Here is a 288,358-nt window from a genome sequence, read left to right as displayed (position 1 = left end):
GCAAAACCAATACAATATTGTAAGTAATTAGCCTCCAATTAAAATAAATTTAAATTAAAAAAAAATAATGCATTGTTTAGATTATTTAAAAAAAGAATAATGGTGTAGAGTCTCTCGGGGGAACAAGGCAGACTGGGACCTGGAACCCTTTGCCAAAGGGCTGCAATGCTTGCACCTGGACACACTTCTCTTTAAGCAACAAAATACAAAGAAATTGTATGAGACTAAAATAAATGCATGTATGTACAGTTGGGGCAAATTCTGGACAAAGGATACAAAGAGACCAAAAATCCCAAATGCCACTTTTAAAGAGCCTGGAGCAAAAGCAGGGTACTGGGCATGCACCCTGCACACACCACAACCTAAGGGGTGGGCAAACCACCTAAGCCACCCCTTGAGCCCCACCCCTCGACATACCTCTACCCTCAACCCACATTGGGAACAAGCTCCACCCCTCCTCTGGGACTAAACAAGTAAGGGAACCTACTGTTTGTTCTTGCTTCCCTCTGCTTGCAGCAGAGGCCCCCAGTAAAACCTTGCCTGAAAAAACCAACTTGTTCACAAATTCTTTGACGCCACTTCCATTGAGAGGTGGAGTCTGTACCTTTCCATGGAATGTGGAAGGGCATGTGATGGACAGACCTGTAGGGCACAGTGGAAGTAATGCTATAATTCAGGCTAGAGTGTCAAAGGCTACACAATTCATGACTTTTTAAAGTGGCCATTGGTGCTCTGGTCTGCCATGTAAAAAGTGGGAAGTCACTATGCTGTGAGAGAGCATAGTCCAACTGAAGAAGTCCTTATGGGGATGCAAGTCTCAGCGCATGTCCCAGCAAGCAGCCAACATCAGCTCCCAGGACCGCTACTTCCAGCTTCTGAGTCATCTTAAGCTGAGGCCCCAAATTTAGAGATAAACCATCCCCATGGTATTCTTTCCAAATTCTTGATCCATAAAATCCGTAAGGATGATGAAGTATTTTAAGCTGCTAAGTTGGTTTGATAAACAGATGGATAACTTGAACTTCGTGGTAAAGGAATAGGCTTTTAAAGGGAAGACATTTTGTCTCTGTGAGGGAGGGAATGGAGAACACTGGATGCTCTTGCTATTGTCTAATATAAGGGGATAAAACTGTGAATGAGTCTTAGGGCAGGAGGAGTGAAGGGCAGGGACAGCTAGTGTACTGACTGAAAGGGGGAAAAAGATGCTCTTACCACTGATAAAATATTAAGAAAGGAAAGAAGAATCATAGATCAAGTCGTAACATTTTCTTAAACGAGCCCCAGGCATGACCTAATTAGACCCATTTTACAGATGAATTCTCAGTCCCAGAGCAGCTGAGTGACTGTCTAGTCGCACATGTGACTCTGGTCACTATCAGAGCTGAGCAGCTGCCATAAAACCCAAGCCCCTCCTCCTTGCTCCCACCTCCTCTGGGTGATCAGTAAGGACTTCCATAGGACAGTGATGGAGAATGCCAAGATGACCCCAGAGCAGAGCAGTGTGGATAATGATTGCTGATAAAGTAGATAAAATAATAGCCCAGGGAAGAGGGGAGGATGCAGGAAGTTCTGTCAAACCACTCACCCCAGCCTCTAAGATAAAACCATCAGGGTGTTAGGGAGTAGAGCCTTTAAAGGGAGAAGTGAAGGGACTATGAATATCTGAGAACTGGTAGGATTGGGCCCTCTGAGAGTTTACTTGATGAAAAGACATTCAGAAGCTCATTTGGGGAGGGAGACGCCAAGAGAGAGGGATCTAGGGGCTACTGCTTAGTTTGAACCACCAACTTGCTTTCTAGCTTATCCAGTTTCTTTCACAGAGAACGATCAACAGGTAAAAATCCAAGCTGCGGCATGCTGCCTGGGAATAAAGACCATGTATGGAGTGTCACAGACATGTATAGAGTTTCTTTATATCCCAAGAAACAAAGGAGAGAAGGTAGAAGCTGTAGGGGTCCCTAATACACAGCCTTCTGATTTCTGGGCTTCTAATTCCTGAAAGCAAAAATGATGAGGATATTAACAGAAACTGGGGGACTTCCCCTAGTGGTCCAGTGGTTGAGAGTTCAATCCCTGGTCTGAGAAATAAAAATCCCAGGTGCTTATGGTTGGGGTAGGGGATCGCTGCTAAGGCCCCGTGCTGCAACTACTGAGCCCACGTACTCTGGAGCCCGGGCACCACAACTAGAGAGAAGCCTGCGCATTGCAAGGAAGACGCGGCACAGTCAAAACTTACCGGGAAATGCCCAGTGAGCAAGGCAGAGGGAAAGAACCCAATGAAACATGGATTTGTAAATGCTCCCGTAAGAGCCCTCGGAGTTCCTCCCAGTCCCAGAATGCAGCTAATCTCAATTACCTCTTCCTCCCGCACCACCAGCGGCTGGAGGAATTCCAGCTTATCTTGTTCTCACAGCTTAAAGACCAAGCTAACATTTCTTCAAACACAGATCTCTAATTTAAACATTTTTTTGAAAACTACTACTGTGAAGCATCATTTCAGCTGCATTTTGGTTCCCAACTTTTTTGTATTCTTTGATTAAAAGGATGAAAACACTGATTATTTGAATGAATTCAACTGTGCTGGCCCCAAAGCAGAGATGCCTACCACTCAAAACCCCACACCATACCAGGCGTGCTCTCCAAAGACATATCCAGACTTCAGACTCGGAGATTCTGACCCAGTAAGAAAGATGGGACCCAGAAATCTCTCCATATTCAAGTTTTTCAGATGACTCTAGTGAAGAGAAAGGTTTGGAAACCACTCTGGTACTAAATATTTACATGCATTTTGAATTTAAAGAATTTGTATAAGCCAGCTAACTTCCCCCATGCAGTTGTACTTCTAAAAATATTAATAAATTTTTTCAATATATCTCAAAAGTGTGAGGGGAGGAGGGGGAAGGTAAGGAGATTGAATGAGGTACCTTGTAAATTCTGACAAGCAGTAATAACTTCTGAAAATACCTCCCAAACGGTATTTTCAGAAGTTACTACTTAAGTTGTTTTTCGCTTCTCCTCAAAATGTGCACATATAAATTCTTGTCTTACCAGCTGGCCATCACATGAACGTCTAAGATCCACTGCTCCTTTAAGCCACCATTCACAGGTGTGTGTCACACCTCTAATCTTTAGTCCCTTCTCTTTTCTTACAGTCAGAGCCACTGTTCCAGCAAACACATCGAGCTTCATCCTTGCTCCCCAAGCCAGTGACTCCACCTACTGGAGGCCGGCTTTTAAAGGCTACTTAGGTAATGCAGCTGATCAGCCGGATTGGGAACTGCTATTTTCAACAGCCTACCTCACTTTTCTAAAGTGTTGTGTCCTTCCAGGTGAATGACATTAAAGGAAATAAATCTTGCTCCTTTGGAAGACTGAAAAAAAAATGAGACAAAATGTCTTATAATCTGAGACACATTTCTTCATGCTGATATCGGTGAAGCCCTGGAAATATCTAAACCCTGAATAAGTGCATCAGTTAATATCTATTCCCCATGCATAAAAGAAGTGATAACACCTTCTAACTGGCTAGTTGGCTAGGAAAGAGGATTTGAGTTGTGAGGTGCCCTGCCATGAGTTAGGAATCATGGGAACTTAATTCCAATTGATTAAAAGCACTTTGCTTAGATTTCATTGGCTAGTTCTAATCTGATTGGATTGGAACTGGAAATTTTGTAAAGGTGGCAGTGTCTGAATTCAAAGTATTGCTTAAAAACAAAACAAGCAAATGCTATCGTGGATCAATGTGAATTCTGCTGAGCTAGCAGTAACTTCTGAAAACACCTTTTGGGAGGAGAAATTTTTGACATTTTTTAGAGCAAAGTGAAACTTCTGATTGGAAAGACACCACTAAAGGGATTTTTGTGTTCTTGGATGCTTAACGTGTCTAAACAAACATTTCTCTTCCAGTTAGTGAGATGCAGAAGGAAAGACTGATTGTAGCAACAAATATACAATTTGATTCCCTCAACTGAAACAGCCATTGAATTCAGGAAGAGAAGAAAAGTGTAAGGATTTTTTTAAAGTTTCATGCTAGATAGAAGATATTTGGAACTTGTGCTAGTCATGGGAAAGGTCTGATAGAATTTAGAGTAAATTATAAAGACACATGCTAATCAAACTCTAGAACTAACACATGAATCAGATTAAAGTATAACTAATAGTAGGTCTTGATTAGCCACAGATTTAAAAGCACAACTGCCTTTATTAGGTAGTAAAGGTAATTTTTCAGTCTTCATTTTATTAAATTCTATATATATATCTCTCCTGGAGAAGGAAATGGCAATCCACTCAAGTACACTTGCCTGGAAAATCCCATGGACAGAGGAACCTGGTGGCAACAGTTTGTGGAGTTGCAGAAGGACATGACCTAGTGACTAAACAACGACAAATATGTACCTCTCACCTGGTCCCAAACTCTGAAGAGAAAGAAAGGGGTGTTATACAACTCTTAAAACTCCAGCACAGTATGTCAGCTTTTCCTTCAATTCTAGGGGCTACCCCAATTTTCTAATAATTTACTTTTAGCTTAAGTTAGTTTCTGCTGCTTGCAAAACAAATGGAAAATCACTCCATAAATATTTATCTGAAACTTAGATTTATAATAAAATCAACATTAAATTTAGGAGTATATGTTACGGAATAGTATTTGTTGTCATTCAGTTGCTAAGTTGTGTCTGACTCTTTGTGACCCCATGAACTCCAGGCTTCCCTGTCCTTCACTATCTCCCGGAGTTTGTTTAAACTCATGTCCATTGAGTTGGTGATGCCATCCCTGTCACATACTGCCACTCTCTTCTCCTCTAAGGAAAGAATGCCTTTATCATGAGTCCTATTGCTCCTACCTGTAACTTTCAATACCCTATAGCCCAAGCTTTATGTAAATCATACTGCCGACAGCAGGACTCATTTTTCATTATCATAAATCCTATTATTATTAACTTGGGATGCCAGGTTTATCTTAAATTATAGCTAATTCTATTCACTATTGTTTCATGGTTTATTTCAAATTGATTGCAAGATAAATCTAATGATTATTAAACTAGAAGGGAACATAATAAAGATTTCTGAGAGCTTAATTTTATCTCAAGTCTGTATGTGTTATCTTTAAAATATACTTTTCTATTTCCTCCAAGAAATAGTATCAAATTATTCCTTGCTCTAATAAATTATTATGTAAAGCTATATTTTAAGAACCAAGTAATTTTCATGTCATTCTAAAGTGCTTGCTAAAAAAATTATATTAGATAAGATTTAGCACTGTTGGAAATGAAGTAATCTTTCAAAATGGAATTAGTATATTTATACCTAAAATGAGCAAAAGCTAAGTGTGTCACAGGTATCACCTTAATCCATTCTTTTTGTACTATTTGTGAAATATTTTCAAGGATTATATTTTCTTGAAATGAAATAGATGTAGGCCCTATGACTTATAGTGATTAAGTCATATGATGCTGTATGGTGCAAAACTGGAATCAGAAATAAGATGGTGAAACATTGTAAGGACGTGGATATGAGATCACAGAAGAATTTTGGGAAAAATTTTCAGCCTTGTTACATACAAACTCTGTCAAGTTCAAATTTTCACAAGCAGAGAATGCTAAATTTCTGACTACTCATGTAGATTTTGGAAGCACCAGGCAGACCCCATGATTCTAGTCCCCCCAAATCATTCTCACCCTTCTGCTGCTTTCTAGAATCCCACCAGACATCCTGTGTCAGTGATTAACATATATGTCACTCAGTTCTAGGATTCATAGTGATTTAGGAACTTGGCTTGATGGAAAGGACCTCTGTTTTAATCCCAGCTTAGTCACATGCTAGGCTGCAGAAACTCTGGCTACAGTAATACATGCAACAGTCCCGATTACTTTATAAGAGTTCTTTGAAAAAGGGTGATCCTCCCAGCATTCTGTTCCATAGAGAAAGCTCAGACTCTCATAGGCCTCTCTGAAACCAACCCTTTCAGATCACAACTTGGCCACTCCCAGGAGGGCTGGGATCCTCTCAAAGCCCTGCATCATGTCATTCCTAAGCCAGCATTAGATTTGTCCACTGATTCCAACTCCCTGCTGCTTTAGGGCAACTTCATTTCAAAGGACCCTTAAGGTTCCTCTCAACAGGACTTCCTAACTTTGACCCTTTCAGGGTATAGAGTTTATGTTATTAGTTCCTTCTACCCCAGGAGACCCTGATCTCCTTATGTCAATTGTTCCACCTTATTTCTTGGGCCTTTGCTTTCTGGTTCAGACTGCTTCCCAGCTTTTGAGGAGCAAGAAGAGACTACATTGGACTTCCCTGGTGGCTCAGACAGTAAAGAATTTGCCTGCAGTATGGGAGACCTGGGTCCGATCCCTGGGTTGGAAAGATCCGCTGGGGAAGGGAATGGCTATTCACTCGAGCATTCTTGCCTGGAGAATCCCATGGACACAGGAGCCTGGTGGGCTACAGTCCACGGGGTCGCAAAGAGTTGGACACGACTGAGCGACTGAGCACATAACAGACTGCAGTATCTGGCCAAGCAAAAGAACTGCTGTGCTATGATCTGGTGAAAGAGTTTACCAGGTAGTAAGGGGTCTGGTTTCCATTTTTATCATTTTCTTCCCACTTTGGCAAGGTGGCCGTCAGAGTGGAGCAGCAGATCAGGACAGTGCAGGACAGTGCAGGGCAAGAGGTGGCAGGCACAGGAAGGCGGCACTTGGTGAACTGTGCCAACCTGGCGGGGGGTGCATCTTGTCTCGGAAAAGCAGTGCCTGGCAGTGACCTGAGAGCCATAGATGGACTAGAAGAGGAAAGAAACCCCAGGGGTGGCAGGAGGATGGTGGATTAGTAGGAGCAGGAGTGAGATATTCTAGCTCAGGAAGGAGACTGAGCCAGATACTACAGCTTAGTTGCACTGATTCATTGTCCTCCATTTAATTTTTTTTTTTTTAACACAAACTAAGATGATTGGCTCATAAGACCAGAGTATTTTAAAATTTAGAGTAAGAATCACAGACTCCTATAGCAGGAAACTTAGTGTTTGTTTATTCTCTACTAACTCCTTGAATTAAATATTTCTCTACACCATCCCTGGCATATGCTTCCATGCCCCCTCCATGGATGTCAGTTCCTCAAATAACAGCACATTTTCACTGTTAGTTCAAATTGTCAGGCCGGAGCCTCTCTGTAAGACTCCAAATGGATGGACTCAATGCCTCCACATCACCAATAATCACAGCTCTGCCCCTAGACTGAAACAGACAAACAGTATTACATTCTAGGAACAGGCGTGATTATACCTGCAGATTTTCAGTTTGTCCCCCAAGAAGGGGTGAAACACAGAAATACTTTGTTATTAGACACAGTGTTTATATCTTCAGGAATGATTTTCAAGTACTGAATGATTCTGAAGGGAGAGTATGCCAGGGGAAATAATGTATTTTTCCTGTGAAATCAGAGTTAAGATAGGGTGTCACACACAGAAGTACCTACTCATTATTTTATTCAATCAACACGTTTTAAGCATCTAATAGTGTGCAAGACTTTATGCATAGAGACAAAGAAGTCTAGTACGTATGTGCTAGTCTACAACACAGAAGAAATTTCTAGGGCCCCGGGGCCTCTAAGATGTGTCCAAATTGCTTCAAGAGGTGAAAAGAACTGCTTAGTTTCTTGTAGCATAAGGGCTTTGAAGCACAGATCAGCAGAGGTGTGCTCAGAAAGAGCTGGGACCCTCAGGAGTGGACCGCGGACGTGGACCATGTACCCTGAACCCACAGTTTCAAAGGCTCGGTCCATTTGACCTTACTTGTGTTCTCTTGAGCAGAACATGGAAAGGTTTCATCTTAAAGAGAGCAGACAACTAACAAGAAAAGGAAATGAAGAATGTCAATTAACCACTGTTTCCATGTTTCAAGGAACTTTTTTCGTGTAAAGCCATGCAACATGAAACAAAAAGTCCTGAATGCTACTGATTTCAAAGAGATGCAGAACTGACTGGCTGTGATTCTCTAATTCAAACACTCAGGAGCCACCAGCTGCAGGCAGTGAAGCCCAGCTGAACCAGGAGCAGAAATCGCCATAGAGTAGCTAGCGGGGTCCACAGCTCCCGGGAGCAGAGGGAGACTCTTGCACACTGGAGGAAGTCACAGCAATGCCACCTCTTTCCTTAATTTTGTCCTTTACAAGTCTCAACCATGGATTTCTCTTTTCTCGCACATCCACTAACAGGAGAGAGCCAAATGCTGCACTTATATTGAACACATTAGAAACAATCGTTGAACATAGAAGGACATTAAAAGAAACGAAATATCAATAACCTCAGACATGCAAAGAGCCGACTCATTGGAAAAGACCCTGATGCTGGGAAACACTGAAGGCAGGAGAAGGGGATGACAAAGGATGAGATGGTTGGATGGTATCACCAAAACAATGGACATGAGTTTGTGCAAACTCCAGGAAACAGTGAAGGGCAGTGAAGCCTGGCATGCTTCAGTCCATGGGGTTGTAAAGAGTCAGACGTGACTGAATGACTGAACAACAGAGGAAACAAGCCATCTGAGGTCACCATGAAGGGGAAGGAAGTTTAGGGTCTCATTTCAATCTGTTCTTTTAATTGTCATAATTTTGTCATGAGCACGAAGTAAGAGATAAATGGGGCACAGACTACTCTGCATGTTGTGACGGGGTGAAAATGCTCAGGCAGGGTGAAGGGATCCTGGCGGAAGCAGAGTCATCACCCAGCCTTGTTCCACCATGAGCAGCAGCCTTAAGTGCAGCAGAGTGCTCAGCCTGGCCACGGGAATGTTTAGAGCTGAGAGGGGTTTCAATCAGCCGCATCTCCATCAGTCCAAGAATGAGACCCACCTTCCTGTGTGGGTAAGTGCTCAGCCGAGGACACCCAATACACAAGGGACCTAACTTTTAGAAAATTCAAAATAAATGTGAGATCAGACGGAACCTATGAAACAACAAAATACAGGCCTTTAGACACGTCACCAAAGTGCTAACACTACAAATGCAGTGTTGCTGCTGCTGTTGTTCAGTCACTAAGTCGTGTCCGACTCTTTGCGACCCCGTGAACTGCAGCACGCCAGGCTTCCCCGTCCTTCACTATCTCCCAGGGTTTGCTCAGACTCATGTCCATTGAGTCAGGGGTGCCATCCAACCATCTCAACTTCTATTGACCCCTTCTCCTCTTGTCCTCAATCTTTTCTAGCATCAGGGTCTTTTCCAATGAGTCTACTCTTCACATCAGGTGGCCAAAGTACTGGAGCTTCAGCTATCACCTTTTAAAAGGATGCCCTTGTTGTGGGATTTCATTTAAAAGAAATCTACTTTAGTGCATTTTAAATAGGTAAAATTATAAAAATTTTAGAAGTATGCCTTTTCACATAGCTTACAGCATACTGAATTATACTAGTAGCAGAAAAAAGCATCATCTTCATGAGATTAATCTTATAATCTTCATAAGAAATCAGTGCCATTACCAATCATTTTTATTCTAAAGTTACTATGTAATTATTTCATAATTATGATATTCAAATATGAGATGTAAGACAATTTAAATTTAGGGAGAAAAATGCCAATCAGTTGCTTAAAAAATATGATGGCTTGTCCATCATCATATATTTCCAAGCTTAAAAGCAATGGAAAAAAATTTTTTCTTTTCAAACGGTTTTCTCCTTTGTTCCTAAATATTTAGCACTTCAACCATTTAGTTGTTGAAATGCAAAGATTTCAAGTGTATTGCAGACCTGGAAATTGCTGAGATCTGTAAAACTATCACTTATGAAGGAAAAAAGAATTTGCACAAACCCTACACCAATTAAAGCTATGGATATATACTTCGCATGGAATGTTTGAGCCCCAGGTTAACAATCTCTGCTTTAGACTGGAGGTGACATGGACTCTAAGAAATGATAAAATATGTGGAAGCTGAAGGGTGCATCAACCCCCAGACAGCATCTGTTTCTCGTGCCCCCAGGCAGCCAGAGTGCCAAGCGGAGAATGCCTTTGGCAGTCAATCTATAGGGTCCAAGCTTTGCATAGGAATGACCTAGAACAGCGTCTTCACACAGGCCTGTGGAAGGCTGAGGGTCCAGGAGATGGGCCCGCTGGTCTGTCAGTGGGCATCGAAGCTCAAATTGAGCAGTGGGGCCTCAAGTCTCCTGCTTCCCCTCTAATCCAAGCAGCCTCATATGTTTACTTAATGGGCTTTTGAATATGACTGTATTTGAAGGAAAGTTTTTGCGGCTAAAAAACATGGATAAGAGGATTAAAAAGCGCCGAAGGGTTATCTCTGGTGGGTTTTTGTTTTTTTTTTAAGACCATTAGTGGTTATTTTCCTATTTTTGCTTTCTGCATCTTCCAAATTTTCAACAATGAAAAAGTATCACTTGTGTAATTAACACACACACAAATTTATATTAAAATAAAAGAATAAACTGTGCCTACTTCTCCCCCCGCCCCCTGCAAGAAAAAGTGCTGAAAACAGGCTTTCTGTAGGGATTGTAGCATTTTGAATGTGAGTTGCAGTTTTCAAACATAAAGCACAGCTGTTTTGTCTCTAACCCTGAAGCTGTGAAAAAGCGGAATGATTTTGAAAGCGGGAACAGGAAGACTATTGAGAAAAGTGGCTGCTATTTCTAGGCTGAAGTCTCCCTGGCAACACTGTTCTCAGAAGCTATGCCTCCCTACGTGGACTTATCAGGATTCATGAGTGATGAATCCAAAGGATTCATAAGACCCTAAGCAAGCAGAGCCCAGAAGAGACTCGAGACAAAGCAGAGAGTCACGGCAGGCCAGAGAGATGCGACAGACAGACAGTGTCCTGCAGCAGGAGCTGCCCGTGGTCAGGGCAGTCCTGTGATCCACAGAGATCTGCAAGACCAGAGAGGTCGCTAAGTTTGCAGTCAGGAAGGTACGGATGAGGTTCCTGAGATGTGAGAGGGCTGATGACCTCAAGAAATGTGGTTGAAGAAAAAGAACAGCTTCAAGGAGTAGTTGCAAAGAGCAGAATGTGAACTTAGTCAGCAACTGACCTGTACAGGGAAACTGCAGCATTTTGGAAAAAAAAAAGACACGCAAAAGGAATCATTTAGAGGTGAGAAACTCTAAGACCACCACCATCAAAGAAACACTAAGCCCAGTGATATTACAGAACAAAGTATAAGAAGTAACAAGAATAACTACAGCTTTCCTGACTAGATTACAGAAATACCTCATTCAGTTGGATATAGCAATTCATAATTGTACGCATGCAATAAAAGATACATTAGAGATTTAAAAAACAAAAACAAGAAACCTAATGGAAACTAGACAGAGCCAGTGCAGAGAGAACCTGAGTCAGCTTCTCAATCAGCCTATATCTAAAGCAATGGTTCTCCAGTATGGTACCCAGCCCAGCAGCACCTGCTGTACCCAGGAGCTTGTTGCAAATGCAAATTCCCAGGCACCACCTCAGATCTACTAAATCACAAGTTCCAGGAGTGAAGGCCAAGAATCTGTGCTTTAGAAAGTCTACCATGCTCTGATGCACACTAAATTTTGAGAACTATCGATCCAGAGGCACTGAAATCACCGGGAAAAGCTATCGGACACAGTAAGACAAAGCAAGGAGTACCAAAAGAGGATTATGCCAAATGCAGGCACATCCACCCTTCAGCTCCCCTTCATGGCCAGAACGCCTCCTCCTGGAGGAGGGCATGGCAACCCATTCCAGTATTCTTGCCTGGAGAATCCCCATGGACAGAGGAAACTGGCAGGCATGGTGTTGCAAAGAGTCGGACACAACTGAGCAACTAAGTACACGTGGCCAGAACCCCCATCAATCTCCCCACCCTAGCTCAAGTCACCACTGTCTGCTGCCTGGACTACTATAATAGCTTGGTGACCACCTGTCTTGGTTTGATCAGAGAAGTCCTAGCTTGAACCTATGGTCCTGCTACAATGATAAGAAGTCTCCCTTTCACTTTCAAAATTCTCCAGATTCTAAATTATACGGCTTCTCCAGTAATTCTCCAGGGTCTGCTCACCATTTGCCCTGCATCTACTCTTGCCCATCTCTAATATGGTCTCTTCCCAGAAGCTAAAAATATAAATTGTTCCTGTTATCCCTGTTTTAAAAAATCCTTCAATGACTCTTCATTGCTCTGAAATAAAATGTGAACGTCTCTCAATGACCCATAGCACCAATCCTTCCATCTTTGCCTCATTCCATATCCCTACTTGCTTTCTCTGTTCCAGGTACATTAGCCTTCTGTTGTTACCTTCACAAACCAAGTTCATCAACCCTCAAGGTCTCTGCACATGCTGGTTCTTCTTCCTGGACTGCTCTCAGGCTCCATCCCTCTGTCAATGTTAGGTGCTCTCCTGTTTTCATTTAATAACATCCCAAATGAGTTCTCAAATGTTCTCTGAAGGTTTCATTTTAATGACTGCATAGTTTCTCATAATATGGATGTGGAATAATTTACTTAACCATCCCCTAATATTGTTCAGATTTTATTTTTTTCTGTTACTAGTGAAGCTGTTATATAAATTAGTCATTGTTCTTGGTTGCAACCAATTCAAAAGTCCCTCAGGCAAAAAAGAAATTTATTGGCATGGTACTGGGATTTCTCCATTAATAGAATAAGGGTTAAACAATGAAACTACAGAAAAGGCAGGATTAGTGGAATAACTGGGACCAAAGACCTAATTGTTATCAGGATACCCTTGATAGATAGAATGTACACGTATACACAAACAGATATATGTTGCATTGCAGGCAGATTCTTTACCATCTGAGCCACCAGTGTGGTATATGTACATATACATGTATATTAAAACTCCCATTCATCTCTTCTTCCCTCTCTGTGCAGTAGTACCTTTTCCAACTAGCTCCCCTTGATGGGCAACATGACTGACAATGCTCTCAAATTATGGCTCTCAGTACCAAAAAGAGAGGTGGATTCATAATCTCATTTGCAAATTCTCCAAGGAAGGATTCTAATTGGCTCAGCTTGGGTCTAGTCCCCTCTCTTGAGTCGATCAGCTATAAGAGCTTTTGCACAAACCCCATGGCTGCTGAGGAGGATAATGCCAGCAAAAGGGGGCTGTTCTTTTCAGAACAGGGGCAGAGAGATGCTGAGCAAACACAATTATAGGTATCTACTGCAAGTGAAGACATTTGCTTGAAAGGATATGGGGGGGTGTCTTTTAATTACACACAGTATATCTATATTACTTTCAGTTCAGTTCAGTTCAGTCACTCAATCATGTCCAGCTCTTTGCAACCCCATGGACTACAGCACGCCAGGCCTACCTGTCCATCACCAACTCCCGGAGTTTACTCAAACTCATGTCCATTGAGTCAGTGATGCCATCCAACCATCTCATCCTCTGTCATCCCTTTCTCCTCCTGCCTTCAATCTTTCCCAGCATCAGGGTCTTTTCAAATGAGTCAGCTCTTTGCATCAGGTGGCCGAAGTATTGAAGTTTCAGCTACAACATCAGTCCTTCCAATGAATATTTAGGACTGATTTCCTTTAGGATGGACTGATTGTATTTCTAACACCGCAGTTCAAAAGCATCAATTCTTCAGTGCTCAGCTTTCTTTATAGTCCAACTCTCACATCCATACATGACTACCGGAAAAACTATAGCCTTGACTAGATGGACCTTTGTTGGCAAAGTAATGTCTCTGTCTTTTAAAATTACTTTATGTGGACATAAAAGGAAATGGTTTTTACAGTCAAATATTTTTCTCATACTTATGCAATCTTTCTTGTTTTTTTCTTATCTCATTATAAAAATAACATTTGCTCACTGTACTACTACCACCATTAATAATGGTTAAAACACGTGTGAGACGGTGTGCCAGAAACTGTTCTATACACATTATATATTTCAATGCATCGAATTCTGGCCCATCTGCCTGAGTCCTGACCTTACGAAGTAGGTACACTTATTATCATCATTTCTTTGGAAAAGGAACCCAAGGCACAGAGAGGCTGACATATGCTAGCAGAGCCAGGCTTCAAACCCAGGGAAGCCAGCTCTAGACCTACAACAGCAACACTTAGAGGAAGCAGGAAAAATGCCACTTGTGATCATCTTCATTCCCCAAGGCTGCATTTTGGTCTATCTTCCTCTCATCTTTTTTTCTTTTTTTAATTGCATTTTAGTTGAAATTATATCCTAAGATGGATGGTAAATGTTTGGCAGGGTAGCACATCATTCTCTACCCTGACCCTCATCCCACCCCAAACAACAACACCTCATGTCCACTTTTGTTCACACCATTCTTTCCCACTGAGCCCAGATGTGGCCTCAAAATCTGTCTGGAAACAAAAGTCACTCACAGTGGATTCTAGTTGACACACAACCTAAACCTATATGCAATTTCTGTACTATTTATCCTCGTGACTGCTGCATTTCCCCAGATGGTTAAAAACCTTTTTAAAACACTGCTTTTAAAGCAGAATAACTTCTCCATTTACTAAAGATAACCATTTAAGTTGTTTACAGTATTCTACTATTATAAATAGTACAGAGCTAGTTTTAAACAGTACACAATGCTGTAACGAATAACCAAATTTTATCTTTTTTTTCCCCTTATTATAGATTCCAGTAGGGAGCATATATGTCAGTCCATTTATATCACAACTTCCCCAATATTCAGTTTTCTTGTTTTATTTCTCAGACAGCTGCATTTGGGGAGGGTGCAGGAAGAGGAGATATGGGGAGAGGAGATGCCTTTTCCCTACTCACGATGTCATGGGTAGAATATCCCTGGTTCCTTTCCTTTCTGCTGGGTGAGGGGAGCAGTGATTTACCCGTCCAGCAAGTTGGGCCTAAAAACCAGTCATGTTTGGCACTGCCCCATCCTTTCTGACCCAAGGCTGGCTTTGGCATCTGTTCTGCTCAGCCCCTCCACGCTGAGTATTTACAGGGCAGTCATCCACATCGGGGAGAAATTTGTGGGTACAGCTTAGTTCTAGGGTTCAGTTAGGAAAGCCAGTAGTCCACAGAAATAAGGTATATTCTCCAATATGAGCTTTATTAACAACATAAAGTTATATTTTTGCCCATCTCTCCAACTTCTGATTATTTCTAAATCAGCTCAGAACTTAGGGAGATAAGGTGTGTGATATTTACCTCAAACCCTCAATAATTTAGGGCTTCCCAGGTGGCTCAATGGTAAAGAATCTGCCTGCCAATGCAGGAGACACAGAAGATTCAGGTTTCCCTATGTCGGAAAGATCCCCTGGAGGAGGAAATGGCAACCCACTCCAGGATTCTTGCCTGGGAAATCTCACAAACAGAGGAGCTTAGCAGGCTATAGTCCATGGGGTTGCAAAGAGCTGGACATGCCTGAGGATAAGAACAACAAGAACACTCAATAATTTAGAAGTTACAGGAATTTTCATGATATCTTTTGAACTCTAACATATTTTAAACTATCTTTGCATTTTTATATACAGTTGTGCTGTATATAAACTTACTCATTTACAACCATTTAGCTTAAAAATTTTGGCAGTTTTGATACATTTCATCTGGCATTTTGTTTTACAAATCAATGGTCTGGGGCAGTCTGAGTACTATTTCCCTATAGATAATTTCCCCCTGTATGAATATTTTTAAATCATGTTAAAAAATCATTGCTTGTTTTTAAAAAATTTTCATGTTATACCTGAAAATAATTATTTTTTTCATCAATTTTGCCTGGAGTGTGGTAAACTAGTTACATTTACATGTCACACCATGTAATTTTTGTAATTTTTTTAAGCCTAGGAAAATTTATCTTGATCAAATTTGTGCTCCAATCATCTTGTCTTTTGTGTTTATTTTTGTTTTGTGACCAGAAGCATCTGCTACTGCTGAAATAGATCTCTACTCCTGTCCTCTATGTCAATCATCTTCTCATTTTCATCTCTTTGTCTTCCCTGCATTTTTGAGAGTCTTCTCAAGTTTGTTTTCCATGTCTCTGATGTAATTTTTACCCTGTTGACTCTGCTTTTTACAGCTTCTATTTTTATGCTTTGCACATATGTGAACATTAAAAGTTTCCTGTATAAATAATAAATGCATGATTGCTATGAGAGTTTTAGTTTTTGTTTGTTCTCTTTTCTCCTTTTGTGTCCCTTTTCATTTATGCCATTTTTTTTCCCATGTCAGCTATATCCTCTTCCTAGTTTTTTTGTTCCCATTTCATAGTGTCATGCCTTTCTGTAGTCTAGGAGCACACCAAATGGTTTTCTCCTGGTTCTTCATGTAAACTATTTTTCAGAAGTTTGTCCTTTCTCTGAGTCTTGTGAATGATTTCTTCCTCTACTTGACAATATTTTTCCCCATGAGCCCCCATTTGCCTTTCTCTACTCATCTCCAAGTGAAAGCAGGTGAAGTTGCTCAGTGGTGTCTGACTGCGCATTTGGGGGTGGTTTTAAAATGTAGACTTCTAGACTCAAAGGCTTCCTTCTGCCCCCAGTTCTTCTACTCACCAGCTGTTTGACCTTTGGGAAGTTAGTTTGTGTCTCCAAGCTTGGCTTTCTCATCTGTAAAGTGAGGATGATATACTATGTACTTTATCCATATGTTGCCTGAAATAATTGTGTTAAGCTTGCCAGGCTCCTCCATCCATGGGATCTGACAGGCAAGAATACAGGAGTGGGTTGCCCTTTCCTTCTCCAGAGCATCTTCCTGACCCAGGGATCGAACCCTGGTCTCCTGCACTGCAGGCAGACTCTTTAATGTCTGAGCCACCAGGGAAGCCCAACACTTTTCCCCATGAGCCCCATATTTCCCTTCCTCTTCTTATTGCCAAGTGAAGTGAGCTCCATTCATATCTTGCATTGGCTAATACATACACAGAACACATTTTCCTCTTTTAGCCCCACTTAACATGAGATGGTTTGAATCACCTTCTTAGATCTGGTGTCCTTGCATGAGGAGTCGATGCACACAATTTTCAGCTAGTTCTCAATTTCTAGCAGGCTTTCATCTAATAGGGATAAGCTGGGATGAAACAGACTCTTTCCTTGCCCCATTGCGTGACTCGCAGATGCTCTAAACAGATGGAGTTCATAAAGCACAACGTTCCCCATGCCCTGACAATGCTTCCCGGCTGCTCCCACCGCAGCACTTCACTTGTGGGAATCAAACCTCCCAGGATGAAATTCAGTCCTCTCTTACTTCCTGCCCAGTTGTTTCCTGAAAGTGTTTTATTCTGCTGAATAGAGAAAAAGGAGGTACAGATGGGAAACCGGGACAACACTGGCTGCTTCAAGGGAAAGCGCCAACTCAGGAAAGACTGACATTGTGTTTTTCATTTGGTTCAGATCTTCTGATTTCTGAATGACAGACAAAAAGGTGAGTCAACCCATCTTTGTTCTGGTTAGCACAGCACAGAATAAATCACCAATCATTTTTTCCAAATCAGCTTCTTGGACTTTATAGTTGTTATAAAAAGTTTTCAGATTCTGGCCCTGGGTTAACTAGTGGCCAACCAGCATTTGGGGGTGGTTTTCAAATGTAGACTTGTAGACTCTGAAAGGCTTCCTTCTGCCCCCAGTTCTTCTACTCACCAGCTCCTTGACCTTTGGAAAGTTAATTTGTGTCTCCAAGCCTGGCTTTCTCATCTGTAAAATGAGGATGATATAGTACATACTTTATCCATATGTTGTCTGAAATAATTGGGTTAAGCATTTATCATCAAGCAAATGAAGATACTCCTAGTAAAGTTATATTTTTAGTGCTATTTTACTTTTTAATTTTTCAAGGTGTTTTTATTGTGGTAAAAGTCACATAATATAAAACATACTATCTGAACCGTATTTAACTGTAGAGTTCAGCAGTGCTAAGTACGTTCACATTGTTCTGCAACTTCACCATCTCCCGAATTTTTTTAAATTTATTTTAATTGGGGGCTAATTACTTTACAATATTGTGGTGGTTTTTGCCATACATTCACACGAATCAGCCATGGGTGTACACGTGTTCCCCATCCTGAACGCCCCTCCAACCTCCCTCCCTATCCCATCCCTCTGGGTCATCCCAGTGCACCAGCCCTGAGCACCCTGCCTCATGCATTGAACCTGGACTTGCAATCTATTTCACATATGATAATTTACATGTTTCAATGCTATTCTCCCAAATCATCCCACCCTCGTCCTCTCCCACAGAGTCTAAAAGACTGTTCTATACATCTGTGTCTCTTTTGCTGTCTCACATACAGGATTATCGTTACCATCTTTCTAACTTCCATATATATGCATTAGTATACTGTATTGGTGTTTTTCTTTCTGGCTTACTTCACTCTGTATAATAGGCTCCAGTTTCATCCATCTCATTAAAACTGATTAAAATGTATTCTTTTTAATGGCTGAGTAATTCTCCATTGTGTATATGTACCACAGCTTTCTTATCCATTCATCTGCTGATGGACATCTAGGTTGCTTCCATGTCCTGGCTATTATAAACAGTGCTGTGATGAACATTGGGGTACACGTGTCTCTTTCAATTCTGGTTTCCTCGGTGCCCAGCAGTGGGATTGCTGGGTCATATGGCAGTCCTATTTCCAGTTTTTTAAGGAATCTCCACACTGTTCTCCATAGTGGCTGTACAAGTTTGCATTCCCACCAACAGTGTAAGAGGGTTTCTTTGCTCCACATCCTCTCTAGCATTTATTGTTTGTAGACTTTTTGACAGCAGCCATTCTGACCGGTGTGTCACTGTGGTTTTGATTTGCATTTCTCTGATAATGAGTGATGTTGAGCATCTTTTCATGTGTTTGTTAGCCATCTGTATGTCTTCTTTGGAGAAATGTCTGTTTAGTTCTTTGGCCCATTTTTTGACTGGCATCTCCTGAATGTTTTACCTTCCTAAACTGAAACTCTTTCCTCATCAAACATTAACTCCCCATCCCCCGCTTCACTGATCCCACTCCCCTGGTATTCACCAATGTATTTTCTGACTCTAGGAATTTGACCATTCTGCCTTACAAATAGCTGTGAAAAGAATAGAAGCAAAAAGCAAAGGAGAAAAGGAAAGATATTCCCATTTGAATGCAGTTTTCCAAGGAATAGCAAGGAGAGATAAGAAAGCCTTCCTCAGCGATCAATGCAAAGAAATAGAGGAAAACAACAGAATGCGAAAGACTAGAGATCTCTTCAAGAAAATTAGAGATACCAAGGGAACGTTTCATGCCAAGATGGGCTCCATAAAGAACAGAAATGGTATGGACCTAACAGATGCAGAAGATATTAAGAATAGGTGGCAAGGATACACAGAACTGTACAAAAAAGATCTTCACGACCCAGATAATCATGATGCTGTGATCACTCACATAGAGCCAGACATCCTGGAATGTGAAGTCAAGTTGGCCTTAGAAAGCATCACTACAAACAAAGCTAGTGGAGGTGATGGAATTCCAGTTGAGCTGTTTCAAATCCTGAAAGATGACACTGTGAAAGTGCTGCACTCAATATGCCAGCAAATTTGGAAAACTCAGCAGTGGCCACAGGACTGGAAAAGGTCAGTTTTCATTCCAATCCCAAAGAAAGGCAATGCCAAAGAATGCTCAAACTACCACACAATTGCACTCATCTCACATGCTAGTAAAGGAATGCTTAAAATTTCCAAGCCAGGCTTCAGCAATATGTGAACCATGAACTTCCAGATGTTCAAGATAGTTTTAGAAAAGGCAGAGGAACCAGACATCAAATTGCCAACATCTGCTGGGTCATCAAAAAAGCAAGAGAGTTCCAGAAAAACATCTATTTCTGCTTTATTAACTATGCCAAAGCCTTTGATTGTGTGGATCACAATAAACTGTGGAAAATTCTGAAAGAGATGGGAATACCAGACCACCTGACCTGCCTCTTGAGAAACCTGTATGCAGGTCAGGAAGCAACAGTTAGAACTGGACATGGAACAACAGACTGGTTCCAAATAGGAAAAGGAGTACATCAAGGCTGTATGTTGTCACCCTGCTTATTTAACTTATATGCAGAGTACATCATGAGAAACGCTGGACTGGAAGAAGCACAAGCTGGAATCAAGATTGCTGGGAGAAATATCAATAACCTCAGATATGCAGATGACAACACTCTTATGGCAGAAAGTGAAGAGGAACTAAAAAGCCTCTTGATGAAAGTGAAAGAGGAGAGTGAAAAAGTTGGCTTAAAGCTCAACATTCAGAAAATGAAGAGCATGGCATCTGGTCCCATCACTTCATGGCAAATAGATGGGGCAACAGTGGAAAACAGTGTCAGACTTTATTTTTTGGGCTCCAAAATCACTGCAGATGGTGAATGCAGCCATGAAATTAAAAGATGCTTAGTCCTTGGAAGGAAAGTTATGACCAATCTAGATAGCATATTTAAAAGCAGAGATATTACTTTGCCAACAAAGGTCCGTCTAGTCAAGGCTATGGTTTTTCCAGCGGTCATGTATGGATGTGAGAGTTAGACTGTGAAGAAAGCTGAGCACTGAAGAATTGATGCTTTTGAAGTGTGGTGTTGGAGGAGACTCTTGAGAGTCTCCAGTCCATTCTAAAGGAGATCCAACCAGTCCATTCTAAAGGAGATCAGTCCTGGGTGTTCATTGGAAGGACTGATGCTGAGGCTGAAACTCCAATGCTTTGGCCACCTTATGCGAAGAGTTGACTCATTGCAAAAGACCCTGATGCTGGGAGGGATTGGGGGCAGGAGAAGAAGGGGAAGACAGAGGATGAGATGGCTGGATGGCATCACCGACTCGATGCACATGAGTCTGGGTGAACTCTAGGAGCCAGTGATGGACAGGGAGGCCTGGTGTGCTGTGATTCATGGGGTCACAAAGAGTCGGACATGACTGAGCAACTGAACTGAACTGAAGTGTTAATACCTCATATAAGTGGAATCAAACAGCATTAGCCTGTCCCTAATGCATACTGGAATGCAATTATAAGATTAACTTAGTATACGTCCTGCAACAGATTCCATCTTCCCTTATCCCCGCCCCACCCCGTGCTATACAATAGGTTTCAATTAAGCTTTCTTTTTTCACCCCATGGGTATTATCAAATAATTTTTGTTTTTATTATATAATTAGTGAGTATTCATTTTATAAAACTTGGAAACTATTATCAAGCAAAAAGAAAAAAATCACCTAGACTCCTACTATCCAGAAGAGCCACTTGGACATTTTATATGCTTTTTCCATTTTTTTCTTATGAGTGTGTGGTGGGCAGAGGTGTCAAAGAAAAGCAAGGTAATACTGTTTTCTAACCTATTTTTTCATTGTTTTTCACAAACATTCTTCAGGATACTAACTATTCTTTGACATTACTTTCTGATGGCTATGTAAAATGCCACTGTACAGGTATGTCAAAATTTATCTTATTTAATCTATCATTGGACATTTAAAATTCTGAAAATTATTACTAGCAGCACAGAGATGGACATTTTAATAAATAAAAATTTCTTCTTTACCTATGTTCATTTTCTTAAATAAATTCCTAGAAGTGTTAAATCAAATGTATTTCTTACATACTGCCAAATTGCCTTCTGTAAAAGGGAAAGTGAAAATGTTAGTTGCTTAGTCGTGTCCAACTCTTTGTGGCTCCTCTGCCCATGGGACTCCCTAGGCAAGAATTCTGAAGTGGGTAGCCATTCCCTTTTCCATGGGAACTTCTCGACCCAGGGATCAAACTCAGGTTTCTTACATTGCAGGCAGATTCTCCCAGTAAAGATGCCACCAGGGAAGCCCCTCTGTAAAGTTCACAGCATTTGGCAATTTGCACCATCTTCAAGAGCACAAAAATAACTATTTTTTAATGCAGTTATTTGTGAGAAAGAATACTTTAGGAAGTTTACTGGTAATTTAATTTTTTTCCTTTTTTTCCTATGAGTTACCTATTTGTGTCTTCTTAGTTTTTTAATAAAGCACTTTTTTTCATTAAGAGAACTTTATTTAATAAGCATTTTAATCCTTGATCAATAATAGATATTTCTTTATTATATGTTTGGTATAATTCACTGATGTTATATTGGCCTGTAGTTTTCTCTCTGGGAATGTTTATAATTATGAATTCAGTTTCTTCAATAGACGTAAGTTTTTAGATGTTCTCACTCTTTTTAAATAAGTTTTATTAAATTATGTTTTTCTAGCAGTTTGTGCACTTCAACTAAAATTCCAAATTATTTGTCAGAAAAAGACTTATAATATCTTTTGCCTTTTTAATTTATATGTATTGATGTTCTTTTTCATTCCTTCTGTTAGTCCTACTTGTGATATCTCTTTTTCCCTTGATTAGCCTTGCCAGGAGACTATCCATTTTCTGCAACACTTTGCTTTTGCATGTATGTTGGTATTGGTAGTATATCAATTTATAACAATTTTATATTGGTATGTAAATCTATCTTTTCTTTCTTAGTGATTACTTTTCCCTCTCAAAATCAGACGAATATTTATGCTATTTTTTAAACTTCTTTTGTGGTTGTTAAAGTTTTAAAAATAATATATGCACATATTTAAAGAAAATGTATGAAACAATGCAGAAAGGTGTAATATGAAAGTTCAGTTCTCTCTCTCTTCACTCCCATTTTCAGTTTCACTTCCCAGAGTCCCTATAGTAAGTTCCATGTGCATTTCCAGAATATTTTTCTGCATGGACCAGCACGTGTATGTATGCACTACATATAATACATATTATTTTAACACAGTTTGGAACAGACAATTCCAAAAACTATATGTGTTCACACTGTTATTGTTAGACGCTTGCAAGAATAACAATTATGTCCTTCTAAATCAGTGATTTTCAAACTTTAACATGTATCAGAATCACTTGCCAAGTTTATTAAAACATAGATTGGTGAGTGCTACTCGCAGTTTCTGACTCAGTAAGTTCTGAGGAAGGGCCCAAGAATTTGCCTTTTAACAAGTTCCATAGTGTTGCTGATTCTGATGGTCTGAGACCAGTATTTAGGAACCAATGCTCTCACTGATTATGTCAAAGTCACAGAGTAAATCCCTCCATTCAAGCATATTTAATGAAGAGCAGAGCCCGATGAATGGGAGCAGTCACTGTCATGGCAGGACCTGCTCAGGAATTCCCTCTTCTGGGGTTGCCAGCTAACCCCTTTTCCACATAGACCATGCTTTCAAATCAACATCCTGTTGATTAATTGAGGGCTAATGCATTACCAGAGAGACCCTGAATTTAAGCCATTATTGTATATGACCACATGTGTGGTTCACAAGACACATGTCCCCATGGTTACAGGGGGGACGGTCTAGAGGCTGCTCCAGCATCACCAGAGATAACGTGTTTGAGATATGGATTTCCACTCCAGTTCTAAAGAATCTGGAGCTCCTGGACACAGGACCAGGGACCTGCACTTTAAAAAGCACCCACGGCAATTTTTATGTGCTCTTGTATTTTCTAACTCTGGTCTGGGGAATGGAGCAGAACTCAAGACCACTAGGGGAAAAAGTTGTTAAGAAAGCCTCTGGAAGCAGGGCATGGCATGACAAAAAAGAAATAAATCAAACGGAATCATGCACTGCCTCCCAGAACCTAATAACATTTACTAGTCACCTATGTACCCAGCACTCTTTAAGGCACTTCACCTACATCCCTTCTTTTTATCCTCACAACATTACAGTAAGAATGAGGCTGCAGAGTTGAGGAAGATGATCAAGAAAGTGGTGGCGCTGAGATCTGAACCCAGAGGCTGTGTCCTTTTTCTACTCTGTGTGATAGCCTTCGGCTTCCCTGGTGGCTCAGTGGTAAAGAAACTGCCCGCCAATGTAAGAAACAGGGGTTTGATCCCTGGGTCAGGAAGATCCCCTGGAGAAGGAAATGGCTCCCCACTCCAGTATTCTTGCCTGGAGAATTCCATGGACAGAGAAGCCTGGTGGGTTACCATCCACAGAGTTGCAAAAAGTCAGACATGACTTAGCAACTAAACAACAACAACAATCATATCCTTCACCATTTCACCTGAGTGAAGCAGGAGGTAGGTGAGTGTGCTCCTACAAAGGTGCTATTTTTGAGTGGGGAGGTGAGGATAAGTGGCAGAATGATTGGTGTTCTTTGCATGGATATGCCAAGTGGTAAAAAGGATGGGAATGGCTGAGTCACTGGTGAATCTGGGGATACAGAGAGACAACTTGAATGATCAGAGTTCGAGGACAGTTTTCAGTCTGAATTGCTCAATTTAGCCCCTGGCAATGCCTCATTTCTCAGATGACACTTCAGTCAACCATCCTGTGAGTTACCATCACAAAAAAACATAAACAAAACAAAACAAAAAAACCCAAATGAGTGTGATTCTAGAAACCCACCAGGCACCAAGAACAGGAAAGCACTGGGAATCTGGGGAGGTCCCAAACTAAAATTGCCAAGATCTCTTCCCTTCTGATTTTTAAATCTGTGTGTGGTTCTTGAAAAATTTAATCCACATGTTTTGGGATCATTTATAGTTAACCCATCAGAATATAGTTTTATAAGAGCCACTTGATGTCTAAGATGCTTGATGTGCCTTCTCCTTCTTTCTTTTTTTAAAATATAAACCTCTTAAAGCATTCTTCCCCACCCCTAGCCCAAATTTCTAACACTAGAAGTTAAATTTTATCAGTAAAAACTAAGTCTAGAACCTGAAAACAAGCAACCTCAGGCCTAACCTTGCCTATGAAAAGTGACAAATATGTTCTCTCATTTCCCAGAAAAGTCCCCTAGCAGCTGTGGGAAGAAAGCCCACCATCTTGCAGATTCAACCGCTCCACAGACAGCCCTCTGCCTGGCAGAAACACAAGATGTATTCCAGACCCTTGCTTTTAATTTAAAGGGAGCTAGGCCCACTTTTCTCAGGGTAGCATTCTGGAAGCCCAATTTAGTGATTCATTCCAGTGAAATCCACAGGATACCAAACCATGATGAACAGACTCTAAACGGTTTTCATCTCACTCCCATGGCAGTATTTCTCTGAGAAGAGCATACTAGCCTCTGCCAAGTGCTAATCACCCAGAACCTCTTCAGGGACACCTGCAATAGAAAACAGTGAGCTTTATCCACAGCACAGTTCCAAACAGGGAAAGAGTAATAATATCCAGATCCATTGTCATTATTTATTTCATATTCTCTATTTCCCTTTTGCTTTGCCAAATTGGTTGCAACTACAATACAGTTTTTCCAACTTGGGGCTACCATTAAATTACCAGCTTCTAGACTTTGTTTTTGACAGTCCTTCAAAAGTAAACTTCAGCTCAGGGTGGACTGCTCCCTGGCATGAGATTTCTCTTTTTCTTTTCTTCTTTTTGTTCTTTCTTGGCCATGCCACACAGTCTGCAGGATATTAGTTCTCTGATCAGTGATCAAACCTTTGCCCCCAACCATGGAAATGCAGAATCTCATCCACTGGACCACCAGGAAAGTCTCAAGATTTCATCTTAAGTTGAGAGGAATAAACTGATTAAAATAATATGGTAATTCCTTAAAAATTAAACTAGAAATTACCATGTGATCTAGCCATTCTATTTCTGGATATACATAAAAAAATTATAAACAGAATCTTGAAAAGATATTTGTACATCAATGTTTATAGCTGCATTATTCACAAAAGCCCCATGGTGGAAGCAGCCCCAAGTGTCCACTGACAGATGAATAAACAGAATATGGTATACATACACCTTAAAGGAGGGGAACTCTGACATATGCTGTAACATAGATGAACTTGAAGACATTATGCTAGGTGAAATAAACCATCCACAAAAAGGACAATTACTGTCTAATTTCACTCACATAAGGTAGCTAGAGTAGACAAATTCATACAAACAGAAAGTAGAATGAGGTTTCCAGAGGCTAGAGGTGAAGGAGAATGGGTAAGTATTCTTGAATGAGTACAGAGTTTCAGTTTTGCAAGATGGAAAGAGATGGATGGTGCTGATGATTGCAGAACAATGTGAATGGACTTAGTGCCACTGAATTATACCCTTTTAAATGGTTAGGATGGCAAATTTTATTTTATGGTTGTGTCTATTTTACCATGATTAAAAAAAAAAAAAGGAATCGGGTGAGCCCAAGTATGTGAAGAGTGGTAGACATGAGTCTATTTTGCAACTAATTAGCATCCATCTTGGGAAGTTTAATCTTGCTCTGTCCTTGCCCTTGGAAATCACTTTTCATTGGATAAGAACACTAATGGATTCCACGATCTTTCATTTTATCTTAATTGCTATTATCACTACTTCTTGGCCTTAATGTTAATATAGAACTGCTAAGGTCTTATTGAGATACTGAGAAATAATCAGTTGACTAGATCATTCCTCCTGCCCTCACTCAAAGCCTGAGGGATAATAAAGCCTTCTGGAATAGGGCGACAAGGTGAAGCTAAATATTAAACTTTATCCCTCAAAACCTAAGAAAAATGGTCCCAAAATAAGTAAAAATCAAGTGATAAATATAGGGGCACAAACTCATAATCTTTAAAAGTGCTGACTAGAAAATATATCCCATGCTCTTGGGACTGAAAGAATTAAAATTGTTAAAATGGCAATACTACTCAAAGCAATCTACAGATGTAACACTATCCCTATCAAACAACCCATGACATTTTCCACAGAACTTGAACAAATAATCCAAAAAATGTATATGGAATCATGAAAGACCCAGAATTGCCAAAGTAATCCTGAGGAAAAAGCAGGAGGTGAAACTATCTCAGACTTCAGACAATACCTCAAAGCTACAGTAATAAAAACAGTAGGGTACTGGCACAAAAACAAATATATGGATCAATGGAACAGAATAGAGCCTGAAAGTAAACCAACACACCTGCAATAAATTAATCTTCAACAAAGGAGTCAAGACTATAAAATGGGAAAAAGACAATCTCTTCATCATTGGTACTGGAGAAGTTGGACTGCTGTAGGTAAATCAATGGAGTTGGAATACACCTTCACATCATGCAGAAAAATAAGCTCAAAACTGCTTAAAGACTTAAATATAAGAAGACACCATAAAACTTCTAGAAGAAAGAGATAATAGGTTAAACATTCTCTGACATAAAACATACCAATGTTTTCTTAGGTCAGTCTTCCAAGGCAATAGAAATAAAAACAAAAATAAGAGGGACCTAATCAAATGTACAAGTTTTTGCACAGCAAAGGAAACCATAAACAAAATGAAAAGACAACCTATGGAATGGGAGAAAATATTTGCAAGCAAAGTGACCAAAAGGGCTTAACTTCCAAAATATACAAACATTTCATACAACTCAATAACAACAATAACAAAAAATAAACAACCCAATTGAAAAATGGGCAGGAGACCTTAGCAGACATTTCTCCAAAGAGGACATACAGGTGGCCAATGGGCACATGAAAAGATGCTCAACGTTGCTATTTATTAGAAAAACGCACATCAAAACTACAGTGAGGTACCATCTCATGCCAATCAGAATGACCACCATTAAAAAGTCCACAAATAACAAATGCTGGAGAGTGTGTGGGAAAAAAGGAACCCTCTTACACTGTTGGTGGGAATGTAAACTGGTGCAGCTGCTATAGAGAACAATATGGAGGTTCCTCAAAAAACTAAGAACAGAGCTGCCACACGATCCAGCAATTCCACTTCTGGGCATATATCCAGACAAAACTATAATTCAAAAACATATATGCCCCTCTATGTTCGCAGCAGCACTATTCACAGTAGCCAAGACGTGGAAATAACCTAAATGTCCATTGACATATGAACAGATAAAGAGGATGTGGTACATAATACAATGGAACACTATTCAGCCATTAAAAAGTACAAAATAATGCCATTTGCCGTAACATGGATATAACTAGAGACTTTCATACTAAGCGAAGTAAATCAGAAAGAAAAATACAATATGACTTCACTTATATGTGGGATCTAAAATACGGCACAAGTGAACTTATCTACAAAACAGAAACAGACTCAACAACATAGAAACAGACTGTGGTCGCCAAGGGGGAGTGGGGATTGGAGAGGGAAGGATTGGGAGCTGGGGATTAGCAGATGCAAACTATTGCATAGAGGATGGATAGACAACAAGGTCCTACTGAACAGCACAGGGAGCTATATTCAGTATCCTGGAATCAGCCACAATGGAAAAGAATATGTGTAGAACTGAGTCACTTTGCTGTACAGCAAAAAGAAACACAACACTGTAAATCAAGTGCACTTCTACAAAAAGATAAATTTAAAAAACTAGTGACCAGAAAAAGAGAGAAACATTCAAAAGCTGACTTAAAACTCCTACCTTATTCCTTCAACACAACCCTCTAAAACAGTAATGGAGAAAAAGGAGTGGGAAAAAAAACCAGAATTAATGAGTTTGGCATATGCTATACTTCTATCTTATGTGTGGTATCCTTTAAAATAGAGTTATAGCAAAGAATGATAATCAATTCCTTGAGTCCCTCTGACTTGGCCTTTGACCTTCGATCAACTCAATAGCATTTTGAACGAGGCAAGACTTGTAGAAATGGAGAGTGACATCGAGTAGATTGAAATCATCATGACATTCCAGATCAAAGAAAATATCAAAGAAAAGCCACTGTTCACAGTATCAGTAACAGAGAGTGGGGTGAGGGAGGCAAATTTAACAAGGATTTAAAAAAAGATAGAGGTAGAAGGTGAAGGGAAGCTAGGGGAGAAAATGTGTGAGACTATGTGGCAGGGGGTCTAGAGACTGATCTGTTGAAGAGGAGGGAGAGACTCAAAGAAAATGTGGGAGAAAGTTTCTATCACAGATGAAATTCTGAGGGGCAGGCATACGAATTGTTACACTCACCTTGTGACGACATGTGTGAAATGTCCAGGTACAAACCAGACGGACTTGAAAGTGAATCAGGAGAGAACTTTTAGCGGAAATATGAGAATTTCGATGTTTGCCAGGGAAGCGGTTCAGAGGATGGGTAAAGAGGCTCCTGGAGCCATGCTCTCCATACAAGCAGAACACCACCTAAGGTCTCCCACAGTGAGTTCCATCTTGAACACCAGAGAGATAAACCACAACTTCCACTTGATGCTGAGCTACTGTCTGACCGAACAGGAAGCTTGTCCTAATGTCTACAGATTTCAAACTGTGGAAGGCGGAAGTCTTGCCAGCACACAGTGAGTCAGCCTCCATTAACCAAAAGAGTGAGTTAGGGTAACCACTTCGGACAATATGTTATTTTGGAAGTGAGGATTTCTTTTACAACATTTGAGCCTGGGAACATGGTGTGCTTTACATGAAGCAGAAAATAAATAAAAGATTTCAAGGAATTCCTCTCCCACATGACCAATTAAAAAACCCAAGCTGACAAACCCAAGTACTAAGTAGACTCAATGAGCATGCATTTATGCCAATTTTAAAAATACAATACACATGAAACTATTTTAGAATTTTTCCCCCTAAAAAGGGAAGTCACTGAAATAGAGACAACTGGCCACAGTTATTTGGTTTTTCTCAAATGTGGGCTTTCAAATGATATCAAAAAGGCTCCAGAAAGGACTGGTCTCTTTTTTGGTAGGAGGATTAGAGATAGTCAGTTCAGTGTGATGTCAGGAAGCAAAGCCAGTCCTATTCAAAGTAACTTATGATAGCTTAGAGTTAGTGAGTGAACTATTTAAAAGTACCTTGGTGGCCATAGTGGTAAAGAACCTGCCTGCCAATGCAGGAGCCATATGAGGCATGAGCTTGATTCCTGGGTCAGGAAGATCCTCTGGAGGAGGGCACAGCAAATCACTCCAGTATTCTTGCTTGAAGAATCCCATGGACAGAGAAGCCTGGGGGGCTACAGTCTATAGTGTCACAAAGAGTCAGACATGACCGAAGCAACTTAGCACACATGGGAGACTGTCACACTGCTTTTTGTTTGCTATTACAATGTTCATTTGTGACTGATATTACTTGTGCTCTAGTATCTATTTTTTTTCTCTTTCCATAAGGAAACCCATGATTTTCAACTAAGCCCATGGCTGGTTGGAATAAAGACATTCCCATCCTCCGTTGCAGTTAGGTGTGGTCATGTGGCTAGTTCTGCCTAATGCAAAGAGGAAGTGGTGTGCACAACTTTTGAGTGCATCCTTAAACAAAGGGGTCATGCTCTTCTTTCCTCCTCTTCCTCCTTTCTGTTGGTGATAATTCAGATGTAGTGATTACAGTTTAGCCATGAGTTAGGGCCATAGGACCACTGAGAATGGAAGGCCTGCACAGTGGAGCAACAAAACAGAAGCACCCAGGTCTCTGACACTGTGCAGTGCTCAGAGTGTCCTGGTTGACAACCTCTACATTTCACAATACATGCAAATCTAACCATCATGCTATATACCTTAAACTTATACAGTGATCTATATTAATCATTTCTCAATAAGATGAGAAAAACAAAGGTAACCAAAGACAGTATGAAAAGAAAATGAGCATGCCTATGTTCCAGTAAAATTTTATTTACTTGATACATTCTTTATGATATTAGATATGTATGTATGTATTTATAGGTGGTAGATGGGCCTGATTTGTTCAGCTTACAAGCTTTAGTTTGCCAATATCTGGTCTAGAAGAACTCAATTCTCCAGACTCTAAATCCTATCCTCTGTTCTCTGGGCTAAGTTACAGATAAAAACAAACAAACAAACAAACAAAAACAATCAAATATGAACCCTGTAAGTCTCCACACTAATTGGCTAGTGCTCAAATACAAGGATTTGAAAGGAAGAAATGCACCATCCATGAACCAGAGTGTCCACTCTACCCATCTCTATCTGAATCTAAAAATGACAGGGGCGTGGTGTCTTTAGATAACTTTGTTCTGTGGCATAGGTACCATTAAAAAAGCTCATCCTGACCATTAAAATAGCTCATCCTTGCTGTAAATACACATGACCTCTAAATCAAGTTAAAAAGGGTGTGGGGGCGGGAGGAAAGATGTTTCTTAGAAACTCTTTTCAACAGGAGACATCACACATGATCCTGGACAGAACTGTTTTTAAGTCAGTCTTTTGTGGAAAAAAGTGTAGTCGCTCAGGGTATCTGACTCTTTGCCATCCTATGGACTGTAGCCTGCCAGGCTCCTCCATCCATGGTATTTCCCAGTCAAGAATACTGGAGTGGGTTGCCATTTCCTCCTCCAGGGAATCTTCCAGAGTCAGGTATCAAACCTGGGGCTCCACATTGCGGGCAGACTCTTTATCATCTAAGCCACCAGGGAATCCCATGGATTAAAAAAAAAAAAAAAATTCCCAGAATTGTTTTAAAGTCAGTTTTTTTGTTTTATGCAGTTCAGAAGAAATTTGGTGTTTCCAATTAATCTTGGTTAGTAGATGAATTGATCAAAATAAGAAAAAGTCAGTAAAAGATAATAATACCTAATATTTCATGAGCCTTAATTTCCTGGCAGGCATTCTGACACAACATGTAATGTCATATTGAATCCTGGCAAATCCCAGTCTCCCAGAATGTATGGAACAGCTATTTGAGGGCTCTGTAAGGTAAGTGGGGACTTCCCTGGTGGCTCAGACAGTAAAGAATCTGCCTGCAATGCGGCAGACCCCAGTTTGATCCCTGTATAGGGAAGATCCCCTGGAGGAGGGCCTGGCAACCCATTATCCTTGCCTGGAGAATCCCCATGGACAGAGGAGCCTGGCAGGCTACAGTCCATCGGATCTTAAAGAGTCAGACATGACTGAGAGACTAAGCACAGCACGGCACAAGGTAAGTGGTAGCAGATGGGTGGAGGAAGAAATCAGATTAAAAGAACCACCAAGCTGACAATGTTTACTATTGTTTTCCTCTCTGGTATCCCCAGGGCCTGGATTCAAGGCAGTGTGGAATGTGGAAGTGGACACTGGTATGAACAGAGTTCCAGGAGGGGACCTCTAGATCTGGCTCTGCAGCTGAAAGTGAGCTCCTAAAGCTCAGAGGGGATGCAGAGGTCCCCCTCCCTCTGCTTCCTTTCTCTCCATTTTCCTGCATCCACAATCCTGTGGCAGCATGACAGAGGCTGCAATTCAAAGGGAGCCAGACTTTGAGAGAAGGGAGCCTTCTGTTCAGTGGGTGGAGCTGTGATCCCAAGAGAGTGGGCTGAACCCAGCTGCCTGTTTTTTTCTCTCTCCAGTCTTCCACCACTTGACCCAGTGGACAGCAGAGCCGGGCAACTAAAGCCACAACATTGTGGCTAGAGGACCAAAGAATGGAGCTTGGGGGCCCAGAAATTACTGGAAAATTGCAGAGAGGAATGAGCTCAGAAAGTGAATTCAGGCTTTTGTGAACTACTGGGTTCGCCTTCTTATGCTCACATGGGTCTGATTTCTAACGGGCATACCAAAGGCCTGGAGAACTGAACTAGTACTAGAGCACTGCCTGGTTTGCAGGCAGATCACTAGTTGGCGCGCAGGCCAGGGAGAGGATAGGCCTGACTCTAAACGAACAGCAAGAGTTTTCAATAGGGTAGCACCGTTCTGTATGCTGATTGTGGTGGTGGTCAGGAAGATTCCCCGAGAGGAAGGCATGGCAATCCATGCCAGCATTCTTGCCTGGAGAATTCCATGGACAGAGGAGCCTGGCGGGGTACAGTTTATAGGGTTGCAAAGTGTCAGACATGACTGAAGCAACTTAGCATGCACACATGTAACACAAATTTATGCAGGTGCTAAAATTTGTAACACTGTGCACAAAAAACACATTTTGTATGATAATTTTAGAAACAGAATTGACAACAACAGATCACAGTGAGATAGTGTATCTCATGTTTCTTAGACATATCAGAATTGACTCCAGCTGAGACAGAAAATTGTTTAATTTTAAGACTATTGATTGGCTCTCAGAATTGACAAGAAGGGTAAAGGACTAGGACTGGAAAGGTGATACTATAGCAGCTTCTGGTAGCAATGGGTGTTCACTTCTGCTACAGACACTCATGTCTACTTGCCTCTTTGGCTCCACGGATATTTTCAGGATGGGCAAGGGGACAATTGTAAACAGGAGTGGTGCTCAGATGTCAGATGGCAAAAATAATGAGTGCTCCTTGGAGGGAAAGCTATGACAAACCTAGACAGTATATTAAAAAGCAGAGACATCACTTTGCCAACAAAGGTTAGTATAGTCAAAGCTATGGTTTCTCCAGTAGTCATGTACAGATGTGAGAGTTGGACCATAAAGAAGGCTGAGTGCCAAAGAATTGATGCTTTTGAGTTGTGGCGCTGAAGACTCTCCAGAGTCCCTTGGATTGCAAGGAGATCCAACCAGTCAATCCTAAAGGACATCAACCCTGAATGTTCATTGGAAGAACTGATGCTGAAGCTGAAGCTCCAGTACTTTGGTCACCTGATGCAAAGAGCTGACTCATTGGAACACACTCTGATGCTGGGGAAGATTGAGGGGAGGAGAAGGAGGCGACAGAGGATGAAATGGTTGGATGATATCATTGACTCAATGGACAGAAGTCTGAGCAAACTCCAGGAGATAGTGGAAGGACAGCAGCCTGGTGTGCTACAGTCCATGGGGTCTCAAAGAGTTGGACACGACTTCACGACTGAACAACAATAACAACTATTATTGGCTCCTGCTAGATAAATGAGGTGTGCAGAGCTTCTGTAACTTCCTTGAGTTTACATGGTTTTACCAGGACTCAAAATTTGTGCTCCTAACCACCACACAGCAGTGGCTGACAATGTCTCCAACCACAGGAGAGCTTTGTGGAAACCATGTTGCTTGTCTAAAACAAAGAAGAGAAGTTATTTGAAGCAGAAACTCCAACTTCCTCCTGGCTCTGCAATTCAGAGGAATGCTAACCCAGCTGTTTGTTTTCCTTTTTAACAGTTTGTTTTGTCTTTGAAATATAAACACTGAATTTTTTAGTATGTGCACTGCCTCTGATATATTCTCTAGAGCAGTAGCATCCAAACTTTTTGTTCACAAACCCATCAGTGAACACTTTTGAGCATTGCTCCTAATATATGTAAGTTTACTTATAAGCTATATATATTACAATATTTATATATCATCTGCATTCTAAATGGCATATTTAAAAAGGATAAAATAACAATATTTCAAAATAACATTTTTTAAAACAATATAAAATCACTTTTATTTCATTAAGAAATAAATTTGAACATTACTGAATATGCTTCAAATATCTGATCCTAAATTCAGCTTTTTTACTTGATTTTTACAGAAGCTATAACTAAAAAAAAAATTCACAAAGATATATAAATCCAAATGAAAGAAGTGCATTATTGGCTATGTTTACTAAACTATGGTTCATATTATTTAAATTTTATCTGCCAATTTACAAAGGGTTTTGGGGGAGAAGGGAGAAATCTGGTTAGCAAATTTCCATTTCTGCTGCTGTTGGGCAAACAATTGGAAAATGTATTTTTGTATTTTTAACAAATGACTTCAAGACTCACTGAAATGTTTTTTTAGCTAGAAAGCCAGGAGTTCTAGTTTTTAACAGTTGTGCAAATGAGAGATTTTACAAGAGTCAACCTGATATTATGTGCGACAACAAAGTTTTGAGATGATGGAAATGTTTTTCAGACATTCCTCTGAAAAATTCTCCATAGCACAAATTTCTTAAAAGTTTTTCCTTGATTACTGTTAAATATCGCCTTTTGCTTTGTAGAAATAGAATAAGAATGTTAATTTTTTAATCTGCTAACAAGCAAATAATAAATAACTAATATGGCATCCAAGGAAACATTAGCAAACTTGGTACACATCATCTTTCATAAAACAGATTTCATACTTCATATTTCCTTTCAATGGAATTCTGCTTCCAGGTTTGGTAGACTAGGTTGTTTCAGAACTACTTCTCCATTTATAACAACTAGAAAAATTAAACCAAAAAAATTAAAATGTGTTTGCTACATTGTTGGTGTGAATGTAAGTTTGTATAACCATTGTGGAAAACAGTATGAAGGTTCCTCATGAAACTAAAAACATAATTACCATATGATCCAGCAATCCCACTCCTGGGCAAAGAGACAAAACCCAGACAAAACTATAATCTGAAAAGATACATGCACCCCTATGATCATAGCAGCACTATCCACAATAGCAAAGACAGGGAAAAAACCTAAAAGTCCATTAACAGATGAACGGATAAAGAAGATAAGGTAAATATATACACAACGGAATGCTTAGCCATAACAAGAATGAGAAAATGCCATCTGCAGCAACATGGATGCAACTAGAGATGATCATACTAAGTGAAATAAGTCAGAGTGAGGGGCACAAATACCATATGATGTCACTGATATGTGGAATCTAAAATACAACACGAATGAACCTGTCTATGAAACAGAAGCAGACTCACGGACTTGGAAAAGAGAACTGTGGTTGCCAAGGGGGAAGGGGATGGGGGAGGGAGGGAGGGGGAGTTTGGGGCTAGTAGATGTAAGCTATTATATATGGAACGGATAAATGACAAGATTCTATAGTATAGCACAGAGAGCTATATGCAATATCCTGTCATAAACTGTAATAAGAAAGAATATTAAAAAGGAATGTATATATGTATAACTGAATCACTTTGCTGCATAGCAGAAATTAACACATTGTAAGTCAATTATACTTCAATAAAAGATAAATTTTAAAAATCTAAAAAAAAAATAAGAAAATTCTGCCATATGCAGCAACATGGATGGCACTGGGATAGTGCTAAGTGAAACTAGCCAGTCATCTAGGGAAAAATATTGCATTATTACACTTACATGAAGTGTACTCTAGTCAAACAGTAAAGATTGTTAGACTGGACAAAAAATGAATACAATTAAACTATATCATCTTTAGGAGCTAAACTTTTAGAGACAAGTTAAAAAGACTGAAACTTAAAAGATAAAAAAATATGCAAGTAACACTCACAAGTAAGTTGGAATGACTATCAGTTCAGTTCAGTTGCTCAGTCGTGTCTGACTCTTTGTGACCCCATGAATCGCAGCACGCCAGGCCTCCTTGTCAATCACCAACTCCCAGAGTTCACTCAGACTCAGGTCCATCAAGTCAGTGATGCCATCCAGCCATCTCATCCTCTGTCTTCCTCTTCTCCTCCTGCCCCCAATCCCTCCCAGCATCAGAGTCTTTTCCAATGAGTCAACTCTTCGCATGAGGTGGCCAAAGTACTGGAGTTTCACCTTTAGCATCAGTCCTTCCAAAGAAATCCCAGGGCTGATCTCCTTCAGAATGGACTGGTTGGATCTCCTTGCAGTCCAAGGCACTCTCAAGAGTCTTCTCCAACACCACACTTCAAAAGCGTCAATTCTTTGGCGCTCAGCCTTCTTCACAGTCCAACTCTCACATCCATACGTGACTACTGGAAAAACCATAACCTTGACTAGACAGACCTTAGTCAGCAAAGTAATGTCTCTGCTTTTGAATATGCTATCTAGGTTGGTCATAACTATAGTAAAATCAAATAAAAATACTTAAAGAAAAAATGATGCCAGAAATAATGACGGACATTTTATAAAAATGGTCAATTTTTATGAAAAAAATTTTCACATTACATAATGAAATTAATAATAAACAAATGTGGGAAAGAGAAAGCTTCACCTTCTGGTGGAATGGCAACAATTTAGAAAGGGATGCTAAAACCAGTCGGGGAAAGTTTGATGACTTTGATGAGTGAATAAATAAATGAGTATACCACCACCACGAAGAGGACAATATTGGGGAAGCTAAACTGCTTCAGCTTCCACTAACCAAAAATAGGATAATGGGAACATCAATAAAGAAAATGATGTGTAAAGGATTAAAGCATGTCAAATATGTTAAATCCAAGAGTCTCTGGATTAAAAAATACTCAAACAAAAACAAAAACAAAACCCTTATGCTTCAAAGAAAAAAAAATTCTGCTTCGGAAGGATTCTAGAGAAGGATCCACCTTATTATTTTGAAAATTGGTAAGTGAAGGGAAAAAAACATTATCTTGCCTGTCTTGTATGATCTGGGCCTCAGGGTAAGCAAATAGTTGTTAAGAGAACTTTCCTTTTATTGAGAATCTCACTTCATAAATGAAGAAAGAACAAAGGAGTTAGAAAAGCATTATTTTGAAGCTCCTGATGAATTAATGGTACCAGACAGAACACTAACAGCTGATAATATCACAAAAACAAAGAAAAGCAACAACATATTTTGCATCTCCTAGTAGAAGCATAACCTACCACCCATTAATTCATCTCACCAAAAATAGCAAAACAAAACCCTGCATCAGACCAAGACTTTTGACTCAATTTCCAATTTACAGAAAATACCAAGAGATGTTATATACACAGAGATGTGAGCAGTAAAATCCAGATTGTGGGAAACTACAAATCACCCCATTTCTTTAACAATAAATTGCAAGGCAGAAAAAGGAAAAGAAATCAAGACTTGAGACATACCAACTAATCACAATGTATGGACTTTATTTGGGACCTGATTCAAATAAGCAAACTGTTAAAAATTATGAGACATACAAGAAGATACAAATGTCAGTTTGGATATTGGTTGATATTAAGGAATTACTATTAACTGTTTTTAACTGTGATAATGGTATTGCTTATATTTTTATAGGAGTCCTTATCTTTCAGAGATACATGCTGAAATGTTTACAGATGTTTACAATCCTTTTAGAATTTTCTTTAGAAAACTTGATGTGGGGGAGAAAGTTAAAGTATATATATGTAAGATTAGCTCTGAGCTGATAATGGTTGAAGATGGGTGTTTTGTATATTGAATGTTTATTATTCATAGTCCATCTTCTTTGAATAGGCTTGACATTTTTAATAATAACACATCTTTTTATCTCAAAATTAGTGTGCTGTCTCAAATACAAGGCTTTAACATACAGTGTTCATGGAGCACCAACCAGGCTAAGAGAACAAATGGGGACAAAAGCCCAGCCCTGTTCTCTCTTACCAAGCCATTTGCCTTGGAGGGCAGGGGTATCAGCAGGAAGAAGAAAGATGTTTTTTTTAAATATTTCACTTAGAAGCCATTTTGTTATTCATGATGAGAAATCATCCTTTAAAAATTTGCATAAAGATGACTAACAGAGGGCTCTTGACGGAGATCACATTCAAGAACTAGAATCACTGAGGGTAACCTCTTCTCCAATTCGGAGACCTGGAATGGAGCTGTAAGTGCACTGCACATACCACAAGCAACAGCAGGGGAAACCAGATGAGAGAGAACAGCACCAACCCCGTTTTCCCAAGGAGCAGTGGCTGCAGCAGGAGGAACAGGGGACCTAATCTGCACAAACTTATGGCCACTAGGAGGTGCAGAAGACTCACTGCAGTCTCAGTGATAAGGCATTCCTAGTTCCAGCAAGTGCTCTGGCCGAGGCTCAAAGTATCCACCTTGCGATTATCCTTAAGCCTGTGTCCCTAAGGTGGGAGTAATCTCAGGAAACAGAGGCCTACAAAATACAAGCACACACACCACCCTGCCCCAAAGCATTCATAAATTCTTCCAGCCCCAGGATGCTGGCTAATATCCCAGGGGTGGCTCTTCACTGATTCCGGCCAGCTGCATGAACTAAACATGAGGAACCCCTTTCAAAATAGTGAGTGGCTTTGCTTCAGGTCACTATGATTTCAGTGGCTAAAAACTGTGTTTAAATGGCAGGTGGTCAGCTGCTCGGAAGGCACCCTTATCCTTCTTGCACCCCGGCTTCCACTCAGGCAGGACCCTCGGCCTCCCACACGTTCCCACGCCACGCATGCACAGGCAGAAGAAATGCCCGTTCTCAGACGAGCCGCATGGGGAGCCTGACTCCTGGGTTTCCTCCCTGGTGATTTCCCGACTTGGCTTTTGCAGGAAGCAGAGCTGATGTTCTCCCAGAGGAGGCCAAATGTCATAAGAGAGGAAAAGGCTGCTGGCAACAAAGGGGCCCCCAATGAGAAAGCAGGGGAAAGGTTGGGCCTAAGCTCCTGCACAGATCATTTTACAGGAATGGAGAGGGGGAAATGAAGGTTTTTCTAAAGCTGATTCATGTACTCCACACCCTTCTTGTCCCCATGCCTCTGCATTCCTTCCTGGATGCTGTCTCCCACCCCTGTATATCCCCTCATGGCTAGTTCTGCAAATCAGTGATAGGTTAGCATGGTGCTCATTCCTGTGGTGTCACCTAGCAACATGACATTCATAAATAGCCACAATCAGCTCTTCCCCCCAAACAGCTAACATTTCTTTTAAAGACATCAGGAAAAATGCTTAGCTCCTTCAGAGCTGGTGTGAAATAATCCCTTGTCTCAGCCCTCCTGTTCCCAGTCTTTCTCTTCCCATTCTCAGCTTGACCTCCCAGCATGTTTACTGTTTATACTTTTTTTTTTTTTCCCAAATGCACATTTCCTTCTACAGGGTCATATAACAGCTGGTCATGTAAAAGTCTCCCAGTAGTTTTGTGGACATTATTCAGCTCAAAAACAACTCAAAAGCCAAAAACATTCCTAGTTAATCCTTATCCCTTGCACTTTAGAATAATTTGAGTTAAAAGCTATAGAACAGTAAGGTTGAAAAAGAATGACTTTTAGGTAAGTTAAGATCACACAAATCAGATATGTTTTACACTATTATTAAAAGTTTAGATATATAAGAACAAAAAGGGTCCTTTTAAATAGACTGAAATCTAACAAACATTATTAACTAAAAAATCCAGCATGCCTATTTTAGTCATCTATTGTATTTCAAATACTGCTCTGGGCGATGAGATAAATTGAATAAGATTATGTCATTGAAGTGTTCAAAAGGTAGTGAGAAATGGTAGGAAATTCTCATTCCAAAGGGACTAAACAGCATTCAGGATAAGCCCCAGACTTCTAACTGTTACAATTGTAGTTGTTAAAGACGAGAGTCACAGATGAAGAACCTTCATACAAAAATCATGTGGCCTCAGCAAAATGCTGGCATTTTACAGTTGAACAGGGGATGCATGCTGGTGCCACATAATGTACTGTACTGTGAGGTTTAGGAGGGAGCGGAGTCTTATTTAGGCTGTGTTAAGTTTGAGAAGTCTAGGAGATATCCATTTCCATTAGTTAGGCAAAAATCAGACACACATTCAAACTGGAGCCCTGAGGAGAGCTGAGTAAAGGCACTGTTAGAAGAGCAGGGTCAAGGAGATCAAGCGGTGGGGAAGCTCCCTGGATAAGCCACAGCACAGAGCAGTGACCGCGACCAGCTCCGGGCCTAATGGGACAAGGGGAAGAAGACTGGGGTTATCAGAAGCCAGAAAGGGTAATGGCAGCTGGTGAGCAGGCAAAGCGGAAGACAAGGGAACACTCCTTTTTGACTCGTTGCTTGAACTCCTCCCCTCAGACTTTCCTATCTGATGCCAGTGCCTCCTGTTGGGAAAGACAGCTTGGTGATGCTTCGCACTTCACCTAATGGTCGGCCTTGCAGGGCACAGGACAGATGGGCAAGTAGCCAGCGCCACATCCAAATGGAGATGTTGAGAATGTGTGTATGTGTGTGGTTTTTTTTTGGTTATGCAAGTCTGGGAGTTAGCAGAAAGGTCAAAGTCAGAGATATAAATTTGGGAGCTCTTCAGTTAACGGATCATAATTAGAGCCGTATTTCCAGATGAGATCACTCAGAGAAGATAAAGGGGCTGAGGCTCAAGCCCAGGGATACATTTAGCAGGTTACCAGAGGAGAAGCTAGCAAAGGGAACTGAAAAGGAGAACCAAGAAAACCAGGGAAAACTAGGGAAAACCAGAAAGCAGTATTCCTAGAGCTAAAGGAAGAAAGTATCAAGAAGGAAGGAGAGGTTTGTCTAATGTCCTGAATGAAACTGAGAGGTTGCGAAGGTGTGTCTTTCATATAGAGATATAAAGATAAAAAATACCAGACACAAATATAATCATTCTGTTGAAGAAGCAGGACTTTAAAGGTACAGCAAAAACCAACTCTAATCTCTTTCTCATAGTTGCCTTAATAATTCTTTCGAGTGGGCTGATTTTGCTTAACCCCCATGGATACAATTTAAGCCATGGCCATGATTTTTCTGGTCATTTCCAGATTATGTGATTCAGGCACTGGCTTCCTGAATTTCCTTTCTGTTGTTTTTCAAAACTGGAAGGGCCCATATTGCTCAGGGACCAATGGGTAGATACCCTCTGTCCACAGAGGCCCTTCATAGACAAACACACAGAGAATGACTCCTGGACACCAGGGGCTGCAGGTATGTCTTACTTCATCCTCAGCACTTTTCATTTCCGCTTCAGTGTTCACTCTGCACTCAAGTTACCTGCAATGCCAAGCATAAAATGACCTCAGTGCCCCTTGTGGTGGTTGTTAACAAGGAAAACTGATCTAATAATGTGGAGTATTCTGGTTCTGGTATACTTGGGACTCGGGGGAGGACTAGGAGAAGGCAATGCTTAATATTATTTATTTATTAAAAAACATATTTATTGAGCTCTTATTTTGCTAGGTGCTAGAAATTCAAATGATGAACAAAAATGATAGTTCCTGATCTCATAGAAGTACAGTTTATTATTTATCAAATAATCACGCAAATAAATGTAAAGTGCACACAGGAAGCCATGAGTGAGTGCAATCAGTCAGGGAATCTGGGGAAAGCTTTCCTGAGGAAATGAGCTCCTTGAAAGATGAATAGGAGTTCATCAGAGGAGGAGACTTGGTGGGAGATATATCAGGTGTAGGGCTGCCTGAGCAAAGGCCTTGTGGCAGGAGGGAGCTTGCACTGAAAAAAGCCTGAATGGCTGGAGCCTAGAGGACAAAGGGGCTGGAGGGCGCACAGGGCAGTATTAAGAGGCTGTGCTTCTGTCCCAGGGCCAGTGGGGAGCACAGAGGGGATGCGAGCAGGGAAGGCACTCCATCTGGCTTGAAGAGTAGGGAAGGGGCTGAGGGAGATGGGCCAGGGCAAAGATGGGTGTGGGCAGAACAGACGAATGGCAAAATCCAGGCAAGAGCCAATGGCAGCTTGGACTAAGGAGGTCTCGCTGAGCAGCAGCCCTGGGAGTGGGAATGCAGGAGAGGGTGGGTCCAGAAGAGGACTGGGTTTCTAACTTGCAGACTGATCAGATGGTGATGACAACCAACCACTGATTCATGAAGCAAAGAAAGGGCAGAAGACCATAAATGATGTGAGGATCATTCTGTTCTTTATACCATCTTTCAATAGAACCTGCTTCCAGGTATTTCTCTTTGTAAGCTATCATTAGTATGAATTAATCACTAATTCTGTTAAGGAAATAGCAAGCTACTGAACACAGCGTTTCACTCTTCAATGTAGGCAGCACGTCACACAAAATGCATAGACAGTTCCAAAGCATGTTCACATCCAGTATTTTATTTTATCCTCACCAAAATCTCATCAGTTTCCCTACTCATCCTTATTTAAAGATCAGCACTTTCACAATCTTGATCCAATTGTGGTGTGTGTTTCTGGGCACATCATCAAAACCCTGCAGCTGCTAAATCCATTATGAAATCTTAGAATCTCAGAGGTTTAAGGGAACATTAGCTCTCAGTGACTTCCAAACCACTCATTTCGCTGAGGCCCAGAGAGCCAGCTAGAGGCAGAGCCAGAGTTACAGTCAAGTAACACAAGCACATAACAAGGAATACTCCCAACACTGACAGTTACGCTGTTCCTTTCTTACTGGTTGTTACAAATGGAAAATTCAAGACTCACCTAAATGTGTCCTGATCACGTTCACGGGATAATCCATTTCTGTTGACCAGCAGTTCTCATCAATCAAGCAAAAGGTGCCATGCTCCACACCATGTGCTGTGGGCTCTAAAGGGCAGAGGAGGCCCCATCCCTTTATCTTGGCCCCTCCCTGGTAGGGACTGAGCAACGCTAGACTCTCCCAACTGTCTTCTCTCAGAAAGCTGCCCCAGCTCTAGCAGAGGTCCCCAAAGGGGGTGTCACTGAATCAGAAATGTCTGCTCCAGCAGAGACCCAGGGAGTTCTCTGAAAGGAGCGCTAGGATATTGTCAATTGGGTGGTTGCCTGGAACTCACTGGTTGGGGGATTTGAGGACAAGGAAACTACTAAAGGGAAAGGACACGATGAGTGGTATGGTAGTACTAAAATAAACAAACTAGCAAACAAAGCAAGCCTCATACATACAAAACCAACCCCCAAACTTATCCATGACTCCTTCACCCTTTAAGCTTGCTCTTGACTATTATTTGAATTTGATTTGTTCTGAGGGAAAATGCTGGAGGCAAGAAAGGAGAGATTTCCAAACAGAATGTTTTCCCTTAAATCCAGCCCCTCACCCTCAGGACTCCCTCTGTCTGTGGTCACAGTTTAACGTAAGTTCCTTATGTACTCTCAGTGCTAGGCTTTGTGCAAGGGTCGGGGACTTATGCATACATGGAAAAGATACTCTTCCTGTCCTTAGGAGGATGGAAGTCTAGCAGGGGACAAAGACTCAGAAATAGATATCACCATACAAAGATAAGTGTTCACTGGCATATGAACAGCTGCTGGAGAATGTGCTAGGAAAGATTGTTAGGGAATTTTGGGGGAACCACCACAAAGGAGATGGCATGAAGTTTTGGGGAGCACGTATAATTTGAAAGGCAGCCAAGGCATTCCAGGAAGAGAAAATAGGGTGTGCAAAGCACATAGAAACATGGAACCACTAGGGAGAGACTGTCAAGTGATGCCAGGAGATGAGGGACCAGAGCAATCTATTGAAATGTATTTTGTATATGCTCGGGGTCTTGGCCAGAGAAGGCAATGGCAACCCACTCCAGTACTCTTGCCTGGAAAATCCCATGGACAGGGGAGCCTGGTGGGCTGCTGTCTATGGGGTCTCACAGAGTGGGACATGACTGAAGCAATTAGCAGCAGCAGCAACAGCAGGGTCTTGGCACATAGTAGAAGTTCATTTTGCTAAGAAAGTTCAAACTCTCAATGGTTTGCAACAAGGAAGGTTATTGTCATTCATGTTACATATCAGCAATGGACCAGCTGGGATTCAGCAGCTCTGTGTCCCTGAGGTTCTACCCTAGGTTGTAGGTGGTCTGTGTGCAAATCCCATGTCTCCCTATTTTAAGACTCAGGAAGACCACCAGCCCCTCTAGGAGATGCTTTATTCTCATGGCAGAGGGCACATCTCTAAAAGCTGCTTCTTAGAAGCCACATCCACTCACATCTCCATTGACCCAAGCAAGCCAGGTGGCCAAGCCAAACAATGGAAGGCATAACAAGGATGATGATGTAAAGTTCTCTTTAGGGGAGGGAATGGATGATTGGAAATGATAACACAATGATCAAGAGGGAGCAAAGAAGAGGCTGGTTTTAGTAATAAAAAGTAAAGGCAGTGTTTAAGTTACCTACTGCTGTGTAACAAATCATTCCAAAATGTACTGGTTTAGCAACAACAATCATTTTATTACTGCTCATGGTTTATGTGGGTCTAGAATTCAAGAAGGGCTCAGCATGTGATAACTGAAGGCTTCAAAGTTGAGAATTCCTGTCAACAGAGTAAAAGCAGCATCAACTTTTATGATGTAGCTTGGGGAATAACACAGCATCACTCCACGGTAGAGATCAACAAACTTTCTCTATGAAGGCCCAGATAGTAAATATTTTAGGCTTTGTGTACCATATGGTGTCTGCCACAACTAGACTTAACCACTCAACTTGGCCACTGTAGCATAAAAGCAGCTACAGTCAATCAAATGAGCATTGCTATGTTCCAAGAACACTTAATTTATGGATAATGAAATTTGAATCTCACATAATTTTCACATGCTATGAAATATTATTCAATCATTTAAAAATTAAAAAGCATTTTTAGCTGGAAGGCTGTGTAAGAATGGGCATCAGGACAGACTTGGATCACAGGTTATGGCTTGCCAACTCTTACTCTATGAGAAAGATAGTCAAACAGGTGTGTCCACTGGCAACTGGGAAACACAAGTTTTATTCTCATGAGAAATGTCTGAGGCAGAGTTATAGAGTTGGTTGTCACTGCACAAGGGTGGAAGCCCCACCAAACCAAGGAGATTTCCCCAGATATGTGTGCTGAGTTGCAAGTCAAGCTGTCCCAGGGTGGAATCTTTGGGACGACAGCATTCAAGGGGTGATTTGAGGAGCCAATGAAGAAAGGTCAGAGGACCAGAGCCCAGACTCCCTCTTACTTTTTTCTCCACTCTAAATTTCAGTCTTCTTGTCCTTACCTCCTTGCCCTGTCTCCCATCACACCCTCCACCCTCAGGCACTATTCTCAAAGTTAGGGGTAGAGAACAAGGTATATAACACTTGAGATTGGAGATGTTTTTCATGTTCCTTTCTGTCCATTCATTCATGCAAAAAATAAAGTAATTTTATTTGTGAAATCATATCCTATTTAACTATTAGGTGGCATTATTGCATTTTTAAAATTTTCTTAAAGAAAGCTGGCATAAAATATTTTTATGAACCATAATAATTTACCAAGTAGAGAAACAGAACAACATATTCAACCATATGGGTTATTAGTTGAAAATATTATTATTTGCATCTTACTGACTGAGAAGGAAAGTAAATTTCTCTAGAAGAGGCAGGAAATTGAAGCCTTTTGAAAAGATACTAAAAGTTGTCTAACTACATTTTCTCCACTTCTTTCAAATATCTGTCCAGAATTTCTTCAGAGAAGGGACCCTAACACTGGGTAAATATTGAAGTAATGAAGCATTGAATGTATCTTTTAGTTACTGTGGGAGGTGGGGAATGATAGATTTGGCACATGAAGGGTCTGTGCAGAATGCACAGTAAGATTTATGAGCAAGGTTTTAGAAGTGAGTTCAGATAATTATGTGAATTGAGATCAAGTTAAAAGTGACAAAAAACTCTCTTTACACTGTTGGTGGGAATGTAAATTGATATAGCCACTATGGAGAACAGTATGGAGATTCCTTATAAAACTAAAAATAGAATGATCATATGAAAACTATAATTAAAAAAGACACATGTACCCCAATGTTCATTGCAGCACTATTTACAATAGCCAGGACATGGAAGCAACCTAAACGTCCATCAGCAGAGGAATAGATACATGGTACATACACACAATGGAATACTACTCAGCTACAAAAAGGGGCAAAACTGTGCCATATGCAGAGATGTGGATGGGTCTGATCTAGAGACTGTCATGCAGAGTTGAGTAAGTCAGAAAGAGAGAAATGAATATCATATATTAACACATATATGTGGAATCTAGAAAAATGGTATAGGGGAACTTATCTGTAAAGCAGAAAGAGAGACACAGACATAGAGAACAAACGAATGTATGGCTGCCAAAGGGGAAACAGGTGGGATGGCCTGGGAGACTGGGGTTGACATACATACACTACTAAGTAGAAAACAGAAAACTAACGAGAAGCGACAGAACAGCACAGGGAACTCTGCTGAGTGCTCTGTGGGGACCTAAATGCAAAGGAGACTCAAAAAAGAGGGGATGTATGTATACCCAGAGCTGATTCACTTTGCTGTATAGCAGAAATGAACACAATATTGTTAAAGCAACTATACCCCAATTTTTAAAAGAATCCAGAAAAGCAAAAGTAGCCAAGTGTCATGATATAGTGTAGAAACAGCATGGCAAAAGCAGCCCAATCACATGACAAGCTCTGTGAGGACGGATTTCTAACCACGGTGAGGCGGGAATGTGAGGCTTGTAGAGGGGAGCCTCAGGGGCCCTCCCCTTTCTGTGATTCATTTACTGATTCCACATGACCAAACACTCATTTATTTAGCAAATACAAATCAAAATGAAGAGTACTCTATAGAGCTAAAGGGTAAAGAACATTTGAATTAACATCAGATCTGCCCAGTGGAAATTATACTTCATCATCGAAGATTCCATATGCACTTGAAAGGATTGCTCTGGACTACAAACATTAAGTTTTCTAGTGACTCCCTTCCTTAGACTAAGATTAGTGAAGCTAGAAGACCTGCCTAAGGAAACTATAGTTTCAAAGCCCTTTGCTTATGGTGCTGACAGCCAATGATCAGAAGGCTGGCAACTTTAAGAAAACAACTTAAAGACTGCTTTTGTTTTGCAGGTTACGTGCTGGGGCCCAGCCTGGAGAACTACAGTTTCCAGCCTAATAATGTAAGGCTGTGGCTTCCCTAAGTGGCTCAGTTGGTAAAGAAACCGCCTTCAATGCATTAGACACAGGAAATGTGAGGTTTGATCCCCTGGAGGAGGGCATGGCAATCCACTCCAGTATTCTTGCCTGGAGAATCCCAAGGACAAAGGAGCCTGATGGGCTATAGCCCTTCCAGTCTGAGAGTCGATAAAGTGAAGAGACTGAGAAAACACACATACCATATAAGGCTATCGCCCTGAAGGATAGGAGAAATCTTTGCATAACTCTGTTTTGCTATTTCAGAGGTTACTTTAGAATTTGCAGTATAAATAGTTACCAGTCTGTCTTCAAGTGATAACATTTCCCATATAATCTAAGAACCTTATAAATTCATTTCTTTCCTCTTGGCTTTTGGGTTATTGTCATACTTTTTATTTCTACATCTCTTATATACCACATGCTGTATTATTTTTATTATTGGTTAAACCATCAATATTCTCATAAAAAGAATTAAATATGAGTAAAGAATTTATTTGATCATGTAGTTACTACTGGAGCTCATCATTCCTTGTTTATATTCAGATTTCCATCTGGTATCATTTTCATCCTGGCTGAAAGACTTTTTTACATTTATTAGAGTGTAGGTCTGGTAGTAATGAATTCTTTCAGCTTCCATATATTTGGACAAGTCTTTATTTCAGCTTTGTTTTTGAAATATATATTCATTGGAAATAAAATGCTAATCATGCTATTTGTTTTTTATTTATTTGACCCAATTTTGCCAAAAGCTTATCAATTAAGCCAACTTTTGGCTTAGTTGAGCTTCTATATTGCATGTTTTCTAGTTTATTAAATTTCAATTCTGTAAAAAATTTAACAAACAGAAACCTCAGTTATAGAGAGTCAGGAGACCAGAATGGGGAGCTCTCACACTCTACAGTGTTGGCAGAGACCAACAGGAATGATCCCTCTTCTCTCCTGGCAGACTCAGCCCAGTGAAAAGCCATGGATTCTAGCCCTCCCAACATCCTTTTCCTCTCTATAAAACTGTTCTCCTTCCCTTGCCAGGTAGGACATGCATGTGGCCCACCATGGTTTCAGACCCTGAAATGCAATTCTCAGGTGATTCCAAATAAACTCATTTTTCCTGGAGAAATACCTGTCAGTCTACTTATCTCAGGTCAACTCTTATTTTCTTCCTTTATAAATGTTCTCCATCCTTATTATACTATTATTTTTCTAACTTTACATATTGGCTTTTTAGTAGTTCATAAGACTTTCTTTTCTAATATTAGAATTTAAAGCTATAAATTTCTCTCCAAATCCTACTTTAGCTGCATCTTTCATGCTTCGATATTTGTTATTTTTATTTTTGTCCTGGTCTAAAGAATCTCAAATTTTTATTTTAAGCCACTTTGAACCACATGCTATTTAGAAACGTGATTCTAATGTTCTATATATATGTTTTTTTTTTTTTCTAATTATATTCTTGTTTCCTAACTTCATTGAAATCAGGGATCTATCTGTCTTTGACCAAAATTGTTTTCTGGCCCAATGTATAGTCAACTTTTAGAAATGTTCTAAACATGTTTGAAAACAAATTATGTCCTGCAACTCTGGGGTATAACACGTGTTCATTAGATGAAGCTTATTTACTATCAGCCCCACAATGTCAAGGCAAAATAATTTCTACACAAATGTTACATCTCTAATTGCTCCTTAAAACTGTATTCATATATTTATGTCCCCAATCAACTTCCCCACTTGGAGGTCTAACAGTCACTGCAAATGTGATACAGCTTCCCCAGCCCTGCAAGACTTGCCCTTTTCCCAGGCTAGTCTACTTTAACACCTCTCCAGATTTAAGCTCCCAAATTACTCTCTTTTACTGATTCCCTTCTCCTACCCACTGTTTAACCCACTAGGAAGTCCTTTTGGTCTCCTGAAAAACATATGTAAAGTTTGTCCACTTCTTTTCATCCTCACTACCACCACCCTGATCCAAACAAGAATAACTCACAAAGACTGATAGTCTCCAGTTGGCTTTCCTCCTTTCTGTTTTGCCTTCCTTCTCCCCAATCAGTTCCCCGTGTAGTTCTCAGTGTAATCTTTTAGAATTGTAAATTATAAAATACCACCTCCCACTTAAAACCCTTCAATTATTTCCTCTCATATTTAGAATAAAGTAAAATCTCCTTACCTTGGTTTCGCAAACCTTATGTGATCTGGCTTCTGATGTTCTCCCCATGCTCACTGTGTTCCTGTTCTGTTCCTCTAGCTCTTCCTGTAACCCCAATAAAGCTTGTTCCCAGCTCAGGGCCTGCATTAGACAGGATGGGGATAGATTATGCCCCGTAAGACACAATCCCCAAGTCACACAAAGTATCCAGAAGGGCTAGGTAATTTTTGCCCATGAATTAACTCGCCCATGAAAGGACTCAGTAATTCAGGCTGCCTCAGTCTTTAAGTTCTATCATCTCAATATGTGGCTTTATCCATGATTGCTATGGTAGAGGGAGAGGGTGCTAGAGGGTCTTCTATCAGTCTGAAAATTATTTATATCACTTCCTCTCACAGTCCATTTTCCAGAACTTGTCCATAACCCCACCCACCTGCATGATGGTGGGGAAGAGTGTCCTCCTGTGTGCCAAGAAGAAACAAGTCAGATATGAATACCGAAAGTCTCTACCAGAAGACTGTTCCCTCTTCCTGGAATGTACTTTTCTCTAATTTTTACATGACTGGTTGCCTACTGACACTTGGATTTCATCTCAAAAGCTGTCTTGAAATGTCATTGACCACCCAGGTATGTAACTTGCAACTCTGATTTAGTTGTTTATTGAATATCCTCTCCTTGAACTAGAATAAAAGCTCCCTGAAAGCAGTTAACTTGTCTGGCTTGCTCATCCTGGGGTCTCCTTAATATTGGTTAATTTAATAAAATAACCGCTCAACAATGTAAATCTGATCATGGCATCCCCCTTGCCATTCATGGATTTTTATAATCATTAGGATAAAACTTAAACTTTCTGACATGACATATGAGCCTTCATAAGATAAAGTCTGATTATATTTCATTCATCCCCAGAGATTGCCACTGAGGATATGGCAGTAAACTTAAAAATCTTCAGCTTTATATCCTGCATGACTCTTTCCTGTACTCAGTGTTAGACAAAGTCACATAAATAACCTAAGACAGCCAACAAAGTTGTGCTTCTTCAGACAGATACTCTTTAAAGTTTAGGACTTATTTAGTGATGATGGGAACAGATTAATGGTCTACTAACACAAATTATACAAATAGTGATTCACTTTCTAATTGCTTTCACTGGCCAAAATTGAATCAATGCTCTAAAATGATTCAGGAAAATGATTACAACTTAGATCATGTTAAAATATGTTGCTGAAAGAAAACAAGATAAATAAAGCCCCCAAAGCACCTTAACATAAAGGCTTAACATGAAGGTTTATTTCTTACTCAAGTTAAGTCTGAAGTTCAGGTAGTCTTCTTCCACTGTGTTACACCAGCTTTCCATGGACTTCCAAGAACTCCTCAGCAGAGCAAGAGACAAAGGAGGCACACTGGTTCTTAAATGCCTTTCCCAAATATGAAACACACCACGACCCCTCAAATCATCTGGCTAGAATTAGTCTTATGGCCTTAACCTACCCCAGGGGAAGCTTGAAGATGAAGAGAAGCACATATTTCAGGTCATCAGTTATTCCTTTTATCCTTTCTAACCACACCAAGAATACAATCAATCCATTTCCAAGTGAGGCAACCTTAAGTACCATACTAGTGATCCATCCAGCTTAATGTCCTGGATCTCCAAATGATCTGCGTATTTCTCTTCTTTCAGACATGTCTCTTCTCCACAGATCTAACAATCAGTTGGTCTGCCCCTCTCCAACACATGCAATACACAATGCTGAAGCAAAAATGGGCTAATTACGATAAAAAGCTCTCAGCTGGAGAGAGAGGAATAGTAGATATAAAATAGTAAAAAACTTTATTAATCATTTTTTTAAAAAAGGCCACATAGCAGCCAGATCATGAAACGTCCCTGTTCAAAAACTTTTGGATTTTCATCACTCTCAGAATAAAATCTGAACTCCTTCCCATGCTGTCCAAGGTCCAAGATCAGGTGCCTGGTACTCTGTGACTACCTCTTTTCGTGAGTTTCCTCATTCTGCCCCCTCTAGTCCAACTAGCCTGCTGTTCTTTCAATAAGCCAGACTCCCTTCTCTTCAGACCCTTTGCATTTGCTTTTCTTTCAACCTAGAGAATTCTTTTCCTACTTAAAATTTACACAGGCTCTGACTACTCTACATGAAACGGCACCTCCCCAACATCCTTGAAACAACTGGCCTGGTCTGGAGATGAAGCATTCAAAAGAAAAAGAATCTGTACCACGAAGGCTATTTTTGAGGTTGCTTTAGAGTAAAAATGAGTTGTAAAAAGTAAAGAAAACTTTTAGAATATGGGCTCACCTGATTATGTACTGGTTTACTTATAATATTATTAACAGTAAGATTCCAAAGGTTTCCAGTAACAGATTTTTCTTTCACCAAGGCTCTCAGAAAACAACCATCACAAGAAACAAGCATGTATTACTGAAAAAAGGGAATGGGTGTTAAGGAAAGGGGAATATACACTTTGAAGTTTATCATTTGTTTGCACTTGATCATATTGCTCTTAGTTCCCCAGTTGGCTCCAGGTGCTGAAGTATTCTTTCAAGTCATCATCATTTGATTCCTCAATCCTACACAAACTACTCTAAATTTGGGGATATCTCAATCAGAAGACCTCAACTTATCACCATTTCGCTGCAGTCTACTTTCACCTTCTAATCATACTTACACTATAGTCAATCTTTCGTTAAAAACAAAGACGTTCGAGTGATTCAATGACTAAGCCACAGCATCAGTAGTGTGAAGTGACTTCTACTAGGACAGCGGCAGGAAGGATAGACACATGAGCAAATCTGAAGGACCCTTAGGACATGGAGCTGCAGAAAACTGAGACGATGGTCAAACAGAAAGGAAAATGAGAGACTAAAGACAATGACCAGGTTGCTGGCTTAGATACCTGGACGTACAGTGGTATCACCATCCAGTAAGGCAGAAGAGAGAAAAATGGTGTAAGGAATGAGGTAAGTAAGTTTTGGGCTTACTGAATTTAAGGTGCTTGCAAGAGATACCCAGTAGGAAGTTCGATGTGTACGTTTAGTGCCGGCTGTGTTACTGCACAAGTTGATGACCTTGTACTAACATTGTAACCTCTTTGAACCTGTTCCTACATTTGTAAAATAAGAGTATTGCAACAATTTCTAGGGGTCTTCCAGTCCTAAAATGGCAGTGAACTCAGTTTTTTCAGTAATCTTAAATAATTTGATTTGAACCCCTATTTCTTTCTAAGAACTGTGGGGTTTCAGGCTATCTGTATATTTTATTTTGATAACAAGAATTTTAGTAAGAACTGTTCACCAGCTGGGAGCTTTTACATTCATACAACCTTGTTTTCTCTTAAAGAGAGTGCAACACCATGGGTTCCTCTGATGAAAGACAAACATTTAAGCTTGCTGGTCATTCTGGGTAAGAATTTCAAAAAGAATTATAATACACTATTGAAATTTCTTCTCCATGAAATCTTTCCTTCATCGATTTGGAGAAGTTGAAGACATTATTCCTAGTATAGGAAATGGAATTCTTCCTATCTTACTTTCATTCCAAAGTGTATACAGCTGCTTGGTTATTGTATTATTTCCACGTTAGAATTAAGTTTGAGGGAAGACAGGACATAACCTCATCATCACATGTAAGAAGCAGCCCTGATACTAAATGCAACTCTTGTTTAAAGACAGGTTTTGTCTTTTAAGGCAAATAATCACATTGTTCAGCTTAAATACAATTTTTTTTAACAGAACAATGATTGTTCTATTAAGTACATCTGTGACTCTAACAAAACAAGAAACTGCACTGTGGCTAAAAGCAAGGAATTTGGAATAAGACAGTTCAAACCTGGTACCTCTAATTTGATCTTGTGTACATTTTTTAACCTCTTGACGCTTAAATCTCTTTAGTAAAATAATACTTATATTACAGGGTTATTTGAGAACTAAAAGTGATCAGTTAAAAACATTATGTAGCAAAAATTAAGACTGCTAGACAAAAGAAAACACCATTTCAACTACGATTTTGTTAGACTTTTATTATGAATATATTTTGTCATTATTTTAAGGATCCCTCTAAAACTGCAAATCTTAAGAGTAGTTAAATTTTGAGTTGACTCCTGCTTTCATATTATTAATGTTGATTTTTCTTTAAGGACCACTGTGTGCCTGACACTATATTGACAGTCAAGCAGAAACCCTAGTTTCAATTCCTCTTGTGTAAAAACTATTCTACTTACTTGTGGGTATTAACTTGATGTGAAGAATATAAAGTAAATCTGAAAACCTGTAAATAAACACATGAGACTGTATTTCATGATTCATGATAGAGGTATAAAGTTAATGCTTGATCTTTCAAATAAATATAAATGTAATAAAGCAATTTAAAAGTTATTCTGGTGTTTAAATACATTATGATTTTTTGAACACTGTCCTAATAATTTTTCATTTATTCTTGCTTATAGTACTAAGTTAAGTGAAATGCTGCTATTATGATATATATATGTGTGTGTGTGTGTGTAAAAGAGTAATAGTTGTGGGTTAAAAATTTCCCACATATCATTTAATGAGGTTAATCCAGATTTAGTTGTAATATGTTCCAAAATCAAATAATGTATCAGGTAACAAACTACAAAATAAATCTGGAGACAATCAAGAGTGAATAAGTAAGTCATTAAAATGAACTACACATGAACTTTCAGTTAAAACACACCTTAAAATTATGATCAAAAACTTCCATTTCTATTAATGCTTTCTCCTTTAAGAATTATTAACTCATAGTTTGCTAACCTCTAGAAGAGTAAGAAAAAGTCCTTTTATATTTCATGATAGGTTTAATCAGGTAATTAAAACAAATTCTTATGATATCATCTGATATGTCCAATTACATGGGTATGATGTAACAAAAACAGTTACAAACTTATATATGCATATTTACATTATATATCCCAAACTGGCAAGCTAGTCAACTATATCTAAGGAGATACATTATGGCATGAGTTAAACAATTTTTCATTGCTTATTAGAAAGAATGCAGTCAAGCTTTCAATGGAAATAATATACAAGTGAGGCACTTTTGAGGTCAAAAATAGAAAGCAAATGACACTACATACTGGCAATGTTCACAAAAATCTATTGTGTATTTTAATACAAAGGCTTTTCAACTAGATTATTCTTGAAAAATCTCAAAACTAGCAACTTATGCAATTTAAGGAGCTTTCAGGAACAATGGCTAACATCAGTGTATCAAAGCATATGAAAGTTTTATAACCACCTGGCTGCTAGGCAAACAGTACCTTAATACCTTAAAGCCCTTTAAAAAAAATTTTTTTTTTGGCTTATATAAATTATCTCAGGCTGTGATTTTAGATGTTTTGACTCATTGAAAAACACCTTATGGTGCTATTATTGCAGAGTATAGACCAATCTCTTTTTTTTTGGTGCAACAATGATGCAAGTTTCTAGTGCTTCCCCATATACTTAGATATGTGATCCTGGAAATCAAGAATGAGAATATTTAGTTAAGAATTTATGTTTTCCAGGTAACAAGCTTTCAAATTTTTATGTAGTAAAATGTTATATTTCATGTCTCTTTGGGCTAAAATAAAAAACCCAATCTTAAAACACATATTCCAAAGTGTATCACAAAACCTAAAGTAAATTTCCATAAAACAAACATCCTTAAGCTTCTCTGAATCTGGAGGGAAGTACATGTTTCCTGCATTTTGGAGACATATAAATAATAAGAATCATCTCTGTGGTGTTCACTTAAGAGGGGCTGGGGAGAGAAAAAGAAAAAGCAAGACTTACCCAAGATATCAGATGGCACTATACACATGAATTGAAAGTGCATTTGTATTACTTCAAAAGTTCATTTTAGGCACTGCTGAATAACCAATAAAAATAGGTAGTTTTAAGTTTTCCCCTTTAAATTCTAACCCTTGCCCAGTATTATCCCAGAGACACACACACTCTCTGAAGTTGTCATGATGAAATACAGTGACGTTTATTTTTTCTAAAAAGTTCTCCCTGACTGGTAATGGGAGGAAAAGAATACCATTTTAGCAATGGCTTTTACAAGTTAAAAGAATTGGTTCTATAAATGCTTCGGCACATCCATTAAGTTTGATTGCCAGTTCCAAATATTGATAAATATTTAAAACAGGATACGTAAGAAAAAAAGTGCTTAAAATCTTTCAGGACCAATAAGACACATTAGGGAAAAGACTGGTTTTACAGCTCTTTTGAGATATTTCTTATTCCTGCTTTCTCCATTTGGAGGTGGCTGCCCCTTAAATAGCCCTTTACTGGCAGTAATGATGAACCCTGTCAGATCCCAACTGCCACCCTCAAGTATGGTCTATAAATTATCCAGTAGGTGGTGCTGAAGTTACATACCTCGTATTTCTTCAGAAATCAAGTGATTCCCCTGTCAAGTCAGAGGAAAATCATTTAAGAATTATTAATTCTGAACAAGCCATCAGATCAAAATCTTGTTTTCACTTTTGGTATTTACTATTACTTAAACAGTTCTGCTTAGCCATTTGCTTATACTATCAGATTAAAACTGAAAAGAAAGATTTTAGAGGACAAGCCAATTGGCAGTGTCAAATCTGTACGCAGACTGAGAAAATGCTCCCAAACATATCTATACACATGTTTAAGAATGAGAAATTTAACCTATTCATTTATTTTCACATAATAATTCTAATTTACTCACGAGAAAATTTCCACATAAGGGATTCAGGTAACATTATGAGTTAGCCTTCTAGACTGATTTGGAGCCTTGGTGTGTTAAACTATAAAGATTCAAGGTAAAATAAAAACCATTTCATCACCGTAGTTTTTAATGAAGAAACTTGTTTAAAAATTGTAAAGGAAAAATTGGGGATGGGATGGAAAGATCTTAGCAGCAAAGTGGTTAAACAAATTGAAAATATTAATGCACAAACATTAAAATATTAAAGCATATATGTTGCATATAAAATACAGTACAGAACCAGGAGTTGCACTATACTGATTAGTGCTCAACAGAAGAAATGATTAAATTTGTTCTTCCCAGAAGTATATACACAGTTCATTTCCACAGCATTTTCCTATATAGCCAGCAAGTTATTTTCTTCAGTTATTCACACCTGCTCAAACCTGAATTATAAACTCAGCACTTACAAATATGAAAATTCAGTCACAAGGAAAACCAGTATTTCCATTTTATCAATAAAAAGTAATTTTGAAAGTTAACAGTCTATTCTAGGAAACCAAGTTTAGCTGAAAACTTCAGGGATGAAGATCATCTGGCGTAGCAGCATCCAAATATAGAAACAGTAAAAATAAGACTTAAAACCGCTGCTACGGTGTCATGTTTTGGACTTAGTTCAACCGATTGATTTTTAGTACAAAACTAGAAATAACCTCTTCTTCATAACATCTATAGTTATCAATATATTTTTCTTCTTTTCAATGTGAAATAATACTTCAAGATGATCTATATACACAATGTTGTCAGTTCAAGCTGTCATATAAATATAAATGCTTTCTTAAAAAAAAGTATTTTACAGACAGACAGTGTTATGTACATTGTTCAGTTTGATCTGGGGCGAAAGAAAGCTAACACAAGCTTTTAAGTGTGATATGTAAAAAGAATGATTATGTAAATGACATTTTAAAATCTGCATAGAAAATGAGCTTCAAACAGTAGTGTGATTTTAATTTTGATCATTTCTGAAACTTCAAGCCATTAAAAAAAAGGCACACTTCTCAACTTTATCCCTTTAAGGGAATGTTCTTTAGGAACCCCCTTGCTTGGTTAGAGTTTCAATGTAACACTTAAAAAAAAAGACAATTTGACCCCAAAGTACTTTACAGCTTGCTGGAACATTTATGCAACTACTCTGCAAATAAAACATCCAGTAGGACAATGCTCTGCAAGAGAAAATAAATTTAAACATATAAGATATTTCATTCAGGATGTTGGATTAAATATTTTTCTGGGGTAGTTTAGCACACTAGCATAATTTTGCTTCTGGTCAGTTTAAATAAAATGAGAAAAGTTATCATTGTTATGTGACAATAAGCACTGAGGATTAAGCTAAAATATTATTAACACAGCTGAACATATTCTGGATTAGCAGAAGGATAAGTGGAAGTCTCAGGAGGAAACTGTTTGACTCTATCCAGTTGCACTTTTCACCTTGTAAAACATTTGTAAATGCAATATAGTTTTTTGAAAGGAGGAAATTCTGAAAGAAAACAACTTGCTGGTTGAATACCACAAACAAAACAAAACAACCCAAAACCTCACTTTTTCTATAATGTTTACTCAGTCTCTTTTTATATAAAAATAAGTGTTATGTTCCCATCATAACATTAGACAATTACATCTGTGCTTAAAAAAAAAAAGTTGGTCACTCAAGGCTATTAGAATATTTTATAAGAATTTTAGATTACCAGAATGTACAGATATAACTCAATATAAACTGTAGCCAAAGGGAAATGACGATGAAAATATAAAATCATTCACATGGAATAAAAACGTTATTAACTAGATGAGTAAAATATTCAAAATATAATGGAATGTGACAGTAGATATATGTACATCTACTTCAGAACTAGGAAGGGGAAGAAAAGCTTTATATGTAATAATTCGTACCTTTTATTTAGTTAAATATAAACATTTGTTATTTATACATAAAACTGCTTTCAAAAAACAACTAATAAATGATTTAGTTGCACTTGTTTTACTTCTTACAATTCCCAAGTGTTAACTTTTCTTAGATTGAAATCCAACTGTCCCCTAGTGCACTTTTAGTTTATATCTTAATGAATTCAAACCTTTAAAGGTCCCATCACCTAATGCATAAATATACAAAAATGCCAAAAAAATTTAATCCCTTTTAGTTGGATCATATTTTATGTTCACTTTATATTGCCAATAACCAGAAATGGTTTCCTTTTGCAAATATTCTTGACAACCTATAACAAAACATGCCATGCACTCCAGGGAAAAAGGCATGGCGAGCATTTGTGAAACGCCAAGAACCGATGAGTTCTGCTTCCTCCACGTGTGGCCCCAAGGATACCAGGCAAGACTGCAGAATGCTTGCCAAAAGCTTCCACAAATCCAAGTTAGCTAATTCCTGGACACAAAGATTTTAAGCTCATTTCATCACTGGATGCTTTCATCCAGCAGCTTTATGTTTCCCACCACAGCACCCACATGCCTCACCACAACGATGGCACATTCTCAAAGGGACGTAGCAGCACATACATGGTACAATGAAAGACAAAGCTACTAGGGCTAACCATCGTAAGCAGAACTTGTCATCGCTAGTGTCACATGAACAGGGGTCAGAGAAATCTCCCTCTGAGTCTGACATACAATGATACAACATGCTCTCTGCACAGAGCATGCAACTAACTTGATATATGCATCTCTTAATAGGGTCTGGAGCATCTTGACATTTTCCCCTGCCATTTTCTTCATGATTAAACCTTTCCTGGCAGTATACGCAGCGAGAACGTTCACCATCTTCTTTTCTTCGTTTTGACTTCTTAAATTTTAATGAGGAAGGCTGTGTCTTAAATACCACAGAATCTTTGAGTGAACTTAACTTAGTTTCATCCCCACAAGAGTACAGATAGTCTGATTTTTTACTGTCTGGTTTAGAAAACTGAACACTGGAGTCAGTATCATCTCTCTCCAGGTCATTTTTCCACATGTCGGGATGTCTATAGTCTGCATAGCGGCGTATTAAGATATCGCGAGGGTTTATTCTGACAATCTCATCCTCATCTTGAAAGCTGACATGTCGAATTGATTTCAAAGGGACCTAAAAATGAAAGAGATGAAAATTTCAATAATAACAATCAAGATTACTTTTATTGCCTACTTGCCCAGATATTTGGTCAATTAGTTTGCAAGTTTAAGTGAAGATGTTTCTTGGATGAGATTAACATTTTCAATGAGTGGACTATATAAGCATAACAGATTATCCTCCATGACATAGATGACCCTCATCCAATCAGTTCAAGGCTTTAATAATACAAAGACGGACCAAGAAAGAGCAGGAAAGAACTCTGCCAGCACACTGCCTTTGAATACAGACTACAGCTCTTGCTCGGGTTTCAAGCATGACAGCCTACTCTGAAGATTTGAATATGTACCTATACCATCATATAAGTAGGTTCTCCCAGATAGAGAGGGCTTCCCAGGTGGCTCAGTGGGAAAGAACCCACCTGCCAAGCAAGAGAAGTAGGTTTGAGCCATGGGTTGGGAAGATCCCCTGGAGAAGCAAATGGCAACCCACTCCAGTATTCTTGCCTGGGAAATCCCATGGACAAAAGGGCCTGGTGGGCTACAGTCCATGGGATTGCAAAGGAGTCGGACATAACTTAGAGGCTAAACAACAACATCACATAAGCCATTCCTTAAAGTAAATGTCTTTCTCTTTATATATATATATATATATATATACACATATTGTTGGTTCTGTTTCTCTGGAGTACCCTGACTCATACAGATTTCAGTAGCAAGGAGTGGGATGCTGTGCTAACAAAAGTGTGGCAATGCCTTTGGAACTGGATAATGGGTAGAGGCTGAATGAGTTTTGAGGTGTGTGTTATAAAAAGCCTAGGTAATCGTGAAGAGAGGCCTGGTAGAAACACAAACGTTAAAGGCGTTTCTGGTGAGGGTCCTGGATGGAAACGAGGAATAAATACACTGTTGGACGCTGGTGGAGAGATGACCCTTGTTATAAAGTGGCAAAGAATGCAGGGGGAATTGTATTCTAGTGTTTCATGGAAGGCAGAATTTGTGAGAGATGGACTTGGATATTTAGCAGAAATTTCTAAGAAAAGTGCTAAGGATATAGCCTGGTTCCTCCTTACCGTTTATAGTAAAATATGAGAAGAAAGTGATAAACTGAAGTGTAATTTTAAAAACAAAATAGAACCAGAACTTGAAGCCCTGGAAAATTCTCAGGAATGACACTATCACCAAGGGAGTAGGGCCACTTTCCTCAAGGGCCCAGAGGAATTTTGCCTCAGGATGAATCAAACTGAGTCTCACTCACACTTACAGGATGGTATTTAGATGAGATCTTGGTGGTGCTACTGGTAAAGAACCCACCTGCCAATGCAGGAGACAGAAGAAGTGGGTTCAATCCCTGGGTTGGAAGAATCGCTGGAATAGGGCATGGCAACCCACTCCAGTATTTTTGCCTGGAGAATACCATGGACAGAGGAGACTGGTAGGTTATAGTCCATAGGGTCACAAACAGTCGAACCAGACTGAAGTGACTTAGTACGCACACACTGGACCTAGAGATGGTACTAGAATGGGTTAAGTGTGGGAGGGGGGTTCAGGATGGGAAACACATGTACACCCGTGGCGGATTTATGTCAATGTATAGCAAAACCAATACAGTATTGTAAAATAAGTAGCCTCCAATTAAAACAAATAAATTTATATTTAAAAAAATAGAATGGGTTAAGCCTTTCAGAGTGTTATGATGAGGTGAATATATTTTGCATGTGAGAAGAGGGACCAGAGAGGGTAGAACATTATGAGCTGAATTGTGTTTCCTCCAATTTCATATGTTGAGGCCTCAATCCCAGTATCTCAGAATGTGACTGCATTTGGAAATAGAGCCTTTAAAAAAGTGATTAAACTAAGGTCCTTGGGGTAGGCCTTAACCCAATTTGACTGGTGTCCTTATAAGAAGAGGAAATTTGGACACACAGAGAGTGAGACACCAGAAATGTGTGTGTAAAGAGAAAAAAAGGAACACAATCAGAAGGTGACCACTGACAAGCCAAGGAGAAAGGCCATGAAAGAACCCAAATGTATCAACACCTTGATCTTGGACTTCCAGTTTGCAGAACTGTGTGCAAATACGTTTTTGTTGTTCAAGGCACTCTGTGGTATTTTGTTATGACAGCCCTAGCAAACTAACGCAAAGTACACATATTCATAGTCTGGCTATACAAGCCTCTGAAAATGACCGAAAAGCACACCATACTCTCTCACCTTTCCGGTAGGCTGTTTCAGGCTAGGGGGGAAAGTACATCTTTTAGGCATAAATCAAAATGACCCTTCCCTTCACCCATACAAGTGACTAGTGTGACAAGACACAGTGACTAGTTTGTAAGTAAGTCCATGATCTAGGTTGGGCTTCCAAACTTTCATTCTCCAGACATTTGGAATTGTGGCTAAAAAAATCCCATGTGTGGACTAACGATGGAGTGATGGATGCAGAAAGTTACAACAATTCCTACCGGTGGTAAACACACTGTGACAATCTCCCAGACTCAAACCAGAAATCTGGAGGAAATTTAAGTAATGAGGTTTAGAAGTATATATAAAAAATAAGCAAGTTTATAACACTAAAAAATAACTCTAGTACAATTCAACTACATGGAGAATTAGAAAGACTGGAAATTTCACTCATATGTTAATTAGTTATATGCCAAAGCAGAGGATAAAACTAAGATTTCTTACCTTATTTTGGGACTTCAGGCCTCCACTTTCCTTGGGCATTTGCCGCTGTCCATATTCTAGACTTCTGTCCTGAATGTCTAGGCCTGGATGACTGAACATTATCTAAAATACAAACAATTCCTAGTTAAGTGACAAAAGAACACATTTCTTATTTTATTTTTAGTGAAACTATATATGTGTATTTCAAAACTCCATAATCTATTAGTAGTAAGGTTTTTCAAAATGGTTTTAATATAAAGTATTATTTGAGTCATCCTGTTTATTATTTAAACTCAGATCTTTCTCAATACATTTAAAATGAAATTTTAAAAGCAGCACACACTTCACTTCTGGTTTCAGTTTCAGCATGTAAGGAGCTGGAAGTTGCCATTCTGCTGCAATTACAAATAAAAAAAAGTGGAATAACAATAAAAATATCAACAACTCTTCTTAGATCCATGAAAGAGGAAGACAGGACAAACCCCACCCTTAAGACTGCAGAGACTCATGAGTAGAGATCACCATGGAAACTAGTGTCAGGGTAGGGAAAAAAAAAAAAAAATCTCAACTGTAATTGACAAACTGCTGGAGGCTCAGGATAGACAACGGGGAGTTAAACACTCCTAGGGGAAGGGGAAGGCACTAATTGTGACGTCCGTCCGCAAGCTTCTGTCAGTTTACCTCTAACAGCTCAACCAAGTTTACACAGTAAATATCAGAAAAATCCCTGCATGCTTCCAGCATGGAGAGGGGAGAAAGAACCATTATGAAATGTGCTGGAACACTCTTTGTAACAAGACTTGTCCTCAGGAAACACTAATGAATCAGAGCCTGACCTACTATGGTATTATCAGAGTCAGGAAGGGATATATACCCAACCCTCGTCATCTCAAACCACCTGATTCACCTAAAGGGGGAGAAAAAAAATATATATATATAATTGAAATGCACAATCCAGAGGGAAAAACCTTAGACTTAAAGACTGATACCTAATCATAACCATAGAATGCTTTCTTTTCTCACACACTTTACCACTGTATCACTAAAGGCTTATTTACAGCAGTTCCTTTACCCAGCACATTATGTCTAGCAATCAAAAAAATATTAAAAAACACACCAAAATGCAAAAATATATTCTGAAATGTCACAACAAGCATCAGAACCAGATATGACAGGGATATTATAAACAGCAGACTAGGAATTTTAAACAACTATGATCAATATGCTAAGCACTCTAAAATATAAAGCAAGATAGAATACAAAAACAAATGAGCAATGCAAACAGAGAGCCAGAAATCCTAATAAAGAATACCACCGCCGGCCCTGCCCCAATGCTAGAGATCAAAAGCACTAAGAGAATGAAGAATACCTTTGATGAGCCTAGTAGACTGGACATGGCTGAGTAAAAAACTTCTGAGTATGTGAATATAACAATTTCCAAAATTGAAAGGAAAGAGAACAAAAAGTGGGGAAAAAAAGAACAGAATATTTAAAAATGGTATAAGAATTTAAAAATGTGTAATTTTGTACATATACACAAGACAGAATGATCAGAAGAAGAATGAAAATAACAAAAGAAATACATGAAATAATAATGACTAAGAATTTACCCAAATTAATGTCAGATGTCAAGTCATAGATCCATGAAACTCAGAGAATATCAAGCAAGAAAATGAAAAAGAAAAGAAAAGCATCTAAGCATGTAATTTTCAAACTATAAAAAAAAAACAAAGATAAAAAAAATTCTGAAAGATGCCAGAGGAAAAATAATTTACTTTTAAAGAATAATTACATTGGACTTCTTTGCAGAAACCATGTAAACAAGAAGAGTGAAGTGAAATAGTTAAAGTGGTAAGAGAAAAAGTCCTCCAACCTAGAATTCTGTACCCTGTAAAATTATCCTTCAAAAGTGAAGGAGACTGGTGGTAATGTATTGGTGCAACCACTGTGGAAAAGAGTATGAAGGTTTCTCAAATAATTAAAAATAGAGCTACCATATGATCCAACAATTCCACTTCTGAGTAAATATCTGAAAGAAACAAAAACACTAACTCAAAAAGATATATGCATCCCAATATTCATGTGAAAGTTAAAGTCGCTCAGTTGTGTCCAACTCTTTGCAATCCGATGGATTATACAGTCCATGGAATTCTGAGGCCAGAATAATGGAGTGGGTAGCCTTTCCCTCGGAGAAGGCAATGGCACCCCACTCCAGTACTCTTGCCTGGAAAATCCATGGATGGAGGAGCCTGGTAGGCTGCATTCCATGGGGTTGCTGAGAGTTGGATACGACTGGGTGACTTCACTTTCCCTTTTCACTTTCATGCATTGGAGAAGGAAATGGCAACCTACTCCAGTGTTCTTGCCTGGAGAATCCCAGGGATGGGGAAGCCTGGTGGGCTGCCATCTATGGAGTTGCACAGAGTCGGACACAGCTGAAGCGACTTAGCAGCAGCAGCAGTACCTTTCCCTTCTCCAGGGGATCTTCCCAACCCAGGGATTGAACCCAGGTCTCCTGCATTGGAGGTAGATTCTTTACAAGCTGAGCCACAAGGGAATGGTCATAGCAGCATTATTTACAATTGCCAAGATATGAAAACAAGTGTCCATCAACAGACAAATGGATAAGATGTGGTGTGTTCGTACACGCGCGCATGTGCACGCACACACACCCACCGACACATACCCACACACACACAGGAATACTACTCAGTCATGAAAAAAAGAATGAAAATTTGACCTGTGCACCAATATAGATAAACTTGGAGGGTTATTTCACTAAGTAAAATAAGTCAGGCAGAGAAAAACAAATACTGTATGACATCACTTATATGTGGAATCTAAAAAATTTAACACAATATTGTATACAACAGAAAATAAACAGATTCACAGATACGGAAAACAAATGAGTGGCTATCAGTGGGGACAGGGAAGGAGCCAGCAACATGTGGTAAGGGGATTAAGAGGTATAAGCTATTATGTGAAAACAAACCTTAAATTAAAAAAAGATCAGTTTTTAAAAAGTGAGAGAGAAAGACTTTCTTAGGCAACAAAAATGGAGGAAATTTCTTGCTGGCAGACCTGCCTTATAAGAAATGTCAACAGAGGTTCTTTAGAGAGAAGGAAAATAATATAGGTCAGAAACCTGGATCTACATGACAATGGAAGAACATTTTAGGAGAAACAAGGGAAAATAATATAAACTTTTAATTTTCTTATTCTTAATTGAGCTAAGAGAGAGGTTTGCTCAAAAATCAGCATATATTTACATACCTATATATATACAGGTATATGCATATAAAGTGAAATGGATGACAGCAAAGATAGAAGAAATGGAAGGAGGAATTAGGATTATTGCTAACATAGAGTTCACCCACTACCTGTAAAGCAGTTTAGTGTTGTTAAAGGAAAAGTAAACGAATGAAGTATAATATACCATGCTACCACTAGCCAGAAGAAAATACAAATACAGACAGAGGGCGCTTCAAAGCAAGGAAAATTACCAGTGATAAAGAAGGGCATTATATAACGCAGGGGTTAAATCCCCCATGAAGACATAATCTTTAATGTGTGTGTGCTTAAAAACACAGCATCAAGTTACATGAGGCAACAACTGGTAAAACTGCAAGGAAATGGATGTACCAATTACCATAGCTGGAAACTTCAATACCCCTCTTTCAGAAATGGACAGACTCTGCAAGCAGAAAATCAGTAAGCACAGGGGTGAACGAAACGATACTTTCAAACAAGTGGATACAATGACATCTAAAGAAAACTTCATCTAACAAGAGCAGAATACATATTTTCTTAAGCTTACATGGAACATTAACCAAGACAGACCAGTCTGGGACATAAAATGGAGCTTAACAAACTTAAAAGAGTAGAAATCATACAAATCTGTGTTGTATCTGTGATCTGTGTTCTCAGATCAGAGGAATTAAACTAGAACTCAATAAGAGGATACCTGGAAAATCCCCAAACAAGTAGCAGCTAAACAACACTGTTCTAAACACATGGGTCAAAGAAGAAATCTCAAGAGAAATCAAAGGTATTTTGAACTAAAAAGAAATGAAACACAATGTATCAAATGCTGTGGGATACAGTGATAGCAGTGCACAGAGGGAAATTTATAGCATTGAATATATTTTTAGCAAAGAAGATCTAAAATTAATAATCAAAGTTTCTACCTTAATTGTTCAAACTACCACACAATTACATTCATCTCACACACTAGCAAAATAATGCTTAAAATTCTCTAAGCCAGGCTTCAACGGCACATGAACCATGAACTTCCAGATGTTCAAGCTGGATTTAGGAAAGGCAGAGGAACCAGGGATCAAACTGCGAACATTTGTTAGATCATTGAAAAAGCAAGAGAGTTCCAGAAAAACATCTACTTCTGCTTTATTGACTATGCTGAAGCCTTTGACTGTGTGGAACACAACAAACTGTGTGGAACACAACAAACTGTGTAAAATTCTTCAAGAGATGGGAATACCAGACCACCTGACCCGCCTCCTGAGAAATCTGTTTGCAGGTCAGGAAGCAACAGTTAGAACTGGACATGGAACAACAGACTGGTTCCAAATAGGAAAAGGAGTACGTCAAGGCTGTATATTGTCACCCTGCTTATTTAACTTATGTGCAGAGTACATCATGAGAAATGCTGGGCTGGATGAAGCACAAACTGGAATCAAGATTGCCAGGAGAAATATCAATAGCCTCAGATATGCAGATGAGGAAGTGAAGAAAGCGAAGTAAAGAGCTTCTTAATGGAAAGTGAGAGAGTGAAAACGTTGACTTAAAACTCAACATCCAGAAAACTAAGATCAAGGCATTCAGTCCCATCACTTCATGGCAAATGAATGGGGAAACAATGGAAATAGTGACAGACTTTATTTTTCTGGGCTCCAAAATCACTGCAGATGGTGACTGCAGCCATGAAATTAAAAGACGCTTGCTCCATGGAAGAAAAGCTATGACCAACCTAGACAGCATATTAAAAAGCAGAGACATTACTTTGTCAACAAAGGTCCATCTAGTCAAAGCTATAGTTTTTCCAGTAGTCATGTATGGATTGACAATTGGACTATAAATATAGCTGAGAACTAGAGAACTGATGCTTTTGAACTGTGGTGGTGGTGAAGACCCTTGAGAGTCCCTTGGACTATAAGGAAATCCAACCAGTCCATCCTAAAGGAAATCAGTCCTGAATATTCATTGGAAGGACTGATGCTGAAGCTGAAACGTCAATACTTTGGCCACCTGATGTGAAGAACTGACTCATTGGAAAAGACCCTGATGCTGGGAAAGACTGAAGGCAAGAGGAGAAGGGGATGACAGAGGATGAGATGGTTGGATGGCATCACCGACTCGATGGACATTAGTTTGCATACGTTCCAAGAACGTATGGAGATGGAGAGGGAAGCCTGGCGTGCTACAGTCCACGGGGTCACAAAGAGTCGGACATGACTGAGTGACTGGACTGAACTGAACTGAACCTTGGGAAACGAGAAAAAGAAGATTCAATCAAAGTAAGGTAAAGAAAAGAAACAGTAAGAATTAGTGTAGGAATCAATGAAATGAAAGCAGGAAATTAATGGAGAGTATCATGAAACCAAAAACTACATCTTTTAACAAGATCCACAAAAGTGATAAGCTTCTAGTCAGGCTTCTAGTCAGACTCATTGGAAAAGACCCTGATGCTGGAAAAGATTATCTTCTCACCTGATTGGCTTGGCTTCGCAGGTAGACACTTCTGGCATTTAGACCTTCAAAGGGAGAAGGTCTTGAGCTTCTGTAAGGCTCACTGGTAACCACGGTATCTTGATGGAAAAGATGATCTTTCACTAGAGAACTGGAAGTATCTTCTTCAGCTGCCTAATGGGAACAATCCCCAACTCATTAGTTGCCAGAATACAAAAACAGCAACAAAACAAAATACCTTCACTAACAAGAATTCAGGAAGTTGGTCAATATGTAGCAACATCACTGTGTATGGCAGTTTCCCAAAAATAAAATACACATTATGAAGCCATGTCAAAATGAAAGAATATGAATTAAAAAAAAACAAAACTCAAGTTTATGAGCAAAATAGACCGTCTTATAGAAAACAATATAGGATGAATCAGAAGGCTAACCATACCATGCGAGAGATGTATCTGGTTATAGTAAAGCTGTTAATTATAACTAAAAGTAATATGTACACAAAAAGTGAAGAAATTATGAGGAAGAAAATGCAAATCAGTAGAATTGTTACTTTGAAAATTTTCTTTGAAAACTGTTTTTTACACAGTACCAAAGACTGTACTGTATGATATGATGGGTCAAAGAAGGAAGATAGTAGTCTATGATCTTGTTCAATAAGGGAATGAATTATTAGCCTGAATTTATGGATTACTTAGAAGGATTCAAATCATACACAAGACTCAGGGAAGGAGATATGTCAATCAATCACAGTCATGAATGAAATGCTTTGAAATTTCATAAACAATATTTCTGTGAAATAAATACTGAATAAGTGAAACTTAGCACATCAGAAAACAGAAAGTCCTGAGAAAGTTTTGTTTCTTTTCTTTTAAGAAATGAGATAACTACTTGCTATTATTTTTCCCATTAGTATATAGTTATCTGGGAAGAAACAGTGACAACCAAGTAAAATGACAGTAATACTTTTACTGCCTCATTCTAAAATATTCATAGTAATCATAACAGGGCTAATATTTTTAAAAGGAGAAACCTTTACAATCTATTTTAGAAAAATAAAAACATTAAAATTTGGCTTACTTTAAAATTAAACAATAAAACTCATTAAATGGCAAGATATTATAAATTTATAAATGCACATAATGGCCCTTGCTCTGAAACAAAGTAGTTTTATAACATTTTATTTCTCTGGAACTCGATTTTTTCAATTATTAAATAATTATAATACCTACACAGTTTTATTACATGGACTATTGTAAGGATTTAGTGAGATAATATATACAAAAATGCTCTGAAAACTAAAAGCTGCTATTTTATCAGGAAGTAGTCAATTAAACTTTAAAAATGTATCTGAGAATCTACTGTCTACTGAAAACTAACTGTGCCAAACCCAGTTAATTGCTATTTTTATATAATTTTCCTAATAGTTGTCCCCTGTGTTATGACAATGCTCAGTTATTGCAAAGGAGTTGGCTAGATAATGGTATCCAGCAAACATTCTTTCAAAATTCATGATAAAAGTTGAGAATAAAAAAAATTCAGGAAATATATTTCTTCCAGAGTTTTCAAAATAAATGACCCAAGTAATTGTCAAAAATCATAAACAACTTGAATAGACGAAAACAATAAGAACAACAGAAAGGTTTAGAGAAAGGGCCTAGGTTGAAACCCTATCTTATCCACCTAGGGTATAAAGTTTTAGCAACTGACTTTTCTAAATCACAATTCCTTTTTATTATAAAGTGGGTACAATATTTGTACAATAAAAATCTCAGGGTCAGCTGAGATAACTCAAAGACTAAAAACTATAAATAAGCACAAATTGCAGTGTTAGTCATAGTATCAGGAATGGTCATGAAGTAATTATGCTTTTTATGGTGACAACTATTTGGATCAGGTTGTCTTTACTGCATTCTAATCTAACGGAAGTCATTTAACAACTATAAAATAAAACTTACTTAATAATATGTATCTGAACAAATATAAAATGGTTTCATGACCCAGTGTTTTACTGTATGACTAAGGTTAATTATACTTATATTCTGTACATTAAACAGTAAATACATTTCCTTTTGATTAAGTACATTTTTAAAGGGAAATATAAAAAGCATTATTTCATTATTAAACAAATAAACATGTGGATGATAGTTGGGTAATAAATGGTTTAGTTCAACTATTAAATGCTTACCAAACTACTTGGAATTAACCTATAGAATTATTTCATACTACACAGTAAATTTACAGCTATACACCTTAAAGTGTCTCAGTTAATAAAATAACTAAAACATCTTTCAGGAGTCTGGTGAAACAAATTAACCTTCACTGTTTGAATATGTACAGTCTACAATCTACAATAAGGGATATACTATCTGTGAATTGTGAGAAACATTTGTAGAGAATCTTTAACGGAAAAAGGGCATTTTTCTACTACCTAACTGTATCTCTTTCAGCAAGCTTAAATTTAGATGTATGTTAAGCTGACGAAGTTAAAAAAAAAAACAGTGGTGACAGGAGAATGGTCATTCTCATTCACTGCTAATTCTATACACAGGAGTAAAATCTGGGCCAACCATTTCTGAATAGCACTTTTAATAAAATATATCAAAAGCTTTAAAAACATGTATACATTTTGACCATTTACTCGATCTAGTAAAGAAAAAAAATGTACTAAATGGAAAGAGCTTTAGGCATAAAATATTTTCCTCAGAAAATTTTTTAATAGTAAAAAATGAAGAAACAACTTTAATGTCCCAAATTAAGGGGATGGTTATCTAAATTATGGTATGTCCACTTAACGTAATGAGTGGTCATTTGAAATTAGGCTTATGAATAATATCTAAATTGTGGAGAATTACTTAGTGCTAAAAAGTCCATATATAAAATTATATTTACACTATTTTAAGCATGAAAAGATAAAAGATTTAAAGGATATAAAATGAATGCTAATTCTATTCCTGAGTATGATTATGAATGCTTTTCCAATTTTCAAGAGCTTGTTCACTTTTTGTAAGGTGGGTTTCTTTTAAAATCCATACACTTTCTCCCTTTATTTTCATGTAAAATCATAGTCTTGGATTCAGGCAGAACATCTCTTTTGGTGAATAAAATAAAATAATTTTCAAAAACAAGCTAAAATTCTGAGTGTTTTTCAAATCCATTTTCTCCTCTCCATACCCACTTAGCTACTCTCTTAATGCAAGCTTTCATTATCTTTTTTGCCTGTCTTATTTTAGCAGGTTTCTAAATGATTGCCTCGTGAAAAGTTTAGGCATGAAAATTTGTTGGTTTTCCTACTCAGAATCTTTATAAGGTATCCACTTATCAAAGTTCTGTTGGGGAGCCCTATACACACTGGAAAATAGAGGGCAGAGAATCATTACTGTCTGAGGAATGTTTTCATAAGATAAACAATTTATGCAATCCATAGAAATGAGCTCTCTCACCCTAGAAGCACTGAGATACAAGATAAAGTCTAGTTTATTTCATAGGAAAAAGAAACATAATAAATACATGAAAAGATGGTAGACTTCAATTAAAGATTTAAAACTATGATGCCAATTTTTTATACAGACTAGAAAGGATGGAAAATATACATAATAATACTCGATACTGGGAAGGGTATGGAGAAATAATATTTTGTACTGTTGGTGAGAGTGCAGTTCTTCTGTGAGAAACTTTTATACAGATACATACATAAACAAATAATCATCTTAGCACTCTTTTTTAACAAAAAAAGATAAGAAAAAAGAAAATATCCTATGGCTGTATGACCATGGGACTGGTTAAAAATTTATGATATATATATGAAAAATTCAAAAAGCCATTAAAAAGATCTGTATGCAGTACTCACAAGACCTACTAAATGAAAAAAAGCTAGGTATACAATTGTTAATATGACATGATCCTATTTGTCAAGGATGGATAAATAGATATTTTAAAATTTTATCAGTATAAGGAATGGTATACACCAAACCATTAACATTTCCCTTAGGAAATATTTTATATAAAGGACTACAGATATAATAACATAAAGGTAATAAAGTAAATATGTGCATAGTTATCACCCAAACTTCAAAAAGAGAAATAACCAAGACAACAAATAACATCAATACGACAACAGCATCCCCTATCTATACCACTTGGATAGGAAAATACTATCTTGAAGGAGTTGTTTATTGTCCAATTTCTTACGCTTCTGTACAGTTTTACCACACAAATACTATTTCTAAACAATATTTAGTTATAGATGTTTCTGGATTTTGACTGATACCATGCCACTTGGGACATTATGGGACCTGCTTTTCTTGCTCAACTTTTTTTTGCATAAAATTTATTCATGTTGACATATGTAGCAATAGCTCACTCATTTTCACTTGTAGGGTTGACAGCTAACATATATTAAGCATTTTCTATGTATCAGACATTGTCCCAAGTACTTTACATGATCTAATTCATTTAATCCTCACAACAACCCTTCAAGGTAGTTGGCATTATTTTGTCTCTACTCCACAAGAAGAAACTAAAGCTTAAAGAGAGTATGTAACTTGCCTAAGACAAAACACTTAATTTTTTACTATTTCAAACAACAGTGCTAAGAACATTCTTCTACAGGCCTCATGATAGACATTTAAAACAATTTTTCTCATACCTATACCACAGGTAGAGATGCTGGAATTATAAAACACATGTATGCTCTGATTTTTAAAATAAAAATTATTTTCCAAGGTGGTTTTAACAATTTACATATCCACAAACAACGTTCTACATTCTAAGACTAGGTATTATCACAGCTTTCTTATTTATGGATATTCTATTTAATTTCTATAATAGTGAGCTGCTGCTGCTGCTGCTGCTAAGTCGCTTCAGTTGTGTCTGACTCCGTGCGACCCCATAGACGGCAGCCCACCAGGCTCCCCCATCCCTGGGATTCTCCAGGCAAGAACACTGGAGTGGGTTGCCATTTCCTTCTTCAAGGCAGGAAAGTGCAAAGTGAAAGTGAAGTTGCTCAGCTGTGTCCAACTCTTTGCGACCCCATGGACTGCAGCCTACCAGGCTCCTCCGTCCATAGGATTTTCCAGGCAAGAGTACTGGAGTGGGGTGCCATCTAGGCCTCACTAAAACTTAAGTGTTTTCTTTAGATGAACAAGAAATTTTGAGAATGAACAAAAGCACTAACAAATTCATGTACAGGTTTGTCACTTTACCATGGTTCCTATTCCACGGTTTTATAATCACTTTTTGTTTAAGATTATTTACTACCCTGTTCCTCTCCAGGACCATCTGACATTTCATAATTCTGATTCTTTGTACATGTCATTTCCTCTGCCCACAAAGACGATCTTCTATTTTCTACTAGAAAAACTTTTCAGAGTTTGGGATTAACATATAGACACTACTATATATAAAAGAGATAAACAACAATCACTGCTACATAGCACAGGGAACTCTAGTCAGTATTCTATAATCACCTATGTCTGTTAATGTGAAGTCAAGTGGGCCTTAGGTAGCATCACTACGAACAAAGCCAGTGGAGGTGATGGAATTCCAGTTGAGCGATTTCAAATCCTGGAAGATGATGCTGTGAAAGTGCTGCACTCAATATGCCAGCAAATTTGGAATACTCAGCAGTGGCCACAGGACTGGAAAAGGTCACTTTTCATTCCAATCCCAAAGAAAGGCAATGGCAAAGAATGATCAAACTACCGCACCATTGCACTCATTTCACACGCTAGAAAAGTAATGCTCAAAATTCTCCAAGCCAGGCTTCAGCAATATGTGAACTGTGAACTCCCTGATGTTCAAGCTGATTTTAGAAAAGGCAAAGGAAGCAGAGATCAAATTGCCAACATCCACTAGAACATGGAAAAAGCAAGAGAGTTCCAGAAAAACATCTATTTCTGCTTTATTGACTATGCCAAAGCCTTTGACTGTATGAATCACAATAAACTGTGGAAAATTCTGAGAGAGATGGCAATACCAGACCACCTGACCTGCCTCTTGAGAAATCTGTATACACGCCAGGAAGCAACAGTTAGAACTGGACATGGAAAAACAGACTGGTTCCAAATAGGAAAAGGAGTACATCAGGGCTGTATATTGTCACCCTGCTTATTTAACTTATATGCAGAGTACATCATGAGAAATGCTGGACTGGAAGAAACACAAGCTGGAATCAAGACTGCTAGGAGAAATATCAATAACCTCAGATATGCAGATGATACCACCCTTATGGCAGAAAGTGAAGAGGAACTAAAAAGCCTCTTGATGAAAGTAAAAGAGGAGAGTGAAAAAGTTGGCTTAAAGCTCAACATTCAGAAAACAAAGATCATGGCATCCCGTCCCATCACTTCATGGGAAATAGATGGGGAAACAGTGGAAACAGTATCAGACTTTACTTTTGGGGCTCCAAAATTACTGCAGATGGTGACTGCAGCCATGAAATTAAAAGACGCTTACTCCTTGGAAGGAAAGTTATGACCGACCTAGATAGTATATTCAAAAGCAGAGACATTACTTTGCCGACTAAGGTCCTCTAGTCAAGGCTGTGGTTTTTCCAGTAGTCATGTATGGATGCGAGAGTTGGACAGTGAAAAAAGCTGAGTGCCTAAGAATTGGTGCGTTTGAACTGTGGTGTTGGAGAAGACTCTTGAGAGTCCCCTGGACAGCAAGGAGATCCAACCAGTCCATTCTGAAGGAGATCAGCCCTGGGATTTCTTTGGGAGGAATGATGCTAAAGCTGAAACTCCAGTACTTTGGCCACCACCTCATGCGAAGAGTTGACTCATTGGAAAAGACTGATGCTGGGAGGGATTGGGGGCAAGAGGAGAAGGGGATGACAGAGGATGAGATGGCTGGATGGCATCACGGACTCGACGGATGCGAGTCTGAGTGAACTCCGGGAGTTGGTGATGGACAGGGAGGCCTGGCGTGCTGCGATTCATGGGGTCGCAAAGAATCAGACATGACTGAGCGACTGAACTGAACTGATGTCTGTTAATCCATGATTTAATTCATTTAATTCTCACAACAACCCTTGAAGGTACTTGGCATTGTTTTATCTCTACTCCATAAGAAGAAACTAAAGCTTAAAGATATTATGTAACTTGCCTAAGATAAAGCACTTTTTGCCAAACTCATAAGAAAAAGTTGTCATTTTATTAAAAAATTTGTACTATTTGTTATTAAAATTAATAAAAGCCAAAACACTTTTAAAAATTTGGGTAAGAGTAAAAAGGTAAAAAGTATTCTGGCTAACAAACTTTTGAATTTTGTAATTGGATTATAACTCTTTAGAAGTGGCAATTAACCACAGGAATAGGGATAGAACCTCAAATTAGGTGTTGGAAAATCTTCCACAAGAGCACAAAATTTAATATATGAAAGCCACAAAGAATGTACATACATTTGCACAATCTTCATCTTTTAAAAAGTTGTCTACAGCAGTTACATAGATCCAATGCTTTTAGTACACTGGCTCCTCTGTATTATCTAAAAAGTAAACTATGCTAATATTTAATGTACAATGGGGACCTGCTTCACTCTCAGAGGCTTGTATATTTCAGCTGTAGCTCTCAATTAGAACATTAAGTCTAGAAGACAGTTGTAGAGAAAATAAATAAAGATTTTTCTTTTCTCCTCCTTTTGTCCCATCTCCCTAAATTAATTCTGAGGCAGAGAAAATAGCACTGTTCTGCAAATTTTTAAAAATGTATTGTTCCCAATAAATAATCTAGTGTGAAGAAAGGTGGTTAAATGATTATTACAGTCTATCAACTGCTCTAAACTTTAATTCTTATATATCACAAATCACAGGTCTAAGTGTGTGACTGGGTCATATCTAACAAGAGAAATTTTAAATAATTATACTACTAGTTTATTTTAGCATGATGGATAAAAATAGAAATGTTCTTTGATAAGAAATCTTATATTTTGGGCTTCCCAGGTGGCGCTAGTTGGCCATCTGCCAATGTAGGGGACATAAGAGACATGGGTTTGATCACTGGATCCAGAGATTACCTGGAGAAGGGCATGCCAACCCACTCCAGTACTCTTGACTAGTGAAATCTCCTGGACAGAGAAGCCTGGTTGGTTATAGTCCATTGGGTCACAAAGACTAGGACACAACTTAGCAACTGAGCACATGCAAACTTAGAAAGCAGAGAAAGGGGGAGTATATTACTAACAATTCTACAAGCCAAACAAAATTACTATTTATACTTTGATGTGGCAGCAACGCATTTTAGATTTGACCACAAATGTCTTCTGTTCCCTAGATTTCTTTTAATTATTTTTCATTAGCTTAGGAATAAACTAATCTTGAATTTTTAATTTTACAAGTTTATGAGCTTTGTCTTAAAACATTAATAGCATATATAGTATTTTGTTTAGGCAATCTGAACACAGTAATCAGTGATGAAATAATATGGAAGGAATATGAGAAAAGTACCAAGATACAATGTCCAGCAAAACAAGAAAAACAAGTTCTTCAACCTAGATTAATCAACTGAAATACTAAGCTATCTTTTCTTTTTATTTTTTAAAAATTTCTCTGTTTTTTAATGGAAGGATACTTGCTTTACAGAACTTTGTTGTTTCCTGTCAAACATCAACATGAATCAGCCATAGGTGTAGGCAAAAAGTTAGGTTTGGCTGAAAAGTGGTATTAGGTGTTCAGGGATTGTTTATTGTCTATAAATCTGTTTCTTAGTTAACAGGCAGGCTGTAGGTGCATAGTTCCTACTAACTATAAAAATTTTTAGACAATCCTTTAATTGGTGAATATATTTCTAGGATTTTATCCTAAGGTCACATTCAGAAATACTAACAAAAATTAACGTATATGACCATGGAAACTAAGTAAAGGTTCAAAGAAACATGAATGGTTAAATAAACTGTAGTAGAGTTACATAATATAATGGCTAAATACAAGGTCTCTGAAATCAGACTGTGTGGGTTCAAATTCTATGACTTTTTACTAATTAAATTTCAATCACCACAATCTCTACTGTTACCAATACAAACAAAAATCTGATCAAAGACACAATCAAAATGGAGAAGAGATAGATTCTAATGGTGATTTTCAGTTACTTCAGTTCAGTCACTCAGTTGTGTCTGACTCTTGCAACCTCAGGGACTGCAGAATACCAGGCTTCCCTGTCCATAACCAACTCCTAGAGCTTGCTCAAACTCATGTCCATCAAGTCAATGATGTCACCCTACCATCTCATTCTCTGTTGTCCCCTTTTCCTCCTGCCTTCAAAGTTTCCCAGCATCAGCATATTTTCCAATCAGTCAGCTCTTCACATCAGGTGGCTTCAGCTACAGCATCAGTCCTCCCAATAAACATTCAGGACTGATTTCCTTTAGGATTGACTGGTTTGATATCCTTGCAGTCCAAGGGACTCTCAAGAGTCTTCTTCAACACCACAGTTCAAAAGCATCAATTCTTTGGAGCTCAGTTTTCTTTATGGTCCAACTCTCATGTCCGTACTTGAACTGGAAAAGAAATAGCTTTGACTAGATGGGCCTTTGTCGGTAAAGTAATGTTTCTGCTTTTTAATATGCTGTCTAGGTTTCTCATAGCTTTTCTTCCGAGGAGCAAGCGTCTTTTAATTTCATGGCTGCAGTCACCATCCAGGGTGATTTTGGAGCGCAAGAAAATAAAGTCTGTCACTGTTTCCGTTGTTTCACCATCTATTTGCCAGGCAGTGATGGGACTGGATGTCATGATCTTAGTTTTCTCAATGTTGAGTTTTAAGCCAGCGTTTTCACTCTTCTCTTGCACGTTCATTAAGAGGCTCTTTAGTTCCTCTTCACATTCTGCCATAAGGGTGGTCTCATCTGCATAACTAATAGTATTGATATTTCTTCCGGAAATATTGATTCCAGCTTGTGCTTCATCCAGCCCAGCATTCTGCATGATGTACTCTGTGGCTCAGCTGATAAAGAATCCGCCTGCAATGCAGGGGACCTGGGTTCAATCCCTGGGTAGGGAAGACCCCCTGAAGGCTACCCACTCCAGTATTCTGGCCTGGAGAATTCCATGGACTGTATAGTCCATGGGGTCGCAAAGATTTGGACACAAGTGAGTGACTTTCACTTCACTTCACTCTGCATATAAGTTAAATAAGTAGGATGACAATATACAGCCTTGACATACTCCTTTCCCAATTTGGAACCAGTCGTTGTTTCATGTCCAGTTTTAACTGTTGCTTCTTATCCTGCATACAGATTTCTCAGAAGGCAGATAAGGTGGTCTGGTATTCCCATCTCTTTCAGAATTTTCCCACAGTTTGGTGTCCACACAGTCAAAGGCTTTGGTGTAGTCAATGAAGCAGATGCTTTTTCTAGAATTCTCTTGCTTTTCCTATGATCCAATGGATGTTGGCACTTTGATCTCTGGTTCCTCTGCCTTTTCTAAGTCCAGCTTGAACATCTGGAAGTTCATGGTCACATACTGTTGAAGCCTTGCTGGGAGAATGTTGAGCATCACTTTACTAGCGTGTGAGATGAGTGCAATTGTGCAGGAGTAGTTTGAGCATTCTTTGGCATTCCCTTTCTTTGGGATTAGAATGAAAACTGACCTTTTCCAGTCCTGTGGCCACTGCTAAGCTTTCCAAACTTACTGGCATACTGAGTGCAGCACCTTCACAGCATCATCTTTGAGGATTTGAAATAGCTCAACTGGAATTCCATCACCTCCACTAGCTTTGTTCATAATGATGTTTCCTAAGGCCCACCTGACTTCACATTCTAGGATGTCTGGCTCTAGGTGAGTGATCACACTATCATGGTTATCTGGGTGATGAAAATCTTTTTTGTACAGTTCTTCTATGTATTCTTGCCATCTCTTCTTAATATCTTCTGCTTCTGTCAGGTCCATACCATTCCTGTCCTTTATTGTGCCCACCTTTACGTGAAATGTTCCCTTGGTATCTCTAATTTTCTTGAAGAGATCTCTAGTCTTTCCCATTCTACTGTCTTCCTCTATTTCCTTGCATTGATCGCTAAGAAAGGCTTTCTTATCTCTCCTTGCTATTCTTTGGAACTCTGCATTCAAACGGGTATATCTTTCCTTTTCTCCTTTGCCTTCAGCTTCTCTTCTTTTTTCACCTATTTCTAAGATCTCCTCAGACAACTATTTTGCCTTTTTGCATTTTGTTTTCTTGGGGATGGTCTTGATCACTGCCTCCTATATAATGTCACGAACCTCCATCCATAGTTCTTCAGGCACTCTTGTCTATCAGATCCAATCCCTTGAATCTATTTGTCACTTCCACTGTATAAGTGTAACAGATTTGATTTATGTCATACCTGAGTGGTCTAGTGGTTTTCCCTGCTTGGTATTTGAATACAACAGAAAAATTGAGGCAGAAGTACCCAAAATCTTTAAAACCGCAATTACCTCTGGGGTAGGGATAAATGATTCCTGATTTCTTCTTTATATAAAGTTTTCTAACTGTCCAAATATTCTACATGAAGTTTAAGAGTCAAGAAAAAAATCAGTGACAAATATTATGCAAAAAGATTATATACAGTTTTTCTCCCCTGTTAGTAATTAAATAAAACTAATACTAAAATATACAAAGGTTACAGGAACTGAACTATAATAAGATAGTACTTAAAGTAAGATGGTGAGGGGGTCACAGTAATATAAAATCCATTTTGCCAGTCTTAATAATTAACTTAGTTTTCAGATATACAAAGGGCTTCCCTTGTAACTCAGTTGGTAAAGAATCTGCCTGCAGTGCAGGAAACCTGGGTTCAATCCCTGGGTTGGGAAGATCCCCTGGAGAACGAAATGGCAACTTGCTCTAGGATCCTTGCCTGGAAAATCTCATGGACAAGAGGAGCCTGGTGGGCTACAGTCCATGGGGTCACAAAGTGCTGGGCATGACTGAGAGACTAACATTTACTTTCAGATATAGAGCCATGTTAAAGTGCTACCCACCACCTTTGAAAGTGAATGCATGAACAATTCATATGCTCCTAAACTAAAGCAAATGACTTTAAAAAATAAAGGTACATCACAATCCTTTTAATCATCTGGCTGAAAAATGACACTACTTAATTCTAAAAAAGGATAAGTTAGTCAAGTATTTCTCAGTGGTTAAGAGATAATATGATATTGGCTCACTTCAGATCAATTAGGTGTCCTTCTTCGGCCCCAAAGCATGGAATCTTGATATCTTGTTCTTATAATCACAACCAATCATGAGGAAAGTTTTATGGGCTGTTACCAACCTAGCATGTCTGAACAGTAAGAGCTGTTACAACTAATAACTCTGGTTGGAAAAAAATAACCTTAAAGCAAATGTAAGCTAGCATTAAAACAAACAAACAAAAAAAATCCCACTTTAATTGGTTTATTAAAATAGTGAAAGAAACCAAATGAAAAGAAAGAACACTCATACCTTACTACTGCTTGGGGTTTTTTGTTTTTTTAAAAACACCTTAGTTTTGAAGATTTTTCTTCAATATACTTTTCCTAAGTACCAGCCACGTAAGTGGTCCACACTATACTAAACATTAGGGATACAAGATGAGCAAGATATGATTTTAAATCCAAATAATGATGTTATGACACCCTTCAAAGACATATATGAAAAAGAAAGGTAAATACCTTTCCAGTGATTTATGATACTGATGAAGATAACTGCTGAAAGCTCAAAGTTGTCTACTGTAAATAATCAAATGCTTAATGTAGTTATTAGAACAAAAGTTATTCAAATCTTTACAGAGCAAATGAATAAACATTCAAAATGGAGAGGATGCCCACTGATATTTCAAGTCTTAAAAACATTTAAGATGTAACTATAACAGTTATTTTCTTGGCATTAAAAAGATAGTGGGTTATTCTTTTAAGGCCATTTTAGTTACCTTTGCAAATAATTACTAATAAAGTAAACCTAACACATCTCACATGCTAGTAAAGTAATGCTCAAAATTCTCCAAGCCAGGCTTCAGCAATACGTGAACCGTGAACTTCCAGATGTTCAAGCTGGTTTTAGAAAAGGTAGAGGAACCAGAGATCAAATTGCCAACATTCACTGGATCATCAAAAAACCAAGAGAGTTCCAGAAAAACATCTATTTCTGCTTTATTGACTATGCCAAAGCCTCTGACTGTGTGGATCACAATAAACTGTGGAAAATTCTGAAAGAGATGGGAATACCAGACTACCTGACTTGCCTCTTGAGAAACCTATATGCAGGTCAGGAAGCAACACGTAGAACTGGACATGGAGCAACAGACTGGTTCCAAATAGGAATAGGAGTATGTCAAGGCTGTATATTGTCACCCTGCTTATTTAACTTCTATGCAGAGTACATAATGAGAAATGCTGGACTGGAAGAAGCATAAGCTGGAATCAAGATTGCTGGGGGAAATATCAATAACCTCAGATATGCAAATGACACCACCCCTATGGCAGAAAGTGAAGAGGAACTAAAAAGCCTCTTGATGAAAGTGAAAGTGGAGAGTGAAAAAGTTGGCTTAAAGCTCAACATTCAGAAAACGAAGATCATGACATCTGGTCCCATCACTTCATGGAAAATAGATGGGGAAACAGTGGAAACAGTGTCAGACTTCATCTTTTTAGGCTCCAAAATTACTGCAGATGGTGATTGCAGCCATGAAATTAAAAGATGCTTACTCCTTGGAAGAAAAGTTATGATCAACCTAGACAGCATAATGAAAAGCAGAGACATTACTTTGCCAACAAAGGTTTGTCTAGTCAAGGCTATGGTTTTTCCTGTGGTCATGTATGGATGTGAGAGTTGGACTGTGAAGAAAGCTGAGCGCCCAAGAATTGATGCTTTTGAACTGTGGTGCTGGAAAAGACTCTTGAGAGTCCCTGGGACAGCAAGGAGATCCAACCAGTCCATCCTAAAGGAGATCAGTCTTGGGTGTTCTTTGGAAGGAATGATGCTAAGCTGAAACGCCAGTACTTTGGCTACCTCATGCGAAGAGTTGACTCCCTGGAAAAAGACTCTGATGCTGGGAGGGATTAGGGGCAGGAGGAAAAGGGGATGACAGAGGATGAGATGGCTGGATGGCATCACCGACTCAATGGACGTGAGTTTTGAGTGAACTCCAGAGATGGTGACGGACAGGGAGGCCTGGCGTGCTGCGATCCATGGGGTCGCAAAGAGTCGGACACGACTGAGCGACTGAACTGAACTGAACTGAAAGTTAATATATCACATATACATTATCAGGCTCAGAATTTTTTTAAACTAATAAGAACTGATTTTTTTCCTACCCAAACATACTTTTAGCCATAAACGCACTATCAAACCAAGATGTAGTACAATCTTCTTTTGAAAGATGGAATTTACCCTAAGGTATATGTATGTCTAAAGAAGTTCAGAATGGGAGTAAGATAAAGTGAATATGACTATAAATGTTAGCTTTCATTCTAATCATTTTCCTTTTCTGCTTGGTATTGGTTAGCTATGGCTGCATAATAAATTACCATAAAGAACATTTACTATCTGATAGCTTCTTTAAGTGAGAAATTCAGGATCAACTTAGCTGTTCACTAACAGGAATAAGTACATTTTCTCTCTCTCATTCTGAGGACCTGTGAACTAAAGAGAGAAATGATCTGCCCCACATACAACCAAAATACAATGGTAGGACAGGTAGAAGATAACTGCTATAAAACCTTCTCGTTCAGAGTAAGAGAAAATGGGAGAGTCACTGATCCAAAGTAATTCCATAATCAAGGTGGGAATATGTTAGAAGTTCCTTGAATATGGGAATAATTCTTCAAAGCTGTTGGCTCTGCTCTTTGAGATTTTGGTTCCATGTCTGAGTTATCTTTCCATTTTATGAAAGGTAGTCAAATTTTACACGAACAACATTTTTAAACCTGCTTTCTGCCAGTAGAATTTTAGGGATCTAAGGGGCCACACCTTAGGTTGGTGATATTTTTGCTGATGAACTCTTTTGAAAACTTTGTAGGTCTCTTGTGAATCTTACTGAGCTTCACTCTGTTAGACAAAAACCATAGTCATAAATCTGACTTAAACTCTTCTCTACTTCAAATTTCTGCTAAGAACACCCTTAATCTGCTGTAAGCCCTCTTACTTTGATTAAAAGGTTCTCTGAGGCTCACCTTACATCTTTCTGATTATATAGAAAAGATGTTAACAAAGGATTTTATAGTCAAAACATTGGCTTCATCTTTAGACAAACTTATCTGAGTGCTCTAGATTTCTCTCTGCCTGGAAGCCATGTCCTAATTTTAGCATAGTTCAATATATTGAGAGGATAAGAATTTTCAAAACCAGCAAGTCCTGCTTCTTTTTTTGTTTGCTTAGGAGTCCTTCCTGAGCCCATTTCTGCCAACTTCTGTTTTATCAATAAGCATAAGCAGAACATTATCTATTTCACATATCAGTATAGGTGACAGTATTGCTCCACTTTCTGCTACTATCTAACAGTGATTTCCTTTCTTAGTTTCCAATATGGTTTTCTTCATTTTCACTTCAGTCGTCATCGGCAGTCTCTTCAAAGGCTTAACATTAAGCTTCTATCTACTGTCCCCAAGTTCAAATTATATGCCACATTTTAAAGTGCTTGTTATGGCAACATCCCATTATGGGTAGCAAAATTTGTATCAGGAACAAATTATCCCAAAACCTAAAGGCGTAAAATGACATTTATTATTTTAGTTTCTCTAGGTTATGAAATTCAGCAACATTTTAACAAGGTGGTTCTGACTCACATTCCCTACAGAATTTACGGTTAAGACATTAGATATGACTGCAGTCATCTTAAGTCTCATTTGGGGGTGAATGACCTGCATTCAAGACAGCGCATGAACATGTTTATTCTCACAAAGTTTCAGGTCCTCACCACAAAAACATCTCCAGAGTTGCTTGAGTGTCCCCATGACACGACAGTTGGCATCCTCCAGTATGGTGAATGAGAGAGCCAGAAAGAAGCTGCAATATCTCCTATGGCCTACCTTTGGAAGTCATACTCTTGTCATTCCGAACATATGCTTTTCGTTAAGTAACAACCCACTAAGTACAGCGCCTTCTCAAAGGGACAAGATTCAGATTCCACCAAAAGGAATATAATTTAAGAATCTATTTAAAAAATATCACAGTAAGTAAAAACCAAGAATTAAAATTTGACATAAAAATTGCTCTTTGAAAATTACATTTAAGTGGAAGCCTATTTTAGAGTCTCTAGTGACAATGCACATTTTCTACTTTATGATGAAAATAAAAACCAAGCAAGTGCTCAAGTGTCTAATGAAGATAAAATATACATAACTGTTTTAGGGGTGCTTGTGTAACCTGCTGGACTGGGGCAACAGAGAGACTTTACTATGAAGCAGATATTCCAAGAAGCCAGCAACAGAGTAACTACTCTTCTTGCTTTGGTTATACAGTAATTCTCTTTACTAGGCTCCTCCTTTCTATTTCTGGGCTTCTCTGGTGGCTCAGAAGGTAAAGTGTCTCCCTACAATGTGGGAGACCTGGGTTCGATCCCTGGGTCAGGAAGATCCCCTGGATCCCTTTCTACTTCTAAATTTTTACTTTTTTTTTTTTTGCCTCTGTGATAAATTTATTATTCCTCATTCATATCTTGCCCATTTTACTACTCCATACCAAAGACTTGACATATATGGCATTAGAAGGAAATAAGATTAAGAAAATAAGACAATGGTTTTTACAAAACCATTGACTGTGATATTTACAAAGTTTGCAAACAAATCCTGCAGAAGTTATTCCTCTATACAATGTTATATGTAGAAATGAAGCTAAACCAAAGCAGAATGTTAAAAAACTCTTAATAGATAATTTTAACTAAATTCACTCTCTTCATAGGGAGCAATTCAGAAAACACTTCCCCATTTCCAGCCCTGTATTTTCTTTGATTGCTGTGGTTGTTGTTCAGTTGCTAACTTGTGTCCTACTCTTTGTGACCCCATGAACTACAGCACACCAGGCTTCTCTATCCACCACTGTCTCCAGCTCTGCGTAACTCATGTCCATTGAGTCAGTGATGCCATCCAACCATATCATCCTCTGTCATCCCCTTCTCCTTTTGCCCTCAATTTTTCCCAGCATCAGGGTGTTCTCCAATGAGTCCTTCATATCAGATGGCCAAAGTTTTGGAGCTTCAGCTTCAGTCCTTCCAACGAATATTCAGACTGATTTCCTTTAGGACTGACTGATTTCCTTTAGGATTGACTGATTTGATCTCTGTTCAGTCCAAGGGACTCTCAAGAATCTTCTCTAGCACCATAGTTCGAAAGCATCAGTTCTTCAGCACTCAGCCTTCTTTACGTTTCAAGTCTAACATCCATACATGACTACTGGAAAAACCTCAGCTTTGACTATACAGACCTTTGTCAGCAAAGTGATGTCTCTGCTTTTTCACATGCTAAGTTGGTCATAGCTTTTCTTCCAAGGAGCAGCTGTCTTTTAATTTCATGGCTGCAGTCACTGTTCACATTGATTTTGGATAGTAAGAAAATGAAATCTGACACTGATTTTCATGTTTTCCCCATCTATTTGCCATGAAGTGATAGGACCAGATGCTATGATCTTAGTTTTTTGAATGTTGAGTTTTAAGCTAGCTTTTTCAGTCTCCTCTTTCACCTCCATCAAGAGGCCCTTTAGTTCCTCTTCACTTTCCTGTCATTAATTGGTATCATCATTTGAGTTAAATACTCAAACTGCATATTTGAGGTTGTAGATATTTCTACTGAAATCTAGATTCCAGCTTGTGATTCATCCAGCCTGGCATTTGGCATGATGTACTCCTTTCCCCTTATCGCAGAAAGTGAAGAGAACTAAAAAGCCTCTTGATGAAAGTGAAAGTGGAGAGTGAAAAAGTTGCCTTAAAGCTCAACATTCAGAAAACGAAGATCATGACATCTGGTTCCATCACTTCATGGAAAATAGATGGGGAGACAGTGGAAACAGTGTCAGACTTTATTTTTTGGGGCTCCAAAATCACTGCAGATGGTGACTGCAGCCATGAAATTAAAAGATGCTTACCCCTTGGAAGAAAAGTTATGACCAACCTAGACAGCATACTGAAAAGGGACATTACTTTGCCAACAAAGGTCCGGCTAGTCAAGGCTATGGTTTTTCCTGTGGTCATGTATGGATGTGAGAGTTGGGACTGTGAAGAAAGCTGAGCACCGAAGAACTGATGCTTCTAAACTGTGGTGTTGGAGAAGACTCTTGGGAGTCCCTTGGACTGCAAGGAGATCCAACCAGTCCATTCTGAAGGAGATCAGCCCTGGGATTTCTTTGGAAGGAATGATGCTGAAGCTGAAACTCCAGTACTTTGGCCACCTCATGCGAAGAGCTGACTCATTGGAAAAGACTGATGCTGGGAGGGATTGGGGGCAGGAGGAGAAGGGGACGACAGAGGATGAGATGGCTGGATGGCATCACTGACTCGATGGACGCGAGTCTGAGTGAACTCCGGGAGTTGGTGATGGACAGGGAGGCCTGGCGTGCTGAAGTTCATGAGGTCGCAAACAGTCAGACACGACTGTGTGACTGAACCGACTGAACTGACTGACTGACTCCTTTTCCCATTTTGAACCAGTCTTTTGTTTCATGGCTGGTTCTAACTTGTCCTGCATACAGGTTGTGATTCATCCAGTCCAGCATTATTTTCCTTGATACCAGAACAAAACAGAACTTTGGAAAACAACTAAAAAATATATTTTGTATTTTATTACTTACTTACACCTAATTAACTGAAATTCAGTTTATAAAATAATAACTAGCTGTCAATAAAATAGATTCATATATTAAAACACAAATAAGAACTCTTAAATGTATAATAAATATAATATGTTAGGATACATCCACTGAAAGCAAATTACAGACACATAAAGATTGAAAATCGTAAACCTGAAACACTAAGGGCACATAAAAATATTCTCTATTTAAGCGAAGTTTCAGAAAAAATCAATAGTACAATGATATCATAGTAACACATGTATACCCATTGACTTGTACAGAAAAACACTTAAAGGCTATATTTTAAAATATATATGATGGTTAAGATGGCAGCATATTTATGTTTTATGTTTTGAACTTTGCTATACTTCTCACATTTTCAAAATGAAAACCATTTTTATTTTCTGATAGTAAATGTACATAAAACAGTCTGCCACATCTTCAGGTGATTTCTATTTTCATAATAATATGAAAAATTATTTATATAAGGTATACATATAAATTTGTTTTTTTTCTCTACTATTCTAAAAGTACTAGTACTTTAGGATATTAAAAGTACTAAAAAGAAAACCATACAGCTCAGAATCCCACAATCCAAAAGCAACCAACAAAATTATTTATCATTTTAGTTGAGTAATGATGGATCATAACACCACATAATTATGTTTTTTACTACTCAATACATTGCAAGTAAATTACAAATAATAAAATTTTTTATAGGTTTTATGACAGATACCTTAATTAATTCAACCATTTACATTCTATTTATATATATTATTTTTTATTATCAATATTTCACACAGGCTCAACAATCTGTTTATAAAATTTTTGTGTGTATCTCTATCGCTTTAAATTCATTCACTTGATCAACAGGCATGAATGTTTCTATTTTTATGGCTTTTAAATATGTATTACCAACTGCCTTCTAAAACCAATCTACCAATCTACATTTTCTCTAGCAGAGGGTCAATCTGTCAACCTCATGGAAAGACCCAGTGAGGGGAAAATTAACTTTTAAAATCTTTGATAATTTGGTAACTAAAGAATGTTAATTTGTACTACCTGAGATTAAGGGTGTTCAAGCTTATCAACATTTCGCACTTATTTTTCTATGAATTTTTAATACAAGTACCTTACGTATGGAATGGGATATCTGTGATGGTTAACTTTACTTGTCAGCTTGGCTAAGCCATGGTGTCAAGTGGTTTGGGCAAACCTCAGTCTAAATATTGTGAGGGTCTAATGAACAGCTAAATATAGCAGACTCAGTAAAGGAGATAATCCACATAAAGTGGGAGGGACCCACTATGAAAAGACTTACAGGCTGAGGTCCCACAGAGAGGAAGGGAGACTGCCTTGAGGCTGCCTTCAGACTCAAGACCAAAACATCAACTCTTGCCAGAATTTCCAAGATGCCTGCCTATCTGCCTACCCTGCGGATTTTAGACTTGCCAGCTCCCACAATCCGATGAGCCAATTCCTTATAAACTGAACAAAATCACAGCAAAAGAAACACAGATGTAAAGAACAGACTTTTGGACTCTGTGAGAGAAGGTGAGGGTGGGATGATTTGAGAGAATAGCAATGAAACATGTATTTTACCATATGTGAAACACATTGCCAGTCCAGGTTCGATGCAAGGCAATCAATGAGACAGGGCGCTCAGGGCCAGTGCACTGGGACAACCCTGAGTGATGGGATGAGGAGAGAGGTAGGAGGGGGCGTTCAGGATGGGGGACACATGTACACCCATGGCTGATTCATGTGAATGTATGGCAAAAACCACTACAATACTGTCAAGTAATTGGCCTCCAATTAAAATAAAATAATTAATTAATAAGAAAAAATTTAGAATCACATCATAAATTTCTATACAAAAACATTTGTGATTTTGAATGGGTTTGCATACAAATCAATTTTGGGGGAAATTGTAATTTAAACAATACTGAATCTTCTAATTGTGAAAATTTCAGTCTTTATAATTAGGCTTTTCTAACAAGTTTTTTTCTTTCATGTCTTTTATTAGATCTATTCCTAAGAACTTTATACTTTTTGATGCTATTATAAATAAAATCTTTCAAGTTTTTTTCATAAAAAAAAAAACTGAACAAAATCAACCTCTCTCTAAATATAAAATGTATATATGTATACATATACACACACAAATTTCCTGACAAATATGGCATCTAAAAATTTCTTAAGAATTTATATGAATTGTTTATTTATTAAGGCTAGTGATTTCCACCATATCCTTCAGGTTTTGAAATTCCTTTTAAGTCAAACTACTTACTTGTAAATTGTCTTCTGTTCCTTCAGCTTCATTTTTAAATGATGGGCATCCTAAGAAAACACGTAAAATTTGATTAAGCACAGAATTTTTGTCTTAGATTTTAAGAGTTGCCGACTAATTGATAGTATCACTAACATACTATAGAAGATTGATCAGAGATCATTCTGGACTGCCCAGCAACTAGTCAGACGTTGGCCACTCATACTTGCCCCTTTGTTAAGAAGAACAGAGAATAAAGTGATTGTTTTCCTCTTCTACAGGTAAATTTCCAGTTACTTATTAAAAAAATGTATTCTGTGAAAGTTCACTATCTCTACTAAGTCCTCCCCTTGATTTCTCTGAAATACTGAAACTGCTAGGAAGAGTATATGCATTACGTTTCACTTTTCTTTAGGAGATACCCACATGATTTATTCAATTTTTCTAAACACTCTGACCTACGAAACAGTATTCAGTACCTCAAACTAGGATTTTAGTCGCTTTAGTAAGAACGAAAACAAATGAGCCTGAATCCACTATTGATAATCAATGGCTATTTCTTGTTATTGACTTTTGAGTACCAATGATTCTATAGAACTTTTCACTGCATTCAAGAGTGCCTTTAGTTTCAACAAATTAATAAGAATTTATTTTAGCAAAGCATCCTGAGTTTATTTGTACTAAGGATAAAATGACTGCCATCGTTTCATGGAATTTTTTTCTGAATCAGAAATCAAAAATTGTTTGCCAAATTCTCGTCTTTTAAAGTAGCTAAAACATTATTTAACTACAGCTTCACTCACTAACAATACGTATTTGTGCTAAGTTTTTCGATGTTCTTGCTTCTGGCTTGTCTTATAATTAGTTCATGTTTTGTAATTTTTTTACTAAAGTCCCATCTTCAAAATATACAAGGCACAATGCTGTCAACACGTTTTTATTCAATTGCTTTGTATAAGAAGGTTATTTCTACTAACAGATATTTTCTTTCTTAATTAAAAAAAACAAATTAAATCTTACTTATGACTTTTTTTGGGGAAAGAAATTACTTTTAATGTGATTTCCTTTTGTTTAATTAAGCAAAACGCAGTTTTACATGTAAATATTCTTCCTCCCTTTTAAACTTGCAAGTTTTACAGTTTATGATCTAACAGACTGGTAAGATATACAAAGGGATAGGTTGCTGTCTCTGCCAATCTTTATTAACGAAATCAGGTGAAGACTTACGAAAGGTTTTGTCATAGAATAACTAGAGTCAACATATATTTAATTATTATACATTTTCTGCTTATAGTTACCAAAACAAGGATATGAATAACACACACATGCAGGATTTTGAAAGTTCTGACTTTTCCTCTCTTTTTGAGCCCTTGAAGTCACTTCTACTACATGTAACTAATAAATTTAGGAAACAGTCAAAACAACCTACCTTGAGAAATATCCTCTATAGCTCTCCGAATGCCTCTATCAAAAGCCCTAGCATCAGCAGGACTTTGAAAGGTAAGGCCAAATTTCTTGTCATCAATCTTCCAGTGGTGAAATGTTGGAGTGACCTTATTGTAAATAAGGTCTTTTTTAAGCATACATTCCAAAACCACCTGTCAAAAGTTAAATGCCAAAAATTACTATACATATATCAAACGAATCTAACATAACTCTTAGATACAAAGTTGAGAAAAGGGCTGTTATATTTTAATAAAAGCATCCCTCCATTAATGTGAGGTCTTGTTACTTAATCTACTCACAAAGGCACTTGATTCAGAAATTAATATGGGATTAAGATTCTGGAAAGATGGCAGAGTTCTTAAGAAGCCCCGGGTATCTGTCTCCCTACCTAGACAAAACTGGCTGACAATATTTATCGGATGTAACTATGTTGGAACTTTAGAGTCTGCTGAAAGCTTGTAATTTTCAGGAAAAGACAAGGACAGTAAATTGCAGTTAATTTTGGTCAATTTCAGCTATTAGCATAGTAGCAGCACCAACCCTCATACCCACTTCTAGTCATAGGGCAGATAGCTGTGCACACATTCCTGGCACAGCCTGCATACAAATTACAAAAGCCAAGGTGAGTAGAAAGGACTTTATCCTTCAAGAAATAGAGAATTTAACACAGTAATCAACTAGACCAGACAGACATACGAAACACTCTATTCAGTATCAGAACACACGTTTTTCTGAAATGCACAAGGGACTTCTCAGGATACACAATATGTTAGGCCACAAATTAATCTCACTATATTAAAGAATATGCATATCATACAAAGCATTTCTGACCAAATTAAGATAAAGTAAAAGATCAATAACAAAAGGAAATTGGAAAATTCAAAATATTCTGGGAATTAAACAACCAACTTATCAAAGAAGAAACCATAAGGGAAGTTATAAGACACTTAAAGAGGATGAAAACAATGATACAACATACCAAAACTTACAGGAAACAAAGCAGTACTAAGGGGAAAATGTATAGGCATAAACACTTGCATTAAAAAAAAAAAGAAGAAAAATCTTAAATCAACAATATAACTTTAAAATTTACGGAACAAACTAAACCCAAACCTAGCAAAAAGAATGAAGGAAATAATGAAGATGAGAGGAGAGACAAAGTAGAGACCAGAAAAATAATAGAGAAAAATCAATGAAACCAAAAGTTGGCTCTTCAAAATGATTTTAATAATGGACAAATCTTGAGCTAGAAGGACTATGAAGAAAAAGAGAAATCAGAATCAAAATGGAGACATTATTACACCAATTCTACAGAAATAAAAAGAGTTATGAAAGAGTACTGTGAACAACTGTACACCAACAAATCAAATAACCTAGATTTAATGGACAAATTACTAGAAAAATAAGACAGACCAATTAAGAAACAAAAAGAGAATCTTAATAAATACATAACTAGTAAGCAGACTGAATCAGTAATCAAACATCTCATGACAAAGAAAAACCCTGGGCCTAATGGCTTCACTGGTGAATAATATCAAACATTTAAAGAACTAATACCAGCATCTCAAAAGACTGGAGTAAAATCTTCCTAATTCATTCTATGAGGACAGCATTATCCTGATAACAAAGACACTACAAGACAACGATGTACCAACATCTTTTATGAATATGAAGGATGCAAAAACCCTTGATGCAAAAATCCTCAACATTTGCAAACCAAACTCAGCAGTACCTAAGAAGGACAATACACACTATGAACAAACTGGATTTATTCTTGAAATGCAAGGACAGTTAAACACACAGAAACTGATCAAAGTAATATCCTACATGAACAGAATGCAAGGAAAAAATCCACATGATCTCAACTGAAAAAGCAGAAATAGCACTTAACAAAATTTAGAAGAGCAAACTGTCAACATCCGTTGAGTCACAGAAAAAGCAAGAGAATTCCAGAAAAACATCTACATCTGCCTTACTGATTACACCAAAGCCTCTGACTATGTAGATCACAACAAACTATGGAAAATTCTTCAAGAGATGGGAATACTAGACCACCTTACCTGCCCTCCTGAGAAATCTGTAGGCAGATCAAGAAGCAACAGTTAGAAATGGACATGGAACAACAGACTGGTTCCAAATTGGGAAAGGAGTATGTCAAGGCTGTATATAGTCACCCTGCTTATTTAACTTATATGCAAAGTACATGATGTGAAATGCTGGGCTGGATGAAGCACAAGCTGGAATCAAGAGTTCTGGGAGGAGTATCAATAACCTCAGATACACAGATGACAGCACCCTTATGGCAGAAAGTGAAGAAGAACTAAAGGACTTCATGATGAAAGTGAACGAGAGTGAAATCTTGGCTTAAAACTCAACATTTGAAAAACTAACATCGTGGCATCCAGTCCCATCACTTCATGGCAAATAGATGGGAAAACAATGGAAACAGTGACAGACTTTATTTTGGGGGGTTCCAAAATCAAGGCAGATGGTGACTGCAGCCATGAAATTAAAAGACGCCTGCCCCTTGGAAGAAAAGCTATTACCAACCTAGTTCAGTTCAGTTCAGTTGCTCAGTCGTGTCAGACTCTGCGACCCCATGAGAGCATGTTAAAAAGCAGAGACATTACTTTGCCGACAAAGGTCCACGTAGTCAAAGCTATGGATTTTCTAGTAGTCAAGTATGGATGTGAGAGTCCGACTATAAAGAAAGCTGAGCACCGAAGAACGGATGCTTTTGAACTGTGGTGCTGGAGAAGACTCTTGAAAGTCCCTTGGACTGCAAGGAGATCAAACCAGTCAATCCTAAAGGAAATCAGTCCTGACTGTTCATTGGAAGGACTGATGCTAAAGCTGAAGTTCCAATACTTTGGCCACCTGATGTAAAGAACTGACTCATTGGAAAAGACCTTGATGCTGGGAAATATTGAAGGCAGGAGGAGAAGGAGACGACAGAGGATGAGATGGTTGGATGGCATCACCAACTTGATGGACCTGAGTTTGAGCAAGCTCTGGCAGTTGGTGATGGACAGGAAGTCTGGCGTGCTGCAGTTCATGGGGTCACAAAGAGTCAAACACAACTGAGTGACTGAAGTGAACATTTTTCAGGACAAAAATAACCAACAAAAAGGAAACTACATCAAAATATCTGACAATAGTGACGAGACTGTTCAATGGAAGAAAGTAAAAGTCTTTTCAACAAATGGTCCTAGGAAACTGGATATCCACATGCAGAAGAATGAAGTTTCTTCCTTATCTAACATCACATGCAAAAATTAACTCATAATGGATCAAGGACCTAAAGAAGACCTAAAACAACAGAACTCTTACAAGAAAACATAGGACAAAAACTCAAGGACATTGGATTTGGCAGCATTTTCTTGGATATGACACCAAAAGCACAGGTAATAAAAGAAAAAACACTGGTATAGTACTAATCACTTCTTCCCAACTCCGTATGCAGTGATGTGATGTTATATTGATTCTATTATATCTATTGATGTTAAGCGATAAACCACTGCTTCTCTCTACCAACTCCCCCACCAAAAGCTTATTGTTAAACTTTTACCAGCATATCACTGAAAAAATCATCTCTGATAGTAAGTTTTGTTAATTTTGCAATAAATGACAAAATAATGCCCTGCTTGCTTACAGGCAAAGTGTGTTAGCACTTGCATTTTACAAACTGTCACAAAAACCATTTTGCAATAATAATAAAATTCATAATTAAATTAAGTTCTGGAATTCAAGAAGTTAAAATTGGTATTATGGATTACTGCAACATATTTACTTAATTTATTACTTCATAAGTTAATTTATATTAATTCATAAAATAACATTAATTCATAAGCAGTGGAAAAGAGATATATATTTTGGAAAACTCAATTCCAATTGTCAAAAAAGAGAAGGACATAAAAACTTGAGTGTGGTGCAACAGTCTTATTACATGAAAACTGTCACTAAATTAATTTTTAATAGATAAAAACGCTGTTAACTCTTTTCCAAAACTTCCCGAAGTTCTTTTCCAATTACTATCTGCTAGAAAAATTTCAACATGATCTATACTTATCTATACCACTTGTTTACAAACAGCATCTATTTTTCACAGGGTCCCAAAACACACAGAAAAAGAAGTTTTTAAATGAGTTTTAAAATACACTGAGGAAACAGCAAGGATAATGAACTAGTTCTTTGACTCATACAAGTACTTATGCAAAAATGTGTTCCACCTGAAAGTCATATAAATATTGAGGTTACACACCATACCAACGTGGTACAAAAACAAAATGCCAAGTAATTCTGAAGTAGATGTCAATTTATGTCATTAATTTTTACCTACAAAGTAAGATTAGGATATAAAATATATCATACTGTTCATAGTATATATTTAGCATACCATAAAAATAACTATTATTTAGGACAAGCAAACTCTAGGAGATAGTGAAGGACAGAGAAGCTTGGAGGGCTGCAGCCCATGGGGTGGCAGAGTTGGACAGGATTCAGTGAATGGAAAACAGGGAAAGGCTACTACAGTGTAGCTATTCTGAATTTAGGAATATGTGGCAGGAAAGAAAAATGCAGGTAATCTATTGACACAACAATTGACTCATGATTTTTGGAAGTAATTTTAAAAATATGCTTCCTAGAACATTCTGCATCACTCAACATTTACATAATTATCAAAGCCTCCATATCCTAAGTCTAAAAATTTCTTGTCATGCAAGATATTAAAAAACTGTTTTGCTTCTGACTTTAAGTAGCATTTTAAAAATAAATGCACTCATTTTTAAAAAAGATCAATGAGATTAAAAAGGTATAAAAGAGAAAGTAGTTAAAAGAATGTCTCAAAAGGCTATTGATGGTGGCTTTTACCCACCATCAACACTAAATATCCATTCTTGAAAAATAAAAATAATTTTAAGAGCTGAAAGGATTCTTAAAAATTAGTGAATTCTTCCCATCTTCTACTTCCACTTCTCAATTACATCAGAACAATGTGTTCTGACTTTAGTTCATTGCAATTTTCACTATATTAATTCTGTATTGTATCACCATAATATTATTAACAGTAATAGGCATACGGGAAGCAGAGTTCAATGTTTACCACATTTGTATTTGGAACTGTAGAAACTGTAGAATATGGCAACTACATTTTCGGCAAGGGATGACAATCAACCAATCCAAAGCTGCCAGGTGAATTATTTATGCTGCAGGAAAAATAAACTAACCAGATAAATTATTGGTCAATAGAGAGTTATATCTATTAATTGTTACCATTGTTTAGTAGCTCTTCTACAACCCCATGGGCTGCAGCCCACCAGGCTCCTCTCTCCATGAGATTTCCCAGGCAAGACTATGGGAGTGGGTTGCCATTTCTCCAAAGGGCTCTTCCTGACCTAGGGATTGAACTTGTGTCTCCTGCATTGGCACCACCAGGGAAGCCCCGCATCTATTAGTTACTAATCCAGTAAAGCAACAGGTGTTCTACTGGCCTGAAGTGGTTACAGCTCTCCCAGAATACATTACCTATACTTACTCTTAGAACTTTTTTTCTACGTGAAGATTTAGCATAAAATGAAATGAATAATTTTAAGAAGAGTACCCTAAAAGCAACTACCAGAAGCCATTAAAAGTATAATCATTAATAAACAAGTTGTTAAAATCGTTAATACAACTTTGCTACTTCTTAGTTGAATGTGCTTCTTTCTGGGGTTAAGGCATTCTAGAAGTGTGAATTTCATCAGACCTCCACAGTAACCATGAAGGACATTTATAAATTCAGTCCAGTTCAATCACTCAGTCGTGTCCAACTCTTTACAGTCCCATGGGCTGCAGCGTGCCAGGCTTCCCTGTCCATCACCAGCTCCCAGAGCTTGATTTATAAATTAGAATGTATAAATCAGATAAATCTGAAAGAAAATCATTGGCCCTGCCCTTCTAAAGACAGATTATATATTAAATAATAAGCAGAAAAGATACTGAGCATAAATAACTGCAAAGTGAATATTAAATGTAAGAGTGACTCAACAAGAATAACTACAAAAGAATATATGCAAAGTAACTTGTTATCAATAACCCCTAATGGATCCACTAAGAATGTGGCTAGTTAATAAAGAAGAAATTAAAGAGTTTTAAAATCAACACTATAACTTTTGAACTCTTGACCATCTACATATTTATTGGGATTCGGAAAAAATCATTATTTACTATAAACTATAAAAAAGCATAATGAAAAAAATTTAACTAGAAAAAACAACAAATTCAAAAGTACTTAAATGTTTTTATGCTGATCACCTCAAAAAAAAAAGAGAGAGAGAGAGAAAATTTCAGACTCTTACATATGAACAGACCCGATCAGATTTGAGTAGAACTTAATCACTGCAAATAGACTGACTGAACCAGCTTTAGGAAAGGGACTTTAAGGAAGGAAGAAAAACAGGGGTATTTGGTATAACAGCTTTGCACTTTTAATATAGATCCGAATAGATCTAAGTTGGCTAAGATATACAAGTCTTTTCTAGCTAAATACTTTTGGAACATGACTATTTTAATAAGATCTTAAGGTCTTTTGAGCTAGTGATAACAAAAAGAACAAATACTCTTTTTCTTCTAGAAAGGTTAAATAGGTATTATAAAAAAACAACCAGATGCATAGGTGAACTCTGAATTTAAGGAAAGCAAACCTACTGTAAGCATAAATATATCAAAATCTATTACAGATAATGGCAGAGAAGGAAGAGAAGTGGTTTTCTTACAGTAGCAGGCTAAGAGCTAAAAGAGAAAGGAAAAGAAGAAAGATGGTTAATGAGAATGGATATTCTTCACATGAGCAAAATATTTCTAAAATAAAATGATTAAAATATGAATTACAGAAGAAACAGAACAATCCACATATACTTCACAAGAAGAAAAAACGTATTAAAGCATAAGAGGTATTAAAGCATAAGCTCATAGGTCTGAAGTTTACAGTAACTGGGTCCCCTCCAGTGTTCACCATTCATTACCCATCTGACTTAAGAATTAAATGAGGTAATATACACAAAGTATTCAAATAGCGTCTGACACACAGCAGATCTTCAATACATATTAGCAGCAAGGGTGATGTTAGTCACAAGGTGATGCAACCAGGCCATAATAGAAAAGTTGCTATAAAGGCTGAGAGGTCAGTATTTACTTTTTTGAGTACAGGATGGGGAGGAGTTTGAATAATAAATAAAGGTTCTCAGGACTGCAAAGAGCTTGTTAACAGACTGATTCTACAGACAGTGAAAACATTACAATCTCCAACATTCTTCCTTCCTCTGAAAGAAATTCTAGGATATATTACAGAGGAAAAAAAAAGGGGGGTGGGTGGGTTTGAGAGTCACTAAATAACTAAAACTTCTGAAGATATATTTCAAGTTATTTTGGGAAATATAGAGCAAATTACTGGACTATTTGCCAGAAGCATTTAAAATAGACCAAGCCAAAAATGGATATAAGCACATTTCTGTCTCACTAATAACAAGTAATAATTTGGGAAAGCAGAGTAAAAATAAATATGTACTTTCAAACTACTATGTAACTTTATTACATATGCTACCTTACAAGCAGATAATTACATGTTTACAGAAAGCATTATCTTTCTGTAAAAGATGTAGTATAGTTGGTAACTAGACAAAGAAATTATTTTGGTAACTTTAAGAAGTATCTTTGAATCAAAGAAAAAACATTTTATTTTTAAAATAAAAACTGCATTTTCAAGTTAAATTACTTGATAAACAAAATCAATACCTGGTAACTCAAATAGCTGCCACCTATTATGACCTTTAGTTTTCTGGATGATATAAAAAACTTTGTATCTTCATGATATAAAACCCTTTATAAAGGACACCAAGGCATTCTATGAAATATGAAACTATATTGTTATCAAATAACACATTTTTACTAATTATCTACTAATAGAAATTTGTGTTTAAAGTTGGGTTCTGAGATAAATGGAACTTTAGAAAAAAATCTAAAAAGTAACAGAAGGCAAAATGGTAGTGTTTCTTCCCAAATAACAGTTCAGCTACCACAAAAAGAAGGGCAGGAGCCAGTATTTTAAAATATGTCAATTTCATGAAAACTCTGTTAGCCTTTTCCCTGCTTCATTTTGTACTCCAAGGCTAAATTTGCCTGTTACTCCAGGTATCTCTTGACTTTCTACTTTTGCATTCTAGTCCCATATGATGAAAGGACATCTTTTTTGAGTGTTAGTTCCAGAAGGTCTTGTAGGTCTTCACAGAATCATTCAACTTCAGCTTCTTCAGCATAATTGGTTGGGGCAGAAACTTGGATTAATGTGATACTGAATGGTTTCCTTGGAAACAAACAGATCATTCTGTCATTTTTGAGATTATACCCAAGTACATTATGAAATGTGAAGTCCAGTGGGCCTTAGGAAGCATCACTACGAACAAAGCTAGTGGAGGTGATGGAATTCCAGGTGAGCCATTTCAAATCCTAAAAGATGATGCTGTGAAAGTGCTGCACTCAATATGCCAGCGAGTTTAGAAAACACAGCAGTGGCCACAGGAGTGGAAAAGGTAAGCTTTCCTTTCAATTCCAAAGAAAGGGAATGCCAAAGAATGTTGAAACAACCACACAATTGCATTCATCTCATACAACAGCAAAATCACGCTCAAAATTCTCCAAGCAAGGCTTCAACAGTACGTGAACTTCCAGCTGTTCAAACTGGATTTAGAAAAGGCAGAGGAACCAGAGATCAACAGCCAACATCCGTTGGCTCATCAAAAAGCAAGAGAGTTCCAGAAAAACATCACAGAGTTCTGCTTTATTGACTACGCCAAAGCCTTTGATTATGTGGATCACAACAACCCGTGGAAAAATTCGTAAAGAGATGGAAATACCAGACCACCTTACTTGCCTCCTGAGAAATCTGTATGCGGGTCAAGAAGCAACAGTTAGAACTGGACATGGAACAATGGACTGGTTCCAAATTGGGAAAGGAGTATATCAAGGCAGTATATTGTCACTCTGCTTATTCAACTTACATGCAGAGTACATCATGTGAAATGCCTGGCTGGACGAAGCACGAGCTGGAATCCAGACTGCTGGGAGAAATATCAATAGCCTCAGATACTCAGATGATACCACCCTTATGGCAGAAAGTGAAGAGGAACTAAAGAGCCTCTTGAGGAAAGTGAAAGGGGAGAGTGAGAAAGCTGGCTTAAAATTCAACATTCAAAAAACTAAGATCATAGCATTCAGTCCTATCACTTCATGGCAAATAGATGGGGAAACAATGGAAACAGTGACGGAATTTATCTTGGGGGGCTTCAAAATCATCCTGGATGGTGACTGCAGCCATGAAATTAAGACACTTGCTCTTTGGAAAAAAGTTATGACCAACCTAGACAGCATATTAAAAAGTAGAGACATTACCTTGCCAACAAAGGTCCACTTAGTCAAAGCTATAGTTTTTCCAGTAGTCATGTATAAATGTGAGAGTCTGACTCTAAAGAAAGCCGAGCACTGAAGAATTGATGCTTTTGAACTGTGGTGTTGGAGAAGACTCGAGAGTCCCTTGGACTTCAAGGAGATCCAACCAGTCCATCATAAAGGAGATCAGTCCGGAATATTCATTGGAAGGACTGAAGCTGAAGTTGAAACTCCAATACTTTGGCCACCTGATGTGAAGAACTGACTCACTGGAAAAGAGCCTGTTGCTGGGAAAGACTGAAAGCAGGAGAAGGGGAAGACAGGACGAGATGGTTGGATGGGATCACCGACTCGATGGCCATGAGACTGAACAATCTCCAGGAGTCGGTGATGGGACAGCGAAGCTTGGCGTGCTGCAGTCCATGGGGTTGCAAAGAGTTGGACATGACTAAGCGACTGAACTGAAACGATGTCATGAAAAAAACCTGAAGAACTGCTCCAGATTGGAGGAGAATAAAGATACATGACAGCTAAATGCTACCTGTACTGAGAGAACAAAAATGCTTTAAGAACATTATCAGAAGAGTTGGCAAAACTGAAATATGGACTATAGATTAAAGACCTATATTTATGTTAAATTTCCTAAATATGATCATTACACTGTAACTATGTAATTAAAATGGAAGGCAGAAGAAAGATTTAGAAAGTAATAAAGAATTCAGTATAAGGTTTTAAGATCTCAAATTTGAAAACCTAAGTGAAACAGCAATTTCCAAGAAAAATGATAACTTATCAAAACTGACTGAAAAAAAAAAACAGAAAACCATTAGAAACCCGTAACTATTAAAGAAACTGGATTGGTAGAAAATATAACTGAAATGGGGTGTTATGAGGGAAGAGGAAATGAGATACAAAAGACAGAAGTGAACTGTCACAATTAGATTACTACTCTGACTCCTAGTGGCAAATTCTTGGGCACAGTCAATGTGACCCAGCTTCTTTACTTGACTCTTTCCCAAGTCCCCACTGAATTGAAAGAATAAAACTAAATAAGATTAAACAATTGTCTTCACCCTCCATTGTGTGTATGTGAAGTTGCTCAGTCGTGTCCGACTCTTTGCGACCCCGTGGACTGTAGCCCGCCAGGCTCCTCTCTCCATGGGATTCTCCGAGGAAGAATACTGGAGTGGATTGCCATTTCCTTCTCCAGGGGATTTTCCCAACCCAGGGATCGAACCTGGGTCTCCTGCATTGCAGGCAGACACTTTATCCTCTGGGCCCCCAGGGAAGCCCTCCATTGGGTCTGCATAATTTGGAGAGTGGTTCATACAATTCTGATGAAATCAATCTCAGTGACTTAAGAACTTAACAGCCATGAACTTTTGTTAACTGACTTACACAACAATATGCACGTAACACAAAAACCATTTCGAAACACAAGAATATCCAAATACATAATGACAGCTATGGATTTTTAACCTTTAAGTTGAAACACACACACACACACACACACAGGATATATACGATTTGATTAATTTAATAAATGAGATTAAATTTTATAAAGTCAAACTTTTACATTAAAAAAAAGTTGAAGTCTTTCAAAAAGCTATGGATATTGGAATGAGGAAAGGTATCAAATCAGTAACTAAATCTACCTCAAGAAACTTGAAAAAGAAGAGCAAAATAAATCCAAAGCAAGCTGAAGGAAGAAAATACCAAAGAAAAAAAATCAACAGAAATAGAAACTGAAAATAGATGGGAGGAAAAAAAAAAAAAGCTGATCTAAAAAAAAGAAAGAAAGGAAAAAGAAAAACTAATAAATCTCTAATAAGATTGACAAGCTAAAAATAAAGATACAGATCACCAATTTTAGGAATGAAACATGGGTTGCTGCTAAGATCCTGTAGCCTTTCAAAGAGCACTTGAGAAGATGGTTATTTTGAGACATTAGTCTGCCATCTTCTCTGCCAGCTAGCTTTCCGACTTAGTTGTATTCCTTGCCCCAAAAAAGAAAAAAAAGAGTACTTGAGATACTAAAAACACCGTTACACTCAAATTAGACAGCTTGGAAGCAGACCAATTCTTTGAAAATCACATTATTATCAAAACTCAACCAAGATAAAAAAGATGAACCTAAATAGTCCTATCAGCCTTAAAGAAACTGAATATGTAATTTAAAAGCTTGCAAAGAGACTTTTCTTGGGAATTCCCTGGCTGCCCAGTTATTAGGATTTCATACATTCACTGCCAAGGGCCTAGGTTCAATTCCTGGTTGGGGAACTAAGATCCGAAAAGTTGCAGAGAGTGGCCGAGAGAGAGAGAGAGAGAGAGAGAGAGAGAGAGAGAGAGAGAGAGAGAGAGAGATCTCTATACACTGAGATGGTTTCAGTGGAGAATTCTACCAAATATTTTCAGAGGAACTAACATCAATTTTACACAAACTCTTTCAGAAAACAGAAGAGGAAGGAATACTACACCATTCATTTTATGAGGCCACCAGTACCTCGATAGCAGCACCACACAAAGATAGTAATACCAAAAGAAAGAATATTACAGACCAGTACCTCTTAAGAACTTAAATATAAAACTCCTCCAAAAAGTAGCAGCAAATCAAACCCAGTAACATATAAAAAGATTATACACCATGATCTAGTAGGATTTATTCCAGAAATACAAGGCTGAGTCAACACTGAAAAAGAAAAAAGTGTAATCAATGGTATCAACAAGTTGAAGATGTGAACATAATCAACTGACACGGAAAACTCATCTGACTAATTCCAAAATCCATCCATGATAAAAATTATCAGCAATTCAATAAAAATCATCCATAACAAACTCTATAGCTAATATCATACTCAAGAGTGAACTGTTTCTGCTAAGATCTAAAAGAGGCAAGAATGTCCACTATGACCATTCTTATTCAACACAGAATTTAAAGTTCTAGCCACTGTAATCAGGAAAGAAAAAGAAATAAAAGGCATACAGATGGAAAAGGAAGAATTAAAGCTCCTCATACTTATAGATGACAACAATGGCCTATGTTAGAAAACCCCAAGGAATCTACCAAAACACCTCACAGTTCAGCAAGACCGATGAAGTGAATTTCTGTTCACACAAAATGAGCATGCACTAACCAAAACTATAAACACAACAGTATATAAAATTGCTCCATGGAAAAGCAAACACTCAGGTATACACTTAACAAAATGTATCTTTAGGATCTATACATTGAAAATTACAAAGTGCTAATGAAATTGAAAGACCTGAACTGGAGACAAATCACACTCATAGATTGGAAGATTCAACACAATAAAGATGTCAGTTCTCCCAAAACTGACCACAGGTTTAATACAATTCCTATCAAAATCCAGTAAACAATTTTGTAGACAACGACAATTTCATTCTATGCCCACTATTAGGGCTCACAATACAGCTACAGTAAAACAGTGTGTGATTCCTATGGAGGGACAGAGTAATGGAAAAAAATGGAGAACCTACAAAAAAACTCTCAGCTGATTTTTAATAAGAGCTGTTGTTCAGTTGCTCATTCATGTCTGACTCTTTGTGACCCCAAAGACTGCAGCACACCAGGCTTCCCTGTCCTTCACCATCTCCTACCGTTTACTCAAACTCATGTTCATTGAGTCGGTGATGCCATCCAATCATCTGATCCTCTGTCATCCCATTCCCCTCCTGCCTTCAATCTTTCCCAGCATCAGGGTCTTTTCTAATGAGTCAGTTTTTTGCATCAGGTGGCCAAAGTATTGGAGCTTCAGCTTTAGCATCAGTCCTTCCTATGAATGTTCAAGGTCAATTTCTATTAGGATTGACTGGTTTGATGTCCTTGCAGTCCAAGGACTCTCAAGAGTCTGCTCCAACACCACAGATCAATTCTTCAGTGCTCAGCTTTCTTTACAGTCCAACTCTCACATCCATACATGACTACTGGAAAAACCATAGCTTCTACTAGATCAATCTTTGTTGGCAAAATAATGTCACTGCTTTTTAATATGCTGTCTAGGTTGGTCATAACTTTTCTTCCAAGGAGCAAGTATCTTTTAATTTCATGGCTGCAAGTCATCATCTGCAGTGATTTCGGAGCTCAAAAAAATAAAGTCTTTCACTGTTTTCCCATCTGTTTGCCATGAAGTAATGGGACCAGATGCCATGATCATCATTTTTTTATTCTGGAGTTTTAAGCCAGTTTTTTCACTCTCCTTTTTCACCTTCATCAAAAGGCTCTTTAGTTCCTCTTCACCTTCTGCCATAAGAGTGGTGTCATCTGCATATATGAGGTTATTGATATTTCTCCCAGCAACCTAATTCCAGCTTGTGCTTCATCCAGCTCAGTGTTTCACGTGATGTACTCTGCATACAAGGTAAAAAAGCATGATGACAGTATACAGACTTGACATACTCCTTTCCCAATTTGGAACCAGTCTGCTGTTTCAAGTCCAGTTCTAACTGTTTCTTCTTGAACTGCATACAGATATCTCAGGAGGCAAGTAAGGTGATTTGCTATTTCTATCTCTTTAAGAATTTTTTATAGTCTGTTGTGATCCACAGAGTCAAAGGCTTTAGTGTAGTCAATAAAACAGAAGTAGATGTTTTTCTGGAATTCTCTTGCTTTTATGATGATCCAATGGCTATTGGCTATTTGATCTCTGGTTGCTCTAACTTTGCCAAATTCAGAACATCTGGAAGTTCATGATTCACATACTGTTGAAGCCTCGCTTTGAGAATTTTGAGCATTATTTTGTTAGCATGTGAGATGAGTGCAATTGTGCGGTAGTTTGAGCATTCTTTGGCATTGCCTTTCTTTGAGACTGGAATGAAAACTGACCTTTTCCAGTCCTGTGTCCACTGCTGAATATTCCAAATCTGCTGGCATATTCACTGCAGCACCTCCACAGCATGATCTTTTAGGATTCGAGACAGCTCAACTGGAATTTCATCACCTCCACTAGCTTTGTTCTTAGTGATGCTTCCTAAGACCCACTTGACTTCGCATTCCAGGATGTCTGGCTCTAGGTGAGTGATCACACCATCATGGTTATCTGGGTCATGAAGATCTTTTTCGTATAGTTCTTCTGTGTGTTCTTGCCATCTCTTCTTAATATCTTCTGCTTCTGTTAGGTTCATACCATTTCTATCCTTTATTGTTCCCACCTTGGATGAAACGTTCCCTTGGTATCTCTAATTCTCTTGAAGAGATCTCTAGTCTTTCTCATCCTATTATTTCTTCACACTGATCACTTAGGAAGGCTTTCTCATCTCTCCTTGCTATTCTTTGGAACTCTGCAACTCTGCATTCAGATGGATGTATCTTCACTTTTCTCCTTTGCCTTTCACTTCTCTTCTTTTCATAGCTATTTGTAAGGCCTCCTCAGACAATCATTTTGCCATGATGCATTTCTTTTTCTTGGGGATGGTTTTGATCACCACCTCCTGTATAGTGTTACGAACCTCTGTGCATAGTTCTTTAGGAACTCTGTCTATCAGATTTAATGTTTTGAATCTATTTGTCACTTCCACTGTATAATCATAAAGGATTTGATTTAGGTCATACCTGAATGATCTAGCGGTTTTCCCTGCTGCTACTAAGTTGCTTCAGTCGTGTCCGACTCTGTGCGACCCCATAGACGGAAGCCCACCAGGCTCCACCGTCCCTGGGATTCTCCAGGCAAGAACACTGGAGTGGGTTGCCATTTCCTTCTCCAATGCATGAAAGTGAAAAGTGAAAATGAAGTCGCTCAGTCATGTCCAACTTCTAGCGACCCCATGGACTGCAGCCTACCAGGCTCCTCCATCCATGGGATTTTCCAGGCAAGAGTACTGGAGTGGGGTGCCATTGCCTTCTCCAGAGGTTTTCCCTACTTTCTTCAATTTAAGTCTGACTTTTGCAATAAGGAATTCATGATCTGAACCACAGTCAACTCCCAGTCTTGCTTTTGCTGACTGTATAGAGCTTCTCCATCTACAGCTACAAAGAATATAATCAATCTGATTTTGGTATTGACCATCTGGTAATGTCCACGTATAGAGTCTTCTCTTGAGTTGCTGGAAATGGGTATTTGCTCTAACCAGTGCATTCTCTTGGCAAAACTCTGTAAGCCTTTGCCCTGCTTCATTTTGTCCTCCAAGGACAAACTTGACACTCATTCCAGATATCTCTTGAGTTCCTAATTTTGCATTCCAGTCCCGTATGATAAAAAGGACATCTTTTTTTTTTTTTTTTGGTGTTAGCTCTAGAAGGTCTCATAGTTCTTCATAGTAAAAGAGCACAAAAGTAATTTAATAGATGAACAAGCAGTGGTCCTGGAAAAAAGTTGGGCATTCATAGGCAAAAGAAATGAAAACTGACTTAACCATCATATATAAAAAATTACTTAAAATGGACTATAGCCTTAAATATGAAATGTAAAATTTTAAAACTTAAAATAGTATAAATCTTCAGGGACCCAGGGTAAGGAAATGCATTCTCTAATGTGACTCCAAAAACACAGTTCATGAAAGGAAAAACAGATACACTGAACTTCATCAATTTAAACTTCGCTCTACAAAATATTCCATGAAGGTTAAAAAAACAATCTATAGACTGGGAGAAAATATTTGCAAATCATATATCCTGATAAAGGATTTTATCTGGAAAATAAAAAGAGAAACTTTGAAACACAGCAGCAAAAAAACAAACAATCCAATGAGAAAACAGGAAAAGGACACAAAGAGATATTTCACCAAAGAAAATACAAATAAGTACACAGAAAGATATTCAATCCTAACCATTATGGAAATGCAAATTAAAACTACAATGAGCGACCACTATGCACCTATCAACACAACTGAAAAACACTGACTATACAAAATGACTGTTGGACATGACTGAGTGCACATTCATTTACACATGTTCAGTTCAGTCGCTCAGTCGTGTCTGACTCTTTGCGACCCCATAAATCGCAGCACGCCAGGCCTCCCTGTCCATCACCAACTCCTGGAGTTCACTCAGACTCACATCCATCGAGTCAGTGATGCCATCCAGCCATCTCATCCTCTGTCGTCCCCTTCTCCTCCTGCCCCCAATTCCTCTCAGCGTCAGAGTCTTTTCCAATGAGTCAACTCTTTGCATGAGGTGGCCAAAGTACTGGAGTTTCAGCTTTAGTATCATTCCATCCAAAGAAATCCCACAGCTGATCTTTAGAATGGACTGGTTGGATCTCCTTGCAGTCCAAAGGACTCTCAAAGAGTCTTCTCCAACACCACAGTTCAAAAGCATCAATTCTTTGGTGCTCAGCTTTCTGCACAGTCCAACTCTCACATCCATACATGACTACTGGAAAAGCCACAGCCTTGACTAGATGGACCTTTGTTGGCAAAGTAACGTCTCTGCTTTTCAGTATGCTATCTAGATTGGTCATGACTTTCCTTCCAAGGAGTAAGCGTCTTTTAATTTCATGGCTGCAGTCACCATCTGCAGTGATTTTGGAGCCCAAAAAAATAAAGTCTGACACTGTTTCCACTGTTTCCCCATCTATTTCCCATGAAGTGATGGGACCAGATGCCATGATCTTCGTTTTCTGAATGTTAGCCATTATAATAGCTTAATGGCAATGAGAATGTAATGGAAAGAATGTGAAATATATTACAATCAGGTATAAAAGGAAAAGATGAAGCCAAGATAATCGTGAACCTCACTGACTAGATCAACCAATATAAATCAATAACTAAAGAGTGAAATGATGTTAATTCAAAACAAATAATAGAGGAAGTAAATGAAAAAATGGCGTCACTGATTCAATTGACATGAGTTTGAGCAAACTCCAGGAGACAATTAAGGACAGGGATGCCTGGTATGCTGCAGTCCATGGGACTGCAAAGAATCAAACATGACTGAGCGACTGAACAACAACAATATGCAGGTTATTTTCAAATACCTTTTAATACTGATTTCTAACATAATTCCACAGTGATAAAGAGAATAGACTCTGTATGATCTTTTGACCATGAAATTTTTGCACCTTGTTTTACATCCCTGGATATGTTCCAATGTCTTCTGCTTTATAGTCTATGGGAACTTGAATAGAATTTGCATCCTATTAAATGAATATTTTAGAAATCTTAATTATGTTGAATTGGTTCCGTGTTTTTTAGGTCTACTATATCCTTCTACTTTTCTGTTCACTCTACTAACTTTTGAAAGTTTGATATCGAAACTTCAACTGAAAATCTTATTTATCTACTTAAAAAAAGAATTGTAGTATATAGTAGAATTGTATCCATTAATAACTCTGTTCTGTATTTTCCAAGTCTCTGGTAAATGTGTTATCATACTTTCATAATTTAAAAAATAGAATATTAAAAAAATGAAAAAAATTAAGAGGAAGTATAGTGTCATCTGTAAAGAAAGTGCTGAAGTGCTAAGCTGATGTTTTCTAAAAAGAGGAAATAAAAGCAACCAGGAAGGTGATATGAGAATATTCTAAAATTTAAATTTTCAGGAAACCATACAGAGTGTGTACTAATTTTTTGCTCCCAAAGAAAGAGAATAGAAATACAGCAGGCACATTTCTTCCTCTTCAAAGAATATCGATAATACTCGGGAATGAACTATTATCAAACTGCAATGAGGTCACAAAATTCATCACTGTACAAAAAATTAGCCGTACAATTTATTATCTTTTTCAATGGACTGACCCTAAAATGAATAGGTTATTCTAAACTAAATGAATATCATTATTAGCATTTCTTTCTATTACAACCCTTCAAAGCAAAACTGGTCTGCCCAAGGAGCTCCTTCCAACTCAAATTTCCTATTTGTCCATCTGTGATTCACCTGTGACAATAAAACAGAAATTGTTCCTGACATTATTATTTCCTCAAGACTAGCAAGATGGAGGGAGAAGGAAATGGCAACCCACCAGTATTCTTGCCTAGAGAATCTGTGGACAGAAGAGCCCGGTGGGCTGCTGTCCATAGTGTCACACAGAGCCGGACACGACTGAAGCAACTTAGCGTGGATGCATGCATTGGAGAAGGAAATGGCAACCCACTCCAGTATTCTTGCCTGGAGAATCCCAGGGACAGAGGAGCCTGGTGGGCTGCCATCTATGGGGTCGCACAGAGTTGGATACGACCAAGGCGACTTAGCAGCAGCAAGATGGATGTCCACATTCTCCATTCCAGATAAAACTTGCAATATGCTATCTTTCATAGTTATTTAGTTAATGGAAAAAAGGGGATAACATTTTCCCTAAGTTCAATGTCTGCTTTTAGTGAACTATGAGTAATTCAGTAAGGCAATATCACAGAAATGTTGCCTTTGGGAAACAAGCAGATAGATTCAAAGAAGTAAGGGTCAGATTATACAAGTTTATCATGGTGAAATTAAGGAGATGAAATTGTCTCTGGAAAACTGAGGGGAACTACTAAAGGAATTATCAGACACAAGCTTTAGAAAGTTCAGTATTGTAAGCAATATAAAAGTTAGAAAGCAGTAAAACTGTGCTTTGAAAAAATAATAGAAGCCTTTTCTGAACTGAGGTTTCTGTCTTCATTCATTTACATATCCCCAGTGCCTAGAACAGTGGTATCTAGCAAATAGATGCTCAATAAATATTTATTACATGAAAGACTCATCTTTAAATACTGAACTTTCCCTTTTAGTGATGTGGATTCAGTGATATTCCTTTAGTGTAAGGTAAGATTAAAACTCAGCAACATACTGTCCACTGAAATATGTATAAATGGGTGGTTTAAATGATTTACAAGGAAAATTCAGATTGGATTTAAAAAGAAATAAAAGATACTAAAGTCAGAAGAAATCTAGTGAAATGGGACACATGGATAATACAGTAAGCATGAAATTGTACAGAAAGGAGTGGGAAATAAAACAGAAATGACATGAAACCACAAAATTCCTCGTATGGAAAAATTCTGGTAACAAGCAGATCCAGAAGAGTAACCTGATGAAATGAAGACCAGAAGTAAAGTAAAGTAGCCAAGAAATGATGTTGAGGGTCCAATGTGGAAAAGCTGGCATTGAGAGGGTCAATTTCTAAGATCCATAGATGAAAATAAAAGCTAAAGGATGGTGTTGTGAATGGTACAGTGATTATCAATAAAAAATTTAAGTGTGTGGGTTATATAGAACTTTCTGTCAGGAGAAAAAGGAACAAAATGCTGATACTACCTCTATGCCCAGCCCACTCATTTCCCTAACTCTCTAGTATTATGGTGAATAGGAGAACTGGTCTCTTTTGAGAGAGAGCTGCTGAGTCCTAAGGGGAGAGCTAATTAATGGAATTGGTTTTTAGAGGGGGAAGAGTACTGTGAAGGACTGAAGTTTCACAATGGAAAAATTCACAGTTGGCCCAGTGGAAAAAGCTAAGTAGTAAACTGTTATTCTGTACTTTTATAAAGTTCAATCCAAGGTACAAAGATGTTTCCATGTTCTTTTGGGGCTTTCCATGGTGGTAAGGAGAATGAGTCTCATTTTTAATAAAGCTACTGCTATGTTATAATCACTTTACTCTTTTTTCTAAAACACAAATACTCTAATTTTGCTTTAGGCTGTAATAACTGTAAGAAACTCCATTTTTAAAAAGTTCAAAAGTTTTGGACTTCCCTGGTAGTCCAGTGGTTAAGAATCTGCCTGCCAACGCAGGGAACATTGGTTTGATCCCTGGTTGAGAAAGATTCCATATGCACAACTATTGAGCCTGAGTTCTACAGCTTGTGAGCCGCAAACCCTTGAGCCCACACTCTGCAACAAGAGAGGCCATCACATGATAAGCCTGCATATGATAATTAAAGAGGAGCCCCTGCTCCTTGCAACTGGAGAAAGCCCATGCACAGCAACAAAGACCCAGTGCAACAGGAACAAAAATATTTTAAAATGTACCATTTTAAACAATATAACTATTATCTCACGTGTGTGTGTTGTGTGTTAAATCACTTCAGTTGTGTCCAACTTTTTGCGACCCTATGGACTGCAGCCTGCCCACAGGACTCCTCTGTCCATGGGCATCTCCAGTCAAGAATACTGGAGTGAGTTGCCATTCCCTTCACCAGGGGATCTTCCCGACCCAGGCGTCTCTTACATCTCCTGCATTAGCAGGCAGGTTCTTTACCACTAGTGCCACATTTCATAGGCATTTTAATTTTTATAAACCACTTTTTATACACAACCTAATTATTAATCAAAAAAATTACTTAATCTCCTCGGCAACTTTCTAAACTTGATGTTTTCTATTTTTTCTTTCTTCAACTTATTATAAATTCTAAGTTTATAATAATAGCTATCTTCTAATTTACTTTAACATTGCACCGTGAATTCTTCCATTTTCCACAGAACATCTTAAGTAATCCAGGGGTTGTAGAGTCTGATTGTATCTTTCTACATAGCCTACTTCACTTTCATCATCTCTTGGCACAGTGTGCTTTAAAAAGCACAATAACATTAATTAGTGAATTTATAGTATTTTACTGTCCTACTACAAAAGGTTAAGAATGGCTAATTTAGATCCCCAAAGTTACTTAAAATTTTGTTTAGCAGGAAATATTTTAGCAAAATTTTGATATCATTACTGAAAGTTTATGATAAACTTTATAAGTATAGTTTACTTATAAAGACTTTAAAATGTGCTATAATTTAATGTTTTAGATTTTCTAATCACATACAATTCAACTAAAAATGGTCAAATAATTTAACCTATATATATTGTAAGTTGATAAAATGCCAGTCTATAAAATAAAAATGTCACACTAATAGAGAAGAGCAACTACGTAAAAATGAATACAAAAGAGTTTCTATCATGGGGAATCTAAAGCTCCATAGTAAAGATCTATACAAATTAACAGTTAAGTTTTAGTTGGCATTTAAGGGAGAAATCAAAGCTATAAAGATTTAGAAGGAAACACAGGATAAAACTCATACATATCAAGAAAAGGGTTCTGAGAATCTATGCTTGTCAGAGACCATTCTATATATCTATCTCCAAGTGTCTGGGAGAAAGATAGTACTTTCATTACCTTGGGCTACACCATCAAAGCCTAGTGTTTTTTAAAATTTCTCTGAATTACCAACAAAGTATGAAAGCCAATTACATAAAGCAGTGCTTTCTAACTTTTTCCTCAGGCGTACTCAGAAAAACAACAATTATAAGGCAATCAGGAAAGAGGAGGAACCTCAGTGGTTAAGAGGTAACCAGCCTGGGCAGCTCCTGCCACTTGTATCTATTCATGGCATACAGCTTGGGAAGCTCTAATGTAGATCATCAAAATGTCAACTTGGAAATAAACTCACAAAAACAAGCAAGTTATAGGCAAGCATCATAGGAAATAATTTCAGTTCACTCTGAATAAATGAATGAATGAGTACCAAGCCAATTATACAAAATGTCACCTTTCTGGAAAAATCCGCATCAGCTTTCTCTTGATTTGTGCTCCTTTTCTTATTAAAACAAAACAAACAAACAAAAAAGAGTGAAATATAACCCTCTGGGAAGCATAACAGGACATTTTTAGAACAAGTACTATAAACCTAAGACTAGAAAAACTTTCTACCAAATACTTCTTTCACTCTTCAGAAAAGTTCTTTCATCTTCACCACTGTTAACGTATTTTGACTATTATAAGCCCTCTTTAAAATATCTAGTGTTTATTAGCTATGCCAGTGGCTATAGGCACTTCATTAATAATTATCTATTCTCTCTTACAGGGCATAAGTTTTTTCCTGAGGTATGAGGGGCAGGTATCTTACTTTATTTCTAGAATTCATCCAAGGTAGAGGATTCTAAGATGTTACCAACAGATAAAATGAACAGAGAACAGAGTTTTTTAGCAGTATCTTTTAAATGATTATTACACAGGAACAGTATTAAAATGCAGTTTATCATCAAGAAGGATTTTAAAGAAAACTATCATTAACTTGGGAAGACTTTGCAAACTTACTAGAACCCAGAAAAATGGATTAAAATAAAACCAATTGGCAAAAATATCCATAGAAATGGACATTAATGACCTCAAAATGTAGTGAAAACGAATACATACTTCAATTCTATAACTGCTTCAGAAGTATCTTAGAAGTGTATTATGCAGCAGAGGGGGCCAATTAATCTCCTTATATCAATGTCACTGTCCCATTTGTCTTGAGACTTCACAAAACTGCTATCTTCAGTTTATAGCCATGTATTATTGCTCTGCCTTTGATCATACGATTTGAGCATACAATTCAAATGCTTTATTATAGCTATTTCCTACAGAAATAAGGCAATCCTACACAGAGATACATTTATCATTCCTATTTCACAAATAGTAAGGTTTCTCAAGGAGAAACGGCTAACTGAAACAACAGCTAGGATTCCTAGGTCAGTGTTTCCATCAAAAGGACCTATTTTCTTGTTAGTTTATTATTTTACACCTTAGGATTACATTTAAGGCACTTTTTTATGTCTCATCACAGAAAGTAAGTTTGGATTAAGTCCAAATCCCAGGCTTATTCTAAGCTTTATGTCAAAAATCACACTCTGAGCAACCACCTGAAACATCAATCTGAGCTTATTCTCTGACTAGCTTTCACTCCTAGCGATGCAGATTTGGTTCCTTATTTAATTATCTTCAAGTAAACTGTCCACATTCATTAATATGGCCAATACAGTAGTCCCTTGGTATCCATAGGGGACTGGTTCCAGTATCTGCCTTGTCTGTTTGGCCCCTGCTGACACCGAAATCTGCAGATGTTGAAGTTCTTTCACATAATGGCATTGAATTTGCATATAACCATATGCATCCCATCTCCCATATATTTTAAATGATTCACCAAATTATTGGTAATACCAAATACAAAGTAAATGCTATGTAAATAGTTGGCAGCACAAGACAAATTCAGGTTCCACTTTTTGGAATCTTTTTCCAAACATTTTCCGTCTGTGGTTGTTTGAATCCACAGATGTGAAACCTATGGATATGTAGGGCTGACTGGGTTGTTTCATTTTGATTTTTTTCTTTCTCTATTTCATATCTAGGTCATCATTCCATGTTCTTATGCTTTCTCAGCAAGATGTTTTTCTCCAATTCTTTCTCCACCTTTGATATCTTTCTTCTCTTTTTCCATCTTTACTATTAAAAAATGCCTTTGTAAAAAAAAAAGAAAGAAAGAAATGCCTTTGTGTGCTGCATACTAAGTCACTTTAGTCGTGTCTGACTTCACTATCCTATGAACTGTAGCCCATCAGGTTCCTCTCTCCATGGGGTTCTCCAGACAAGAATACTGGAGTGGGCTGCCATGCCCTCGTCCAGAGGATCTTTCTGACCCAGGATCGAACCCACATCTCTTACGTCTCCTGCACTGGCAGGTGGGCTCTTTAACCACTTAGACTGTGACTGTTTTACTCAGTTTCTAAAATCTACAACTTCTCCAACAACACTTCCCAGTCATCAATAGCTCGGACAAAAAGCATTACATGCAAGTACAGGCCGCCATGGGCTCTTTCTTAGAAGTCTACAGGCTATATTCTAAATAAGCATCAGTATATGCTGGCCACTGTGTTATCCAAGGTCAGAACCACATTTAATATGAGATTACACTTTGAGAGATGACATGTTAAAACTTTTTTATATATACTTCTGACTTCAACTGGGGTTTCTTATAAGCCTAAAACCACATTCTGATTAACTGAGATACACCGTCAGAAGGGAATCCTAAATTCATAAAAAATTTAGACTTAAAAGTCTTTCAAGATGATTTAGGGAAGTCATTAAATCAGATTTAACTGAGACAGAAACTGGAGCACAGACAAGTTAGCTAACCTTTTAAATTACTGAAATAATTCAGGAGCAAAAAATATGCAGAAACCAAGAATCAAAATTAAAAGTAGATTTATTCAAAATATTTATATATGAGAATTATTCAAAACTTAAAACACATTTTCCACAGAAATAATATTATAGATGCTGAATGAGCCCACAAAGCAGTCTACAAATATATATTAATAGTTAAAGGGAATTCTAGCTATTTTCAAGAGCCTTGGAAATTTTGAGCACTTTACTCTCATTTTCTAAGTTCTGGTTGATGCAGGAATGACATTAACATTTCTTAGCTTTTCAGATATGATTGTTTTTTCGGCTCATAAATGAAATAAAGGAGAAACAGTTTTCTATACTAATTAAGAGAGCAGATGCCTAACATTACCAAAGGTTGGATTCAAAATTTAAAACATATGAATTTAAGGAAACACTTATCTGTGTGGAAGATAGTAGAGCTATAATCTAGGATGGCCACCTACTAGTCACATGATGAGCCTAGGTTGATAGGGGATGAAGGGAGCAAGAATCTGAGAACACAAGAGTCTAGAGTAGGGGCCAGATATCTACAGCTACTCAACTCTATCACTGCAGTGTGAAAGCAGCCACAGACAAAACGTTAACAAATGAGCTTGGCGGCTGCTGCTGCTAAGTCGTTTCAGTCGTGTCCGACTCTATGTGACCCCATGAGACGGCAGCCCACTAGGCTGCCCCCGTCCCTGGGATTCTCCAGGCAAGAACACTGGAGTGGGTTGCCATTTCCTTCTCCAATGCATGAAAGTGAAAAGTGAAAGGAAGTCGCTCAGTCTATGTTTCAATAAAATTTTTTATGGACACTGAAATTTGAATTTCATGTTCATAAAATCATTACTGATTTTTTTCAGTCATTTAAACATGCAAAATGCATTCTTAATTCATGGTCTGTACAAAAATACATGACAGGCCTTCATTTGGCCTGTGGACTATAGTGCCAATCTCCAATTTAAGTAACAGTGGGGAGAAGGCAAGGAAGTGCACCTGGTTTAAAACTAGGGGGAACTATTCATGAATGTTCTTACATTAAACCTAATCAGAAAAGCAGCTCCCCTTTAACATGTGTACATTAATAACAGTCCCAGGTGCAAAGAAAACAGGCATATTGTGCTGTCTTTAACTTTAAAAGTTATAGAAACAATCATCAATCCAGGACAAAAACAATTTCCATAAATAACAGTATACTAATCATAATTTTACATAGAGAAATCATTCTGTACAACTTAAAATTATAGCAAAAGATGCATTATTCATTACCATTTTGTCCCTGAGTCGCTCTCCACGGATAAAAAAGTCAGCACAGCCATTCTCTTCCTGGTGAGGGACTTTGAAGACAGTGACGCAGCTTAGTCCACTCCCTCCAAGTGGTAACCATCCACCACTTGAGTCATCCCGGGTCATCACCACAGCTCGCACTCGTGCATAACTATTACTAAAATAGATGCAAAGATTAGAAATTAGCTTTTCCATAAACAAAAAACCAGCCAATATGTTAGTCTTCTTAGTAGAAGACTTAACGTGTGGTACCTAAGTGTTTACTACTTCCATGACAGTCCAGAGAAAGTAATCTAATTGAAAAAGGTCAAAACCCAGAGTAACTAACTTAGAGGTTAACTTTTATTTTGAAGACCAATCTCACAATAAAAGACTACTCTTATTCTACCACTTGAGTAGTTCAAGCAAATCTGATTGCCATGGAACAAGTTATGAAGGATCTAAAGACAAACTACAGAGGCTACCATCAAATTTGTCTATGTATGTCCATCTCCCAGCATATAACCAGACAAAATGCTGTTGTATTCTAGCACATTTAATTGTGACATCTCTATGCTTCTAACATTTCTGAAATATATTATTAATAAAATGCTGAAACAAACATGCTTAGCTCAGATACATTTTCAATTTTTTCCTAACAATTAGAAATCTAAACCACACAAACATATATAAAGAAATGTTTTGTTCTATTAATCCATCAGGCAAATTGGTCTTTTCATGCTTTCTTTTTGGAAAACTATTCTTGAGGTACACCACATTCCAGTTCCATTCAGAATTATTTCCCAATATTCCACAACTATTTTTTACATAAAATCTAAGAAATGTTTCATATAGTAATGTTCTAGATAACTGACATCTAAGCATTTTAGTTCTAAAACTTCTAATACAATAATCATTATATTCTTTCTAAAAGTCAAATATCTTGCCAATTTCTTAGAAAATTACACTGAAAATTAAACATGTCTTGGTTATTACAACTATCAACTGAGGTTCAACGTAATAATTCTGTGCTACTTAATATCTCTGAATGTTCTTTGCCAGTTGTCACTTCTGTTGTTAGAGTTCCTGTCTGAGACCCACTCCTTACTTTTTTTTTACTTTATATATTGACATTTATTTGACTGAGGTGTATACTCTACATATAATCACATACATTAAGTATAAAATTTCACAAATTCTGACAAACATACACATCTACACAACCAACATCAAGAGATAGAACATTTTCATGACTCCAGAAAATTCCCTGAGGCCTCCTGCCCATCAAATAGGTAACCAAGGTAACCACTGTTATACATGGTTTCCAGTATATACATTAGTTTTGCCTGCTCTGGGCCTTCTTATGTATGGAATCAAACAGAATCACCACTTGTATCCTCCCTTTCTATCTGACTTCTTTCACTTATTCTGTTGTCATCTTAGGGCTTCATTCTCTGTTAACATTAAGTAGTCAGTCCTCTCACTGAATAAGTAAATATGCATCACAATTCATGTATTCTTTCTTACGCTGATAGGCATTTGAAATGTTCCGAGGTGTTGGCTATTATGAATAAGGCTTTTATAAACATTCTTATATGTTTTTTGTAGACATGTTTTCATTCTCTTGAATAATTACCTAGGGATAGAATTGATGAGTCATAGGGGAGTATATGTAACTATATAAGAAACTGTTTTCCAAGGTGACTGGACTGTTACATTCCTATCAACAATATAGTTTCAGTTACTCCACATCTGTGCCAACGTTTGGTATTTTCAACTTTTTAAACTGTACTCACTGTAGTAAGTATAAAGTGGTAACCCACTATGATTTTAATATATATTTTCCATGATGAATGCATGACATTGTACATTTTTTTCATATGCTGGCTAGCCATTTGTATGCCTTCTTTTCAAGTCACTTATTTTGTATTATGTTGTCTTTTATTACAGATTTTTAGAAGTTCTTCATATTTCATAATACAAGTAGTTTTCTGTCAGAGAGTTGTATTCTTTTAAAGTTGCACAGTGTTGATTGAGTAAGAAGTCTAAAGTCAAACTTAAGCTGGATCCTAGCTCAGCATCTTACCTATATGTCCTTGAGAGAATTACAACAGCCACCTTTAATAAACTAAAACAAAGCCTAACACCTAATAAACACCATGTATTATTGTGCTTAGTCGCTCAGTAGTGTGAGACTCTGTGTAATCGTTTTAAGTTTATTATTAGTACTACAACAAAGATTTTAAAATTGAAGTATTTGTCATACTGGTAATTCAAAGCCAGGTAGGAGGTGGGGAAAAAAAATTGCAAATTCAAACATAACTCTATTAATTACCAGGGTCAAAATAATTCTTTGCAAAGAAATTCTAAAAGTCTTTAAATTTACATATGACCATTCTAAGCTTTTCATGATTCAGTTATTTACAGGCTCTGATTCCTCTCTGGGCTCAACTGTTAACAATCTTCCATTCAGAGAACTGGCCAGAGGAGGTATGGGTACATAAAGACTGGACTGAGATCGGTAACTAATTCTAATGCTCCTCATGGGCTGAGCTGGAACAAGTACCATCCCAAGAAGCTTGGCGGGATAGAAGTAATAATAAATGAAGGTTATTTGGTTAACCAAGAATTTAATCTAAGGATATCCCAGAAACATAGCACATTATCTTAGACATATTTGGTTCAAATTAAATATTTGTGAATTGAACTCATGCTTTAATTTAAAGCTCAGCACATTTGAGGTTCAGTGAAGTTACAAATTCATAAGGTGGAACTCGGATCAAAACCAAAATTCAAGTTCCCAATAATCATTTAAGTGTTTATTTCACTACAGGATCCTGACTCTTTCTTCTCACCTGATTATGTAGTAAACTGGAAACTGAGAATTTTATACTAGATTCTGCAAGACTGGAGAAACCTAAGGAGTAAAATAACCCAGTTGAGAAGATCAGAGTATATTTTAACTTCAGAGTGCAGAAGCAGTTATCCTCTTCAGAGCACAGACTTATTTTATCATCTGTGATTATTACTAATTCTCATTTACAATCTGTATAATGCTTCTTAGCGTACTTTATATTTTAAAAATATAAAACTAAGATTATCAGAAAATACATAAAAACACTACCAGTTATTTTAGGATGGTAAAATTAAGTATTTTCCTTTCATTTCTTAGTTTCTCCAAAAATTATCGTATATTTAGGTTCAGTCACTCAGTCATGTCTGACTCTTTGCAACCCCAAGAACCGCAGCATGCCAGGCCTCCCTGTCCATCACCAACTCCCAGAGTCCACCCAAACCCATGTGCATTGAAGTCAGTGATGCCATCCAACCATCTCATCCTCTGTCGTCCCCTTCTCCTCCTGCCCTCAATCTTTTCCAGCATCAGGGTCTTTTCAAATGAGTCAGCTCTTTGCATCACATGGCTGAAGTACTGGAGTTTCAGCTTCATCATCAGTCCTTCCAATGAACACCCAGGACTGATCTCATTTAGGATGGACTGGTTGGATCTCCTTTAGAATGGACTGGAGACTCTCAAGAGTCTTCTCCAACACCACAGTTCAAAAGCATCAATTCTTCAGGACTCAGCTTTCTTTATAGTCCAACTCTCACATCCATACATGACCACTGGAAAAACCGTAGCCTTGACTAGATGGACCTTTGTTGGCAAAGTAATGTCTCTGCTTTGGAATATGCTGTCTAGGTTGGTCATAACTTTCCTTCCAAGGAGTAACTTTCTTTTAATTTCATGGCTGCAGTCACCATCTGCAGTGATTTTGGAGCCCAAAAAATAAAGTGTGACACTGTTTCCACTGTTTCCCCATCTTATTGCCATGAAGTGATGGGACCAGATGCCATGGTCTTCGTTTTCTGAACGTTGAACTTTAAGCCAACTTTTTCACTCTCTTCTTTCAGTTTCATCAAGAGGCTCTTTAGCTCTTCTTCATTTTCTGCCATAAGGGTGTTGTCATCCGCATATCTGAGGTTATTGATATTTCTGCTGGCAATCTTGATTCCAGCTTGTGCTTCTTCCAGTCCAGCATTTCTCATGATGTACTCTGAATATAAGTTAAATAAGCAGGGTGACAATATACAGCCTTCACGTACTCCTTTTCCTATTTGGAACCAGTCTGTTGTTCCATGTCCAGTTCTAACTGTTGCTTCCTGACCTGCATAAGTTTTCTCAAGAGGCAGGTCAGGTGGTCTGGTATTCCCATCTCTTTCAGAATTTTCCACAGTTTCTTGTGATCCACACAGTCAAAGGCTTTGGCATAGTCAATAAAGCAGAAATAGATGTTTTTCTGGAACTCTCTTGCTTTTTCCATGATCCAGTGGATGTTGGCAATTTGATCTCTGCTTCCTCTGCCTTTTCTAAAACCAGCTTGAACATCTGGAAGTTCACAGTTCACATATTGCCAAAGCCTGGCTTGGAGAATTTTGAGCATTACTTTACTAGTGTGTGAGATAAGCACAAATGGGCGCTAGTTTGAGCATTCTTTGGCACTGGAATGAAAACTGACATTTTCCAGTCCTGTGGCCACTGCTGAGTTTTCCAAATTTGCTGGCATATTGAGTGCAGCACTTTGACAGTATCATCTTTCAGGATTTGAAATAGCTCAATTGGAATTCCATCACCTCCACTAGCTTTGTTCGTAGTGATGCTTTCTAAGGCCCACTTGACTTCACATTCCAAGATGTCTGGCTCTAGGTGAGTGATCACACCATTGTGGATATCTGGGTCATGAAGATCTTTTTTGTACAGTTCTTCTGTGTATTCTTGCCACCTCTTCTTAGTATCTTCTGCTTCTGTCAGGTCCATACCATTTCTGTCCTTTATGGAGCCCATCTTTGCATGAAATGTTCCCTTGGTATCTCTAATTTTCTTGAAGAGATCTCTAGTCTTTCCCGTTCTATTGTTTTCCTCTATTTCTTTGCATTGATCGCTAAGGAAGGCTTTCTTATCTCTCCTTGCTATTCTCTGGAACTCTGCATTCAAATGGGTAAAACTTTCTTCTTCTCCTTTGCTTTTCATTTCTCTTCTTTTCACAGCTATTTGGAAGGCCTCCTCATACAGCCATTTTGCTTTTTTGCATTTCTTTTTCTTGGGGATAGTCTTGATCCCTGTTTCCTATACAATGTCACGAACCTCTGTCCAGAGTTCATCAGGCACTCTATCAGATCTAGTCCCTTAAATCTTTAATTAATATTGATAAAAGTAATTTAAATAAATTAAAAACTCACATTTTAACTGTATCTTGGCTTTACTCAAAATACTGTAAAAATTTTAGAATGCTACTTATAAGTGTAAGGATAAGTTTTAAACAAAAGAATTCCTGACATAATTCCCCTCACTATTTCCAATTTGTTTTTGTTTTATCAAAGTGCCACCTAAAAGAGATGTGTTGCCCTTTCTAGGAAAGTTAGATAAAATAAACTTTCATTACTGAAAGAATAAGGTTGCCTGATTCATAGTTCACCTTAATACAACAAAGAGGTTTTAAAGCTGGCTAATAACTTACATAAACTTTTTTTTGAATCTCATGTTTTCAACCATACCAAATAAATAACTGTTTCCCTTAGTAATCCAAGTTGATCATTCAAACTTTAAAGTACTCCAGAAGCTTATGTAAATAAATTTGTATTTCCTATACAAACATCAGCTTATAAGTTAACAGCTCAGCTTTCAAGTTTAAGACCTAAGACTAGAATACTTAACACAAAAATTTTCAAGCTGTTTAGTAAATGTTGGGGCGGCGGGCGGGGGCGGGGAGTTGATAGACCTTACCAGGCGCCACAGTTAAATCTTTTCACCTGTGCTTTTAATCGCATAACCTCCTCGCTTTCAAATGTCATCTTCTTTTCCCACATAAAATCACTAACTCTTTTGTTTCAAATATGCAACCACTCCCAAAGACATTAGTGGCAGCTTTCACAAACTTAATCATACTCTGCACTGTAGCATATAAAAATCTGTTTGTAGTCCTCTCCTTAGATAAATGTGACTTAAGAGCAAGGAACGAAATCAGTCTCCTATTTAAAATAACAATAAATGCTTTTGTTTTTTTTGGTCACGAAAACAATAGATGCCCACTCTAGTAAATGTGGAAAATAAAGAAAAATAGTATTTCCCATCATGAAATTAAAATTCTAGCATTTGTTGGGTTTTTACTCTCTCTGGTATCATATTTGCAATCTGTTAATCTCTTGAGACAACAGCTGCTACTTGACAATATACTCTTATTGTCGAAATCTCAGAATTTCATTCTGGATCTTCTTTAAAACAGTTGAAAAGCATTTCTTCCCACTGATTTATCTAAAAAGTTGAAGAGGATGTGGAGAAAAGGAACCCCGTATACTGCTCGTAGGGATGTAAACTGGTGCAGCCACTATAGAAACTAGTATGGAGGTTCCTCAAAAAACTAAAAATAGAACTACCATATAATCCATTCCTGGGTATATACCTGGAAAAATGAATACACTAATTTGAAAAAATACATGTACCTCAATGACCACAGCAGCAGTATTTACAATAGCCAAGGCCCAGAAGCAACCCAACTGTGCCCATCAACAATACAACCAGATTAAGAAGAGACAGTGTGTGTATATAATATATGTAGCATATATACACTTCTCAGGTGGCACTTTATCACTAAGAATCAGCCTGCCAATGCAGGAGACACAAGAATGACGGATTTGATCCCGAGGTCAGAAAGACCCCCTGGAGTAGGAAATGCAACTCACTGCAGTATTCTTGCCTAGAAAATGTCATAGACAGAGAAACCTGATGGCAGTCCATGGGAATAGGACATGATGGACCAACTGAGTGTTCATGCACACACACACGCACACATATTATATATAAAAAAGACTATAACTCAGTCATAAAATAGTAAAATAATGTCATCTGCAGCAGACTCACAGATACAGAAAACAAACTTGTGGTTATCAAAGGGGAGAGGGAAGAACAAATTAGGGTATAGGATTAACAGATACAAACTACTATACGTAAAACAAATAAGCAACAAGGATATACTGAATAGTGCAGGGACTTATACACACTACCATGTAATAATCTATATGAAATATAATCTACAAAAACACTGAATCACTACACTGTATATCTGAAACTAACATAGTATTATTACTGAACTACATGTCAATTAGGAACTTCCCTAGTGGTCCAGTAATTAAGATGCCACACTGCACCAAAGGGGGCATTGGTTTGATCCCTGGTTGGGGAACTAAGATCCCACATGCCACATGGCTTAGAAAAAATACAAAAATAAACAAACGAAAAAACCCCAAAACAAAAACAAAGCAAACAAAATATGTCAATTTAAAAAAAGCTTGCTGTTTCAAAACCAAATAAATAAAAAGTCAAATATGACAACAACTATTTAATATTACTTTCCAAAATGGCTAAAAACTAAAGTTCTATTTATTTGTCCTTCTGGTACTGGACTACATAATAACCACTTTTCAACTCAAGTTTTCATTCTAATGAAATGAAGATGCTCATGTAATAAATTGATTGGTTTCCCTTATCTCATGCAAAATCTAAACTGTATCTCAACCATTAATTTCTGATCTTATTTGAATAACTACATCAAATATATCCTTCACTCACAGTAGGGGAATTGGACAATTAATGCAGAAGTCTAAGTGAGAGGTAATGTTGAACTGAACTAAGATGATGACAACAGACAAAAGAGGAATGGACTGATTTTTGTTAAAGAAGAAAAGCCAAAAAGATCTGTTGATGTGGTTATAACTACAAAGCAAGTATTCTAAACTATCTCTAATTAGATAATTATCTATAATTCTTAATAGTCACCAGCTTCATTATCTAGAATTTATTATTTCAATAAAGCAAAAGATGATCAAACAAAGATAAACTTTGCTTCAGTTGTATTGATCCATGTAGTTTCTTTTGAAATAGCAGTATCATATTATATATGATCCAGAATAATTCTTAAGTTATACTTTATCACGTTTTGTGAATAAATACATATTATGACTGAATTTTCAAATGCAAATTGGTAATTTTTAAAATCAAATAAAGAGTACAGTTATAGAAGAATTTTTAAGTCTAAAACAGCCTCCCTGGTGGCTCCCACCTGGGAACCCACCTGCCAAGAACCCACCAGCCAATGCAAGAGACACAGGTTCTATCCATGGTTCAGGAATATCTCCTGGAGAATGAAAGGGCAACCCACTCCAGTATTCTTGCCTGGAAAATCCCATGGACAGAGGACCCTGGCAGGCAACTGTCCGTGGGGTGGCAAAAAAGTTAGACACAACTTGGTGACTAAAAAACAATAGTCTAATACACAAGATGACCTTCTTCAGTTTCTTTTCTTCCTCGTAGAATCCTCTAGCTTTCTGATTACCAAGCTATTTATATGATATACTCACTCAACTACCCCCTCTTGCTCTCTTCATTCGCTCTGTATTATCGCAATTGTCAACTCGGTTGTCCTTTTCTGTTGATTTGCATCAATGCTTCATATTATATATACTAATCATTTGCCAGTTATGTGAATTACATATATCTTCTTCCAAACTATGGCTTCTTTTATTTTTTAATGTCCTTGGAAGAATGAAACTTTTATCTTACCATGGTAAAACATTTCTTTCTTTAATGATTTGTGCTGGCTACTTTTTGCAAGATCTCATACATATCTATTTTAAAGCTTTTTACATCCAATTAAGAGGTAAAACTTTGTTTTCTTTTTAAAGTCATTTTAGCAAACAGAATATTCTATTTTCTGTGACAGTAAGAAAGTCCCTAAAATTACCCATCTCTGGCAGAGCAAGTATTCCTGTTATTTACTTAATTAGAGCACACATTCTTTTCCACTATCCAGAAGTTAAATCCAAATTGGTTTTTGTTTCTCAACTATATATGACCTTGTTTCCACTAGGAACAGCTACCAGGTCTTCATAGCTGCTGTACAGGGTTGGTGAATTGCAATCTATTTTCATTAGTTTTTTTTTGTATATAGAGGCCATCCTGGTTTAGTGTGGATTTGTTCCAGATAATTTCTCCATCCCAAATTTCTGTAAGCTTAACCCAACTTCCTACCTTTCCATGCTTTAAAACTTGTAAATGCACATTTTAAAAAAATTTCACTGACATATTTAACATTACTTTAAACAGTTTTCAATTATACCTTCACCAAAAAAACTGACCACTTATTACAACAATGTTGTCAATACACATCATTTACACCCTGATCTAAGAAGCTTCCTACCAAAGGAGGAGGAGAGTGTTCAATAAAGATTTACACAGCTTCAAAATGCAGGAAAAAAATATAGCAAAGAGAGACTATGGGCAGAGAAAATACCTAGGAAGTTATTATAATGAACTTTATACAATAAAGTATCTTAATAAATATAAATAGTTATATGGACATATCAGTTTCTATCACACTGTCACAACGCATACCCACCTGTAAGGGAAGCTAAGAAAGGTAGTATTCCAGTCCACTACAGATCCATCTAAAGTATTCCAGTCCACTATGGACCTATCATCCTAAAAGATGATGCTGTGAAAGTGCTGCATGCAATATGTCAGCAAATTTGGAAAACTCAGCAGTGGCCACAGGACTGGAAAAGGTCACTTTTCATTCCAATCCCAAAGAAAGGGAATGCCAAAGAATGTTCAAACTACCGCACAACTGCACTCATCTCACATGCTAGCAAAGTAATGCTCAAAATTCTCCAAGCTAGGCTTCAACAGTATGTGAACTGTGAGATTACAGATGTTCAAGCTGGATTTAGAAAAGGCAGAGGAACCAGAGATCAAATTGCCAACATGCACTGGATCATCGAAAAAGCAAGAGAACACCAAAAAAAAAAAAAAAAAATCTACTTCTGCTTCACTAACTACGCCAAAGCCTTTGACTGTGTGGATCACAACAAATTGTGGAAAATTCTTAAAGAGATGGGAACATCAGATCACCTTACCTGCCTCCTGAGAAATCTGTATGCAAGTCAAGAAGCAATAATTAGAACCGGACATGAAACAACAGACTGGTTCCAAACTGGGAAAGGAGTATGCCAAGGCTGTAGGCTGCCACTCTGCTTATTTAACTTATATGCAGAGTACATCATGAGAAATGCCTGGCTAGATGAAGCACAAGCTGGAATTCAGATTGCTGGGAGAAATATCAATAACCTCAGATACTCAGATGATACCACCCATATAGCAGAAAGCAAAGAGGAACTAAAGAGCCTTTGATGAAGGTGAAAGAGCAGAGTGGAAAAGCTGGCTTAAAACAACATTCAAAACCCCACAAAGATCATGGCATCCATTCAGTACCATCACTTCACAGCAAATACATGGGGAAACAATGGAAAATGACAGACTTTACCTTTGGGGGGCTTCAAAAATCACTGCAGATGGTGACTGCAGTCATGAAATTAAAAGATGCTTGCTCCTTGGAAGAAAAGTTATGACCAACCTAGACAGCATATTAAAAGGTAGAGACATTACTTTGCCGACAAAGGTCTTTCTAGTCAAAGCTATGGTTTTTCCAATAGTCATGTATGGATGTGAGAGTTGGACTATAAAGAAAGCTGAGCGCCAAAGAATTAATGCTTTTGATGGTGTTGGAGAAGACTCTTGAGAGTCCCTTGGACTGCAAGGAGATCATACCAGTCCATCCTAAAGGAAATGAGTCCTGAATGTTCATTAGAAGGACTGATGCTGAAGCTAAAACTCTGCTACTTTGGCCACCTGATATGAAGAACTGAGTCATTGGGAAAGACCCTGATGCAAGGAAAGACTGAAGGCAGAAGGGGACGAGGGAGGATGAGATGGTTGCATGGCATCGCCAATGGACATGAGTTTGAGCAGGCACCAGGAGTTGGTGAAAGACAGGGAAGCCTGGTGTGCTGCAGTCCATGGGGTCACAAAGAGTCAGACACGACTGAGTGACTGGACTGAACTGAACTGAATGGACCCATCTAAAAACTGGGGACAATATTACTAAATATATAAAGGCATACCTAGCAATCTCTGGCAGAAAATAAAATAAACAAAAATAAATAAAGACTTAAAACCTTAGAATCAAACTGCTCTCAACATAAGAGTCCGGAGGTGGTTGGATGGGACAGGAGAGGGAAAGAAAGGAAAGAGGAAAGGGAAAGAAAGGTACTGTGGGCTGCCGTCTATAGGAATGCACAGAGTCAGACATGACTGAAGTGACTTAGCAGCAGCAGCAGAAATGTTTTAAGCTTCAGAACAATCAGCAATGACATTATAAATGACCAACAGGCAATTAGAAATGTATATAAATTTAGTAACAAGGTCTGAGAAAAAGCCAGAGCTCTATAAGTCTTTTTGTTCTGTATAGTAACGGTTCTTGAATTAGGAGACCAGAGTAATTAATGATGCTACTGAAATTGTGATTAAAGCTACATAATTCCCATGAAGAAAATACATAAATGGCTAAAAGCTCACATTTGAACACAATTTTGGTGATTCACAGTTCCTTCCAAGAGATTCGCAAACCTGAGATTAAGAATACTTAATCTCTAGGACAAAGCTGCTCTGCAACTGGTTTTTAAGATCCTGTAATTTACAGATTTATCAAGATGATATTTCCTTTCAAATATGTTATCTGAATGCTGGTTATGTAGGGTTATATCTCATTCTCTTAAGTAAACCACAAAATCATACTTCCAAGGGAACAAAATATGTTAAGCAATATTCAGAAAACGAAAATGAAACCAACATAAAAGCGATTAAAGTAGAAAAAAGAGGCAGAAGAGAAGGTCAGAATCACAGATTTGAAAATGGTACACTGCTTGGCTTTGAAGATGGAAGAGGGGTCATGAGACAAGAATACAAGCCTCGAAAAGCTGGAAATGGCAAGGAAATGAATTCTGCCCTAGATTTTTCTGAAGCTTAATTCTTGCCTAGATTTTCCAAAATGAATGCAGCCCTGTCAATAACTTGATTTTAGCCCAGTGAGAGCCAGTTGGATTTCTGACCTTCAGACTACAATATAATAAACTTGTGTTATTTTAAGTCACTAAGTTTGTGTTGATTTGTTACAGAACCAACAAGAAACAATAAGGAGGTGAGGGAAAAATCTTCTTGAGGATAAAGCAATCCATACCCAGGAGGCAAAGATAACTCTTTTCCATCTCTAACTATAACTGTACCAAAACAAAACGGCCAAGAAACTCCACAAAGAACAACAACAAAGAGAAGATACTTAGCATTCCTTAAGTAAGATTTGTTCACGACAGTAAGAGTTTAGAGGGATATTTGCAGTGACAAATATCAATAGCCTATGTTCTCCACTGTATATTTTAAGTAAACATTATCATCCAAATATTAAATATTATGACATAGACTGGGTACAAGAGAAAAAGGAAGCATTTTATAGAAGTATTTTATCATATAGCACTTCACAGTGTAGTCAGTAACTTGTTTTCTTAGCTAAATATAAAGCAGATGATATTCAGAAGATAACCACATTAGTACTCATTCATCTATTCACTTATCCAGTGAGCATTTATTTATATGTTTCACACATAAACACAATTTAAAGTTATGCTTATTTCCTTACAGAAACTCCTAAGTTAGTGGACAAGGATATGTTAGCAAAGATGGGGAGTACATGGTAAGAAATAACTAATTTTCATATCCAATGTGGATTTTGAATAGCAGTATCATCAGATAGAAAAAGGCAAAGTACACACGATGGAGGGCATGAAGAGAATGACACGAGTAATGTCATATTCAAGGACCAATATTAAGTTCAAAAGAGGATGGCACGCAAAAGCAAAAGAAAGGTAAGAAATAAAATAAATGCAATCCCAAAGAAAGGCAATACCAAAAAATGCTCAAACTACCAAACAATTGCACTCATCTCACACGCTAGTAAAGGAATGCTCAAAATTCTCCAAGCCAGGCTTCAGCAATACGTGAACCATGAACTTCCAGAAGTTCAAGATGGTTTTAGAAAAGGCAGAGGAACCAGGGATGTTTAATTGCCAACAACCGCTGGATCATCAAAAAGGCAAGAGAATTCCAGAAAAACATCTATATCTGCTTTGACTATGCCAAAGCCTTTGACTGTGTGGATCACAAGAAACTGTGGAGAATTCTGAAAGAGATGGGAATACCAGACCACCTGACCTGCCCCTTGAGAAATCTGTATGCAGGTCAGGAAGCAACAGTTAGAACTGGACATGGAACAACAGACTGGTTCCAAATAGGAAAAGGAGTACATCAAGGCTGTATACTGTCACCCTACTTATTTAATTTAAATGCAGAATACATCATGAGTAACGCTGGGCTGGAGGACGCACAAGCTGTACTAAAGATTGCTGGGAGAAATATCAATAACCTCAGATATGCAGATGACACCACCCTTATGGCAGAAAGTGAAGAGGAACTAAAAAGCCTCTTGATGAAAGTGAGAGGAGAGTGAAAAAGTTGGCTTAAAGTTCAACATTCAGAAAATGAAGACCATGGCATTTGGTCCCATCACTTCATGGCAACAAGACAGGGAAACAGTGGAAACAGTGGCGGACTTTACTTTTCTGGGATCCAAAAGTCACTGTAGATGGGCATTGCAGCCATGAAATTAAAAGACACTCACTCCTTGGAAGGAAAGTTATGACCAACCTAGACAGCATATTCCAAAGCAGAGACATTACTTTGCCAACAAAGGTCCATCTAGTCAAGGCTATGGTTTTTCCAGTGGTCATGTATGGATGTGAGAGTTGGACTATAAAGAAAGCTGAGCACTGAAGAATTGATGCTTTTGAACTGTGGTGTTGGAGAAGACTCTTGAGAGTCCCTTGGACTGCAAGGAGATCCAACCAGTCCATCCTAAATGAGATCAGTCCTGGGTGTTCATTGGAAGGACTGATGCTAAAGCTGAAACTCCAATACTTTGGCCACCTCATGCGAAGAGCTAACTCACTGGAAAAGACCCTGATGCTGGGAAAGATTAAGGGCAAGAGGAGAAGGGGATGACAGAGGATGAGATGGTTGGATGGCATCACCGACTCAATGGACATGGGTTTGGGTGGACTCTGGGAGTTGGTGATGGACAGGGAGGCCTAGCGTGCTGCAGTTTATGGGGTCACAAATAGTTGGACACGACTGAGCGACTGAACGGAACTGAACTAACTTACCAGACCTTACTGTATCAAGTCTTGCACATCATGCACAAAGTTAGTACTCTATTACAATGGAGAGACCACAGGGTGAAAAAAGCAAAGGAGTAGAATACTCTGATTTGTGTTTTTAGCAGAACTTTTACTGCATCAACCTCAATGAGATGGGTTATTTCTTCATTTTACAGATATGGAAATTAAGGAATCATATTAAAAAGACAAAGGTCTTGAAACACTCCTTCTTTATCAGCAACTTTAAAAACTATGTTATAATTTCCCACATAGTAATCATCAATCTGAAGCAACCCCATGGCAGTTAATAACACTGTGTTTTAATAGTAAGTCAGATTTCCTAAATTCCAAAGACAGTTGTGTCATTTAAAAGTTATAATCTTGAACAAATCACTTAGCTTTCTGTACCTCCATTTTCCTGGTCTGTAAACTGCATCTATGGCAGGGTTTGAGAACTAAATGAGGAAATGTGTGCAAAATGCTTAGTTAGTGCTGTGCCTGGCTCATAGTTGAAGTGAAGTGGCTCAGTCTTGTCTGACTCTTTGCGACCCTGTGGACCGTAGCTACCAGGCTCCTCCGTCCATGCGATTTTCCAGGCAAGAGTACTGGAGTAGGTTGCCATTTCCCTCTCCAGGGGATCTTCCCAACCCAGGGATCGAACCCAGATGTCCCACCTTGTAGGCAGACGCTTTACCATCTGAGCCACCAGGGAAGTCCATAGTTAGGTGCTCAATAAATGTTACTTCTATAATGACTTAATATATTAAACTAACTTTATGATGTTCCAATATCTGTGTTCTGAAATGGTCTAAATTTGTTTCATTCTGTAGTGTTATTTAGCAAACCCAGGAGACACCCCCAATCAGAACTTTTTTCTTTGAGTAAAAACACCTAAGTTATCAGTTATCTAAATCTTCCACGTACTGCTTACATAATGGAAATCTTCCACGTACTGCTTACATAATGGAAGCATTTACATCTAACAAAGTCATAGGAATCTGGGAAGCCTTACACAGGAATGAAAAATAAAACTAAAATCTGAAGGATATACATAGAGGTATTCACAAAATATTCTTTTAAAATCAACCATTCTAGGTTCTGCTAAACAGTTATCATCAACCTGCCAAAGTAGTTTAAAACGCCAACACTTAGTATGTCCCTGCCTTCTGGCATGACTACTATCCATTCCTCTGACTCCTTGATTACCAGCACTGATACTATCATTTCATTTTTGGAAATTGTCTATGAAAGAAGAGCTGAACCATAAATAAAAGTATTCACTGTCAGAAATCAGAATGTAGAAAGCAGGGAACCAAAATTAATACCAGAGTTCATAATGAGATAAAAGTATTATAATAAAATATGGTAAATTTAAAAATAATATTGTAGTAGAAAAGACTTAAGATTCAGCGGCCATTAAAAAAATAAATTGAACTATACAAACATTCCTGCACAGTAAAAATACCATGAAGTTTATTTTTGAAAAAAGGGTACCCAATTGAGGGGGGAAATGTACAACAATATGTATTAGTCTTCTATTGCTGCTGTAACAAATTACTGAAAACTTCGTGACTTAAAACAACACAGATGTATGCACTTCTAAGCTCTGAAGTCCAAAGGGCTTCACAAGGCTAAAAGCAAGGTGCTGGCACTGTTGCAATCCTTTTAGGGAGTCATGGAAGAGAATGGGTTTCCTCATCATTTCCAAATCCTACAAGTCATACACATTCCCTGATTTGTGGCCTTCTACAATCTTCAATGCCAGGAACATTTTTCTCTTTCAATCTTCTTCTAAAATCACATCTTTCTTTGACTGTAGTCCCATGGACAGGAAAGGTTCTCTACTTTTAAGGATTTGTGTGATTAGTCTGAGCCCGTCCAGATAATCCAGGATAATCAACCCATATCAAAGTTCATAACCTTAATCACATCTGCAAAGTCCTAACACATTCACAGGTTCTAAGGATTAGGGTGAGGACATCTTTGAAGTACGGGGGCTTAGGAGTGTGAGGGGAGGATCAACACATTATTCTAACACAAACAACAGGCAATAAAGCACAGTATTTATTTCCTTAAAAATAACTTCAAAATCAGTAAGAGAAAAACCAACAATCCAGAATAAAATAGGCAAAGTTCATGAATAAAATTTACAGAAGAAAAATATAGGTCCCATGAAATACATATATTAAAAACCTCTAACTTTGTTTGAAATAAGAGGGCAAATTAAAGGCCATTTTTCGCTTATCAGATTGGCAGATACAAAGAAATACGTTAACACAAAAGTTAGTGAGTAGAACAGAAGTATGACCTGTTTGTAAGGTTATTTGGAAATACCTATCAAAACTTAAGATGTACATATTTTATGACTCAGCAAACACTACTTCTACCCACTTCTTAACATGTATGAAATTATACCTTTATAAGCAAAGTTTAAAGAAAAATACTGTTTTTAACAGAAAAAAATATGAAAGCAATCTAAATAAGATATAATAGGAAATTAAATTATGGAACACCTATTCAATGCAAATAGCCATGACAAAATTAAGCAAGCTCTTTATGTTATCAAAGTGAGCTGATCTCTCTAAGTTCTATTAAATTTTTTTAAAGGTACATATGTATATTTAGTATACCACCATTTGTGGCAGAAAACAAATTCACACATACACTTGTATATGAACAGAATCTTCCTTGGTGGCTCAGACGGTAAAGTGTCTGCCTGCAATGTGGCAGACCCAAGTTCAATCCCTGGATTGGGAAGATCACCTGGAGAAGGCAATGGCACCCCACTCCAGTACTCTTGCCTGGAAAATCCCATGGACGGAGGAGCCTGGTAGGCTACAGTCCATGGGGTCGCTAGGAGTTAGACATGACTGAGCGACTTCACTTTCACTTTACATAGTGGCTCAGATGGTAAAAGCATCTGGCTACAATGCGGGAGACCTGGGTTCGATCCCTGGGTCGGGAAGATACCCTGGAGAAGGAAATGGCAACCCACTCCAGCACTCTTGCCTGGAAAATCGCATGGATAGAGGAGCCTGGTGGGCTGCAGTCCATGGGGTCACAAAGAGTCAGACATGACTGAGCAACTTCACTTCACTCACTTCAATGAAACTAGTAACTGTCTCTCTAGTGAGGGGAAATAAGAGAGGTACAAAGGTAATTTTCTTTCCATTAAAGCCTTTTATATTTTTTGAATTTTGTACCATGCATACATATAACCCATTCAAAAACACATTTACCAAACTCTTACACATGTACGTGCAAACGCATGCGCGCGCGCGCACTCTCTCTCTCTCTCTCTCCCCACCCCCCATGCCCACCCTCTGCCCTGCCTTGAAGGGCTATGATCTCAAAACAGTATTTGTCTCTCTAACAGGAGTTAGAACTTACCATTAAGAGTAAAATGACAACTTTTTCACAGAACACAGATTAATCTGAATTGCCTTGTTCCCCTCCCTGTCAAAACCTGCTGTACTCTATCTTCCTCCCATCAACCTGACAGAAGAAATACCTCTGCTCTGTTCCCACTTATTTACAATTCATAGTTCTTCTCAGTCACAGACACCTGTTCAAACATAAGGACTGGAATCCCTGCTCTCTTCACATATTTCTGTAGAATATCCCACAAATCATCTCATAGGCATGTATTCCTTCTAAAGATGCTGGGCTCATTTTACTAAACTTAAAGAAGTTGCTCTGTAGAAGGGTAGATAGCAAATAAGGTCTTGTCTGAAGAAAACCAGATATTCTCATACTGGACATGTCCTAAGAGAGGAGATACAAACCCAGAAGGTGGAGAGACAGGAGAAAAGATTCCAGACTACTCTCATATCTTAGAACAAGGTTTTGGGAAGGAAAGATATGCTTAAGAGGGGGGTGCCTTGGTGGTAAGAGAAGAAGTATTTCTACACTCTGAAAGCAGACATAGGTTTAGCAGAGCGGTATGTCCTGCTGAACATGGTAATACGGATGCCCAGATGAACACGGACAATCACTAAATTATAATACATTATATAGCTCTATTAATTACTCTCCAGAAAGTCTTTCCTGATGCCTACCATTTGGACTAAATATCTTTTATAAATGTTTCCACCAGACAAAGTGTGAATAGGGACTCAATTGATATTTGAGAGTCAGCTGTGGTTGATAATTCTTAAAGCAAAAGGGAAATGCTGTTCCATTTTTCTGATTTAGATTAGGTACATTATATCCTTATGTGTAGACTATGTAGCTGTATGTTAGGTCTATATAGGTCAGTTAGGAAATTCAACTGACAACTAACAGAAGCAGAAGATATTAAGAAAAGGAGGCACAGAACTATACAAAAAAGATCTTCATGACCAAGATAACCATGATGGTGTGATCACTCACCTAGAGCCAGACATCCTGGAATGTGAAGTCAAGTGGGCCTTAGGTAGCATCACTACGAACAAAGCTAGGGGAGGTGATGGAATTTCAGGTGAGCCATTTCAAAACCTAAAATATGATGCTGTGAAAGTGCTACACTCAATATGCCAGCAAATTTGGAAAACTCAGCAGTGGCCACAGGACTGGAAAAGGTCACTTTTCATTCCAATCCCTAAGAAAGGGGATGCCAAAGAAAGTTCAAACTACTGCACAATTGCACTCATCTCACATGCTAGCAAAGTAATGCTCAAAATTCTCCAAGCTAGGCTTCAACAGTACGTGAACTATGAACTTCCAGATGTTCAATTTGGATTTAGAAAAGGCAGAGGAACCAGAGATCAAACTGCCAACATCCACTGGATCATAGAAAAAGCAAGAGAATACCAGAAAAACATCTACTTCTGCTTCACTGACTATGCCAAAGCCTTTGACTGTGTGGATCACAACAAACTGTGGAAAATTCTTAGAGATGGGAATATCAGACCACCTTATCAGCCACCTGAGAAATCTGTATGCAGGTGAAGAAGCAGGTCAAGAACAGTTAGAACCAGATACGGAACAACAGACTGGTTCTAAATTGGGAAAGGAGTATGTCAAGGCTGTATATTGCCACCCTGCTTATTTACCTTATATGCAGAGTACATCATGCAAAATGCCTGGCTGGATGAAGCACAAGCTGGAATCTAGATTGCCGGGAGAAATATCAATAACTTCAGAAACAGAGGTGACACCACCCTTATGGCAGAAGGTAAAGAACTAAAGAGCCTCATGACGAAAGTGTAAGAGTTGATGTAAAGGTCAACATTCAGAAAACTAAGATCATGACATCCGGTCCCATCACTTCATGGCAAACAGATGGGGAAACAGTGCAAACAGTGACAGACTTCATTTTGGGAGGCTCCAAAATCACTCTGGATGGTGACTACAGCCATGAAATGAAAAGACGCTTGTTCCTTGGAAGAAAAGTTATGACCAACCTAGACAGCATATTAAAAAGCAGAGACATTACTTTCGTGACAAAGGTCCATCTAGTTTTCAAAGATATGGTTTTTCCAGTAGTCATGTATAGATGTGAGAGTTGGACTATAAAAAAAGCTGAACGCCAAAGAATTGATGCTTTTGAATTGTGGTGTTAGAGAAAACTCTTGAAAGTCCTTTGGACTGCAAGGAGGCCAAACCAGTTAATCTTAAAGGAAATCAGTCCTGAATATTGAAGGACTGATGCCGAAGCTGAAGCTCCAATACTATGGCCACCTGATGCCAAGAGCTGACTCATATGAAAAGACCCTGATGCTAGGAAAGATTGGAGGCAGGAAGAAAAGGGGAGGAGTGAGGATGAGATGGTTGGATGGCATCACTGACTCAATGGACATGAGTTTGAACAATCTCCGGGAGTTGGTGTTGGACAGGGAGGCCTGGCGTGCTGCAGTTCATGGGGTTGCAAAGAGGTGGACACAACTGAGCGACTGAATTGACTAACTGATGTAGTTATATGAGAAGTTCCTTTTTACCAAGTAGGAAGAAGGCAAAGTAATTTATTACTGTAGTTTCTTAGGGTCTCCAGTAAATTCCTACTGTCTGATCTCAACTGTGCTACCAAAGATACTAACGAAAACCTTGTTTGTTTATGCCTGAGATGAACTAACAATCTTTTGATTGCATCGGGGCAACAGCAAGAGTATTCAGTGAGATCACAGCTCTCTCTGGTCAGGGAACAGGCTCAGGGAACTAACACTTCTGAAGAGGGAATTCTTTCACTGTCAATAAAAGATGGCTTTCCATAAGGAAGCCACAAGATTCTCTTACATTTAGTATCCACAACTTCTGAATATGGTGCCAGAGATACGGTTCTGCTCATCTTACCTTACTTTCAGTAGTGGGGACGGGCACTCATTTTTCAAATGCACCTAGAGGCAAGTATTTTGGTAGCAACTCTGCACATACTAAGAATGCACGTAACACTGGCATTTAACGGCAAGGAACAGAAGAGTAACAAGGGTAAGCTGCCAACCCCGTAAATCTAGAATGCCAATTCTTCAGGGGTCAAGCAACAAGCCGAGGACACCAAAGATATGGAATCAGTGGCATGGACCCAAATTAACCACTAGAATAATCTGCTGACGAAAATAAGTATCTCCACATTCAGTTTAATCACCAACATCTGAGACTGTGGGTTATGGCTAACACGTGAAAGTAAGCCCAATAAGTACCTGTACAAAATAGACATTTAGCAAATATGTGAATAATTGAATCCAAAAATAAAAAACAAAATCCAATGAAGAAGCATGAAGAATTCTCAGCTCTTCTTATCAAGAGTGCATTTGGAGAGAAGCAGACAGCACAAGCTAGCTTAAACACTTAATCAAATGCTAACTAAGTAAAAATTTAGGAGCCTTCAGTGAAGGAGGTACACAGATACACAATGTTAATAACACTATCCTATATAGGGGAGTTTATAGGGTTCGTCTGAAAATGTCACACTAATCTTGGAATAAAAAGTGTAACAATAAATAGCTAATCCTCATTGTGCAATTGTAGGACTTTGAACATTTTTTTCCTTTCAAATTCAACATAAATAGATTCAATTTTTACTGAAAATTTGGCATCCTACAGCAGCATTGTCCAATCAAAATACAATCGAAGCCATATATGTAGTCTTCAACTTTCTGGTAGTTGAGAAAGTAAGGGAGGAGGAGGCGGCAGTGAAATGGCAGAAAAAGTAGCTCAAAGAGCATATCCCACAACATAAATACTAAAACAAAAAAACTGTCAGGCAACTTTGTCAGAACTCTAGAAAATAATCAGAGGTTAACAGTGATGAAGCAAACGGTAAATCAAAAGGCAACTTTAAAATGGTAGGAAGGCTTTGTGGCACTTTTACTTGCCAGTGGCCTAACCCCACTTTCCACCTCTGCCTCAGCTGTGCTCTTAAAGATGTTAGTCTGCATTCTCAGCATGGAATCCTGGTCCCTGGTTCCAAAGAGCACAGCAGACCTTCGTCTGAAAGAATCCTGTCTGGAGCCATGTGAAGGAAGGACATAAGGCACTTGTATTCCTCAAACACATGGTAAGGTAACAAACGACCAGCCTCTGCTGGGGGCGATATCACAGAAGAGGCCAACAATTGTTATACCAAAAGCCTAGGAGAGAAAGCTTGGAGAGGCAGTCCTTTTTTTAGGAAATTAAGAAAACCATGTGCACAGGGCAGGACACATGTTCAGAAAAGATGTGCTAAAAACCAGTTTTCATCTAGGCTCAGCACAGCAGGAAGTAATGGGTAAAGGCAGAGTTGTAAATAGCTTGGCTAACCATTAAAGGAGTGCCATGATACAGAGAGAATCTGCAAAGAATAGCAGTTTTCCTTCCCTCCCTGTCTCTCTCTTTTTAAACTCCTGGTGTTTAAGAAAATCTTCATCAAAACACAAAAGAAGCAGAGACTTCAGGAATCATATAGCAAAGAATAAAGACTTAACAAAAACAGTTTAGAAAAACAACCAAACAAAATACCCACAGCCTATAGCCACCAATAAAACAAACACTGAAATGGGAAGAATACAAGTTCCAGAGTTGTCACATTATAATATTCAAACTGTTCAATTTTTAACAAAAATTTATGAAGTATGAAAAGAAATAATGAGAGTATGGCCATTCAAAAACGAACTTAACAAAGATTGTCCGTGAGGTCGCACAGATATCGGACTTACTACACAAACAACTTAAGTCAACTGTCTTCACTATACTCAAAGAGGCAAAAGAAACCAGAAAAACAACGTAGTAGCAAATATTATTAAAGAAATAGAAATTATAAAAAATAGCCAAAAAGAAATTTCGGAGCTTATAAGTACCGTAACTGAAATGAAAACTTCATTAGAAAGTTTCATAGCAGATCTGTGCAAGCGAAAGAATCAGTGAACTTAAAGATAGGCCAACTGAAATGACCCAGTCTGAGATGCAGAAAGAAAAATGAAAAGAGCCTAAGAAGTCTATGGGATGCTATATGTATATGTAATGGGGAGGCTAGAAGAAAAGAAGAAAAAGGGGAAGTTATGGCTGATTCACATTGTTGTACAGCAGAAACCAACACAACATTGTTAAGTAATTATCTTCCAATTAAAATTTTTAAAAAGAATATCTGAAGTCTCCAAAAAACTTTCCAAATTTGATAAGGACATAAATCTACACATCCAAGAAATTAAACTCATAAATGGATAAAAGAAGAGAGAAACTGGAGTTGCTGAAAGTCAAAGAATCTTGAAAGCTGTGACAGAGAAGCTGCTAATCATATATAAGAGAATCTCAATAAGATTAACAGCTGACTTCTCACTGCAAACAATGGAGGCCAGAGGCAGTGGGATGACATATCCAAGGTGTTGAAAGAAAAAACAATGTCAACCAATCTATATATAGCAAAACTATCCTTCAAAAATGAAGGGTAAATTAGGGCATTCTCACCCCACTTCAGTACTCTTGCCTGGAAAATCCCATGGACGGAGGAACCTGGTAGGCTGCAGTCCATGGGGTCACTAGGAGTCGGACGCGACTGAACAACTTCACTTTCACTTTTCACTTTCATGCACTGGAGAAGAAAATGGCAACCCACTCCAGTGTTCTTGCCTAGAGAATCCCAGGGACGGGGGAGCCTGGTGGGTTGCTGTCTCTGGGGTTGCACAGAGTCGGACACGGCTGAAGTGACTTAGCAGCAGTAGTGACTTAGCAGCAGCAGCAGTAGCAGATAACTAAAGGGTTGAGGGAGTTTGCAACTATCCTTAATGAAAAGACACCAGGTAGTAACTCAAAGTCATATGAAAAAATAAAGAACTCTGGTAAGGGTTATTACACAGGTAAACATAAAACTATCATTTTTTGGACTGTAACTTCTCTTTTTGCTTCCAACTATTAATCTATATAAGGGGCCTATTAATGTACAAAGATGTAAATTGTGACAATAACAACATAAAAGGTAGTGGGGATGAACTGGAGCAGAGATGTGACAGGCTATTAAAGCTAAGTTAGTATCAATTTAAACTATACTAACCTGTATACTACCTGTAAACTGTTTGCAAGACACTGAATTTACATCCAAAACTACAAATAGGTTAAAAATGGAAATATGAAAACAGATATTCCCTGAAACAGTAACCAAGGGAGCTGAGGCAGCTATATTAATATTGTTATGAGACAAAGAAGTCATCATATAGTGATAAAAAAGTAATTTCATTAAGAAGATGTAACACTTATAAACATATGTGCACCAAACAACTGCGTCCCAAACTATATGAAGAAAACACTGACAAAATTAAAGGGAGAAACAGACCTACAATAACAGTTGGAGACTTTAATGTCTACCATACTTTTAATAATGAACATAACATCATCTAATAAAAAAGACTAAAGTACTGATATGCTACAAAATGGCATCTCACAAATATTGTAAATGAAAAAAGATCACATATTGTATGATTTCATTCATATGAAACATCCAGAAGAGGCAAATCTACAGACAGAAAACAGACTGATGGGCGCCAGGGGATTAGGGGTGGGGTAAAGAAGAACAACTGCTAAATGGATATGGGTTTGGTAGCTGTTTTGTTTTGTTTCTGGCCTTGCAGCTTGCAAGATCTCAGTTTCCCATCCCAACCAAGGACTGAACCTGGGCCCTCGGCAGTGAAGGTGAAGTCTTAACCCCTGGACCGTCAGGGAATTCCCATGAATTTGTTTTTTTAAGGGTAATGAAAGGGCTGGAACTACACAGAGATGGTGGCTGCACACATGAACATACTAAATGCCACTAAACTGTACACTTTAAATGGTTAAATTTATGTTGTATGTGAATTTCACCTCCGTTTTAAAAAAGTAAAAGCAGGTGGAATTAATGTTCATGTGTCAGTCGCTCAGTCATGTCTGACTCTGACCCCATGAACTGTATCCCACCAGGCTCCTCTGTCCAGGGGTGGATTGCCATTTCCTTATCCAATTAATGTTAACAGTATACTTTAATCCATTATATCCCAACATATCATTAAAACAGGTAATATAAAATAATCAATGAAGTATTTTACATTTTTTTTCATAACAAGTCTTTGAAATTTGGTGCACATTTTACAAACATATACATAGCATGTGTCAATTCTGACTAGGGCTCAATAATCATATGGAGCCAACAGCTACCTAACTGGCCAGAGAATCTTATTAAAAAGATTACAAAAATAAGTTGTCAGGTAAGCATCTATTGAAAGAAGACATTCTTAAAATTAGGAATACTCACTTTCTATCTTACAACACCTGTGGGTAATCTCTAGTACTTTCTTTTTTACAAATATAAGTAGCCATGAAATAAATTTATGTATAACCCTATCTTCAATCATATTTTCTCCCTGAAATTGTCTTTACAGATTGGCAAAAGGTCATCACTTAACTCTCCTATTGTCTTTTAGAGACTATAAAAGCCCCTTCTGATGAACTCAATGTATTCATTACATATCTTTCACCAGGCACTTATTAACTTTATGACTCCTCTAAGATTATCTTCTATTCCTCCCATTTATCACATCTTAAACTTTCCTGTACCACCAACAGTGCCTTGTATACAGCAAGAACTTAACAGTCAACATTTTCCTGTTTCATCATTACTTTTTCCCCTACTACGCCTAATAAACAGTATTTCACATGCAGGTAATGACGATACCAAAAGGACAACTGCAACATCCTCAGTTCAGTTACAACGGAATGAAATCCCATGGGTATACAGTTGTGAATGTATGGAAACACTCTTAGTTTATAAGCCCCACATTCCAAACAAGAACCAAAATATGTCATTACAGTCCATGGACATAGCTTCCTGAAGTCCTGGCAAGGTAAACAAATATACCACACTCAAGGCAAATCAAAGTTCTGGCTTCCCACCAGGTATATATATTTAGGTCATTCACAATCCTCCCAAGGCAAATGCCATTTACCAGTCAGCAATGCTGCCTCATGAGCTTCCCAGCTGGCACCAGTGGTAAAGAATCCACTTGCCAATGGAGCAGACACAGAGACATGGTTCAGTCCCTGAGTTGGGAAGACCCCCTGGAGGAGGCAAAGGCAACCTACTCTAGTGTTCTTGCCTGGTGAACTCCATGGACAGAGAAGAGCTGCAAACAACTGAGCACACAGGCACGTACAATACGCGATGTCACCTGCTAACACAGCGGACATTCTATCTCCACCAAAACTCCTGAGGACCAGAGCCTAACCCAGAGTCATTTTCATAGGAGAGAAGATTTGGTTAGGTCTTCATTATGCAAAACAAGAGAAATTGCTAAGTAGATGGGGACACACTTACAGAAGGAAGTGCTTGCTCAATATAATTCACTTGACTGGTATCATTGATCAGAAAACGGATATTACCTAATTATATGTAACTTAAATTATAATAATATTCTAACTGTTTAAGACTAAAGTTTCTTACACATGTATTTTTAATAGTATAAGTTCTAATGTGAGAACACTGCTGTTTTCAACAAGCAAACTATCTCCCAACAACATCTCAACTGAAATGTCACTGATGTGGCAAAAAAACTCTAGTAAAACCTTATTTAGAAAGTGGACTGTGACAGAACATTTAGAAATAACCATCTGATATGTATCTGGAGTTGTGGGGACAGAGAGCAGGTGAGAAAGTTTATATGAAGTGCCAGATAATTTCTGTTGGCAGAGTAGAATTTAAAAGTGGGAAGACAGGGAATATGTTCCTCCAAATCAAGCCTTCTGAGGAGAAAGTCTGGCACCTGCCAATTAACGGAAGGTACAGGGATTCCTCTTGGGGATCAAAACAAAGACATTCTCAATACTATTTCTCCAGTTAGACTAAAATAACTAAGATTCAATTTCCAAACTACTTTTTCTTCCCTTGTGGTGAAGTTTTTTAGCTCCTCAATTTTTCCATATCCAATTACATAGATAGTAAGTGACAGAGCAAGGATTCAAAGGTCTGAGTAGAAATCCTATGCTTTTCATCACTGTTACAACCAAGCAAATGCACAGTTGATATAGCTCACTGATAAAAAATGATATTCACATTTATATGTATTCATTTACTCAAAAATAAATCTTTTAATCTCATTTTTCAGAGTTCCAAAAAGCTGTTGATTCCTGTACATTAAGTAATTTCTCTTGCATGTGTACATATGCACGCATGTGCGCACACATACACACACAACTAGCTGCATGTGGACATAATATACAAATGTTAATATGGGAATTTACCAGGATCCCTGCTATTGAGCTGTTTGAAGTATGCTGATAATGTTTCAAACAGGAAGGGTTTTAATTTTAAATAAAACTGACTTCATTGTAAAGTTGGCTCTGGTTAAGCTTCCTTATGTATCTCCACCAACCCAATTAGCTCTAGAAATGCAAAATTTTTATAGGTGCGGCAGAGAATGTCTCTTCTCAGCGTTCAAAAGTCCTAGAATTGAGTCTCACTGTCTCTCATTTGTCTGTCCTAGACCAATCACATCCATCAACCCACTCAAACCTAAAGGCCTAAACATGAAGGGATGATTTCCGCCCCTCCCCCCAATCGAGAGCTCTTAACAGAAGAAGAATTGAGGTATACTTGAGAGTTGACTCATTGGAAAAGACTCTGATGCTGGGAGGGATTGGGGGCAGGAGGAGAAGGGGACGACAGAGGATGAGATGGCTGGATGGCATCACTGACTCAATGGACGTGAGTCTGAGTGAACTCCGGGAGTTGGTGATGGACAGGATGGCCTGGTGTGCTGTGATTCATGGGGTCGCAAAGAGTCGGACACGACTGAGCGACTGAACTGAACTGAACTGAACTGACGTAATAAAACTGATGACCACTACAATGTTAAAGAAGGTAACATGGGCTGGGATTCAAAATAAGATAAAAAATTATTCAAAATGGGTTGCATGTCATAAAATAGGCCGTAAGAGTATGCAATATAACTTCTTGCTTGAGCTGGAAGATTACTGAAAACAAAAATGAATTAGACTAAACAGGAATCCTACTGGTGAAGGCCTTGCATATTCAAAAGGGAGCTATTCTAGGCTTCTGTGCAGGGAGGACATAATTAACTTGGTGTGTGTATGTACATGTTCAGACATGTACAACACTTTGGGACCTCACAGGCTGTGGTCTGCCAGGCTCCTCGCTCCATGGGATTTTCCAGACAGGGATACTGGAGTGGGTTGCCATTTCCTCCTCCAGGGGATCTGCCCGACACAGGGATCAAACCTGCAATTTTTGCCTCTCCTGCATTGCAGGCAGATTCTTTATCACTAGCATCACCTGAGAAGCCAATTAAATGGATATCCAAGAGTAATTATATGGAAAAATCAATCAGGAAACTTGGGAAGATTCAGAAAGCAGAGAAAGGCAGCTAGGAAGATGTTATTTGAATCCAAATGCTATTTCAATAATGAAACCTGGGAATACAACAGTGTCTTTACAGATAGAAGTTCAAGGTAGAATCCTCAATTTATTCTTTGAAACAGATCAAATTTCATGAAAATAAGGAGAGGATACAAAATATACAGGAGTCAAAAATAATCTCCAAGATTGTAAGCTTGTAAAGATTCAGTCCAGTGGTGGTCCAGAGTGTAAAGGATGCAGAAAAGAGTCTGTCATCAATCTAGAATGAGAGTTGTCATCAATTGTAGTGGGAACACTCAAAGGAAATGACTAAAAAGCCATGGAGAACATAAGTAATTCAACAATTCCAAGCATATAATAGATGTTTGATTAAAAAATCAGAAATAAGGAAGAATGACTGGATGTCTTTTACAAGCAAATAAATATATTAAACAAAAAATATCCAAAAAATGAGTAAGACACAGCCCATTCTCAAAGAAATCACAATACAACTAACTTGAATAAGCATTAAGAGCAATAATTTTTTAATTACCACTAATTCTGGTAATGGAAGCTTCAAAAATGCATTAAAAGCCTGTAAAAAAGAAAAGCAGACCATACTGAGACTAAACTTTGGGAGAAATACTCCTCCTTTTAAGGAAGAAGAAAGGAGTCAAGTGATATGGGTCAGAGTACCAAGATAGGTAGGAAAATTTGAGGAATACAATGTAATGAAAACCAACACAATGGTTTTGTCTTAAAATGCCAAAGAGAAGCCTAATTTACCGGAAATATGATTTGAATGCAAAAGTACTAATGGACTGATACACTAAATGTAGAATACTCATTTCTCTAGGAATAGAGAATTAAAGTAATAATTCAGATTCTGTTAATATCTTTCTGTTAAATCATTTTAAGACTGTTAGAAAGTAATTACTAACTATAAATGAATGTTTGAATTTTCTCTCTTCTCATTTCACAGAAGACCCAAGATTCAGCCTATAAAGACACCTCTAATAGTATCTTAGATCTTAAAGTAAAGGTCAAAAACAAATGAATGAAGATTACTTTAACTGCTTATAATACTTGTAGTGGTGGGAACTCTGGCCATCTAAAGGGAATATATCACTCCATTCTAGCAGCTGCCTTGCAGGAATGCAAGTTCAGTATTAGGAAAATGTTTTGAGCTTTTCAGAGAAGCTGGAAATCCTGCCTATATCAAGTCCCTTGATTTCTTAAAATACTGGTTCATTTCTATGTGGACTGGTTTCACCTGCAGTTTTCATCTTCTTTCTTAAATAGTGAATCTTTAGTTGAACAGAAATAAAAAGCTTTTATACACTTTAATGACTGTACTTCTTTTTAACTGAAAACTACGCAAATAAACACAGCATTTAGGATCTCCAACATATTGCAAGAAATAAGAAACATCCAGTAACCAATTAGTACTTTATCTTTAAGTCCCTAAACGTCACTTTAATTTATTTTCATTACACTTTGGTCTTAAACATGAAACACAAAAAGTGCAAAATCCAACAAATTCTTTAATAATGAGCACATGAGTGACCAGGAATTAATGGCCATACCTGCTCCAGACAAAAATTTCACTGGTTCAGTGCTGGAGAAAACTCTTCAGCATCCCTTGGACAGCAAGAAAATCAAACCAGACAATCCTAAACGCAATCAATACCGAAAATATACTGGAAGGACAGATGCTAAAACGAAGCTCCAATACTTTGGCCACCTGAAGCAAAGAGCCGACTCAATGGAAAAGACCCTGATGTTTAGGAAAGACTTCGGGCATGAGGAAAAGTGGGCGACAGAGGATGAGATGGTTGGATAACATCACTGAGTCAATGGATGTGAGTTTGAGCAAACTCTGGAGATAGTGAAGGACAGGGAAGCCTGGCGTGCTTCATTCAGTCCACGGGGTTGAAGATGATGGACAGGACTTAGCAACTGTTGTTACATGGTATTTTGCTATAACTTACTTAACTAATTTTAGAAATCTTAAGATATTAAATACCAATTTTAGCAGTTCTTTCAGTTGCTTTTTTTCTGATAATCGTACTTCATCTCTTTTGAAAAAAAATCATTGTATAAACAAAAATTTTCTTCTAAAAAGAATCAAACAGAAAATTCATTATGCTAATGAAGAAGCTAGTCATACAAGTACCGTGTATTATATGACTCCATTTATATGAAATATCCAGACAGGCAAATCCACAGAGACAAAGTATGAATGGTGGTTGTCTAGAGCTAGGGAGAGGGTTGAGGGCAAACGGTGACAGCAGAGAGGGATGGGATTTCCTCTGGTGTGCTGGGAATGTCCTACAATTAAATGCAATGATGACTACATCTCTGCAAATATACCAAAACCCACTGAATTTTACACTCTAAATCAGTGAACTGTATGCTATATGGATGATATCTCCATAAAGTTACTATTTAAAAAAAAAACCATTGGTTCAGAGGTTCCAAAACTCATGTTCATTCTCTAAGTATTATATGGAGAACTTTTTAAAAACTAGACTCCCGAAGTCTACTGGTCTACTGCCTTGATTCCAAAAGGATGAGGCTTAGGAATGCTTAGGAATTTTAAACTTTTCTGAAGCAGATTTGATGTGTAACTGTACTGGGGAATAATCATTTACTCAGAATATTAATAAACTATAAAACTAATCTTCATTTTGAATAAATTGACTAAAATCTGTCACATAAATTCTATTCAGAATACTTTATTCCCTATCACTTCAGGCAATACAGCCAGGTTACTCTTGTATTCGGCTTTGCTGCTAAGTCGCTTCAGTCGTGTCCAAGTCTGTGCGATCCCATAGATGGCAGCCCACCAGTCTCCCCGCCCCCCCGGGATTCTCCAGGCAAGAACACTGGAGTGGGTTGCCATTTCCTTTTCCAATGCATTAAAGTGAAAAGTGAAAGTGAAGTTGCTCAGTCGTGTCTGACTCTTAGCGACCCCAGGGACTGCAACCTACCAGGCTCCTCCGTCCATGGAATTTTTCCAGGCAAGAGTACTGGAGTGGGGTGCCATTGCCTTCTCTTGTACTCAGCTTTAGATAATTTTAAAAATTAAGTTCCAAAAGAAAGCACTAACTCAAGAATTCAATATACATAACTAAACGACTGATTTAAAATAGCTTGGCAATCTAAAATCTTTTAACAGCTTATTACCATGACTTATAAAAGACATAAACCAGCACTTCTCTGACTACCTCTCCTAGCTCACTCACTATCTCCAACCACAACAGCATTCTTTCCGCTATTTAAATGGTTTCCCTCTACTCCAGATCCTCTGCACTTTCTTGGAGACTCCCCTGAGATATTCTATTGGTTTCCTCCTTAAGTGTTAGATAACACGAACCCTCCTCAAATTAGACTAACCCAGTCTAAAGGAGATCAGCCCTGGGTATTCATTGGAAGGACTGATGCTAAAGCTGAAACTCCAATACTTTGGCCACCTCATGTGAAGAGCTGACTCACTGGAAAAGACTCTGATGCTGGGAGGGATTGGGGGCAGGAGAAGGGGACGACAGAGGATGAGATGGCTGGATGGCATCACTGACTCGATGGACATGAGTTTGAGTGATCTCCAGGAGTTGGTGATGGACAGGGAGGCCTGGCGTGCTGCGATTCATGGGGTCACAAAGAGTCGGACATGATTGAGCGACTGAACTGAACTGAATCTAAACTAGTTCCAACATCCAGCTTCCCTCCACTCTTATGTATTACACTCTATTTCTTTTCTTGGCATTATTTCCCTCATAATGCTTATGGCTATCTGAAATTATCTTATTTACTTCTTTAGGTATTTATTGTCTATCTCCTATTAACAGAACTTATGTTCCACGTTCCAACTTATGTTGCCCTGCTTCCCTGGTGACTCAGAGGTTAAAGTGTCTGCCTCCAATGTGGGAGAGCCGGGTTCGATCCCTGGGTCAGGAAGACCCCCTGGAGAAGGAAATGGCAATCCACTCCAGTATTCTTGCCTGGAGAATCCCATGGACAGAGAAGCCTAGCAGGTAGGTTACAGTCCATGGGGTCGCAAAGAGTCAGACACGACTCAAAGGAACTCCACCTCACCTTACGTTCCACGTGGGCAGGGGTGCTGTTTTCCTCATTTACTACTGTACTGAGTAGAATGTAATTAGAGATATAGTTAGTGACCAATACGTATGTAATTGTTGAGTAAAGAAACAGAAAAACATACAACCCCATCTTACTTTTAAATATGCCACACTGATAAGCCTCTGTGAAGACAATATTTGTTTTATACAATTTTTAGTACTAAGCAAGATTAAAATGTGAAAATTTCGTTCTCTAGCTTCCTCTACCTTTCTCCTGAGCCCCTTCCTCCAGAAGCAGTCATTCCCCTGCACCCTTGTGGTCAAGTAATTTTAACTTAGGACAGATAAGCCTAAGAGCCTCCAAAACCAACTCTAACAACACTGAGAGTTGCAAGCAAGTATATTCTGACAATCCAAGCAAAACCCAAAAGATATAAATTAAAACTTGTTTCAACTACGTGTCATTCAGGGAAGACTACCGAGGATCTCAGAGTGATTTGTCTTCCCAGGAAATAAGTGCACTCTGGATCTTATAAGAGCTTAAGGATGAATGGAGGTAAGTTAGAAAGAAGAGGAAACATGAAGGAAGGGATAGTGCTTTTTCTTATTGAAGACTACTTTCTGTAAAGGACACCACTTTCTTCAAGGAGTTCACCATCTAAAAGAGCATGATAGACAACACAGATAGCAACATAATAATGTGTACTATAAATAAAAACACATAGAAACATGAGCAGAGTTTTAAATGTAAATGTAATAAAGTAGGAAAACACTATTTTACATAGCTTGTAGCCCAAGATTCAAATGCTGAAAAAGAAACTAATCTGGGAATGAAGACATTGTTTCAGAAAGACTTTACTACCTTGAACAGATGCTAAAAAAAACTTCAACATTAACTCTTGAAAATATTCTTGAAAGAATGTATATTGCTACAGAAATCAGTTCAGTTTAGTTAACTCAGTCTTGTCTGACTCTTTGCGACCCCATGGACTGCAGCACGCCAGGCTTCCCTGTTCATCACCAACTCCTGGAGCTTGCCCAAACTCATTTCCATTGAGTCAGTGGTGCCATCCAACCATCTCATCCTCTGTTATCCCCTTCTCCTCCTGCCTTCAATCTTTCCCAGCATCAGGGTCTTTCCCAGTCTTTCCCAGCATCCAGTGAGTCAGTTCTTCACATCAGGTGGCCAAAGTATTGGGAGTTTCAGCCTCAGCATCAGTCCTTCCAATGAATATTCAGGACTGATTTCCTTTAGGATTGACAGGTTGGATCTCTGCAGTCCAAGAGACTCTCAAGAGTCTTCTCCAACACCACAGTTCAAAAACATCAATTCTTTGGCACTCAGCTTTCTTTACAGTTCAACTCTCACATCCATACATGGACTACTGTAAAAACCATAGCTTTGACCAGATGGACCTTTGTCGACAAAGTTAATACAGAAAAATACTTACCTGATATGTAAAGGCTATTAAAAGCTCCATAATTACTACACACCTCTAAGTGAAAATATCTGAGGCACTTCTTACAGCCAGCTATAGGACATTTCTGAGGAAGTTAAAACATTAATATTATAGTAATATGATTAAAGAGGAGTGAGGGAGGAAAAGAGAAATGAAGTACATATTTTAAAATTATCCTTATTTAAAATTGTGTGATCACTTTTAACACAAATTTTTCATTAGAAAAATAAGGACATTCTGTTTCCAATCCAGCCCATAGGAAGCTTGGAAGCCACCAATCTATGCTAACAACAAGTAAAAAGCTTAACAAGCTGAAAAATCAACACTTCTTGGGATCAGTAATAAAACTGAGGTCACAGGGCAACTGCCCCCAACCTTGAAGAGGCAGAGATTGTAGAGAATGACAGTTTATCAGATCAGAAGCCTGAGGGCAGAGAGCTCTTTGGGAAACAGTGCTGCTGCAGGGGACGGGGGTGTTGATGAGCTGCTGGAGACGGAGAGTGAACAATTCTGAGTTTAAAAATTCAGTCCTCAAAATGCACCCCGCACTTTTGTTACTTTTCCCTCCTGGCACTCTAACAAGTCCTCACAGAGAATATCAGGGAAAATTCCCTCATATTTCCAGAAGAGGGAATTTTGAAATACACTGGAGCACACTGTTCTTAACAAAGCTTGACTTCAGGAGAAGTTATTTAACCAGAGTTTAACCTCCTAAATGGGTTTTCCTGGTGCCTCAGAAATAAAGAATCCACCTGCCAATGCAGGAGACATAGGTTCAATCCCTGGGTCAGGAGTATCCCCTGGAGAAGGAAATGGCAACCCATTCCAGTATTCTTGCCTGGGAAATCCCAGGGACAGAGGAGCCTGGTGGGCTACAGTCCGTGGGGTCACAAGAGAGTCAGACACAACTGGTTGACTAAAACAACAATAACCACCTCAAGTTGTATCAGAACCTAACTGACCTAAAGGAAGGTAAACAAATATCCAACAGCAGCCCGATTCAGCCATCTTGTCCTCCTTAAGAGGCATGAGGGAGAAACAGCATTTAAGAAGTTCACAATCCAGAGACACAGGATCACAAAAAGCTAAGTTCTGGAGACCAAATGTTCAGCAATGTGATTATAATTAACAATACTGAATTATATACTTGAAGTTTGCTAACTGTACATTTTAAATGTTCTTAACAGAAAAAAGAAAAAAAGTACCTATATGCTGTGATAGATAAGTTAATTACACTGACTGCTGTGATTATTTTATAATGTATACAGATGTCAAAACACTAAGATGTAAATCTTAAGTATGAAGAATTCTTGTCAGTTATAATTCAATAAAGCTGGAGCAAAAAAAGACTGAAACTTAATAACAGAACTAGGGGGCTTCCCCTGTGGCTCAGCTGGTAAAGAACCTGCCTGCCAATGCAGGAGATGCAGAAGACATGGGTTCGATCCCTGGGTAGGGAAGGTCCCCTGGAGAAGGAAATGGCAACCTGCTCCAGCATTCTTGCCTGGAAAATCCTATGGACAGAGGAGCCTGGCAGGCTACAGTCCATGTGGTCACGAAGAGTCAGACACACACACACACAATAACAGAGCTTAAAACACTTCCCTACCCATCCCCTACACACACACACACACTTTACCACATTACTAAAGGCCTATTTATAGCTTTTCAGCCAATACACCATGTCTGGTTATCAAGAAAAAATTACAAGGCATATCATAATAAAAGGTAACAATTTACAGAAACAAAGGAACAGAACCAGACTCAGACATGGTAGAGATGTTGGAATTACCAAACTAAAAATTTAAAACAACTGTGATTACTATGCTACAACACCAAGAATAAACTCTAAATGTTAACTATGGACTCTGGATGATAATGATGATCGATGTGTAGGTTCATAAATTGTAATAATGTTCCATTCTAGTGGGGGGTGTTGACAACATGACAGTTAGGTACCTGTCTGGGCAGGGAGTGTGTGGCAAATCTGTACCTCCCCCTCAGTTTTGCTGTGAACCTCAGACTTCTCTAAAAAATAAGGTCTATTAAAAAAAAAAAACAAGAAAGCACAGTGTAGCAGTTGAATATAAAAAATACATAAAAATTAACTGGCTTTCTTCTTTACCAGTGAGTTAAGATTATAAAAAAGAACTAACCCACAACAATAAAACATAAAATTACTAAAATGAAATGTGCAGGATCAATATAAAGAAATCTTTAAAATGTTCATGAAGATCATAAATGACCTGAACAGATAAAAGCACATTTTATGTTTTCTAAATGCAAAATTCAAAATTACAAAGACGACAATTCTGTCTAAATTCTGTTTATCTACTGGAAATTCAGTTTAAAATATCAATGGACTTCTTTGAGGAAGAAGAAGGTAACTTAAAAATAAAAGTGTCTTTAGTATATTTAGAAGCCAAGAACATTTGAGTGATCTTTAAAAAACCTAAGGGACTTCCCTAGCAGTCCAGTGGTTAAGACTCCACACTTCTAAGGCAAGGGGTGCAGGTCTGATCCCTGGTTGGAGAACTAAGATCTCATACACAACGTGCAGTGTGGTCAAAAAAATAAAAACAAAAACACATATAACTCTTGCTGAAAACTCTGCAAGAGCTATATATTTCACTTATATTTGGTAAGAGGCCAAATCCTGAAGACCCAGTTTTAGAGAAATAATAAGATAAAATGTGCATAATATACCTTTAAAAAATTCTAGAAAAATTCACAACATGCTGGATGTCATCATGGCTATTCTTTAGTAGCAGAGTCAGAGGTTACCTTTATTCTCTTCTTTTATAATCACAAAAACAATCAAAGTACCAAAATGAAGCAAAGCAATCCAAGATCTAACAACATTTAACAGCAAAATCTATGTGGCTTTTACTATATACCCAATCTATTTGGAGTAAAATTATTATTTTTAATTCCAACAATAACCCTGCAAAATGGTGTTAATCCTATATAACAGATAAGGAAACTAAAGTTTCAAGAGGTTAAGTAAGCATAAATGACATACTTATAAGTGACTGAACAAGAATTTAAAATTTATGTTGTTGTAGTTCTCTGCAATTTAAAAAGCTGTGAAAGTAAAGAAAAAAGTCGCTCTTTATCCCCAGCTTCATTTATGTAAAAGTAAGAACAGTATTTGGAATATTCTTTATCAATTATAGTTTTCATTTTTCTATAATTTTATCAATCTAAATGTAGGTGTATAGCAGTTACTTAAAAAATGATTTTAAAAAATGATTACATGATCTTGACTCCCCCTTCTGCAAAGAAACGTTTCAAATCTGTCACTGTAATTTCACAAAGTAAACATGTCCTCCTTGACAACACAACACATTCATACAAAGCCTAATACCACTTTGTGCCCTGCCCCCCAAAATGTTCAGCAAAATGTTCATATCTCATGGAAACACACTAAAATTATGAGCAATACTGTATTTAAATCAGCATCGTGGTTCTCATACAGAGTGTTTTAACAACTAAAACAGCATGCTATTAAGGCTCTTATAAACTACAAGTCATGGTCCTCAGGTGAAATTAAAAACAGGTAATGTTGAAATGAAAACAGACATCACCAAACGAATTTTAATCATCATCAGACAAATTATAATGTACAAGCTTTTACTTTAAAAGCTGTAATAAGTAAAAGATTACAGTTAAGGTGTAAAGAATACATTTCTCATTGATTTTAGGAAACGGGCATCAGTTCAGTTCAGTTCAGTTCAGTCATTCAGTTCAGTTGCTCAGTCGTGTCTGATTCTTTGCGACCCCATGGACTGCAGCACACCAGACTTCCCTGTCTATCTATCACCAACTCCCGGAGCTTGCTCAAACTCATGTCCATCAAGTCGGTGATGTCATCCAACCATCTCATCCTCTGTCGTCCTCTTCGTCTCCTGCCTCTAATCTTTCCCAACATTAGGGTCTTTTCCAATAAGTCAGTTCTTCACATCAGGTAGCCAAAGTATTGGAGTTTCAGCTTCAGCATCAGTCTTTCCAATGAATATTCAGGGCTGATTTCCTTTAGGACTGACTGGCTTGATCTGCTTGCAGTCCAAGGGACTCTCAAGAGTCTTCTTCAGGACAGTAATTTGAAAGCATCAGTTCTTAGGTGCTTGGCCTTCTTTACCACTCAACTCTCACATCCAACAGAACATAAATACTAGAAAAACCATAGCTTTGACTGTATGGACCTTTGTTGGCAAAGTGAAGTCTCTGCTTTTTAATACACTAAGTTAGCGATTAATTCTGGATAAGAATATAGATGATCATTATCTTCTTTGCATCTGTTTTTCACTTTTCTAAAAATTAATAAAGAACTCACCCTAAAGCTAAAAATAAACTATTTCATGCCAACATTCTGCTGCCCAGCAAGAGGAACTAAACCACGCTTTCAGAGATGCTCTTTTATTTATCTGCTGTTCCTATTAAACCCCTCTAAAGAGGCAAATCATGTATTATCTTCCAACTTAATTGGCTATATTTTAGGAATTACTGTTTGATACCAGTAGGTATCAAGGACTCCAAAAATAAAGAAGAGAATGATATCCCACATAAATTATTTCCCTTAACAGAGACTAGGGGAAAAATCTGTAGTGGAAAGAACATTGAATTAACAGCCATAAATTCAAAGTTTCCAATGAGAGTGATACAATGCAACTTTAACAGTTTGGGCAAGTTACTTTATCATTATGGCCTTAGTACCCTTTTTCAAAAAAATCAGAGATAAAGATGCTATTTAATCAAATCCCTTTCTCATTCCCAATTTCTTTGATTCTATGAATTATCCAATAGTCACAAAATTATCCCAAGTAGTCCATCATAATACCTGTCAATTATTGGTGTTTATTCTACTGTTGAATTTTTGATGTTTCTTTGCAATGTATCAGTTACTTCTACTATTACCCCTACTATTACTAACAGGCAGCTACCACTTCAGCACCTGCTATTTGCACAGTTCAATGCTTTCCATGAGTTAATATTTAATCCTCAAGATAACCCTCCAAAGCAGATAGAATTACTACCCTCATTTTACACACATGATTTAAAAAAACTCCAAGATCACGAAACTGATAAGTGACAGAACTGGGCCTCCAACCATGGCAGAATGAGCTCAAAACCCCATATGTAGGTAAACAGAATAAACTTTTTCATCACACTCTCAACGAGAGAACTAAGGGACACTCTGAAAGTGTGAAGACAAATATAACACAAACAGTGCTTCACACAATAGACAGCATTAAACTTGGATTTAAAACCACTTTATGATATTTATTACATTTTATGATCTTAGGCAAGTCACTTCTCTTTGCTCACGTGGAATATGGGGAAAATAGTATCAACTCAAGAAGTTAATGCAAAAATTAGAAGCAACAATAAAGTGTTTATTTAAGTGTGCTCAGCCAACAGATATTGTTTAAATGGTCGCATAATATTACTAAAATTATTAAGTGGCAGTACATTAAAAAGAGGCACATATAAATATATACTAACCTAAATACTATATATTTATTTAGCATGATTTATATATAATATATAAATCTCTAAGCCATTTAGATTCTTGGACGATGAATCAGTTCACAACAGCCCCAACCCCTAATCTACCTCAACCCCTCAGCTATTTATTGAAGGGAAAAAAATACCACTGTAAAATAAACAAACAAAATTCTCAGCATGATGTCCTCCCAAAACATATAAGCACACACTCAAATACTACCAATGTCCACCATACTGCCTTAACCACAGTAAGCATATAATAAAATATTTTTTCGAACTGTAAAGACTATTTTCTGTTTTGAAATATTATACTATTTAATAATTTCCTTGAATTTTAAGAACTAGAGTGTGCCTATCTGTGCCAGAAAAGACAAATAGTAGAATTAATGGAAATGAGAAATGTAAGGAAGGAACTGCAGAGATACAGGGGAACAAGTGGAAAGAATCTGGACTCTGGACTGAAAAGGCCTGAGCTTATGTCCCAACTCAATTCCTTTTATCTGACTTTTAACCTTCAGCTTAGCTCTCTTCATCTGTAAAATGGGGTCTGCTCCACCAGCCTCACCCCAATGCCAATAAGCACATCTGTCGCATCCAACTCTTTGCAACTCCACGGACTGTAGCCCACCAGGATCCTTGTTCCATGGAATTTTCCAAGCAAGAATACTGGAGTAGGTTGCTATTTCGTACTCCAGGGGATCTTTCCTGGCCCAGGGATCAAACCTGCATCTCTTGCATCTGCTGCACTGGCAGGTGGATTCTTTACCACTGTACCATGTGGCAAGCCCATAAGCACACCTACTACTCGGAACAGTTTCTCAGTATAAGTCTCCAATAAAAGAAATTAGAGTTCCTTGGATAAATGCAATGACTCTAAAGCTGTGGCAGGGAAAATATCAAATGAACGTAGAACACATTGTGAAGACAAAATGGAAGTGCTCATCTGCAGTCAGTTAAGCTGACTGTGCTCTTTTCCCTGAGAGGGCCTGGTGTACCATGGCTGCAAACAGCCTCTTCGCAGGGTATGCATCATGGTGCCTATATGGGTTGCTCTAAGGGACCCTGGAGACAGCCCTTTCCAGTGGACACTCATGACTGGCATAGTGTCCCCAACCTATGCCCCAGACAGGTATGTACAATGCCTTTGGAAAGCCTCGGGGGACACTCGCAAGGATCCACACTGTTTAAGTCATAATGTCCATCTGTGCCAAGCTACAGAACAAGAAGCAACTGACGGAAGCCCTGACTGAGAACCTGGCAGACATCACGTTAACCAAATGATCGAAGTTCCTATCATTAATACAGGATGTATCACCATCATAGACCTCCTGAAGCACGAACACACCTTCAATCTATAGTACTGCCACCCAAAACGTTTAACTTCAATTTAATGAAGACTGACCATCAGATAAATGCAAACTGAAGAACACTCTACAAAATACTTGATTAGTATTCTTCAAAATAGTTTCAAAATTATGAAAGAAAGACTGAAGAACTATTCCAGATTACAGGAAACCAAGAGACGTGAATACTTGCTACAACACGCAATGCTGGATTGGATCCTGAACTAGAAAAAAGGACACCAGTAGGACAACTGATAAAACTTGAAATAAGGTCTGTAGATAATATTATTACCAATATTAATTTCCTGTTTGGCTATTTAAGATACCAACATTTTAGAAAGCCAGTCGAAGAATAGATGAATATTCTTGGTACACTTTTTCTTATCGTTTTGTTAGGTCTAAAATTATTTTAAAGACTGTATACACACATGAAATTTCTGAGGAAACACAGCAATATGAGAACTACTTTTTGCTTGCTTTACCAGTATCTGCCACAAACTTTTGAAAGCTCTTTAGCATACAATAGAGAAAAATTCTCAAGATTATGTTGGCTGATGAGAGACAATGACAAAACAGCATGTGTATGTAAACCCTTCAATGCTTCTACCTTGACCTCTCTGCCCATAAAATCTATAGTTTTTAATATAATAATTAAGAAGAAACAGAGAAAATTTACAGTAGGTTCATTAAGTTCATGGCAAGTCACTTGAGGAGTTTGGAACCTCAACAATGTACTTCATCTAAAATTCCTCCTTTGTCTTCCTATCAAATTTAGGCTGCTTGCACCATTTATCTATCTTTGATAACACAGCTAATGTTCTTACACTAAAACCTGACCCAGGTGGACTAAAATATTACAAATGACTCATTTCAAAGCTCTTGCTAGGCAAAGAAATGATTTTTTAAAAAAGAAAAGATTAAAGTCTTTTTAAGTAAACATTAATATATATAATTTTATTTATATATACTAGATTTATATATATCAGATATATATATACAGTTCAGTTCAGTTGCTCAGTCGTGTCTGACTCTTTGCGACTCCATGAATCGCAGCACGCCAGGCCTCCCTGTCCATCACCAACTCCCAGAGTTCACTCAGATTCACGTCCATCGAGTCAGTGATGCCATCCAGCCATCTCATCCTCTGTCGTCCCCTTCTCCTCCTGCCCCCCATCCCTCCCAGCATCAGAGTCTTTTCCAACGAGTTAACTCTTCGCATGAGGTGGCCAAAGTACTGGAGCTGCAGCTTTAGCATCATTCCCTCCAAAGAACACCCAGGGCTGATCTCCTTCAGAATGGACTGGCTGGATCTCCTTGCAGTCCAAGGGACTCTCAAGAGTCTTCTCCAACACCACAGTTCAAAAGCATCAATTCTTTGGCGCTCAGCCTTCTTCACAGTCCAACTCTCACATCCATACATGACTACTGGAAAAACCATAGGCTTGACTAGATGGACCTTAGTCAGCAAAGTAACGTCTCTGCTTTTGAATATGCTATCTAGGTTGGTCATAACTTTCCTTTCAAGGAGTAAGCATCTTTTAATTTCATGGCTGCAGTCACCATCTGCAGTGATTTTGGAGCCCAATTTATATATATGAAAGATTTCACATCTTTTAAGGAAACATCAATAAATGTAACTATTTATAATACATAGTCTAAAGTCATAAAAAGGCTAAGTTCCCAATAATCATCTACTCTCAGCTCTAAGTTGTTAAGACACTAAATCTTTTACCTTCGTTATAAAGATTTATTTTTATTTTTTTGGCTACTCCAGGTCTTAGTTGCCCCATGTAGGATTTCTACCTTCACTGTGGCATGCGAGATCTTTTTAAATTGCAGCGTGCTATATCTTTAGTTCCAGCCTGTTAACTTAGTTGCAGCATCTGGGATCTAGTTCCCTCACCAGGAATTGAACTCAGGGCTCTTGTGTTGGAGGCTTGGAGTCTTAGCCACTGGACCACCAGGGATATCCTTAAATCTTTTACCTTTCTTACACAGTGAAGAATCTGCCTGCAGTTCCAGAGACCTGAGTTTGATCCCTGGGTTAAGAAGATCCCCTGGAGAAGGGTATGGCTACCCACTCCAGTATTCTTGCCTGGAGAAATTCACAGCTTCTCTGTTGGCTCAGATGGTAAAGCATCGGCCTGCAATGCAGGAGACCTGGGTTCAATCCCTGGGTGGGGAACATCTCCTGGAGAAGGGATTGGCAACCCACTCCAGTATTCTTGCCTGGAGAATCCCATGGACAGAGGAGACTGGCAGGCTACAGTCCGCTGGGTCACAAAGAGTCAGACACAACTGAGCGACTAACACGTCCACATTCAGACACAATCCTGCTGCTGCTGCTGCTGCTGCCGCCGCCGCCGCCGCTGCCGCCGCTGCTGCCGCTGCTGCTGCTGCTGCCGCTGCCGCTGCTGCTGCTGCCGCTGCTGCTAAGTCGCTTCAGTCGTGTCCAGCTCTGTGCGACCCCATAGATGGGAGCCCATCAGGCTCCCCTGTCCCTGGGATTCTCCAGGCAAGAACACTGGAGTGGGTTGCCATTTCCTTCTCCAGTGCATGAAAGTGAAAAGTGAAAGTGAAGTCACTCAGTCGTGTCCGACTCTTAGCGACCCCATGGACTGCAACCCACCAGGCCCCTCTGTCCATGGAATTTTCCAGGCAAGAGAACTGGAGTGGGGTGCCATTGCCTTCTCCGAGACACAATCCTATCCTACCATAAAAACTTCAAAGTGGATTGAAAGGCAAGACTGTAGCTACTTTAATCACCGGATTACTGAACTATACACAAAGTTTTATACAAAACATGTAAACATGTCTTTCCAAAATGAAGTAATTTTTACTTTCAATGTTTTTCCTCACTCTTCTGGAACTATCTTTTCCAATAGCAAGGAATCAAGTCCTTCATTACCAAAGAACCAATCATGTATTTCCAGTGTCAGACTGAGAACTCTGTGAAGGCAAAGACTCAGATTTTCCTCATCTGTATCCCCAAAGCTTATTGGCTTAACACCAGAAAACTAAAAAAATTTTAGTTCCAATCCTTTCTCTGGCATATAATAAATGCTCAATTAATGTTTGTTTTATCTATTTCACTCAGAATCAATATTAATGACTGTGCCAAAGCTAAGAGCAATGTAAAAACCAGAAAAAGGTCTAAATTTGACTAGTAAGAAATGCTGCAACATCCTGATCTCTATCTGTTTGGCTGTTTCTATCAGCCTACCACTTCAACACACATGTATGACTGATCCTTATAGGGCTCACTGCACTGAAACATTTAACTACTACTAAATGTGCAGCACACACATAATGGATTTGAATTAACAGACTTTTCTTTATTGAAACAGTTCTAAGTACTATTTTTATAGCACCTAAACACTTCAAGATCTGAGGTTGAGATAATATCCTACTTTGGCAAGATATATGGATAATTAAGTATATATAACTATATATATATATACCTAGAACTTTGTCATTCAATAGTAACCAAATAAACTGTCAAATAAACTGTCATCTATCACTAGAATCAGAATTTTAAAATATTTTCTCTTAACTCAGTACCTAAAGGGTAAAACAAAACATTTACCGAGCAACTGGCAGATTACAAAGACAACTGGCTTAAAAAAACAAAACAAACAAACAAAAAAAACCCTCAAGAACAATACCTACAAACACTAAAGGAAAAAATTTCATTCAGCTCTACAGATGTATACACAAAAGCCTATGCTGCATTCAGTATACATTCACGTCCATGCCAGAATTTTGTTAGCTACTTAATAGCTTACTGATGTACAGATAGTCGTTCAGTCGTGTCTGACTCTTTGCAACTCTTTGACTATAGGCCCCCAGGCTCCTCTGTCCATGGAATTCTCCAGGCAAGAATACTGGAGTAGGTAGCCATGCCCTTCTCCAGAAGATCTTCCCAACCCAGGTCTCCTACACTGAAGGCAGATTCTTTGTTGTCTGAGCCACCAGGAAAGCTGACAATATTCTATTAAAAATAAAGAATTAACTTTAAATCAAATTTTACAATGAATAAAGCATACTAAACTGTTTCACATCTTAATATTTAAGAAAGAGAAAATGTGAAAATTTTCTATATAGGAGATTATGTCAAGTTACAAAATACTAGAGCCCAAAATGCTAGGTATTCATTACTCATTCTACAAATGAGAAAACTTCGGTTTCTTAAGAAATTGCTTTTTAAAGGAAAACTACACAATGGACAATGCTAACACAAAATAATATAAGGAAACAATAACCAAAACTCACTATCAAAAGCAAATAAAGGCCAAAAACCGATGGGGACAGAGGAAAAGGAAAGGAGAAGGTGAATCCATAAATGGGCATTTGGAAAGGTAAGATATCACAACAGCTCAGAGGCTGGCCTCTGAAGCCCGACCTAACGAAGTCTGAATCCTATCATGTACTAATAGGTTAGTCCTCTCATGCCTCAGTTTCCTCATCTATAAAACAGATGTAACAGTACCCAATAGGATGGATGTGGGAATTTAAAAATTTATTAATTCATGTAAGCATTTAGAACAGTGTCTGTCACACAGTAAGCAAAAAAAAAAAAAATGTTAGCAAATACCATCTGTTATAAAAATGCAGTTTTTATACCCCTTTTCTTACACTGCCAGTAGAAGTACAAATTGGAACTACATGGGGACAGTTTTGTATTACCTTGTAAACTTGAAAATTTACAACATAACTTAAATCCAACTATTTTAACCTTAAATACATCAAAGAGAACTTTTAGCATTAGAACTTTTGCATTAGAATATTGCAAAAATGTTCACAGTGGTAACACTCATGATAGCAAATACCTAAAAATAACTCAAATATTCTCAGACAACAGACTGTCTGGTAATGTAACACAATGGAGTATTATATGGCAGGGCAAATGAATAAAAAACAATAACAAAAAGAACACAGACATCTTGATACATTACTGAGCATAAAAATATCAGTTCAGGAGTTAATATATACTAAGTATATTTCTTTTGTTGTTGTTGTTTAGTCGTATGGATTGTAGCTTCAGCCTCCTCTCTCCATGGGATTTTCCAGGCAAGAATATTGGAGTGCACTGCCATTTCCTTCCAGGAGATCTTCTCAATCCAGGGACTGAACCTGTGTCTCCTGCATTGGCAGGCAGATTCTTTACCACTGAGCCACCAGGGAAGCCCATATTCCCTTTATAGATTTCAAAACTAATGAGATACTGTTAGGCATACATATATATGATAAAGGTTTTTTTTAACAGGAAGTAAAGGAAATCAACCCTGAATGTTCATTGGAAGGACTGCTGCTAAAGCTCAAGCTCAATACTTTGGCCAATACTTGATGTGAACAGCCGACTCACTGGACAAGACCCTGATGCTGGGAAGGATTGAAGGCAAAAGGAGAAGCAGGTGGCAGAAGATGAGATAGATAGCATCGCCAACTCGATGGACATGAATGTGAGCAAACTCCTGGATATAGTGGATACAGAGAAGCCTGGCATGCTGTAGTCTGTGGGGTGGCAAAGTCAACCTCATGGACAACTTAGTCCCTGAACAACAGCAACAAAATGATAAATACACAACACATGACAAAGTAACCTTTAGGAAGAGGTCAAAGGAATATAACAGCAGTATGTTAGGTAGATTTTAGCTATCATCAATGTTCTGATTCTTGGATTATACTAAGTGAATACTTGTCAAGTAAATAAAAAAGTAAAAATAATAGATTACAGAGGTCCATACATAGACCAATGATGACAGTATGAACCAAGATAATCATTAGTCTAATTCTGTGCACCAAAGGTTTTTTAAAAAAAGAATTGAAAGTTAATCATAATCTGCTTTGGAATGAAAGGTCAAATGAGATAATTCATGTTTGACATACAGCAAAATACTTAATACACTTCAGCTATTAATATTATCCAAAATGGAACAATGTATCAGGATAAAATTCATATGATGTATAGAATAAATCATAGAATAAAATCCTATGATATATTTATAGAATATTTATAGATTAAAATCTCTTCTCACACTAAACTAACCTCTTTCCCATTTCCTAAAGTGGAAATCAAATCTAAAAAAGACAGAAGCAGGCGTGCTGCAGTCCACAGGGGTCACAAAGAGTTGGACACAACTTAGCGGCTGAACAACAACAAATAATCTTTAACTTAGCTATACTTTTTATATGTACCAATACCATTTAGTTCCCCAAACAGGCCCAGACATTTCGATTCTAATTCCTAGGCTTTCCTCTTCTTCCTGAAGTCTTCTAAAACCTTTCCTTTTTCTGCCTTCTCTGCTTACTTTTTCCCAATCGTCTAAAAAACACTTCTCCCCATTGGTAAATCAAAACTCATACATACACAAATCCATTTTTATAAAATTTTCATGCAAAAAGTAATTTATGGGTAAGAAAAGATTACTGTCTTCATGAGCACAGATGCTCAGACACTAAAAGACTTGCTCTAACTCACATAAGTAAATGGCAAAACTGAGACTAGAATCTGAGTTTCTTTTCTTTTCTAAATAGATTTCCAGATTCCATAATGTGCCAGTTGGCATAATTCTATTCTTTCTGATACAGGTAACTCACTATCTATATAAATCATATGATCTATGTGACATTTTCAGAGAAACAAATCTTAAACTTAAAATCCTTTCTATGTATTTTTTGCCTTTATAAAACTTTTAACATGAGTGCAAAAAAGAAAACTTCCTCTATGGGTAATTTCCTGCTACATTCCAAGTTTCCTACAATGTCACTGTATTCTTTTTGTACTTCAAAAAGTTTCTATTAATCTTTGCTGGATTTTTACGTTCTTACTTTCTGTTTGAAAATGGCATCTGCTGTAATTACAGTGCACAGTCATGACTTGCCCTTGAGCAACACCCTAATGTACCCTAAATGCTGCCTCTAACCAGAGTACACTTCCTCCCAGAAATGTGCCACACAAGTTAGAGGCATATAATGCCGCAAGATATAAATACACAAAGACTTTACAGGTAAAAGTTGTCCTTTTTTCCTAATATAAACGATTAAAAACATTTCATTTCATATTGAAAACACAACTCAATTACTGACTAAAATGCAATATTCATAGTATCTTTGAAATTGTTTATCAGATTTCAAAATAATTATATACTTTTTACAAGCTGCTTTGGGATACATTCCCAAATTCAGGAATGATAAATTCGGGGCACTTCAGCAAAAGAAATATGAGACACAATGATGTAACGCTTATTATCTATAACCTAGCTTCAGTGACTCAAATCTTAATTCCCCTACAATGCCTCACAACTCAACCCTGAAATACACTGCCCTGAGAATCCTATACCTTTTCATAGTATCTATTTTCTTGAAATGATAAGCGGAACATAAATGTAAATCTTTAGTACCAATAAGGAGACACATCCTTAAAGGACAATATTCCATAAACTGAACTGTAGTTCAGAACCTGGAACTTTTAACTACAAGTGTCCTCAGCAGCATTATTTTTACACAGAATTGATAAAATATTCTATAATTCTAATCTATAGAATACAGAAATCAGCTTGTGCCATCATAAGTTCAACTTGTTTTACAAAAGGTTTTGTGTGTGTATGTATGAATGTATATATGTACCTATTGAGTTGGCGATGGACAGAAAGGCCTGGAGTGCTGTGATTCATGGGTTCGCAAAGAGTTGGACACAACTGAGGACTGAACTGATGCACACTTTGTTAAAAAATATAAAGTATTTGTTACTGTTACAGTCAAGAGTTTAAAAGCTACTGTTTTAGGGCATGGGCCTTGGAGTCTTCACCAGCTATGCAACTTTCTTAAGTCCCAGTTTTCTCACCTTTGTAATTGCAGGTAATAATAGTAATAACATTTCAAACAGCTGTTATTAAGACTAAATCTAACAAATGATTTTAAGACAATGCTGCTAAGTCGCTTTAGTCGTGTTCGACTCTGTTCGACCCCAAAGACGGGAGCCCACCAGGCTCTGCTGTCCCTGGGCTTCTCCAGGCAAGAACACTGGAGTGGGTTGCCATTTCCTTCTCCAATGCACGAAAGTGAAAGTGAAGTCGCTCAGTCGTGCCAGACTCTTAGCAACCCCATGGACTGTAGCCTACCAGGCTCCTCTGTCCATGGGATTTTCCAGGCAAGAGCACTGGAGTGGGGTGCCATTGCCTTCTCCAAAGACAATGCTGGTAGTCATTCAAACATTAGCTGTCACTTAATTACATATTGGGAGCAACGTAAAAAACCCACAAGGTACTAAAGAATAAAAATAAAATCTAAGAAATATGAGAACGCATTTATAAATAATCCACAATAGGCAAAAAATACAATTGTTTGGAAGCAACACTTCATAATTAGAATTTTTTTTAAGACCACATATTCTTTGACATTAAGTATTTCACTCCCATAAATGTATCCTAAGAAATTAATTGAACAGAAAAAAAACAAATGTATGCAGAAAAGATGCTCATTACAATTTTATTGATAAGCCAAGAGCTGGACACCAAAATGTTCACTAACAAGAAAATACCTATGTAAACTTATGGTACAAGTTGATGAACTATTATAGACATTAAAATAATGATTACTAAAAAAACCACGTAAAAGTATAGAAATTAAGTATATTTGATGAAAATAAATAATATTCATATATACACTATTAAAACAAATAAAAACATATCTGTATGGGACTAGAAACAACTGAAAACTATGCTGAGTTTTGTCCTTTTTTGTTCTCCCCAAAACAAAGTCAGTGTCTTAGTCCATCAGCTTGCAATAACAAAATACAACAGAATGGGGCAGGTAGCTAATAAACAACAAAAATTCATTTTTCACAACTCTGGAGGCTGAGAAGTTCAAGATCGAGATGCCAGCATGGTTGGGTAAAGGCCTTCTTCCTGGTTCACAGCTAGGGACTTTTCACATGGTGCAAGGGACTCTGTGGAACCTCCATCCTCATGATTTAAGGCCCCACACTATTATACCATTGTCTCTGGGGGTTAGGATCTCAACATACCAGCTTGGTGGGGATATTCAGATATCAGAAGTCAGTTAAAAGGATTCAACTCATTTTCCTCCTACTAAGGACCTAGCTGAGACAGTGTAAGATGCAAAAATGACTAGACATTAGCCAGTAATTATTTAAGTCAAACTACTTTTGTATGATGTATGCTGGGACCGAGTACACAGTACAGACTCAGACTCAATAGGACCTATATAACTTAAAACTCAACATTCAAAAAACTAAGATCATGGCATCACTTTATGGCAAAGAGATGGGAGGAAAAAAATAAAAAAACAGTGACAGGCTTTATTTTCTTGGGCTCCAAAATCACTGCAGATGGTGACTACAATCATGAAATTAAAAGACATCTGCACCTTGAAATAAAAGCTATGACCAATCGAGACAGCATATTAAAAAACAGAGACATTACTTTGCCAACAACGGTCCATCGAGTCAAAGCTATGGCTTTTCCAGAGGTCGTGTATGGATGTGATTGGACCATAAAGAAAGCTGAGCGCTGAAGGATTGATGCTTTTGAACTGTAGTTTTGGAGAAGATTCTTGAGAATCCCTTGGACTGCAAGATCAAACCAGCCAATCCTAAAGGAAATCAGTTCTGAATATTCTTTGGAAGGACAGATGCTGAAGCTGAAACTCCGATATTTTAGCCACCTGATGCAAAGAACTGACTCATTAGAATGGACTCATGTCAATGTATGGCAAAACCAATACAGTATTGTAAAGTAAAATAAAGTAAAAATAAAAATTAAAAAATAAAAATTTAAAAAAAAATAAAAATAAAAATAAAAACTGTGAAAAGAAGGAAAAAAAAAAAAAAAGGAAAGAAAAGACCCTGATGTTGGGAAACATTGAAGGCAGGAAGAGAAGGGGATGACAAAGGATGAGATGGTTGGATGTCATCACCAACTCGACAGACAAGAATTTGAGCAAGCTCCAGGAGCTGGTGATGGGCAGGGAAGCCTGGTGTGCTGCAGTCCATGGGGTCAACAAAGAGTCGGACATGACTGAGCTGAACTGATAAAACTTAGAAGCTAAGTTTGCTCTCTCCAGAAGTATCAAGATGAGGAAAAACTGCAAATTAAAACTCAGGTGATTATAGAGAGGCCAGCTTGTCCACTCATTCATCTACTTCTCTCCCCTTTCATTTTGAAAAAATTATAATAAAGCTGAAAAAATATCTTAATTTGATAGACTACTTACTAATGGAGAAGAAAATGGCAACCCATTCCAGTATTCTTGTCTGGAAAATCCCATGGAAAGAGGAGCCTGGTAGGCTACAGTCCACGGGGTCGCAAACAGTCGGACACAACTGAGCAACTTCACTTTTTAAATAACAAAAAGTTATCTGTTATATTTTCTTAACTCTTACTAAGTTGATTAAGTTTTCTGGATCAAATAAAATAACTCTCAAGAGAAAAAGCATACACATTTTTCATCATATTTTTAAGCTCCTAATTTATGTTCATTTAGGACTTTGATTCACAGATAACTTCAAACTCGATCCTAAACCAAGTTTTAGTAATTACATATGTAAGGCTATTATTTTTGAAATAACAAATGACACAGAATCAGACTAATAATGTTAAACATCAGGCTAAATCAAAATATAAACAAATTTTTGCCTAAGTTGCTGATGATTATAAAATGAACTAAACATAAGCTTACAGACCTTTAGCTGTCCAAATTAAAGTCAGCACTAAGCCACAGCAACAAACTTCTAGCTAGCAGATCTAGCTCATGTCACCTATTATGAGTTCCTAGTTGATTACACAGGCAAAAAATTAAAAATCTAAATCTTTAATAACCTGAAAAAAAGATTCCTCCTCCCATCTCCCATGAAAGTAGTTTCTTCCCCCCTCCATATAATTTGAAAGTTCCTTCATTCAAGTCTGCAAAAGATGGCTTTTTCCCACTGAAATTAGCTAATTTTTATGAAAGTCAAAGCTGTTCAGTCATATCCAACGCTTCGTGACCACACGGGACTACAGTCCATGGAATCCTCCAGTCCAGAATACTGGAGAGGGTAGCTTTCTTTTCTCTTCTCCAGGGGATCTCCCCAACCTAGGGATCGAACCCAGGTCTCCCACATTTCAGGCATGTTCTTTACCAGGTGAGCCACGAGGGCCCAAGGATACTGGAGTGGGTAGCCTATCCCTTCGCCAGTGGATCTTCCTGACCCAGGAATCAAACCCAGGTCTCCTACACTGCAGGTGGATTCTTTACCAACTGAGCTATCAGGGAAGCCAATTTTGATGGAGAGACATCAAATCTACTTATATGTATTTCCAAATGTGCTCAGATACTAAAATTGCTTTTAAAAATATACACAATAGAGATTTATATTATTTTTTGCATGTTGTAATGTTTAAATTTTAAGTGTTTCTGAAAAGCAGCTTTTTAACATTTACACTCAAATACAAGTTTTCCATCAGGTCCACAATCCTTTTCAAAAAGTAACCCTACCTTCAGGCTAAATGAAAATGAGTACTGATTATTTCATGAACATAGTACCTTTCTTCTCAAGAACTGAAAGTTCTTTTTAATATTCTCTTATCTCTAATCAAAAAGTGTTATGGAGGGAGGAGGGAAGGTTACGTTTTATCTTTTAACATCCCTCTGAAGTAGGGACATGTTATCCTGGTTTTACAGATGGAAAATCAAGCACAAAGGCAGGTTACATGACTTGCCAAAGTCTTAATGGGACGGTCAGTAGTAAACACAGTTCAGTTCAGTTCAGTCACTCAGTCATGTCCAACTCTTTGCGACCCCATGAATCGCAGCACGCCAGGCCTCCCTGTTCATCACCATCTCCCGGAGTTCACTCATAGGATCATGTTAATTATGAATACTAAGTCAATTTTAGAAATTTAGTGAATTTTGTTTCGAAAAGATCTTTCTAACCATATTAAAGTATCCCCAAAATACAAAATGTTCTGTCAAAGACAACATAATATATTTGGATAAAGCCCTATAGTATCAGTCATTTTGGTCATTCTCTCAGAAAAATCTTTACGTTCATGGTAAGTTCCATATCTGGATAATTTATTCACATGTCTAGCTTCCTTTCTATTTCCTAATTCCCAACACCATTATTACATGAGATCCTATCATTTCCAATACTCCCAACTCCTCCAGGATAAGCCCTTCCCTTTTCTTATCCTCTGTGACACCCTCCTTTTCAATTTCCAATTCCAAAACCCTTACTCCTGTTTCTTAAAATGGCAGTGGCAGATGTCAATATTCATACTCGATTTTAAGCTGCTCATCCCACAAACTAATTAAATACAATGGCCCTGGCTCAGGATTCCTCTCCACCTCAACTTCTGATACCAACCCAGGAAACTGAAGAGCCATACTGCTGAACTTTTAAAATATCCCAAAAAGTCCTGGTTCCTCTACTCCAACAGCCTGTTTCTACTTTAATCTTCCATCATGTTACTACTCTGGAGTCTGTATTCTTTGATCAAAATCTACCTTTTGATTTCCCCACTTGCACTCTACCAGTTCTTTAACTTTATCAAAACTTATAGTCCCTCAATACAATTGCCACTTCTACTTGTCAACCTATCACTTCAAGCTTTTTTTTTTTTTTCTTCAAAATCTAGTCTGGCCATGAAATATATGAGGTACTGCTGCTGCTGCTGCTAAGTCACTTCAGTCATGTCCGACTCTGTGCGACCCCATAGACAGCAGCCCACCAGGCTCCCTTGTCCCTGGGATTCTCCAGGCAAGAACACTGGAGTGGGTTGCCATTTCGTTCTCCAATGCATGAAAGTGAAAAGTGAAAGGGAAGTCACTTAGCCATGTCTGACTCATAGCGACCCCATGGACTGCAGCCTACCAGGCTCCTCTGTCCATGGGATTTTCTAGTGAAGAGTACTGGAGTGGGCTGCCATTGCCTTCTCCGATATGAGGTACAGTGTGGTATAAATATAGTGCAATTTGAATCTCAGTTCTACCACTCACTCCCTTGCATGGCTACAAGTAAGTTACTAAACCTCTTTTAAGTCTTGGTTATCTCAATTGTAAACTACGGATAATTCTTAGTTCACATAGTCATTAGAAAGATTGAATCTAGCACAGTATCTGACCCAAGCAATAAAACAATTTGCAAGACTCCTCTTTCCTGGGCTGTGCTCTCCCAATTAACAACCTTTCCTTATTTTTTGTTTTCCTCTTCTCCATTATCAACATCACCTCATTCAATAAATAATCTCAACTCCAAACTTCCCCTTAAATTTATGTAATCTTACTTTTTGCTGTCTCCACTTCATCACTTCCCATTTTGTCTAATTTCTCTCCTACCTCTCAAGACTTTTCTGTCTTTTATTGTCCCTTGTCACTCTCCCTTAAAAACACTCCCGATTCTCACTATTCACTTTCTATTACTTTTTAACATTATCCTTGGACAATTCTTCACTGGCTTCAACTACAGGCATACTTTGCAGATATTCTAGTTCAGTTTCAGATTACTGAAATATCTTCTATGCTTGTTTTTCAGTTCCCCCTCCCCACCAGCCTCTCTTCTTGGAATGCCCCTCCTCTTCCCATTGCCCTCATCTCTGGCTGACTCCTAAATACCATCTCTTTTCTGATGGACTCCTTCACACACAACTCCCACTCTGCAGTTCACCAAAGGTAAAATTACTTTCTTCTTAAGCCGTGAAGACTTCATAACCAGAGCCCTCAGCACATTTCAGAGGGATCTAGTTCCCTTGCTGGATAGTGAAAGCAGTTATCAGGTTTTACTTATCTTTGTTATCTCCAGGGCTAAGGAAAAGTCAAGTGCCTAATAGGCACTCAAATGTCACTGAACTGAGTTCCTTCAAGAAAAAGTTACTAATGGTATCTGACCTAAAAAACTAAGAAATCCATATATATAACTTAGCAACTAAAATTCTGAAATGCTTTTACATATAATTAAAGGGACAAACCCAGAACTGATCCCGAATTCCAATCTCAAAATATCAATGTAATTCACAACAGTCAAAGAAGTTTGGTGATTTTATGCCAAAGTTAATCATTAACATTCTGATGTGGTAAAAGTTATAACTTTGAAAAAGTAGCATCAAAAAAGTCAAAGTTCACTAAATTCCATCTAAAGTTTGGTAATCCAACTACTGGATACCAAAACATTAACAAATACTGCGTATTTGTGAAAGTAATCGGTAACCAAGTGAAGAGACAAACAAAATGTGTCTAATCATAAGTATAGTATCATTATATACTACCAAGAGATAATTAAATTCTGCATTCCAAGTCATAATGCCCTTTATCGAAACTATAATACCTGTTTCACAGATAACATTTAGAAATAAAATGATAAATCTAATATTAAAATTTAATTTCCAATTACTCTTAAATTTAGAAATGCTTATTCTTCACACTCTAAATATAGAAAGAAAATGCCTTCCAAAGTAATTTTAAATTTTCGTATACTAGGTAATTTCTACTGTTCAATCCTACATTTACAAGCAACACGGATGATCTATTAAATGTGGATTTCCAAAGTACAAAGAAAGTCACTCAGGATTCTTGAACTAAAAGCAATCCTAAAAAGCGGATCAAACACAACCTCATTTTAAATCAGAAAAAGTAAAATTCTAGGAAGCAAAAAAATAATATAAATCCATATTTATGAACATTTATATTATAAATCTATAAAGTATGGACATTCACTTCCATACGATAAGCAGGGACCAAATGTCAATTTGGCATTTAAGATTGTATCATTTGTTTTCCTTATTCTTCAAATGTGACAAACTATATTGATTTTCTCATGTTGACATTCTTGCAATCTCACAATATATCCAGTTTGACTGTGAGGCTTTGTTGTTTTTAGTTCACTGAATTGTGTTTAATTTGCTACTTTTTGAAAATTCTCAGCTAGTATCTCTCAGTATTTCCTCTCCCCCATTATTTCTTCTTTTGGAACTTTTAGCTGCATCTTCGACTTGTTCATCTTATCGTTCACGTTTCTTAACCCTCCTATTCTACATCTCTATCTTTGGGTTCAGTCTTTAGGACCTCAGTCATAGTAGAAAGATTTTAACCTTTTGTGCCATAGACCTCTTTGGCAGTTCTAGTGAAGTCAATTGCCCCCTTTCTCAGAATATTAAAGATTTTAAACAAAATACGTAAGATTACAAAAGAAATCAATTATATATATTGAAATAATTATCAAAATATTTTAAATTTTGGTGCTTGCTTCGGCAGCACATATACTAAAATATTTTTATTTTTGATAGAGTAGTAATGTTCCTGTATTAACATATTAAAATGCAAGCTCTACCATGGCTTAATAACTGAAATAATTTCAAACTAGTGATGGCAGTAAGTGCTATTTCAAGATATTTGAAAAACTAAACAGGAAATATACTGTATGGGGAAAAAATATGATTCTGTTAGTGTTATGTATTGAACTGAATCTCTCCAAAGAGACATTAGGTCCTAACCCCCAGTACCACAGAAAGTGACCCTATTTGGAAAGACGGTCACCACAGATACAATTAATTAAGAGAAAGTCACAATGGAGTTGAGTGGGCTCCTAATCCATTATGACTAGTGTCCTTATGAGAAGATGGCCATGAGACACATGTAGTACTCTGCTAGACCAGCCCTGCAAAATTAACATAGTTGCTGTCACAAGTACCTCTAACCCTGCTATGATTGCTGGCATTTTCTTCAATTATGAATGCAGACACATTTCAGCTAGAGATTAGCAAAAGCACTCTGAGACATAAGCCCTTACGTCTAAAGCAATTACCATCTCAGTCTGAGATCCAGTACTCATTAACTATGTTTTAGCAAAACTAGTGAACTATGTTTAAACAAAAATATACCAACAATTTTTTCTCCTTCCCATTACAAACCATTCTGAGTGCCACAAAAACACCACCTTGTGGATCTGTTAAGACTTTGGTTCTAGACTCTAAAATGAGATGCCACTATCACACAAAATTTGCAACAGCAAATTAAACTTAAAAGAATGAAACAATTCATTATCTGAGTTAATTTCTTACACTGAATAAATGTGAAGTTATCCTCTAGTGTTAGATTAACATTTGTGTGAATAACCAAATGAAAAGACTGACTTTTGACACTTATAGGCCAGTAAGTGAAGCATGAGAGCTGGTATCTTAATACATTTGTCTTAAGATCTACCCCCAAAGCCTTTTATTCACTTATTCATCTAAAGACCATATTTATTTAAAAAAAAAATAAAAGTTTTCCATCTGTGATGAATATTATCAAAGGCACATGGTTAGTAAATTAAGCTCAAAACGAGGAAGCCTTTAGAGATTAGGAATGAACCAACTGTTTCCAAACGTATCTTGGTTCTTCAAATTCATGCTTCTACTTCATCATCCTATGAGACCTACTGGAAGTTTTTCATTTGCTTAAACCTATCAAAATCAACAATCTAATAAAACTGACCAATTAACAAATACATATGTTACTATGTATTAGACTATGTAGTCTAATACATCTAATGACATACAGTGTGTCTATCACTGTATTACTTTAGGATAATTTAGAACAAGAGCCCATAATGATTAGTTCAAATTCCTTGATTTACAAGTTAGCAAACTGAGGGCCCCAAAGGCTGTCACTTGCCCAGAATCAGAGAATAAATTAGGTACAGTTAGGACAGAAACTCAACTCCCAAGTCCAAGTCCAGTGTTCTTCACGTTGTAGCCATGTCTGACTCTTTGTGACCCCATGGATAGCAGCCCACCAGGCTCCTCCATTCCTGGAATTCTCCAGGCAAGAATACTGAAGTGGGTTGCTATGCCTTTCTCCAGAGGATCTTTCCAACCCAGGGATGGAACCTGGGTCTCCCACATTACAGGCAGATTCTTTACCATCTGAGCCACCAGGGAAGCCTCACATAAAAGATGGTGAGAGTTACATAAATTATTAGTAAATGCCTTTTATATGATCATTTTAATTCTCCTTATATTTAAAAACAGTGCAGTTGCTCCACAACCAACAAGTTTTCTGTTTTCTAAAAAATCAATTTTGTTTTATTATCCAAACATTTAAAAAATAGGAATACAATCTCATTCCCACCTTCAAAGTGGGCAAAAATTTTTTTCAAAGAGAACTGGACAGACATTTCAAAGCATAAGCACTCTCACACGTTGAGTCTTCTTTTCTAGAGAGCAATTCAGCAGAAAGAGTAAGACAACTTAAAATTTGCATATTTTATTCAATCTCGAGACTATTTCAAGGAGAAAAAGTTATAGATTTGGATGAAGACACAACTTAGGATCAAAGGCAGCACTGTTCAGAATAACAGAAAAATAGTAGATATATTAAAATATGGTATACACTGAGTATAATGTAGGTGTTAAAAATTATGTTTTAGGAAATATTTAATGATACCAGAAAATATTCACATATATTAAGGTATGACAGTACCCTACTATGCAACTCTACTTTGCTGAAACTACATGTTTATACATAAATTACATGATACATGTGTAAAGCATTTATCACAGATTTTTACTCTTGGCACATAATAAAAATCAGATAAATAATGATTCATGGAGAGTTTGACTACGTATCAAATGTTTAAATACTGCTATGTGAATGGCAGAAATGCAAATACATTACTTATTCACTTTAGATACCAGTTCGTGCATCATTTTAAATAAACTATCACTCTTGCATGGAGGGGTTTTTGTTGTTGTTGTTTTTAATAACACTTTTAACGCAGTTACAGGTCCTACTGAAGGCTGAAGAAGAAAAGCAGACTTTCACCAGCCCTCCCCCAAGTGTGGCATTGTGTAAGACAAAGTGTTACAGACTTACAGAAACACTTACTTCGTTTAAATATATTACTTACTTGATTAAATATATACCCAGAATCAACCTCTGAGAACTATTTCTCTCTCTACACATAACTCTCATTTCAAATAAGCATGTACTAGAAGGTTTCAAAATGAGGCCTCTAAAGGCCTACTTGATTTTACCACAATGACTATCTAGAAAAGGTTAATGGTTTTCTAAGACATTGGTAATTTGCACTCTTTTTAAAAGTTAAAATCAGGTTAAAAACATACAAGTGTTAAGAACAGTCTCTAAGTACCTATCGATTATGGATTTTAAAAAAAGAGAGAAAAGAAAAAGGAAAAAACATACATAAGGCTCCAATAAAAACCATACATTAGGGCAGTTTTAAACTATGCTAAGGCTTTAAGGGCATCTACCGTAACATCTGTTTCTTCCTAATACATGTAACTATAAATAATAAATTTCCATTTGAAAACATTATGTATTAAAGAGTAGATACCTAAATTATCAGGATAAAGTCTACATTTCAAAGAAGTTCACTCTTTCTGGTTTACCTATTGTACAAACGATGCAGGCTCTAATAAAACTGATTATCAGACGAACACAACACTTTCTAAAACAAAAAAAAGTAAAACCCACAAGAGTTTGTCCCCATGAAGAGTTAACATCTCATGGCAAAAACTGTATGTTAAAACATATTATTCTTGACCTATCAAAATTAACATAACAAAGCCCCTAGCAGGAAAAAAAATAATAACAAACCAGGATAAATTCGTGAAAACAGAATTCTTAGGTCTGAGTGAGATAATTTCCAAATTGTCCCATACTAAGCACATTAATTACTCTGAAGGCAATTTTACCATTAATAAATATTGTCATTAGGTGCTTCAAATATCAAAATCTTTGAGATTAAACCACCGGAAATATTTATATTCATTTTTAGTGTAAAAGTAGTTATCATTCACTGGTAATCACTACAACAAAAAACTTGTACTCTCAATTTGTCCATGGTAAGTATTACAAGAGTCCACTTAAAAACTGTATTTTACACGTGTGTCAATTCACATTTCCATATTAGCGCTTCTATTGGCTGCATCCATAAAAGGAGGTATTCAATATTTTACTTTAAATATGGTAATTAGTCTTCTCCCATCCCCAAAATAGAACCTGACATTTTGATCCAGGCTACTTCTTAAAAGACGGTATCAGCAAAAAGTACCGTCATTCTGTTCACGGGTTTTAGCAGTTTTTCTCCTAACTAAGCGTTATCTGAGATACTTCTTGATCTCTCTCAAAGTAGGTCTAATCTGCGGAAGGCTGTGAGACAGTGTACAGCACTGTGAATGGCCAGCCAGGTATTTTATGAATGGAGGCGATCACGTGATCCCAGCACCTCCCCGAACTGATATTTCCCACATAACTGTGTCAACATTCTGAGAACAGGGGTAGTTGTTTGTGTGGGCGTATATTTTTGAATTTAACCTATAACTTCGATTTCTCCTTACTTTCTGAACTCAAAACTTTACATTAAGACCGGCAGTTGAGCTTCGAATTTCTTTCTGGGAAATCCTTTCAAGATGTCCAAGGTGATGGATGTTTAATTATTTTTTTATGAATGAAAAGTGTGCTATGCAAATGAGGGCGATTCACAAAAAGAGAGAGAACATGGCGGCCACTTCTGCTTCTAGACTGCACTGACACTGCAGCAATCCACCTTCTCCCACACCCCGCTCGTCAGAAGAGTGTGTTGTGGGTGAGGGGTGGGGGGACGCTGCTCGGCATTTCTCAAGCTATTTTATGTTAAACAAGCCTAGGCTTTGGACTAGAAAGCTCTCAGAAAGGTCTGACTCGAGGAATGCTATTTACTTAAAGGAATGCGTCCTAGGACTAGTCCTAACTCACTTAACTCTTTCCAACCCTCCGAAGATAAACAAAACTTGAATTTAATAACAAGAAAACGGACACTAATATTCGCATGGAATTAAATTCCGTCTCAACAGAAAACTGTTGCAGCCTCATTATTCCTCCAGGCAGCTGTTGTGTTACAGCAAAATATTTAAAAGGCAAAGTATTTTGCTTGGAAAACATAAGGACAGCCCAAATAAACAAAAACTTAAGCCGAGATGCTCTACAAGTTAATGAATGAAGTCATCAACATGTTCAGCAATGTAAACACTGTTAAATCGACGTGAACGGTGTTTCAATGTAGCTGAAAGATAAAATTTAGCTTTCAAAATTTTCCTATGCTCCTCATAAAGAAAAGTCCAGCGTTCGCAAAAGCAAAATAGAATAGTTCAACAATCAAACAGAATAGTTGAACATTGCCCACACTCCAGGTATCCCCAAAGCTACAGAAATTATAAAAATGCTTCTCTAGCTCCATTTTTTACAAAAATTTTACAGGTCATAAGTTTAAAAAGGGTGAGGGGCGGGGGGAGGCTTAATCGGTATTTAAGAAACACTGACTCATCGAATTAAGATTCAAGTGCAGTTTGATGCAGGAGATGCTCCCACCCATTAGTTTCCAAGTGAAACAGCTATAAAGGAAGCAAAATGGATATTTAAAGTATGTTGATTGGTGTGCTAAAGTGAAAAAGGACAGGCCAGAGGTCTTCCAGGCACTGGGTGGGATAATTGCTACCCCTCCTCCATCCATCCATATTATTCCATCTCATGGACAAACAATTGCCATCCCAGGCCAAATTCAATACCTTCTCCAGAAGAAAGCAACTAAATGCTGACGGGTGGGGGTCCGGGGTTCCTGCCATTAAATAAAATGGCTAAAGAAATCAAATGTTTTCTCCAGAACAAGATGCACTCAAACTCTCCACGGTTGCAAGGACCCAAGTCCCCGAGGAGGTCTGGGAGGGTGACGAGGAAAAATGGGGCGGGGGGGGGGGGGGGGGTTAGTTAGTAATCAAAATCAGTGAGGTGCTTACTCGTTGTCAGAAGTCGCCGTCTCCTCGCTCATCTTTCCCTCACCGCGATCCGATCTGGAGATGGAGGAGCAACAGCAGGCAGAGGAGCAGCAGCAGCACTGAGGGGCAGGAGGCAGCGGCGGCCGGGGGGGCGCGGGGGCAGCGGCTCAGGGGCCTCACCATGGTGGATGCCTCACCCGGAATGGTGCCCCCCCAGCCGGGAACCCCGGCCACCCCCGCAGGGGGGTGGCGGCGACAACCTCCACCGTGGCGACCCCAGCCTCTTCCCCCGCCTCAGCGTCCAGCCAAAGGATCCGAGGAGGCCGGGGAGGGTGGGAGCCAAGCAAAAAAGGAAGGGGGGGCTGCGAAGGTGGACTGGAGACCGTCTCCTCGGGCCACGGGTGGCGCGCGGCGGGGTCCGGCCAGGAAGGAGCAGGCAGGCGGGCTGAGAACCCAGGAGCAGAGGCGGCGCTTCCCTCAGGGATGCGGCGAGAAGGAAGCAAGGATCCGCTTGGTGGGGGCCAGCGGGGGGGTGCCGAGGCCAGGCTCCGGGCGGCGGCGACGCGGTCCTGCCGGAGCCCACCCCACCATCTCCCGCCTCGCCGCCGGCTGCCCGCTCAGCCCCGGGCGGCGATCGGGCCGGTCCTTCCGGACGAGCAGAAGCGGGCGAGGGGCCTCACGGCGGCGGATTCCTCCAGACACGCTCCGGCCGGGGCGACTCCAGAAGGGGGAGGAGGGGGCGGCGGGGCGCGTGTGAGGCAGGGGCGGGCGAACGTATCGTCCTCACCCGGGTCGGAGAAGAGCGGCACGCCCGAGGGGCAGGGTCCCGAGAAGAGGCGGGAGAGCGAGGAGACCGGCCGCGGGTGCCCCACCAGACGGTGCCCACCAGCAGCTCCGCGGGCCAGCTCCTCACGCTCGCCAGAGGGGAGCCGCGAGGGGGGCGGCGGAAGCGCTCACGCCGCCCGCTCCTTCCGCCGCCGCCGCTGCCCGAACCGGGGGCGCCCGCGGGAGAAGGAGGCGAAGTAGTCCCTGGCGATTTCTGCAGGCCGCCGGCTTCCCTGAGGGCCAGAGCGGGTACGGGGCGGGGTTGCCGCGCGGGGTGCCCGGACTGAGAGGGCGTGTAGGTAGGAGGACTAAAAGCTGCGACCTCCGGGCGAATCACTGCAACTCGAAGTCGTGTGCAGCATAGCAAGTTTCAGGAAAGTAGTTCCTCCTCCCTTCATTTCCCAAATCGTTGTCGAGCCACCGAGCTGGGAGAGGAGGAGGGAGGCGGAGGGATACGCAGGCACCGTGCTCGTGTGCGTGCGCGCGCTCCAAACTCTTGGCACGCCGCGAAAGGGGGCGGGGGTGGGAGCTGCACGGGGAGCCGCTCGGGAGGTTGCATTGTTGCGGCGTGCAGCTCCCCGTTACTTGCTTTGGAATATCCTGGTTGTTTGAACAGAAAAGCTAGAGTGACAGTGTGCTCCCGGAGAAAACTGGAGGCCTCTCTGTTCTGCTATGTGTTTGTGTGTGTGTGTGTGTGTTTTCCTTGCAAAGAATGGAACTGGCATGAGTTCATCTTTAGTTGGTGGGGGTTGGAGAGAGGGACTGTACAAAGAGAGCTCCGCCTGCTGTCCCTCTGGTTGCACTGCTGCAGTCTCCTAGCTGCATGCCCAGAGTGTGTGTGTATGAGAGAGAAAGAGCGAGAAGAGAAAGAGTTTTAGTATCTTGGATTCTTACTGCGCAAGGGGGTATGCTGCGCGGGGCATTCATCTCTGAAAGCTAGACTGGTTGTTAATGGAGAACGACTCCCATTGAAGCCCTGGGTAGGCGTGTTACAAGAATCTGGCGCAGCCAGAAGCACAGGAAATAACTCCCGCTGCGAGTGAGGTTGCATAACTATAGCGCAGAAGATGCCTCTGTGGCACGCACGAACTGCTCTAAACGGAGGCGGAACGATTATTTAATAGGCAGCTGTCACGTTTGCATTGTTAGAGGGCAGTGTGTGCATTCAGCTCAAAAGGTTTTTGCACAGAAACCTGCTGGGGTTGCGGGCTGGAGTCGACGTCTGCGGGACCGGAGGACTCAGAGTTCCTGTCTCTGCAAATTCTATTATCCCTCCTCTACCTAGAAAGCCAGCCTGTACGTGATCTGGCCTGGGGGACTGAGTCCCAGGTGTCTGACGCATCTCCCTAGATATCAGTCTAGCTCTGTATGCAGTGCTCGTCTGTCATTCTTAGGTTTGTGCGACCTGAGAATGAAGGTCGTTGCTCCTGCCACCTTGAAGGGTAGGACAGTTCCTGAGGAAGAAGAAAGTGGGAGAACTCCTCAACAAACCAGCACTCCTCTTGCTTTCTCCAGAAAGTGTCACGGTCGCTGTTCTCAGGAGCCCCACACCAGCCTACTAACAGTGTTTTGGACGTTGTTATTTTAGTGACAAAGTCGTGTCCGACTCTTTGCGACCCCATGGGCTGTAATCCACCAGACTCCTCTGTCCATGGGATTTCCCAGGCAAGAAGAATACTGAAGTGGGTTGCCATTTCCTTCTCCAGAGGAACTTCTGACTCAGGGATGGAATCCCAATCTCCTGTCGTGGCAGGCGGGCTCTTTACTGCTGAGCCACCAGGGAAGCCTGTTTGGACATAGTAGGTGTTTAATAAACGTTTGGGGGAATAAAGGAGTAGAGTCAGTCTGCCCAGAAAACTACCCTATTGATTTCTAAGGTTTCTTTATGTAACTCTTGCTTCTTTCTCAGAGCAAGGAACGGGCTGTGTTGATTACAGGAAGAGATAAGGGGATCCTCCATAGTCAGAGGTTACCTCTGTTACCTCTGAACCTGCGTTTTTGGTCTTGTTTCTGCAAAGAACTTGTAACTGCTGGTATTGGTACTACCCTGCTCTCCTTCCAGTGCCACTGCTCACCACTTTGGCAGCTCCGATTTTAATCAAGTCCCATCAATTTTAATTTGTGTTCTAGACAGTTTGTGTTCCAGGCAAGTTCCTTAAACTCTGTGCCTGTGTCAATCGGGCTAATAGTACCTAATTCCTAGAGTAGCTGTACCGATTAATGAGGTGATAATATACAGAAAGCACTTAGAACAGACTTAGAACTCAGTAAGTCTCACTCTTACCATGATTTTGTAAAACAGAGAGAATAATAAACTCCACGACAAGGTGGTAGCAATTGCTCTGAAAGTTCATTGTAAAGTGTTCAGTAGCCAGTTGATTCCTATAACAGAAAACCATCGGTTTTCTTCCATGTACCACGCTTTGCTAGACACATGGCCTGGTCCCTAATAAGCCATCAATAAATCATAGCTCTTGGGGTTATTATGGGTGAGTACAAGAAAAGTTGGATCACTTGCAAAGGCCTCCTTTTCTTTTGAAGAAGATTAGTGTCTGTTTGAGGTTCAAGTCCATCAGGCAATGTATCAGTTACAGGTTTTAAGAAAAGATATGTAAACCATCTTGGCTGTCATGTGCAAGGCACTGTGCTGGCCACTTATACACATGTTCCTTACCTAAGGGGCAAGATATGATTACCAGCTTGAATTAATGCTTTCCAAATTGTTCTCAATAGCATAACCAAGACACAGTCACCAATCTGGTCCCTGCTTTTAGAGTTTCCCAGGTCTATCTCAGGACACTTTAGTGCCCTTCTTTAATGGGTACATTTGTAACTCTCTCTTCTCAACCAGTTATTGAAGATCTTACCAACTTTAAAAGAAAAATTGTCTTTATAATAGCCAGAGCTCTGAGTCTTCTACCCTGAAAACATCAAAAATGGTCCCACAATGAGGTTCAGAGCCCAGAGGTCTTCTAGTCTGACTGACTATCAGCAACTGCCCTGGTCTATCCCAGTGTTAGGACCTCAAGAGGTACTAGACATATAACTACAAAATGCATTGTGTGAGACCTTGTTTGGATCCTGATTTAAACAAATATTTTCAAATTTGAGAATGAGGAAGTGGAGACTGATGGTTATAGAGAATTGGTGTTGTGCTTGTGCTTTTTACATCCTTATCTTCCAGAAATATGTACAGATGAAATGATGTGATATCTGAGATTGGCTTCAGGATAAGCCAATGGGGTGAAGAGTGGAGAGAAGTATTCAGGTGTTTAAAAGAAACAAGATTGGTTACTCTGTACTGTTTTATATGTTTGAAAGTTTCCATCATAAGTTTTTTAAGTTCACTGCAAGCACTGCTTTAATGCAGATTCCTAGGCCCCCACTTCAGAGACTGTGATCAGCAGATTGGCAGTGGGCCAAAGAAATCTGCTATTTCAGAAGCATTCCAGGTGCCTGGTCCTTCTTAGCTCTTCGCTGTCTTCTCCCGCTTTCCTTACAACTACTTGTGTCTCCCCATCTCTGAACACATTGCTTACTGAGAGTTCATTCCAGAGAACACAAAACAGGGTAGTCCAAGGCATATCACAGGCTGAAGCATATATTGATCAAGGCTGGAGGGCTGGTTCAACAGGGAAGGTGGATCCAATAAGATGTGACAAGCCACATGAGAAGATAAATATAGACTGCAATTTCACCTCAGTCCCAACTCCATTCAGATGGTATAGGTTCCAGAGAACACTAGTCAAGAAGGATTCTGTGGCCAAGTCAAGGGTCAGCAGGGCAGGGGACATATGTTTGCTCGGCTGTGTTTGCTCAGGTGGATCTTTGGAAAGAGGCCAGTCACAATAGCTGGTGCTCACAGGTGGTTTTCAGGACCGTTGTCCTCGGTGTAGGAATCAACCACAGCCACTTACCCTGTTGTGTGTGCTAAGTCCCTCAGTTGTGGCCGACTCTTTGTGACCAGAGATGATTAATTATCGAAAGCATCCATGAACCAACAGCACAATTGCCGACTGATTGCCAGTATAGAGCATCATCAAAGTACAAGTGGGTTTTGGGTTCTGAGCAGGTGTCAGACCAGGGTTCACAAGCACAGGAAAAGTGTCCTGTTCTCGTGGAGGCACTGATAGATGGCAGGTAGCACTCCAAGGCTTTCTCCCTCTTTCCAGACCACTTGATCCATAGTGATTATCTTTCTTATGTACTCAGAATTTGTTTTCACAAGTTCTTTTTTTTTTCCTTCACTGTTTTATACTTGTATTGATAACCACCTCCCCTTTCCTAATCAACTTTTTTGACTTCAGGTTTATTTTAAAGGCTTGAAGGCAGAGGCTGCATTTCATGTTTTTTGGCATTCTCTTTAGCAGTGATTTTCAGTAATGGAGGCTTTTCAAATATCATGCAAAGGCCTTATGCTTGTATAAAGATGAAGCTGTATTGACTGACACTGCGATGGAAATCAGGAGTCCCTCTGGCTTCCTATTGTGACTTCAACACTACTGCACTTCAGCGTTTCACACACACTGTCCCTTACACTAATAAGCTCTCAGCAGGTATTTGTATTTTTGGAAAGCCAAAAGGAGACAGCTATGCCAACATTTTAAGTTCTAATGGTACATAAAATATATGTACACATTGCCATTTCTAAAATTACTCTTAACATTACTTCTTAGCAGTTATTAAAATTTTGTATTTTAAAACTGTAGTTAATATGTACCTAGATCAAAGGGAACTCTTTCTTCATGCTGTACTTTGTTTAATGAATAATTTTTTTTTAAGTGTAACCAGTCTCTTGGCTAATGAGCTTGGCCTCTCAGTGGAATTACTAAATGGTAACCATGTTTCTAAATAGTTTCCTTGCCTCTGGCATGAGTCTGTTTCTCCATCACTAGGGTTTCCATGTTCTTCCAAACTAATACAAAGTATAAAGAATAAGTATGCTATTTTATTTTTCTCCCAAAGGACTGCAATTGTTGGTCTGGTAGTATCCGGTAAGTGTGAAATCAGTTTACATGTAATGCTATAACTGCCTTTTACAGGAAGTTTCCACGAGATTACAAGCAGTACAAGGGAAATGAGCAGTCTGTGATTTCCTTTCTTTTCAGTATAATCTTAGCAGGGAGGATGCTTACCAGGCCCCATGCTACTAAATAAAGCACTCCTCCCTTAAACCATCATTCTCCCAAATGGCTTTGGAATGCTCATTCCTTGAAGGTTATATCCCATTTCAACAAAAATGAAGGATTGAAATATCCATTACATAACATTTCCAAGGCCACGTGCATGCGACACAAGTTCAATACGACAAAAGAATCTGGGCAGTTCCTTGAATCCTGTTTTAAATATGGCATATCACTTCCCTTTTAGTGAGTAATAAATAATTAGCCATTGCATAGAATTTTAAAACTTACAAGGCTCTTCAGGAAGTTGCTTTCCTAACACTCTTATCCACTAGGCATTTTATCAACTCCAATTTACAGGGAGAATTAGTACTGAAGATCAGAGAGGTTAGGTGACTTGCCAAAGGCCATACATTAGCAAGAATGTAGCTAGAGGTGAAACTCAAATTTTCTCCTTTGAAAGCCTGTGTGTGTGTGTGTGTCTGTATTATGTTATTATAAAACATAATATTATATTATATCAATGTTATGTTATTATCAAAGACAGGATCCTTCATGGGATACTCTTTCTATTTCAAGTTAGTATTCCTATAGAAGATGACTTGGTAGGAGACCTCTGCTTTTGATAAAAGGAGGACTGAATTCCCTGGCTGTTCTTAGCTGAGTCAGGCAGATGTATTCCTTTATACTATCAGTTTTCTGAATGTGATCTGAACACTTCTGGGGTCTCTTTTGCAGATTGGTAGCTAATTCTCCAGTACTCTTGCCTGGAAAATCCCATGGATGGAGGAGCCTGGTGGGCTGCAGTCCATGGGGTCGCGAAGAGTCGGACACGACTGAGGAACTTCACTTTCACTTTTCACTTTCATGCATTGGAGGAGGAAATGGCAACCCACTCCAGTGTTCTTGCCTGGAGAATCCCAGGGACAGGATCCTGGTGGGCTGCCGTCTATGGGGTCGCACAGAGTCGGACACAACTGACGTGACTTAGCAGTAGCAGCAGCAGCTAATTCTAGGGAGAAGGCAATGGCACCCCACTCCAGTACTCTTGCCTGGAAAATCCCATGGACGGAGGAGCCTGGTAGGCTGCAGTCCATGGGGTCGCGAAGAGTCGGACACGACTGAGTGACTTCCCTTTCACTTTTCACTTTCCTGCATTGGAGAAGGAAATGGCAACCCACTCCAGTGTTCTTGCCTGGAGAATCCCAGGGATGGGGGAGCCTGGTGGGCTTCCGTCTATTGGGTCGCACAGAGTCGGATACAACTGAAGCGACTTAGCAGCAGCAGCAGCAGCTTATTCTAGAGCCTTGATAGGAAAACTGCTTCCATCTGAAGGCAAAAACATCTGATTGTCTTTTGGTGATGCCAGCAGCTTCAATGATTATGGAAGCTACTAGCTACATTGAGTCAGTGATGCCATCCAACAATTTTATCCCCTGTCATCACCTTCTCCCTCAATGGACATGAGTTTGGGCTCACTCTGGGATATAGTGAAGGACAGGGAAGCCTGGTATGCTGCAGTCCAAAGAATCAGATACGACGGAGTGACTGAACAACAGCATCTAGCCACTTGTGGCTGTTTCCATTTAAATTAATGAAATTCAGTAAGATTAAAAATTTACTTCTCAGTTATACTAGCTTTATTTCAAGTGCTCAATAGCCACAGATGGTTAGTGGCTACCAATTGGACAGTTCAGATATAGAACATTTCTTTCATCACAGAAAGTTCTTTGGGGGCACTTGAACATGCAGATGTGTAGCTGTAAACAACACAGTTATCTTCTCAATAAGGTAGACATTTAACAATAATTATGTTCTCAAATGTTATCTTTGGTTTGAACCGGGGCACTGTATTCCCTCTTTGATCTTAAATATGTTTTCAGTGCCCTCAACTAAGGGTTAAAGAGAGGATAATTTCATAATTAAAGTCTTTGATAAACCCACTGAAGCTCTCTATATTGGGAAGCACTAATTCCTTCATCTGTTTCTTTTATAAAAATGCTTTAAATACCCTTATTTAATACCAGATACATCCTTGCCACTCAAAGCAGCATAGCTCCACCTGGGAACTCATTAGAAATGTAGACTTTTGGGGCTCCACCCCAGCCCTGCTGAATTCCAGTCTGCATTTTAACAAGATCCCCCAGTATTCACCTGCACACTGAAGCTTAAGTCCTGCTATAGATTTCTTTCTAAAAATGGTCCTTCCTAACCTTGAATAGAGCTGTTGTTCTTCAGACTTTTGTATAAAAGTCAAATATTCCCCCCATTATTTTCAACCCTTTTACCTGGTCCCCCAAAGAGGGTTTTTGTTCTTGATTCCTTTCAGCCTCTTCCTTCTGGTCTGGGATTTAGACCACTCAGCGCCTTATCTCTGCTTCTCTCTGGATTAAGCCTACCATGAATTCTGAGCTCTTCGCAGTGCTGGGAATCTGTGATAGAGGAACATGCCCTTGAGAGCTGCTCTTTTCCTTCTCCATCCTTGTTTCCTTCTTCTCTCAAATCTTCCTATTTTCCTAAAAAACATTCTTTTTTTTCAACTCTCTGCTTCTTAGCTGAAGTTTCCCTTCTCTTCTCACTCTGCAACATTGCACTTTAATTGGGATTTGTCACACTTTACTAGGCATGTGTGAACCCTGGTAGTTTTACACAACCCACTCAGGGAGTCTTAAAACTTTGTAATTTGTCCTAACTTCTCCTTGCTCTACTATAATGTCAGAGCAAACTTAAGATTCTATGTTTACATGTAACAGTGGCCCTTCCAGCCCCCCACCTGTGTTGGCAGTGTGCCTCTGTGTGTGTGTGTGTGCACATATATAATATATAGTTTAATAGTTATGATTCATAGACTGTAGAAGGTTAGGTGATAGTGACAGAAGGAAAGCTATAGATGAAATGTCAGTATTAGAGGGAAAAGATAGTATTTTTATTATCTGCTTTGTGTAATATCTTATGTTCTCTAAATACTTCCTTTTGGTTTTCCATGTCTTCCTAGATATATTTGTGAGGAATTTGGAGAGCAATAAAAACGTCATTGCAATGGTCTACATAAGAAAATAGGGTACTGGTCAGGGGCTAGAGAGAAGAGAATGGATACGAATATTGGGTTGGCCAAAAAGTTCATTGCAGTTTTCCCATAACAGCATTCAAAAACCCTAACGAACATTTTAGCCCAAACTGATACCTGTAAGAAACAGAATATTCAAGATTACTTTAAGTTCTGGGAGTGAATTTTTTTTTTTTTTCATAAAATTGCATTCTAACTAGGGAGACATGGAAAATCAAAAGGAAGCATCTAGAAAATACAAGAGAAAATGTTATATGAGAAAATGTCATGGCAGGTAATAAAAATGCTGTTGTTTACCTCTCATGACACTAGCCTTATTAGCATCCACAAATTTGTCCGTTTTGGAATCCTATGATAATACCTTTAGTATCTTTGATAAAATCTAGAGTATACACCATATTGAAAAATGCTGTGTTTAAAAGTCATTAGATGCTGAAAACTTCGGTTGCAGTGATATCTGCCCAGTCCTTACATCACTAGAGAGAGATGCTTTCATTTTCCATAAGATTTAAAATCCTAAAAAGACACTGACTTTCGTTCATACTAGAGAATGCCACCCTCAGCTCTAATGCTGTTTATCAGGAAGCCCTAAAACACTTCACACCCTTATTATCTTCTGGGTCTTAGCCAATCTTTGTTTATTTCAAGTTTCCTTCCTTTGTTGGATCATCCCAGTCTTCCTTCTGGGTGCCCTGCCAAGCTGTGCCAAGTACTTTGAACAGTCTCTCTTTAGTAACTTATTGTCCTGGTTTATTTTAAGTATATCCCCTGATAGTTTTCATAGAGCTTTTTAGAGTTGATTTGGTAAAATAAAATTGTTTTCTACAATCCTACATTATTTGATCTAGTCTACATGAAAGAAATATAGTTATTCTTGATAGTCTCATGACATTATTAACTCTGTATATCTATTTAATATCTATATTTAGTTATCCATCATTTCCAAGTTTGTATGAAACCTCAATATTCATAAGTATCAAATTACTTTTGTATAATAACATGTGGGCTGTCTGATAGGTGTTTATCAAATATTTTACATGGTGTTAGTAATTTATTGCTCCAAAAGGACAAGTTTTAATTTATATTTTAAATTTTTATCTCTGGAGCGCCTATCCAGTCAAATGTATAAATGACATTAGAGGTTGTGTCAAGCTTTCATTCAGATTCACAAATTCTATTTATGTGTAATTCCAGTTTATTTTATACTTCTCATATATCTACATGTCAAATTTCCTTGGCAATCACTTGAAATGTAATTCATTTAATTCTAACAATAATCATTTCTTGATTTTTTTATTCTTTTTCTTCGCCTTCACTTCTAATATTGATCTTCTTTTATAAAACCAAAAGTACTCAGTAAGGGATAGAGAGAGACACTTCAGAATACCTGTCATCAAAATTCATTACAGAGTGGTGTTAAGTCCACCTCTCAAAAAGTAATCCATCTTTGATAAGTGCACAAAAGATATCTATATTAGAAGTATTAATTAATTGATCAATTAATTTATATACCAGGCAAAGTACTAGAGATGAAATTAAAGCAGTCCTTGACTTCAAAGAATTCATGTCTGGTGAAGATAAGATGTAAGTTAGTAAATCACCATGGTGAGTGCTGTAAGAGTTATGAACAAAGTGCTACAGGAACAACTGGTTTTTCTTTACTTAAAATAGAGAACTCACAGTAGGTGAGTATTTAGGGGAGAAAAATCAGTTTTCTCCTTTTGTGTAGGGAAAAGCAATTCTTCCCTTCTGTGTTTCTCTTCTATGTGTCTCTGTTACTTTTACACAGATCACTTCACTTTTAATATTGTGGTTTTCCCCCCACACAAATGATACAAGCTTCACGTCCTACAATTTAACTCAGTTCTGCCACCATCTGCCTGAAGGTAGCATCAGATTTCCCAGGTGAAGGCCTCAGCCCCATAACACTTCCCCCTCAACTGCATATGTCAGTTGCAAGCCCTATAGATGGGAGATTCCAAAGGGCCACTCATCAGGTTTAAGTTGCTAGAGCGGCTCTCCGAATTAAGGAAATATTTACTCATAGCAGTTTATCATGGGCTTCCCTGGTGGCTCAGATGGTAAAGAATCCGTCTGCAATGCAGGAGATGGAAGAGAAGCAGGTATGATCCCTGGGTCACAAGATCCCCTGGAGAAGAAATGGTTATCCACTCCAGTCTTCTTGCCTCGAGATTTCCATGGACAGAGGAGCCTGGCAGGCTACAGTCCATAGGATTGCAAAGAGTCGCACATGACTGAGCTACTAAGCACAACAGATTACTATAAAAAGATATGATAAAGGATACAGAAGAATATCTAGATAGAAGGGATATGTAGAGCAAGGTATAGGGAAAGGGGTGGAGATTCCATGTGTTCACCAAACCAGAAACTCTCTGAACTCCCTACTATTGGGATTTTATGGAGGCTTTCTCACATAGGCATGATCAATATTTAAGTCAGTTTCTACCTTCTTCCCCTCTCCAGAAGATAGAGGATGGGGCCAAAAATTCCAAGCTTCTAATCATGACTTGTCCCTGATTCAGGAACTATCTAGGAACCTACTGAGAGTCACCTTATTAGAATAAAAGATGCTCCCAAAGCTTTTATCACATAGGAATTTACAAAAGTTTTAGGAAGTCTGTGTCAGGGACAGAGGCCAAAGACAAACGCTGGAACAAGAGATCATTCTAGGGTTCTTATTATTTAGGAAATTACAAGGGTTTTAGAGCTCTGTGCTAGGAACCAAGGACAGAGACCAATATATATCTAATCTATGTAGATCTGTCTGTCTGTCTATCCATCTATCATGTTTTTTTACCTATTTATGTCACATTGAGTTACTATAAAACATTATTTTGAAACATAAGCAAGAACAATGAAATGAAAAACCATTCCCCAAAATGTCTTTCAGTTCAGTTCAGTTCAGTTGCTCAGTCGTGTCCGACTCTTTGCGACCCCATGAATCACAGCACGCCAGGCCTCCCTGTCCATCACCATCTCCCGGAGTTCACTCAGACTCACGTCCATCGAGTCCGTGATGCCATCCAGCCATCTCATCCTCTGTCGTCCCCTTCTCCTCCTGCCCCCAATCTCTCCCAGCATCAGAGTCTTTTCCAATGAGTCAACTCTTCGCATGAGGTATCCAGAGTACTGGAGCTTCAGCTTTAGCATCATTCCCTCCAAAGAAATCCCAGGGTTGATCTCCTTCAGAATGGACTGGTTGGATCTCCTTGCAGTCCAAGGGACTCTCAAGAGTCTTCTCCAACACCACAGGTCAAATGCATCAATTCTTCGGTGCTCAGCCTTCTTCACAGTCCGACTCTCACATCCATACATGACCACAGGAAAAACCATAGCCTTGACTAGGCGGACCTTAGTCAGCAAAGTAATGTCTCTGCTTTTGAATATACTATCTAGGTTGGTCATAACTTTTCTTCCAAGGAGTAACTGTCTTTTAATTTCATGGCTGCGGTCATGATCTGCAGTGATTTACATGTGTTCAAGGAGAATGTGAAAAGGAAAAAAAAAATACTAATGTATTTTATTTGTAAAATTTCTACCTTCAAAGGGACAATTGGAGCTAAGAGAGAATTGATACATGTTTGGTTCTTTTTTTATATGACAGCAAGGTCAATGCTGAAGATGAAGCCCCCAGAGGATAAAGCTCTTACAGTCACTCCCCAAATTTCAGCCTATTTAAATATTTTACCCATTTCACTGATACCTACCTTCACTTTCCCTGGAGCATGTTTGTTGGATACCACCCCGTGACCTAATGGGTATTTATGTAGCTGGCTTGTTTGTTTTCAATGATGTTTTCTGGCAGTTATTTATTGTTTAGGTCCTTTTGGTTTATTTCAGCAATCTACTAAATATTCCAAGAAAATGATCTTTTACATAATATACTTTGTTTTGATTCCCAACTCAAGAACTGTCTGTGTCTGCTTTTTGTGTACTAAATGCCCAAGGCCACTTCTCATAGTTTTCACTGAGCCTTCCATTTTTTCTCATCTTTTCTGAATGCATGCAATTACTCTATACTGACATTTTTTGTTGTATTTATTTTATTCCAGAATGTTCTTAGATTCCAATATATCACGTTAAGACAACGGGAGCTTTACTTTCTAAGATTTCTTTTATCTTCTCTAAATGTCTAGTATTGTACCCTCAACAGTGTTGACAGAAGTTACTCACTGCCTCTTCAGAATTTGAAGGGAGCTCACGTGAAGCTGGGTGATCATGCACCATGTGCAGTTCAGAGCTGTGCATTTAAACGGTACAAAACAATATCAAAATGAAGAAATCCCAAGACTTAACCAACTACCTCAAGTTAAATATATCAGAGTTGAAAGTTTATGTAGACTTTTCCATATATCATCACAGTAAAAAAATGCAAAGACAAAATACTAAGCTACCTTTTTTGGTTCAGTTTTAAATTAATTAAAACAGGTGCTCTTGTAAAAACTTAGAACTCTAAGTAGTACAAAAGTAAAAGTGAGGACTCCAATCCCACTTACCTAAAGCTAACCATGATTAACAGTTTAGAATATATAATTTCAGGTCCTTTTCTATGTATTTATTGACATACTCATATAATAAAGCAGGTTTTACATATTATTCTACTTCCTTTTTAACATGTCAGTATATTTTCAGCAGTAAGAGTTCATTCCTATAAATGGTTATATGGTATAATGTGAGTATACTATAATTTGTGCTTCTCTGGTGGCTCAGTTGATAAAAAATTCTGCCTGCAGTGCAGAAGACCTGGGTTTGATCCCTGGGTCAGGAAGATCCCGACGGAGAAGGGAATGGCTACCCACTCCAGTATTTTTACCTGTGAAATCCCATGGACAGAGGAGCCTGGCAGGGTACAGTCCATGGTGTCTTGAAGAGTTGGACCCAACTGAGTGACTAACACTTTCACACTATAATTTATGTTTCTCTCTATAAATGGATATCAGTCATAAATTGTTTGCAGATTTTGATTTTTCTCTTAGAAGCAACCCTTTAATAAACACCCTCATACAATTATCTTTTAGCTTAATATTGAAGATTTCTCTTGGATTTAAATTAATGAAATTACAAGGTCAAAGAGAATAAACATTTTAAATAGTGAAAGATAATACCAAATTGTCTTCCAAAAACCGTTACATTTTTTTTAACTTTCTATTTTATGTTGTAATATAGCGAATTAACAATGTTATGCTTGTTTCAGGTGAACAGCAAGGGGACTTAGCCATACATGTATGCATTCTCCCCAAAATCCTCTCCCTTCTAGGCTGCCACATAACACTGAGCAGAGTTTCCCTATGTTATACAGTAGGATCTTACTGGTTATGCATTTTAAATATAGCAGTGTTTACGTGTTGATCCCAAGCTCCCTAACACAGTTCCATCTTTTTAATCAATTATTTTCTCACCAATAGTGTATGAGAGTACCCTTTTCTCTATACTCTCACTGAAAGTGGGTTTTTTTTTTTCAAGTATTGAATTTGTTACAGTATTGCTTCTGTTGTTTGTTCTGGTTTTGGGCCACGAGACAAGTGGGATCTTAGCTATCCAACCGGGGATGGAACCCAGAGCCACTGCACTGGAAGTCCCAACCACTGGACCATCAGGGCGGTCCCTCAAAGTGTTTAGTAACAATCTCTTTTAGTTTTTATCAGTCTAGTACACCCAACATCTTATCTTATTGCTGTTTTATTTTATATTTCCCTAATCATGAGGCTTAATTTTATTCATGTTTCTTCTTCAGTGAATTTCCTAGTCCAACTGTTTCTCATTAATTTCTATATGCCTCAATTTCCTTAGCTGTTCCCCTTTTTAGGTAAATATTGTTGTGAATTAACTGTTATGAAAATCTTCATTTATTAATTATTTTGAATGGGTCACTGTCTTTTCTAAGAAAAATAGACTAAAAAAAAATAGAAGTACAGCTGACTCTTGAACAATGCTGGGGTTAGGGACTCCAACCCATACAGTAGACAATCCACTTATAACTTCACAGTCAGTTCTCATATTGAAAGTTCCACATTTGCAGGTTCAATCAACCTGATTGTGTGGTACTGTAGTACTTCTCATTGAAAAAAAAATCCACTTATAAGTGGATTGACACAGTGCAAACCTGTGGTGTTCAAGATTCAGATAAAGCTCTTCAAATTTTTCTTTCCTGTATCTGATAGTCTATTTTTAATTATGTACTTTTAAACTTTGCTTTATCTCGACTCACACAGCAGCACCATAGATGCTGTATTTCGACTAGCAATAACAATACATATACTTCAAGGAGAACTACATATGTTCCATTAGTATAAAATGCATTTCTGTCCATATTGTTCCCTTCGCACAGTTTCCCCAGCCAAAGATATTAAATAAAATCAGCATTATTTCAAAAGGTATTATGAAACAGATACCTAACTTTCTCCTCTATTGTTGTTCAGTCACTAAATTGTGTCTCACCAGACTCCTCTATACCCCACTATCTCTTGGAGTTTGCTCAAATTCATGTCCACTGAGTCAGTGATACTATGGAACCATCTCATCCTCTAAGTCTTAGAGAAATGCAGATCAAAACCACAACGAGATGCAAATCAAAATCACATCCATCAGAATGGGTGTGTGCATGCTCACTCACTCGTGTCTGACTCTGCAACCCTGTGGATTGTAGCTTGCCAGTCTCCTCTGTTCATGGGATTTTCCAAGCAAGAATACTGAAGTGGGTTGCCATTTCCTACTCCAGGGGACCTCTCTGACCCAGGGATTGAACCCACATCTCCTGCTTGATAGGTGGATTCTTTACCACTGAGCTACCTGGGAAGCTATCCATCATAAAGGCCATCATCTAAAAGCATACAAATAATAAATTCAGAAGAAGGTGTGGAGAAAAAGGAACCATCCTACACTGTTAATGGGAATGTAAATTGATGCAGCCACTATGGAAAGCAGTATGGAGGTTCCTTAAAAAACTAAAAATAGAGCTACCATCTGATCCAGCAATCCCACTCTTGGGCATATACCCCCAAAAGATGAAAACTAATTCAAAAAGATACATGCACCCCATTGTTCATAGAAACATCATTTATAATAGTTAGGACATCCAATCCACGTGCTCATCAACAGGCATTTGGCTTCAGTTCAGTCACTCAGTCGTGTCTGACTCTTTATGACCCCATGAATCGCAGCACGCCAGGCCTCCCTGTCCATCACCAACACCCGGAGTTCACTCAAACTCATGTCCATCGAGTCAGTGATGCCATCCAGCGATCTCATCCTCTGTCGTCCCCTTCTCCTCCTGCCCCCAATCCCTCCCAGCATCAGAGTCTTTTCCAAAAAGTCAACTCTTCGCATGAGGTGGCCAAAGTATTGGAGTTTCAGCTTTAGCATCAGTCCTTCCAATGGACACCCAGAACTGGTCTCCTTTAGAATGGACTGGTAGGATCTCCTTGCAGTCCTAGGGACTCCCAAGAGTCTTCTCCAACACCACAGTTCAAAAGCATCGATCCTTCGGTGCTCAGCTTTCTTCACAGTCCAACTCTCACATCCACACATGACTACTGGAAAAACCATAGCCTTGACTAGATGGACCTTTGTTGGCAAAGTACTGTCTCTGCTTTTGAATATGCTGTCTAGGTTGGTCATAACTTTCCTTCCAAGGAGTAAGCAAAGAGTAAGCTTAATTTCATGGCTGCAGTCACCATCTGCAGTGATTTTGGAGCCCCCAAAAATAAAGTCTGACACTGTTTCCACTGTTTCCCCATCTATTTCCCATAAAGTGATGGGACCAGATGCCATGATCTTTGTTTTCTGAATGTTGAGCTTTAAGCCAACTTTTTCACTCTCCTCTTTCACTCTCATAAAGAGGCTTTTAGTTCCTCTTCACTTTCTGCCATAAGGGTGGTATCATCTGCATATCTGAGGTTATTGATATTTCTCCTGGCAATCTTGATTCCAGCTTGTGCTGCTTCTAGCCCAGCGTTTCTCATGATGTACTCTGCATATAAGTTAAATAAGCAGGGTGACAATATACAGCCTTCATGTACTCCTTTTCCTATTTGGAACCAGTCTGTTGTTCCATGTCCAGTTCTACCTGTTGCTTCCTGACCCGCATATAGGTTTCTCAAGAGGCAGGTCAGGTGGTCTGTATTCCCATCTCTTTCAGAATTTTCCACAGTTTATTGTGATCCACACAGTCAAAGGCTTTGGCATAGTCGATAAAGCAGAAATAGATGTTTTTCTGGAACTCTCTTGCTTTTTCAATGATCCAGCGGATGTTGGAAATTTGATCTCTGGTTCCTCTGCCTTTTCTAAAACCATCTTGAACATCTGGAATTTCATGGTTCACATATTGCTGAAGCCTGGCTTGGAGAATTTTGAGCATTACTTTACTAGCGTGTGAGATGAGTGCAATTGTGTGGTAGTTTTAGCATTCCTTGGCATTGCCTTTCTTTGGGATTGGAATGAAAACTGACCTTTTCCAGTCCTGTGGCCACTGCTGAGTTTTCCAAATTTGCTAGCATATTGAGTGCAGCACTTTCACAGCATCATCTTAAAGAGTGATAAATATATATAGGATATGTATGTATATATAGATATATATATATAGGATATGTAATTATATGATATATACATACAATGGAATGTTATTCAGCCATATAAAGGAAGGAAATTTTGCTATTTCCTGCAACATGGTGATTCTTTACCATCTTAGCTGCCACAGCAGCCCACATTTTCACGTCTGACCTGGTTAAATTGCTTCCTATCAAAGTATCATGTTCCTGTCTGAATATATTGCAGACTTCATAGTCCTTAAAATCTTCAACTTTTAGAAATGAAAGACCTATTAGAATATACTAGCATATAATTTCTCATCTCAGTAGATGATTTAATGGCTACATGTCTCATTTAATTTTTTAAAATATGGAATTTAATGTGAGAATTCTAAGGCAAGCTAATTATATAAAGGACAAGAATGCGTTGCCCTCAGGGTCATGGATTTTAAAGTTGTTTTTGTCATTCTGCTCTACCTCTGTGTCCGGTTTTTTTTTTTCTATCTATTGGCTATTTCTACCACTCAGATCGAACTGAGGAAAGTGGCCACCAACCAGTTGCAAGTTTGTGTACTCTCAATTTTATCAGTTTCAGCCACCAGAAGGAGGCTGACTTTAATTTTTTGGTTCCAGTTCTGAAATTCCTTGAGAAAAAAAACCTCATATTTACCCACATGGACCAGTCAACCTTGTCCATTGGCAGCGCTGGAGTTTATGAATTTGGTGACTTGCAGTGAGGTCCCATTGTAACCATAGAGATGATGGAGTTGAAGAGGGTGCTTGGCAGAAGAAAACCTCTGTATCTACCACGAAATACTTTAGTCTGCGTCTTGCATGTAGTAGATGATGAGAATGAGGCTCAGAGAAGTGAGTGGATCAAGGCTAGTAAGAGAGCTCGAAGCAGATTCCAGGTCTCCTTAGTGCTAGGCTTATGTTCTCTCACTCACTGGACATTTATGGAGCATTCTGTATGAGCCAGATGGGCTGCTCATGATGATCAGATGGTTACAACAGTGAACAACCAAGGAAGTCCTTGTCCTTCCTCAACTGCTTCTTAGATCAAACAGGTGGTCTTCTGATCACCTTCTCCTAAACAGCTTAGTTTTTTTTTTTTTAATCATTGCTCCTAATATTCCTGATTGAAAACTCAAGAAAATAACCCATTCTTTCTGCCTCTTCATTGCTTTCTCACACACCAATTGATTCCAGTATTAGCTTTTCTAAAATCCACACAGAGTAATTGCTCTGAGACACACTCAGTCATAAGCTGCTGCTGCTGCTGCTGCCGCTGCTGCTAAGTTACTTCAGTCGTGTCCGACTCTGTGTGACCCCATAGACGGCAGTCCACCAGACTCCCCCGTCCCTGGGATTCTCCAGGCAAGAACACTGGAGTGGGTTGCCATTTCCTTCTCCAATGCATGAAAGTGAAAAGTGAAAGTGAAGTCACTCAGTCGTGTCTGACTCTTAGCGACCCCATAGACTGCAGCCTACCAGGCTCCTCTGCCCATGGGATTTTCCAGGCAAGAGTACTGGAGTGGGTTGCCATTGCCTTCTCTGTCAGTCATAAGATACACATTTAATATGCACCAGGCTTTTGAAGGAGTAGATATTTTCATCATAGAGCTGGCACATTGTAAGTAGAGAGGAAAAAATAAACACTTTTAGCTAGTAGTTGCAATACTCTACTGACTACTTTTCCTCAAAGGAGGAACTTTTAAAGGTACAATTGCAAATTCTTTGAGAAATTTTTGGGAATGCCAAGAGGGAAAGAATATACAGGAATTGACAGTACATTGAGTCTTGGTTTATAGTCAGATAATACACTTTCCATTCACCAGCTCTGTGAACTTCAGAAATTCCTTAACTTCTCTGTGCCTTAATTATCTAACTTATAAAAATGGGGACTAGATCATCTCTATTGAAATTATTTATTATTTCTATTGTTACCATATTCTTAAGATTAGAGAAGCCATTGAAAAAGAAAATCCATTCCAGTTTCAAAATCCCACACTTTCACAATGGCAAGTGGTTTCCCTCTGCTTTGCAAAGGTGAAACGGTGCTTACATTTTGCTATTTGTACAGAGATCCTAAATGATCTAATTTGTGTTAATTAAATCAACCAGATTTCTTTGAAAACAAGATGACTTTGTCTCCCAGTGCTAGCATTATAATGGGTTGCTTCTGTACTTTTAAAAATATCTATTTAGGTAGCCAGAATATCCCACACTGGCCTTGCATGGAAAAATGCCAGCCCTTCAAATGCTTTCTTTTGCCCCTTTCCATGGTAGAAGGCTAAGATGTGGTATGACTATGTAATTCATACCACAGAATTCTCCACACACTTCATTCCTTGAAAATTAAGAAAACAACGGAGAGAAAAACATTTCAGTTTTGTTCACTGTATGTCTCCAGTATGCCTACCTGATTCTTTTTTTTTAGACGGGCTTTATTGTCTTCATTACCTGTACACATAGGTCAGTACATATTTTTTGGTCTCCTATCAGAACATTTTCATATTAAATTGTATTTTTTAAAAAAGATCTTGGATCCAGCACTTCCACACTGCCTTCTGTTCCCTTGACTACCGGAGATGGCTGTGCCTTGATGGGCCCTGGAATGGACAGCCTGTGAAATGTGTCAGTTCCCAGAAATGGCATACAGTCTCTGTGGCCGGATCAGGACAGCCGTTCCTGGAAGCAGCCACTCAGGAGTGCTACTTTTAGCAACAATAGCAGCTAAGATATGATGAACGAGTCAGAACGTTGTGCTGCATCTTTTCGAAGTCTCTTGAATGAGCCACTGTTTGTGGGTGCTGAGAGCTGAATACTAGTTTTCATGGAACATAACTGTCAGTGTTTTCCCACTCAAAAGCAGCCACAGAGCAAACCTTCTGGAGTGGCATCTTGGCAATGGGCATCAAAAACCTTTAAAATATATGAAACTTATCTGAATAATTCTGCCCCTGAAGAATTTGTCCTAAGGAAATAAGTGTGTAGGATAGTGGCTGGTACCTAGGAAACTTGCAATAAATGTTAGCTGTTACTATAAAGAAAAGTAATAACAGCACAGTTTATAGTGGCGGAAACTTAGATTAAACCTACATGCACAAGACAAGGAGATTGATGAAATAAATAGTATCATGTTGATATAATATACTAAAGTATGTGTAGTTGCTAAGTTGTGTCCAACTCTTTACAACCCCATGGACTGTAGCCTGCCAGGCTCCGTTGTCTATGGGATTCTCCAGGCAAGAATACTGGAGTGGGTTGCCATTTCTTCCTCTAGAATACATACTACTAGCAGTCTTTAAAAAGTATGCTAGTGGTTTCCAAATTTTGCTGTGCATCAAAATTGCCCAAGGAACCTGTTAAAAACAGTTTCCCAGACTCCATCCAAACTATCCTAAAACTGGAAAAGTCAATAGGTAAGACAGCAGTTAGGCTTCATATGAACTCAGTGTATTTTATGGAAGGAATATTATTTTTTCTTAAAGCCTTATTTTTTTGTATCAAAGACTTGGAAACGTATTCGATCTATCGCACAAATACTTCATCTGTTTCAAAAGGACCCATTTAAATCCTTCAGGTCACTGAAAACAGACCTGACTTGAAGCTACATCTCATTCACTGAACTTTTCTTTAAATGGACATCATTATAAAATGTCAGTTCTCCAATTTATGCAGTCCTCTTTCTAGATAGATAGATATCTGTTTGATAAACAAATAACACTTTCCTTCAAGAGGGACAGTCCATTTGGAGAAGAATTTCACATTTGGGGCTGTCTTTCAATCTTTCTTCTCTCTGTATGTTTTCATAACATCTCTATTGGAATGAAAGATAGTTGGAAGCCTGTGGTTAAGTATGAAGGCATTTTGTTCCAGCCCCAAGATAAACAACTGTTTACCTGTATAGTTTCTTTCTTGCTCAAAGAAATATACACACTAAGAAAATGGCCAACTTAGAGCCTGTTATACAGAGTGAAGTAAGTCAGGAAGAGAAAAACAAATATCGTGTAATAACACATATACATGGAATCTAGAAAAATGGTACTGATGAACCTATTTGCGGGACAGGAATAGAATAGAGACACAGACGTAGAGAACAGACTTGCAGACACAGTAGGGGAAGGAGAGGGTGGGACGAATTGAGAGAGCAATGTTGAAACATATACATCACCGTATGTAAAATAGATATCTAGTGGGAAGTTGCTGTATAACATAGGGAGCTCAATCTGGTACTCTGTAATAACCTAGAGGAGTGGAATGGGGTGGGCAGGTGATGAGAAAGAGGTCCAAGAAAAAAGGGACATATGTATACTTAAGGCGGATTCACATTGTTCTATGTCAGAAACCAGCACAACATTATAGAGCAATTATTCTCCAATTAAAAATTAAAAGAAAATGGCCAACTATGTGAAATTAATTAAACAAGGCTATTAGACTGAGGTGGCTTCCTTTTTTTCCCTTGGCCCTCCTTGCGTGCGATATCTTAGTTCCCTAGCCAGGAATCCAACCCGTGCCGCCTGCAATGGAAGCACAGAGTCTTAACTACTGGACCCTCCAAGGAAGTCCCTGAGGTGGCTTTAATGCCTTAGTAGCTCCTGTAAGCAAACCCAAACTTAAGCTGAAATGCCTCAAGGTTAAGAAACAGAAGCCTAAGAACAACCAATCACAAACAGCCAACTTGGCTTCACCAAATAAGGCAAACGTTCCAGTTCAGTTCAGTTCAGTCGCTCAGTCGTGTCCAACTCTTTGTGACCCATGAATCGCAGCACGCCAGGCCTCCCTGTCCATCAACAACTCCTGGAGTTCTACTCAAACTCATGTCCATCAAGTCAGTGATGCCATCCAGCCATCTCATCCTCTGTTGTCCCCTTCTCCTTCTGCCCCCAATCCCTCCCAGCATCAGAGTCTTTTCCAGTGAGTCAACTCTTCGCATGAGGTAGACAAAGTACTGGAGCTTCAGCTTCAGCATCATTCCTTCCAAAGAAATCCCAGGGCTGATCTCCTTCAGAATGGACTGGTTGGATCTCCTTGCAGTCCAAGGCACTCTCAAGAGTCTTCTCTAACACCACAGTTCAAAAACATCAATTCTTCGGCGCTCAGCTTTCTTCACAGTCCAACTCTCACATCCATACATGACCACAGGAAAAACCATAGCTTTGACTAGACGGACCTTTGTGAGCAAAGTAATGTCTCTGCTTTTCAATACGCTGTCTAGGTTGGTCATAACTTTCCTTCCAAGGAGTAAGCGTCTTTTAATTTCATGGCTACAGTCATCATCTGCAGTGATTTTGGAGCCCCAAAAAATAAAGTCTGACACTGTTTTCCCATCTATTTCCCATGAAGTGATGGGACTGGATGCCATGATCTTCGTATTCTGAATGTTGAGCTTTAAGCCAGCTTTTTCACTCTCCTCTTTCACTTTCATCAAGAGGCTTTTTAGTTTCTCTTCACTTTCTGCCGTAAGGGTGGTGTCAGTTACAGCCAATCAATAATTTCCTTGCTTTGCTTTTGCCTCTTGTCTAGAAAAGTCTTTCCACTAGTTCTTTTGATGGGGGCACTCCTAACCACTTCTGGTTTGTCTCTGCCTGATTTGAGTCAGTTTTTGCTCAAATAAACTCTTAAAATGTTGATATGCCTCAGTTTATCTTTCAACAACAGGATGTGGTTTCTTTCCTCATGAACTATTACTTCAAAGATCAACATAATAGATTGTATTAAAACTGACAATTCCAAGGTGTAGGAATTCAGAGATATTCCTTGCTCTTTATTAGTATTGTTCCAAACCATGGAGATGATCCATCAGCTGACCCACTACTCACGCATTGAGTAACGCTCTGTCATGTTTTAGGAAGAGTGTTAAAGTTCTAATTTCTTATTCCTTCCCACACAGCAACTTCCCTAATAGCAGCATTTTGCAATTATGTAATGCCTATCTGTGCCTGCTCTAATCACTTCACCTGGGTATTTACATATTTAGTGCTCACCCTTAAGGTGATAGCATCATAACTCAACCCTGTTTTACAGATGAAGAAATCTCACCTCAGGAAGGTTGAAGCATTTGCCCAAGATCACACAGTTACACACACATAATCCACAAGGAATTGAACATTCTGAGAGTCTTTGCATGTGACCTCAGCCCCAGTCTTAAGTGTACTACCCTAGTACTGAATTTCTGCTTCCTCTACTGGAAAACCTTTGGGTGGAGGAGGGAAGGTAAAGGACTGAGTGGGAGGAAGTACCTCAGGGCAAAAAGGGGAGAATTCTGAAGTTTGTAAGGCGGAACTGTGAGAGAAGTGTCTGTAATCCTGCTCAGATCTTCTTGATTGGCCCAAGACCCTTGGAAAAGTATTTCATTTTTTTGAACCTCAGTTTCCTATTCTGTATTTGGTCCTTCTAGTGAAATAAGATAATATATGCACTTTATTCACAGAGAAATCTTAGCTGTCACCTACCCCCCACCCCCAATGAAAGGCAAAGAAAGAAACTTGAGATCTTTGAATTAGCTAAATTGAAAAGACATGGAGTAGACTTTCCTTAGGACTGGATAACAAAACAAAGCCAGAGAAGAAAAACTTAAAAAATAAATCTGGCATTTGTTAACACTGATTTCTGTAATTTCAAATATTCTTTCTTCTTTCCATTTTTTTTTTTTACTTTCTCTCCTTCCCTTCTTTCTCCTCACTGTTAATTTTTCCCTTTGTTTCTTAGTAGAATACTTTTTGAGAGTTTCCCAGGTAGCACAGTGGTAAAAAATCCACCTGCAATGCTGGAGATGCAGGAGACTCGGGTTTGATCCCTGGGTCCAGAAGATGCCCTGGAAGAGGAAATAGCAATCTATTCCAGTATTCTTGCCTGAAAATTTCCCAAGGACAGAGGAGTCTGTCAGGCTATAGTCCATGGGGTCGAACACACACACACGCATGCACATGCACACACACACACACACACAGAATACTTTTTGGAAACCTCCAGCTTTGATTCAGCTAAAAGGAAAGAAAAGTAAGTTTCTACTGTGACCAGAAATCTACGGAAAGTGGAGTACCCTGGGGGGGCCATCCCAGCTGCAAAACAAAAGTACAAAAAAAAGCTGGCTAAGTGGGGAGATGAATGTTCTAGAGGGAGGAAGAATGACGATGACTAAAAATTGCAGATTCTTTCCAGTCTGGGATTGACTTCCCCAAGTTCTACTTTTATCATGGGTTTATTTTACTAGAAAATGGTCCTTTGTCTAAACCATCTTATATTTCCTCTAGTATTCCTATAGAATAATTCAAGTTGTTTCAGGCACATGTGTCTCATTTGCCATCCAAATTGCTGGCTGGAATAGCAAAATGCATCTATTCCTTTGGTTTTAACTCTCTGTGTGAACAGGAAAGAACTGGGCTTTTGGGGTCAAAGAGCCTTGGGCTGAACTCCCTACTTACTAGGTCACCTTGGGCAAATAATTCAACCTCTGTAACTTTGCTCATTTGGAAAGTAATTATAAGAATAATAACAGCCATGTAGATTTGTTTGAGATAATACATGTAAAGCACTAGCATAGGAGTGGAGCCTAAGAAATATTCATTATGTAGTAGCTCCAATTATTATTTTTCAGTCTATTTTTCTTTCCCCTAAAAATACCTAAGTACTTAGTTTAATAAGGTTTTGGTCAGATGAACAATATGAATCCAAAAAAAAAAAAAAAAAACCCACCATTAGGGCAAAAGATGTATCTATCACAGGAAAAGGCTTACTTCTTTCCAGGGGCTTGAAGACTTTCCATGTGCTAGGTTATATTTTAGTTGCAAACCAGAAAAGGAAACATAAAGACATGAAATAAATACAAAGTGATATCCTCCACCGTTGTCATCATGGTAGAGACATCTTATTTACATAAGTACATTTTTTTTTTTTTTTTTTTACAATATCATGTGGCTTGCAGGACCTTAGTTCCCAACCAAGAATGGAATCCCTACTCCAGAAGTGGAAGCATAGAGTCCTAACCACTGGACCACCAGAGACTTCCCTATAGAAATAATTTTTTTTTGTACTAACTATATTGATAGAATGCCATATTATTTGATAAGTAAAAAACAAAAGCAAAACAGGGCTTAGTTTCCATGAAACTAAAAAACTAATTTAAAACAGAGCAGTTTAGTCTTAGAGATTAAAAGAGCACTTAAATTTCTCCTCCTGAATTAGGTTTTTGGGTGGATGAGGTTACCTCAGTTCAGTTCAGTCGCTCAGTCGTGTCCGACTCTTTGCGACCCCATGAATCGCAGCACGCCAGGCCTCCCTGTCCATCAGCAACTCCCGGGGTTCACTCAGACTCATGTCCATCAAGTCAGTGATGCCATCCAGCCATCTCATCCTCTGTCATCCCCTTATCCTCCTGACCCCAATCCCTCCCAGCATCAGAGTCTTTTCCAATGAGTCAATTCTTCGCATGAGATGGCCAAAGTACTGGAGTTTCAGCTTCAGCATCAGTCCTTCCAAAGAAATCCCAGGGCTGAGCTCCTTCAGAATGGACTGGTTGGATCTCCTTGCAGTCCAAGGCACTCTCAAGAGTCTTCTCCAACACCACAGTTCAAATGCATCAATTCTTCAGCGCTCAGCTCTCTTCACAGTCCAAATCTCACATCCATACATGACCACTGGAAAAACCATAGCCTTGACTAGACGGACCTTTGTTGGCAAAGTAATGTCTCTGCTTTTGAATATGCTATCTAGGTTGGTCATAACTTTTCTTCCAATGAGTCTTTTTATTTCATTGCTGCAGTCACCATCTGCAGTGATTTTAGAGCCCCCCAAAATTAAGTCTGATACTGTTTCCACTGTTTCCCCTGCCTTTAGGTGACTTGTTAATATTTTAAATATGACTTAACTAGTCATGTAGAGTGAAAATAGCAACTGTTTTTATGAGGGATTAAAACATGAGCAAGCCACAACAGTGACCTTGGAAAATAAAAATGATGGCAAATGCATCAAGTATACATGGAAATTTTGCTTTTGAGGAATGTGTTTGTGTTCATTTGTGCTTATTTTAAGGCTAGAGTGGGATCAATCTGATCCTTCCTACCGTGTCCTGGTTGTCGAACTCTGGGTCCATATGTATTTTCCAGGTTGTTGGTTTATTAGGTTAGGCGGATATTTATTTTCCATCTTGTGAATGACAGTCAAAATTTATGCCCCAGAGTCAGAAGCTTGGGTGAGCCATTTGCTGGGGCCCTGAAAACCACCTTTCTCTGTCACACAAGCCGTTGTTGTAATCAAACTGGCTGCATGCCTAGAGCACGCTGTGTGACTCAGTGACAGTTGCAGTCAGAGCATGAAGATGGAGACAAAGAAGCCCCAGATCAGGGAGTCACAGTGACGACGGCCCAGAGGGATTGGACGGGTTACATGAGCGAAGATTTTCCTGTTAAAGAAATTTTCCTTTAGATATCATTCATCAAAGACACATTTAATCCTGTTACTTTTGCATGAGATTTAAACAATGTTAATCTTAGTAATACTCTATTCAATACTGCGAGTGATTCTATAGTAACGAAGAGCTTGGAATACTGTAACAACCATTCAGCATTTCCAGTGATTTTTAGATCCATGCTTAGTAAGGGTATATATGCCGACTCTCACTTGAATTAGATACACTTTTTGAAGAAGCTTTGATTTGAACATCCACCTTGGGCTAGATCCAATTCATTCTAGGGAAGACAGAATTAATTTTCAAATGATTCTTAAATCAGAAGTTCTCAAATGCTTTGAAATCCACAACATTTACATTTTGTTTAAAAATGATCAAGGACTTAACATTTATATCTACCCATCTAGTTGTTAATTGTTGTAAATCTACATAACAAATGATAATAAAGATATACATGTGTACCTCTTGGTCCTCTCTAAAGGGGAAGGTGTAAAAAACTGAGGAAGGATGAATGAGTGTGGTAAATTGTGGTGTAATACAATTTATTTCTTCTGTTTTTACAATATCAGTTATATAGGTGGAGATAACAAGGTGGAGATACTCAGGTGACACCAGAGGCATCATCCTTAATTGTGGTTGGGTAGAACTGCTGTCCTGGAGAAGGCAATGGCAACCCACTCCAGTACTCTTGCCTGGAAAATCCCACGGACGGAGGAGCCTGGTAGGCTGCAGTCCATGGGGTCGCGAAGAGTAAGACATGACTGAGCGACTTCACTTCACTTTTTACTTTCATACATTGGAGAAGGAAATGGCAACTCACTCCAGTGTTCTTGCCTGGAGAATCCCAGGGACAGAGGAGCCTGGTGGGCTGCCGTCTATGGAGTCGCAAAGTCGGACACGACTGAAGTGACTTAGCAGAACTGCCGTCCTACAGGGTAAGGATGAGTATAACCTGGAAACAATAACAGAGAAAGGCACTAGATTCTGAAATTATATCCTCACATAAACTTCAAATATTGGCCAGAGGGGAGCAGCTCTTTCACACTGCACTTATTGTGCTCTTGGTGTAAAATATTCTGACAGCACCTCAACATTCTGTGTGAGGCAGATTGCAAAAGCCATTGAAAAAAATCCTGGAGAATTGTGATACAGTTTGAGACAGATCTAATTGTATGAAGATTAGTGCTCATCACCCCAAAGTGAATAGGACAGACCACTGTGTGTGATTTGGTTGATCAGACACTTGAAATGAGTAGACTATCACAATGTATGTGTGACGGGGTCTATGTATGTATAGATAGATCCACTATGTGTGATTGGATCACTATGCCAGGATCTCCGAGCCCAAGAAATGTATACAATAATAAAACTATAATTCAAAAAGATACATAGCAGCACTATTCACAATAGCTAAGACATGGAAACAACCTAAACGTCCATCGATAGACAAGTGGATAAAGAAGGTGTGATACACAGACACAATGAAATATATTACTCAAGCATAAAAAGAATGAAATAATGCCATTTGCAGGAACATGGATTCAACTAACGATTATTATACTAAGTGAAGTAAGTCAGAAAAAGATAAACAACACTATATGATATCATGTATATGTGGAATCTAAAATAGGACACACACAAGCTTATCTATGAAACAGAAAGAGTCACAGATGTAAAGAACAGACTGGTGTTGCCAAGGGGGAGGGTAGGGGAGAAGGGTGGATTGGGAAGTATCTGCCTACAGTCAGCAAATATTTGCTGAGCACCTATTATGTTCTAGATGCTTCTCTAGGGTCTTGAGATACAAATATTTGTTCATCATCTTTGATGAACAAAAAGGAGATGCCTGACCTTATGGGATTTATATGTTAGTGTGAGATGATTGACAGTAAATACCAAACCTAAGGAAGAAGAATATAGTATGGAAAAATAAAGCAGCACAGCAGAGTACAGGGAGTGCTAAGGGGGGAGTGCTGCAGCCTTAAACAAAATGATCAGGGTAAGCTTCACTGAGAACCTAACATGTGAGCAAAGTCTCAAAGGAAGTGAGAGTCAGACATGTGGCTTCTATAGGAAGAGCCCTTCTAGGAAGAGGGAACAGTCAGTGCAAAGGTCCTAAGGTCAGTATTATCACAAGCTTCACTGTCTTCTTGGACTTCCCTGATGGCTCAGTTGGTAAAGAATCTGCCTGCAGTGTAGGAGACCTGGGTTCGATCCCTGGGTTGGGAAGATCCCCTGGAGAAGGGCACAGCTATCCACTCCAGTATTCTGGCCTGGAGAATTCCATGGACTACAGTCCATGTGGTTGCAGAGTCGGACATGACTGAGTGAGTTTCACCTTCCCTTTCACTGTCTTCTTAACTAAGGAGAATGGCATTCTACTCACGGAGAGGTTATTATACTCCACTTCATGGGTTTGGAAGATAAATACACCTTTTCCCAGCTTTCTATTCAAGGTTCATAACCCTTAATGCCTCAGATATCTGTGATTTTTGGCTCAGAAAGTGACTGTGACCAGTCTTGGCCATATTTTAAGGATCTCATTTGCCTCCTTGAACATGTATAGCATAGGGAACCAACTCAATTATGGATACTAATTTTTTCTGTTAGACTGAATAGCTTGGGAGGGAACAGTTGTTTCTAACTGCCTGTATTTATCAACTCTAAGTTGGATATAATGTAAGGATAATTGTTATCTCCCCGGGAATTGAACTGATGAATTTGGCAGCATCATTGTGGTGGTGGTAGTGGTTTAGTCACTAAGTCGTGTCTGACTCTTGCGACCCCCTGGACTGTAGCCCGCCAGGCTCCTCTGTCCATGGGATTCTCCAGGCAAGAATACTGGAGTGGGTTGCCATTTCCTTCTCCTGGTAGCACCATACTGACATAGTAAATGAATGATATGGAACACACAGACAGACACACACACACATTTTCACTATGTGACATTTTGATCCAAAACCTAGTCTGTGAAGATGTAAATTTTGCCTTCCAGGTAAAGTTTGAGAGATATAAATAGATATTTCATAACATCTTGAAACAATAGAAAATGAAGAAAAATACCTATTCTTTGTTACTCTTCAAAGTACATGTGTTGTATTGATACTAAATAGTCAATAAGCAACTTCAGATGCAGAAATGCTACTTCATACCACACGATAAACTCTAGAATAAGACATTTCTGTGGCACTGTGATAAACTGTGACCCTGCATATATAGAATATACATACATATATATGTGCAGGCACATGCGCACATACACATAAGGTAAAGAAAAATATTCATTCTAATGTAGAAGAGGTAAGTAAAAGTAAAATGAAAGCACACATATCCCCTTGCCCAGACAAAAATATATCATTAAGCTTCCCAGGTGGCTCAGTGGGTAAAGAATCTGCCTGCAATGCAAGAGATATAGGAGATGTGGGTTTAATCCCTGGGGTGGGAAGATCCCCTGGAGGAGGGCATGGCAACTCACCCCATTATTCTTGCCTGGAGAATCCCATGGACAGAGCAGCCTGGTAAGCTACAGTTCATAGGGTCACAAAGAGGTGGACATGACTGAAGTGACTGAGCATGCAAACAAACCACAGAGATCATTAACAAACATATTAGGAACCTGCTGTTAGTGGATACTGAGGCAAAGGCCCTTGCTTCATTGCAGAACTTGAATTAATTCTGCTTCTAGGGGGAGCACAATATGAAAACAACCACTATAACCACCACCATAAGCTGCTTGTTATTAATACTTCCAAGGAGTATGCTAAGTGCATGGACTAGCATTATTGTATTATACAATAGTGTATCATTTAACCCTATGTGGTAAGTAGTATCAATAGATGAGAAAGTAAGGGCTCAAAGAAGCTAAGAAACTTGTGCAAGACCTCAGAGCTATTTTAGTAAATTCTAGATCAAGGATTTGAAACCAGGTATTCTGTTTGTAGGGCTGATAGGCTTCACCCCTGCAGTGTGTTGCTTGGAAAGGACCTCAGAAGTAGTGTGTGGATACTGGAGTCAGAGGAGACCCAGGATTAAATCTAGTTTTTGTCTCTTATGTGCCCATAGACTAGGCATTTAACCTTTGAGACTCAAAGGTCAGCAGTATAGACACTAATATCTATAGTATAGTATCTATAGTAGATACTGATATCTATAGTACTAGCATCTAAGGGTATAGATAATAGTATCTACTTTGCCAAATTGCCTTAGATTAGAGATATTGTGTGCTTGCTACATGGTTACTATTCAGTAAATGATAGTTTGATTTAACTGTTATCTCTGGGTTTAAACAGAGTCATCGAGGAAGAATGCTGAATGCTATGCCAAACTCAGAAAGCACCTGACTTTCCCTTTTCTCATTAACCAGGACTTCTGGTTGGCTACTTGAGAATTTGTCACTAGAATTGAGTGTAACCTTTGCTAAAGGAAAGAAGACTAGGGAGTGCATGCACTTTCTGCATTTTGCACAACTCAGAAGAGGAAGCCCACTTATTTAATTTACACCAGAGCTCTTGGGCATCCTGTAAAGTCTCCCTCTGGAGGAAACAGCCAACAAGCTAATGTCCCAGAGAGAGAAACAATTTAGCCAATTCATGAACTAAGGTTGTAGTTACAGTATACTCTTTTTGCCAAAGAGAGTAATTTGTAAGTTTAAATAGCAGCAAACCAAGATTACCAATGTTAGTTGAGAACGTGCTGTTTAAGGATAAGTCAAACCATAAATTACAAAATTGAAATTTAGAGATGATTGGCATGCTCAGAGATGTTAGGATTTACACAGGAGATTTTTACAATAAAGACAGAAAATCAAGCCTAAAACAAGCTGTTATCCTGAACTATAAAAGTATAAACAGGATCCAAGTTAGTGAATATTATAGTAATTTTTAAGGAAATAATATGGTCACAAAGCTGGAAGGGATGTTGAAGCTCATTTATTCACACTCCTCTTTTCCTCTTCTTTTTTTGGTGTGGAAACTGGAAACCAAAGAAAGGAATCGCTGTGGCGAGGTACACACACACAGTAAAATATTTCTCATCTCGATTTTCTCCTGGATGAGGTGATGGGGCTTAGTGAGAAGCACAGTTTATAAGAGTTCTGAAAGCCAGCGGCCTTGCTAAATTTAGATTTGGTTTTTGCTTATGTAATTTTCCTTGTGTTTTCAATTATTTATACGAATATATTATTTATATATGTCTGGAACTTGTGCTTTTAGCACTCAATAAACAGGAATAATTTATAGGACTACAGAGTGCTTCCTGTCCTTACCTTTCAGAGTCTGTTCTTTTGCATTGTTAATTAATTGTTATATTTAAGCCCTGGGCAACTTCCTTTCCCAGCAGTCTTGTCATACTAAATAACTAGCCAGAGAGAGCTGTGTTAGGATCTACCTGTATCTTCATACTCAGATTCTGAAATTCAGGCTAATGATCCTCTTAGTTATTTCACTAGCACAGCCTCCTCCTGGGGTGTGGGGGCCAGCGGGTGGTCATGGCATGACCTAGCAGAACACTGTCTTTGGTAGACTGAGAACATGCTGAAAAAGGAAAGGCTGCCAGTCCTACATTGAATTTGTCCATGCTTCAAGTTTCTTCTTTGCCTCTGCATTTGGTTCTTTTTTTTCAAATCAAGTTATTGACACACCTTTCCTCTGCCTTCCCCCATCACCTTTTTTTCCCCTCTGCTGTCCCACACTGACCTCAGGGACCTATGTCATCCTGGCTCATGGCCACAGGTATGGATTCAACCACCAGAAATGACTCCTGATTCTTTCCTCTTTCCCTACATTGTTCACTTCCCTGTGTCTGACTCTCTTCATCCCTGGTTCTCACCTTGCCTTGGATTTATCACAGGACAGAGTGATAATTGCCGGGAAGACCCAATAGGCAGGTACCCCAGGGTGGTGCTCGGATGTCAAGAGGCCTCGGCAGGACTGGGTTGGGCATGGTGACAGCCTCTGAAGTGCCCCTTTTCTTCACTGCCTCCTCCACATTTTCCAAAGCAAATACAAAGGGGTCCTTGGTTGTTACACCCTGAGCCTGAAGGATTAGCTCTCTAACCAGTTTTTAGAAGAGTAAATATAGTGAAATACATAAACTTTCCCTCCATAGAAAGGCAAGACAAAAGTGAAATAGACTGTCTTTTTTTGCTACTGTCACTCAAAGGCATGATGCCTTTGCTTGGACTTTAGAGCAAGGTCCTTCTGTCTCTTTGATGGAATCAGCAGGTGAGCAGCCCACTCACAGGCCAATTCATCTGAAGGCAAGAAACTACCTTCCCACAGCCATAGGTATTCATGAGGATGCAGACCAGATCAGGGGCTTCACAGGTGGCTCACAGGCAGAGAATCCATCTGCCAATGCAAGACATGCTGATTCTATCCCTGGGTCAGGAAGATCCCCTGGAGAAGAGAATGGCAACCCACTCCAGTATTCTTGCCTGGAAAACCCCATGCGCAGAGGAGCCTGGCAGGCTACAGTCCGTGGGGGTCACAAGAGAGTCGGACATGACTTAGCCACTGAGCACACGCACACAGTGCAGACCAAATACCCCATCGACTTGACATGAAAGGACTACTGAAATAAAAGCAAAATAATCCTTAGGAAAAAGGGCCATTGAGGGAGATTCCTCTTTCCTCTTCTCAGCATTGTCAGCAGTTTGTTTTTAGCTGTAAGGTACATCATGGTCAGTCACAATACTAGACTGTTAAAATACATTGAATGGAGGATGAATTGATGGGAGGATGAATAAGCATCTCAGTGAAAGATGTAAAACTCTGTAGACCTGCACTTGTTTACCCTGGGAATGCCTCATGGTGCCTTATATATACATCAGCATCTTTAAAGACTTAAGGAATGCCCCTGAAGATTCACCTAGTTCCATGAGCCCGACTGGCCGCTGCATCAGCTGTCTGGAGCCTCCTTTTGGGGGGTATTTATTCTCCAGCACACTTCCAAGGATAGAGGCCAGAAAGTTCTAGTGCACTATGGGGCCAACTATGTGGCCAGGGAACTCCACTCAGTCCTAGCTGATTAGGCCAAGTAGGCAGTAGTTAACTGTGTTAAAGGTAAAGGAGAAGATTCTAAGAGAGATACTGTTAATATAAATGCCCCAGGGCAGAGTGTTACCATAAATTCATCTGGCTACAAAATGCATATTAGCTCCATATTTAAAACATCTTACATTTTCAGAGTGACTTGTCTTTATTATAAAAAGTGCAAAAAGTACAGATGAATGAAAGTAAAGCCCCACCTGTGTGACACCTGTGTGACACCCTATTCTTAGCTGTGTGACACAACTAAGAGTTTCTTGTTTATCTTTTCAGGAGTGTTTAATCATGGCTAACTGGCATATTGAATGGGCTAGACTAAATGAGGTAAAATCAGAAAAGTAGGTTTCTTCTTCCTCTAACCCAAACATTTCAGAGTCATTCTCCAGATCTCTGCACAACCCTTGGACAATACATTGGGCAGACCCTGTCACTTTTACAAATATATCTAGATGTTAAAAAACAGTGTGTTTGTGTGTGTTTTAAAATATTTTTAAAAGGTCAATCTGGATCTCCCTAGTGGTCCAGTGGTTATGAATCCACCTGCCAATGCAGGGGACATGGGTTCTATCCCTGGTCCAGGAAGATCTCACATGTTGCGAGGCAACTAAGCCCCTGCGTGACAACTGCTGAAGGGGGGACGCACAGTAGGGCTCCTACTCCACAGCCAGGGAAGCTGCTGCAATGAGACACCTGGGCACCCGGAAGGGCTGCAACTAGAGTGTAGCCCTACACTATACTGGATGTCAATTCGGATGATTTCGATGTCAATAAGACCCAAACCAAAAGTTCCTTCTCACATCTAGTTTAAAATCTCTCCCCTTCCTGGGGCGTGGGCCTGATCGTGGTTCAGAAAACTGCAGGTAGAAACAGGAGTGTGCGCCCTGGCTTTGCCTCCTGTAAAGAGCTCTTCACTCCTGGATTCCGGCACTGAACCCTGCAGTCCCCGCCCCTCCAGGAGGAGGCTGCGGAGGCGGAGGCGGATCCGAGGTAAAGGACAGGACTTGCTCAAAGCGTGGTATGTAATCAGAAATCTAAACCCTCCGGTGGTGGATACCTACTGCTGGCTTTTTCTTACATGAAGTAGTTTTGTGGGTTTTTCAGAGACTTCTGCCCAATCAGGGACTCTGCTCTCTGTTCTCTGAACTGTTCCTGCGGTGGGAGATGCTCTCTCTCAGCCTCACCTCTCACGAATCTCCCTCAAGAGCAGTCTTATGATTCCTCTCCTTTCTCAGAAGATTACTGCTGGAATTATCTTGCCCCAGCAGGCAGAGCTCTGGGGCAAGATCTTTTCAAGATGGCACTAGCCTGACTGACGTCCAGATGGCCTAGCTCATGCGAAACTTTAGCATCTTTGCCCCACCAAACCCTGGAAAAATGGCCACTCCTTTTGTAGCCCGCTGCCATTGCTCTGCCATTACAGGTCACTGTGCGCAATCTCTGGCTTTTACCCTTCTCCAGGCAGGAGGCAGACACCTCATTCTGTGCTCCTGAGTTCCAGGGAACACAGATTAAGTTCGCCCAAGAGCTCTCTGACCACATTCTGTTGTAAGAGCAGTGTGAAGCGGTCCCTCTGACTTTTTGCGGATTGACAAGCAATGAAATGAGAGAGATGCTTTTTCTCCCTTTGGTGAGCTTGCCATTTTCTTAGGTTTTCTCTTTCCTTCTCTTCTTGGCATTCCATTCAGCCTCCCTCATGAGGAAGGGAATCATGTGGAACTATAACGCTATCAGACCAGTGCACACCTTTTTTCTTCCTCAGTCTGATCATCCTTTGGACTGAAGGTGGGTGAAGAGCTAAGTCAAAGTATAAAGTTTTGTATACTTTTAAGTAAGTTCTGAATGAATAACATTGTTATTTAAAATAAGGGGGAACATACTGCTTACTATTATTAATGTTGAAACCTCAGCCCAGATTGATACAACGGAAAGTCCATTTAAGCAACATACATACACACACACACACTTCTAAATACTATAGATCCTTTCTTGACCTCAAATGGAAATATACTGTTTATTGTTCTAGAGTTTGTTTTCTGAAGAATAAATCTTCGACAATTTGTATCATACATCAGTACAATTCACTAGAGGATTGCATCACTTGACCATCTCCAGATTTCTGTTATGACAATACTAAAGCAGAGTCTTTGTATACTTTTGGGAACATATCTGCAGAACAAATTCCTAGAAGAATCACTTTGAATCACAAATAAAATTTGAATATATATTGCCAATTTGCTAACTTTTTATCAGGTTTTATTCTAATGATTAAAAATGTGGAATGCCAAATGTGTATATTATATATGTGTACATATACATATGGGCTTCCCAGGTGGCACTAGTGGTAAAGAACCCATCTGTCAGTGCAGGATACATAAGAGATGCCAGTTCTTTCCCTGGGTAGAGAAGATCCCCTGGGGAAGGGCATGGCAACCCACTCCAGTATTCTTGCCTGGAGAATCCCATGGAGAGAAGAGCCTGACAGGCTATAGTCCATAGAGTCGCAAAGAGTTGGACACAACTGAAGCGATTTAGCATGCATATATCCATATGTATATGATTTTGGTTTATGTTTCTTTCATTATGAGCATGGTAGAACATGTTTCCATACATTTATTGGTCTTTTGAATTTTTTTTCTGGATTGCCTTTTCATTTCTTTTGCTCATTTTGATATTCATAATTTTCATATCCTTTTTTTTTAAAGAAGACTTTGTATGTTGAGGACATTTGACTGTTCTGACATGTGAATGAAACATTGTCTCTTGTTCTTTAATATATTGACTCTGTATATCTTTAATGTTTTTCTATAAAGCAGTTTTCCAATTTTATGTAGTAATTCCATCAATGTTTTTTCCTTTGTGGCATCTGGATTTCATGACATCCTTAGAAAGTTCTAAAAATATTCCATTTTCTTCTAGGGTTTTCATTACATCATTTTTTTACTTTTAAATTATTGATCTTTGTGGAATATATTTTAGGGTAAAGTGTGAGCTTTTTTTATATATAACAAAGCAAACTCTTTACATCCCAAATTTTTCTAATTGCTCTTTTTCTTAATTCACATCTCTGAATGAAAATCTAAGTCAGAGTCCTCTTTTAAACATGGAGCTTCTCACTAGTTAAACAGAAAGGCAAATAAATAAAAAAAGCAAAACAGTTTTGTTTTCAATTATCCCTGCTGCTTCCTTTCCAGGGTTCTTAGCCTGACTTCTTTGAGCATTGGCCTCTCAGACTAGTACTTATTTTCATGGCACTTACCATGTATTTCAAATCCAGCGGTGAAAGAGACAAGAATATGTGCTCCTTCCCATTTTTACAGTGGATTCCAGGAGAGGGGAAGTAACAGGCCCAAGGTCACAGAGCAGTTTAGGGTGTTGAAATCTAAGGTTCCGAGCCATCTAGCCTGTTGCAGTAATCACCAGACATGATGTACAAAGCGCAGGTAAAAAGCATTCTTCTGATTGCATCATTCACTAAATTATATAATCTCCAACAAAAACAGCCAGAGGGCAGTGAACAGGGTAAAGCTCAGCCCATTGAAATGTGCAGATGTTTCAGTGAATTGGGAAAATGGCCTGCTCATAGAGATCATATATAATATTTGACAATGTGAGTCAGACTTGGGCATTATTCAAGGTTAATCTTATCCCCTTAATGAAATAGCTGATTGTTTTGACTTGTTCCTCTCTGCCTGTTCCAAGTTGCCTGACAGTGTGTTGTAGAGACAGACTTGCTACTCTGAGCTCTATGCTCAAGTGCTGAATTACGGAGTCCATTAAGAAGTTCAGAAGATCTGTTTGGAGAGGCAGGAATCCAGTAAAGCTTCTAATTTTTCCATGATGACTGATGGATTTGGAGCACTCTTAAGGGGTGGCTGCATAATGCTAAGTGTTTAGTGTGTGCCAGCTTTGTCACCTTGCATGAACTCTGTAACCACCTTTTATTCCAACCTCATCCTCTCAGGCTGCCTCCGAGGGAAGGAGAAATTTCTGACTTTGGAAGTTGAGAGAGACCAGAGAGAAGGTGGGCAGAAGAGGTGGGGGCAGAAAAGGTGGGGGCAGGGAGGCACCAAAGAAAACCTGCCTGTGTCTTAAGTATCTGGCAGATTCCCTAAGTTTCATAGGTCATTGGACTTCTTCCAGAAACGTTGTTTTGCAAAGGGCGTGTGGAGTAGTGTAGGCCCTCTGGTGAATAGGATACTCCTTCCCAGCAACAGGATATGGGAGAGTTCAGCCCCAGGAAGATCACTGTGTCCAAAATGGTGGGGAGAAGTCGGAAATGGTCTCTGTCTGACCAGCTGCTATTTTCTCTAAATTCAAGTGGCCCCAGGGATCGGCCCCGGCACCTCATAATACTGGGAGACTGTGTTTAATCCCAGGTGTCTGAAGCTCTTCAGTTAGTCTGTGGTTTATGCGGTCAGTGCTGACAGCACCAGCTCAGTTAGAGTTACAGGCAGCGATTGTGCTTGTCATAGAAATGGTCCATTCCTTGATGTGCTTTCAAGTGCTGTGTCCTATGAATCCTGTTGGCAAGAAAACCATCCTCCACCCTAGCACTTAGTTAATAAATATGGCTTGAAAAGAAGCCAAAAATGCATATGTTTGCTGTGCTGCTAGATTCCTCCTTGAAAGGGAAAAGCTCTTCTGAGTGTGATGCACAAAAGATTCTATTAATCAGGAGAACTTATAATGTTTCCCTATAGAATAAAGAAAACAGAATAGCCTACATTGCTACTCCCCTGGTTCCTTGGTTGGACAAAGTTTATTGCTCTCGCTTCTAGCAAAGAAATGGCTGCTCTGACCCCTTGGTTGTCTCTCTTATCCTTGCACTGTGCACACACAACTATTCATTAATGTCAACAAGACTTATGAGTGCATATCCGCTGGGGTGGAGGCAAGGGGACTAGATCCCAAAGTCAACATCTTTGCAATACATTCCAAGATGAAAATGATCAAAGTCCCATTAGTCTTCAATGACTAACAGAAAACAAAGTAGAGCATTCAGGACACAGGTTAAAGAAAAAGCAAAAGATTTTAATTTTTTCCTCCTTGAATTGTGTTTAGATGTGCACCAGATTCTAAAACATTTGAAGTCAAACTCAGCCCCCCAGGTTTTGTAGGATAGGGTTATCAGAGCTTGTTTGGAGATAGAATTTCTAGAAAAAATTTTAAGCTTCCAGGAAGCTGAAGGAGAAAAGAGCAGCCACCCAGGCAGAAGCCAGGTGTTGAGGATTCTGAAATGCACATGAGGGAATATAGTCAGAGGAGGAGATGTGTTGGATGACGGAGTTAGGGAGGGCCCTTCGTGCCCCCAAGGAGACAGAGGAATTTCTTAGCTCTTTTCTGCCTTGATGAGTATGTGGTTACACTGGGGAGGGTTCTTAAGAAGACTTAGTCTCAATTCTAAAAACAGTTGCTTCACAGCCTCTTCTTATTCAGAGGGATGGTACTCTGCTTTTATCCCTGTTTCATTGTACTGTGTATTCTGTGTGCCTTCAGACTCATACCCTACTGTTCCCTGAGCTTAGCTCTGTGAGGCTGATGTCTAGGGACTAAACCACTTGGGCTTCCTTACCTCTGGCTTCTGTCTGGGTTTGGCTGATGGGAGGGACTGGCCAAGGAGGCAGAGGGCAACAGCAAAGAGAGGTGGAGCTACTTATTCCCCATCATCTTTCCTGCCAGGCTCAGGTTATCAGTGTTGGTGTTCTTTTTGTTTTTTCTTCATATATGTATATATATTTGAAGTATAGTTAACTTACAGTATTCCAGGTGCACAACAAGGTTATTCAGCTGTACATATACACATATTATTTTTGAAATTATTTTCCATTACAGGTTATTTTAACATATTGACTATAGGCCCCTGTGCTATATAGTAAACCTTTGTTGCTTGTTGCATATTTATTTTTTTAAATAGAAATCTAGCAGTCTATTCATACTAAGTAAAACAAGTGGAATCAAAATGTCATAAACTTTTCAGTTAGGCAAAATTTTGTGTTTTCTAAAATAGATATTATACAGATTATTTATATATATGTATACAAAAGCTTTTCTACTATGTTTGATAAAGGCTTGAGAAAGAACATAAAAAAAAGAGATGGAGAGATTGGAAAACATAGATTAAGTGAAATGGGAGCACTGAATATGAAATAGAAACAGTGAAACAAGCTAGACAAAACTAAAAGTTGTGTTCTACTAGAAAAGGCCACAGCTCCTGTTAGGACCCTTTCCTATAACACAGATCTCACTAGATCCAGCAAACACAACAACTCCTTGCCACCCAGGCCTGGGGTTGCTGGCCCAGGGATGCCTCACTGTCCTTTGTTGACTTTCCTTGGCCAGTTACTCTGTCTTTTACACTCTTCATTTTCTGCTAAAATGATGACGTACATCTGTCCACATTAGTAAAGTTGTTTAGAACAGATAGCAAGCAGCCAGCCCCTGATATGGGTCCAACAATTATATCTCACAATGCCGTGTGCTCCTGGTAGTCATTCCACCTTTGGAGATGTGCTTCCCAGACCCTCATGTTGAACTGTCACTCCTTTCTGTGTTTGGCCTTCATGCTCTGGCTAAGCTAGCTATTAAGTGGTAACCCTGGCCTATCTGCTCTAACTCTTTGCTCTGGATAATTTGAGTAAGTGGTTCCTATTGAGGGACATCCTGTGCTGAGCTCTTTGCCTAAATACTTCATTTAACCTTCACAGTGAATAGTTATGATCTCTATCCTCATTTCACAAACTGGAAGACTGAAGCTAAAGAAAAGTTGTTGTAGTTGCCACAGCTGGGAAGAGCAGGGATTCCAATCCTGTTCCACTCTAAAGGCACTAAGCTCTGTACTTGCTGATTTGAACCCCTGGGTTGGTTCTCAGCGTTCACTATAAATGCATGTCCCATTTCTATGTACACTGCTGTTTCCCTTTTATTTCCTAAACCATGGGGGTATTCTAGCCATTCAGATTGGTCAGTGGCTTTCAAGTCCTGGCCCATCTCCTGGTCCTCCCAATTATGAATGTGATCTCTGTCTGCCTCTTCTAGGGTTGCTATAGTGAAATACAACAGACTGGGCAGCTTCAACAACAGACATTTATATCTCATACTTCTGGGGGCTGTAGAATTCCAAAATCAAGGTGCTGGCTTGATAGGTTGCATTCTGTGGCCTTGTCTCTCGGTTTGTAGGTAGTCACCATCTCTGTGTGCTCACATGGCCCCTTCTTTATGTCCATAGAGAGAGACCTCTGTTGTCTCTTCTTGTAAGGACACCAAGGTACAAGGATTAGAACCTCATTTAACCTTTATTACCTCCTTGAAGACTCTGCAGACTTCAGACTTAAAGGCTATATCTACAGATACAGGGCTTCAGCATATGAGTTTGGAGGAGAAACAGTTCGGATCATAATAGCCTTTCCCCCTTGGAACATGGACTTTGCATTGATTCCTGATTTGCTGCTATTGTTCAGGTGCTAGGTCATGTCTGCCTCTTTGTGACCCCCTAGACTGCAACCTCTTGGACCGCAGCACGCCAGGCCTCCCTGTCCCTTACTCCCAGAGTTTGCCCAAGTTCACGTCCATTAAAGCGGCGATGCTATCCAACCATATCATCCTCTGATCCATCATGTCAAAAACAAATGTCAGATCTCCCTGTAGGAAATAAATCCCTTTCTCTCATACCCACAAGGTAATAAATCTTTTCAAATTCTTATAAATAGGTGTAAAATTATTTTTAAAAATATGGCAGGATTTGGAAATATCTAAATCAAACTCAATTTAAACTAAACATACATCATGAGGATCTTGACAGATTACTTACAGTTAGAGCATTCTGTCCTAACTTCAGGTAGAACAATATTATGTGACCCTGGTAAGGTGTGGTCTGTATTATAAATAATCATTCTATGTTGAATTTACACATTTATGAAGTGGCCAGTGTTTACTTCTACAACATGAAGAGGGTATGGAAACAAGAACAGACAGTCATGGATAAAAATTGATTGGAGGTGTTTCATTAAGGGGAGGAGAGAATGGAAAGCTGTGTTGTGTGGGGTGAATGAAATGTCTCTCCTTTGACAAATAATTTTTGTGATAAATCATAGTGATCACATAAGTAGTTCACTTCCCTTTTCTCTTCCTCTACCTTTCCTTTCCCTTGAGTCTGATTGGTTTCTTTGTTTCTGCTCAGTTCTACCTCTATAGAAGAACAGACAGTTGCTTTCTAGAGTGGTATAGGTTGGTGTTAAATGGTTCCTCAAGTCAATTTGGCACTTGGTGATAAAGTCTCTGCAAACTTCAGGTTGTCTCAACTTCTAAATAACCAGATAATCTGGTAGAAATACTGTGTCTCTGCAGAAGAGCAATTAATCACTTTGTCTGGAAAAAGAAAATCAATATTTTTTTTACACATAGTGAAAAAAAGTTATAGAACATTATTTAGATCCATCTGCCATTTATATTATTTTTAGGCTGGCTTGTGTAGTTATACGGTTTGTATTAACACAAATGAGTCTGTGTTTTGTTATCATGTACACTATAGAAAGGAAATCAAAGTAACACTAGTGGTGCCAGCTGTTGGAGTGAGGGGCACACCTCAGAGCAGGCAGTCCAAACCATTTCTGTTTCTCCAAAGTTCTGGGTGTGTTTTAAACTGAAATGGTAAAAGTAAGAAACAGTTCGGGGGTTCTGAATAGTACCAGGTCTGGACCACTGGTTCTTGAGATGTGTGAGGAAAAATTCTTGCTGAGACACTTTGATATTTAGCACACTGGTATGTCCTCATATTCAGTTCAGTCCAGTTCAGTCACTCAGTTGTGTCCGACTCTTTGCGACCCCATGAACCGCAGCACTCCAGGCCTCCCTGTTCATCACCAACTCCCGGAGTCTACCAAACCCATGTCCATCGAGTTGATGATGCCATCCAGCCATCTCATCCTCTGTTGTCCCCTTCTCCTCCTGCCCTCAATCTTTCCCAGCATCAGGGTCTTTTCCAATGAGTCAGCTCTTATCAGGTGGCCAAAGTATTAGAGTTTCATCCTCAACATCAGTCCTTCCAATGAACACCCAGGACTGATCTCCTTTAGGATGGACTGGTTGGATCTCCTTGCAGTCCAAGGGACTCTCAAGAGTCTTCTCCAACACCACAGTTCAAAAGCATCAATTCTTCCACGCTCAGCTTTTTTTTATAGTCCAAGTCTCACATCCATACATGACCACTGGAAAAACCATAGCCTTGACTAGACGGACCTTTGTTGGCAAAGTAATGTCTCTGCTTTTTAGGTTGGTCATAACTTTTCTTCCAAGGAGTAAGCATCTTTTAATTTCATTGCTGCAATCATCATCTACAGTGATTTTGGAGCCCAGAAAAATAAAGTCAGCCACTGTTTCTCCATCTATCTGCTATGAAGTCATGGGGCCAGATGCCATGATCTTAGTTTTCTGAATGTTGAGCTCATATTACTGGTGTGGAAAATCGTGGTCTATCATCACTCTGAGCTTTTCAGGAAGCAGAGTCCACAGTCTGTCTCAGACATCCTTTTTCATTTACAACTTTTTCAATATCACACAGATCCTCCTAACTCCAGTCTCTTATGCTAAGCCTAATTGCATTGTCTTTTGTCTTTTGGTCACACTGCATGGTATATGGGATCCTAGATTACCGATACCCCTGCATTGGAAGCATGGAGTCTTAACCACTAGAACTCTAGGGAAGTCCATAAGCCCATTGTCTTTTGTTCTATTTAGAGTAAAGCTAGGACTTCCCTGGAGCAGTAGATAGGAGTCTGCCTGCCATTGCAGGGGACACAAGTTCAATCCCTGATTCAGGAAGATTCCACATGCTGCTCTGGCTAGGCCCATACGCCACAACTACTGAGCCCACACGCTACAACTGCTGAAGCCCATGTGCCTAGAGGCTGTGCTCCACAACAAGAGAAGCCGCTGCAGTGGGAAGTCTGCTCACCTCAATGAAGAGTACTCCCCACTCCCTGCAACTAGAGAAAGCACATGCAAAAGCAACGAAGACCTGGCGCAGCCTCCCCCAGAAATATAATAAAGCTAAAACTCAGCTGGTCTGCAGAATGATCCATATTACTGAAAACTTTCTCTTCCCTTTATTAAATATGCTGCCCCTCTTTGAATTATAAAAAGACAAAAAAAAAAAAAAAAATGGGTGTGGCATTAGATTAAATGTCTCCAGAGTCCCTTATACCCTCTGCGTTCTCTGTTCTTGGTTATCTTCTTGAATAAGGGGATATATGAACAAAAAACCAGAGCCTGCCGTTTTTTTCTTCATGAGCATAAGGGAGGGGGTTTTGTGAATTAAAAAGGAAAATGCTAAATGCCAAGGGGAATTTATCACAGATGCTCCCTGGAGGAAATGGCAACTCACTCCAGTAGTCTTGCCTGGAAAATCCCATGGGCAGAGGAGCTTGGTGGGCTACAGTCCAAGGGTCGCAAAGAGTTGGATGTGACTGAAGTGACTGAGCATGCATGCATCACAGATGCAGTCAACGTGATTAAACTATAATGTGTAACTCTCATTTCTTCACACAAGCACAAAAGTATCACAGGGAAGCTACTTATGATAAGTCTTCCCCCCCTCCCCTCCACTTCCTTTTCTTTTCTAATGAGAGTGTGGGGGAAGAGTTTCAGCTCTTAGATGTTGGCCTTTATAACTTCCTTGTTGAAATTGTGAAGTTTCAAAGTCAGTATTTCCCTGAGGGAATTTCCTTGACAAACCAAACAGTTACTGCCTTATTCTTTCAGAGTGGGAAACTCTTAAGATGGGAGGTCGCTCAACCATACCCCTCCCTAGGACATCTGACCACCTCACTCTGGAACATGGGACATATGGGGCCTGTGGTGGGTGGGAATCCTGGGGACTACAAAGCCCATGGTGCCTCTTCTAAAACTTTGCTTTGTCTGTTCAGAAACTGTCTCAATCAAGCTGATGTCCCTGTAAAGAGATGCTGTGAGAATCTATGGAAGTAAATACATGTTGGGAGTAGATCCCGAGAATACTGGGATGAAGCAATTAATTCTTCAAAAACCAGAAGGGTCCAAACCTCATTCCTTCACCTGTACCAACAGGCACTTGTGATGGTAAATTTTATGCGTCACTTTGGCTAGGCTACAGTACTCATATATTTGCTCAAAAACTACTCCAGCTGTTTCTTTAGTGGTGCTATTTACATGAGATCAACATTTAAGTCTGTAGATGTTAAATAAAGCTGATCACCCTCAAAGCAAGCATGCACCTTTCCTTTGTGTTGTTGTGTGTTAGTCACTCAGTCCAGTCCGACTCTTTGCAACCCCATGGATTGGGCCCACCGGGCTCCTCTGTTCATGGAATTCTCCAGGCAAGAATACTGTAGTGGGCAGCCCTTTCCTTCTCCAGGAGATCTTCCCGACCCAGGGATCAAACACAGGTCTCCTGTACTGCAGGCAGATTCTTTACCATCTGAGCCACCAGGGAAGCCACGTTTCCTTTGTCATTTGGTAACTCTACCTTTCTACTTTTATTTAGGTCATATCAGATTCAAGCTTGACTATAGGTAGACTTCATAGGGTTGACACTACATCTGTAGTTTCAATGCTTATGTGCTTGCCGCACAGAAAACACCCCACGCCCCTAGTATTTATTGAATAAATGAGTGAATCCTAACCCTTATAAATGAAGTGTTATTTTCACAGGTTTGTGGGTGAGGGGACTAAGGCCCATTAGTATGCCCTTGGTCATGCAGTGGTAAAACTGATATTTCACCCTAGTTCTGTTGACTCAGAGCCCGTGCCCTTTCCACCACACCAATCTGCCTTTCTCAGCAGCCTGCAGAAACCAAGGGCAAAATGATTTCAAGGAAACACTCCCATCTGTGAACTTCCCTTATTGCTTCATCTCTAAAAACACACCCCATTTCTTGACACCACTAAGAAAAATCTGTGTGTTACAGATTGGAACCAAACAGAGTAATTGTCTGGAAATCAGGGTACCCATTACTGCCAACGACCTTGCATCAGAGTGAAGTGTATCACTTGAGGGTGAGAGTAAGCATGTGAAAGGTTTTCTGTAGGTCCAGATTGTAGAGGGTGAAGAAAATCGCAAGAAGGAGAGGATCAGACAAAATGTATAATGTCTTCACATGTCACAAAATGGAGATTAAAATCACATATCTCAAGTTTCTAGGCAACTCAAAAGTGTTTTAGACATGATTCTAAAGGACAAAGCAATTGATTTTAACTGGTTCCTGAATAGCAATACTGAACCCAGTCCTGGTTGTCAGGTAGATAATCCCATTTCATTTTAGAAACACAGCAGCTTAAGAATTATGCAACCTTCCTTGGGTATCATGTAATAAGCAGACAGCTCAGACAGAGAAACTTGCAAAAATGTAATCAAAACAGCCTTACAATACTGTCTCCTGAATTTCAGACCCACAGGGCAGTTTCACAGCCAAGTCTGAAAGACTTGAAAAAACACAGTTAGATAGGAAGTGCTGACACAAGCCCAGCAGAGAGAATGGCCTTACTATAGTGCTGCAACAATCTGAGAAAAAAAAAGAATATTTTTTTGGTGTGCCTGAATCTTCAAGCTGCTTCTACGTGACTTGAGAATATGCCCCTGAAATTGACATAACTTGGCCATATAAATCGTGTGTACATTTCTGGTGAATAGGGCCCTTGATCACATTCTTACCAACTGTGCTGTTCTCAAAAAGATCTGAACTAAGTCCTAACATGTTAAGAATGCTCAGGGGAAAAAAACAACAACAGTGGAGAATTTTGCTTCTCTGTTATAAAAATAGAAGAAGGAGGGGCTTATGGCAATGACAAGGTAAGACCTTTTTCAGGCAAAGTAAGACCTTTTTCAGGCAAAGTAAACTGATAAACATGTTATTAGGTGAACTTAGGGTTAACTTGATGGCAAAAAACTTCAGGTACTTAAAAAAAAATCATTTGGGTAATATCTGTGTTTCTACGGGATTTGGTTTTTCTCTCCTGGTATTTATCTTACCCTGGGCGGAATAACAGACATTTGTGTTTTGTTTTATTCTCCATATCTGTACTTCTACCCCCAACCCTTTAAACTTGAGTTGCTAAAGGACAAGAAAGATGTTTTACTTCTCTTTTAATCCCATACAGCACTCAGTAAAATGCAGTGAACATAGCAAATGCAAAATATGTGCTAACTCACTTTAATACTGTTCAGTAACTGGCAACCTGTAGAGTGTGAGATGCAGGTAGAGGAGATGTATCCTGGCAGATAAAATAATGATGACTCTTGAAATTGATAGAGCCACCTGGGTCTGAGATTCTTTGTGTATTGTGTTAGCCTCTTGAGAACTAGTGCTCTTAACTTGGGCCAGGTCTTCTGTCAAACCAAATTGGCAGCATTGTTTTCCCTTTAAAGGAGCACTTAGAGCCGCCAGTAACAATGGTTACCATCATACAGGCTTTGCAGTTTTGCAAATTTAATTTGAACCCCAGTTTTGCCCATCCCTGTTGTGTGACCTTGGGCAAATTTCTTCATCTCTGTAAAGGAAATGGTCTAGACGAATTCCAAATTCCTATGGCTGGCGGGTGTTCCATGTGATGCTACCATGCATTTGTGTGGGTGAGCTGGGTTCATTTAAAGACACCAAGGAGAAGAACAATTAGAAGCCAAAACCCATCGCTTGGGCACAGCAGGGAGTCTTGAGAAGAGTAAGATTTAGAGTTCGGTCTACAACTTTGGAATTATTTGTTATCCTAATTTTATCTGGGAAAGTACAATAATTGCTAGCAATCAGCTGCTCTGTCCGGATTGGAAACCCTTCTCGTTTCTAGAAGGTTTGTGGCAGTTCTGCACATGCACTGTCTCTAATCCTGAAACTCTACTCCCGAGGCTGCTGCTGGGAACCCCAGTGTCATTTCCAAGCCCTTAAACTGTGAAAGAGCTATGGAAACCCCCAGATGTTGCTTCCTCCATGTTGACCTATGTATAGGAAACTACCATGCTATATACCCTTCTAGGGGCTTCCCACGTGGCGCTAGTGGTAACAGAACCTGCCTTCCAGTGCAGGAGATGTAAGAGACTTGGGTTCGATCCTTAGGTCAGGAAGATCCGCTGGAGGAGGGCATGGCAACCTGCTCCAATATTCGCCTGGAGAATCCCATGGACAGAGAAGCCTGGCGGGCTGTAGTCCATAGGGTCGCAAAGAGTAGGACATGACTGAGTGACTGAGCATGCATACATGCATGCCCTTCTAGGCTTTTTAGGACTGGGGAAAGGGAATTAACTGACTTTTCTGAAAAGTCCATGTGAATCATGCTATAAGTTTGAGATGAGATTAGATCTTGGCATCTCACACCCTAAGTCGTACTCTATGCAGTTTAGCATTCTGTATATACTAATACAGTTGATAAAATGTCACCAGTGGCACTTTAGATATGGTGGTTGCTCCTGGAAAGATATTGTCCTCCTTTTGTAGATAGTTCAAAAGGAGATTTGGAGTGAACCTTCTTGCCCAAGGCCATGTAGAATGTGTACAGTGGAGGCAGGAGTCTCAGGATTTCAAGTCTAAGTGGTCTGATGTTTCTGAAGAGTCTTCTTATGATTGGAAAGTGAGAAAGCTGCAACATGGCAGAGCTGTTCCATTTTTTACTCTTTCTGAAATGGGTTGCATCATATGACTCTTAAAGTAAGTGTACTTAAAAAAACTTAATGGGGATGTTTATCACAAAAGACGCAGCATTTTAACAACACTGCGTGATTCAGTGAATCATTTCAGAGATGACTTACATAACCAGGCTTTCCCTCCAGCCATACCAGTCATGGGATGGAGCTGGGATGTCCTACTGCAGCTAATTGATTTTCTGCTCCCCTTGCCCGTGCCTTGTGGGAACTAGCCACTCAATCTGATTCCTCCCTCTGCTCAGACAGGGGAGGGGAATCCCTGTGGGGTGAGTGTCTTAGGAACTGCAGTCTCTCCTACAGATTTCATCTCTGTGTCTGGCAATGCCAGTGTTTCCTGGCCTAGCCATGGGCCATAGACCGTGTTCCAGTCTTGCCTGTCCTGTCCCGCATGCCTCAATATTCCACATGCCAACGCAGAATGCTTGTCTCTTCTCCATTTCTAGCAGATGTGGCCATTTTATCTGCTGCAGAAGGCAAAGAGGATGACTGGCTTTCTGTGCAAGAGTCTTTCTTAGGGATTCTTGCATCCCATGTCAGCCAGTCCCACCCAGCTCTCCTCTTGAGGAACGAGGTCCCTAAGACCGTGCTGGCCCGCCCTCCTTTCTTCCCTTCAGGACAGTCTCAGGGCCTCTTCCCCCAGTTATTTCTTCCCACCTCCATGAACAGATTCCTTCCCAAACAAACTCAGCAAATAGAGGGCAGGGGAAATGGGAGCAGGTAGCCTTTGTTACATTTGTTTGAAAAAGGAGGAATCCAGGACACCAGTACACAAAATAAAGAAACTATTCAGACATATATTTAACCTTAACTCTGGTTCCCTATGAGGTTTTTGTTTTTAATTAGTAAATTTTATGTTTTAGAAAAGTTTCAAATTTATAGAGAATCGAGGAGCTACTGCAGAGAATTGCCATATACCACCTCTCCCCACTCTGTGAGGTTGGAAGTGCTCAGTTTTGGAATTTATGTTTTGCTGAAAGAATAAACATGGTCATGCAAGTATGCACAACATTTCTAAGCTGCTGAAGCACTGAGAGATGTGCAGGGAAGTGAATAAAATCAGCATTCTAAGTAGATCATTTATCTACTTAGATCATTGGCCCACAGCTTATTCATAAAGGCAAATTACTAAATGTCCTAATTGCAGGGCATTTGCAATTATTTGGGCTTCCCTGATAGCTCAGTTGGTAAAGAATCCTCTTGCAATGCAGGAAACTATGGTTTGATTCTTGGGTCGGGCAGATCCATTGGAGAAGGGATAGGCTACCCACTCCAGTATTCTTGGGTTTCCTTTGTGGCTCAGCTGGTAAAGAATCTGCCCACAAGGTGGGAGACCTGGGTTCAATCCCTGGGTTGGGAAGATCCTCTGGAGAAGCAAAAGACTACCCACTCCAGTATTCTGCCCTAGAGAATTCCATAGACTGTAAAGTCTATGGGGTGGCAGAGAGTCGGACATGACTGAGTGACTTTCACTTCACTTTCAGTTATTCAATATGAAGTACAAGTACTGAAGAATGTTTATTTTATAGCTTAACATATTTCATTTTTAGTTTAAAGAGGCCTAATATAGTTGAGTAGTATTCTGACAATAACTAGAATTTTCTAATTGCTTATCTCCTTTCGTAGTTGCTTCTTTACTGGGTTCCCATTCTAGTGCAGCCTGTTTGTCCAGGACCACAAATTGATTCCTAAAAGCTACCTGCGGTTGAAGTATGGTGCAGAGTGGGAGCTCCATTAACTGTAGCTATATTTTCTGCAGCTAAATCCCTGAAGCCTTTAAAGGGCCAGGGAGTTTGAAGTCTTCCCTAATGACCTAGTAATGGTTGAAAAAGCTTGTTGAAAAGGTTGTAAATATTTGTTGATTGATTTTCAACAGGAAAAAAGGGCTTTTTCTCCTCCATCGTGTCTAAGAGGAGGGTGAGGGAGGAAGCTTTTACACACCCAACTAAATCTGGCTTTTTAATTTCTCATGCTTTGAGGTCCTAGACATACATTTCAAGAATAGATCTCTTCTTTCACCTTATAAAAGGAAAAAATGAGAATAAAACAATTTCCTTAAGTTTTTTTCTATAACCCAGAGAAATGTACATAGATAGTCACCAAGCTGAACAAGGCTAAGCACAGCTCCTCATGAATAAAAACAAACTTTTAGTTTCAATGCACTGAAGGGAGATGGAGTAGGTGGAGTAGGCAGCTGCCGATGTCGTGAGATGTGAACATTACCAAAAGACTTGCCTGCACAAAAATATCTTACCCCTGTGTCTATCCTAGATACTGTAGTGCAGCCAGCTATTGCAACTGGTTTTCTGGATAAAGGCAGTGTCTCCATAAGATGCCATTAAAATACATATAAGGTAAATGTTAACACATTAGGAAAGATTAGAGTGTATGTTTGTGAACTTTTTATTTTGAGAGAATTTACAGATTTGCTTGCAGTTGGAAGAAATTACATAAAGAGATCCTGTATACCCTGCATGCATAACTTGCACAACTATAATAAAATAGCACAACTGGGAAATGGACATTGATACAATCTGCAGGCTTTATTCAGATTTCTTCAGTTTCACATATGCTTCTTTGTGTATGTGTGCTTAGTTCTATGCAATTTTATTATATGCATGGATTGGCATAGCCATCACCATGGTCAAGATACACAGGCAGAAGCTCCAGTACTGGTAATGTTGCTGAGACTTGAACCCTGAGAATGTATGTACTGGATTCAGCATTGGAATGAAGTATATGAGTGACCCAGCCAGGCAGACTAAAAATTTGGCACTCCTACAAATCAGCTTTCTTTAAATATTTATGTACAGGAGAGGTTGAGCACTACAAGCAGAAAGTGCAGAAGAAAGAATGCTAGACGCTGAGTTAGGTCTATTCTTTTAAGGTCCAAGGACTTTAGTGCTATGTTGAATTCACGTCCACTATTCAGCAATCAGACACCCTGAAGTTAACTTGACCCATCTCCTTAGAAAATGGGTCTGAAGCATGCCCCCTGAGAGGTCTCACATGGCATTCCAGTGCTTGCCTCATCCAAATGTTTCTTTAAGCCACATATTTCACTCTTTCTGAGAAAATTTCTGTAAGTATATGTTCTCCCACTCATTACTTAACACAAAGATTAATTACTCCCTACTGTGTTGATTCCCTGGTCGACAGTCCCTTCATCTGACTCTGGTTGAACCTAGGGGATGGAGAGACATTATCTAGACACCTAAATTTCTGCTTTTTATTTACCCTTTGTTATAGGTACAGATACTGATCTCCATTTTAATTTAAAGATAATTACCTACTCTAATACATGTATTAAGTGGTAAGATTGATATACTTTGATATAAGATTTGATATACTCAAAGTATATCAAAGTCCTTGATATACTTTGACAAAGTAGTTGCCTACTGCCCCTTAAAACTCAGACTACTTATGGACAGAATGGATGGCTGATTATGGGATAAATTTTTTAAATTTAATTTTATGCTGGAGTAGAGTTGATTAACAATGTTGCATTAGTTTCAGGTGTACAGCAAAGTGATTCAGTTATATATATACACATGTATTTATTCTTTTTCAAATTATTTTCCCATTTAGATTATTACAGAATGTTGAGCAGAGTTCCTTGTAGTATATGTTAGGTCCTTGTTGGCTATCTGTTTTAAATATAATAGTGTGTAAGATTTGTGTCCTTGATATACTTTGATGGAAATACTGGATGGGAAATGGAAAACTCTATTTGGTTAAAATAATTTTTTACTGACTTACCTCTAATTGTAACTTATTTAGCTGTAAAAATATGCAAGTGTTACTCATCATTGGGTAAAAGTAGAAAATTCAGATAAGCAAAAATAATAAAAATCAAAGTAATCCCAAAACATCTGCCAGAGATTTTATAACACATTTGGGTAGATATTCTTCCAGGTTTTTCCTAGAAAAACATGCATGTGAAAAAATTTATATATATGAAAAATATATTTACAATGACCAGAGGGTTATCTATATTATGCTATATAATCTACTTTTATATTTCATAATATATTACCAACAAAGGCCTGTCTAGTCAAAGCTATGGTTTTTTCCAGTAGTCATGTATAGATGTGAGAGTTGGACTATAAAGAAAGCTGAGCATGGAAGAATTGATGCTTTTGAACTGTGGTGTTGGAGAAGACTCTTGAGAGTCCCTTGGACTGCAAGGAGATCCAACCAGTCCATCCTAAATGAGATCAGTCCTGGGTGTTCATTGGAAGGACTGATGAGAAGCTGAAACTCCAATACTTTGGCCACCTAATGCAAAGAACTGACTCATTGGAAAAGACCCTGATGCTGGGAAAGATTGAGGCCAGGAGGAGAAGGGGATGACGAAGGTTGAGGTGGTTGGATGGCATCACTGACTCGATGGACATGAGTCTGAGTAAGCTCCAGGAGTTGGTGATGGACAGGGAAGCCTGGCGTGCTGCAGTGCATGGGGTGGCAAAGAGTCAGACATGACTGAGCAGTTGAAGTGAACTGAACTGAACTGGTATTATTAAACATTTCCATAGCAATAAATATATATTTAATTTGTTATTTTAAATGTCTGTATATTATCCCATTATGTGAATTCCCTGTCATTATTTCACTAATTGGATATACTCTACTGTATTAAACCATTCCTCTACTTTTGTATATTCAGATTATTTCCAAATTTTCATTATGATAAGTAACATGGTGATAAACATCTACACTACACACATCTTTTACCCGGTATATATTCCCAGAAGTCTAATTGGCAGGTCAAAAGATTTTCACTCTTTTAAGACTTTTGCTAAGCATTGCTGATTTTTGTTATTGTTTTTCGCAGCCCAAGGATCTAAGTCTCCAGAAGATCTTGATAACAAATAGTTTACCTGGAAGAAATAACTAATTAACCAATGAACCATGACAGGTAGAACAAGTTGGCTTTAGGACTTTGAGAAGCTGGGTGAATAGTCTAGAAGATCATGTAATTTTTTATATGGAGAAGACTAAAGAAATTTTCTCAGCAGGCCAGAAGGCCTGTGTGAGTAGCTATCATGGGAACCTGTAAGTGTGGACAGAGCAGGAACAAGCTCTCACAGGAGGGGTGTGTGTGTGTGTGTGTGTGTGTGTGTGTGTGTAAATGCATGGGGAGGAAGGGCAAAGGATAGACTTTACTGTCTCATGCTTTTGCCTGTTTCATGTCTTGGAAGAGAACCAGTTTTCTGTACTACGCTGATTGTGGAGAACTTCTGCTGTGCATCTTTCTTAGAGAAGCCCGCTTCACTGTTATGATAATGTGTGTTTGTGAATTCGGTTTTCATACTCTGTGGGATTCATGTCTTTATTTGACGCCTTGTCCGTGTTTGTTTGTTTGTTTTTCCTTGGTTTTTTTTTTTTTTTTTGGTGGTTAGGAGTGGATAAATGTTGATCCTAGGGAGTCCTGAGCCTCTTATAAAAAAGTAAGGGCTTCCCTGGTGGCTTAGATGGTAAAGCATCTGCCTGCAACACAGGAGACCCTGGTTTGATCCCTGGGTTGGGAAGATCCCCTGGAGAAGGAAATGGCAACCTACTCCAGGAGTCTTGCCTGGAGAATTCCATGGACAGAGGAGCCTGGTGGGCTACAGTCCATGGGGACACAAAGAGTTGGACATGACTAAGTGCTAACACACACACACACACACACACACACACACACACACACACACACGGGAGTCCTGAACATCTTATAAAAAAGTAAAGAACATATAAACTTGAAAAACAGTCTTCTACTCTCCCTTACTATGCAGTCACTGGTAAGCTATTGAGTATGACAGCATCTGAAATAGATTGTTCCTGGAGTCAAGGAAAGGTTCCACTGTCAGGCAAGGGAATCAATCAGGGACTCAACTTTCTAGTATTAATAAAGATAAGCCACCTTTTGATGGAGAACAATATGGGATACTCATCTGTTTAGAGACTTAAGAGTGAGACAGCCCCTTAAATTTGAAACAGAAAAACTTGGTGTAAGTTCATTAGAAAAATAAAGGCTTGTGTCAGATTATAGTTCCCCCCAAATGGGTACAATGGCATTTTTACTGTTACATGTTCCTTCAGGCTAGAGCTGAAGTTTATTTCCCTTTCCCTTGAACCTAGTGGGGCTGGTGACTTCTCTGGTGAATAGAATATGACAGAAGTGACATTGTATTATATGAAGGACACACCTGCCTGCCTCTTTTTTGCAGGCACAGTATTGTGAAGAAGCCCAAGTCATGTGAAGAGATGTGTAACACGGATTACACACATGTATGTGTGTTCCAGTCAGTAGCTCCTAATAAGTTCTCAGGGACGGCTAGCATTGATTGTGAGCAAATAGCCTTCAGGTGACTAGAGCCTCCAGTCTTCAAACCTTTCATAGGAATCAGTTCAGTTCAGTTCAGTCACTCAGTCATGTCCGACTCTTTGCGACGCCATGAATCGCAGCATGCCAGGCCTCACTGTCTATCACCAACTCCCAGAGTCCACTCAAATTCATGTCCATCAAGTCGGTGATGCCATCCAGCCATCTCATCCTCTGTCATCCCCTTCTCCTCCTGCCCCCAATCCCTCCCAGCATCAAAGTCTTTTCCAATGAGTCAACTCTTCACATGAGGTGGCCAAAGTATTGGAGTTTCAGCTTTAGCATCAGTCCTTCCAAAGAACACCCAGGACTGATCTCCTTCAGAATGGACTGGTTGGATCTCCTTGCAGTTGAAGGGACTCTCAAGAGTCTTCTCCAACATCACAGTTCAAAAGCATCAATTCTTCAGTGCTCAGCTTTCTTCACAGTCCAAATCTCACATCCATACATGACCACTGGAAAAACCATGGCCTTGACTAGACGAACCTTTGTTGGCAAAGTGATGTCTCTGCTTTTGAATATGCTATCTAGGTTGAATAGACATGAGCTATTCCCTCTGTGCCCTGTCCAGATACCTGACCTACATAATCAATAAGCATGAAAAAGGGTTGTTTTAAGGTTTCTGTGGGGTTTTATTTTTTTAACTTTATTTTTTGGCAATGATGTGTGGCTTGAAGGATTTTAGTTCCCTGACCAGAGGTTGAACCCGGGCCCTGGTAGTGAAAACATGGAGTCCTAACCACTGGACCATCAGGGAATTCCCTCTGGTTGTTTTTAAGGTAAACAGTGTAAAATTCAATACTGTAATCAGTTGATCCCTCAACAGATAAGTATTGTAAAGCCTTCTTGGTTCGAAGTACTCTGCTAGACTTGTGAGTTTGCAAAAACAAACAAACAAAAACAAAAAATATATTACTTGTCCCTGAAGAGTCCAGAAATCTAGTAAAGGAATCCAAATGAGTGCTTGCATGCTATGTTGCTTCAGTCATGTCTGACTTTTTGCGACCCCATGGACCATAGCCCGCCAGGCTCCTCTCTCCATGGGATTCTCCAGGCAAGAATACTAGAGTGGGTTGCTATTTCCTTCTCCAAGGGATCTTCCTGACCCAAGAATTGAACCCATGTCTCCTGTGTCTTCTGCAGGAGACAGATGGGTTCTTTACCATTAGTGCCAACTGAGTAGCCCAGAGGAATCCAAATATGTAAGAGCAAAAAGATGGCTAACAATATATGGTAAGTGCCAAACGAAATAATACACATGTATGTAAAGGAGTCGGGTAGAGCAGAGAGACTGGGCTTTGGTATGTAGTGCCCCAGCACCCCAGCATACATCAAAGGCTCATTTTAGCAGAGAAGAAGGCAACTTAGGAATTGAAGGGTGAGTGTCAGGTATTTGGAGGAAAATGATGAAGGTTTTAAGCCAATTGAAAAACAAAGTGTTGAGTCTGGAATACTCAGATGTGGATCACAACAATAACAGCGTCAGTCCCCTGTGTGTATAATAGTATATAATTTACAAGCTCGTTCACAGACATGATCACATTTAATCTTCACAAGGACCCATGAAGTAGGTTATCTTATCTCGCTTCTTTGGATAAGGAAATTTAGGCTCAGGGATCTAAAAACCATTTTGATTTTATTAGACCTTTCTGGTAGGGGTAAAGGTGAATGAAAACAACAATAAAGAGAACTAATGTTTAATGAGTCCCTAGCAAATGCCAGGCATTTTCCTGGGTATTTTCATAATTTACTTGACAACCTGAAATCTAATTTTATAACAACCTTGGAAGTAATTGTTATTATCCTGATTAGATGAGGAAATTGAAGCATAGGGACATCAAGTAACTTTCTTAAGGTCATACAAGTAGTTAGTTAGGACGTAGGGATAGACATTTTAAAAATGTGATGGCAAGTTCAACAAACCTCCTACATTCCTGTGGCATAGAGTCTCCCTGCTCCCCTCCACATCGTTGCAAACAAACCTCCCTTTCACACTTCCACAGAAACATCTAGATGTTGCATGTCTAAAGCACTCAAGGCATTAACATGGGAATGACCAATGGGTTTAGCACCTTCCAAAAAAAAAAAAGAGAGCTAGTTGTTAACCTCAAAGAATTTATAGTTGGTTGAATGTGAAAGGGAAATCTGTCTCTTTCTCTCTCTAATAAGCTGGGGAACTGATGATATACCCAGTAGTTCAGCAGTGAACTTGGAATATGACCTTGAACTAGCCACTTAAGTCCTCTGGGTCTAAGTTTCCTCACCTGTAAAATGAAGGGCTTGCTGGATGATCTTTAAGATTCTTTCCAGATGGAATGTTTTATGATTCCATAAACCTAGGACTAAGGTGTAAAATGGGGAATTCACTTTAAAGAAAGTTACATTTCTCAGCCTCTTGCCTTTCTTCACCTTTGCAGAGTGAGTCTGTTTGACTCACTGAGAGCAAAGAATCATTGCTGGGAAGACTCGGTCTTGGTGAAATGATATCAGATACACAGCAGATCCTCTGTCTAACTATGGTGCTTTCAGAATCACCACCAGTGTTTGGTAGATCATCATAAACCTATGATTTCAAAAGTATTTGTGTAAAACTACTCTACTTACCTTGCTATTCTAGATTTTACTCTGTTAAAGTACAAGTCTGTATTTCAGTTGATGCTTTGGAGATGTTTCTGTTAGGTGAAATTGCTCTAAGAATAATTTCCAACAATGTGTTCTCATCAAATGGCAGAAGGTTCTAATTGCATAAAACTAGTCACTTAAAAAAAAAACTTGCTGTTTGGACATGGTAAAACAGGAGAAATTACGATGCTAACTGCTCTTTTCAACTTTCTCTCTCTGTTATTTTCCAGTGATAATTGCCATTTCCTAGGGAATCATAGAATAGGGGGATGTTAGGTAGGTTGCCCTCCCTGTCTGTATTAAACCATTTGTAACAACAAATGAATATGCAGGAGCTGGTAGGCAAATAAATGTATGACCTTAGTTTTATTGCTTGGAGTGAGTTCTATGTGTTTCAAAACTGCTCTTTAATTGCTATGTCCTTATCTATTTTCGAAAGCCTAGGCAGTTATAAGTTGTTACATAAAATCTAATGATAGGTAAACCTCCTATCTCCAGAAGTTGACTTATCTCGTATATTCTCTTGCATTAATATTTAGAAAATGTCGAACAATTCAACACAAATATATTTCTTGGCAATTTTCAATTGCTTATGAACTGATGTGTTCGTATAGAGCTTCAAATACACCACAATCAAGCGAATGATTGATAGATGCTTTATAAAGCTTATGAAGCTTAGTTTCATTCTTGCCTTCTACTTTGTATCTCAGTTCTTAAGGAAGATGAAAGAATGCTGAGTTTCCTTTACAGGTCTCATTTCACATAGATAACACTCAAGTGATGGTTTTTTGCCCCCAAAGAAAGAAAATTTAGTTTCAAGTATAATTATTTTGAAATGGTCCTCTGAATAACATGGATATTAATTGTTGCTCCCCAAAAGGGTGCTTGCCTGGAAAATCCCATGGACAGAAGGAGCCCAACAGGCTACAGTCTCAGTTCAGTTCAGTTACTCAGCTGACTCTTTGTGACCCCATGGACTGCAGCATGCCAGGCCTCCCTGTCCATCACCAACTCCCGGAGTTCACTCAAACTCATGTCCATTGAGTCGGTGATGCCATCCAACCATCTCATCCTCTGTCGTCCCTTTCTCCTCCCACCTTCATTCTTTCCTAGCATCAGGGTCTTTTCAGATGAGTCAGTTCTTCGCATCAGGTGGCCAAAGTACTGGAGTTTCAGCTTCAGCATCAGTCCTTCCAATGAATATTCAGGACTGATTTCCTTTAGGATGGACTGTTTGGATCTCCTTTCAGTCTAAGAGACTCTCAAGAGTCTTCAACCACAATTCAAAAGCATCAATTCTTTGGCACTCAGCTTTCTTTATAGTCCAACTCAAAATCCCATGAACAGAAGGAGCCGGGGGGGCTATACTCTATAGGGTCACAAAGAGTCAGACATGACTGAAGTGACTTAGCATGGCAAAAAAGGATGAAGGATTGACCCAGACTTATGTATCCCACTTTATTTCCAAATACTTTCCCTTTTGATTCTCATAGCCTGCTGTGGTTATCTCAAACCCATTTGCCTACAATAACCACACACTCATTGAGAAAACATCTAAATCTACTAAGATCGTGATCAACAAGACTGTTGTTATTTGATGATGCCCAAATCTGACCCTTCTTAGTACTTAAATAAAATCATTTCTAAGGATGCAAAAAAAATATGTTGAAATGACCAAAGCCAGTAACTGTGTTCATCTTAATTAGGGTTCAGCTCCAGAAATATCTGTAAACCAGATATTTAATAGTTATCTTTAATAGTTGGTGTTCAGGTCACCTGAGATTTTATTTTACCAGCTGTTCTTTGCTTTCAAACACACAGATCATTTTTAACTGTTTCATTGGCTATCATCATTGATCAATTTAACTTTTTTTTTTTTAATATGAATGTTTTTTAGAGGGCTTTCCTGGTGGCTCAGACGGTAAAGAATCTGCCCTCAATGCAGGAGACCTGGCTTTGATTCCTGGCTCAGGATGATACTCTGGAGAAGGAAATGGCAACCCATTGCAGTATTCTTGCCTGGGAAATCCCATGGACAGAGGAGCCTGGTGAGTTACAGTCCATGGGGTCGCAGAAGAGTCAGACACTACTGAGTGACTAAACAACAACAGCAACAATGGCAAAATCCTGGGCCTCTCTATGGAATTTTCTGTCAACAGTGAGACAGTGCAGAGAGGTGGGCACCCTGAGTCCTCCAGTTTTGACCAGTGATTCTCAAAAATGACTTGTTCAGGAGAATCACTTGGACATTTTGTTCAAAGTACAGATACCTACACTTCATCTTCAATACTATGAGGTTAGAACCAGCAGTAGGTTTGGCAGTTGATTCTGATGCCCTGGGCCACAGTTCCCTGTTTAGAAACTGCTATCCTAGGTATAGATCACAGTGAAATAACTTTAAAAATCTCTGTCAAATTTGGATCCTGTAGCTTCCATAGCTCAGTTGTTCTGTTGGTTCTGTGATGGAATTGGGATGGTGAAGTTGAAGTTTTCTCTGGAGGAGAGGTTCCATGCTTTATACAATAGCTCTGGAGAGAGAATGCCCCAAATACTATCCACTCTGTTGGGTAATGTGGCTGGCCAAACCTGCGGTTTCTGAGAAATCAGTGTAGTAAAATCTGATGATAATATTAGAAATATATTGCTGTAGTACTTTCCCCCCAAACTTGGGAAAATTAACAATGATGATCATGATCAGTGCCCTTGCCAACTACTCTGTTGGTCAGTGTTGGCTATATTTTTATATCTATTTTCAGAGACATAAACACAGGAATATTGTATTAAGTAAAGTGCTCACGGCATTTACATTTGCACTAAGAAAAATACATAGAATACAAAACTTCAGTTATTCTGAGGTCTCTCATCTAGCAAACTCAACTAACCAGAGAGCAAGTGACAAAGTGGTAGTTGCTCAGTCATGTCTGACTCTTTGTGACCCCATGAACTGTACTCATCAGGCCCCTGTGTCCATGGAATTCTCCAGGTAAGAATACTGGAGAGGGTTGAGAGAGTAAAGAAGGAAAAAAAAAAAGCAAAAAAGAACTAAATAGAGTATTATAAAAACCATTGATCAAAAGTAGATTCCCCCCCCCCCCCCGCCATAGGACAGTCCATTTACTCAGAGTCTATTTACTGTAAATTTAAGCATAATTTAATTGCTTTGGGGAATCATGATTTAGATACAATAAACATAAAAACATCAAAATCAGAGTTGTATAATACTTCTTCGGCTAAAAAGTCCTTTATTTTAGTATCTACATTATGTTATTAAAGTGCTGCACTCAGTATGCCAGCCAATTTGGAAAACACAGCAGTGGCCACAAGATTGGAAAAAGTCACTTTTCATTCCAATCCCAAAGAAAAGCAATCCAAAAGAATGTTCAAACTGCCACACAATTGTGCTCATTTCACATGATAATAAAGTAATGCCCAAAATCCTTTAAGTTAGGCTTCAACAGTACATGAATTGAGAGCTTCCAGATGTTCAAGCTGGATTTAGAAAAGGCAGAGAAACCAGAGATCAAATTGCCAGCATATGTTGGATCACAGAAAAAGCAAGGGAATTCCGGAGAACATCTACTTCTACCTCATTGATTACACTAAAGCCTTTGACAGTGTGGATCACAGAAAACTGTGGAAAATTCTTAAAGAGATGGGAATACCAGACCACCTTACCTGCCTCCTGAGAAACCTGTGTGCAGGATAAGAAGCAACAGTTAGAACTGGTCATGGAACAACAGACTGGTTCAAAATTGGGAAAGGAGTATGACAAGGCTTATTTAACTTATATGCAGAGTACATCATGCGAAATGCCAGGCTGGATGAAGCTCAAGCTGGAATCAAGTTTGCTGGGAGAAATATCAATAATCTCAGATATGCAGATGAAACCACCACAATGGCAGAAAGCGAAGAGGAATTAAAATGCCTCTTGATGAAAGTGAAAGAGGAGAGTGATAAAGCTGGTTTAAAACTAAACATTCAAAAAATGAAAATCATGATATTGGTTCCCATTACTTCATGGCAAATAGATGGGGAAAAATATCAGAACAATGACAGACTTTATTTTCTTGGGTTTCAAAATCATCCTGAATGGTGACTGCAGCCATGAAATTAAAAGATGCTTGCTCCTTGGAAGAAAAGCTGACAAAACTAGACAGGTTATTAAAAAGCAGAGACATCATTTTGCTGACAAAGGTCTGTCTGGTCAAAGCAATGGCTTTTCCAGCAGTCATGGATATGAGTGTTGGACCATAAAGAAGGCTGAGTACCGAAGAATTGATGCTTTCGAACTATGGTGTTGGAGAAGACTCTTGAGTCTCTTGGACTGCAAGGAGATCAAACCAGTCAACCCTAAAGGAAACCAATCCTGAATATTCATTGGAAGGACTGATGCTAAAGCTGAAACTCCAATACTTTGGCCACCTGATGTGAAGAACTGATTCATTGGAAAAGACCCTGATGCTGGGAAAGATTGAAGGGAGGAGGAGAAGGGGATGATGAAGGTTGAGGTGGCTGGATAGCATCACTGACTTGTTGGACATGAGTTTGAGCAAACTCTGGGAGATAGTGAAGGACAAGGAAGCCTGGCATTCTGCAGTCCATGGGGTTGTAAAGAGTTGGACACGCCTGAGCAACTGAACAACAACAACCATTCTTATAATCAAAAATTAACTGATAGTTACATATGTTATATAATATAATATTATCATAAACAATGAAGAATCCAGGAAAGATATTGTTTCCATTTTATAGATGAAGAAACTGTAAAGGAGGTTGAAGATCTTCATGAAGTTTTTGTGGCTCCTAATCTAATAATCCTCCTGTTGCACTAGATTGCCTTGTAAAATATAGAATAATGCTTAATAATCATAAAGATAATCTGGAGTCATCATGCAAAGGTTAATATTTAGAATACTTTGTTCAAAAATGTAGAAAAACCTATATAACTTTACAAAATATCTATTAATGGTGCTAAAATTAAAATAATGATGTTTGAGAACCTAAAGGAATATGTTTTTGTTATACAGAAAGGTCACTGATGTGAAACCTTTTTTCAGTGGGAAGTCAGAACAAAAAAAGGAATACACACAGACAGATGCACAAACACACATGCATTTTTTAAACTAGACTTTTCACAGCCTATAAATTACCACCATTCTTACATTCACATATTTCTTATGTGGTGTGGGCCATTTCTTACTTAAGTGATTTACAAACCGTTCTTCTGTGCTCGAAATGGCCCTGGAAAGGAAGGGAAGGAGATGGCAGCAGTCAGTTAAAGTTAGAGAAGGATTCTTAGCAGACAGATAGTATACACTCAAACTGGAAGAGAACTAAGACATTGAGGCTATCTTCTCTAAAAAACGCGATTTGAGGATCTTGGCTTGTGCTAAAGTTATGCTTGGCAATATACATGATTGTACTATTACAATAGAATATGTAATTGATGCCTTTTCAAATTCTGACCTTGTACTTTATCTATTTAATTCTCTCATCCTAGGATCAGATATTTGGCTGCTGCGAGTAAGTAGAAAAAGCAATTCTATGTGCTCCCTGCCCTCCACCCACAACCCCAACAATGCGTGGACAGACTGAAGATTTTCTTTTTCAGATATTTATAGAGGTATTGTAACCCCTGAAAGGATGTAAGGTGCAGTTATTTTACAACTACCATTCTTTACCTTATTTTCCTGGTGGCTCAGATGGTAAAGAATCTGCCTGCAATGTGGGAGATCCAGGTTCGATCCCTGGGTTGGGAAGATCCCCTGGAGAAGAGAATGACAACCCACTCCAGTATTTTTGTCTGGAGAATCCCATGGACAGAGGACCCTGGTGGGCTACAGTCCATAGGGTTGCAAAGAGTTGGACATGACTGAGTGACTAACACATTCATTACCTTATACACTGATTATACCTATACACACACATGGCATCACTGTGTTGGTTGTTGGCGTTTGATCTTCCAGCATTTGTTCTTTCTTTCCCCTAAGATAGTCTAATGTAGAAAATAATTTATGAACATTAGACCTCTAAAACCATATTATAAAAGTAACCTCTCCAGATATTAATCTACTGTTTTGATTCTTTATTCTGTTGCTCTTAAACTATTGCAGAGTTGTTTTCCTTCTCTATTTCAAAATTAGGAAATTAGATTTTGAGTTAGTGCGTCAATTCTTCCTCAATCCTTTATCCATTAATTTGCTAATTTATGTGCACAAATTATTTGACACAACTTCTTGCAAATGTGGGACTCTAAACCCTCTGCCCTTTAAATGTGGCTTGATGTAGGAACTTCCTTTTCACAAACAGAAAGTGACATAAGTTATGACTTGTGACTTCTAAGACTATCTCATAAAAAATATTACATTTCCATTTGATCTCTCTTAGATGGCCCATCTCGGGCCATCTAATTGTCATATTGTGGGGGGGAGGCTAATTGCCATATTGTGAGAATATGTCTTAAAATAGGTCACTAGGAGAAATGACAGAGACCTCCTGTCAATGGTCACTGCAAACTTGCCAGCCATGTGAAAGATCCCCCATAGATGTCCATCCCTCAACTCCAGACAGGCTTTCAGATAGTTGCAGCTCTGGCTGATGTCTTAACAGTAACCTCATGAGACCTCCAGTCAGACCATTGAGCTAAACCATTCTCGAATTCCTGACCCATAGAAAGTCTATGAAGATATAAGAGATAATTCATGATTATTGTTATTGTTAAAGCACTAAGTTTTGGGGCAATTTGTTAAGTAGCAATAATACAGTTATCTTACCTAGACAACTGCTGTCTGTATTCATACAACAAATATTTACTGAGTATCTAATGTATATCAAAATACTCCAAGCCAGGCTTCAGCAATACGTGAACCATGAACTTCCAGATGTTCAAGATGGTTTTAGAAAAGGCAGAGGAACCAGAGATCAAATTGCCAATATCCACTGGATCATCAAAAAAGCAAGAGAGTTCCAGAAAAACATCTATTTCTGCTTTATTGACTATGCCAAAGCCTTTGACTGTGTGAATCACAATAAACTGTGGAAAATTCTGAAAGAGATGGGAATACCAGACCACCTGACCTGCCTCTTGAGAAACCTATATGTGGGTCAGGAAGCAACAGTTAGAACCGGAAATGGAACAACAGACTGGTTCCAAATCAGGAAAGGAGTATGTCAAGGCTGTATATTGTCACCCTGCTTATTTAACTTATACACAGAGTACATCATGAGAAACGCTGGGCTGGAAGAAGCACAAAAAGGACTCAAGATTGCTGGGAGAAATCTCAATAACTTCAGATACGCAGATGACACCACCCTTATGGCAGAAAGTGAAGAGGAACTAAAAAGCCTCTTGCTGAAAGTGAAAGAGGAGAGTGAAAAAGTTGGCCTACAGCTCAATATTCAGAAAAAGATCATGGCATCTGATCCCATCACTTCATGGAAAATAGATGGGAAACAGAGGAAACAGTGTCAGACTATTTTTTTGGGCTCCAAAATCACTGCAGATGGTGACTGTAGCCATGAAATTAAAAGATGCTTACTCCTTGGAAGGAAAGTCATGACCAACCTAGATAGCATATTGAAAAACAGAGACATTACTTTGCCAATGAAGGTCTGTTTAGTCAAGGCTATGGTTTTTCCAGTGGTCACGTATGGATGTGAGAGTTGGACTGTGAAGAAAGCTGAGTGCCGAAGAATTGATGCTTTTGAACTGTGGTGTTGGAGAAGACTCTTGAGAGTCCCTTGGACTGCAAGGAGATCCAACCAGTCCATTCTAAAGGAGATCAGTCCTGGGTGTTCATTGGAAGGACTGATGCTAAAGCTGAAACTCCAATACTTTGGTCACCTAATGCGAAGAGTTGACTCATTGGAAAAGAGTCAACTGGTTCCAAATCAGGAAAGGAGTATATCCCTCCCTGATGCTGGGAGGGATTGGGGGCAGGAGGAGAAGGGGACGACAGAGGATGAGATGGCTGGATGGCATCACCGACTCGATAGACATGAGTTTGAGTGAACTCCGGGAGTTGGTGATGGACAGGGAGGTCTGGCGTGCTGCAATTCATGGGGTAGCAAAGAGTCAGACACGACTGAGCGACTGAACTGAACTGAACTGAATGTGTGTCAGAGTTGGACATGACTGAATGATTAAACACACAATGTATGTCAAGCAGTCTGTTAGGTGCCAGGGATACTAAAGTGAATAGAAGAGATACATTCATCCATTTAAAGAATTCATAAATGTGATAAATTAAATGTTAAATAAACAATTATATAGCTATTTAACCATAATAAGTGTGAGGGAGAATAGCAGGGTTATGAGTGCTCATGATCCTCAACCTGAAGGTCAGGAAAGGTTTCCCTGAGGAGCTGACATTTAAGCTCACACATGAATGCACCAAGTAAAGAGCAAAGTGGAGGATGAAAAAGAGCTTTCCAGGTAGAAGGACAGTATAGGTGAAGGCCCTTATTCAGTGGTCCAATAAGAAGTTTCTGGGCTAGCAGAAACTACTGGACTGTGTATTTTCATTTATTCAATTTCTTTAAGGAAATAAAATTTCCAAGGGCCTACTATGCATCAGCACTGTTCTAAGCACTGGGGATACTGTGGTGAACATACCGGACAAACATCCCTACCCTCATAGAACTTGCATCCTAGTGGGAGAGGAGGACAATAGATAAAAATAAATGAATAAAATACATAATATGGACTTCTTGTTTCTGGTCCAGCAGGTAAAGAGTTTGGAAATAATTTCTCACCTCCAGTCAGTTCAGTCGTTCAGTCGTGTCCGACTCTTTGTGACCCAATGGACTGCAACACTCCAGGCTTCCCTGTCCATCACCAACTCCCAGAACTTGCTCAAACTCATGTCCATTGAGTCAGTGATGCTATCCAACCATCTCATCCTCTGTTGTCCTCTCCTGCCTTCAGTCTTTCCCAGCATCAGGGTCTTTTCCAATGAGTTAGTTCTTTGCATCAGGTGGTCAAAGTATTGGAGTTTCAGCTTCAGTATCAGTCATTCCAATGAATGGTCTCACCTCCACACAACAACGAAAAGCTAAACAAACTGAAAACCAACAACTCTTCTTAGATCCATCAGAAAACTGAGGTCATAAGACAAACCACTGCTATGAAAATTGGAGAGACAAACAGGCTATTACAGAGAATCAGAAGCCCAGGGGCAGAAAACTCCTTGGGAACCAGTGCCAGAGTTGGAAAACCTAATTGACAAATTGCTAAAGGCTCCATGTGGACAAGCGTGAGAGATAAAAACTTCACAGAGGCTCACTGTTAGGGGAGGACCCCACATTTTTGTGAGTTTTACCTCCAGCAGCCCAATTAGGTTCTCACAGTAAAGATCAGAGAGAAATCCCCTTGTGTTTCTGCCAGCGGAGGGGAAAGTAGCCATTTTGAAATATGCCCAGAACATTCTTTTCTTTTTAACAAGGTCTGCCCTTAAGAGAACCTTAGTTGGTAAAGAATCGGCCTGCAACGCAGGCGACCCTGGTTCAATTCCTGGGTCAGGAAGATCCCCTGGAGAAGGGATAGGCTACCAGTCCAGTATTCTTGGGCTTCCCTGGTGGCTCAGACAGTAAAGGATCCACCTGCAATGCGGTAGTCTTGGTTTTGATCCCTGGGTTGGGAAGATCCCCTGGAGGAGGGCATGGCAACCCACTCCAGTATTCTTGCCTGGAGAATCCCCATGGACAGAGGAGCCTGGTGGGCTATAGTCCATGAGTTCCCAAAGAGTTGGACACAACTGAGTGACTAAGCACAGCCCTTAAGAGAAACTATTTTATCAGAGTCTAACCTACCAGGGTTTTACTAATGGACCTAAGGGAAGGGAAATACCCAGCTCCACACACTTTAACCTTCTTGTCTGTCATAAGTGTGTAATGGGGGGGTGGGGCAGGGGGAGGCGGCGGGGAGGTGGGGGTGGAGGGAGGAATCTAAAGTACCTGTGAAGATCACAGCCCAGGGAGACAAGCTCACTGAAGACTGAGACATAATCACAGGATATAAAATGCTTCCTCTTCCCCCACACCTGACCACCACATCCTCAGGGCTCCTTTATAATAACCACTGAAAGAACTGGGCATCTCAAACGATATTTAAGGGACCTCTGGTGTTATCCAATCGCCAAGTCATGTCCAACTCTTGTGACCCCATGGACTGCCTCTTGGGGAACCCAAAGACAAGGGAGCCAAAAACAAGAACACCTGAGGAAAATATAATTTCTGACACCCTTAGCTACAGTAAACACAGTCTAACCCCCAGCCAGATAAATAAAATCGATAGCACGGCAGGTGGTGGTAAGTGCCGAGAAGAAAAATAAAGCAGGTAAAAGGGGTAGGGTGTGTTGGTGGAGAGGGCGGGTTGCAGTTTTAAATAGGATGGTCAGGAAATGCCTCATGGAGCAGGTGACATCTGTGCAAAGATCTGAAGGAGGCAAGGGAGTGAGTCATGGAGATAGCTCGGGAAGAGCAGAGGGAATTATAGTGAAAGGCCTTTAGGAGGGAGTGTGTCTGCTATGTTGGAAAGTCAGTGTGACTGGAGCAGAGTGGGTGTGTGGCAGGGGTGGGAGGGGGGCTGGAAATCATAGGAAATGAGGTCAGGGGGAAGGTTGGGTGAGGTAAATTGTGCATGGTCTTGTAGACCATGGTAAAGACTTGGATCTCTCCAACTCTTAAGAGAGTAGACCACAGGGGAGAAAGGGAGCCCAGTCAGGAGGCTTTTTATATAATTCAGGAGAGAGATAACAGTGCCTTGGGTCAGGAAGGAAGTGGTAGAAAAGATGAGACGTCATTAGATTCTGGATACATTTTGAAGACAGAGATGATATGTTGCTGACGGACCAGGGTGTAAGACACAGAGAAGCGTCAAGGTTGACTCCTTGGTCAAAACAGAAAGCGGAAAACTGAAAGGAGGAGCAAGCCTTCTATGGGAAGATTAAGCGTTAAGTCAGACATCCCACTAGAGATCCAAGTGGAGATATTGAGTAGGCAGTTAGGCATCCAGGTTTGGAGTCAGGGGAGAGGTCTAGACCAGAGATATAAATTTAGGAGTTGTCAGTTTATAGGTAGAATGTTAGGCCATGATGAGAAATGCAATCATTAAGGAATGAACGCATGTGAGAGAGAAGAGAGCCAAGGACTGAATCCTGGGGTACCCCCATATTAGAGGCTGATGAAATATGGAGAAATGAGCAAAGGGTGAGAAATAGGAGGAAAACCAAGAGTACAGATCCTGGAAGACAAGTTAATAAAGTAGTTCCATAAGGAGGGAACCAACAATGGTGTTAAACATTATTGAGGGGTCAGATAAAGGCACTAGCTGTTGGGTTAGCAATGTGGGGTACCACTGGTGGAAAGCCTCTTTTGCAGAAGAAGCAGAAGCTTGATTAAAGGAGGTTCTAGACAGAATGGTAGAATAGGGTTTAGAGATAAATCTTTAGTGGAAAAAAATCTTTAGAGGAATTGCTGTAAAGAATGGAAATATGAGCTTATAGATGGAAGGCAACATAGAGAAATAACATCATTTTGTATGTTGATGGAATGACCTAGTGAAGAGGGGAAAATGGTGATGCAGGAGAAAGAAAGAGGAGGGACTTCTGGAGCTATGTTCTTGGATATTTAGAATACTTGGGATCTAGTGAACAAGCGGAAAGTTCAGCCTTAGATAGGAACATGGACAGTTCATCCCTGGTAACAGCAGAGAAGGCAGCATTTAGAGCCCAGATGCTGATGGGTGGGTGGAGGTGTGGGTGGGAACTTGTGGAAGTTCTCTTCTAATTGTTTCTATTTCTCAGTGAAATAACAATCAAGGTCAAGGGCTGAGAAGAGAAGATCAGGCTGAGAGAGGCAGAGGAGGTGTGGGAAGGTTGAGGAGAGATGAGATAATACAGAATCATCTTCCTAGGATTAGAACTAGGAAAATGCATGGTGATTGCTGGGCACTGTGAAGGGCATGCTTGAAATTAATAGTTGTGAATGTCATGAATTTAAAGAAAGATTGGTCAGTGTGGGTGATGTTTCTTCTAGTTCCATTCAGTTACATGCCTTCTGTTCAAGAGGAACATTTGTGCAAATGAGGATGACATAGTCGCCTGTTCTTATCTCACAACTAGCTACTAAAGTAATAAAGAAATTATAAATTTGTGAAAAATTGTCTTCACTTAGCACTGTTAGAGAATAAGGGGGTTCCTCTGGTTACTTGACTATTTTAGATAATTAAGTCTATTATATCATATATGAGTTAATTTTTTATGGCATTAGAAGATTGAAAAATAGCCTTACTCTAAGCGTCACATAAGAGTTTTGGGACAATAACAAGTATCTTGAAGCAGTTTACTGTAATTGTTATGAAAAGTAATGATGATTGTATATCCTACAGAAAAATCTGGTTATTGGAATTTTCTGGCCATTTGGAATCTGAATACACTATATCAAGAATTTTTAAAAAGATGTATAAAAGGATGTCACTAAATGTAATAAGAATATCCTCATAGAAGTCCATGTCTTGATTGTAACTGTGACAGCATAACAGTAACATTTTATTTTATTCCTCTCATTCGCCTTTTTCTTGGATAGTAAAACAACAAAGATAACATAATTAGATTCAGAATCTTTGGCGATGGCAAAAGCAATGTTGATATCACGGAGCATATGATAATATACATTCACAGCATCTTTGACTGCTGAGACACAGACTTAGAGGAGGTTTGAGCTTTGAGGTCCAGTTACACATGGATTTTGTTTTTGATAGTAAATACTATAGTACTACACAGTTCTTGGTTGGTTGGACCCACAGATGCATAACCTTGAATGTGGATGAAAAGGACCACTTATGCAAAGAGTCAAGTTATAAGCTATACAAAGATTTTTGACTGTGTAGGGGTCAGTGCCCTTAACTCCTGTGTTGTTCAAGGATCAACTGTATATCAAATCAATGCATTGTACTCCTTAAACTGATATAATGTTACATGAAAATGTAAGGCTTCTAGTACTAATTCCAGCCTAGTGAGGAGGTGTGAGTCTTCACACCATCTAGCAGGTCTCTGCCAGCTGGGTGTCCTACTATTCAATTCAGTTCTGACACTATCTACATGAAGATCATGTCAGATCACACAGGTTCTGGGTTCAGACTTAGAAGACTGTCCTTCCCCACATTTCAGACTCTGGTTGAAAGTCCGAGCTGTCACCCGGGCCTCTGATTGACTTGGTGATAGATTAGGCCTTCCAATGACAACCTCCTTGCTGCTACTGCTGCTAAGTCGCTTCAGTCATGTCCGACTCTGTGCGACCCCATAGACGGCAGCCCATGAGGCTCCCCCATCCCTGGGATTCTCCAGGCAAGAACACTGGAGTGGGTTGCCATTTCCTTCTCCAATGCAGGAAAGTGAAAAGTGAAAGTGAAGTCGCTCAGTCATGTCCGACTCTAGCGACCCCATGGACTATGGCCCACCAGGCTCCTCTGTCCATGGGATTTTCCAGGCAAGAGTGCTAGAGTGGGGTGCCAATGCCTTCTCCGGACAACTTCCTTAGATTTGATTAATTTGCTAGAGCCACCTGTAGAACTCAGAGAAGTAGTCTACTTACTAGATTACAGGTTTGTTATAAAAGAATGCCTCTCAGGATGGCCAGGTAAAACAAAAGTATAGAGCAAGGCTTGGGGGAAGTGTCTGGAGCTTGTATTGTGTGGAGCTCCCATACCTTCTCTAGGCTCTCCATCTCCCCAAATCACCACATTTTCTCCAACCTGGAAACTGTCAGAATCCCATCCTTTGGGGTTTATGGAGACTCCATTATTGAATCATTGGTGACTGAGTCAACCTCCAGCCCCTCTCCTCTCCCCAGAGACTGAGGGGTGGAACTGAAAGTTCCAACCCTCTAATCACAGTGTTTCCCTGGGCAACCAGCCACAGTCCTTCCTTCCTTGCCGTCCAGAAGTCACCTCAGAAATATCACAAAAGACACCTTTGTTACTCTCATCACTTAGAAAATTCCAAGAGTTTTAGGAGACCTGTGCTAGAGATAAGGATGAAAAAGACTGAACATATATTTCTTATTATAAATCATAGTGTGACACAATCATCTCAATAAACCTTGGCAGGTGGGGTAAGTACCACATATGTTTGTCTTCCTTCCCCAAATCCTTCACTGTTTCTTCTTTGTCAAAGGATTAAGTTTGAATTCTTCACCCAGCACTGGGTGACCCTATGATCTAGTCGGGGCTTCCTGGTGACGCTAGTGGTAAAGAACCTGCCTGCCAACGCAGGAGATGTAAGAGAGGCGTGTTCGAACCCTGGGTCAGGAAGATCCCCTGGAGGAGGGCATGGCAACCCACTCGAGTATTCTTGCCTGAGAACCCCATGGACAGAGGAGCCTGGCCAGCTACAGTCCATAGGGTTGCAAAGAGTCAGATATGACTGAGATGACTTAGCACAGCACACACTCAGCACATGATATATCCCAAATATATGTTTCTAGTTTTATCTCAAGCAAAGTCTGTGACTAACTGATACAGTAGCATACATTTATTTTCCCTCAGATATCAGATAGACTGCTTAACTGTTTTCACTGGTTCTTTTACAGCTAAAATATACTATTGCTCATGATTACTTGTGAAAATCTTGGCCATCTTTAAAACTTCTCAGAAGTTTTATTTTATGAAGCTGTTCAGTTGTCCCTAATAGACGTTGCCATTTCTGCCTCTGATCTCCTGGACTACTGTGTTTGAGCCTCTTGCAGGGATTTATCTTCCTCTTCCCTGTATTATGGTTATTTTCTACTTCTCTTATCTGCTTGTTAAACTTCGGTCTCCTTAGAGATGGAGCCTTTTCTTACACTGTGGATTTAAGAGTGCTTGTCATTGTGCCTTCTATAAAGAGGGACCCAGTACCTATTCTTTCTTTGTTTTGAGTAATAGAACTCCTTTTTTTATAGGGCAATAATGTGCCCAGCTAAAAATACTTACTCTCCAAATTCTCTTGCCAATTGGGTCAGTTCTATACAAAGAGTTAAAATTGGAGGGTTTCTAGCTTTCTGGATGTAGGTACCAAACTCATTTCAGCTTTGTTCTTTGCACCTAGAACATGGGCCAAAAGGCCATTATTAGGCTAATCTTGTGGTCACTAGATCGTAAGCTTCAGAAGATTAACACATTGATTCTGTCATTCCACAAATATTTACTGAACACCTACTATAGTGCTGGGCACTATTACAGATACTTCAGAAAGTGGCAGAGCAGAAAGATAGAAAGAGTCTAAATCCCAGATGGCATCATTAAACACTGAGACAGCTTTAACTGTCTACCCCCAGACTTCATGAACACTCTTTTCTTTAAGCTACTTTTACTCAGTTTTATTATTTTCTTTTATTTTTAGCTGAATATATTTCTTATTCATACAATGATGTTCAATTACTTTTTTTAAAGCCTAGAATTTTAAGTGAGATTGACTCAAGTTTATTTTTCTGTGGAAATAATCATACAGATTTTTTCCATTATTCATTTTCATTGATTTTAAAATCTTTATTAACCTTGCATTCTTGTAATAAGCCCTGCTTGACTGACACATAATTATTGTTGTAATGATGATGTATCCATAGTTTTAACTTGATAATATTTTATTTGTGATTTTTGCATTATGTCCATGACAAACACAGGCCTGAAATTTTCCTTCATTGTAATGTTAGGTTTGGCATCAAAGTTATGCTGGCCTTATAAAATAAGTTTGAAAGTAGTCTTTCTTTTTCATTATCAGACTTAGTTTGCATAAGATTGTTCTTATTTCTTAAATGTTTGGAAGAATTTACCAGTGAAACATCTGGGCCAGGAGTTTTTATTTTTTAAAATATGGACTCAATTTCTTTAATAGATACAGGATTATTGAGATTTTTCTATTTTTTTGTCCTTTTTAGTAAATTGTGTATTTCAAGGAATTTGTCCATTTCATTTAAACTCAAGTTTATGTATTATCTTTTTAATGTCTGTGATTTTATAGTGAAGTCCCCATTTTTATAGCTGATATTAACAAGTTACATTTTTCTTTTTTCCCTTGATTAATCTTTCTTGGATTTTATCAATTTTTAAATCTGTTTTCAAAGAATCATCTTTTCTCGCCTTTGTTAATTTTCCCCAAGTGTATATTTGCTTTCTATCTTATTGATTTCTGCTCTTATTTTCTTTGGGATTTCTTTGATGTATTTTTTCAGCCTAGTTTCTTGAGAAGAAAACTTAAAGTTTTGATATATGGCCTTTCTTTCTAACATATGCATTTAAAGTTATATATTTCTCTCTCAGCACTGCTTGAGCTGCAGACCACAAGTATTAATATTTCAAGTCTTCCTTATCATATACTCAAAAATATGTTCAAATTTACATTGTAATTTATTCATTGATGCATGGGTTATTTAGAAGTACACTGTTTAATTTAAAATATTTTGGGATATTTTAGTTTCTTTTCTGTTATTGATTTCTAAGTTAATTTTACTGTAGTCTAAGAATTTACTCCATGTGATTATATCCTTTACATGTTGTTGAAACTTTCTTTATGATCTGTGTCAGTAAATGTTCCAGGTGCATTTATTTAAAATGCATATTACAAAGTTGTTGAAAATAGTGTTACATATGTATTAATTATATAATTTTTAATCACATCGTTAAAATGTCATGTAGACTTACTAACCTTTTTCTCTGCCTATTTTATCAGTTACTGAAAGAGATGTTAAAATATTCAATTATTGTTTTAATAAATTTGACCATTTTTTTCATGTATATATACACATATACATTGAAGTTATGTTATTAAAAGCATAGAAATTTATGACTTCTGTTGAATTGATACTTGTATCAATATAAAATATCCCATTTATTCTAGTCATACTTCTTGCTTTAGACTCTTCTTAATCAAATGTTATTATACTTATATCAGTTCTCTTTTGGGAAAGTTGACATGGTACGTCTTTTCCACTCTTTCGCTGCAACCTGAGTCTTCATATTTAAGGTATGTCTCTCATCAAAGTCAGATTTGAGTCTCAGTTCCTCTGCTCTTTATTAGTTAAAGCTTAATTTTCTGACTATAAAAGGGCTATATATATAACAGTTATGATTACAGTTGTCCTCCATATTCACAACTGTGAAACTGTAGATACGGAGGGCTGACTGTACTATGCTACTATGTTTTATATAAGAAACTTGAGCATCTACAGATTTTGATATCTATGGGGTTCCTAGAATCAGTCCCCTCTGCAGGAGTCTTGCAGATATCAAGCGACAACTGTACCATTAATTATTGTATTCAATAGATACACAATTATACAATCTGTCTTCTTAGAGGTAACTTTTAAAATTTTTATTCTAAATAAATTATATTCCAGCGTAGTCCTTATTATATGGTAACATCATTTCTATTAAAAGAAGAGGAAAGCACCTCTTTACTTTTGTTTGAATTTGTGGTCCCTCATTGTGAAACTAAATCTGGAGAAAATACTCACGCAATTTTACACTTCCTCCTTTATAACAGTGCTTCAGAAAGGAACATTAAGAAAGTCCCACTATTTGACATCCATGAGTTAGTAGATATTCTTAAAATTTTCTCAGTATGAAGATGAAAATTATAAGCTATGTATAAACAGAAAAGAAGTGATTCACTAAAGATTATCATTTACTTCAGTTTGAGTGTCTATTTACATTCCATTCACCTATTCATTCATTCAGTACTTAATCCATTTAACATATATTGAAGTTTTATCAAGTACTAGGGACTGTGCTAGGAGATTGGGGTACAAAAAAGATTATGATAAGTTTTCTCTTTCTAGAAGAGAACTAGGAGAGTCTAGCAAAGAAGAAAGATAAATTTTAGGAAACTCTTAGATTCTGTGATATATACAATGATAACAGTATGTATAGGGCACTATGAAAGTATGTAGGAGAAAATGTAACCTCCCATCTGGAATACCCTCCACTTATTTTCATTTATTTTGTGATGACTCAAATTTGCTAGATGAAGATACATTTGAATTGGAACCTATGGAATGTCTTGACATTAGAGGGAGAACCTAACAAGTTTTATATAGGAAAAATAAAAGGGACTATAAGTATTTTAAGTAGAAAGGGATTAAACATTGTTTGTGTGTTTGTGTGTGCGTGTGTGCGCGTGTATGAGATTACTGGAGGAGCTGGAAGAATGAGCTTTAGCCTAAGAATCCAGTAATGACTCACAGAATACCACCTATTATGGGAACTACTATCTTGTCACATTCAGGAGGTGGAAATTAAGAGGTTTACTGGACCTATGAATTTCAAGAACATGATTCTGTGAATGTGATCCAGGCATCAGGAAGCTAGAATCAGGAAGCCATTGCTGCCAGTAATATCCAAGTAGCTGGAATGGAGAAAAAGTCAAATCTGCAAAGCTTTCCTTGCCCATAGAAAACAAACACAGCTGGAACATAGCTTCTCCTTCATTTCTACCTTCTGATCTTTGAGTAATTGCATCTGATTGATGAGAACTAATTCACAGTCCCCCAAAACCTAGCTGTAGAGGAGTCTAGAAAATGTGGTTTTTAGCTTTCTAGGCTAAAAAGGAAGGTACACTAAGGAGGTTTGTTGTTGTTAAGTGGCTAAGTCGTGTCTGACTCTTTGGAGGTGGGAATAAATGCAGAATGCAGGTCAGTCATCAAACACACCAGTGAGAGGAATGGCCAGGATGGCAAAGTAGGGAGACCCTGAGCTCATCTTCCACAGGCACACCAAAACTAGAACTATTTACAAAGGACTATCAGTGAGAAGAGCCTGAAGATTAGCAGAAAAGATCTTCAACTAAAGATGAAAAGAAGGATCCACACTGAGTTGAGTAAGAGGGGGAGAGTTATGAGACCCCTATATCTGACATAAGATGGTCAAGACCCACTTCTCTGGGTGAGTAATCCACAACTGGGAAGATTATTACAACTAAATAGGCTTTCCCAAAGGAGCAAAGGGTCTGAGCCCCTACTGGGCTCCCCAGCTTGATTGGAAAACTGAGCCCCCAGAATGTTTGGCTTTGAAGAACATATTCGAAGACATAATAGCTAAAAAATTTCCTAACCTGGAAAAGGAAAGTGACATGAAGTACAGAGAGTTCCAAACAAGATTAACTCAAAGAGGAACATGCCAAGACATACTGTAATTAAAATGACAAAAATTAAAGATAGAGAATATTAAAAACAGCAAGGGAAAAGCAATCAGTTACATACAAGAAACTTCCATAAGGTTATCAACTAACTTTTCAACAGAAACTGTAGGCTAGGAGTGGAAAGAGAAAAACTACAATCAAGAATACTCTACCTGTCCAGGCTATCATTCAGATTTTAAAGTGGGATTAAGAGTTTTACAGACAAGCAAAAGCTCACAAAATCAGCACCGTGAAACCAGCATTACAGGAAATGTTAAAGGGACTTCATTAGGATGAAAAGAAAAGGCTACAACTAGAAATGTGAAAATTACAGAAGAAAAAAATCTAATTGGTAGAAGCAAATATACAGTAAAGATAATAGAGCAACTACTTATAAAGCTAGTCAGAAGGTCTAAAGACAAAAATAAATAGTAAATAATCTATGTCCATAATAAGTAGCTAAGGCACAGAACATAAAACAACGAGATGTAAAATATGATATCAACACAATAAATTGGGGGAGGGCAGTAAAAATGATGATTGTTAAAATGCATTCACAGTAGCCAAGGTATGGAAGCAACCTAAGAGTCCATCAGCAGATGAATGGATAAAGAAGATTTCACACACATATACAGAAATACTACTCAGCCATAAAAAGAATGAAATGTTGCCAGTTGTGACCACATAGATGGACTGAAAGGAATTATTACTAAATGAAATAAGTCAGATAGAGAAAGACACATACTGTACATTATCACTTACATGTGGAATCTAAAAAGCAAACAAATGGGCAAACATAAAATAGAAAGAGTCATAAGTACACAGAACAAACAGGTGGCTGCCCAAAGAGAGGGGGCTTGGGAGGGTGAGAGAAGCAGGTAAGGGAGATCAAAATGTATAAACTTCCAGCTACAAAATAAATGAATTATGGGTGTGAAATGTACAGTGAGGAGAATATACTCAATTCAGTTCAGTTCAGTCGCTCAGTCGTGTCCGACTCTTTGTGACCCCATGAATCACAGCACGCCAGGCCTCCCTGTCCATCACCATCTCCCAGAGTTCACTCAGACTCACGTCCATCGAGTCCGTGATGCCATCCAGCCATCTCATCCTCTGTCGTCCCCTTCTCCTCCTGCCCCCAGTCCCTCCCAGCATCAGAGTCTTTTCCAATGAGTCAACTCTTTGCATGAGGTGGCCAAAGTACTGGAGTTTCAGCTTCAGCATCATTCCTTTCAAAGAAATCCCAGGGCTTATCTCCTTCAGAATGGACTGGTAGGATCTCCTTGCAGTCCAAGGACTCTCAAGAGTCTTCTCCAACACCACCACAGTTCAAAGGCATCAATTCTTCGGCGCTCAGCCTTCTTCACAGTCCAACTCTCACATCCATACATGACCACAGGAAAAACCATAGCCTTGACTAGACGGACCTTAGTCAGCAAAGTAATGTCTCTGCTTTTCATTATGCTATCTAGGTTGGTCATAACTTTCCTTCCAAGGAGTAAGCATCTTTTAATTTCATGGCTACAGTCACCATCTGCAGTGATTTTGGAGCCCCCAAAAATAAAGTTTGACACTGTTTCCACTGTTTCCCCATCTATTTCCCATGAAGTGATGGGACCGGATGCCATGATTTTCGTTTTCTGAATGTTGAGCTTTAGGCCAACTTTTTCACTCTCCACTTTCACTTTCATCGAGGCTTTTTAGTTCCTCTTCACTTTCTGCCATAAGGGTGGTGTCATCTGCATATCTGACATTATTGATATTTCTCCCAGCAATCTTTATTCCAGCTTGTGTTTCTTCCAGCCCAGCGTTTCTCATGATGTACTCTGCACATAAGTTAAATAAGCAGGGTGACAATATATAGCCTTGACGTACTCCTTTTCCTATTTGGAACCAGTCTGTTGTTCCATGTCCAGTTCTAACTGCTGCTTCCTAACCTGCATACAGATTTCTCAAGAGGCAGATCAGGTGGTCTGGTATTCTCATCTCTTTCAGAAATTTCCACAGTTTATTGTGATCCACACAGTCAAAGGCTTTGGCATAGTCAATAAAGCAGAAATAGATGTTTTTCTGGAACTCTTCTGCTTTTTCCATGATCCAGCAGATGTTGGCAATTTGATCTCTGGTTCCTCTGCCTTTCTAAAACCAGCTTGAACATCGGGAAGTTCACGGTTCACGTATTGCTGAAGCCTGGCTTAGAGAATTTTGAGTATTACTTTACTAGCATGTGAGATGAATGCAATATACTCAATAATTACATAGTATTTTTTTATAATGACATATGGTAACTAGACTTAATCTGATGATCATTTTGAAACATATAGAAGTATCAAATCATTATGCTGTACACCAGGAAGTAACAGAGTGTTGTATGTAAGTCAACTCTGAAATGCCTATTTTGTTGTAGTTTTTGCTTATTGTAATATAGTACTTGGCTTCCCAGTTAGCTCACCCAGTAAAGAATTCACCTGCAATGTGGGAGACCTGGGTTCAATCCCATGGTTGGGAAGATCCCCTGGAGGAGGGCATGGCAACCCACTCCAGTATTCTTGCCTGGAGAATCTCCATGAACTGAGGAGCCTGGCAGGCTACAGTCCAAAGGGTCGCAAAGAATTGCACATGACTGAGTGACTAAGCGCACAGCATTATATAAGACTTAGAATGCATCCTCAGTTTTACTGAATATCTGCAGCAGTTGTGGTTCTAACTTTCCCTAAGGGGGAAGATGAGGTACTTTTCCTTTATTTTAAGCCTAGTGCAAAGGACTTAATAGAAATCCTTACTGAACTTGATAGAAAATTAGAATAGAGAGAAAACCTGAGTTTCCTCCTCTTTGAGAAATCTAAAAGGCATCAGACAGGCTGCTTTGCTTTAGAAGGATGAACTGGAGGAGTCTGCCTGACTCATCAAGGGAATCTCAGATAAGAAGTCCTCAGTGATGGGGTTCTTTCTAAGAATCTGCTAAATAGCTCCATAAGAGTCAGTGTTATTCACCAGAGCACAGAACCATTTTATGATAGCATTAATTAGGTGAGAGCTTTTCTGCGAGACCCAGTCTCTTTTCTACCTTCTCAGACCCTTTGGCCTTAGAAGGAAGGATCACAACTTGGTTAGCAAAATGGAGGAGAGATACAAGGAAGACCTCTCCTTCCTCTCCCCAATCACTTTCCTGATTTCCTACCCATCAAAAGCCTTACAGGAGGAGGGATGGAGTTTTAATTCTATATCCAGATTGAAGTTTTGATTATTGCATGTACTTACTCAATACAAGATGTATTATCAAAAAGATTTGGATTAAAAACACATATGACCTGCCTTCTTGATTTTACAATATTTGGGAAGATCAAATAAGATTGTATACTTGAAAATGTTCCTAAATTCCAGTAGGTACTCACAATCAATTAAGTGCTCAATGGGGAGTGTACCTTGACTAGATGGTACTTTGAGAGCTCATAAAATCTTTCCCCTTTGTCCCATAAACTGAGCCATCCTAAACTCAGAGCCAAATAAGAACAATTGAAGAAGAAAACTCCAGAGAAGCATATTCCATAGAATCCCCAGCGGCCCCTTCCTATTTCCGACACTGCCAGGGTAATCTGTTCTGCCTAAGTATTCTTAATGTTTATCACCACTTATGAAAGTCATTGACAGCTTAGCACTAATGAAAGTTTTCTTCCCTCATCAGTTTTTCAGCACCTTCTCCAACATAAGTGTTGAATTACTAACCAATTACTTGGAAACTGAAGTGAGCCCAAGAGAGTCAGTGAATTACTGAGAAAATCATTTACAGAGGGAGGTAATATTGATGGAGAAGGTCAATTGAAAAAGAGTCTTCATTTTTCTAATAGAAGGGATGGGAAAGTAGAAGAGAGTATGAGGAAGCAATTGAGGGAAGACATTTCTTGTCAAAAACAAGGAAAATAGTATGAGCAGCTCATATACAATGCAATAGCTGTCTGAGGTTAAGGCATGGGATCTCCCTGACAAAACTGAGAAAACTGGCTGCTGTTAGTTGAAAACAATACCAGCAATGCTTGAATGTGGCAATGCTCTGTTGTGTTGTATAGAATAAAAAACAGAGGCATTTGTGGAGGAAAATAGACGATGAAATCTAAGGGTTGCTTCAGTTTCTACAGGAAACCATTCCTTTTCTCCCTGTCCCCAGAATGTTTCAAATTTAGATTTTCAGCTTCTTGAAATCAGAGATGATGAATTCCACCACCTCCACCATCACACCATATCTGTCTGCTTTTTCTCCTGTGAGTGGTGCCATTTAAAAGAATATAAGCCACCTCTCCCACTGCTTCCTAGGAGCTTATGCTTTAAAATGAACTTTGCATTTACAGACCAGTGAGGAAAAAAGTGGGCTTCCCTGGTGGCAGAATAGTAAAAAATCTGCCTGCAAGTGCAGGAGATGCAAGAGACACGAGTTTGATCCGAGTTTGATCCGTGGGTCAGGAAGATTCCCCTGGAGTAGGAAATGGCAACCCACTCCAGTATTCCTGCCTGGAAAATTCCATGAACAGAGGAGCCTGATGGGTTACAGTCCATGGTGTACCAAAGAGTTGCATACGACTAAATGACTGAGCAAGCCCACAGGAAAAAGTACTTTATGCAACAGTGTGTCTCAAGGAATGGAAATGACAGTTAGAAAGGCTATTAATTACCCTGTGTTAAGATGTTAAAAGTTATATATATATCGTATATATGATATAAGTGATATATATATGTGTGTATATATGTACGTGTGTATTGGAATGGGTCGGAGAAGGCAATGGCACCCCGCTCCAGTACTCTTGCCTGGCAAATCCCATGGACGGAGGAGGCTGGTAGGCTGCAGTCCATGGGGTTGCTAAGAGTTGGACACGACTGAGCGACTTCCCTTTCACTTTTCACTTTCCTGCATTGGAGAAGGAAATGGCAACCCACTCCAGTGTTCTTGCCTGGAGAATCCCAGGGACGGGGGAGCCTGGTGGGCTGCCGTCTATGGGGTCACACAGAGTCAGATGCAATTGAAGTGACTTAGCAGCAGCAGCATTGGAATGGGTGAGGAGTGGTGGACACTACAAGGATGCTATTTTAGTTGGTAAGAGATGAGATGTCATCTCAAAAGAAAAAAAAGCAATACTCCTTTAGTATAATATTTGAAATTCTAATAGTAATGAAAAAATGGACAACAAGTAAGTTGACTTTACAAACTAGGAAGGGAGGAAGAGGAAGTAGAATTGAGTTAAAGTGCTTTATCTTTTACAGCGGGCAGACAAAAAGATACTGTCTAAAGTCGGTAAGTCAGGACTCAGGAGAGTAACCTGATAGAAGTGACTGTCTTTGGCTATAAACATAAGAGGCTTCCCTAGAGCTTCCCTAGGGGCTGAAGCAGGGCTTCAGGGGGCACCCATGGAGCAAAATGTGTTGAAGAAGTGGCCTCTGCTCTCTACCCTCTCCTGTTCAATCAGAACAACTTTGCTTTTTGTCCGTTTTACATCTTGGTTTACAGTGAAATATCTTGCTTAAAAAAAAGTCCACTGCTTTAAAAATGTTTGGAAAATATCATCTAGGAAAAGATTAAAAACCCAAATTTCAGCAAAGCCAAATAAATTACAGAAAAAGGTAAGGGACTTTTATAGCATAATATGTATCCATAAGATTTCTTTGAAAATGATCCTCTTCTACCCATGCATTGCCCCAGAAACCATAATTTCCCATCTGATCAGGCTGTGGCTTACTGAGTGAAGAGTGAAGAGCTCATGGCAATTTGACTGTTTTAACTGTGGATTCTTAGGTCCTAGAATCTGGGATTTGAACTGAGTTGATGTATACTTGGGAGCTATGGTGTGGCTGTCTTTGTCATTTTGCAGGGTGACAATAAAGAAGGAGAAGAAAGCAATGAGGAAGTGAAGCAGTATTAAAGAGAGGAAAATTCCCCTTCTTTGCATTTCATGGTTCACCATCCCCAGTGAAACTTCTGGATTCCGTTATCTGATATCTTTTCATAAAGCTTCCATCATGTTTGTCAAGTGTGCATGAGATTCTTTTCCTTGAAATCAAGAATAAAAGAAAAGAAGGGAAGGGAAGACAAAGGAAGAAAAGAGAAGAAGGTCTTGACTAAGACATAGAAGGGAATTTATAGAACCTTAGCGGAGAGAACCTAGAATGATCTGAAGGTGATAGGAACAGTTAGTGAAATTAGTATAAGAGAAAATCATTAGAATTCAGAGAGGCTCAGATGACTGAGATTGAGAGGGTGCAGCTCCTGAACACTGCTAGGGCATTTAGTCACTGGAGCTCAGTGCACCTACTGAGACGAGGTATGGTGACCTAGAAGACCTTAAACCAAAGAGTCTATCAAGGGCATGAACAGACAAAAAAAAGACTTTTCTTCCACCAGGACAGTGAGAATGAAGGGAGGTACTTCACCACTGGATTTGTGAAGCTTTAGGTTTTGGGATTTTAGGACTGGGCTTAGAAGAAGAGAGAATAAACAAGGAGGGATAGTTGTAGTTATGGGAGTCAGCTGATTAGAAGTGGTGATAGGAAGCCAGGGATGACTAGTGTGGATGGACTAGCATTTGAACCTATCAAATTAATTGCATTGAGAAAACTGTAAGTAATTTATCTAGTTCATACATGGCTTTTGCCATGACATTCCTATAAAGCATTGTGATGAAGTAGTTTAATAAGCCAGATGCTGGGGCCACCTGGTTTCATGAATTAGACTCAGTTCAATCATCCATAGTTCCCCAGTTTCATTTCCAAACCCATCAAGGTTCTTGGCAGAAGGGTCTGCTAGTTAGTAGATTCTGTACAAGAGATGCCTCAAGGACAGTCAGTAAACATTTACTCTCTTCAGAAGTGCTACAGTCTAGTGAATTATTGGAGAGAGGTTGCATTATAAAAGGGAATATTGAAGGCATAAAAGACTCAGTATTTCTGTGTGTAGGAAAAGTTGCTCCAATGTGACACCATGCGCCTCTGAGAAATCTTCTTTTTGCTTTTCTAGACTCATTTCTCTGGCAATGGTGAAGACACCAGAAGAGTTGGCATGCCATTTCTATTGCTGCTTTTTTTTTTTTCACTTTATTTTACTTTGCAATACTGTATTGGTTTTGCCATACATTGACATGAATCCACCACGGGTGTACATGCGTTCCCAAACATGAACCCCCCTCCCACCTCCCTCCCCATAACATCTCTCTGGGTCATCCCTGTGCACCAGCCCCAAGCATGCTGTATCCTGCGTTGGACATAGACTAGCGATTCGATTCGTACATGATAGTATACATGTTACAATGCCATTCTCCTAAATCATCCCACCCTCTCCCTCCCCCTCTGAGTCCAAAAGTCTGTTATACACCTCTGTGTCTTTTTTGCTGTCTTGCATACAGGGTCGTCATTGCCATCTTTCTAAATTCCATATATATGTGTTAGTATACTGTATTGGTGTTTTTCTTTCTGGCTTACTTCACTCTGTATAATCGGCTCCAGTTTCATCCATCTCATCAGAACTGATTCAAATGAATTCTTTTTAACGGCTGAGTAATACTCCATTGTGTATATGTACCACAGCTTTCTTATCCATTCATCTGCTGATGGACATCTAGGTTGTTTCCATGTCCTGGCTATTATAAACAGTGCTGCAATGAACATTGGGGTACATGTGTCTCTTTCAATTCTGGTTTCCTCAGTGTGTATTCCCAGCAGTGGGATTGCTGGGTCATAAGGTAGTTCTATTTGCAATTTTTTAAGAAATCTCCACACTGTTCTCCATAGTGGCTGTACTAGTTTGCATTCCCACCAACAGTGTAGGAGGGTTCCCTTTTCTCCACACCCTCTCCAGCATTTATTGCTTGCAGACTTTTGGATCGCAGCCATTCTGACTGGTGTGAAGTGGTACCTCATTGTGGTTTTGATTTGCATTTCTCTAATAATAAGTGATATTGAGCATCTTTTCATGTATTTGTTAGCCATCCATATGTCTTCTTTGGAGAAATGTCTATTTAGTTCTTTGGCCCATTTTTTGATTGGGTCGTTTATTTTTCTGGAATTGAGCTGCATAAGTTGCTTGTATATTTTTGAGATTAGTTGTTTGTCAGTTGCTTCATTTGCTATTATTTTCTCCCATTCAGAAGGCTGTCTTTTCACCTTGCTTATATTTTCCTTTGTTGTGCAGAAGCTTTTAATTTTAATTAGATCCCATTTGTTTATTTTTGCTTTTATTTCCAGAATTCTGGGAGGTGGATCATAGAGGATCCTGCTGTGATTTATGTCAGAGAGTGTTTTGCCTATGTTCTCCTCTAGGAGTTTTATAGTTTCTGGTCTTCTCCAGAAAGCAGGAATAGAAGGAACACACCTCAACATAATAAAAGCTATATATGACAAACCCACAGCAAACATCCTCAATGGTGAAAAATTGAAAGCATTTCCCCTAAAGTCAGGAACAAGACAAGCGTGCCCACTTTCACCACTACTATTCAACATAGTTCTGGAAGTTTTGGCCACAGCAATCAGAGCAGAAAAAGAAAGAAAAGGAATCCAAATTGGAAAAGAAGAAGTAAAACTTTCACTGTTTGCAGATGACATGATCCTCTACATAGAAAACCCTAAAGACTCCACCAGAAAATTACTAGAGCTAATCGAATATAGTAAAGTTGCAGGATATAAAATCAACACACAGAAATCCCTTGCATTCCTATACACTAATAATGAGAAAGTAGAAAAAGAAATTAAGGAAACAATTCCATTCACCATTGCAACGAAAAGAATCAAATACTTAGGAATATATCTACCTAAAGAAACTAAAGACCTATATATAGAAAACTATAAAACACTGATGAAAGAAATCAAAGAGGACACTAATAGATGGAGAAATATACCATGTTCATGGATTGGAAGAATCAATATAGTGAAAATGAGTATACTACCCAAAGCAATTTACAAATTCAATGCAATCCCTATCAAGCTACCAGCCATATTTTTCACAGAACTAGAACAAATAATTTCAAGATTTGTATGGAAATACAAAAAACCTCGAATTGCCAAAGCAATCTTGAGAAAGAAGAATGGAACTGGAGGAATCAACTTGCCTGACTTCAGGCTCTACTACAAAGCCACAGTCATCAAGACAGTATGGTACTGGCACAAAGACAGACATATAGATCAATGGAACAAAATAGAAAGCCCAGAGATAAATCCACACACATATGGACACCTTATCTTTGACAAAGGAGGCAAGACAATGGAGTAAAGACAATCTCTTTAACAAGTGGTGCTGGGAAAACTGGTCAACCACTTGTAAAAGAATGAAACTAGATCACTTTCTAACACTGCACACAAAAATAAACTCAAAATGGCATGCCGTTTCTAAAGGGATCTGGCTCCTGGTCCAAGTTCTAATTATCTACAATTATCCAATTGTAGATAATTATCTACAATACAGCTTTGTCAATCAACTACCAAATACTTACAAGTTCACAAACAAATTCAGGAAGACCACTGCCTTTCAAGACAGATAGATAGTAAGACAGTATCTTCATTGCTTTTAAAAAACCACAAACATAATGTATTCTCCTTTAAATTTGTTAAAACCTAAAGCTGCTTTTCTAATCTACAGATTTGTAGGATTCTATAAACATGCTACACTAATATCAATTGCATAAACACTATTAAAGAACCTTTGACTCAACCTTGGAAAAAAACTTTTCATCTTCTAAGCAGGAGAAAAGAAACTCCTTGTATTTCTTCTTTGCATATTTGCATACATCTATTTTTCTTTTTAAGTTTCGCCTTTTGCCCTATAGGTGTATTTTCTTTTGAAATTAGTAAGGTTTCCTCCACAGTCTTAATATTTTGACCAGTATGTGCTATTGTTCAGCAAAACATTCAGGAGTGTAGGTGGTGCTGGAGAAATCAGATGATTAAATGGAAAAGCAGTGTGTGAGATTGCAATTGTGTGCTACATCACATTCTGTACTTCATGTTCTGACATACTGCCCTGGCTCTTTTAGAAGGATATTTCCATTATTGTCCTTGGGAATAAGAATAGATTAGAGATTTCTGTTATGTAACAATGATCCATTACTACATGATGTCTTTCACACATGGTTACCAGACTCCAAATAGCTCTGTGGTCCTCACTGTAGAGCTGATGTACCAGGGTTTTCCCTAGTGTGATTCACAGTCAACCTACTTGTTTAGTTGCTAAGTCATGTCCAGCTCTTTATGATCGCATGGACTGCAGCATGCCAGGCTCGCCTGTCCTTCACTATCTCCCAGAGTTTGCTCAAACTCACGTCCATTGATTTGGTGATACTATCTAACCATTTCATCCTGTCACCCTCTTCTCCTTTTGCCTTCAGTCTTTCCCAGTATCAAGGTCTTTTCCAATGAGTCAGCTCTTTGCATCAGGTGGCCAAAGTATTGGAGCTTCAGCTTCAGCATCAGTCCTTCCAATGAATATTCCAGGTTGATTTCCTTAAGGATTGACTGGTTTGGTGTCCTTGCAGTACAAGAGACTCTCAAGAGTCTTCCCCAGCACCACAATTTTAAAGCATCAATTCTACACTCAGCCTTCTTTTTGGTCCAACTCTCACATTCATACATAATTACTGGAAAAACCATAGTTTTGACTATACAGACCTTTGTTGGCAAAGTGATGTCTCTGCTTTTCAATATGCTGTCTAGGTTTGTCACAACTCTCCTTCTAAGGAGCAAGGGTCTTTTAATTTCATGGTTGCGGTCACCATCTACAGTGATTTTTGGAGCTCAAGAAAATAAAATCTGTCACGGCTTTCACTTTTTCCCCTGCTTGAGAATTCTGTAAATATTCCACATTTAGGTAAGTTGTTTAAGCACTATTAAATATTTAATTCAACCTTGGAAAAAGATTTCCCTCATCCCAGATTTACTCTAAATATATCACAACCTCACCATCCCAGCTACCCACCACCACCAACTTGTTTACTCTTTGAAGCAGCTGCTCTCAAACTTAGCTGCATATTGGAGTCTCTCAAGGTGCTTTAAAGCATTATGATGCCTAGTTCCATTTCCAGAGATTCTGAATCAATTGGTCAGTGACATGGCCTGAGGATCAGGGTATCTGGAGGGAATCTGGCAGCTCTCTAAATGATCCTAGAGAGTAGGTAAGGTTTAGAACCACCTGCCCTAGGGCTCCTGATGATTTCAATGTTACTTCCCTTCATTGTCCTTGGCTATAGGGCTTCCCAAAAGAACTAGTTCAGGCATATGTTGATATACAAATACTATGAGAAGTACTTCACTTCTTACTCTTAGGAGGAAGAGATTGTCTCTCCCCAAAAGGCTTCTTCAGTACTGGTGATCCTCTTATAGGTCACTCAATATCACTTCCCCCTGAAGTCCTACAAGTGATATTTGGAGTAAGCAGTCTAAGAGAATGGCCTATGTATAAGCATGACCCAGCCTTCATAGCCTGTGAACTACAGCCATGCCTTCCTTCATAAGCACAGAATGTAAGGAAATAAGTAGCTATACTTCAATATTATGACAAAAATTCTTGACTCTTTTGAGTCTTGTTGCTTTTTCTCTGTCTTACTGAAAAGTACAAGAAGACAAGTCCCTAAGTACTTCCTCCATATTTCCTGCTGTCTTGCCTTTGCTGTGCTATCTTTGCAATGCCTTCCTTCTAATTCCTTCTCCACTTAGTGAACTCATTACATTGTGCAATTGTCCCGAACACATCTTCTTTTAATGAGAACTAATTGATTGTTTTTACATGCTTATACCTCATCTTGAACCTATTTTAATGGCTGTTCTTATCAAATTGCATTATAGCCAGTTGTTTTCACAATCATGGTCTCTGCCAAATCAATCCAAAAACATCTGAATGGCCATGAGTGCCAGGTCTTGGGTTAAGCAACACAAAAGTGAGTCATGTTCCCTCTAGTTTCTTTGGACACTCATGGTGCAGTGGGGAAGATAAATAAATCCTTATAGTTCACCTGGATAGAGGCTATAAAATATAGATATATAATGTTAGGGACAATTCTAAGTGCTTGGGGCTATTGTTTGAGGTGGGGATATGTAATTTCTGGATGTCAGAATCATGCTTAGTTGTAATAGGAAGCTGGATTATTTGAATAATTAACCTTTGTCAGGACTTGTCTGGCAGTCCAGTGGTTAAGACTTTGCTTCCATTTCAGTGAGTGCAGGTTTCATCCCCGGTCAGAGAACTAAGATACCACATGCTGGGAGGCGTGGCCAGAATTTGTTTTTAATAGTTAACTTTTGTCAAAATGGTCTTTCAGAAAAGTCTTATCAATACAGCTGGAGACAATGTTCTGGCAATGATCAATTATTAGTTTATCATAATAGTTATGATGTTATGAGCTGTGCAGAACTTTTTAAAATTTTGTGCTACCTCCAAAGGGTTAGACAATTTCCTATGATTTAAAGGCACAAATCCTCGGGTGCAGGAGGAAAAAAATACTGGGCTTTGAATTTATTAGATTTGGATCTGAACCTAGGCTCTATTGTTTATGAAGTAGCTAAGGTACTTACTTTCTTCAAGCATCAATTTCTTTCTACAATGACAATAAATATAAATACCTCACTTGACCATATGGATGATTAAATAACATAATGCTTGTAAAGCACTCGGCATAGTGCCTGGTACATAAAAAGAACTCAGTAAATGTTGGTTTTCCTCTGTGTGTGCACAGGGGATCTTCTCTATGTACTTCTAGAAACTTTAAAAAAACAGGTTAGTTCAGGGCCAGAGGGGAAATACCAGAAGACTTTTGGAGTAGGTATCAATTACTTGCTTCTCCTTTGGTCTGGTAAATAGTAGCATTCCACAACTTGCTAAGCTTGTCCAGCAGCTGAAGAGTTAATTTTCAACCCCAATTCCATCTCCAAGTTTAGACTCAGGCCACTTGGGTTCAGAGTTTCCTGTGTCGAGGGTGAGCAAAATTCATGGCCTTCCCCCATTGGTGCTAAGCTTCTGAGGCTGGCAGCTACAGGAGTGCTCCCCATTTCTTTTGCTCTTCAACACCACACAAGGCTGCCAGGAGAGGAGAAAGAGGGTTGTTTCATGTGCAGTTCAGTAAATATCTTAGGGCTGGGCAGAGAGCAACGACTTGCAAAATGAAAGAGGAAGGACTTTCTGATTTGTGTCTGGCTCCCCCAAACCCTGAGCAATCTGTTCCTGTTTAAACAAAAAGCAAAACATATTTCCTCAAACTGGTTTAAGAGAATAGTGATGATTAAGACAGTATATTTATTTCAGCTGTCACAGGAGTCATGGATTCCTGGATTAAAAAAAAATCTCTTGTGTTTAAAAAAATACTATGCTTCCGTTCCTAGGGACTCTTGAAAAGAAATTCTTTTTTGGACATTAAGATGTCAGAGGAGCAAGTTTTCAATTCTGAAACTTATCTTTCTTCATGTAAACTGATATAGCCATTTTGGTGGCTCACCGTAAAAAATCTGCCTGTAATGCAGGAGACCTGGGTTCAATCCCTGGGTCAGGAAGAGCCTCTGGAGAAGGTAATAGCTATGCACTCTAGTATTGTTGCCTGGAGAATTCCATGAACAGAGGAGGTTGGCAGGCTATGGCCCATTGGGTTGCAGAGTCGGATATGATTGTGTGACTAACACACTTATGGTGAATAGTATGTAGGCTCCATAAAAATCTAAAAACAGAACTACCATATGACCCATCAAGAGAGTTGTGGATGCAGAGTGTTCCAGGGAGAAGGAATGACATATTTTAAGGCTTAAGAAGAGGTGGCAAGAATACACAAAAAAGATCTTCATGACCCAGATAACCACGATGGTGTGATCACTCACTTAGAGCCAGACATCCTGGAATGTGAAATCATATGGGCCTTAGGAAGCATCATTATGAACAAAGCTAGTGGAGGTGATGGAATTCCAGGTGAGCTATGCTGCTACTGCTAAGTCACTTCAGTCGTGTCTGACTCAGTGCGACCCCAGAGACGGCAGCCCACCAGGCTCCCCATCCCTGGGATTCTCCAGGCAAGAACACTGGAGTGTTGCCATCTCCCTCTCCCTCTGCATGAAAGTGAAAAGTGAAAGTGAAATTGCTCAGTTGTGTCTGACTCTTAGCGACCCTATGGATGGCAGCCTTCCAGGCTCCTCCATCCATGGGATTTTCCAGGCAAGAGTACTGGAGTGGAGTGCCATTGCCTTCTCTGCAGGTAAGCTATTTCAAATCCTAAAATATGATGCTGTGAAAGTGCTGCACTCAATATGCCTGCAAATTTGGAAAACTCAGCAGTGGCCACAGGACTGGAAAAGGTCAGTTTTCATTCCAATCCTAAAGAAAGGCAATGCCAAAGAATGCTCAAACTGCACAACTGCATTCATCTCGCACGCTAGCAAAGTCATGCTCAAAATTCTCCAAGCCAGGCTTCAACAGTACATGAACCATGAACTCTCAGATGTTCAAGCTGGATTTAGAAACGACAGAGGAACCAGAGCTCAAACTACCAATATCCACTGGATCACTGAAAGAGCAAGAGAGTTCCAGAAAAAAATCTACTTCTGCTTTATAGACTGTGCCAAAGCCTTTGACTGTGTGGCTCACAACAAACTGTGGAAAATTCTGAAAGAGATGGGAATACCAGACCACCTGACCTGCGTCTTGAGAAACCTGTATACAGGTCAAGAAACAATAGTTAGAACTGGACATGGAACAACAGACTGGTTCCAAATCAGGAAAGGAGTACATCAAGGCTGTATATTGTCACCCTGCTTATTTAACTTATATGCAGAGTACATTACAAGAAATGCTGGACTGGATGAAGCACAAGCTGGAATCAAGATTGCCAGGAGAAATATCAATAACCTCAGATATGCAGATGACGCCACCCTGATGGCAGAAAGTGAAGAAGAACTAAAGAGCCTCTTGAGGAAGGTAAAAGAGGAGAGTGAAAAAGTTGGCTTAAAACTCAACATTCAGAAAACTAAGGTCATGGCATCCAGTCCCATCACTGCCTGGCAAATAGATGGGGAAACAGTTGAAACTGTGACAGACTTTATTTCCTTGGGCTCCAAAATTACTGCAGATGGTGACTGCAGCCATGAAATTAAAAGACACTTGCTCCTTGGAAGAAAAGTTATGACCAACCTAGACAACAGCATATTAAAAAGCAGAGACATTATTTTGCCAACAAATGTCTGTCTAGTCAAAGCTATGGTTTTTCTGGTAGTCATGTATGGATGTGAGTGTTGGACCATAAAGAAAACTTAGCACTGAAGAACTGATGCTTTTGAATTTTGGTGTTGGAGAAGACTCTTGAGAGTCCCTTGGACAACAAGGAGATCCAACCAGTCAAGTCTAAAGGAAATCAGTCCTGAATATTCATTGGAAGGACTGATGTTGAAGCTGAAACTCCAATACTTTGGCTACCTCATTCAAGCGAAGAGCTGACTCATTGGAAAAGACCCTGATGTTGGGAAAGACTGAGGGTGGGAGGAGAAGGGAATGACAGAGGATGAGATGGTTGGATGGCGTTACCGACTCAATGAACATAAGTTTGAGTGAACTCCGGGAGTTGGCAATGGAGAGGGAGGCCTGGCGTACGACAGTCCACGGGGTTGCAAAGGACATGACTGAGCGACTGAACTGAACTGAAGGCTTAGGCATAAGAGAGAATGAAGTGGATTTGAGGAATTAAACTCATTTCAGTGTTTCTCAATGTAGCAGGAGAAGTAGCTGGAGAAGTTGTCAGGATACCTATTGTCTTCCTTTCAACAGCCTGATGCTGGTGAGGTGGGGATTTAGGATTGAGAGGAAGGTAAAACTCCCTGCAGATTTTGGGCCCAAGCCATTTGCTTTAACTGAAACTTGTTAAGAGAGGTGTGTAACTTGGTTCCTTGGTTCCCATCCTGTTATTGTTTCAATTGTAAACAGTTTCCAAAGAAAGCTCAAGAGGTGTTTGATGGGGCTGGATTTATGTATATTCTTTGGCCCACTTGCTAAATATCAGAACTTCTCTCAACTCCAGGGATGTTGGCATCCTTGGCAGGTGGGATTGACTGTTTAATGTATCAACTAATAAATGGAAGATGAGGGGGACCATGATGGGAACAGGGCTTCCTTGGTAGCTCAGATGGTAAAGAATCTGCCCGCAATGTGGGAGACCTGAGTTCAATCCCTGAGTCAGGAAGATCCCCTGGAGAAGGGAATGGCCACCCACTCCAGTATTCTTGCCTGGAGAATTCCATGGACAGAGTAGCCTGATGGGCTACAGTCCTTGGAGTCACAAAGAGTAGCACACAACTGAGTGATGAACACTTTTCATGTGATGGGAATGACTCCTAGATACAAAGGGCTTCCTGAGCACTTAGTTGGTGATTGATCATTATCAATTATCTTTGACTTGTCTGTATGAATTGAGGGATGAGGAAGTGAGAGAATACCAGAAGAATAATTTTTGAATGATGAGCAACTTAAATGCTGATTAGAACCATTGGACATGTGTGCATTTTAATACTTGCTACCTTAAAAGTGTAGCCATGGGTTTGTGACAATATACAGCCTTGACGTACTCTTTTTTCCTATTTGGAACCAGTCTGTTGTTCCATGTCCAGTTCTAATTGTTACTTCCTGACCTGCATATAGGTTTCTCAAGAGGCAGGTCAAGTGGTCTGGTGGGTTTGATTCCATTGAAAATACAATTCTCTATTCTTCCTAGCACTCTTGAGAGTCCCTTGGACTGCAAGGAGATCCTACCAGTCCATTCTGAAGGAGATCAGCCCTGGGATTTCTTTGGAAGGAATGGTGCTAAAGCTGAAAACTCCAGTACTTTGGCCACCTCATGCGAAGAGTTGACTCATTGGAAAAGACTCTGATGCTCAGAGGGATTGGGGGCAGGAGGAGAAGGGGACGACAGAAGATGAGATGGCTGGATGGCATCACCGACTCAATGGACGTGAGTCTGACTGAACTCCGGGAGGTGGTGATGGACAGGGAGGCCTGGCATGCTGCGATTCATGGGGTCGCAAATAGTCAGACACGACTGTGCGACTGAACTGAAATGAACTGAACTGAATTGATTCTTCCTAGGACACTCGTGGATAGTCATCTTAAAAATAGTCATGAAATCGAGAATTAGAAAGATTTCAAGGATCTTTTTTTCTGACTACTTTATTTTGGAGAAGAGGAATTTCTGTTCCAGATAAGTGAGGTATTGCACTGTCTATTTCCTGCCTTGGGGTTTTGCGCTTGCTGTTCCCTCTGTCTCCTCACCTCTGCTTTGCTTGTCACCTCATTATTCAGGATTCTGCTCAGAACTTATTGAATTCCCTAATCAAAATAGTTTCTAACCAATTTTTCTAAATATGTTTACTTGTTTTATTGCACATATATTTTCTGAAGTATTATTTCTTGTTTATTGACTGTCATTAGAATTTAAGTAAAAATTTATCTTCATCATTTCTGTGTCCCCAGAATTTAAAACAGTGGCCAGTAAAACAATAGGACTCTGTAAATATAGTTTAAAATTTATGAATGAATGAAAAGCAGCACTTGGGTCTGCTAGGTTATTGACCTTTCTATCATTCCAGCTCCTCTCAAATTTAAATGTGCATATGAATCACCTGGAGATCTAGTTAAAATCTGAATTTGATTGAGAATGTCTTGAATCCTGAGACTATGCATTTCTCAGATCTCATATGAAGCTAGTGAGTCAAGTCCACGGACCACAGGACAAGTACTCTAGTGCAGCTGTACTCCTGAAGCAAAAGTTAATCTCAGTTTTGCTCGAACCTTTTGTAGAGTCTACTTAAATACAGGCTTTAGTCTTACATTTTTTTCTAAGCAAGGAGTAGGGCATTAAGTTCTGTTTGTTTCAAAATTTTATTATAAAAATTTTAAGACAGAAAAGTTGAAAGATTTTTATAGTGAACCCATCACCTAGACTACACCGTTAACATGGTACTACTCTGATTTTCCACATTTCAATCAAACTATTGAAACTTTCCAGATTTCAATCAAACTCTTTCTGTCCAGCCTCAAGCTATATTATATTTTGATGCATTTCAAAGTGAGTTGCAAATAGTAGTGCACTTCTTCCAAGTGCACTTCCACTTCTAAGCTACATTTTTTAAAAATGTAAAAAATCTTCTTGGTTGGTGATCAAACTGTGGAAGCTATTCAAGAGGCTTCTGTATGGAGTTGGCCTCATCTGTCACTTTTTCTACCTTTATTCTTATTTTTGGCCTTTTTCATCCTGAGGACATTGAAGTTCATGCTCTTGGAAATGTTAGATATATTTCCTATCTTTCGAAGGCATCCACTCTGATTTTAAGCCCCAACCATGTTGACCTATGGGAATAATTGATATTTTTCTGCAAAACGCAGACTAAAAGGAAATAAATTTATTTTTTGGTTTCTTGTTTGTGTTGTTTTTTTTTTTTTGGCTGAGCCACAAGGCTTGTAAGATCTTAGTTCCCCCACCAGGGACTAAACCCAGGCCCTTGGCAGTGAAAGCACAAGTCCTAACCGCTGGACCACCAGGGAATTCCCCTTGGCATTTTTTTGATAAAAGTGAATAAAGGCTGTAAAGTTCAGACTTTCCTTTCAGACTTCTTGAAGGCAGGGATCATTTCTTAATCACCATCATATCCCTTGTGCCCAGGATAGTCTTTAGCACATAATAAATGCTAAATGTTTGCTGAAAGGATGATTGAATGAATGAATGAACACAATGTAATAACAGTTTTCCCACATGGTTGTTTTCTTCCCCACCTGGTCTTTGATTGTTGGTGCTCATCCCCACCAGAGCCATCCTTATGCAGTTTCTCAACCTCTATACCATTGACATATTAGGCCAGATCTTTCTTTACTGTGGGGGACTGTCCTGTGCATTGTAGGAGGGTTAGCAGAGCCTAGGTCTCTATTAAGAAGAGGGCAATAGCAGTCCTCCCAGTCACAATGATCAAAAATTCCTCCATACATTGCTGGATGTTACCTGGGAGACATTGTCCCTGTTTGAGAACCACTGAGTTATAGACTTGGAACCTTACAACCTGAAGCTAGCTCTGTTTAACCTCTGAGCTGATAAGGATCAAGCCTGGATATATGTTTAGAGTCAGAAAAATATTTTTATTCCTCAGGATTCATGTTAGACTTGAGAAATGGTCTGCGGCCTAGGTGCTTAAAATGCCCTAGTTCGGCATTTTCTCCCTCGTCCCACTGCACAGACCCAGGCTCTATGACTGGCTTCTGCCCTGTACTTTAGTCTCTGCTGGGATTCCAGCATAATCCTAATGCCTGATCCTTTGACTGAGGGGCTGATTTCTTGTCAACTTCTTCTGTTGGGGATTGGACCCTGTCAGTGCATATGACATTGTTGCCTACGTTGCTACTTAAATCAGAGGTTCTCACCTCCCTGTGCAACTCTATCTGTGCAACTCCTTTGACTATGTGTTTCTGCCTGATGACTCCTACTGTGGTTCTCTGTGCTCAAACAGGTTGATAGATATTGTTATTACCTTGGATCTGACAGGCGTTTTCTACATCCCTTGGGGTAACAGTTTGGCACTACTGGCCACCTTTCTTTGGAATGAGCCGTACATTTGGGGACCATCCATCCTGGTTCTTTCCTTGCCAATTCTCTGAAAGTTCCGTCAGTCCTTATAGTTCACCTCCCCTGTCCATGTTCGATTCCTCCCTCACCAAGAGTAAAAGTTCAATATCTTCAGAGTGATCTCTTTAGCCTGTTTGACTTTTCTGTCCTGTTAATCAGATTCTCACACCCTCAGAGTCAACCTCTTCTGTTTACTGCTCCTAACTACAAAAACTGCTAAAGAAAGACTCATAATTAAACCCAAATGGCCCACAAAATCTTATATTTCCTCCTTGCCATCGGACATCAACTCTGTTGTTAGTTCTTCCTCTATTACCTTCCTAACTCCATCCCCTGATGGTTGTTTCAGATACAAACCCCCAAGCTTGTTTTCTTTAACACTGCAGGCAATGGTAGAGAAATACCGACAGTCTCGCATTTCTTCAGCAAGATTAGTCTATTTTTATCTTCATCTTGATAGGTCTACATTTCTTTACCTTCATCTGATTCTCCCTTCTAAGCTCAGCTGAGAAATACCCTTACTCTTCTCTCGCTTATGAATGGTTCTTTCTGGACTCCTTAACCAGACTGAAGATCTGCATTTGTTTGACTTAAAACTGTGTCTTTATATACTTGTGTGCAAAGTCCACTTACATCCAGCTTTGCCTTACCCAGAGTTGAGGGATCTCGTCCCTTTTGCAAGTTCTCCCTTTCCTGTTGCTGTGTGAAGAGGGACAGAAAACACAGTGTATTGTGTTTATGAACTCAGCTGCTAATAATTTTTGATCTTTTCCCATGCTACCTATAGTAGCATGCTGGGCATATAACACAAACTGAAATACTGAAATTACTCATCAATTGTTAGATTAAAAGAGTACTCAACTCTTGTTCAGTTCCATTTTTCAAAGGACAGTCATGCCCCTGGCATAGTTCATCTTGCCTGCCTGATTACCTCCATGCTTGATTTACAGTTTTCCCCCCTCTTCAATCAGACATCAGTTTTCTCTGGTATTTATGATTAGACATTCTTTAGCCCACGGAAAAGTTCTAGTTAAATCAGTTCCCACCCATTAGCTCTTACAATATAGTTCTTAAGAAATTAGTAGAAATTTTATTGTTGTAGCCCCCCACAGAAAAATCAGTATGGGTTTGATTATACAGTAAGCAAATATTCAGTTCCTCAACAAAACAGATCTTTTAATTCACAATATTTCCAGTAGTTTTTCTTTGAGTGAACCTCTCTTGTTTGGAGGCTTGGGCAGGGCTCAGGGATGGAAGGCTAATTTATTCATTTGGTGAGTGAGTGAGATAACCCCTCATTATTCCAGTGGTGCTCCATAAGTGAAATGAAGTCACTCAGTCATGTCCAACTCTTTGCGACCCCATAGCCTGTAGCCTACCAGGCTCCTCTGTCCATGGGATTTTCCAGGCAACAGTATGGGAGTGGATTGCCATTTCCTTCTCCAGGGGATCTTCCCAACCTAGGGCTCGAACCCAGGTCTCCTGCATTGTAGACAGATGCTTTACTGTCTGAGCCATCAGGGAAGGATCCCTGATATTCAAGACTCTCCACTGTTGGATTAGAAAATGAACTGAGCAGGGATTTTGATGTAATAGCTAAGATATTTCTAATATTTTAGGAAGGGAATGTGGAATGGCGTTAAGAATACTGAAATTCTGGAGATTTGGGATTTAGTACTGAATCTGACGACAGCTTGAAAGGAAAATGAAATCATCCTTAATCTATGTCTCAAGTGTATTTTTTGAAAAATGTTCCTTCCTTTCGATTGAACATTTTATGGTTCCTGTTTGTAGTACTGTTGTGAAAGAAATGTTTTAGGGACTTTTCCTTATCTCTACCATTCCATAATTTTACTATGATAGACCTTGCTATAGACCTTTGTAAAGTCATTTTCCAGGCAATTCACAGGCTCTATTCATTCACAGACACACGCTTTAGAATTTTTCCCACATTGTACAAGCCTGAGAATTTAAAAGGAGTTTACCCAAAGTTAAATGCTTTCACTGAGCCAAACAAGAGTGATTCATTCAAAGAAAAACTACTGGAAATATTTTGAATTAAAAGATCTGTGTTGTTGAGGAATTGAGTATTTGTTTACTGTATAAGCTGATTTTTCTGTGGGTGGCTACAAAAATAATGCTTTCATTGACCCTGAAACATATAGATATTAGGTTTGGAGAATCTACCTCATCTTTATATAAAAGATGAGATAGAAGGCAGTCTTGGAGAGGCAATATTTGAAGGGAAACTGGCTGAGAATTTTCCTGAATTGAATCCTCAAGTGGAAAGTGCATTTCTGTGAAAGAGAGAAATACTGAATAATTTATATATTTTTAGAAAAACATATAGTTAAGTACATATGTTCAGAGAAATCACTAGAATAGAAATATGACCTGCAGCTTACCCACCAACAAATAGAAAACCTTATATTCTGACTAAAAATAGGAAAGGAGGTGGGGGAGGCCACTAAACAAAAGATAGAGAAAGTTGAATGAAAGAAGTCTAAAGCTGGGAAATACTGAAGGCAAAAGGAGAAGGGGGCAGCAGAGGTAGAGATGGTTAGATAGCATTACCAACTCAATGGACATGCATTTGAGCAAACTTTGGGAGATGGTGGAGGACGGGGAGCCTGACATGCTGCAGTCCATGGGGTCACAAAGAGTGGGACACAACTTAGCAAGTGAACAACAACAATGAAAGATATAAAGAACAATGATTGCTGAACATATTTTAATCATGAGTTCTATTTTATAGAGTTTTGGATTACTCTAGATTTCTTGTGGGGGTCAGGCAATGGAAAAGGATGACAAGGGGTTGAAAATCAACTAAAATATTATTTATAATATAGTTTTAGACAGATTTCCAGGTTTTCTGTATATAAGCTAGAAAATAGCTTATAAGTAAACCATTTTCATTAAGTACTGAAAAGAAGGAAATGCCTTTGCATTGCCTCCCAAACACCTGGAATCTGGTGTTTGAGTCCATTTCCCAGATGGCCTCTTTTAATCTAGCTCTTTATAGATGGCCCATAGGTTAGAAACACCAAATAGTATGCTGCAATTTTAGAGATTGTTATCTATGTTTACTATAATTACAGAGGTATTTAAAAATGTAAGCATTTAGTCACTGGGAGAGAAAAATAAAATAAAAAATAAAAGGATTTGGAGTAATCAGTTGTTGTGGACATATCTTGAAGTCAAAACTATAATTTTTCTGCCTGTAGCAGTCTGACTTCAAAAAGAGACAGGGTTTATGAATGTTGGATATTTGCAAATATTCTAAATTCAATTGCTTAAGTTTCTCAACCAGCCACTGACCTGCAAAAACCAGAATATTAATAGGTTATGCTTTGCATTTATGATGAGGTTTAAAATTCTCAATCACCCATTTAATTGCTTAATTAGTAATTTCTCTCTTCTTCAGGAAACATTACTAATCAAAAAGATTTTTTTCATTTTTGTTTGAGCTTGGGATGCTTGAACTTAAGTTTACTTTTTTGTTCTCAAGTCAAACTGTAGGTCACTGAGTTATGAATATTAGTATTCCTGCTAGGAAATCCCTAGTCCAAACTTTCATCACACAGACGATGACACTGAGAGTCAAGGAAGAAATATAAATTTCCCAAATCCTTGAGACTCATTAGCAATACAGATGCTTGGCCTGAAACCTAGAGAATTTGTGCTTTGTCTTTTCAGAGCTCTTCACGTGTGCATGCCTGCTTAGTCACTCAGTTGTATCCAACTCTTTGTGACCTCATGGACTGTAGCCCTCTAGACTCCTCTGTTCATGAGATTCTCCAGGCAATACTGGAGTGGGTTGCCATTCCCTTCTCCAGGAGATCTTCCTGACCCAGGTCTAACCCAGGTCTCCTGCATTGCAGGCAAATTCTTTATCCTCTGAGCCACTAGGGAAGCCCCAGAACTCTTCATAATGTGTCCAAAGGAGGGTGATCATTTTGCTATTTAGGCAAAAAAGTTGTTTTATTACTTCAACATTTAACAAATACTATTTTCATTGGTGACACATCCTAATGTTGAACTACAACAACAGTCAAAATTCAGTGATGTAATTGACTGATCAGTTTGTTGTGCAATGTTGTCCACAATGACTAATTCACAAGAGGAAGATCATTTGGGAAATACCTGGATCCAGCTGATTCTGCTTAATATTCTGTAAAACAGTAATTTGTTATTATTTTAAATTATAAAATATTTTATGCATACAAAAAGGTTAGATAAGTATCTAGTAGCTACTACTCATATTTACACTAGCAGATTTAATAATGTTTCAAATTATGGCTTTTAGTTTTGTCTGTGTTGATAACATGTTAACATACATGTAAGTGTGATGTAAAAAAATCATAATGTAGGGCTTCCCTGGTGGCTCAGTGATGAAGAATCCACCTGCCGACGCAGGGAACACGGATTCAGTCCCTGGTCTAGGAAGATCCCACATGCCACAGGACAACTAGCCCAACTAACAGGCTTAATTGAGCCTGTGCTGTAGAGCCTGTGAGCTCTAACCGCTGAAAGCCTGGGCACCTAGACCCGGTGTTCTGCAAGAAGAGCAACTACTGAAGCGAGAAGCCTGTGCACCCCGGCTAAAGGATGGCTCACCACAACAGGAGAAGGCCCATGAGCAGTAATGAAGACCCAGCACAGCCATAAAATAAAATAAAGTGAAATGAAAAGTATACTGTAGTATTCAATTGTATTATTTGTTTTTCTACCCACCGCACCCCCCCCAAGATAATATGTAGGGTTTTTCTTTTTTTCCAATTTATTTCTACTTTTACAAGCAGTACTGCAATTATTATTCTTCGGCTTCCCAGGCGGTGCTAGTGGTAAGGAACCTATCTGCCAATGGAGGAGATGTAAGAGATTCGAGTTTAATCCCTGGGTCAGGAAAATCCCCTGCAGAAGGGCATGACAGCCCACTCCAGTATTCTTGCCTGGAGAATCCCATGGACAGAGGAGCCTGGAGAGCTACAGTTCACAGGGTTGCGTAGAGACACGACTGAAGTGACTGAGCACTCATGCCTGATACTGTTCTGAGTACACATAGAGTGCTAGGATATGTAACTAGACAGAAGAGCTGCCTCAGAATTCTTTCTTCACTTTTATTAGACGTTGCTCAGTTGAACCAATTTCCCCTTCTACCAGCACATATGAGAGCTCCCATTTACCCCATCCTCTTGTACCCTTGGAGTTACCAACTTTAAACTATTTGTCAGTCTTGGGAGAGTGAAGGGCTATCTCATGGTTTGAATTTGCATTTCTTTTGTTAGTGTTGTAGATGACATTTTTATATACTTTAGTGTATTTGGCTTTCTTCCTGTGTGTTTGACGTGCCTGCTCATAGCTTCCTCAATATTCTACTCAGTTGTTGTTTTTAAATTGATTTGTCAACAAAATTTATATATTCTGGGTACCAAGTCTTTATTTGTTTTATATGTTGTCAGTACATTTTCCCAGTACATAGTTTGTCTTTTTTTGTTTGTTTTTGATAGTTTGTGAAATACAAATTTTTAAATGTTAATGAAGTCAATGTATCCATTTTCTAAAAAGCCTTAAACTTTGCCTTATTTGCAAAAACCTTTCTTGTGTTCAGCAATGTTTTCTTCTAAAAGAGTTAAAGCGTTGCTTTTCTTATTTAAGTCTTTAATCCACCTGCAATATAATTTTGAGCATAGTAGAGATAATTCTAATTTTACCTTTTTCCATGTAGATAAGTTCTTGTACTGTTTATTTAATGGTATATCATTTCTACCTTCTGTCAAACACCAAGTTTTCCTATATATGTGGATATTTTCCTGGGCTCTTTATTCTGTTCCATCAGTCTTTTTATTCCCGCAAATATTATATTTTTTTTAACTATAGGTTTATAATGAGTCGACAGTTGGTGGGATATTATCATTCCTCCTTCACTTCTCCTTCAATACAAAACTGTCTTAGTTACTTTAGCCTTTTATATTTCCACACAAAACTCAGAATCAGCTTTATAACAGTGCTGTTGGGATTTTGATTGTATTGAAATTATAGGGTAACTTGAGAAGAATTCCCACTTTTATGATATTTAATTTTTCTCTACAAAAATCACACATTTTTTACTTATTGAGGCCTTCTCTTATGCCCTTCAAAATATAAAAAATAGTCTATATAAATATCTTAAACATATTTGGTAAGATGCACACTTAGGATTTTTATTCTTACAGTGAATAAACTTTTTAGAAAAGTTGCTCTTATATTTTTTAATTGATTATTGCTAGCAGATGGAACCCTTGCTATCTTTCTATTAATTCCAATAATTTCTATATCTTCTTTTCCTATCCTCACATTTTTCTTTGTTTTCTTTGAATAAAACTAGGAAAACAGGCATCCATATATTCTTTCTTACAAAACTTGGTATTTTTCTATTGTTTTGCCATTAAGTATTGTTTGAGGTCTTTTAATTTTATTTATTTATTTATTTATTTATTTATTTTTCATAGGGGAAGTCTCAGCCAGAAAAACTCATTTTATTTTTTTTAATTTTTTTATATAGTTTTTTATTTTTTTAATTTTAAAATCTTTAATTCTTACATGTGTTCCCAAACATGAACCCCCCTCCCACCTCCCTCCCCACAACATCTCTGTGGGTCATCCCTGTGCACCAGCCCCAAGCATGCTGTATCCTGCGTCGGACATAGACTGGCGATTCAATTCTTACATGATAGTATACATGATAGAATGCCATTCTCCCAAATCATCCCACCCTCTCCCTCTCCCTCTAAGTCCAAAAGTCCGTTATACACATCTGTGTCTTTTTTCCTGTCTTGCATACAGGGTCGTCATTGCCATCTTTCTAAATTCCATATATATGTGTTAGTATACTGTATTGGTGTTTTTCTTTCTGGCTTACTTCACTCTGTATAATCGGCTCCAGTTTCATCCATCTCATCAGAACTGATTCAAATGAATTCTTTTTAACGGCTGAGTAATACTCCATTGTGTATATGTACCACAGCTTGTTTGAGGTCTTTTTAATAGATGTTTGTTATCAGCTTAAGGAAATTTTTTTTCTATTCCCAGTTTGTTGTAAGTTTTTAAACTTTTTTTTCCTTCAGCCACCTTCTGGGAGGCCTCATAAATTGTGTCAGCTACAGGTTTAGCTTCTCCAGGCAAGAATACTGGAGTGGGTAGCCATTACCTTCTCCAGGGGATCTTCCCAACTCAGGGATCGAACCTGAGTCTTCTGCATTGCAGGCAGAGTTTTTACGATCTGAACCACCAGGGAATCTTTCGGTTTAGATTTACTTAAAAAAAAAATCAGCTCATTGATATGTCGAGGATATATTGTAGGCTGAAAACATGCTAGCTGCTGGCTTAAACTTTAGAATCAGGAGGAAAAAAAAAATCTGTGACTTACATGAGAACCTAACTGCCAAAAATTTCTACTTAATAAATGCTGAGACTATGCTGAATCCAGGGCTTCCCCGGTGGCTCAGTCGGTAAAGAATCCACCTGCAACATAGGAGATGCAGGAGACATGGGTTCGATCCCTGGGTTGGGAAGATCCCCTGGGGGAGGGCATGGCAACTCCCTCCAGTATTCTTGCCTGGAGAATCCCCCTGAACAGAGGAGCCTGGTGGGCTACAGTCCCTGGAGCCGCAAAGAGTCAGACACAGCTGAAGTGACTGAGCATACACACACACACATGCTGAATCCATGCATGCAGATCTTCCTTGGATACAGGATTTTGAAGAAAGAAGTATAGGAGTCTAGTGAAGCCAAAAAGCCTGGTGCAACACATAGACTCTGGGCTTATGATAAGTAGTCAGTACTATACACAAATATGTGTGGGAAGGCACACCTACTTAACAACAGGATTACAAAAGTTCTTCAAAGTTCTTGTGCAAATGGCTTGGGTTAACTAGCTTGCTTGAATCTAAAACCTGTACAGTCATTTTTACTTTTATATAGAGTCTATGCTACAGATATTTCAGGTAAACTCTCTCTGTGTACACGTATTCTTGCTCCAATCTGATAGAAAAAAATCATCAGCCTTTCCCATAACTGCTCTCCTACATAATGAAGAGGAAACAAAGACTAAAGGGTCTTCATAAGTCACTATTCAGGGCTTGTTCTCCAGTGGAGAAATGAAGATGAAAGTCATCAACATCAAATCAGTTCAACTTCACGTATGTTTATCGACAGCCGGGGTTGTCAGATGTATTATGTGAGTCATCCTGTGGCATATGAAGATGGAGAATTCCCAAAGACTTTATAATTTAATTGTAATTGAGAGCCAGTGGAGACTGAATTTGAAAATTTTAAAGATGGAGTACTGCCATTTTGCAGTTGAATTTAGTTTTGGCTCATAAAGTGACAGGTAGGAATCAGTCTTTAGGGCAACCTTTTTGTTCATCTTGGGAGGCATTGTTATGCTTTTAGTCATGCAGATTTAAATCAGAAGCCTCCCTTCCTACAGTTTGGGGAGCTCGGAATGCAATAAAGCAAGGTAAATGTACTTGCTGCAGACTGGGGTGTAAAATAATTAGTTAAATAAATTGAGTGTACTAGCACAACTGTACTCCAGCAGAACTGGATAATTTTTCCCTTGAAATCTGGATGGAGGTTGCCTTATGGACAGAAGCTGGTTTTTCTTTGATTATTTGTGTGTGAGTATGGTTGCAAAAACTGCTGTTTATGAACCATTTTCTCTTTCATCTTTTTTTCGGAACACAGAGCCAGACTACTATCTCTTAGCCTTCCTTACAATTAGTTTTGACCTTGTGATTGGTTCATTGTTGAAAATATGTAAGTGGGCATGAGGTGCATTGCTTCTAGGCCAAGGCTCTTAAGAAGTGGATTGGACTTTTCCATGTTCTCTTTCTTCTTTCCCTTGATGAATTCAATTGATGTAGAGTCTAGAGAATGGCAGGGCCCAAAGAACAAAGAAGCCCAGGTCCCTGAACTGCCTCCAAGAGGAACATTACTGCAGGTGTGGAATGCTATCTTTGATCATTAAATTAATGGGAAATAAAGCATATCTGTTGAAATTTCTTATTTCTAATAGCAGCTCATATGACCCTTTTCATACAATGATCTTTTCCAAGCACTTCTTCACAGCACACTGGGGAACTAGACTTCTACCCTACATACATACAGGCTAATCTCTTCGCTTAATATGTGAGAAGAGACCATGAAAAGGGACCAATTGCAATTCGGTGCAGCAATACATGGATCGGAACCATTGATTTAACCAATTGCTTAAGCATTTCTATGAGCTTGACTCTTTTAGGTATGTCATGTAAATGGAATCATGTAGTATCTGTGATTGGCTAGTTGTACTTAGCATAATGTCCTCAAGTTTTATCCATATTGTCACATATTTCAGGATTTCCTCTGTTTCAAAGGCTTATTCCATTAGAGGTTTGTATCACATTTTTAAAATCCATTCATCTCTCTTGGGCATTTAGATTGTTCCTACATCTTGGCATTGTGAATAGTGTCACAATAAATGTGGGAGTGCTAGCATCTTTTCAAGATCTTGATTTCAGTCTGTTTGGATAAATACCCAGAAGTTGGATTGCTGGATCATATGGTTGTTCTACTTTTGATTTTTTGAGGAACCTCTATGCTGTCTTCAAGGGTAGACTGTACCATTTGCATTCCTATCCGTAGTATAGTATGGTTCTAATTTCTCCACAGCCTCACCAGTACTTGCTGTCTCTTGTTTTTTGATAATAGCCATCCTAACAGGTATGAGGCAGTATCTTATTGCAGCTTATATTTGCATTTCTTTCATAATTGGTGATATTGAACATCTTCCATGTGCCCACTGACCATTTGTTGATTGTATATCTGTTGGTCATATCTTCTTCGGATATAATCAGATGTTCTGATAGCCACTTCATGTTATAGTTAATTACATTATTCTTTACATCTTTAGTGAAATAATGCTGAAAGTCACAGGTAGGTATGATATGGGAATTCAGGGAGAAAAGTATGTACTTCTTGAGGTCAGAGTAGGAGTGAACTCAGTGGTAGTTCACCAGCAGGGAATGGACATGTTCCTTGAAGTGGTGAGCACATAAGATCATTCACAGCAGAAATGAAGTGTAATATTAGAATGCTGGTGTAGAAGAAACTGGTGTTCTTTTTTTCAAAGTTTATGTGAGGTAGTACACTGAGAAACTCTTAGAAATACCTGGGGGAAGCTCTAAGGAGACGGTTTTCCAAAAATAGGCCAGCTAGGGCATGTGTAATTATAGTTTGGATATAAACAGTGTCTTTATTTTGTAGTCATAGGCTGGCAAGGCTGCTGAAATATGGGTGACAGACAAGTTTGATTATGTTTCATTATTTTTACTGTTCTAGTAGCACTTATAAATGAGGGCTTAAATAGACAACAATGGACAGTGCGTTTTACATGACCTCTGTCACAAAACATATTTTATATTTTTGTTTATCCAAATATTCAATATCTTAATTCTATTCTCATTCTTCAAAAATAATTTTTTTCAAATATAAAATTCTAAGTATGAAATTATTTCCTCTTACAGCTTTGAAGATATTATACTATCTTCTGATTGAGAACTCAATTTTTAGTCTCATTCATGTTACCCTATAGGTAGTTATGCTTTTTAATCCCTCTGACTGCTTTTAAGATTGTCTTTTGGCATACAATTTGTCTTGATTTTTTTTTTTTCCTGTTTGGTATTTATTGGAATTCTTGAGTCTAAGGAACTGTATTTCTCATTCTGAAAAATTATCAGACTTTTTGTCTTTAACTTTCATCATTCATCCATTCTCCTTGTTCTTTTTTTGGAGTTTCAATTAGACACGTGTTGGGGCTTTTTGCTACCTTCTTAGTCTCTTAACCTCTTTTTGTATCTATAAGCTGAATTCTGAGTAGTATTTTCAGACCTATTTTCCAGAAAAATAAGTCTCTCTTCAGCTATGTCCAAACCACTGTTTAGTCCACCTAGTGAGACTTTTAAAAAGAAACATAATCAACTTTATTTTTTAGAACAGTTTTTGATTTACAGAAAAATAAAAAAGATAGTACAGAGAATTCCCATAAACTCTGAATCCAGTTTCCTCTATTAACATTTAGTAGAGTCTATTAGTATGGTATATTCATTGTAACTAAGGAAGTGATGTTGATATGGTATTGCCAATTAAAGTTCATGTTTATTTATATCTTCTTAGTTTTTAGCTAATAGCCTCTTCTTTTTTCTGTTGCAGGATGCCATCCAGGATCCCACATTACCTGTAGTTGTTCTGTCTCCTTAGGCTCTTCTTGGCTGTGACAGTTCTGTCCTTGCCTGGTGATGACCACAACAATTTTAAGGAGTCTTGGTCATACGTTTTGTGAAATGTCTTTCTACTAGAACCTTTCTGACCACAGAGGTCAAACTACCATTTCTCATCATATTATCTCAAGTATATACTATTGACGAGACTTATAATTGTTCATGTTGACTTTTACCACCTGGCTGATGTAGTGTTGGTCAGATTTCTCCACTATAAAATTTCTCCCCACATAATCCACAGTGTCCTCCTTAGAAGGAAGTCACTAAGTACAGCCCATGCCTGAGGTGTTAGGAGTTATGCTCTATCTCTTTGATGATGGAATATGGGATAAATTATTTGGAATTCTTCATGGAAGATTTGTTTCTTCTCCATTTACTTATTGGTTCAATCATTTATTGAAGTTAGTATAGACTATGACCATTTATTTTACACTTTGAGTTACATATAATCCAATACTATTTTATTTTGGTGCTCAAACTATTTCAGCTTTGGCTACTGGGAGCTCTTTCAGTTGGCTCCAGGGTCCCTGTATTTTTGTTTTTGTTTTGTACTTTCTTACTTTCTATAACCTCATTTTGTATATTTTGTATAACCTCACTGTAACCTAAATTTGTATATTTCTTCTGAAGTTGTAGAATCAGCCATTTCTCCAGGGACCCCTTATTTCCTTTACTGGAAAATGTTATTATAAACCAAGACATAAGGTGATCAGAGGTAGTCATTGAATGTGAATTACACATTTTATATCTTAGATATATTTGTTTTTTAATTGAATTTTACTTTTTTATAGTCTTTTGCTCTTTTTCATACTATCATTCCCGTAATTAAAAAAAAAAGACATGCTAAGCATATGCCTTTTATGGTCCATATCCATAATTCTAATACCTGAAATTGTTGCGGGTCTATTTTAAAAGCTGTGTATGTCTGTTTCTGTGATTTTTGGTGGCTTATTCCTTGTAGGTATAGTGAATTTAAAGAATTACGAATTAATTTCTGTTATTTCTCTTATGCAAAGAAGTTCTCTGAGGTCTAATGTTGAGGCTGTATTCTCCTGCAGAGGGCTATCAATTGCTTCTGCCAGATAGATGCTTCAGGGCCCTATAGACCTTATAGTACTTTAAATTATAGTTCTAAGTTTATGGGCTTCATAATCAAGTGAAGTCTTGATTTCTTCAGGTTATGCATTCTTCAGAGAGATCTTTATTTTGGAATTTCCACCTGAATTGATGGTTTTCTAAGCCCAGGTTTTATATAGAAAAGTGTTCGTTCTATAATTCTATTAAAAATTATTCCTAATCCAACTATGTACTGAAGTGCTTGGCCACAGGGGTTTAGTGCAGAGTTAAAGCACAGATTCTGCAGCCAGACTACTTAGATTCCAACTTCTGCTTTGCAACTTGCTAGCTTTGTGACCTTAATTTTGTGGCCTTAACTGTCTTAATTTCTGCATTCACAAAATTAGGATAATTATAGCACATACCTCATAAAGTTAACAAGGATATTAGCTGAATTAACATATGTAAAATATTTAGAAAAATGCCTGGCACCTAGCAAGTCCACTTTGTTTACATTCATTTATGATGTTTGGATGAATGGAAAACTTCAGCTCTTGCTTAGCTCCCTAGACTTGTGTTTCATTTTTGGCCTCAGCCAATTTCTCTTATTTTATTTCAGGCTAAGCTATTTATTTGAAATAGTTGTATCATTTAAGGTTTAAGGTTCACTCAGAGAAGCAGAATATAGATAAACAGAAAGGAAGGAAGGTAGACAAGGAGAGGAAGAATTTGTTACTGTTATACAAGGATTTGACCTTAAGCAAGTGTAGAAGCTGATTTAGAACTCTCTGTAAGGTACTTGTCTTTCCTGAGGTTTGAAGTCAATAGAGCAGGCAAGGAAGGATGGATATAAAGAGAGAGAGCAATAAAAATTCGGAGCTCACAAGCATGAGAGTGGGCAGTGAAGACAGAGTGAAGACCAGGTCAGTACTTTTGGTCTCTGACATTGGTGATACCAGTATTCTGCAGATAGTCCTTGCCACAGAGTTAAACGCCCTGGCTCAGGAGTCTTGAGTAGCCAAAGGAAGATTGGTGAAGAGCTAAGGTGGAGCAGCTGATGTAGCTGTTTCTTCAAGTCAGTAGATAATCCAGCAGAGAAGCAACCATATGAATTACAGAATGGTTGCTGACTCACTTCCCCTCTCCAAACCTCTCTTGGGGCCCACCCCTAACTGGAATCATACAGGAAAGGAATTTCTGGAAAACATAGGTTTGCCTAGCCAAATCAACATATTACAAAGCCACCACAATAGTATTTTTAATATTTTATGAGGCATTTCCAGATGTTATGATGGGGTAGAGTTTCAGGATCTCTAGGTCACCTTGTTGGTTGATATGGAAGTCTTGACTGTAAGCTTTCTGAGGATAGAGAAATTTCTTTATTGTCTTCTTTTGTACTCCAATACATACACATTAAATTTTACAAAGTAGCCTCTTAACAAATGTTTGCTGAATAAAGGAATGAGTATGATGTTCTAGATATCATTCCAGGTGCCAGGAATGCAAAGCTAAGACATGATTTTTCTTCCCCTATGAAATTCAGTCTAATTAAATAAGACATATATGTAAAGATACACACATTAGAAATATTTAAACATGCACAATCTTTGCCAACATATATGTGAACAATTAAATTTTGATATAAAAATAATTTGTTATATTATGCCATTTTCAAAAATGTATAAAAGATGATTAAAATAAATTTGAATCTAAAATTACAGATTTCTAAGTTTAGGTCAAGGGAAGACTGATATTTAGTAAGAGATATTAGACATATATTAGATATATATTAGACATTCAATTTGGGTAGAAAGGTTTTGGGGTAAAATTTTCTTATTTTGCCACTTTATCATAGCTGCTGCTGCTGCTGCTTAGTCCCTTCAGCTGTGTCCGACCCTGTGTGACCCCATAGACCAGGCTCCTCTGTCCCTGGGATACTCCAGGCAAGAACACTGGAGTGGATTGCCATTTCCTTCTCCAATGCATAAGAGTGAAAAGTGAAAGTGAAGTCACTCAGTTGTGTCTGACTCTTCGTGACCTCATGGACTGTAGCCCACCATGATCCTCCGTCCACGGGATTTTCCAGGCAAGAGTACTGGAGTAGGTTGCCATTTCCTTCTCCAACTTTATCATAGAGGAGAAGGATAATTTTGGCAGAGACAGGCTAGATGGGCACCAAAAGTACAAGCCCCAAAGGAAAAGCAAAGCAGACAAATGGGACTTTAGTAAAATTAAAATTTTTTGTGCTTCAAAGGATACCATCAAGAAAGCAAAAAGAATACCAATAGAATGGGAGAAAATATTTTAAAATTATATATATCATATGGGACTTATATCTAGAATATATAAACAATTCATAATTCAATAATAAAATAATAAAAAGACAAGCCAATTTAAAAATGGGCGAAGGATCTAAATAGATGTTTATGGAAAATATACAGGGCTTCTCTACTGGTCAGTGGTTAAGAATCTGCCTGCCAGTGGAAGGGACACAGGTTCGATCCCTGGTCCAGGAAGATTCCACATACCATGGGGCATCCAAGCCTGTGCACCGCAACTTCTGAAGCCCAAGTGCCCAGAGCCCATGCTGCACAACAAGAGAAGCACTGCAATAAGCCTGTGTACTGCAACAAAGAATAGCCCCTGCTCACTGTAACTAGGGAAAGCCCCTGCACGCAACAAAGACCCAGCTCAGCCAAAAAATATAAATAATAAATACATAACTTAAAAAATCTACAAATGGCTAATAAGCATATGAGAATCTTCATTCTCAGCATCATCAGCCATCAGGGAAATGCAAAGAAAAATCACAATAAGATGCCCCTTCACACCTACTAGAATGCGTATAATAATATTTTTTAACAGGAGATAATAAATTTTGGTGAAGATGCAGAGTAACTGGAACCTCATTACACTGCTGGTAGGAAAGTAAAATAGTGTAGCTGGTTTGAAAAACTGCCTGTCAGTTCTTCACAAGGTAGCACAGAGTTGCCACATAATCCAGAAATTCCATTCCTAGTTATATACCCAAGAGAAATGAAAATATATGCTCACAAAAAAGCCTCTACATGAATTTTCATAGTAGCATTGTTCAGAATAGCCAAAAGGTGAAAACAACCCAAATGTCCATCAACAGACAAACAGGTAAACAAACTGTGAGTCAGCAATACAATAATATATTATTATTCAGCAGTTTAAGAAAATGAAGTGGTGATGCA

General features: G+C 38.8%; 1 protein-coding gene and 1 non-coding gene across 3 annotated transcripts; one reads left to right on the top strand and one right to left on the bottom strand.

The window, feature by feature from the left end:
- Positions 1-57,903: 57,903 nt before the first annotated feature.
- On the bottom strand, positions 57,904-176,428 carry SPRED1 (sprouty related EVH1 domain containing 1). 2 transcript variants are annotated; one of them, XM_052647075.1, is made up of 7 exons: positions 176,396-176,428; positions 115,310-115,484; positions 89,781-89,949; positions 88,373-88,422; positions 67,376-67,528; positions 61,670-61,771; positions 57,904-59,000 (listed from the first exon to the last, which is right to left on the bottom strand). In XM_052647075.1, the coding sequence occupies exons 1-7, from the start codon at positions 176,425-176,427 to the stop codon at positions 58,350-58,352; spliced, it is 1,332 nt and encodes a 443-aa protein (XP_052503035.1). In that variant the 5' UTR covers position 176,428; the 3' UTR covers positions 57,904-58,349. The 2 variants fall into 2 exon arrangements, with proteins under 2 accessions (XP_052503035.1, XP_052503036.1); XM_052647076.1 differs by lacking the exon at positions 67,376-67,528.
- Positions 155,222-155,352, top strand: LOC128054893 (small nucleolar RNA SNORA70). The gene has a single exon (XR_008200041.1). It is a non-coding gene; the product is annotated as a small nucleolar RNA SNORA70 (small nucleolar RNA).
- Positions 176,429-288,358: the final 111,930 nt, after the last annotated feature.

The sequence above is a fragment of the Budorcas taxicolor genome, chromosome 10 (genome assembly GCF_023091745.1).
Source record: "Budorcas taxicolor isolate Tak-1 chromosome 10, Takin1.1, whole genome shotgun sequence".
NCBI lineage: Eukaryota > Metazoa > Chordata > Mammalia > Artiodactyla > Bovidae > Budorcas > Budorcas taxicolor.
The sequence above is the reverse complement of the archived record's forward strand: the minus strand, read 5'-3'. Positions and strand labels throughout refer to the sequence as shown.

Coding starts and splice junctions, on each gene's coding strand:
- SPRED1 (XM_052647075.1), bottom strand. CDS start 176,427: ATGAGCGAGGAGACGGCGACTTCTGACAACGA. Junction 67,529..88,372: donor GAACAGAAGACAATTTACAA/GTAAGTAGTTTG, acceptor TGTTCCCATTAG/GCAGCTGAAGAAGATACTTC. Junction 61,772..67,375: donor TGCGAAGCCAAGCCAATCAG/GTGAGAAGATAA, acceptor TTTGTATTTTAG/ATAATGTTCAGTCATCCAGG.